General features: G+C 37.3%; 3 protein-coding genes across 20 annotated transcripts; 2 read left to right on the forward strand and 1 right to left on the reverse strand.

The window, feature by feature from the left end:
* Positions 1 to 6,573: 6,573 nt before the first annotated feature.
* Positions 6,574 to 11,325, forward strand: Ranbp6 (RAN binding protein 6). 2 transcript variants are annotated; one of them, XM_021252800.2, is made up of 2 exons: positions 6,574 to 6,884; positions 8,000 to 11,325. In XM_021252800.2, exons 1-2 carry the CDS (start codon positions 6,749 to 6,751, stop codon positions 8,068 to 8,070), a joined length of 207 nt encoding a protein of 68 aa, XP_021108459.1. In that variant the 5' UTR covers positions 6,574 to 6,748; the 3' UTR covers positions 8,071 to 11,325. The 2 variants fall into 2 exon arrangements, with proteins under 2 accessions (XP_021108459.1, XP_004838311.1); XM_004838254.4 differs by having other exon boundaries at positions 6,698 to 11,325.
* Positions 11,326 to 13,000: 1,675 nt separating this feature from the next.
* On the forward strand, positions 13,001 to 96,187 carry Brd10 (bromodomain containing 10). Of its 9 annotated transcripts, none has more exons than XM_021252797.2 (9): positions 13,003 to 14,785; positions 34,454 to 34,657; positions 38,037 to 38,078; positions 46,093 to 47,510; positions 58,080 to 58,159; positions 65,119 to 65,208; positions 86,872 to 86,987; positions 90,049 to 90,236; positions 91,905 to 96,187. In XM_021252797.2, exons 1-9 carry the CDS (start codon positions 14,199 to 14,201, stop codon positions 95,534 to 95,536), a joined length of 6,357 nt encoding a protein of 2,118 aa, XP_021108456.2. In that variant the 5' UTR covers positions 13,003 to 14,198; the 3' UTR covers positions 95,537 to 96,187. The 9 variants fall into 9 exon arrangements, with proteins under 9 accessions (XP_087040096.1, XP_087040098.1, XP_021108456.2 ...); XM_087183974.1 differs by lacking the exon at positions 13,003 to 14,785 and adding an exon at positions 14,950 to 15,116; XM_087183975.1 differs by lacking the exon at positions 13,003 to 14,785 and adding an exon at positions 45,539 to 45,572 and having other exon boundaries at positions 34,468 to 34,657.
* Positions 96,188 to 103,010: 6,823 nt separating this feature from the next.
* Positions 103,011 to 228,702, reverse strand: Mlana (melan-A). 9 transcript variants are annotated; one of them, XM_087183980.1, is made up of 8 exons: positions 228,214 to 228,334; positions 165,088 to 165,130; positions 164,044 to 164,151; positions 118,433 to 118,534; positions 116,760 to 116,880; positions 113,018 to 113,114; positions 104,600 to 104,713; positions 103,011 to 103,305 (listed from the first exon to the last, which is right to left on the reverse strand). In XM_087183980.1, exons 4-8 carry the CDS (start codon positions 118,479 to 118,481, stop codon positions 103,237 to 103,239), a joined length of 450 nt encoding a protein of 149 aa, XP_087040106.1. In that variant the 5' UTR covers positions 118,482 to 118,534; positions 164,044 to 164,151; positions 165,088 to 165,130; positions 228,214 to 228,334; the 3' UTR covers positions 103,011 to 103,236. The 9 variants fall into 9 exon arrangements, with proteins under 9 accessions (XP_087040106.1, XP_087040108.1, XP_087040110.1 ...); XM_087183982.1 differs by lacking the exons at positions 165,088 to 165,130; positions 228,214 to 228,334 and adding an exon at positions 228,682 to 228,702; XM_087183984.1 differs by lacking the exon at positions 116,760 to 116,880 and having other exon boundaries at positions 228,214 to 228,331.
* Between the last annotated feature and the right edge of the window lie 260 nt (positions 228,703 to 228,962).

The following is a 228,962-nucleotide window of genomic DNA, read 5'->3' on the forward strand; positions in this document are numbered from 1 at the left end:
TTAAATTTCAATATCCAATTCTTCATTTATAGCAAGTATACATAGACCTGAATTTTTATATATACCTTGTGTTTTCTAATCCTGCTAAATTCAAATACAAGTTCTCAGGGCTCCTAGAGATTTCTTAGCATTTTCTCTGTAGATGATCATTTCATCTACATATAAAGATTTTGCTTCTACCTTGCCAATCCTATCCTAATTGTGTCATTTTATTGCCAGACTATTTTAGTTTGGGCCTAGGTTTCAAAGTTTAATGGACAGGTGAAGAGTAAGCATATCTGCCCTTGTTCCCCACTTTAAGGAGAAAGCATTGTATCTTCTCCATTCATATAAGGCGTTCTTGCTGGAAGTGTAGAGTACATGTCTTTAATCTGTTGAGAAGGTTCTGTTCTACTTCTAGTCTCCTGATGGCTTTTACCATGAACAGCTGTGGAACTTAGTCCAACACTTTTTCTCCTACTAGTGACAGGATCATATGGCTTTTTTCTTTCCTCTTTTAAAATGACTTTTAGGGGTGGATCTTCCAATGCTGAACCAACACTGCCATCCCTATAATAAAACCACTTTCTACATACTGCCAGATCTGACTTCTAATAGTTTGTTTTTGTTACACAAATTTCTATCTATGCTCATACTTTGCTCTTCTATTATCTTTATCCAGTTTTAGGAGTAGCACAGTGTTGATGTCCTAAAATGAGGGGAGAAGTGCCTTTTTCTTCTGCTTTAAATGTTTGATATAATTTATCAGTTAAAATGTATATGAGCCTGTTGTTGTCATATAGGTGGGTTTTCAAGCTAGGAATATACTTTCTTTAATAGGTGCTATTCCAATTTTATATTCCCTCCAGAGTTAGTTTCATTAATTTGTCTTCCAAGGTACTTCTTAGAAGTTGTCAAATTTATTTCAAAACAGATTTTTGAAATATGCTTTCTATGTTCTTTTATATTCTGTAAAATCTGTGGTAATGTCTCCTAGGTCTTGATATTTTAATTTAAAAAATGTATAACTGATATTGTGTAATAGGAAGTAAAGGTCTAAAGGAGCAGGGGAAGTGGGATGGGTAGGGTAAAGGAAAGAATGGAAAAGAAAAAATAAGAGAAAAGGAAAAAAATGGAAAAAAATCTTTGCAAATAGGGAAGGGTGGAGGGGTTGAAGGGAGGGCAGGGGAAGGGGAAAAAAAAATAAGAACCAAGATGCTCATGTAATGGTACAAGATCCCAATGATGTATGTAAATGTATTTTATACCTAAAATGTACCAATAAACTTAATGGGAAAAAAAAGAAACAGAACAAATTATAAAAGTATGAATGTAGAGCCAAAATACAACATGTAAATGACACGTCTGGTTTAACCCCACTTTTAATAATGTGAAGATTAATCAGTAATTTCACGTGGTTTTAGCTTAAGCCCTGTATTATTAAATTCTCAATGTTTCATCTAATGGTTTTAACATCCATTGGTTGCTATTAAATAGATTCATTATTTCATTCAAGGTTATGGCACCATAGTTTTTTCAATTTTAGCATTCTTTATGCATTTATTAGCTGGAATTCTATAAAGAAAAACATTTGATTATTTTGAAATATAGTTTGTACAGGAAAATCTTATTTCTCTAAACAATCATCAGAATTGGTGATGTAGCAATCTCCAAAGATGATCAATGAGTTAATGGCTTTTTAATATTAGAAACTCATCACTTTTGTTTATGTATTTGATTTTTAAAATCTATTACAGATATTATTCTTTTTGATATTCAGATAGTTCCATTTTAGGCCAGTTGGAGACTTCATGGCACTTTTTTTTTTTTTTTTTTGGTACCGGGGATCGAACTCAGGTCCTTGCACTTGCGCAGCAGGTGGCGAAACCACTGAGCTAAATCCCCAGCCCATTTTTTTACTTCTTGTTCTGAATTATTTGTGTAAAAATCTTAGGTATGTACAATTTAATTCCATCCCTCTCATTTGACTGTAAATCTCTTAGCCCTTAGAAGAAATTTGCAACTTATCTTGAATTTTATCTACTTGGTAAACACCTTAATTATCTGTTATTTAGCCACCTTATGAAAATATTCCTGAGATGGCCTCTCCACCAGTGCAAATAAAGCCAGTTTTAATTAGAAAATTCAATAAAGTTGTTCAACTCAAACCAAATCTGCAAGTCCAGTCTTGAAATCTTGAGTATTATATACACTCCTTAGAGGGGGAAGGGGAGCAGAACAACAATGCATGAAAAAGTAAATAAGAATTACTCAACATAAAAAGGAAACTTCAGATTTTAAATCAGTTTATATTTTTGGATAGTAAAAGATAGAAAATAATTTTTCTAAAGTGGATACAGTTTAATTCCTACTATTAAAGTGACAACTCCCACTACAGGATATGGAAAAACCCAGGAAAAAAAACCATGGACCCTGGGACTCACCTTTCTGAGGCTACTTTTTCTTCCAGAAGAGCCAGCAGTCTTTTGATCTGTATTAACACTGTTTTTGTTTGTTTGTTGATTGGTTGGTTTGTTTAGAGGTCAATAAATAGGCAAATAGCAGCCCCTCCAATCAGATGCCCAAACTAGGATTCAGGGAAATTTCTTAGGCTTCTCCTTGCCCCCTGGTCACTACCGTTCCTACTTAAAACCTCTGTAATCATTGTTATGTTTTCTTTTCCTCTGTGTTACTAATAATTTAGACTTTTGGTTTAACTTAACTAGGTTTTACTGGCCTCCTAAATACCACCAGTCTTTGCACTTTAGTTTTCATATGCCTGTCATGATCTTTCTAAAAATTGACTATCTTATGGTTCCTAGATTAAAATACTTAAGTAGCTAGTTCCTTGTTACCATTAGAAAAAAAATCCCCAATTTTAATATGGAATATAATAACCTTTATGATCTGGCCTGTATTTAACTTCCTGTCTTCTTGTTTGCTGCTTCCTATGTCATCTCTATGGGACTAGGCCCCCATCAGCTCCCAAACTGAATGTTCTGCAATACTGAAACACTGGCAGAACTCTTATCACAGTATTATCTAAGGCCTCTGTATTTTTTTGTCCATTTTTTATAATAAATTTTATTTTATCCCATCCCCCCCTCAAGCCCCCTCCCCTCCTTATGTACAAAAGCTTTGTTTCCATTTTTTCCTTCTATTTTCACTTTAAGACCTCTGTATTTCAATAAGTTACCCCCTCTACTTAGAACAACTTTCTCTTTCTTCAAATGGTTAATGAAGATTCATTCTTCAGAAGTCAGCTCTGAGCCAGCATGGTGGCTCATGCCTGTCTGTACTCCCATCATTCTGTGGCAGGAGGACTGAAAGTAGGAGCTCTGACTGGGCAACTAAAGATTTGATAAGAGCTTATCTCACAATTAAAAAATAAATTTAAAAAGGGATCGTTGTGAAGGTCAGTGTAAAGGCCCTGGGTTCAATCCACTGAATGGGGGATGGGGAGTCAACTCTGATCTCACTTCCTCCGAGAAGCTTTCCCTGAGCACTCCCAGACCCAGAATACATTAGCTGCTTCTACAACACCACAGGTTCCATGGCAGACTTATTACTACAGTGATCCCTGTACCAAGTGACATTTGCTATTTCTCATGAGTATCCTCATGTATTTATCTTTACCCTCAGCACTTACCATCATGCTTGAGTATATATAACCTCAGTGAAGATTTCTAAATGAGTGGTTGAATAATCTTAAATTAGCACTTTTCAAAAAATTTTTTCAAAGTGATTGTAAAAATTTATCTGTATTCCCAACAAAAATATAACTGAATTCCCTGCTCCAAATCTGCACCAACCCTTGCCATTGTCTAACATTTACATTTAAAACATTGTGGTAGGTCTTTGGCAATGATACAGGGAATAATACTGGAGATGAAATATGAAATATTTTATCTCCCAACCTGTTAGCTGTCTGACACACTGAGTTCATGTTCTCTAAAAACCAAAGAATGAATTCTAGGAACAATGGAGGTTAAGAGTAGGAAGGTATTTATTGATAGGATAGCTCCTGAGGGACAGGAAGGGTCCTGAATGGGTAGCCAGGGACCCCATTCTATAGAGGAGTTTTATAGAGTAAAACCTACATGGGTACAACGTGGGCCACAGCAATAATCATTCGATAAGGTTACAAGTAGAGTCACTTAGGTAATAGTGGTCCAATTGGGAAATAAGTCACATAAGTGTGGATGGAAAGAACAAAGATTTCTCCTAGGAAATCCAAAGGCGTCTGGTCATTCACTGGAGTGGCTGATATCTATCTAGACTTCATTAGGCCCAGCATTTGTTCTTTGAGGAAGTATGCACATCTGGTCATCTCATCTTTATCTTAAGGCCCAGTCTCCCAACAGATAAGACTCCCTTGGCAGTTGTGATGTGTTTCACCTGTGTCCTGACTCTTTGGAGGACCTAGCCCTATCTGACTGCCTATAATATTTCTACCTAACTAATCTGTCTCTAATATTATTATTTCTTTCCAGTTTTTAATATGTCTTTAATATGCTAATGATGTAGTGTTAAGCAAAGCCTTTTTCTCACTTTTGTTAATATTTCTTAAAACAACAAATGCAAAGGTCCTGCAGTTAAACTTTTTCAAGGAACAGTATGTAAACCAATGAGTCTGCAACAAGATGAAGAATTGTGATCAAAGTCACAACCAGAATTAATCTCATCAGTTATTGTCAAATTTGAGTATTTATAGATAATCTAATGTGCTTGTTCAAATTATACACTCTTGGGTTGTAGTTCGAGAAATTCTGGTTAAGTAGTTTGGAAGTTGGGCCCTAACATCTATATTTTAAAATAAGTATCACAAATGACTTTGATGTGGTCCACTATCGAGGATTCCATACTACAAAGTAATTTATGAGACTATTTGCTGTATTATTTGGTTAATGTGAAAATTATGATTTTTCTATTTTTGTGTGAATATGCAGGAGCACTTACAAAACTAAAATTAAGCCTGCTTGGAGAATTTAAGACAGACTTTGCAAAATCAAGAGTAATTACAGGGAAGCACTCTGGTGAAAACAGCACTGGTTTCATTTTCAGAAGTGGAACTGAGACTCAGGTGTGTTATTTGAGGTAAATCCCATAACCTCTCTCAGTTTTCATTTCTAAAACTAGAATTAAACCTACCCTACTAGGGCTGGGGATTTAGCTCAGTGGTTCCGCCGCTTACCTTGCAAACAGAAGGTCCTGAGTTCGATTCCCAGTACCAAAAAAAAACCCCTACCCTACTGGCTTGGTGGGTTTTTTTCTTTTTATTTTGGTACTGGGGATTGAACTCGGGATCTTGCACTTGTGAGGCAGGCACTGGAACCACTGAGCTAAATCCCTGGCCCTCCTACCCTACTAATCTTACAAATGTATAAGTTTCAAAGTGAGTGTGGCAATGTGCTAAGTCAGAGTAAGACCTAATCACTGCATCTTTTTTTGTTTTGTTTGTTTTCTGAGGCAGAATTTCTCTATATAGTTCAGGCTGGCCTTGAACTCACTGTGTAGCTGAGGCTGGCCTTGAATTTGCCATGATCCTCCTGCTTTAGTCTTCCGAGTGCTAGGATTACAGACATGTACCACCACTCTTGGCTCATGGTGTTAGTCTTGATCACTATTTTTTTTGGTACCGGGGATCGAACTCTGGACCTTGCGCTTGCGAGGCAGGCAGCAGAACCACTGAGCTAAATCCCTGGCCCTAAATTTTTTTTTTGATCACTGTGTTTTTGATTAACATATTTGCCTGAATAGAAGAAACAATATTTAGCCCCAGGGACATTTGTTTCTTGGAATAACCTCTGCAGTTTCCTACTAATGGATAGTTAGACTTCTAGTTACTGAACTTCTTCATATTACAACTTAGACTACAGGTAAGGAAAATCTACGAGTGACACAAATCAAGAATACAAAATTACAATAATTGACAGAGAAAACTCGGATTTAAGGCTTTTGATTATTAATCCAAGTCATTTTCCACCATACTTTATTCAGTTGTCTTTGTCATTCTTCCTTATGATCCACAGGTTATGTGATTTTGGTATACTCTTAAGTTTGAGCATCATGGTTCTACTGCATTAGATGTAGTATTGGGGTAGAAATTTATGCGAGATGCATCAAATATGATGCAGCTATTGTTGAAGGCACAGACTGTTGTCACTTATTTTATATACGGCTTTATCATGGCATTATTCATATACCTTACAATTCATTAATTTAAATTGTACAAATCAATGGCTTCTAGTATAACATGACAGCAGTCATGCTCCATTCTTCCCTCCCTTCTGCCTCTGGCAACCACTAATTTTGTTTTGCTTAGTGTATACCTTTCATAGTGTATGAATGGACTCATACACTATGTAGTCTCCGGTGACTGCTTTCTTCTACTTCGCACGTTTTCTAAATCCACTTATGTGTTTTAAAATTATCAGGGTAACACCAGTAGTGTTTAGAAACACAGAAAAAAATTATCCCACTTTAATATAAACAATAATTATAATTTTTTTCTCTCTTGCTCTTTTCTCCCCCTCAGCAAATGCACTTTTGCTTGACTGGAAAACAAAGGGAAGTTGCCCTTTACCTGTACCCACCTCACACTTCGCTGACAATCAGGCGCTCCACCTCCCAGAGCACAGCAACAGCGCCAGGCAGCAGGGAGAAGCAGCCCCGCCCATCCTCGCTGGCGCCTCGCTTACGTCACCGCTTCCAGCGGACCTCCTTCGCAGTCCCTCCTTCCCTGTCGCGCTAATTTTGACCGAGAGCGATGGCGGCGACCGGGTCTTCAGGGGTCCCGGCGACCGTGTCCGAAAAGCAAGAGTTTTACCAGCTTCTGAAGAACCTGATAAACCCAAGCTGTATGGTGCGGAGGCAAGCAGAGGAAATCTATGAAAACATACCAGGTCTGTGTAAGACTACATTCCTCTTAGATGCCGTCAGAAACAGAAGAGTAGGTTATGAGGTGAGACAAATGGCTGCCGCACTGCTACGACGGCTTTTGTCCTCTGGATTTGAGGAGGTCTATCCAAATCTGCCTTCTGAAGTTCAGAGGGATGTCAAGATTGAACTTATACTGGCTGTTAAGTTAGAAACACATACTAGCATGAGGAAAAAGCTTTGTGATATTTTTGCTGTGCTAGCTAGGAACTTGATAGATGAGAATGGCACTAATCATTGGCCAGATGGTCTGAAGTTCCTTATTGATTCTATCTACTCTAAAAATGTAGTTCTATGGGAAGTTGCACTTCATGTTTTCTGGCATTTTCCTGGGATTTTTGGGAACCAAGATCGGCAAGATTTGGATATCATCAAAAGGTTGTTGGACCAATGTATTCAAGATCAAGAACATCCAGCAATCAGGACATTGTCTGCTAGAGCTGCAGCTGCATTTGTACTTGCTAATGAGAATAATATTTCGCTTTTCAAAGACTTTGCAGACTTGCTTCCTGGAATCTTGCAAGCTGTGAATGATTCATGCTACCAGGATGATGATTCAGTACTAGAATCTCTTGTTGAGATTGCGGATACTGTGCCTAAGTACTTGGGTCCTTATTTAGAAGATACTCTACAGTTGAGCCTGAAGTTATGTGGAGACTCTAGGCTTAGTAATCTGCAACGCCAGCTGGCCCTTGAAGTAATAGTGACCTTGTCTGAAACTGCAACTCCGATGTTGAAAAAACATACAAATATCATTGCACAGGCAGTTCCTCATATATTAGCAATGATGGTTGAACTGCAAGATGATGAGGACTGGGTTAATGCTGATGAAATGGAAGAAGATGATTTTGACAGCAATGCAGTTGCTGCTGAGAGTGCCCTAGACAGACTGGCTTGTGGGCTTGGTGGAAAAGTTGTTTTACCAATGACCAAAGAACATATCATGCAAATGCTTCAGAGCCCTGACTGGAAATCTCGACATGCTGGATTAATGGCCTTATCTGCCATTGGAGAAGGTTGCCATCAGCAAATGGAACCAATTCTAGATGAAACAGTTAACTCTGTTTTGCTTTTTCTTCAGGATCCCCACCCAAGGGTGAGGGCTGCAGCCTGTACTACTCTTGGACAGATGGCTACAGATTTTGCACCTAGTTTCCAAAAGAAATTCCATGAAACAGTGATTGCAGCTTTGTTGCGTACTATGGAAAATCAAGGTAATCAGCGTGTGCAATCTCATGCAGCTTCTGCCCTTATTATTTTTATTGAAGACTGTCCTAAATCATTGCTAGTTCTATATTCGGATAATATGGTAAAAAATATACATTCCATCTTAGTGATTAAACTTCAAGAGTTGATTCGGAATGGAACTAAGTTGGCCTTGGAGCAACTTGTGACAACCATTGCCTCAGTTGCAGATACAATGGAAGAAAAATTTGTTCCATATTATGATATATTTATGCCCTCACTAAAACACATTGTTGAGCTTGCTGTTCAGAAGGAGCTCAAGCTTCTGAGAGGAAAGACTATTGAATGCATTAGCCATGTTGGTCTTGCTGTTGGGAAGGACAAATTTATGCAAGATGCATCAAATGTGATGCAGCTATTGTTGAAGGCACAATCAGACTTAAACAGTATGGAAGATGATGACCCTCAGACATCTTACATGGTTTCAGCATGGGCTAGAATGTGCAAAATTCTTGGAAAAGATTTTCAACAGTACCTCTCACTAGTTATTGAGCCTCTTATTAAGACTGCTTCAGCTAAACCTGATGTGGCTCTCTTAGACACACAAGATGTGGAGAATATGAGTGATGATGATGGCTGGCAATTTGTAAATCTTGGAGACCAGCAAAGTTTTGGAATTAAAACTTCAGGACTTGAAGCAAAAGCAACTGCTTGCCAGATGTTGGTTTACTACGCTAAGGAATTAAGAGAAGGATTTGTAGAATATACAGAACAAGTTGTTAAACTGATGGTTCCTTTATTGAAATTTTATTTCCATGACATTGTTCGAGTAGCAGCAGCAGAGTCCATGCCTTCTCTCCTGGAATGTGCAAGAAGTCATGGCCCAGAGTATCTTTCACAGATGTGGAAGTTCATATGTGATCCCTTAATCAAGGCTATTGGGACTGAACCTGATACAGATGTACTCTCAGAAATAATGAATTCTTTTGCAAAGTCCATTGAGGTAATGGGAGATGGTTGTCTTAATGATGAACACTTGGAAGAACTGGGAGGAATATTGAAGGCAAAACTTGAAGGACACTTTAAAAACCAAGAATTACGGCAGGTTAAAAGACAAGAAGAAAACTATGACCAGCAGGTTGAGATGTCTCTGCAAGATGAAGATGAATGTGATGTTTACATTTTGACCAAAGTATCAGATATTTTGCACTCATTATTTAGTACTTATAAGGAAAAAATTTTACCATGGTTTGAACAGCTACTTCCATTAATTGTAAATCTAATTTGTTCAAGTAGACCATGGCCAGACAGACAATGGGGATTATGTATATTTGATGATATCATAGAGCACTGCAGTCCAACTTCATTTAAATATGTAGAATATTTTCGGTGGCCAATGCTGCTAAATATGCGAGACAACAACCCTGAAGTCAGGCAAGCTGCTGCTTATGGCTTGGGTGTTATGGCACAATTTGGTGGCGATGATTATCGTTCTTTATGTTCGGAAGCTGTTCCATTGCTGGTAAAAGTTATTAAATGTGCAAATTCCAAAACCAAAAAAAATATAATTGCTACAGAGAATTGCATCTCAGCAATAGGGAAGATTTTGAAGTTTAAACCTAACTGTGTAAATGTAGACGAAGTTCTTCCACACTGGTTATCATGGCTTCCACTGCATGAAGATAAAGAGGAAGCTATTCAGACTTTGAGTTTTCTCTGTGACTTAATTGAAAGTAACCACCCAGTTGTAATAGGTCCAAATAATTCAAATCTTCCCAGGATAATCAGTATAATTGCAAAAGGGAAAATTAATGAGACTATTAATTATGAAGATCCTTGTGCTAAACGCCTAGCTAATGTTGTTCGTCAGGTACAGACTTCTGAAGAATTGTGGTTGGAATGCATATCCCACCTTGATGATGAACAGCAGGAAGCTCTGCGGGAGTTGCTAAATTTTGCTTGAAGCACTTTAATATCACTTGACTATCATCTACTATAAAATAACTACAAATAAATGTTGTAAATAGCTTCCATTATAAATAAGAAAACTTCCTGTCAAGCAGTTTGTATGTTTTCCCCATGTTTCTCCAGAATTAGTGTTACAGTCTTCTGTTTATCTTGCATGTTTTATCTCTGAAAATTAGACTTTGATGATAATCTGTGCTTCCAGTTGTCTTAGAATGTTTTTCACTTTTCCTCTATTTGGTGTGAAGTATATAAATTATTGCTATTTGTCTGAACTATACATGCTGGGCAAGCAATATTGTGCTTGGTGCCAAGATGTCATGCTGACAGTCACAAGAAGCTAAAAGCTCACAAAGATAAGATAGAAGAACTTTCAGGACAAAGATCTTTGCAATGAAGGATAAGGGATATAGTGGTAGGTTTATTCCTCCTTAAACTTCTGGTTTTTATGGTAATGGGAGGATGCACTAACTGGGAGAGTTTTAAGATACTATAGTGAATGTAGTTTTCCCTATAATATTATATATGAACTTTTTCATACTGTACTCCAGAGAAGTGGGTGAAACATATCTATTCTAGTTTCTAAAGTATCCTTATGAGAGTTATGACTACTTTTAAATATCCTTAGCCAAACTGGTCTCCATTTGTTTACATTACCCAGAATTTTAAGAATCATGCTTAATGAAAAGAAAATCCTGGTTCATCTAACATTGGTAGCATTTAAGGTACTGTAACAGTGTTTGACAGTTTGACAAATAGTAATATTTATGGGAGCCAGTGTTATGTGTTTCAACAGAGTATTGCTTTGGGTATATATGCCATATTCCCCCTGCAAATCAGCTCAAGAAGAAGAAACGCCCTGAGATTTCAGAATGCAGATGAAACAGACTTCTATTTTGAAGAACCTAACATTCTATAGTAGCACTGAAGGGTATTCTGTTGTGAAAACTGAAACAACTTAATTTTATATTAAAATATTAAAACAGCTTTGAGACTAGTCATTTGTCAGTATATGTTTATTATAAGAAAACAGTTCTATAAATCTAGGGTTAATTATATTAATTGGAATATCAGTCTTTAGTGTTAAGCTTCTTGTAGGGTAGAAAAAGGTTTCTACTCAACAAATCATCAATCCAAACTTCAAATACTGTACATCTATCATGACTTCCTGGAGCTATTGTGAGTACTGTGTAAAGTATTTAACAATTATTTAAGACCTAGTAAGAGCTAAATAAATAATCAGTGTTACTGCTGTCATTTGTACCTGAAGTGTATTCCTTTCTATAGTTTAGAATTCCTTATACATTGGGATTTTCCAATAGCACTCCCTAGCAGTTCAGATGACAGGCCATTTAGGTCATTGTGGACCGGGATATAAAGTTTGAGATCTTAAATATGCAATTTCTACCTGTTACATACAATTATTTATTATTAATGGTAGAGGAGAGAAAGTTAAGGAGATTATGTATAGTATGGTCACGAGAAATACCACCTCAAAGTTTTAATAGAGGTTTTCTCTAAGTGGTGGGATTAAATGGCAGCTTTTCTTCTCACTTACCTATATTTTCTAATTTACCTATAACCAGCATATTTCTTATATGATAAAATGTTTTTAAATTCAAGTGGTATGATCCTTTCAAAATAGCTGAGATTACTATCATCATGACTTTTCATGAACTAGAATTGAAGTTCTACTCACCTTACTCTTTTACATTAAGAAGCCTTCATTGACATTTCTAGCAACACTATACACTCTTGTGTTTGAAGAATTATAAATTCTGCCAGATGACTTGGAAGAAGGCACCTGGAAATTTTGAAGTATGACAGACCTAGTTGTGAATTTTGGCAAAACTACTTTCTTAACCTAAGTGTTACCTTTCCCATCTGCAAAATGAAGATAATAGTTTATAGGTTTGTTATGAGGATTAAAGGAGATGATGAATATAAAGCGCTTAGGGGCACAGGGTTCAGTAAATGGAAGCTATTATATGAGAGTCATGAAATAGGGCTGGTAGCTAAAAAGAAGGGGATACTATATTTGCTCGGGTAGCTTGGGTTTTAATTTCCTGGGCTTTGTCAAGGATGTCCAGTTAGACACATAATTGTCAGGCGCTGAAGTAGAGCTGGTTCCCTGCCCTTTTTTCCCGTGGACAGAGGTATGTCTGTAGCATCTGAGGGAAAAAAAAACACCCCTGGAAATGTCTTAGAAGTTACAAATTTTTAAGGGCCCGGGGATTTAGCTCAATGGTTCTGCCACCTGCCTCTCAAGCACAAGGTCCCGAGTTCGATACTCGGTACCAAAAAAAAAAAAAAGGAAGTTACAAATTTGTATATAGTGAGAGGACCTTGAAAACCAGATAAGGTGTGTGTGTGTGTGTGTGTGTGTGTGTGTGAGTGTAAGTACTCTAAACATAATTGTTTCCATTTCACTATTTTAACAATTGATATCTACTTACTGGACTCCCCCAACAAAAAAAAAACTTTGAGGTTTTGAATTTTATCAGTTATTTAAATGCTACAGTAATGGTAAGTAAAGGTCATATCCAGACTATGTAATTTTATTTTTAAAATACATGATTTCTATAGTTTTTGGTTTCTTGTTTCAAGTTAAAAAACTAAGAAAACTTAAGATGTGCATCTTTCAAATAGAACATGAAAAGTAATATTTGCTTTCTTGGATAAGATCATACATATTTTAAGCAACGTAAATTAATATGAATGAGGCCACCGTATTTAGTCATTTAAACAGTAATTTAAAAATATGTAGTGAGACTGTAAAGCCACACCAATGACTATATAATGTACAGCTGAGACTTGCTTTTTAGCCTGAAGGTTTTTTTTTTAAACACAGTTCCATTCCCTTTCTTTATTTGTAGCACAACTCAAGGATATAGGTGGAGAAAATGTTTAATTCAAAGGAAAACAATTCGTTTCCAAAATATGAATTTTATTAAGAACTGGGAACAGGAATTAGAGGTCTACAAATCACCTTTTCTTTCACATGTGACTATACAGTTGAGTTCCTGAACTTCCATGTCTAAATTTGCAAAATTCCGGCAGTCACTAGGAAAGGGGTGCAAACGGGGTGTAAATTTTACAAGAGACACTTACATTTTGTGCTTTTTATTCATTAACAAAGATTTAGCTTCCTTTATAGTAAACTTTACTTTTTAGGACTGGCAAAGGTCTCGCAAAAGGAGCATCCTTTTGCGGTACTATTAAAAGTGACTCGCCACCTTGCCTGGAGACTACTACTGCGCAGGCGCTCTGCTCCCTTTCCCTCTGCCTCTAACAGTTGTCCGCGAGCTGATGACATCATTAGTATGCGCAGCAAACTTCGTCTCTTGGCCTGAAGTGGAGTCTAAATCCTTGCTTTCGCGTAGCGGAGCGGGACGGAAGGCCGTGGGGGAGGGCTTTGTTCTATTACGCATGCGCGCCGGTGATAGCGACGGCGCCTCTTTCTTTGCCTCTTTCAGCAGCTCTCCCCGGCTGGGGGGGGGGGGCTGAGTGCCCTCCCTCTTCTCTCCCTGCCCCTCCTCTTCCCCCTCCCCCCCGCCCAGCGGGCTTCTAACTGACAGTTGTCGCCGGGCCCCCGGGCGTGCGCCGCCTCCTCCTGCCCGGGTTCCCCGCAGGTAGAGAGGGGCGGGAGGAGGTGTGAGGGAAAGGAGGAGCCGGAGCCGCAGCGGCCCACTCCAGGGGGGCAAAAGGAAAGTCCCCCCGCCGTATTCCTTGCCCCCTCCCAGCCCCCGCCGGCCCGGGAGGGGGTGGGGCGCCGAGGCAGGGCTGCTGGGCCAGGCCGGGCCTGACCGGTGAAGAGCCGGCGGGCGGGCGGGGCGCGGAGGGTGCAGCCGGCTAGGGGCGCGCGCGCGTCGCCGCCGGGGGGAGGGGAGAGGAGGGCACCTAGCCGCTCCTCTTCTCTCCCCCCCTCCCCCGCGCCATGTAACCCCGCCCCGCCGCCGGCGAGCTCGAGACCCCCGCGCGTACCGACCCGGCCGGCGTCTGTGGAGAGCAAGGCCCGATGCTGCAAGGACTGCGAGGCGCGACCGAGCCGTGAGGAAGCGGCCCGTTCGCGCGTCCCCCCGCGCCTGGAGCCGCGGCTCCGCGCCGCCCAGCCTGGGCCTGCCGGGGGCATGAGCGTGCCCGAGACGCCGGGGGAGATGGAGCCGGCCGGGGAGGAGGAGAGGCCGCCGCCGGCGGAGGAAGAGGACGAGGAAGAGGCGGCAGCGGCGGCCCTGGCCTCAGGGCCAGCCCGCGGGATGAGCGCCTCCCCGTCTGAGGACGCGGACGACCAGGAGGAGGCGGCCGAGGCGATGGTGGTCGCGGGCGGTGGCTGCAAGGAGCATGAGTTGACCTACGAGCTGCAGCAGGGCTACCGCATCCTGGGCGAGTTCCTGCAGGAGAAGCACCGGGGCCTCACCGCCCCCTTCTTGCAGCCCTTGGGGGTCGTTGCCACCGGGGAGGAGGAGGTGGCCGAGGGGCCGCGCTGCGGGCCCCAGGGCAGTCGCGCCCTCCCGCAGCAGCCGGGGCTGGGCTTGTGTCTGTTGAAGATGGAGGAGAAGTTCGCCAGCGGCCAGTACGTGGGCATCACCGAGTTTGTGGCGGACTTCAGGTTGATGCTGGAAACGTGTTACCGCCTGCACGGAGTAGACCACTGGGTCTCCAAGCAGGGCCAGAAGCTGGAGATGTTGCTGGAGCAGAAGTTGGCGCTCCTGTCCCGGTAAGCGAGCCTGTCCCCGGTGGGACTGACAGACTGACACAAACACACCCTCACACGTGTCCGAGGAGGGGTTGGGCCAGAGGCCGGGGGGCGGCGCTGATAGGTGCTGAGTCGGGGCTGGAGAACCCGGGGAGGAGGAGCGGCGCGGGGCGGAGGCCCTGAGGGGTGTGGCGGGCGTGGGCTGTGCTCTGGCTCCGGGAAGAACCAGAGCCTAGCGAGCCCGAGTCGCGAGAGCAGGTGGAGGGTAGACGACGAGTGGATGTTCCCGTAGGTGCAGCATCGTGTGTAGGCAGCGGATCGCTCCTGTCGGATGGAAGTCGAACTGCAACCTGTAGGTTTTAGCAAGACATTTTAAAAAGGTTTTTAGAAAAATAATTTTGGCTCAGGAAGGTGGTTTCAAACCATTAAAAATACTTTTGTATTACGCATTTCAGCCACCGGCGATTTAGAGGATGTTAGTAAGTACTTAATGATTACTGTGGCATACTCTTGATCTTTTCTCTCTTTCGCGTGAAGAAACAATTTTTGTATTAATTGGAAATGTACCAGTACACATTTTTAATAAGTGTAGAATTTGTGTTGTGGGGTTTTTGCTTTGCTTTTTGTTTGTAGCGGTGCTGGGGAATGGAACCTCAGGTCTTCGAGCCTGCTAGGAATGTACTCTAGCACAGAGCTACATACCCAGCCTTTAGACATTTGTTTTTATTCTATCAGAAATGAAAGCAATTCAGATAGTACTGTACTCTTGATGTCAGATTTTTTTTTTTTTCCGATACCAGAGATCGAACTCAGGACCTCGCGCTTTTGAGGCAGGTGCAGTGACACTGAGCTAAATTCTCGGCCTTCTATCCTCTTGATACATGCTATCCGCATGTCAAATTACTTTTCTAAAGAAAAATAACACAAGAGGATACTAAAAAATTATTTTATAATCATTGTTTAGTTGAAATAAGCCAAATTAATTTCTTAAGTGTAAGTTCTTCAGGAATAGAAAATCATTCCAATGAAGTGAAATAGAAGTTTGTTTACAAGCTGAATGAACTTGACCAAGCTACTTAACCTTTTTTTGTCCTCGTTGTTTTCACTTGGAAAATGGGGATAATAATAGCACATATCCCATTGAGATCCTGTGAGGATTAAATGAGTTAAAAAATGTAAAATCGAAAGTGTTGGTCACATAGCCCAGTGTGTTAGACTTTATAATAATAGTAGTGGTAGTTGAATGAGTATGTACCCCATATGTGAAACTGGGCACTGTATGTATGCTTTTATGAAATAGCTCCGTTAAAATTGTGTTAAGTTTTTGGTCATTATAATTTTCTTTTCTTTCTTTTTTTTGGGGGGGGGCAGTTCTAGGAATTGAATCCAGGGAGTACTGAGGTATATCCACAGCCCCTTTTATTTTTTAATTTTTGTTGTTGTTGTTGTTACTGGGGATCAAACTCAGGACCTCACACTTGTGACGCAGGTGCGGTGCCACTGAGCTAAATCCCCGGCCCCTATTTTTTAATTTTGAGATAGGGTCTCACTAAATTGTCCAGGCCGGTCCAGAACTTGCTATCATGAGTAGCTGGAATAACAGGCCTGTGCCACCATGACTGTCTTTGATTTATAATTTTATTTTTAATCTAATCTCTGTCAGATATGGCTTCCCATATGCTATTTGCAAGACTATCGGTGACTTGTTTCACTAAAAAGTTAGCATAGTACATAACTCACTAGGGAACTCTCTTTAAGGAGCTTCTTGTTGAATCCTTTCATGAAGTAGCATTACGGGTATTTGTTAATAGAATAATCACAAATTATGTTTGTAAATTACCTTTACTGTTTTGTTTAGTGATTGATACTTCTGTAGTATATTTGTTGACCTTATCTCAGTGCTTTATGGCTATGATTCATTAAAAAAATCCATCCATATATTATGTTTAAGTAGTAAAATATACTCCAAATTGTTGTCACAGGATTTTAGACCTGTGAGTAACCTTAAGAGTTCTTGTAGTCCATCTGGTTTTACAGATGTGAAAACAGAGATTTAGAATGAGCTGCATGAAAGTGCTAAGTACCATGTAGGTTTAACTGAACTATAGATGTTTTCAAAAACTATGTATAATAAATTTCAATCCTAAAAAAGGGCAGGAAAACTTTCTTTTACATAAAAGTAAATTTCTAAATGTTTAGAATCATCATTCCTAGTGGTTAATGTTCAGAAACATTTTCTTGTGTCTTAGTCACTTTGCTGGTCATTGAGACACAAAACTGGCACTCACAGTTTAAAGGAGAGGTTTATTTTAGTTAGTTTCAAGAGATTTTAGATCATAGTCAGGTGGCTCCAAGGCAGGCTCAATATGTCATGGCTGCCAGGAAGCAGAGAGCTCAAGGGACGAGCCAGGAAGAGAGATATACCCTTCCAGGTCACACCCACAGTTACCACAACTTCTCACCAGATCCTGCCTCTTAATACCAAGTCAGCTATAAGCCCCCATAATCTAATCACATCAGCTTCCAAAGTCCCATCAGTGTATGAACACCTGAGGCTTTTGGAGGACGTATAGATCTAAACCGTAACAAGCACCATGTAATCTAGTGGTGTTTATACTTAGAAGTTACAACTTATAACGTTGCATAGTTTATACATATAATAGTGTTTTTCTGAGATTTTTTAGCCTAAGAGGTAAAATTTTGCATTTTAGCAGTAAAAAAGTAATATGATTGTCTTGGATAGTTCTAAATCTTTCACTTTTTACCTGTCTTTGATGTATGGAAATATTTTGTAAATAATAGTTTTGCTAGACTACACTTGTGCATATTAGGAAATCATTTCTTTTTCTATAAAATTAGCCTAAAATCTGAGTTATAACTAACGTGCTTTGAGTGGGCTCAATTTTGAGAAAAGCATAGGTTACAACTTTTGGAGTATAATTTAGATATGTAGATGTTCCAGGACAATATTCTATAATGAATATAATTTTTAGTAAATAGATGACTCAGAGCCAGGTATAATGGCACCATCCCTCTGGGAGGCTGAGACAGAAGGATCACAAGTTTGAGCCCAGCCCAGGCAATTCAGCAACTTAGTGAAACCTTGTCTCAAAATTTTAAAAACCAAAAACCAAAAAAACAAACTGGGGGAAAGGTGCTGGGAATCTAGTCAATGTGAAAGTTTTGGGTTCAATTCCCAGTTGCATAAATAAAGAAGACTCAAATACCTTAGTTGTAAAAATCTTAGAGTAGTTTGTGGTCTTTTAGTAATAAAACCAGTGATTCACTTAGATGTTACCATTTATGTTTTCTTTTGTCTTCTGGTGTGTATTTGTAAGACATGGAATTCTTGCTTTCAAATTGTAAAGGTAACTTTCTTGCTGCTCCATGTAATACTTAGTCTTCTAATGAGCAGTAAATGAGGTACTAAAGAGGATGCCACATATTAAAGAGTAGTCCAGTGGCATTTAGTACCTTGGATACATTGTGTAACTTGGGTCTTAATTTCTTCATCTGTACAGTAATAGTGTTAGGCTAGATTGGGTGATTGTACAAGTATTTAACTCTAAGCTAAACATTCATGTCCCTGAGATCGAAAGGTAAGATCCCTACCTTTATGTAGTTCATAATTTAATAGGGAAACACTGAAAAAGATAATGTTTCTACAAGGGACATAGGGAAAAAGTTTAGAGGAAGAAGTCTTAAAACTGAAGGGGAAGGGGTGAACATGGGGATGGCAAGTGAGAAAAGAAAAGAAGGAGGAAGAGAGTAGTTTAAAGCTATACTAGAGTTTATACTTGAACTGATTGTTTTTATTTTAATGATTAACGCTTATTTGTACAAATTATTGAATGAGTTTGACTTGGATGTTTCTGTACATGCATATGTTATGCTTTGATCTTATCTACTCTGTCCTCCCCCCAACCCCTCTTCTTCCCTAGTAGTCTCTCTTCTACTTTCAGGTCTTTTTTTTTTTTTTTTACCAATTTCTGTATATGAAAGAAAACATATAATACTTGTCTTTCTTTGTTTGGCTTATTTCACTTAATATGATGACCTCCAGTTCCATTCATTTTCCTGCAAATGACGTGATTTCATTCTTCTTTGTGGATGAATAATACAATCATACATTTACATATGTATTATTTTCTTTAATCGTTCATCTTGATGGATAGCTAGGCTGATTCTGTAACTTAGCTTTCCTATGAATAGTGCCACAATAAATGTGAGTAGGGCCAGGGGTTTAGCTCAGTGGTGCTGCCGCCTGCCTCACCAAGGGCAAGGTCCTGAGTTTGATCCCTGGTTCTGAAAAAAAAAAAAAAAAAGTGAATGTACAGGTATCTCTTGTTATGCTGGCTTTATTTTCTTCTGGAGTGATATATATATATATATTTATATATATATATAAATATATTATAGCTGCATCATATAGTGGTTCATTTTTTAATTTGGGGGTTTTTCTTTGGTTCATTTGTTTTGAGGAGCCTTCATACTATTTTCTATAGAGGGTATGCTAATTTATATTCTGACTATTACATTATAACCAACTGAGAATTCCTTTTTCCCCACATCCTTATCAGCTTTTGTTATATTTTATTTTGTTGATGATAGCCATTCTGACTGGGGTGAGATGGAATCTCAGTGAAGTTTTAATTTGCATTTTCCTGATGTCAAAAGATGTTAAACATTTTTTTCATATATTTATTGGTCTTTTGTACTTCTTTTGAGAAGTGTCTGTTCAGATCATTGGCCCATTTATTGATTGGATTGTTGAGCTGATTCTTACAGTAGTTAAATATTGCTACTGAATTTTTAGGAGGGTTTGACAGGAATATTCCAGAATGCTGAATTACAATAAATACAAGGCTTGAAACAGCATGTTTCTGGAAACTGTAAATCTGTATGTTTTAGTATATTCTCTAGAGTCATGTCTGCACCCTCAGGGTGTGCAGAATGATCCATTGGGATGAGGGAAGAAAATAGTAGAACTTTACAATATTCTGTTATTTTATCCTTTTAACATTTCTTTTTTGGGGAGTAATGTTTATACTATCACTACATGTATATCATCTATAAATTTATAAATGTGATATAAGTGTGTGGAAAAAAATATATATATACCGTAGAACTAAGACTCAAGCCTGCTTTTTCAGTTTCCAAAACCTGGTTAAATGCTTGAATGAGTTTCAGATTGACCTACAGTTGTGTATATTGTCCTTTTCTAAAGTGACACCATATTTTGATGGGCCCAGCACATGTTTGAAAATTTTTAATATTAAAAATAGTTTTTGAGGGCCGGGGATTTAGCTCAGTGGTGCCAGGCCTGCCCGGCAAATGTAAGGTCCTGAGTTCGATTCCTGGCACTGGAAAACAAAAGTTTTGGACCTCCCATTCCTGTATACACTGTTTTCCTTATTAGATAACATATCTGTTTTCCAGAAAGTTGTTTTGTTTTCTTTCATAGTACTGGGGATTGAACCCAGGGCATTCACACAGAGTTACATCCCCAGCCTTTTTTATTTTGAGACAGGGTCTTGTTAAGTCCCAAAGTTGGCCAGGCTGGGCTTGAACTTGGAATCCTCCTGACTCAGTCTCCCAGAGTGTTATGATTACAAGCATGTGCTACCATGCCTGGCTAAGAAAGTTGTATTTCATAAAGGATTTCATTCATGTATTCATCTATTTGCAACTGAGAAATAGCAGTTAACATAGAAATAGAGAGAAATAGGGCCAGGGATTTAGCTCAGTGGTCCCGAGCCTCCCTCACAAGCACAAGGTCTTGAGTTTGACCCCCAGTACTAGGGGAAAAAAATAGGGACAAAGTCATGAGTGGAAGGAATAGAAAATACTTAATAATAAGGAAGTTAGGCACAGAGATTTAGAAGATGTCAAATATTAATTGAAATTTTTGCCTCTTCCAAAACTGACTTTCAAATGAAGATATTCTTGAAAGCTTTAAGAATATGGTTATGCAGTCAAAAGATGACTTTTCCTAGCTTCACAAGTTGGTGCAAAAGATATATAATCACTGACCCTAATAGAGGTGGATTTTTAATTTTGGCCATTTGAGATAATATTTTGGTGAAAATCTTGAGTATCTTTGTCAAAATTATTTTTCATTTTTTAATTAAGTTGCTGTTAAAAATGGTTATATGTATGTCTAAAATTATCTTAAAATATAGCTGAAGGTTAGTTTCATAATTGCTTTTTAGTTGACAATTAAGGTGATAAGAAACAGAATACTTTTGTTGGGAATGAGAGTATAAAGGCATCCTTAAGAAGCTTCAAGAATTTAAAAATAGGAGTGCCTAAGTACAAGTACTGAATCTACTCCTATGTATGTTAAATTTAAATATTTTTGTTGGTTTGCCTATACTCAATTAAAATCAAAATCCAAAAGTTAATTGGGAATATTAACAAGAGACTTACTTCTCTTCTTCTTCTTCTTCTTTTTTTTTTTTTTTTGGTACCGGGGATCAAGCTTGGGACCTTGTGCTTTTGAGACAGGCGGTGGACCCACTGAGCTAAATCCCTGGCCCGACGAGAGACTTATTTCTCACAAGTAGTCTAACCCCTTCTTACCCCCCTAATGTGTCCTGTAATTCTATCTCTTTCACATAAATCTTTTAAAAAATTTGAGACTTTGGCTAATAGAATCTGGACATGCCTCTTATTCAGAACTATAGAGCATTAGAGCTTCATATTCTAGTAGTTCTAGTTGTAATAACTATTCTTTTTGTAAAAATTGTGTTATTTAGAGAAGGACCAAGGAATGTTTAAATGCATTGATGAAAGTAGAGAAGTTTCAGGCTGGGCATGTGGTGCCTCGCCTACCTGGCAAACACAAGGTCCTGAGTTCAATCCCCAGTACCACAGTAAAAAGGAAAAAAAGGAAGTAGAGGAGTTCCATTAATAAGACAATTATTGAGTACTTGGTTTGTTCTAGGACTTGAGAGACAATCCATGCCCCCAAAAGGTTTATGAGCTGGTAGAAAAAAACACATACACAGATGTGGTAAAAGACAAAATACATTAAAGCTGTGATTCTCAAATTTGTTCTGTTGTCAAAACACTTAGATATCATTGTACTACTTGCACAATACCCTGAAAAGTTGATACATTTAGTTATATCCCAGAATATTTTGCTAAAAATTTCAAAAATTTTAAAACAAATTATGGGAGGAAGCCCTTAGTTGAAGGTTGTTTTTTTTTTCCCCTACCCCTTGGGAAAACATAATCACTTTTGAGTTTTTGATAGTAAATCTTAGTTCCCTTGTGTTCCAAGGGAGCCTACTTTGAGGACTAATGAGATGAGTGTGCCAAGAAGGACTTTCAGTGCTAGGGGTGGGAGCTGAGATTAAAAGTATTTTATTAGATTTATTCAGGGGATGTAGCTCAGTAATACAGCTCTTGCCTAGATTTAATTCTAGTTTTTGAGCTAGATTTCAAAATTTGAGTAGAGTATTGATAGGTGACATTGAGGAGCTCATTGAACAATTATTTGATTTATGCTGTTCTTGGTAGAATCTAAAGCCCTATGTATGAATAACTGGTAAACATGATCTTGTCCCCTATTGTAAGGTGATAGGAAACAGAAACACAATTAAAAAGATATGGATGCACATGAATACAGAGTGTTCTAGGGGAATAGTTTATAACAAATGGTTAGGGTATAGGATGAAGAAGACCTGTAGTGGCAGAGACATCTAAAAAGATAGGTTGGGACCAATTCTGGAAAGTTTGAATGCTAACTGTGGAGTTTAGTTTTGACTTGAGAGTGATGTGATGACGTTCCAAGTATTTTGAGGTTTGAAGGTAGAAATGAAAGGAGAATAAAAGAAGGAATTCAATTTAAAGGTTAGTGAATTAATTCCATCAAGATATAGTAAACAAAAAACAAAGGCAAATGAGGATACAAAAGAGAATTTAATTCAGCAGATACAAGTGGTAAGAGACAAAGTACTAGATGTAGAATGTGAAAGACATGATATCTGAATGAATTGGGTCATTTGTGCCCAAATGATGGCGATTCTGAGGGAACATGATGAGAGGCATTCATTGAACATACCCAGCTGAGAGTTATTAGAAAGGTTCATATGGAGCTCAACATTGTGAGGAGGGCTAGAGATGTTCAGTGAAGGGTTAAACTGTAGAAGAACGGTGGCTGAAGAAATGAGAGTACACAGAACAGAGTCTAGTAAAAATACAAGGCAACCAAAGACAGGGAACCAAAGAACTTATATGAGGATTGATTGTCTTCAAACTGGAAAGAAAAAAGATTAGAAGGATCAGGATGAAAATGTATATAATGTACATTAAAGGCTGAACAGCTTACTTGAGAAAAGATGACTGAAAAGAATTTGTTCTGGCATAAGTAAAAAGACATTTGAAATACTGTAAACTTATAGACTATTGTTTTAAAGGGATTTTGTTCTACTTAAAAATATTGATTTAAGAACAATTTAGAATTTATGCAGTAAAAATAACTTGATATGTTTTGCCTTATAGTTTGTTTCTCCTTGTATTGGTGTCCTTATATTTGTTTTTATTTCCCAGCAGAAAACTAGAGTAGGTGTTAGTAAATCAGAATTACCCAGAACAAATAATAGCCATTTTCATTTCCAAAGAACTTGCATAATATTATGAATTTTAAAAATTAATATTAAATTACCTTAGGTTTATTTTTTTTTAATTGGGAAAGACTGTAAACCCCAGTGGTAACATTATCTATCACCAAACTTTTTGTTATTTTTCCTCTTGGGGCCTGTGAATGTTTCAGAATTAATCGTGCTTTAAAAAACAGGGTATTAAGAGTATATGCTTTGAAAAAAGACCAAGGAAAACCAACAAAATATTAATAGTGGTTGTTGCTAAGTAGAAAAGATACTGGGTATTTTTCATTTTCTTTTAATTTTTCTGTATTTATATCCTACACTTTCTATAGTAAGCGTATTACTTTCATAGTAAAAGTTAGATTTTATTGGAAGAAACTTAATATATATAATTTTGAATAAACTGTTGTCTTTGTCACTTTTCTTGTTGCTAGACTACAATAACTGACACCTGCAACTTAAAGAAGAAAAGGTTTATTTTGGCTTACAGTGTGTAGAGATTGTAGTTCATAGTCTGCAGGCTCTGAGGCAGGACAGCATGGCAGAGGGGCATGGCAGAGGAAAAGGTGCTCACTGCATAGTGACTTGGAATCAGAGTTCAAGGGAAGAGCCAAGAGGGGAGATAAACTTTCAGGCCATACTGCCAGTGAACCCCATCTCTTGCAACCAGACCCTGTGTCGTAAGTCAGCTATAAGCCCTATGATCCAGTTATCTTCCAAGAGCCCCACTTATGATTGAATGAGGCTCTTGAGGAATATCTAAATATAAGCTATAACAACTAAACAGGTAAAAAATTTGGTACAAATTTTTTATTTTGTATTTTATGAATGACCTGGGGATTGAGACAGTACACACATGTACAGTGTTGTAACTAGGTAGTGAAACTGAGGCTTTTAATTTTTCCTTCCACTTTTTAAATTTTTGGGGTTTTTTCTGCAGTGACTTTATTACTGGTTTTTTTTTTTTTTAGGTACCGGGGATCAAACTTGGGACCTTGCACTTGCGAGGCAGGTGGCGGAACATCCCCGGCCCACTGTTGTTATTTTTTGTAATTTCATTCAAAATACAAAATCCACTGATTTTTCAGGTGTGGGCCTAAGAACTTGGACTAGCTAGTCCTAAGAACTCACCTCAAATTTTAGTATTTAAAACTTTTAAGTATATCGTCTGAAAGTACTTTCAGAAAAAAATATTTCTTCTGATAAAATCTTTTATATGTTTTTAAATGTTAGTCTTAGAGTTTGTCTTTGTTCATTTCTGTATAGAAATCCCACTAAAGATAAAAAGGTGAGAATATAGACAATAAGTCAATTTGAGATAAAACTGCTTAATCGTAAATCTATTGCTATACTAAGTACTAATGTCGCTCTTCTGTAAGAGTTTGTTTTATGTTGAAATCAGTGAAAAAAATATTGCCAAAATATAATGCAAAGTAAATTGTTATTTAGCACATGAAGTATTTTGGGGATCTTCTCTTTCAAAGGATAGCTCCCTCCCTCAGAAATATCTTGCTAAACATAAATTGTCTTTCAGATAATATTCTGATTTGTAGTAACTGTAGCTTTGGTTTATAAAAGGCTTAAAGGTTAGCAGTTTTTAAAAAATTATAATCAACTAGCATACTACATTAGCTTTTTATGGAAATTACATTCTCATCCTTTTGAGCTCAATATCAGAAAGAAAATCTCTTCCACAAGATGTACACTCATAAAATATTAATTTTATTTCCAGTGACAGCTCATATTTAAAAACAAAAACTGCTTTTCAATGTCAGTGGTAGATTGCCTAACAAATATAGTAAAGGATACCAAAATTTTGCAAAAGAAATAACTCCTAGTGAATTCACAGCTTTTTCTCATGTTTGTTAAAAAAAATAACGGAAGGCAGGAAAGGCAGCATATCATCTGAAAAATTTACTATCTAGAAAGTTGCTCCATAGAGTTACAAATATAGTTTTCATGTTGGCCCACAAAATTTTTGACATATATGAATCTTTAAAATTGGAAGATAAAAATATTAGAGAATTATAAATGAAATTGAAGACATGCTTTATATTTATCTTGAATACTTGAGGGCAAGTACGTTTAAATTTGACTCTTATCACAGTTACATTCGTTTCCTGGGTCACTCACTTTCTTTTCTTTCTTTTTTTTTTTTTTGGCACCAGTGATTGAACTCAGAACCTTGTGCTTGTGAGGCAGGTGGAAGAACCACTGAGCTAAATCCCTGACCCTCTTTCTTTTTTTTTAATTAAAAAATTTATTTATTTTTAATTAACTTTATTGATACATTTTTAGGTATACATTATGATCACATTCATCATTGGAAATTTGTACCTCACTTTCTTCTTTATGATGCTACCTTATCATAAGGATTTCCTAACCATTCTTTCTAAAGTAATATCGCTCTCCTTGGCCATTTATTTATTCCTCTAATCTGCTTTATTTTTCTTCAGAGCTTTTATTGCAACCTAATATATACTGTCACTTAATATTATATATAATTTATATCTTTTCTCAATAGATATAAAATCTATAAGGGCAGGAACTTTTTGGTTTTCTCCTGTTTAACTTCCGTAAATGTTGCCTGGAAATTAAACAATAGGTGGTTATAAGTTCTAAAGGTCATCTTCAAAAGCTTTTTGAGGCATGTCTCTCAGAAGGTATTTTCTAGGTGGTAAAGAGGAAATTGCTGGGCTAAAGTGTAGCTCAGTGGAAGAGAGCAATTGTTTGGCATGTACAAGGCACTGGGTTTGATCACCACCATAGGGGTGGGTTGCGGGGGAGAGAAGGAGGAGGAGAAGGAAATAAAGGAAGGAGACCTGTAATTTCAGTACTCCCTAAGAGACTGAGGCAGGAGGATTACAAATTTTACTCCAGTCTGGGAAATTTAGCCAGACCCTGTCTCAAAAAATAAACTACCTGAATAATTTTTATGTCTAATGAAATTTAAGGACTGATGCTTCAGGTTGTATTACCTCAGTTTCATATTTGATTTAACTTCACAATTTAGCTTTTTTTCCCACTGAAGTTTATGTTTAGCACTCTCTACTTTCATATTCGTCAACCTTTGTTAGCATTGTATTTTGAATTATAGCTGGAATGGAAGGAAGACAGAGAAATGAGAAGCATGTTCATGTACTCACGTAGAACAGAGCTTAACGTAACTGGTGAATGGTGAGAGATTGTGTTTTAGGGGATGGAGGTGGGAATATATGATAAAAGGTGTTGCAAGTATGATACAAGTATTACTCTGAAAAAGCATGGAGCCCTTGAAAGTGCTGGGTTTGGCATAGCCTATTACACAAATCATCTGTCTTCTAGAGTGGTTTTACTCTTTAAAAAATTTTGTTAGAGAATTTTGAACATACAGAAAAGCAAAACAGAGAATTTGAATCTTCAGTGTGCTCATTAATCAGACCCCAGAAATATTTATGGTCAGTTCTGCCCCATCCACACTTTTCTGTATGTCTTGCCTGTTTTGTATTATTTTGAAGCAAATCACTAATAGATTATTATGTAAATAGTTTGGTTTGTAACTTTCACATTAGCCTTTTTTTTTGGTACCAGGGATTGAACTCAGGACCTTGCGCTTGCTAGGCAGTGGCTGTGCTGCTGAACTACATCCCCGGCCCTGAATTCAGGGCTTTTTCTCCTGTTTGTTAAAAAAATAAGAACAGAGCCCACATCATTTTGTAGGGAAGGAAGCAGATCATCTGAAAAACTTATTACACAGAAACTTGCTCCATAGAATTACAAATACACATTGTTTTCATGTTGGCCCACAACATGGAAACTCTCAGAGATGAGCACTTTATTTTAAATCTGCAATATCATATTACACCAAAAATATTTTTCTTAATAGAAAAGGTCTATTCATTGTTTCTGAATTATAGTTTTAAAATTGTTTATATAGTTTTAATAATAAACCAAGTAATCCCACATTATGATTAGTTTATGTGTCTTTTAGTCTCCCTATCTTCCTTTTTTGCAATAAAATCATGATGAAACGAGGTTGTTTGGAGTTTCCTACAATCTTGAAATTTGCTGGTAGCATTCTGTTTCTTTGTCCTCTGTATTTCTTGTACATTGATTTGGTTCTAGAAGGTCCACTAAATTCAGAGTCACTTTTTGGAGAGGGGGGCAAACAAGTTTAATTCCTCCATCAGGTTCTGCTTTTACATTTTAAATCAATTATTGGATTTAACATGATGACATAATGTAATTTTGCTAAATTTGTTATAAAAGATACTGGATTAGGTGGCTTTGTAATAGGATTTTTATTTTCTATACAGTAAAAGTGTATCTTTTAAACTTTATATGGCAAGTATTTTTTTCATAGTTTTGTCTTCCAGTGGAATTTAGAACATGAAAGTAATTCCGATGGCAGGCTACTTTATTTATAATCTCAGAAAAATGATTTTAAGTAAGAATCCTATAAAAGCATTAATCCTAAGAGTAAATCCTGATACATATAGTTAATTCATTAAACAGCACCAACTTTTAAAAAAGAAGCGTTAGCTTGAAGACAGAGGGCCTAGGCCCTATTCCTAACTGGTTGTATTGATTTAAACTTCTTTGTATGATCTTTTATTATATATTAACTGTGAGTAGTTCTATACAGAATCCACCAAAAAAATACATACACACTTCAGCTGTTCACTGTACTAATAAATGTCTGGAAGCTAATGGCCATCACTTTGAGCACCTCTTGTAATTGTAGAGGCCAAAGATAACTTGTATTAATCTCATGCTCTCTTAATAAATTGAGTATTAAAATATTTATACAAGCTTTTCTTTTCCTGATGTATACTTTTTTTGGTGGACTCTGTATATACACTACTGTATGTGTTTCTCATTTGATTTTTGGGAGTAATGAAATATCCCAGGTTACCCCTCATAACAGTGCACTTTATCAGGCAAAGTATTGTATTAATTCACCTCATAGTCATTTGGTTGATTTTTTTAAATTTTGTCTTTTTTTGTAGTTCAGTATGAGCTTCAAGCCTTTATAAGGTTTAAATTTGTTAATCAGAGTTCTGTACCCACTCCTCTCAAATTCAAGGTGCAGCACTGTATGTGTGTACACTTGCACATATGTGTACATGTTTTAGGTTTTTTTTTAGCAAAGAGGTACAAAACCTTACTCTGATGTCAGAAAGCCACAGTCAGAAAAGAACCAGAGATAAAGACTATAGGATTAATAAATGCCCAATAACATATGGTGATGTTTTACTCCTAAACAACCAATGAATCACAGAAGAAATCAAAGAACAAATTTTAAAATTTCTGAAAGTTAATAACAATGTCTATACAACTCACCGAAATCTCTGGGACACTATGAAAGCGTTTCTAAGAGGAAAATTGATCATAATCAATGTTCACATTAGGACAGTAGAGCAAACCAAATAAATAACCTTGTGAGAAATTGTAAGACACTTGAGAAACAGCAACAAACCTGCTCCAAACCGAAATTAAAGTGGGAAATTACAAAGATGAGAGCAGAAATCAGTGAAATTGAGACAAAAAAAAAATCAGTGAATTGAAGAGCTGGTTCTTTGACAATAAATAAAATAATAAGCCCTTAACCAGACTTACCAAAAGAGAGAAAACACTCACATCAGTATAACTGGAAATGAAAAAGGTGAAAATATAACAAATACTATGGAAATCCAGAAGATAGTAACTACTTTGAAAAATTATATTCCAACAAATTAGCAAATTTGAAAGAAATGGACAGACTCCTAGATGCATACAAATTATCAAAACTAACCCAAAAAGACATTAATATACTTAACAACTCAATAACAAGCAATGAAATTGACATAGTAATAAAGAATCTGCCAATTGGAAAAAGCGCAGGACCTATGGATTCACTGCTGAATTCTGCAAAACTTTTAAGGATGTTATATCACCAATACTGCTCAGGCTCTTCAAAGACATTTAAAGGAATGGAGTGCTCCCAAATTCATTTGTGAAAGCCATTATGACTCTGATCCCCAAACTGGCCAAAGTCCCAACTAAAAAGGAGAACTACAAGATGACTGGTACAAATTCCTGTGATGAATGTTATCATTATGTGTATTTTAAAATGTACCAATAAATGTTTCTCTAAAAAAAATGAAAAAAAAGGTGAGAGAACTATAGTTCAATCTCATTAATGAACATAGATGCAAAAATTCTGAATAAGATATTAGCAAATGGAATGTAGGACATCACCAAAAAGATCATACATCATGATCAAGGAGGTTTCATCCCAGAGATGCAAAAATGGTTCAACATATGTAAGTCAATAAATTAATATTACATATACAGAAGCAAGGTAAACATGATCATGTCAATAGATACAGAAAAGGCTTTTGACAGAATTCAACACCCTTCATGATAAAAACCCTGAAGAAAACAGGTGTAGAAGGACCATACCTAAATATGATAAAAGCTATATATGACAAACCAATAGCTAGCATAATAATAAATGGGGAAAAACTAAAAGCGTTCCCCCTAAAATCAGGAACAAGACAAGGATGTCTACTATTAGCACTTATATTCAACATAGTACTTGAAACATTAGCCAGGGCAATCAGGCAAGACAAAGAAATAAAAGGGAAACATATAGGAAAGGAAGAACTCAAATTCTCTTTGTTTGCAGATAACATGATGCTCTGCATGGAAGACCCAACTTCACCAAAAAACTCTTAGAATTAATAACCAACTTCAGCAATGTAGCAGGATACAAGATCAACACACAAAAGTCATTAGAATTAGTGTATACCAATAATGAACTCAGTGAGAGGGAAATTATGAAAACGGTACTATTCACAGTAGCTTCAAGAAAAATGAAAGACCTAGGAATTACCAAGGGAGTGAAAGAACTCTAGAAAGAAAACTATAGTACTCTGAAAAAGGAGATTAAAGAGGACATCAGAATGTGGAAAGATGTCCCCTGCTCCTGGATAGGCAGGACCAGTGTTACCAAAATGGCCATAACGCGCAAAACTGTTATACAGATTCAGTGCAGTCTCAATCAAAATACCAACAGCATACTTTACAGAACTAAGGAAAACAACCCTAAAGTTCAAATGGAACCGAAAGAGACTCAGAATATCAAAGGTGATTTGGAGCAACAAGAACAAAGCAGAAGGCCTTGCAATACCCTACTTCAAGCTATACTATGAAGCAGTAGTGATAAAAATGGCATGGTACTGGAACAAAAATAGACATGTGAATCAGTGGAATAGAATTGAGATCATAGAAACCTCACCAGACGTGTTCAACTCTCTGATATTTGACAAAAGAGCCAAAAGCAATTGTTGGAGAAAAGGCGGCCTATTCAACAAGTGGTGCTGGGAAAATGGTTTTGTGTTTATTTCTGAGTTTTAAAATATGACATTGTAGTTGTCATTTTATATGTGTCTTTGCCTCACTAAATTTTAAGATTTCCTTGTATATTTTTATATCTCTGGAACTAGCCCTTAAAGTACAAAGGAGTCCAGTAGATATTGTTCAGTTGAATAGAGACAGTATACCCTCCCTAAAGGGAATGAATACAGAGTTCAAAAGCATAATGGAAGATAATGTGTTGTTAATGTGTAAGACAGGCAGAGTTCATTATATTCAATGTGTATTTACAATACTTATTATTTGATAGATACAATTCAAAGATGAATATAGAAAGACAGTGAATAAATTAGTGTGGAGGTTGTCACAGGCAGTAAGAATAGCATAGTGAGGGCTGGAAATTAGCTCAGTGGCACAGCACCCTGCCTGGCAAGCCCGAGCCCCTGAGTTCAATTCCTGGTACCAAAAAAAATAGCATAGTAAAAAGTGCAAAGGGAACAAAACCACTGTATATACTAGGAAATATCCAGTAGTTTAGTTTGGCTAACATATAGTTGTATATAGAAGAGTAGTGACAGGTTTTCACTTTGACTTCTAAGTTAAAAGGATGGCATTTGACTTTCTTCCTTAGACTTGATGAAAGATTATGCATTGAAATATGTTGGTATTAGTTTTATGTTGCAGAAATCCTTATGTTAGAAAAAAGAGAAAGACTACTTTCTTTTGATATAGTAGATTTATATCACTAACTTAGGTTGGACTCTTTTCTTTATTTAATTGAATAATTTCAGGCTTCTCCTAGTTCTCAGGGAAAAATTTATGTTAAATGTATAATTTTACCAATTTGTTACTGCCTCTAAATTCTTCTGTACTACCAAGTTATTTTTCAATGGCTTTATCTGCCAGTAAAAAAAAAAAATGACAAATATAATTACTAAATTACATATATTGACCGTATTGGCTGATTATGTCTAATTTGACAGTTTTGTTGATATAATCTATATTTGTAAGAGAAAATTGGATGCGTGTAAGAATATAGTCTTAACATATAAATGGAAGATATTTGGAGATAATTAAATGTGGCAGCACTTCAAAGTATCCTTCATAATACTAAACAAGTCAGAGGGCTATTTATATTCCCCACTTTATGTAAATTTGTGATTATGGTACTATTGCAAGTACATTAGTGATTTTATCTGCTTATTCCAAGATAGAGAATTTGATTGATAGTGAGATTTATGTCAAATGTTTTGTTTCCAGTTTTTTAATAACCTGCTATATTGGGTGTATTTTATTGCTTATACTTATAGAGGTATATCTGTAGGGTAAATTCCTTGAGACATGATAAGTCAAAGGATATGTTCATATTAAACCTTAATCACAATTGCCAAATTGACTTTCAAAAAGACCTCCAATTTACATACCCTCTAATGTATCAGAACTTTTCTTCCCTTAACACCCTTCCCAACACTGAGTAATGGAATTCTTTTAAAACTTTGTATATTGATAAACAGCATAGTTAGTTTAGTTTTAAAAGTTATGAATGATAAATACCAAGTTTATACATTTTTATTTTTATTTTTTATTTTTTTGGTACCGGGGATCGCACTCGGATCCTTGAGCTTGCGAGGCAGGTGGCAGAACCACTGAGCTAAATCCCCGGCCTTAAATTTTTGTTTTTGGATAATAAAAGATGTTTCTTATTAGTCTTTGCTCTGAGGAGGTCCTATTTTGAAAAGTAACTTACGACTTCGTTTTGTCTGCTTTTAGGACTGAAACTGAAGGATAAAAAGTCATTGCTGATTTATTACATAACGATTTAGCCACGTGACTTGTTTACTTCAACTTTCCTCATTCTTGTACTCTATTCTGGGTTATTATCCTTAGTTCTGTATGTATACAGTGACCTCTGAGATGTTGTAGTTTTTTTATGTATTGTTGTTCAGTAAAGCTTTTCTATTAATATTGATGAAGTAATTAAAATTACAGAGAAAATTAGGTCATCTGGTAAGAACAAGATACTAAAATGAACTTGAGTACATCCATTCAGTATCTCAGCTGGTTTCTGTGAGCCCACAATTCCTACTCCCAGCCCATTTAACCATCATGTAATTAACTATATGTGATTATGCACAAAAGGATCACATCCTGAAATAGTGTGCTAGATTAGCCTACTTCCTCAGTACTACTAGAAAACCAGTTTAAAGTTCTTAACCTACTCATAGCTGAATTAGTTATAGTGTTATAACCTCATAACAGGTTATAGCCTCATAACAGAAAAAGCATAATATTGCTGTATTTTAGTAGAAAGCTATTCATGGGACCTAGAAGGCAGTGAGGATAAGACTTTTATACAGTTATTCTAATTTAGAGTTATAAATTAATATGGATGTAGTCAAAGAAGGGAAATTGTATTTTATGCAATCAAAGGGTTCATATTTCAGTGAATCTTTAGCCAATAAGAAAGCAGGGAAATATAATTAACATAAATTTAATTAATGTAAATTCTTACACAGTATGTTAATTGTTTTCTTCGTGTCTTGACTCAGTTTTGTCATTGTAGAAACAACATGTATAAAACCTTCGGAGATCAGCATATTTTGTAAAGGAAGAAGAACAGATGTTTTCCCTGACATTTGTTTGTTTGTTTGTTTTGTGTTTTTCTTTGGTACTGGGGATCAAACTCAGGACCTCATGCTTGCAAGGCAGACACGGTGCCACTGAGCTAAATCCCCGGCCCCTCCCTGACATTTTTTGTAATTAATTCTCATATAATAGATACAAATTCATAAGTCAGTACTTGACTAGCCTTTAAAACTTTGCAAGATAAATGTAGTATTTCTTTTTCCAGTGGTTTTAATCAGTTATTTCAGATTTATCAGGGCACTCATGGATAATTAAACCAATTGTTAAGGAACTGATTTTCATAATTTTTTGAAGAATTAGATTAGCATCTCAGTGTATTAATAAGAACATTATAGAGTAAGGAGACATTTGTGTATGATTGAAAAGAAAGTCTAGATTTTAGATTCTTTTTATAGTTTAGTCAGGTTTCCAAATTTCAACCTACAATTATATATTATAGTGTTCTATTTGTTTATAATTTCCTCAAAGTGTTTATATATCATAAATTTTTTCCCAAAATGTTTTTGTATTATTATACATTTTCTTTTACCAATAATAGGTAGTATGAAATGTATCACAAACAATAACTTCCATTGAAGAAATACTGCTTTCTTTTTTTGTTGTTATTTTGTTCTTTTGGGTTTTTTTTTTTGGTACTGGGGGATTGAACTCAGAACCTTCCGCTTGCAAGGCAGGCAGCGGAATGTCTTTTGGTTTTTTGAGAAAGAGTCTCACCGTGTAGTTCAGGCTAGCCTTGAGCTCTATGTAGCCGAGGCTGGCCTCAAACTTGAAGTGATCTTGCCTTAGCCTCCCAAGTCCTGGGATCACAATTGTGTGCCACCACGCCCAGCTTGGAGAGAAATGATGCTTTCAACCTTAATTTTAATGTTTCATTTATTCTTTCAAATGTAAAGAAGGTAGTCACTCAGACTGATTTCATGACAAGAATAGAACAAGTTAGAAATTATGTGAGGAAGACAAAAATCTGGAGCAAGGTTTAACTGATCATTTTTTATACACTTAGCAAGAGGTGTTCATCTTAAGATGCTAGTGAAAGGGGTTTATTTCTTATCCAGAATATTTGACCTTGTGAATTGACTTATTCTTCTCTAAGGCACTTGAGAGAAAAGACAACGATAGCAGTTACATCTAGAGGCTATTATGGATTGGAGGATGAGAAGGGAACTACTGCATGTACTTCAACAAGGCGTCGGTCAACACCTCGAAGTTTGGCAGGCTTGACAAGTGGAGTTTTTGAGTCTGTAATGGTTCAAGTTTTGAGACAGGAAGAACAGCTGAGAGCAAAAGAAGAAAAAAGGTAATTGTTTAAAAACAAAACTAAGTTTCATGATGCTCAATTTCCAGGAATCACTTTTCAAAGAGTATTTGTATAACTTCTATGTGCCCATATCAAGTTTCAGGGACCATTTTAGTATTCCAAAATGCATTGTTACTCTAGTATGAATTCATAATGAAATATGACAGTGAAATTTGTTAAAAATATAGTTTTAAACTTTCAATCTAATTGTCTTCAAACTATACTAAAGTAATTCTTATAAAAGATTTCAGTATGCTATCCTATTTAGAAATATTCTCAAGGGAATTTTAAATTAGAGGAATATTATATAGATTTATAGTTTTAAAATAGAATCACAGGCTTTTGAAAATAGAAATTCTAGAGATTATGTAGTTAAAGATGGACATATAAATTCATCTCTGCCATTTACTCCATTGTGTTAATTTCTGCATAATAGTACTTATTTTGAGCTCAACAGGAAAAAGTGTTAAGTACCTTTCAGAGTCTGGAAGCTTAGAGCAATGAAACTAACATAACATTTTATCTACCATAAAAGGAAATTAGAGTTCAGAGAAGTAAGTGAAACTCAAGTTTCTATACTTGACTGGTGAATTTTTATACCAAATGAAATCTCAGACTGTGTTAGGAGTGAATGCTCATGTAATCAGGACTTATTAATGCTAAAGGAATTTATAATATCTGTTACTCTTATAGTGAAAATATAACTTGCTTTGATATTTGTCGGATTAAAACTCAGACTTGAGACTTTCTACTGTCTTACTTTTTATAGCAGTGATTAATTTAGGAATCCACTTTAAAATACTTTTCTTTCCTTGAACAGAGCCCTGCTATAGGAAAGGAATGCTTATATAAAGCAATAAAAATTAACTTGACAATAGTATAATAGATGGAATGGGGAGAATTGAAAATAAGGGAAATTCACAGGAAGAAGCTATAATAGTCTAAAACTGCAATACCGGTTACCAGAAAATAGGGAGAAGTGGGATTGTTTTGCAAACAATTAACAAGACTTTTATACAAGGAGAACAATATTCTTTGATACAAGGAGAATAAAGGAAGAAACAAAACTGAGTTAGAAAGTAATAACAGTAATAGTAACAAGAAGAAGATAAAGAATGGTTAACATTTTTTGAGCATGACTGTTTTCCAGGTTTAGCTCTAAACACCTTACCATGTATTCAATATTTATCCTGAGGCACAGAGAGATTAAGCAGTTTACCCAAGGTCAGGTAGTTTCTGAGTGGCGAAGTTGGAAATTCTGGCTATACAGCTTGTACTTCTAAGTAGGACTTGTGATGTGTAAACAGTGAGTACAGCAAAGAAAGTAAATTTCTAAGATGTGAGTCCAGATGGGCGAAAGAACAATTTGAATAAGTGGTTTGTGGTAGTGATGGAAAAATTTAAGCGTCCAAGTAGGAATGGCTACTAAGAAGCTAGAAATATGACTAAATCTTTTTTCTCCAGACCTTAACATATATTTTTGTGCACTCTGGCATCAAACATAATGGAATAAACCATCGGAGAAAAATCCTCTATTAAATGTATCTTAGCAACTGTAATAATTTAATGGAGTAATATGAATCAAGGTATCTTTGGGGTGTAGTGTTAACTGTTGGGGGGGGTGGTATTGGATATTGAACCCAGGATGTTTGCACTGAGCTATACTCCTAACCCCACCTCCCCTTTTCTTTTCTTCTCTTCTCTTCTCTTCTTTTGTTTGCTTTTTTTCTTTTTTGTACTGGGGATCCAATTAGGGTCCTTGCACTTGCAAGGCAGGCAGTGTGTTTTTTAATTATACAATATTTTAAACATGAAGCAAAAAATAAGACTCTACGGTGAGGGGAGCTGGGAGTAAATAGAGGGAAAGTAAAAAGGATCAAGATGTGATATGTAAATGTACCATTTCTCTTTGATGAATGTGTTTATTATGTATCTCAAACATTACTAATAAAAAAGAGAAGGGGAGAAAAAATAAATAAGACTATAATAAGCCCTATATACCCACAACCCAGGAATTTTTAAAGAAATTAAAGTTCCTTATACTTTGTCTTCTGTCTCAGAAGAAATCATTATCCTGACTTTTTCATTCCTGTGCATTTTATTATTCAGTTATAAAAAGTATTTATATATTCAGGATATAAGTCATTTGTCAGTTATAAAATCATTACAAGTACTTTCTACCAGTCCATAGCCTGTCTTTTTTTTATTTTCAGTTCCAAACCTAGAAGTTTTTTTTTTTTTTAATTTATTTGTTTAGTACTGAGGATTGATTTCAGGGCTCTGAACATGCTAGGCAAGTAGTCTACCACTGAGTTGTATTCCTTCATCAAGTTTTTAACCTTTGAAGTTCAGCTTATCAATATTTAAAATACTTTGTGTTTTTTGTAACCTGTGTAAGCTTACCTAAGGTTATGCAAATCTTTTTCTTTTTCCAAAGGCTTCTAAGCTTTATGGTTGTATATCTGTTATCTATTTGCAGTTAGATTTTGTGTGTGTTATGGAGTAAGGATAAAAAATTTGTCATATGAACAGAGGATTGTGCCAGTATGTATCATTTATTGGGGGAAAAACACTATTCTTTCACCACCGAGTTACCTTTGCAACTTTGTTGAAAAATAATTGAACATATATTTGTGAGTCTTTCTGGACTCTATTCTATTCCATTTATTCAGGTCTATCTTATTTTGATATTATTACTATGTATAGTGTTATGAGTCTTCCAACTGTGTTTTATTTTTTTCAAATTTGCTTTGCTATATTAGGATTTCACATTTCCATGTAATATTACAATCATATTATTAAATTTCTTCAGGAAAAAAGCCCAAGAGAATTTTGATTAAGATTGGATGATGTTATCAATTAATTTCTGGATAATTGTATTTAATTTCCCTCAACAATGTTTAGTATTTTTCAGTGTTAACATTTTTTAATATTTGATTAACTTTTACCTATATATTTCATGTTTTTGATGCAATTGTAAACCACTTCAGATTTTAATTTGTAATTATTTATTGCTTATATATACAAATACAATTTTTAGTGTAATGACCTTTTAATCTATTTCTTCTCTGAGTTTTGTCAGATTTTGCTTCATATAATTTGAAATTCTACTCTTAGGTGGAGGCATACTTAAGATTCATATTTTTTTTCTTTACGGATTGATTTTTTCCCTATGATAAATATCCCTTTTTTTTTGGTACTGGGGATCGAACTCGGGACCTGGCGCTTGCAAGGCAGGTGGCGGAACCACTGAGCTAAATCCCCGGCCCTAAATATCCCTTTTTTAATCCCTAGTTGTATTTCTTACATTTTAAAATATTGTCACTTGTAGTGGCCCACACTAACTTTGTACTTTGTTTTTCCTTCTCACACTTTTTAGTACCCATGGTCTGGGGCTGGATTCCATCATCTTCCCTGAAAGGTACAGTTTATGAGGAACAGCAGTGAGAGCAGCAGCCCTTAAGTAATAACTTCAGGTGGTGCATGTAGATGGCAGCATCGCACTTCAACTGTGTCATGGCCTTTCCAGGCACCTGAGCTAAGAGAATATGTATAGGGGATAGCATTACCTAATTTTCTTCCACGTCCAAGACTGAGCTAGTTGGTGCTAACTTTGGCCTTACTGGGCAAGTTCTGTGTATTTCTAGTTTTTACTCTTGACCTCTGAAAGCCTGAGGAAGTTATTTTCTTACCCTTGTTATATGTTCTTAGTGTCTCCATCTGATGAATAGTTTCCATGTTACTGGTATATAATAACCAAAGGTTGCTTATCAGCGGTCTAGGCAAAAGAAAGTGCATGAAAATTTTTTTCATATACTCCAACTTACCCTTTCATTTTGTTTTAGTGCTTGGTACTCCTTAATGTAAGTTGAGCATCCTGATTCAAAATACTCCAAATTCTGAAACATTTTGAGCTCTGACGTGACACACAAATGGAAAATTTGTACTCAAAATTTGCAAACCTAATGGTTTGCACTCAAAACACAGGGATACTGAAAATAATGTATAAAAATACGTTCATTGTATATAAATTATGTATGAAACATGAATTTCATGTTTAGACTGAGGTCCCATCCCCAGTAATGTATCATTATATATGCAAATATTCCAAAATCCAACACACTTCCTTTTTTTTACCTTTTTAATAATGTTTATTTTACTTTTTTGCTTTGTGAAATTTTTAAAATTTTATTTTGTTTTATCCCATTCCTCCCCTCAAGGACTCTCCCCTCCCTATGTACCAAAGCTTTGTTTTTGTTTTTGCCTTCTGTTTTCATTTTCTTTTGTCCCTTCCTTCCTTTCTTTCTCCCTCCTCCCTTTTTTCCCTTCCCACTTGAATACTTTCTTCCAATTTCTCAACATCCATTATACATTTCAGTCCTTATTTCAGTCTCACACCAGAGAAACAATGCAGAATTTAAACATGTGTGTCCGATTTATTTCACTTAAAGAGTATGGTCTCGAGGTCCATCCATTTAGCTATAAATGTCTGAAGCTCATCTTTCTTTATGGCAGAGTAGTACTCCATTGTATAAAAAGACCACATCTTCTTTATCCACTCATCAGTTGATGGGCATTTGGGCTTTTCCCAAGATTTAGCTATTACAAACTGTGCTGCCATAAACATGGGTGTGCATATATCACAGAGGTATGATGCTTTTAATTCTTTCTGGAAGATATGAAGAAGGGGTATAGCTGTGCCAAATGGAAAATTTTAGTTTTTTGAGAAATCACACTGATTTCCACAGTAGTGGAAATCTACTCGCCCACCAACAGTGGAGAAGGGTTCTTTTTTCCCCACATCCCCTCCAGCATTTGTTATTCGTTGATTTCTTGATAGCAGCCATTCTTTCTGGAGTGAGATGGAATCTCAGCATTGTTTTAATTTGCATTTCACAAATGACCAATGATGTTGAACATTTTTTCACATATTTATTTGCTGTTTCTAATTCTTCATTGGAGAAGTGTCTTTATTTCAGATGCCCGTTTTTACATTGGGTCTTTAAATTTAGGGGGTCTGATTTTTTTTGAGCTCTTTATGTATTCTAGATAATAGTCCTTTATCTGAATAGCTGGTAAAAAGTTTTTCCCACTGTATGGGTTGTCTCTTCACTCTGTTGGTGGTTTTTCTTGCTGTGCAAAAGCTTTTTAATAAGATGAGGTCCCAGTTATTGATTTTTAGCAGTATTTCTTGTGTGGTCTCGGTTTTGTTCATGAAATTTTTGCATACTCTTGTGTCCTCAAGCGTTCTATGTAATTCTCTCTTCCAGCAGATATAGTGTTTCTGTTTTAATATTTAGATCTTTGATACATTTTCATTTTAGGTTAGTGCATGGTGAAAGATACTGGTTGAGTTTTAGTTTTCGACATGTGGAAAGCCAGTTTTCACAGCAACATATATTAAAGAGGCTATCTTTCTTCCAGGGAAATTGTTTAGCTCCTTTGTCAAAGATAAGGTGCTTGAGTATGTCTGGAGTTGTTTCTGCATCCTCTAGTCTGTTCCGTTGATCCTCAGGTCTGTTCTTTTGCCAGTACCATACTGTTTTTATCACATTAGCTTTGTAGTATAATTTAAAGTCAGGGATTGTGATACCCCCTGGTTTGCCTTTGTTGCCCAGAATTGCCTTGGTTATTCTAGGTCTCTTCTGGTTCCAAATGAATTTTAGGATTTTTTTTCTTAATTCTGTGAGATATACTGTTGGGATTTTGATTTGGATTGCATTGAATCTGTATAACAATTTTGGAAGCACGACCATTTTCACTATAAGGGATTATTTCTCTAATTTCTCTCTCTGTGAGTCTGTTATTTGTGTACAGGAAGCATATTGACTTTTGAGCCAATACACTTCTTGTCCCAGACATTTCAGATAAGAATATTCAACATATATTATAATCTCATTCCCTTTGGGAAGAAAAAGATGTTATACATTCTGGTTTTAAAAATAGAAATCTTCCATAAACACTATATATTTTAACTTATATGTGCAATCAGCAAGAGAGAATTTCCAGACTTGGAGTATGAAATATTTTTCTAATCAGTAAATGATTTTACAGTGAGTTTTTAGTCAGGATTGATTATGACAAGCTTGACCAAAATCAGTTTTCTATGGTAAATAATCCTACTTTTTTGATGGTTGATAGTTTAACGTATACAGAATTCTGCAACAGACTTTTAAGCAAACCTTGAATTAAATTACCATTTTATGGGAAATAATTCAACAACCTTGTATATAGTTTAACAACAAAATTTCAAGGAAGAAATTCGTACCTTCTCAATATATAAAGTGTAGAGAAACTCAGTTTCATACACAGTATGTAATTCTTACAAACAAGATTTTTAGATTATCTTGCTAATATTCTTTATGTTATGAAAAATTGATTTAAGAATTGTTTTATTTTACGAGCTATCTGACAGTACTGTTAAGATTTTTAATAAGACAGCAGTCTCATTCCAATTTAACTTTAAGCCTGTGAGTCAGAATCTTCTACTTTAACTTGGAATTATTTCTTCTGGTAATTATTTACCCATTTCTAAATGAATACTTGTGTCTTGATTGTTTTTTTTCATTCCAGCATTATCTGTTAAACTCCATCTGTGGGAAATGAAGATTTAGTCACAATTATTTCCACTAATGAAAAATGTGTATGCTTTATTTCTCTTCTAAGTTTTGATCTCTTCTGCTTCATCCATTTTAAGTATTATTGTTGACTAAGAATTCGTCTGTCTCATTCTCATTTTTTTTACTCACTAGGAATATTACTATATTTTGTTAATTTTTTTTATATTTACCCATATGATTATTCCCAGTCCTTCTTGCATCTTAGAATTTCTTCCAGTGATCATTTTTTCTTCTTTAAGTATATACTACAGGAGTTATTTTCTCTATTTCAATTTGTCTAGTTTCTTTCACTGTATTTGAGTTCACTCATCTTTTTTCTCTTGCCATGTCTAATCAGTCATTAACCCTATTCATTGTTTTTATGTCAAATATTGTTGTTTTATCTCTAAATATTTAATTTGGGTCTTTTTTTTTTATATTCCAAGTTAAGTGAACTTTTTGACTAATAAAATACTTCAGTGCCTTTGTTTGCTAATTCTTTTTTTTTCTCTCCCGTTGGTACGGGGGATGGAACTCAGGCCCTTGAGCTAATTCTAACATGTCATTTCTGTGTCCATTTTGATTGATTTTTTTTATCATCATGAATTATGTATTTCTTTTTCATTGTATGCCTGGTGGTCTTGGTTTAGATAGCAAACATTATAAATTTCACCTTGATGAATGCTGAGCATTTCTGTATTTCTATAAATCCTGAACTTTTTCCTGAAAATACAGTTGTTACTTAGAAATGGTGTGATAATTTTGGATCTTTTATGATTTGTTACTTGGGTCCAGAGCAATTCTTAGCCTAGGTCTAATTATTCTGTACTATCAAGGCAAGGTCTTCCTGAGTATTTTATTCATTATCCTTTGAATTATGAGTCTAGTTTTTCAGCGTGGTTGGTGGGAACAGGCCCTGTTTTCTCTAATCTTTCATGTGTTTTCCCCCATCTAGCTTTGGGTTATCTCTAAATGTGTGCACTAATCAGTACCCTGAATACTGAATCAGTACTCTGAATACAGGGGAATATCCTGTAAATCTTGGGTGTTCTCTTTTTATGCAGCTTTCTCCTTGACTGTGACCTGCAGACTCTAGTTGCTTTGGAGTCTCTGGACTCCTCAATTCAAAGTCTCTGGGGTTTACCTGGGTGCCCTCTCTTTCTGCATTCTGGTCTGGAAACTCTCAAGGCAGTAATAAATTGGGACAATTATTGAACTCATCTTGTCTATTTCTTATCTCTCAGGGATTGCTGTCCTTTGCTTGATATTTAGGTTCTTGAAAAATCATTGTTTCATATATTTTGCCAGGGTTTTGGGGCTGGTTAAAGGGAGAGTATAAGTTTGATTCCATGTTTCTCAACTGTGGATAGAAGCAGAAGACATTTTAAAAGTTGTTAACTTTAGTCTAATTGAAAATGGCTTTAATTTACCTTCATCTATAAATGATAGTTTAGCTGGTTGTATGATTCTAGTTTGACAATGACATTAACTCAACACTTTAATGATACTGTTGTTAATGTTTTGTTTTGATGCTATTGATAATTCTTGTCTCAGTTTGTCATTCTTGTATATGTAATCTGTCTATTCCCCCTCAAAAGGCTTGTAAGATTTTTTGGTTTGATTGTTCTTTTGTCAGATTTTCTATTGGTTTATCATCATATACTCTGTTGGAACTTTCATTTCCATTTTCTTGGGCTTCCTGAATTGAGGAACTGTCCATCAGTTCTGGAAAGTTCTCAGCCATTGTGTCTTTGAAAATTTTCATTATTACTACTCCCCTATCTGTCTTCTCTGTTCTTATTTTCTGGACCACCACTTGGTTGTATGCTAGATTTTAATCAGTCCTCCTTTAGTTTTGTGTTATCTTTATCTTTTTTGCACTGAATTCTTTGAAATTTAGCTATTCATTTTTTAATGTACAATCAGCTATTTAACCCATCCATAGAATTTTTACTTTTGTGATTATTTCTACAAATTCTTTTTCAAATCTGCCTAGATAATTCTGGTAATTTCTTACTCAGTCACTTCTCTTTTTGCTTCTTTAAATATCTGTTTTATATTTTGTTTCTAATGATTTCATTAATTGAAATTGTTTAAGTGGATTCTTCCAATGAAGTCTTTAGGACTCAGTTTTTCTATGTGGGGAAAATTTTTTTTTCAGTACTGAGGATCCAACTCAGGACTTCATGGTGCCACTGAGCTAAATTCCCAGCCCTGGGAAAATTGTAATTATGTACTTTCTTTAGCACATACAAAGTTATTCACATTTTCATGCTCTTTGTGTCAGTTTTGTTAATTTATGTTTTTCCAAAAAAGTTCATTTCATTTAAATTATTGGCATAAAATTGTTCACAATATCTTTATATTATTTTTATATGTGCATATATATATGATCTATAAGATGTGCCCGTCTTCATTTCTGGTATTGGTAGTGTGTGTGCACACATGCATGCATGTGTGTTTCCTTGATCTGTCTTGGTGAGGATTTACCATTTCTATTAATGTTCAACTACTGAGTTGGGTGATATTTCTATTGTGCCTTTATTTTTTTTTTCACTGATTACGTGTCTTTTCTAGTTTCTTTTAATGAACACATGTATTAGATTTTTCAGCTTTTTTTTTCTAAATATACTTTTTTACCAGTAATTTTTGTCTGCCTTTTTTAATAGCCATTCTAGTGGATATAAAGTAATAACTCATTGAGGTTTTGATTTCATTTCTCTGATGGATATTGAACATTTTTTTGTGTGTGGTTGTTGTTTTCATTTGTCTGTGGATATTTCTTTGGAGAAATGTGTGGCATGTATTGTGCCCAGTTTTTAATTGACACCTTCTCTTTGTACATATAAGTCAGTTAATAGATTTATGATTCAAAATTTTTTTCTCTGTTCTGTGGGTTTTTATTTTGTTAGTGATACTGTTTAAAAGCACAAATTTCTAGTTTGATGATATCCAATTTATCTGTTTTTTCTTTTGTTGCTTGAGTTTGAATGTCACCTTTTTTTTGTTGTTTTTTGGTACTGGGGATCGAACTTGGGACCTTGCGCTTGTGAGGCAGGCACTGGAACCACTGAGCTAAATCCCTGGCCCTTTTAAATGTCATCTTTAAAAAACTATTGCCTAATCTAGGGTCACAAAAATTTATACCTTTTTATATGACTTTTTAATTAAGGAGGTTTTATAGATGTGCTAGTAAAGAAATTTTTAAGAAAATGCTCACAGTCTCATTACCTTGTGAGGTATTGTATTGTCATTTCTTTGACCTAATACACTTTCTCTCTCTCTCTCTCTCTCTCTCATTTTTCTCTTTTCTTTTTTCAATAGTTAATGTTATTTTTTGTTGGAATATATTCGTACATCTTTGTGGAACACATTGTGAAAATATGATACATGTATACAGTATGTAATGATCAAATCAGTGCAATAAGCATTTTTATCTCTTAAATATTAATCACTTTTTAGCAGTGGTGTAGCTGGGGAGGCACATTTTGGGGGCGGTATTTAAATAGGTTTAGAAATGTTATGGGGTCGCAAATCCAAGGACTGCGCTTAGTGGCATGATCTCGTTACTCCACTGATTTTTAGCCAGGCAAGGTGGGGCATACCTATGATCCCAGCTTCCTGGGAGGCCTAAGGAGGATGATCACATGTTTGAGCCCAGCCAAGCGCAGCCTGAGAAACTCAGGGATTAACAAGATCCCTCTCAAATTAGAAAATTTAAAAAGGGCTAGAGACATAGTTCAGCCCAAAGGTCCTGTGTTCAATCCTCAATACAAAAAAAAAAAAAGTTACTCATTTTATATATTGGGAACTTCATACTATTCTATTTATTTTGAAATATTTCATAGAGTGTTGTAACCAAAAATTACCCTAATGTCCTATAGAAAACCAGAACTAATTCCTCCTTTCCGTATTTGGTTCCCCTTATCTAACTTCTATTTTTCACCCTACCCTAACTGCTCTTCTTAGTCTCTAGTGATCATTATTCCACTCCATTCTTCTATAAGATTAACTTTTTTAGTTTCCACAAATGGGTGAAAACATGTGGCATATGTCTTTCTGTGCTGGCTTGTTTGACTTTACATAATGACCTCCAGTTCTATCCATGATGTTAAAATTGACATGGTTTCATTCTGTTTATGGCAGAATAATATTCCATTGTGCATATGCAATACATTTTCCTTATTCCTTCATCTGTTAATGGGCATTTTGGTTGATTTATTACCTTACCTAGTAATGACATTTCTTTCTTTCTTTCTTTTGTTTTTTTTTTTGGTACCAGGGATCAAACTCGGGACCTTGCACTTGAGAGGCAGGTGATGGAACCACTGAGCTAAATCCCCGGCCCAGTAATGACATTTCTTTAGAGTTTTATTTTTCTTATATGATGAAGCTCTAGTTAATACTGAGAAATATATAACTTCTTGTGTGTAGTGAATTTTTTTTTTAGTATAATTTTCTAGGGGTGGAATGATGGGGCCAAAAGATATGAACATCTTTGTAGCTCTTATATGAAGTAATGATTACTTTTAGAAATTACTGTAATCAAGCTCCACTGTGATTTTATTTAGTAAATGAAGTTGATATACATTATGAGTTGAAGAATTTTACCTTGAAGATATTGTCAGTGTCAGTCCTCCATCAGTAAAATTTAGGGTGAAATGATACATTATTTCCTCATCTGAAAAAAAATAGTATTTTTTAAGGGGCACTTTGTATTGAAGTGAAAAACTAGAATAGTCAGTTTATTGACGGAAGATAAATATAACATTAAAATTTCGTGTTTTATAGTATTCTCTATTTTAATAATAGTATAATCTGTTAAATTTTCTTTAGGCTTCGGGAACAGGAAAGAAAAGAAGCAGAAGAAGCTTGCCAAAAGGAAATAGAAGAATGGGAAAGAAAACTTCTCGCTCAAGCAGCTCCAACTTACATGGAGAACATGTGGGAAATTCCAGCCATTGGACATTTCCTTTGTTTAGCCCAGCAAATTCTAAATTTGCCAGAAATAGTCTTTTATGAACTGGAACGTTGTCTTCTGATGCCTCAGTGTAATGCTTTTCTGTCTAAAATAATGACTTCTCTATTAAGTCCTCCCCATCGCAGACCTACCTTACATCGAAGACCTACTTTGCCTTATAGGACCTGGGAATCAGCATTGAGGCAGAAAGTGCAGCAGTGGTACACTGCTGTAGGGCAGACTGAAAATCCCAATAACTGTGCTGAAAAACTTGGATTGTGTCCTCAGTTTTTTAAAGTTCTTGGAGAAGTTAACCCATTGGAAGAAAAACCTTTTCATGAACTACCTTTCTACCAAAAAGTATGGTTACTTAAAGGTCTCTGTGATTTCGTGTATGAAACACAAAAAGAAGTTCAAGATGCTGTACTTGGCCAACCAATTCATGAGTGCAGGGAAGTTATCCTTGGTTATGATTATTTGGAGAATGCGTATGTACATTTTCCACAGTTCTGTGGTGCAGATGTACGGATTTATAAACAGAGACCCTTTCGGGCCCCAGAATTTCCAATTCCACCCATTAAAATACAAAGAATACCTCGGATTAAACTGGAGAAATTAAAGAGTGACTGTGTTAATTCAAGTAATGCAGAACATAGGTGTGGTCGAGAAAGCCTGCCCTCTGCCTTCAAGAAAGAGCAGGAAATTACTTTTGATCTAGCTTGCTCCCGTGCTAACATCAACTTTGATAATCATGATATTTCTGTTGAAATGGAAGTAAAATCCAACTGTGAAATTAGAATTCTCAGGCCCTGCGAAATTAAAAAAATTGATTATTATAAAGAAAATTTGGAGAAACCAGGGAGTCCAGGGGAAGTTACTGGCTTTGGAGAGCCACTCAGTCCAGGTGAAATAAGGTTTATGGGAAATCAGGAAAAATATGGTGAAGCTTCCAGAATAAAGACTGAACCTGGTCAATTAAAAGAAAATGCTCTAAAATCTTGCCAGATTCATTTCAATGGAAGTCACATTGATCATCCAGAGGTTAATTGCCACAAAGTTGTAAAGGATATTCTATTAGAGCAGTCAATGCAGAGCCCCAGGAAAATAAAACTAACTAAAATGAGGGCAAAAAAGAAAAAAAAGAAAAAAAAGAAATTGAAGGATGTTTTGAATGAAAACTTACAGAGAAAGCGGGAAGGTCTTCATTCTCTTGCATTTAAGTCTTACAAACCTGAGATCCAGAATAAGTTATTAATCATCAAAAAGAAAGCAAAACACAAGAAGCACAAATCTGGTAAGCAAACATAAATGGGTAAGAATTACATTTAGGTGTAATTCAAATTGTTTTTTCAATTGTGCATCATGGAAGCTCTGATTGACAGTAAGTGTGTGTGTGTGTGTGTGTGTGTGTATTTATTTATTTCTCATGTTTAAAAAACCCAGAGCAGAAGAGATTTTGTATACTAAACAAAAAAGATAGTGGTGTAGTACATTTGAATTTAACTCTCAGTTGAACATGTTTGAATATTACATTTTTACATTTCTCTTCACTTCTGTAAGTGATGCTTCCCATCACTTATGGTAAGTGTATTTTCCCCAGGCAAAGCACAGTAAAAATGTTATGGAATAAGCACTGATAGCAGAAAATAGCATTCTCAAGCAACTAACTTCTTAAACCAGGGTAGTCAGTTATCTTTTGGGATCTCAGTTTTTTCCCACATCACATATTTTTCAACACTGTTTTTAGTATCCAGAAAAAATATGAACTATTAGAAGGATATTACATCAGTTAATAAGACTTAAAGCATATGTCTGTAAAAAGATTTGTAAGTTTGTTCAGCAAAAATCCTATTGTCTTCAGTTGTTAGTTGTTTTGTTTTTTAAATTACTCTAGTTCTTTTGCTTTTCCTGTTGTCTTTTAATTGTCTTGTTTATCACTAGAACAGAAGAGAGAAAAGCATATGACCAACTTTATTGACCCTTATAAAAAGTTTATTGATTAGGGGAGAAACTGGAATTGAATATCGAAACAAGTTGTGGTTTACGATTATTTATGAATTTCAGGGATTATTTGCAGCAAAGTTAGTTAAGATTTGACAAAAATTTGATGCTGAGTTGGCAAATGAATGAGTGAGGTTTTGACAAATATAATTGGTATTACACCTTAATCATTCAAATTATTCAATAAAATTCAGTATGCCTTAAAACATATATGTAATTAATCATTGATAAATACAAAAACAGGCTTAACTTTTTGGACTGAAAATGTCAAAGTGGTCCTTGTTGAGCCAGGTGATAAAAACAAACAATTTTTTAAAAAAGTATCTTCCAGAAGTAAGCCTTTTAAATTTTATAAGAAATGGAATAGGTTTTTATAAATTTAGTTTGGTGTATTTGGCAAGTTCACGTTGAAATGTTAGTCTCTTAACACATAAAATATGTTAAAATTCTAAAGTATATGATGTTGGTTTATTAATACCATTGTCAACTAAAACTTTATTAACTACTGATACTGCTTTATGTTTTCAAAGTCAGGTATAGTTTATGGTAGTTAATAAAATAGACATTGATAATATCTTCTATTCAGATTGTAGCAAGAATAAAATAAAAATATTGTTAAATGGATTAAAAGGAATTTATACTGTTAGGTAACAGTATTACTACTTTTTTTTTTTTAAATCAAAGTTTAGGATGTTTGGAAATCAGAGAGAAAATTTATGGCTATTTCACATCCAGTACTAGATGAGTGAATGAAAACACTCAGAAGACAAATTTAGGAAGTACTTGTGTACTTGTTAGTTGGACAGAAAAGGCTTAACATAGATAAAATTGAAGAAAATAATTACTTATGTACATGTCTGTATACATTGTATACAATGTATAATGCCTGTATATTTTATCCTCAGCAAATTCTAGAAAGCCAGGTCTTCATTGTCTAAATTTTTTAGATATGGCAAATAGAGTTTCTCTCCTTAGTATTTGGTGATTGTACGCCAGTTGCCCTTTTTCATTAGATATTTAACTCCTTACTGATGATATAACAGTATTACATAAAATGTTACACTGATAACAATAAAACATTTGGGTTTTTTTGGGGGGGGGAGTTGTTTGCTTGCTGTGCCGGGGGTGGAATTCACACATGCAAGGGTTTTACAATTAAACCACATCCCCAACCAGAACACTTGTTTTACGTCATTTCAGGCTGCTTGTTTTTCTGAGGGCTTGCCCTATAATCCTTGATTAGGTTTGGGGACATTGTGGCTTTGTATAGTCAATTTAGGTCATATTCTAATCCAGTTCCCTTTCTCACACATTTTTAAAATGAGTTCCAGGGCCTTCAGTTTGAAAAATGTCCCTCTTAATGGATTTATATTTGGTACTAGTAGAGGTTCACAATGCATTTTGAAAATTCACCAGATTTATTTTGAAATTCAGAAATCTTAATATCTTAGAAGCGTATTGTAATACATATAAGACTTATGAAATAATACCCTAGCAAGGCTTGGGGTAGCCCTGAAACCAAACAGTTTCTACAGACAAAATATATGGGTAGTCAGACTAAATGAAATGAAGATTGCCTTGCATGATGGTACCTACTTGTAACCCCAGCATTTGAGAGGCTGAGGGAGGAGGATCACTGTAAGTTCAAGGCCGGCCTGGGCTACATAGTGAGACCCTCTCTTAAAAAAACAAATGAATAGATAAATGAAGATTATTTAAAAATCTCATAAGAGTTTAGGTTAGGCATTATTAACCATAAAATTATTCTTATGATTATAAAGTTTTCAGAGCCTTCTGGACTTCATAAATGTGGATAAATCATTTGAGGCCTACAAAGGATTCTAGAAAGTCTTGGAAAAAAAAGAAAACTGTTCAGTTTTGTCTAACCTAGTATGTTCTCGTTTATTTTAATTGAGTTTTTAAAAATTTTCTTACGTTATTGTCATTATTAAACTTCAGTTACTCCTATAAAACTTCTATAACATTAAGTACTTCTGCTTTGAATTTCACTTACTTTTTTTTTCCCCATTAAGTTTATTGGTACATTTTAGGTATAAAATACAATTATCATTGAGATCTTGTACCTTTACATGATGTATCTTGGTTCTTATTTTTTTGCCTTCCCCTGCCCTCCCTTCACCCCCTCCATCCTTCCCTATTTGCAAAGACTTTGTTTCCTCTTTTTTTTTCTTTTCTCTTTTTTTTTCTTTTCTCTTCTTTCCTTTCCCCTACCCCTCCCACTTCCCCTGCTCCTTTAGACCTTTTCTTCCTATTACACAATATCAATTATACATTGTTTTAATTACAATATCAAAATTTAGAGGACATGACCACAGATTTTTCAGAATTTAAAAGGATATAGAAAGCATATTACAAAAATTTTTTTGAAATAAATTTGACAACTTCTAAGAAGTACCTTGGAAGACAAATTAATGAAACTAACTTTGGAGGAAATATAAAATTTGAATAGCACCTATTAAAGAAAGTACATTCCTAGCTTGAAAACCTACCTATATGACAAAAACAGGCTCGTATACATTTTAACTGATGAATTATATCAAACATTTAAAGCAGAAAAAAGAAGGAACACTTCTCCTCTCATTTTAGGAAATCAACATTGTGCTAATCCTAAAACTGGATAAAGGTAATAGAAGAAAAAAGTATGAACATAGATAAAAATTTGTTTAACAAAGCAAACTATTGGAAGTCAGATCTTGTAGTATGTAGAAAGTGGCTTTATTATAGGGATGGCAGTGTTGGTTCACCATTGGAAAATCTACCCCATAAGTCATCATTTTAAAAGAGGAAAGGAAAAAGCCATATGATCCTGTCTTTAGTTGCAGAAAAAGTATTAGAACTAAATTCTACAGCTGTTCAGGGTAAAAGCTAACAGGAGACTAGAAGTAGAACAGAACCTTCTCAACAGATAAGACATGTACTCCATACTTCCAGCAGAAATCCCTTACATGAATGGAAAAGATACAATGCTTTGTCCCTAAAGTGGGGAACAAGGGCAGATATGCCTACTCTTCATCTGTCCTTTAAACTTTGAAACATAGGCCCAAACCAAAATAGTCTGGCAATAAAATGACACAATTAGGATAGGATTGGCAAGGTAGAAGTAAAATCTTTATATGTAGATGAAATGATGATCTACAGAGAAAATTCTAAGAAATCTCTAGGAGCCCCTAGAACTTTTATCTGAATTTAGCAGGATTAGAAAACACAAGGTATATATAAAAATTCAGGTCTATGTATACTTGCTATAAATGATGAATTGGATATTGAAATTTAAAAGTTATGTAGGAGTACAAAGGGCCTAGAAAAGTAAAAAGAAAAAAAACAGCGTTGGAACACATTTAGTACCTAATTTTAAGACTTCTTCTAAAGCTACAGTAATCAAGGCAGTGTTGGTGTAAGGAAAGACATATAGATCATTGGAATAAAACAGAGAGTCTAGAAATAGAACCACACATATATGGTCCACTGAGTTTTGAAAAATTATTTAACATTAACATTTTATAGAACATAAACTCAACTCAAGAGCAGAGGAAAAGATAGTGTTTTCAGCAAATGGCACTAGAACACCTGGTATCCATATGTAAAAAATTAACCTCAACCCTTTATTTCCATACATAAAAATAACTAATACAGAGTTTTTTTCAAGGAGTAGTTACCAATAGCCCATATACTCTATAGAATACACTTTGGGATATGCTGTGCCATCCATGACTGATTTGCTCTCAGAGTGGATTAAATTCTGTATGTGGTCAAGGTCCATTTTATATTGGTTACTGGAGGCTTTAATTTTTGGTGGTATCTCTGAATTTACTGATCCTTCTTATTGAGATAGATGATTTTTAGTAGAAGGCACAAAGACAGATTGGTTGAAAATGACTTGATCATTTTAGTGTACTAGGGGACAGTTTTGCAGTTTTTAAGCAGTTTTATGAAACAATAAATAGAAACCATTGAAATAACGTAATGTCCATCACGTCATGCTCTGTCTTATGAGACTTATTCAATGCATAGAATAAAAAAATTCTAGTATTTAAAAATTTTTCCCTCATGACCTATTTCCAAAATTTAAAAATTCCTAAAAGTAATTTTAAAATTCCTGAAGCCTTTTTTACTGAAGCAGATCAGGCAAGATTTAATAAGAATGGATCAGAAATAACTTTTTATTTTTTTAACCTAGGGTCTTGCTGTGTAGATCAGGCTGGCCTTGAACTCATTATGTGGCCCAGTTTGGCCCCAAATTTGTGGCATTCCTCCTGCCTCAGCTCTTCAATTGCTGGGATTTCAGGCATGTGCCACCAAGCCTGATATCAAAAATATTTTTTAACAGGAGAAAACAAAGTAAAAAAGAGTTCAGATCATTTGGTTTTATTATTTTTTTTCTTACTAGGATATAGAAATAAGCAAAAAAAAAAAAAGCCTTTTTCTTGTCAGCTACTAAGTTCTTATTTATCACTTCTTTAAACCTCCAGTCATCTTTCTAATTAAATTTCCCTGTTGTGCATATTTATAGCAACAAACACTGCAATACTTATTATAGATGCATTTATTTCTAGGGTGTTTTGATGATTCTCTCCCTTCTATAATATTCTTGAGAACAGAAGGATTATTTCTGGTTTGGCATCCTTAGTACAGTGACTAACACATTAGTGTAGGAATCTGTTGAATAAATGAACGAACACTTGAAGAGATTCATCCAGTTATTGCTTCTCAGCCTTTTGGCTAATATCAAGTGAAGATTCATCCAGCTATAACTAAGATTAATCTCTTTATGTATTTTTATATCCTTTTCAAGGCCACTTGTATTTTTTTAATAGGATGACACCATACATTCCATTTTTTAGTGTGCTTTATTCCCACATCACAGTGTATCATAAACAACTTTAGGTCTTTATAGCATCATTTTAAATGGCTGCATAGGATTCTATTGTTTGTATTTTGTACTTCTTTGAACCAGCCTCTTTAATGAATAATTTGGTTATTTTCAGTAATATATTTATATGGAAAAGGTAAAGTTGGCTAAAGTGAATTGGAAAAATTTTAAATTAGGGGACTTTTTATAAAACCTGAATAGACAAAGATGGTTAAAGATACACACAAAATGATAGAAAGCTATGATGTTTTAAGTTACTCATTTCAGCCAGTTTAGTTTGGAGTCTTTTCCTCGTTTCAAATAGACATTATTTTCAACCAAATAATTTAAATACAGAAGATCTTATTCTTGTATAGTTTAAGAAACTAAAGTTCAAAATGGCAAATAGCCTTTTCAATTTAATAATTGTTAAGTATAGGTAGAAACAGCACAATAAGAGGTCAGGCAGAGGAAAACCTAGTGTGTGCTGTGGTATCTGGCAAGGTTTTACAGAGAATGAAGGATTCTGAAGAATAATGGGCATTACCTGGGCATGGTGGTATGTACCTATAAATCCCATTTTCTGGGAGGGTGGGGATGTGCTTAGGCAGAGGATTCTGAGTTCAAAGCCACCTTGGGGAACTTATAAAAAGTAAAAAGGGCTAGGGATTAATTAGCTCAGTGGTTAAGCATCCCTGGGGTCAGTCCCCAGTACTGCACCCCCACCTCAAAAAAGGAAAAACTATGAAAAGAGCTGACAGGGTTTAACATAAATGAGAGGTAGAAGATAACTAGGAAGAAGTAGAATTTGCCATCTGGTTCAGTATTGTAAAGAGGAATGGAAAAAAGGTATTTCAGGAGTTATTGTATTGTGATAAGGCTAAATAATTGCCAGTATGGTGAAAAATTTGCTCATAGGCAAGGAGAATGAAGGAAAATCAACTTTTATTAAGATTTAAGTTCTTAGATAAGACATTCCAGAAACTTCTATAGGATATCAATGTTAGCTCAAGACATATATTTAATAAACATGAGTCAGCTTTTGGCTTCATTTCTGTGACTTCACATCTCAGGCTCATGTTCACCATTTAATAAATACAAATGTCCTTGGATTTTTACTTTTAACAATAACTAATGCCTTTTATCTATTCAGTTATTAATAGTCCTAAAATACATACACTGAGGGAATAGTGAATGTGTTGGGAGAATTTTAAAATATCACTACATCCATGAAGGCATTAAAATGGAGGTCTTTGAGCAGCCCAATGAGGCTAAGGGGTGAAAACAGACAAGGGAAACCAGGTGAAGGATTGGGGTAGAGAGGAATAGTAAACTGAGAAAAGAGGAGTTAAAATTGGAAATGACCTTCATCTCTGTAAAAAACAGTATTTTTTTCAGATTCTAGAAGACTTTTGTGTCTCAGTTTACAGTGTAAATATATTTTTAGTTAGAATTTTTCCTTTCAGACTGGCAATCATTTTCTTGTTTTTGTTTTGTTTTGTTGGGGTTTTTTTGTACCAGGATCGAACTCAGGACCTTGCACTTGTGAGGCAGGCGTGGTGCCACTGAGCTAAATTCCCAGTCCTGTTTTGTTTTTTGAGACAAGATCTCACTGTGTGGTTCAGATTGGCCTTGAACTCACTATGTAGCCCAAACTGGCCTCAAACTTGCAGGGCTCCTCCTGCCTCAGCCTCTCAAGTGTTGGGATTATAGGCGTGTGCCACCATAGAAATCATTTTCTTAAGTTGTTCTAAGCATAGAATACTAGAGAGCTTTATTAGGTATACTTCTGCAACATTAATTAATGTTTTGTTATTAAAGTTCATTAGGCATTTCCTAAGCACAAGTGGACATTTTTCCATGTCTTTTTTTAAACTCAAGAATAACATATGGTTAAAACACCATTCTTGAAATTATGTGTGGGTTCTAAACTGACTTCTGATTTCAGCACAGTCCTAGGTCTGAGAATTATAGTTTTATAGGAGCAGATACATATTAGCTATAAGTCTTCCATTAATTTCTTTACCTTTTTTATAATGTTTCTTTATCAGTGAAAAATGAGGTAACAGTATTTTTTATGTTATAAAGATTGATTAGAATAGCAAATGCACAGAACCTAGCATTTATAAACACTGGTAAATAAAGCTTTGTAAGACTCAACTGATTAAGTGGTCACTATGATTTTTGTGAATTAGAATTACATAATGAAAGGAGCTTGAACTTTGGAGTTAGAACCCCTGGCAATGGTGCTTACTTACTGTGTGATACGTAACTAAATTAATCTTTTGGTCTTTACTTATCCAACATTAAAATAGGATATTACCTTAGAGGGTTGTTTTGAGAATTATATGAGGTAATTTATGTAAATCACAGTACTATCTGGCACATAGTAGGCTCTCAATAAATGTTAGTCTTCCTACAGCCACTGCTAGTTTATATTATGAAACTCTTTGGAAAATAGTGTGAATTATTTAAAATCATTGTCAATGTTGTCCTCACTATACTGTTAACTAGATGTACAGAATTGTAAATACTTGCTTCTCCCCCCCACCCCCCAGACTGGCAAAATTTCTGGTTAAAAGTGGATTCTTGTTTTGCTTCAGAATTTGTTGTATGCCAAATACAAAGTAAATAACGTGATTTCTGTCATCAGTAATTCAGATATAGTAAAGGACACAATCATTTAAATAATTATATTATTCTATAAGTATTACGTTCATCAATTTGTGTACAATGTAGAATGGTAGCACAGAGAACACATGAGCTAGAACTCTGATTAAAAAAAACAGAATTTAAAGAAAATTAAAAATTTTCTGTTTAAATTCCTGTAACCATGGCTTATGTAAAGCAGGAACATTGACTGATATTTATTGATAAACTTACCATGTGTCTCATGATAGTCTTAAGTTCTTGTATGTTGTAATTCATTTAATTCTCACAAAATAGGTAATATCCCTGTTCTATAGATGCAGACACTACTTGGAGAAATGAAACAATTTGCTCAAGGTCCTGCTGCTAGTAGTAGTTACAGCAAATATTCAAACCTATGTAATTAAAACCAATACAGAGTAACACAATATTACCTCCAGTAACTCATAGCATTTAAATAACATTAGAACATTAATAGCATTAAGCATTTAAATAACACAGTGCACTGAAATAACCAGTAACCATATCATCTTCTTAATCCATTTAAGTAGAATGATTGCTAGGTTAACTAAGAATTTAGTACCTGAGTTTAATGCCGAATGACAATATGAAATTCATGGGACCATTCGTGGTGACTAGTGGTTATAAATGAATATAGAATCAAATAATTTTTTATAGTTGATCAAAACAGTACTAGAGGAAGGATTTCCTTTCCCTCAAATTGATGTTTTTATTAAAAATACTTTATAAAGAGCTGGGGATTTAGCTCTGGTGCCGCTGCCTGCCTCGCAAGTGCAAGGTCCCAAGTTCATTCCCTGGTACCAAAAAAAAAAAATGTAAAGCTTTCTCAGATTTAAGTCAGCAAGATCATTAAATCTTTACCCATGAACTTTTAAAAATGCTAAAAGTTGTGTGTAGAGAAAGGGCATCCTGGCATTCAGATTCATGAGTCCCTTTGAGCTAGCAATATCATAGAGATACCAAGAATTTAATCACTTTTCCCTGAGTATTGCTTGTTTAAGAAGTCCACCCAGTGTCTATTTTCATAGACATTTAGTTCTGTTATAGATACAATGTAAGCACAGAAGGACAGTGGTGAGAAAAAAATATTTTATTTTTTAAAAATGTCAAGGAAGAGAATGTAAAAAGAATTAAGATATGTACATGTGCCAACTCTCCACGATAAATGTAATCATGTATTACAAACATGTATGAATAAAAATGAAGTAAAAACATGTCAAATGATTGCAGATTGATACATTAAAACCTATGTGAGTCTCAGCAGCTCAAAATTTGCAGTAGTTCAGTCATAGTATACATACATTTTATTGAGTTTTAAAAAATAGAAATTATCCAAATTATAGTTATGTGATCAGATTAAAAAGTAATGTAGAAAATAATAATTATAGACTATAATTATGTCACTTCATTTGAATAAAATGTTTCATTCAAATTTTCTCTCAGATCACATCTCTTATTCAGCATATCTAGGAAAATGTTTAGAAAGGAGCATTAGAATTAATTACATACAGCAATACCTAAAATGTACCAATAAAAGAATTTAAGCAAAAAATATTATGTACAGCAAATTTGCTTTATATATTTATTTTCCCTTTTGAAAAAAGTTTTGTACTTCAATATGTTCCTTACTAAAAATAGAAGTTTATGCACCATGTTTCTTCTTTGTCAAGTAGAATATAAAGAAGTGTATAGACTTTATATGTATGCTATGGATTAGATTTAAGAATACGATATTTATTTTCCCAGTGATTTCTGATTGCACAAATTATTTGGGTGCACTTTAACGGAAGATGTTTACCTTCTTTTAAAACTTTAGATGTTGAATACTGCCGAGGGCAGCTCACTACATGAGTGCAGAGCTAAAGAATAGAGAAACCTTGTTTCTTAAACTACTGAGGGATTTTCACATTAGGTTGGCTAGAGACCATAATCTTCAGATAACAGTGCTTATGCAAGTTTCAACTGCAGAAGTCATCGTTCAAGTTAAGGGGTTTTTCTGTGTTGTAGTCTCATTTTAAGTTGTAAATGTAGATATTAACTGCCTAATCTTATTACAGTAAATTCCGATACTTATACAAAACAGTAGAGATAGTTTGGTTCTTATATAAGTAAGGCAGCATTTGTTAATGTGTCTGTTACAGGTAGTTACAGTTTAATGTTTGCTTCTACTGGGGCTTGTTTTGATTCATCATTTTTATTTGACTCACAAGCAACCATCTGTTAGTTATAATTTAACTTTCAAGGCTCTTTTATGTAATTTGTTTTTTGTTAATGAAGTGCTGTAAACAGCATTATGAAGCTTTTCTCTTTTAATCTTGAAAGGAAAAAAATCCATATCTAAAAAAGCAATTACTAAGAAGAGGAAAACTGTCACAAAGTCACCTGCTATTCCAGAATTTCAGGTAAATATTTCAACTTTGTCTCAAATTTTTTAGTTTAATTTTTCCTTTCAGTGTTTATATCATTCCTTGGGAGATTGAATTTCAAGAAACTGTAATACATATATTCTTAATGAAATGTTTCTGAAAATGTCTTTTTTCATTGCAAGTACAGATATAGCCAAGATTCAATCTATTAGTATTTTGTAATATTTTATTTCTGGTTTTTTCTCCTGGTAGTCAAAAGACTGTGGTTTTTTTCTTAATAATCTAAAGTATACTCAGTTTTATAGAAGTATGTGTAAGTATATACATGTATCCTTTTATGTATATATATGTGCTTGTGCATGATCTATATAAGCAAGTATATAAAATGAAGTCTTCCAAGAACAAATCATAATTTATATATCATAATATTGCCAAGGTAATCCAATCTCATTTGTTTGGGCAGTATGGAAATGGTAGATTAATTAACTTGAAAACAAATATTTTTCACTCTTATTTATGAATTTCAGAGAGAATATTAAGTTTTGAACATTTCTGCAAAAAAAAAGTAATTGTGCTGCCATATGAATATGTAGAGTTTTATAGCTGATACTAAGAATAAGCAGAGAATCTCACCTTAATCAATACTTTTATTTTCTAGTTTACACAGTGTGTTCTTTAACAAAGGACACTCTTAAGAATTTCTTTGTAATAGTGTGTCTAATCCATTTCCAAAGGTGTTTTAAGCTCATACTTAATAGTTAAAAGATAAAAGTAATGTTAAAATGAATTTGTGGGTCTCAAGTAGAAATGAAAATGAAGAGACAATCACTGCAAAAATATCAGTAATATGTAATGTGAGTTTTTGAGTTATGTGTATCTAAAAAATGTATACATAACCCTGTTGGTAAAACTGAATATTTTGGGGGTATTTTTTAATGACATTGTTAGAATGAATTGCAAATATTCTATAAAATCTTACTGTATATAACTTTGGTTCCAGCATATTCAGTATTTTCTTAGAGTCTTTCTACCATTCATTGTTTGTAACATATCATTTAATGCTATTTAATGTAACATTATTTTAATGATAATGTTACATCATCATCCTTCCAATGATGTAACACTAGCTTTTGCTATTCCTACAAATTTTGTCCTCAGTTTCTCAAAGCATTGGTCCTGGGAATATAGATCTTAAGACAAATCTGGCCCATTTTTAGTATTTTCTCTATTAGTGGGTGAACTTTTTTACATGTAGTAAATGGCATCAACTGCATAGGCAGTGGTTTTTTAAATTATAACTGCTATTTATTAGTGATGAATTAGTTCATTGAGTTACATGACTAACATTTCTTTTTTAAACTAATAAAATTAAAATAAAAATTATCAGTGTTATCACATAATGTGTTACATATAGTAATGTGAATATGAAGTCATTTTTTTGTGAAACTTTTGTATTGTGTGTATTAAACAATGACTTGCATTATAAAATATATTTTTGACTATGGATCATGGGCAAAAAAGTTCGAAAACACTATATTACATTTTAAGTGATACTTTTAGTCAGTTATTGACCATTTGCTCACCACTCTCAGAAACTTAAGGTCAAAAGTACATGTTTTGCTAGACGGAGCTATTCAAAATAAATAGATAAAGTCCCCTTCTTAAGGTGTGTGTGTGTCTGTTTGTGTCTGTCTGTCTCTGTCTGTCTGTCTGATGAAGGTGGGCACTAGACTCAAGAGAATGGGGGTTCTTATGCCTAATTTACAATATGAATACCATGGTACTACTCATAAACAAAATTGACAACTGTCTCCCAAAGGATAAGGTTATTTGGTTAAAATAAACACATTAATAGACTGGGAGATAGTGTTATTAGTAAACTGTAAACTATAGAACTTACATATAAGCATACTTATCTAATAAACAAGTGAATGTATTTTCCCAAAAGTTCTAGTAATATGATATGTAGCACCTCAGATTCTACAAGTTACTTTTATCCAAGTTATTTTAAATAATCACATTTCTACACTGGATGTGGTGGCACATAGCACTCTGGGATTCAGAGGCAGGTGGATTTTAAGATTGTCTCGCTGGGCAGTTTATCAATTTGAGACCCTGTCTCAAAAGAAAAAATTTTTTAAAAGGCTAGGAATATAGCTCACTGCAAAGGCCCAGTGTTTAATCCCCAGTACCATCAATAAATAAATAAATGAAGCACTTCTGGTATTAAACACAAAAATATGTCATAGAAATATTTAAGTATAATATTTTCTCTGTTATCTATTCTAAAATATTGCTGAAAATAATGAAATCATTGGTAATATTAAATCTCTTGTAAAAACTGACCTATTTGCCAAAGGTGTGGTCTTTGAATTGTCAGAAAACATGCTTTAAAGAGAAATAAGTTAAGGAATTGAATTGTCAGATTTATTTTTTTTAAAGTCTTAATGAATTAAAAAGTAAGACCTGATTTGACCTCATTGACTTTCTATTTTGACAGTATTTTTGTTGAATTTTTAAAAGCTAGAAGTCAAACTTGCCTCTTTGTTTCAAGAAGAACCCATATTTACATTTATGTACATACCTAATACTTAAACCTTTATTTAAGCAAATAATAGTCCCACTCCTATTTAAGAGTATTTACTGTGGACATTCAAATGGTAGATTGGATTATAAAGGGACTAACATTATCTTTGCTACTTTTTCCTAAGCGATATGTTAATGGTTCTTAAACTTTATATAGTATTGAAGTAATCTGATCCCTTTATTAGGAAGATTCCTGGGTTTCCCCCTCCAAAGACCTTGATTCAGTGGGTCTGGGTGGGTAATCTGCATGGTGGTTAAACGTGATTCTGGAACTGGGTTACTTGAGTTTGAATGCCAGCTCTGCCACCCACTAACTCTATAACCTTGGGTAAGTTACTTAACCTCTCTGTGATTCAAGTTCCTCATCTGTGCAGAGAGATAGTAATAGTACCTACTTACATAGGGTTGTGAGAATTAAATTAGATAGCTCACTATTTTAAGCTTTCTTTTTTTTAAAATACACATGATAATCTCCTCTGATGAAGAAATGCTGCATTGTAAGTAGGAAAATCAATTAAAAACTGGCTTAAGAGCATCTCTTATTGACTTTTTCCAGCTTCTTAAGACCTTGAAATAAATCTTGGATTTGGTCTTATGAAAGTGACACATAATTAAGTCTGTGAGAATCTGAAAAGTGAAAAATTGAAAAGTAATATATTTGACTGCATTGAAAACTTAATGCTTATCCTTACTCTATTGTTCTGATGAGTTGTGCAGTTGGCATGTAGAGGAAAGTTTTGTTTTTAGTCAATAGGAACTGCAAAAATTTAAGAAATATTTTTATTTTCAATGTTTCAAATATTAGAGATAAGCTTTTATATCAAATTTAAGTTATTATGATTTTGTTAGACTGTAGTTTAACAGCATTAGTTATTGTGGCTCTTATTTTCATTGGTAACCAAAAAATCTTTCATGCAATGTATGTATACTTGCTCTTGTTCCATATGTGTAACTTATTTGCTAATTTGCAAAGGAAATCCAGAATCCAACTGTTATGACTTACATAGTACATTGTTTTCAAACATAAACTTACAAATCCTTAACATGTCCCTGAAAAAAGTATATTTTCATATCTAACAAATGGAGGAACTCTGGAATAAGAAGTAAAATGCTACCCTCAGTATAACAAATTGAGACAAAAATTGAAATTAGAGTTTTTAACTACTTCAGTGTATTAAGGATCTCTGGATCTCTGGATTAAATTATCATTTCGAATTGCTCTCTCTCTTTTTTTTGGTACCAGGGATCTAACTCAGGACCTTGCACTTCATTTTGAATTGCTTTTAAAATGAAAGCAGGGAGTTTTATTCACTTTTTAAAATCTTTTCAGGTTTTAAAATATAGTATCTTGAAATAAACATCTATCCTTAATATCCTAAAAATATTTAGTTAGCTTTCATGTCACAAATAATATCCTTATTTTCAGGTTTTGAAGTCATTATTGTTGGTATGGTGATCATAAGAAATAAGAAATTTTCTTATTGAAAATGTCTGATAGTTTTAATGGATCTTAATAGTTTGCAATATAAAGTTTGAATTTATATCATGCATTTAATGTTTTGCGTATAATAAATTATAGAATCTTTTTATTAAAATAAGACCGAATATGTTCTATTTTGTTTGGATCTATTAATTTGTGGTTTTCCCTTTGATTTGCTTTTAAATATAATTACCATATTTATATTCTTGTACACTATTATATATTATTTTTTGGAACAAACAAGTATCTTTCAAATCTATTGAGTTTCTACCCAAAGGGCATAATTTAAGTTAAGCATTAAAGTAAGGAATTATTTCTTATATAGTTTTTCTGAAATTTGGTCATGGAGTTCTGTTGATCTCTTCAGGGCACCCTCTTACCATATGTGGACATCTTCTTGGGTTGAAGAGAGGGCCTTTTAATATTATCATTTAATGAAACATATTAGATATAAATTACATCCTAAAACTATAATACCTGTTCAATTCTTAGTTTTTGTTTTGTTTTAGAAGAACCTCTGAAAGAATATTATACAGTAGGAAGAGGAGTTTTATGGTTTCCTTTACCACTGTCTCATCTTAGGTTATGTTAGCTTTTAATTAGCTTATACTTTAATTAGACATAAATCTTTTTAGCCTACACCAAAAAGTGTAATCTGCATTCTATACCTGGGAACTTGTTAGAAATGCAAAAGATAAGGTCTCACTTGAGACCTACTAAACCAAAAACTATGTTTTAGGAAGATCCCCATGCAATTCTTTTGTACATTGAAGTTTGAGAAGCACTGATTTAATACAACTTACTACCTAGGTAAGCCAGTTAAAGTGTCATTTTATATAGCTCTTTCGTAATTTGGATTCAGAGCTTTGTTATCTATTTCTTTAGAAGGAATGTAAATATTTGTTGTTTTCATTACTAACTGATAATTAAAAGATCTTAAATTTTTTAGGATGCCTTTGTAAGGTATATGTCTTCATTCTTATAAATTTCTACAAAATATACCCCTATTCTTTGTATAGTGAGACAGCTAATATGTAAGTAAAAATTTTCTGAGCTTTGCCATGTGGCAAATGAGAAATCTGTGCTGTGATATGAATATAGCCATTTGCAGGTTATGGAACAAATTTGACATACTGTCACAATAGCAGATGATGCTGCAAGAAGGTTAGTCTTCACTGAGATCTTACTAAAAACCTGCTGTAGGGCCAGCAATGTTCTGTGGCTTTATAGTTATAATAGAAGCCAAAAACGTCTTGTTCTAGAGGCCCCCACCTAATTGGCTAGTCCAGTGTTTGACCACCAGTATTTCTTTCATAACCAGATTTGTGAAATTGAAATGTACATTATCTAATACATATCAGGTATATTCTTACACTACATCACTGTGTGCTATTTTCTGCTCTGAAGTTCTTTAATGGTGGTGGTAGGGGGGTGTTGTTTGTTTTATTTGTGGTCCTAGGGATCAAACCCAGAGCCTTGCATGTGCGAGACAAGCACTACACCACTGAGCTACATCCTCAGACCTGAAATTATTTGATTTGGAGTACTTGCATAAATATTTTTCCTAATTTTTCAAGTTTGTGAGCTTGCAATTATACAGATATTTCCTCTAATAAGTAATTGTTAATATTGATTCTAGCATAATACCTGTGGTAATTTTTACTTAATCTATTGGGTAGAACCACATTGCCATTTTTGTGTAGATCAAAAGTGCATCAACTAGTTTTAAGTGACTTAACCTATTAATAAAGGAAACTTAAGAAGCTCCCTGTGTCCTGCTTTTGTCAATTCAATAGCTACTAGGAATTATCTTGTAACATGCTTTGGCTTTTGTTGTTTTTGTTTGTATGTTTGTTTTTTCTAATAAAAGAAAATATGCCCTTTAGGAAATCAGTACCCTTACGTAGAAATTAATAAATGTAACAGTTGACAAAATTAATGGTTATTTAATAATTTATAAAAGTATAATATTTTTTAAATTATCATATAATGTAAACATTGCAACAAGACTTTCTTTAATCTGAAACTTTTCTTCTCTGTGTGTTTGTAGTTTTGTTTCAGAGATCTTCCATTTATTTTTCACAATAGATGTTTTTAAATAGCTTAAATTATTTTAGGAAAAAGTTAAATATATTGAACTAATTGAACAAATTCAAAAACTAAAATGTAATTACTAATGTCTTTGCTATTATTGTTGAAACCTCACTGTATAAAATGTTGGTAGCTAAACCAAGCTAGTTCAATGGTTAATAACCAATCAATTACTTTGGCCATTTGCCAGTGTTTCCAAGGTAAAATAAAATGAACCACATAATTATGAAAGGAAATAGATGCTATCTCTGAAGATGGTTTTATTAAAAACCTCTAACTCATGTTAAAAATGTGTACTTAATTTTGTTTACATCTTTGAATATATTACATTTGTCACAGTCCTTTTTTACTAGCACTCCCAACAGCAATAGCTAAGGTTTGTGTTAACCTTTATAGTTATTAGCAAACCATAGTAAAGGTTTAACGACAGTTCTCCAAGGGTATATTTGTTCATCTACTTGGAGAACTGATGAAGTTCTTCTTAAAGGAAACTTAGTAACTGTGCAATCTAGGATGAGTTTCCAGATCTTTGTCATTCTGGCCTGAAAGTTAATAATGTTAAGAAAGTACCTGAATTATAAAGTAAATGAAAAGATAAGGATGTCGGATGAGGCTACCAATGTCGAAATTTCAGCTTATTTTTATATAAAGCCTAAAGTTCATACAGCATAACAAGTAAATATCTCTTGAAATATAAACTGTGGAGCTATTGCTTTTACTAGTTTGCAGAGAAAATAATTTATTGTGAATTCAGTGTGTGTTAAAACAATTTCTGTTACCACATTTTGGGTGTTTTATATTATGTGTTATCAAGCTGTGTTTTTGTGTTTTATTTTAGCTTATTTGCACTAATCTTGATGAACTCAGGGAATTAATCACAAAAATCGAGAATGAACTCAAAGATCTGGAAAACAGTAGAAAAAAATCGGTAGGTGTTAATCCAAAAGTTCTATCTGTTATTGTCAGCATTAAAATTTATTCCTGCTTTTTTTCTAAAGCCTTTTAAAAATTTTGTTCTGGATTACATGAAAATTGTCAATGAAAGATAGAAACATTATTTCTCTTATTTCTTCTGTGTGATCTAGTTTTCATTTTTAATAGTCAAAAATGGTGCAAGGGCAAATAAATTAATTTTGTTTGCCTGGTTTATATAAGGTTGTAGTTTTAGATATTTCCCAATATGATTGGTTGTTTTTGACTGGTAGTTTTTTTAGAAGTTGTTTATCTTGCAAATATTCTTAATTACTAATTATAGTAAAGGAAGTTTATTGTATAGTAATAAAATTTTAATTAAGTATAATATTAAAACAGATGTAAATTGTTTATTGAGCCCCAGATACTTTTGATTCTTAGCAGTGTGACTTTTTGAAGAACTTTATTCTAAATTCATAATTAATCTTTACTTTTACTTTCTATTTTTTCATTGTTCTTGAGAGAGTACAATATGAGGGCACTATATTTATGCTCCCAAGTTGGTAGAACAGTCAATTTTGTTATTTATTAAATAAGTACAGTAATATCTATTTAATTGGCATTTGTAGTTGAGCTATGTAACAGATTTGAAACACAATTACACACCTGTAAATAAATGGAGAAGGCTTTAAACATTGAAGACAATCCTCATTTTAAAGAAACTTTTTGTGTTATGCCTTAGAAATGTTATGAAGCCACTTCTAGGCCTTTGCTCAGAACCTGTTAGCATAAATATGTATGAAATATGGTTAGTGATTCAGCAAGTTTGAGATCACAAATTTGTAATGATCATTTTTACTTGATTTGGAAAAGGTGTATTTGTAGCACTCTGAAGGTCAGAAAGGAAGAGACTGACATACCATAAAAGTACAACTTTCTAGGTTATTTAATAATAGGGTGAAAGAACCTTATTTCAGAAGTCTTTCAGTGAATTCTTGAGAGATTGTTATAACTTAAGTGATAGAATAATGTTCATAATGATAGTCAATTAGCAAGAAAACGTGTTTAGAGAATGCAGAAAACTGTAAAATCCATTTTAGAAATATTTCCATTAATAGTGGTTTAGATCCTCACTAGGCTCATGTTTTTATATATACTTTAGGTATCTGGGAAATCTCTTGATATGGATGGAAGATTGTTTAACTAAAATTTACTGCGGTAATAAATTCCTCAAAAATTTATATGATAGTATTTTCTGTGCAATCAGTAGTTTTATTAAACATATTGGGTGTTTTATGTACAAAAGGGACTGGTTCTTTTCAGTGGGAAAGAACAGTCTAAAAATTAAGGTGTCATTGTTTTTACAGAAACTTTTTTGTTATTCATATTTCATGACTATCAGGACTGTTAAATTTGCTAAATCTTTTTCATGCTGCAGTTAAACACTTTAATTTGTTTCTATATTGTGAATTAGAATTTTTGATTTGTTTCTAATGCATCTTTTTGAGTATAGTTGGTGTTTATAGCATGTATTGTGAGATTTAAAAAAGAATATTTATAAGCATTCTAAGGCTTTTATGTAAAGCCTTTCACCTCACTTCCATTGGTGAATTGATTCCATAGAATCAAGTAGAAAATAAAGTAAAAGAAAGAAAACTACAAATATCTAATATGTTATTTCAGGAGGATATGCGTATCAGAAAATTTCAGATTATGTATAGGATTTAATTGATTAGATTTTTGTATCATCAAGCTTAACTTGTGGCCACCCGGCATAAAGCAAATAGACAATAAAAGTTTGGATCTCAGTATTATTCCCTATTTTTTAAAAAAAATCTGATAGTATGATAGGCACTATAGGAATTAGCTTTACTGAATGTTTATGTTAATATTTAATATGAGTTTGTTTGGCATCATTTGGGAATAGAGTATTCAATTTAACTAAATTTTCTAGATAACTGAAGTTCAAACCTGTAATACTGAAATCCTTATTTTAATCATTTAATGGAGAACTTCTCTGATTCCTTCTACTATATCGAATGCAATTTAACCATTTTTTGATGACTTACAGGTTGTCATTATGAATATCAGTAATTATATTGGTATCCTAATACCATATCAGTAGCTCTACATAAATAAAAACTGAAAGGCTTTTACCCCAGATATTTTGAAGGATTTTGTTTGTGTTTTTGTTTTCGTTCTGTTTCTTTCTTCATTGCCAGGCTGTGTCAGTAAGTTGGAATCTCTTGTGTGTGTCCATGTTTGCCCTAGCTGACATACAAGCAGGTAACCATACTTACTAGAATTCAACTCACAGTGAAATGTGAGGGAGTTCGTTAATGAAATGTATGAGCTAGATGATAATTGTAGTTATTTTGACTGATTCCTTTTCTGTGGACTTCCTTCTCTATTACCAAACAAATCCAGTATTTATATTGCTCTTCAGAAGAGGATATCACTATCAAAAATAAAATAGTATCAAACAATTCTGTTATCAGCTTTTATATCAAATGACTTCAATAAAAAGACTAGATATTCCATATTAATATTTGATTACCATAAATGTTATTACTAAAGATAGAAATTATACATGTGATAAAGAATTTAATGTGGAATCATATAAATAATCTAGCTGCTTCAGGGAGCTTCTTTTTTGGTACCAGGAATCAAACTCAGGACCTTACACTTGTGAGGCAGGCGGCACTACCACTGAGCTAAATCCCCGGCCCTTCAGGGAGCTTCTTTTCTGCAGCAACTTTCCAGATAGATTTTCATACCAAAGCAACAAAGAAGAATGATTACATTTTCTCACCCAGTTAAACATTACATTTAAAAAGTTCTTTTTGTTATTTTAAATATAGACTTCATATTTTATTTGTCATATCATTATTATTATTATTATTATTACTACTACTACTTTTTTTGGCACCAGGACACTAACTCAGAACCTTGTGCTTTCCAGGTAGGCATAGCATCACTGAGCTACATCCCTGGCCTAAGACTTCATATTTTAGAGCAGATTTATGTTTGCATTAAAATAATTATCTACCTGAGATTTGTTCAAAGAAACACTTTCTGTTCAGATTAGTAGGACTATATAGTTTGAGAAAGCCCTCTAATTTTATTTTCTCATTATTGTTTAGATCATAGGAATCATTATGATCTTGAGTAATCTTTTTATATTGTTTCTATTTTTGTGGTTTGGTTGACATAAAATTTGCATTTTGATGAATTATTGGAAAATATCCTTTGTAGTCTAGGAAATTTATTAGTTTTCCAGAATGTTAGAGTACTAAGATATTGATAACTTACTCAATTCTGTTATACTTGAAATTTGATAGACATTATTGCTTTCTAAATAGTAACAATGGGATATTTTGTGAAGCTTTGATTTTTTTTTTCTGACCTTGTACAAGGTTCTTTATTCAGTTAATAGAATATCTTTTTTTGGTTTTGTTTTGTTTTGTTTGTTGAGACAGGGTCTCTATGTAGTTCAGGCTAGCCTCGAGCTCACTATGTAGACCAGGCTGGCCTTGAACCTCGCAGTGATCCTCCTACCTCAACCTCCTGAGTGCTGGGATTACAGGCATGTACCACCACACCTGGCTTAATAGCATATCTTGTTTTTTGATTTTTTTCAATTTTTATTTTCTTACTAGTACATGTTATATGACTACATTCCTTCTATGGAGTTCATACGTGTATAAACACATCTTAATTCTTTTTTCATTTCCTTCTCTTCCCTCCCTTTTCCTCCTTCTCTTTGTCTCCTTCTCTTTTGAAAAAGATCTCTCCCTTTTCTTTTGGTCTTTATTTATATTTGGAGTTTCTCATATAAGAGAAATCTTGCAAATAAGAGAAATCTTAACTTAGATGTCTGATTTATCTCATTAAACATTATGGTCTCAAGGTACATCCATTTTCTTACAAATAATTCAACTTTATCTTTTTTTTTTTTTTTTTTTCGTACTGAGGATCGAACTCAGGTCATTATGCTTGTGAAGCAGGCAGCAGAACCATTGAGCTAAATCCCGGCCCAATTTCTTCTGTTTTAACATTTACATCTTTAATCCATTTTGACTTTAATTTAGAACATGGTGAGAGATTTGGGCCTAGACTCAATCTTCTGCATTTGGCAAGCCAGTTTTCCTAGCACCATTTATTAAACCGGCTGTCTTTCCTCTAGCTACAGTTTTTGGCCCCTTTGTCAGAGATTGTATAGCTAAATGTTCATGGGGTTATTTCTGCATTCTCTGTTCTATTCCAGTGACCCACATACCTGTATTTGTACCAGTACCATGCTGTTTTTATCCACTGTAGCTTCGTAATACAACTTGAAATCCAGGATTGTGATGTCTCCTGCTTTGCTTTTGTTTTCCAGGATTTGATATTCTGCTTCTCTTCTGATTCTCTATGAACTTTAGTATTGTTTTCTGTAGTTCTATAAGGGATACTAATAGTATTTTGATTGGTACCATATTAAATGTGTACCTGTATCAGTTTTGTAAGTATAGCCATTTTGACAGTATTGGTTCTGCCTGTCCAGGGGGACATATCTTTCCATTTTCTGATATCTTCTTTGATTTCCTTTTTTGGAGTACTGTAGTTTTCCTTGTGTCTTTTACATCCTTGGTTAGGTTAATTCCTTAGTATTTAATTTTTCTGAATCAATTGTGAATGATACTGTTTTTCTAATTTCTTTCCCAGTGAGTTCATTATTTACAAGAATGCTATTGATTTTTGTGTGTTAATTTGGTATTCTGCTACACTACTGATTTGGTTATTAATTTTAGGACTCTTTTGATGGAATTTTTTGGATGTTCTATATAGAGGGTCATGTTTTCTGCAAATAATGGTAATTTGACTTCTTCCTTTCCTATACAAATCCCTTTTGTCTCTTGCCTGATTGCTCTGGCTAATATTTTGAGTACTATATGGATTAGGAGTTGTGATAGTGAACATTTTTATGTTATTTTTTTCCCCACTTAATATGAGGTTGGCAATAGTTTGTCATAAATGACTTTTATCAGGTTGAGATAAGGTCCTTCTATATCTATTTTCTTTGTCATGGATTCTATCATCAATGAATGCTGCATTTTTTTCAAAGGTTTTTTTCAGCATCTATTGAAATGATAGTGTGGGCCTGGGATGTAGCTCAGTGGCACCACACCTGCCTGGCAAGCACAAGGTCCTGAGTTCAATTCCCAGAATGGGGAGGGGTGGGGATGATTGTGTGATTTTTGTCCTTCTGTTTATGTAATCCATTATTGATTGATTGATTTGTATATGTTGAATCATCCTTCCATTCGGGCCAAAGTCTACTTCATCATAATATATGAGCCTTTTGGTGACTTGTTGCATTTTGTTTTCCAGTGGCTTGTTAGGCATTTTTCTGTCTTTGTTCATTAAAGAGATTGGCTTGTGGTTCTTTTATAGTTGGATCTTTTCAGGATAGTGGTACCTTTCTTTCAATTTCATTGAAGAGTTTGGAGACTATTACAACCTCCATGAAGTTCTTGTAAAATTCTCAGTGAATCACTGGGTCCTGGACTTTTCTTTTCTTTCTTTTTTTTTTTTTTTTCCAGTACCAGGGATTGAACTCAGGACTTTGTATTTGCCAGGCAGGTGCGGCGTTGCTGAGCTACATGCCCAACCCTAGGTTTTTGTTTTTGTTTTGTTTTTTTCTTGTTTGCCAGGCTTTTCTTAATTGGTAAGTTTCTTATTACTGCTTCAATTTAATTGCCTTTTATTGGATTATTCAGGGTTTTTATATCTTATTGGTTCAGTTTTGGTAATTCATACTTATTTAGGAATCTATCTTTTGAATTCAACAACCTAGTGGAATAGAGGTTTGAAAGTAGTTACTAATAATCTTCTGGATTTGAATAGTGTCCATCATGATTTTGCCTTTTTCATTTCTAATTCCATTGATTTGGGCCTTTTCTTTTTGCTTTTGGTAAGATTAGCTCAGGGTTTGTCTATTAGTTTATTCTTTAATGAACCATCTTTGAACCATCTTTTTAATTCATTGAGTCTTTGTTTTTCTTTTTAATCTCAATTTCATTAATTTATGCTCTGATCTTTATAAATATATAGACTTCCTTGTACTGGTTTTGGATTTAAATTGTTCTTCTTTTTCTAGGATACTGAAGTGTGTCATTAGGTTATTTATTTGGGCTCTCTGTTTTTTTCTGATATAGGCAGTAATAGCTGTAACCTTCCTTCTTAGAACTGCTTTCATTTTGTCCTGTAGGTTCTGATATTATCATTTCAGTCTAGGAACTAATTTCTTGATTTTTTTTCTGTGATCCATCGATTATTCAAGAGTCTATTTTTCAATTTCCATGTGTTTACATAGTTTCTGTGGTTTCTTTTGCTGTTGCTCTGTAGTTTTATTGCACTGTGATCTGATGATAGGCATGAGATAATTTCTGTTCTTTTGCATTTATTTAAACATGTGCTGAATATATATCATGTTACTGGGTGGAACACAATAGCTATCTTAAATCTGTGCGAAGGTGTGGTTCAACTCTGATTTTGGGGGTCAGGTTGCTTTTTTTTGTCTGGTTGATCTATTTGTGACAATGAAGTTGAGGTCTTCCACTATAATTATGTTGATGTTTATCTGATCTTTTATGTCAAGTAAAGTTTGTGTTAAAAAGTTGAGTGCACCAGTGTTTGGTGCATATATACTTATAATTGCTATCACTTCCCATTGAATTCTTCCTTTATCCAATATGTAGTGACTTTCATTGCCTCTTCTGATCAGTTTTGGCATGACATCCACTTTGTCTGAAAATAAGATAGCTACTCTTGCTTGTATTTGGATTCTTATTGCATAGAATATTGTTTTTCATCCTCTAATTTTTAGTCTGTGAATTTTTGAATTAAATATGTTTCTTATATACAGCATACCATTGGATTTTATTTCTTTATTCATTCTTTGTCTTTTGATTACAGAATTGAGACTATTCACATTGAGAGTTATTACTGAAATTTACTGACTTATTTCTGTGATTATTTCCCTATTGCCAATTCCCTTTCTCTCTCTCCGTCCCTCGCTCTCTCTCTCCCTCCCTCTCTCCCTCTCCCCCTCTCTCCCCCTCTCTCCCCCTCTCTCTCCCCCTCTCTCCCCCTCTCTCTCCCTCTCTCTCCCTCTCTCTCCCTCTCTCTCCCTCTCTCTCCCTCTCTCTCCCTCTCTCTCCCTCCTCTCCCTCTCTCTCCCTCTCTCTCCCTCTCAACTGCTCACCCTGCCTGGTGTATTCATTCTATTTCTGGCGTTGTCTCTTTCTAGGATATCCTTGAGAATTTTTTAGAGTGTTGATTTTTCAAAGACAGTTTTGTAGGATATATCAGGCTAGGATGGAAGTTGTTTGCTTTTAGTGCTTGAAACACTTTAGTCCAAGATCTGACTTTTAAGGTTTGTGTGTTGAGTATTATGCTGTAATCTTAATGAGTTTGCCAAATTGTAAGTGATTTGTTGCTTTTTTCTAACAGCTTTCCAGATTTTTTCCTTGTGTTGGACTTCGAAGATTTTGACTATGCTGTATCATGGATAAGTTCTTTTTTGATTATAGCTATTTGGAATTCTGTATGCCTCACTTATCTATATGTTAAACTGTTTCCCCATATTTGGAAAGTTTTCTGCTATGATCTCTGTAACCAGGATTTTTCTGCCATTTTTTTTCTGTCTTCTGATATTTCACTAATTCTAGTTAATCTTAAATTAGAATTTTTGGGGGGTCACCTACTAGCTGTTGGATCCATTTTTCATATTCTCTTGTGTCTTTAAGGCATTTCTGACTAGAGAGTCACCTGCATTAGCGCCCCGTCTTCTAGTTCTGATAATCTGCTCTCACAGTGGTCACTTCTGTTGCCTGTGCATTCAGTAGAACTTTTATTCTCCTGGGTTGTTGCTTTATACCTTTTCATGGTCTCTTAATTCTTTGCTAAATGTGTTTCTTATGTTTTGCATTGTTTGGTTTAGCTCAGCTAGCTTTTTATTAGTGACTCCTGTAAACTTGTTGGTTGTTTTTGTTTGTTTTTATCTTTGTTTTTTTTGTATTGGGGACTGAACTCAGGACCATGCACTTGCGAGGCAGGCGTGGTGCCACTGAGCTAAATCCCTGGCCCTGGTTGTTTTGTTTATTAAATCCATTATCTGTTCAGCTATATCTTCTTTGAGTTAGCTGAGTGCTTTATTGATCTGTGTTTTTTGTCTCTGCTTTTATCATTTTGAATAATTGATTTGGCTTTTGATTTTCTCTTTCTCTGTGCCCCACAGTTCAGCTTTGAGGGATCTGGGAGTTTGGGGGAAGGTATTTTGTTGCCTTGTCTTTACATGTTTCTGTTGTCATTGTTGTTTTATTGTTATTGTTGTTGTTTTGGTTTTTTGCTGAGGGTTGGCAGTCAATTATAGTGGAAAGGCTTTGTTGCTAGTATGGAGACCTCCTTAGTTAGTATGTGCTTTTCAGTGATCCACTCTTGGTATGGGTAGCTACAGGGCTTTACTTCTGTCCCAAGATTCAACTACTTCCGTTAATTTGGGAGGGAAAGATGCAGCACCCAGTTCTGAGAGAATGGACCACAGTATCATTACTGACACAAAAGCCATCCAGATATTGGCATACAGAAAAAAACAATCGCAACAATTATTCTACCCTGGTAATAGCAACAAAATCAACAACAATAATCAAAGACAGATTGGATATTGACGTACCATAAGAACCAATAATGTGCTATCCTTAACCATAAAAAAGATCTATAATTATAGTATAAGTACTAAGACAAACCAAATATTGACAAATACTATATTTTCCTGAAAATAAGACCAAATTGGAAAATAAGCTGTAGCATTACTTTTCAAGATGCTCGTAATATAAGTCCTACCTAAAAATTAAGCCCCAGTTAAGATTGTCAGCCAGATGGATGCATTTATTATATCCATTGCAACATATGACAGACGTATTGAATTATAAAATATGAATATATAATTAAATATAATATTATTGACATTGATATTAATACTTAAATGATAATTCAAATCATAATTAAATATTTGTAAATACCCGAGTGGTCATCTTTGTACAAGAAATAAATGCTTATGTAAACAAATTAACTTGAGACTTATTTCTGGTTGACCAGAGTACAGACACAATACATGAATAACGTGCACACTTAATAACAAATGGATGTGGTTGTGTCTAATACGAATCTTCATAATACACTTGATCTTAGCCAAAAGGCCGAGAAGCAGTTGAATCTTCATAATGTATCGTGTGTTGTAACAGTGTACTGTAAGCAGGCTACATGGACAAGAAATCCTCATTTAAGGAGAGCTCTACTGCTGGACATGAGATAGGGGTAAATTGTTGTACCGGAAATGGAGTTGCAAGAAATTCAGGCTGGAATTTGGGGTTTGGAGAGTTATGACAATATTCCAGAAGATGACATGATTGTATTTGAATAAGTGTATATTTCTATACATGAATAAATATAGGTTTTTATAAATAAATAAATAAATGTAGATTGTTGTATATAAGCCCTAGAATGAAGCTGTTTTGTGGTTGTTCTGGGACTTAGTCTGGAACAATTAACCCCTTCCAAAATGGGTCCTGATTAAACCTCTTCAGTATGGTAGGTGTCCTGCAGAAGGAGTCCCTTTCAGAATTAAACCCCACCTTGTTTTTGCAGTTTACAATGGCTGTGGGCTTTTCTTGGGTTAGAACTCCTGGTTGGTTCTTTGTCCCTGAAGCTCCTGGACCTCGGGGCTTATCTTCTCTCCCTGCTATTTGGCCTCATCCTCTCCAGGCGACTTGATCAGTCGGTTGGTCAGTCAGTCAGTTACAACCTCTGTTGCTCCATGCCCAGGGGAAAACAAAATGCAGAAGAGGTTCATAGCTGGCTAGTGGCTGCAGCCAGGGCGTGGAATGCACGGGAATGGAGTTGATGAGGAGCAAAAACTTTAAAATCCATGTTTATAAACTAAGTAACACATTAGTTTAAAAAAAAAGGAAATTAAGAATAGTAAAAAGTAAATGTTAATTTGTGGTTTATGGTTAAAGCAACACATCAAAAAATTATACCTTTAAATCCACTGATCAAGAAATAAAGTTATCTGCCATTGCCCAGGCTCCAAAACTTTGATTTCTAAGTTTTTAATGTGAGCCTGTTTTTAAAATCATAGCTCTTTAATGTATGGTTTATTTATTTTTTTAAATTAAAAAAATCTTGTTTTACTTTTTAAAGTTATGCTTTATATCATAATTTATAGATTGTCAAAGGGGTTTCTATCTTTTCTTCAGTAAGGAAAAAATCCATGTAGAGACTGGATATAAGGAAAAGTGAAAGTTGGACAACAAAAAGATATTATAAGAAAAGAAACATGCCTGAACTATCTTTTCCATATAGACAAATTAAAATTTTAAATGTAAGGTCTTATCTTCTCTAATGTCTTTTAACAGTAGGCACCTCAGCACTGAAAAGTATTGTAGGTTTCAGTTCTCAATTTTACTATTAATATGTAAGGAAAGCTGTTAAACTCCACCTCCTTTGATACTATGATGCCATTTGAGATTTAACTTGTATTCTTCCCAAAAGTAACTTTACCGTGGTGTGTTTCACAGATTACTTCTAATAGTGGAAATTTGGGAATCATGTCCAACAATGTAGAGATGACTAACCAAACCATAATATACAGTGATTTATCATACAGCTAGTAAAATAGAGTATTGGCAGATTGTTGTTACTATGTGAAAATATTTGTGAAATGTTAAATTTTAAGAATGTACAAAGAAACAGATGCATACTGATTACAGTATATAGAGGCATATTATAAAGAATTGTATTGAAATTATGTTCTTAAAATAATTTAAATTCATAATACAGTAAACATTAGAGAAATCAGAATGTTAGACCAGAGATGGCAACTCCCAGTTTTGAGTCCCAGAGTTCTGTGGATAACCCAGTGATTATTAGGAATAATCTTCACTTGTTTCTCCTTGAGACTTTTGGCAGTATTGGAAGATATTTTTGCTTGTCCCAGTTGAAAAGATGGTACTTGGTTTAACTGATAGGGGCCAGTGTTGAATATCCTACATTGTAATGACCCTATTATATGTCATTCCCCACAACAAAGAATCATCTTGCCCCAAATGTCAGTTTTTCTGTGATTGCAAAATCCTAGTATAACCTCGTATTTTCTAGGAGCCCTATTCTTTCTTTCTATCTGATGTTCCCAGGTGATATGAGTTGAAAGTTAGTTGGAAATCAGTGAAATAATACCACATCATGTAATGAGAGTATTCTGTTAAATTGCGTATTTCCAATTCAGACTTGTATTTGATGGAACTTGTATGTGTCAGTGCTAACTTTTAACCTTCATAATCCTATCAGATAGTTAAGAAAGACTCTTGATCTTACCTTCAGCTCAGTCGTAGTTGTCTTCAGTCCATTATGATTATGACTTCTTTTAAGTTAGTTCATTATTTACATTTTACCTTCCTTACCATAGGATTCTTAGTTAAAACATAGGCATTTTCTTTAATCATTTTTAGAAATATGTGATATATTCTCTTTTTTTACTTATTTAAAATTTAATTCTTAAAAGTGAAGATATAGTGAGGAATGATAGGTAAATGGAACAGTATCATTAAATCATGTATGAAAATTCTTATTACATGAATTTTTATGGATTCAAAACATAATTGAAAATAGTAAAACCCTGATATAAGGCAAATAATTTATTATATATAATCTTTCTGACACAAAAGATTTTACTCTATTATAATGAAGGTTTATGAAAATTTCCCCTCTTCATTTTATATCCCACTTTCTTATAGTAGTGAATCAAATTAACATTATTTTATAACCAGCTATTTTTAGAGTACAAAATATTTTACTACCTTTTAAGTATATTCAGTGACCTCAGTAACCCCTAATTAGCTTTATTTAATGGCTTTGGTTGTAGATATTGTTGCAATAATCTCTTATTCTTAAAACTGGTATATTTAAGGTTTTGATAATTACTTCATTGTATATAATGTTTTCTTATTCTGGCTCTTTCTAGTAAACCAGTTAATGGGTAACAAAACTAAAAACTATTTCAGCTATGGGGGGGGTCACTTTGTCATTAGTCATTTAAAGCTTTTGAAAATTAAGATGACCTTTTGGAGACACCACACAACAGAGTAAAGAAGTTCTCTTACCCGTCTTACTTATAGATAGATACTAGTCTTATTTATTAGGCACATATTTCCCCTATGTTTTCTGTGTGCTATGTATAGTAGCAGGGAGTGGGTAGAAGTCCAAAGGTTAAAACCAAGTTTTGATCAGTAGACCATTGAAGAAATAGGGAGAAAGTTTTGAAATTTATAGAATCAAATGAAAATGTAGCAAAGGCATTTCTAAAGAGGGAATTTTATACCTTTGAGTGCCTGCATGAAAAAAAATCAGAGAGGGCTGGGGATTTAGCTCAGTGGTTCTGCTGCCTTCCTGCCTTGCAAGTGCAAGGTTGATCCCCAGTACCAAAAAATAAAAAAATCAGAGAGATCTCAAATAACCTACTGTGCCTTTCAAGGTCTTAGAAAAATAAGAATAAACCAAAACCCAACCCAACAGAAGGAAAAGAATAGTGAAGATCAGAGCTTAAATTAATGAGATGGAACTAAAAGACACTGGTCTTTTAGGATCAATGAAACAGAGTTGATTCTTTGAAAAAATAAACAAGATTGATAAGTTTTTACCCAAACTAACCGAGAGAGAGAGAGAAGACCCACATCAATACAATTAGAAGTAAAAAAGGAATATTACAACAGACACCAGTGAAATCCAGAGGATTAATATGACTCCTTTGAAAACCTATATTCTAATAAATTAGAGAATCTAGGAGGAATGGGTAAATTTGTAGACATATAATGCCAAAATTGAATCAGGAGACATAAAAAGAAACCTAAACAGATCAATAATAAGCAATGAGATTGAAGCACTAATAAAAAACTCACATCAACAAAGAAAAGCCTAAGACTGTGTGAGTTCTTGCTGAATTTTACCAGACCTTTAAGAGAAGAACTAACACCAGTGCTACTCAAACTATTGCATAAAATAGAAAGGGAAGGAACACTTCCAAACTCACTCTATGAAGCCAGTATCACCCTTATACCAAAACCAGACAACACAAGAAAGAGAAGTAAGACTGTATACCAAGATCTTTGATGAATATAGATACAAATATCCTTAATAAAATACCTGTAAAATGAATTCAACAACACATTAAAAAGATCATATACCATGATCAAGTCGGTTTCATTCTAGGGATGCGAGGATGGTGTAGCATACCCAAATCAATAAATGTAATATGCCACATGAATAGAATCCAGGATAAAAAAATCACATGATCATCTCAATGCAGAAAAAGCCCTCAACAAAATTGAACATCCCTTAGTGATAAAAGCCCTAAAAAAATTAGGTTTTGAGGGATCATTGCTCAGTATAATAAAGGTCATATCTAATAAACCCACAGCCAGCATCATTCTCAGTGAAGAAAAACTGAAGGGATTTCAGTCAAAATCAGCAACAAGACAAGGATGGCCACTCCCACTTCTGATAAATATATTTCTTGAAAGTTTAACTAGAGCAATTAGGCAAGAGAAAAAATATACAAATAAGAAGTCAAATAATCCTTGTTTACAGACAAGATTCTATGCTTTGAAGACCCTAAAGACTCCATCAAAAGACTTTTAGAGCTGATAAATTCACCAAAGTAGCAGGGTACAAAATCAACATAAAAAAAATCAGTAGCTTTTCTGTATACCGATAGTAGACTAGCTGAGAAAGACATCATTCATAAGTTTCAAATAAAGTAAAATCCCTAGGGATCAACCTAACCAATAGGTGGAAGACTCCTGCAATGAAAATTTTGGGACACTGAAAAAAGAAATTGAAGAAGATACCAGAAGATGAGAAGACCTCCTGTGTTCATGGATTGATCATACGCACATTGTTAAAATGGCCATATTACCAATAGTGAACTACAGATTCAGTGCAATCTCCATCAAGATACCAATGATACTCTTCACAGAACTAGATAAAACAGTCCTAAAGTTCATATGGAAACATGAAAGAATCCAAAAAACCAAAGCAGCCCTAAGCACAAAGAGCAAGACTGAAGGCATCAAAATACCTCATTTAAAATTATTCTGCAAAGCCATAGTAACAAAAACAACATGGTACTGGCACAAAAATAGACACATAGACCAATGGAACAGAGTAGAGGACACAGAAACAAATCTATACAACTACAAAGGAGCTAAAAATACACATTGAAGAGAAAGCAACCTCTTTAACAAATGGTGCTAGGGAAAGTGAGTATCACTCTCTCACATTTATGAAAATTAATAAAGACTTAAGTATAAGACCTGAAACTTTGGAACTTTTACCAGAACAGGAGAAACACTTGAAGCCATATGCATAGGCTTTCTGAATAGATTTCCTGAATAGGACTCAACACAGGAAATGATAGCAAGATTCAACAAGTGGAACTACATCATGTTAAAAAGTTTTTTCACGTAAGCGCAAGGACCTGAGTTCAATCCCCTGTACCAAAAAAAAAAAGTTTTTTGTAAAACAAGGGAAACAAAAGAGGAAAGAGTCCACAGAATAAGTCTTTATACTCTGCTGACAGAGGATTAATATCTAAGTGTATAAAGAACTCATGTTCTTAATGCCATAAAGTCAAATGCTCCAGTCAATAAGTGGGCAGATGAACTGAATAGACACTTCTCAAAAGAAGTTCAGATGTCCAGTAAGCATACGAAGAAATGTTCAACATCTTTAGCCATTTGGGAAACGTAAATCAAAACTACATTGAGATTCCATCTCACCCCAGTTGGAATGGCTACCAAGAATACAAATTATAAATGTAGGTGAGGAAGTTAGAGGTGGGATCCTTCTACACTGCTGGTGGGAATGTAAATTAGTGTGGCCATTATAGAAATCAGTATGGAGGAGTCTCCAAAAAATAAAAATCAGAGCTACCATTTGATCTACCTTCACCTCTCCTGGTATATATACCCAAAGGAATTAAAGTCAACGTACTATAGAGATAACTGTATTACTCATGTTTGTTGCAGGACAATTTACAGTAGCCAAGTTATGGGACAAGCCTAAGTGCCTATCAGTGGATAAATGGGTAAAGAAAATGTGGTAGATGAATATATGTTTAGATGTATATAGTGAATACAGCCATAGAGAAGAATAGAATTTTGTAATTTATAGGAAAATGGATAGATACGGAGATTATCATGTTGAGCAAAATAAGCCAGACTCAGAAAGACAACCATCACATGTTCTTTCTAATATATAGAATCCAAAAAATATGACAAGAAAGTAGACAGAAGCTATTACTAGACAAGAGATAGGGAATAAGAGAGAGGGAAAAGAGAGTATAAAGGGGGTAATCAGGGGATGTATATGATCAAAATACATGCATTGAATTCCCCAAAAATGTGAAACAAGAGGGAGGGCAAGGCAAGGAGGGCTTATTGGGGGGTGAAAATGATCAAAGTATGTAATGCTCATTTATGAATCTGCCAAAATGAAACTCATTAATCTGTATAACCAATATGCACTAATAAAAAGATGTGAAACACCTACTAAGTATATTATAGATTTCTTCCCCAGTGAACTACCTCCTAAGAATGTGATCTGTCCCTCAACTTTTTCTCTGTTCAAAGTCAGAAGACAGAAAATTGCAGTGTTAGCATCATAGTGTTAATTGTATGCCTGGGTACTATTTCAGTGCTCATTTAGAAATATAATGGAAATATTGCGTATACTGTTCAATATATTTGATATGGGATACCTTTAAAATAAAATGCATGGCATAGAGGCAATGCCTGTAATTCCAGTACTCATGAGGCTGATGTAGGAGGGTCACCATTAGCTCAAGGCCAGCCTGAATTACATAGCAAGACCCTGTCTCAATGAACCAAAAATAGAAAGTCTTAAGCAAAAATTTCTCTCAAGAGAAAATAATAGCATATGGTAGTTCATTCTTTTGGTTTGTTTCGTTTGGTTTGGTTTTGAGTCAGGGTCTCAATATGTAGTTCAGGCTGGCCTTAAACTCACTGTGTAGCCTAGACTGGCCTCAAACTTGTGGTGATCCTCCTGCCTCAGCCTCTTGAGTGCTAGGATTACAGGCGTGCACCACCATGCCTGGAACCTCTGGGAGGGTTAAAGTGCTTTTTAACTTTTTCCATGTTCATATGCAAACATTTCATTATACTATCAAAACTAGCACTTTTTCAAGACATTGTATACCAACAAGATTAATGTGGTGTTTTGTTCCTTAAATTAGGAATATGCAGAAATATATGAATATGGTGATAGTAAGCAGTTAAGAAACAGATACTAAGTATATTATTACCTTTTCATTTATTACTTAGGAATATCATGTTTTAATAAAATACTTAATTCTTTATACATATGAGTTTAGACATTTGCACACTACCTTTGAATATTACTAGTGATTTTAAATGAGATGTCATTGTACAGGGATCCACTTGGTTTTTCTAAGTTATTTGCATTTTATTTAAAAAACATAATATATTGATATCTAGTCCCTTTTCTACCACAGGATTTATGTCTGACAAGAACCAAGCCTGTAATAAAAATTGTGTTTTGTGGTCCATGTTTCTGTGCTCTGACATTTATAAGCAAAAACTATAGGAAAAGTAGCATTCATACTTGCATATTGATGTCATATTTTTATACTGTTGTTTTTCAAATTTTTAATTGACAAAAAAGTATTTAACATATACAACATTTTTTAAGTAAAATGTAATTTCCACCATAATGACTTTTCACATTTAAAAAAGCATTCTTTATATATTTATATATGGCTTTACCTTTTTTATTGTGTGACTGACTGTTGATACCTGTTTTGTTTATCTGTAACATTGTAAGAAAATCTATACAAGTACTTAGATGGTTTGTGTAACCAAGTGACTTTCACCTAAGTTTAACATCTGAGTTTATTAATGTGGTGATGAGGCACTTAATAAATCTAGAATTTATTCATTTTCCCTTGTTCTTCCTTTTAGGTGTCCAATGTCCCCAACATCAGTAGATTGCCAGTTCCCTCTCCTTGCAACACCCTAGCCAGCATTATGCTGGTGCTGTCATATTCATTCCAGATTACTGCCACAGAATGGAGTTGTTCTTTAGTTATAAGGTAAGTTCCCCCACACTCCTTTCATGCTCATCAAGATACAGCTTTTTATTTTACAATATTGTGTAGTTTTGTAAGTTTTTTTAAAAGTCTCTTGTGATTCTTTTATTAGTGTATCAGAAACTTATAAAACTGCATAATATAATAAAGGACTTATCTTGTGACCATAGCTCAGCTCCTTTTTGTAGTAATCGTATTGGAGTCATAAAACCTCTATGGTTTGATAATGGGGGCATCTAAAGGAAAGGGAGCTGGCAATCTGCAGCTGTTGTGGACATTGGATGAGAAATCAATGAAAGGTAAGCTTCAAATTTAGACTATCTTGGATATTTTGAATTCCATGGTGTATACTTGAAATTTATATTTTCTTAAACTTTGTACTAGATTGGTAAAGGAAAAATGATACTTTATTTTTAAAGTGACCGGTAAATGTTTGAATTATTATCTTAGAAAATGTTTTTATCCCTGAAAATAGTGAGAGTTCTAACATTGAAAACAGTTCCAGGCCGGCTGGGGATTTAGCTCAGTGGTTCCACTACCTGCCTTGCAAGCACAAGATCCCGAGTTCGATCCCTGGTACCAAAAAGAAAAGAAAACAGTTTATCTCTCCCCATATTCACATACATGTTTGTAAAGTCAAGATTAAAATTATATCCATATATCATATTAAATAGATTTTTGTTAGAAAAAGTTACAGCACTACTCCTCAAATGACCTTTTACTTCATCCATCTACCATCTTTGTCTTTAGATCTGTATTAGATGAAAATGACAGTATATCATCTGTAAAATTGTAAGAACCTCTGTTTCTTATTACATCAATATTCTTTGTTCGAAGAGAAGGGGAGCTTGCTTTTTTCCTTTTATTTTAATTTACTTTTAAATTGTAGATCACTAATTTTAATACTGTTATAATTTTTTAATTAATAAAATAAATTCTAGAGCTTTTTAATTTTTGGATTACAAAGATATCTGCATGTTTAGAACTGTAGACAATTATGTTACGTGAAATAAGTAAGACTTAGAAAGTCAGGAGAGAGAATTCTAAAGTCTGTATCTGTCTTCAAATACTTTCCTGTGTGACTTTAGACAGTTTTTCTATAAAATTATGTCCTCTGATTTCTTCTTTAATATTTAATAAATTCATCCAAGGGGAAACATAAAATTATGCTTGATCAGTCAGAAAAATTATTCCTGGTTTATAACTAATAGCTTAATTTAAAGCTGGATCAATATTTCTTTGATTTTTAAATCAATTTTTATGTTAGAACCAAGATAAGGGAGAATGTTACCAACTGTAATTTCTTTTAAAAATTGATAACTCTCTTTTTTACATTAGTTCATTGTATATTATGCAATTTTGAAATCACTACTAAATAGAAAGGGACAGTGTCATTATTTTAATTCGATTTGGGTTGTAAGCGTCATGGTTTTTTGTTTTGTTGCAGTACTAGGGATTGAAACTAGGGGCTTCACCCTGTACTACATCCCATCTCTTTATTTTTGAGACAAAGTCTCACTGAGTCTGAGTTGACAGGGTTAGACTTGAACTTGTGATCCTCCTGCCTCAGCCTCCCAGACTGCTGGGATTACACCACACCCAGTTATAAGCTTAATGTTTTGACCAAGGAAGATTGATTCATGAAACAAGCAGTGTGAATTTCTTTTCCTAGCAGCAATTAAAGCCATTGATACCATTCCCAGAGCAGTGATTCTCAGCCCCCTTTTTAATCAACATAAAAACTTTTGGATTCTCATACCCCATGGCAGGGTATAGGAATGCCCTTTGTTGAGGTAATTTTATTCTCTCTATGTCCTGGGAAAGGTACTTTATTGATCTTTACTTTCTAGAATTATGTCATAAAAATAATAAACTTTTTGATTCATTTTCCACTATTAAATGATTAAATATGCATTTTCAAATGATAAGTGAAATACCATACCAATCTACCTCAAGTAGATGATACATAAAATAAAGGGAATAAGCCTACAAGACATACACACAAAGTTAGAAGGCCATAGATGTTTCAAAACAGATCAGTGGGTAAGACAGAGTTACGTGAAAGTTAGAAATCTATTCTCTAACATTTGAGTTCCTTTCATGCAGTCTGTTAATTCACTAGTGTACTCTCTAGATGTGTATTAACTAAAAATAATCAAAAAGCATAAAATCTTTCTAATCCTTTTAAAAACTCTTCTGCAAAAATTAAGTTTTTAATTTAGCACAGATGCACTACAGCTGAGAAATGTCTTGAAATAACGATAATCAGCTGTATGGAGTGTGTGTATCCTGTTCCTTGTCTACTTAGACCTAAGATGTTCTGCAGCCTCCACCTCATCACTGCCAGGCTGTTCCAGAGAGCAACCATGCAGCCTGTGATAACTCTGCAGCTGTCATTTTTCTTGTAACCTCCAGTGAGGAATTCAGCTGCCTGGTGTTCCCTATCTAGGCTTTTAATATTTTTCCAACCAATTATATCACAAAGAGGATATTCTTCCTACATTTCTCATTCCTTTTGTTCTTCTTGCTTGATCTTTGGAACAATTTACTTCCACTTAACCATTTCACCTTTGAGCCAAATAGTAGTTGAGTAGAAAAATGTTATTTACAGGTCTTATTAAAAGGAAAATTCTACCTTTTTTTTTCTTTTGGTACCGAATATCGAACTCAGGACTTTGCACTTGCCACACAGGCACAGCGACACTGAGCTACATCCCTGGCCCATGAAAGTTATTCTTCAGTTTTATTGTTTATCAGCTTAATAGTTGTGTTTTTGTAGGCTAGCAGTAAGCATGTTATACTATCATAAAATTTCTTTGAGAAAAATAAATTTTCAAGGTGTAACCCATTGTTAACTTGAGTCTTGTACTTTTAGAACACATTTAACAGAGTCCTATTTAGGTTAATATGTGAAATAAAAATTGCTATTCTTGATAATAACTGATTTGTCATGCCATTAAGAAGACACAAAAGAATTAGCAAATATATGTTTCATATTCATTTTGTGCATGTGCCATATAATCCCCAGTTTTTCTACTCTTCTAATTAATTTTCCTTCTAAAATATAAAAACCTCAGCGATAGAAATATAGGTGTTTATGTACATAAACACTTTGTTTTATAGCACAAATTTTTTTTATAAAACTAGTATTAATCACTTAGGCTTATATGTAACTAAAATTTCAAAATAGTGAGCTTTTGTATATGTAAAATAGGAAAATTCATGCACACACTTTATACTTTTTGCTCTAGATAGTGGTAACTTCTGGCTTACTTTTCTACATGTGTATAAATTGACAGCAGTTTATAGAATGAAGTCTTTATACATGTTAAATGTGATCTATAACATAATTTTGTGTTTTGTTGGAAATAAAACATGTGGATTGTATGGTATGTAAATTAAATCTGAAATCTGTTTTAAAAAGTAGAACATGATGATGATGGTGATGATAGTTATGCACCTATTGAAGAGAACCAAGGGTTGGCTTAATTACTCTTAAGTTTTGTGTTCCTGTGGTAGTCAAATGACTCTGTATACTGTATACTAGCAGTTTTTATAACCTATGTTAGGTTGAATTTATGTGATGCTTTTTTTAAGAGGTCATAATGTAGTTCTAAGAGCTTGGACTCCAGAATTATACAGATACAAGTCCAACTAATAGAACTTAAATCATTTAACCCCTCTAAGCTTTATTTTCATCATTTGTGAAATGAATGTAACAATGCATGCATCTCAGAAAGGTTTTTATAAATGCTAGAGTTCATTCTATCTACATGTATGTAGATAGATTTAGATATATAAAATACATAGGATAATACTGAGCGAATGAAGGAGGCGTCAGAAATTATCATCTCTTGGTATTATCATCTCTTAGTATTGAAAACAGTTGACTGTTTTGACTACTTTTCTGTGCTGCAAACTATTAACTATAAAATTTCCTAAGGAATTTTGTTAAGAAGACTGCTTTTGGGTATGATAACAAACCTAGCTTTTCTTACCACCTCCACCCCATCCCCCACTCTGGAGAAAATTACAAAAACCTCACTAAATTAGCCATATTGTTTATTTAATGAATTTGTGTAAATGTTTGAATCTTTTCTTTCTTTCTTTTGTTTCTTTTGCAGCACTGGAGAGCAAACCCAGAGGGCTCTATATATGTATTTAGTAAATGATTTATTAAAACACTTAACAATTGACACAATTCAAAAATTTTTTTAAATATTTTTGTCTCCTCCTGGTTAGATGAGATGGGTTTTAGATTTCTCTTGTAGTATTGAAAATTTTTAAATAAGATTCATTACAGGATATTTCCTCCTTCAGGCTTCTGAGGAAGAAATATTTTTTTTTATGAGCTATTAGCAACTTTATTGTATTTGTCACTCGGGAGATAGAGCTTGACATTAACTTTTATGTTAAATTTAAGGGATTTACTTTTAAAAATTGTGTTTTTAGGGCAAATGGTATCATCGGAGGCAAGCTGTAAAAGAATTGCATAGCACATTGATACGTCTTTTAAATGAATTGCTGCCATGGGAACCAAAGTTAATGAAGGCTTTCCAAAGAAACAGGTAATTAAAGCTTTATAGGGAAAAAAAATAAGAACTAAGATACATCATGTACAGGTCCAAGCACCCAATGATAAATGTAAACGTATTGTATACCTAAAATGTACCAGTAAAAGAATTTAAAAAACAAAAATGGTTTATGATCTGTTTTACTTTCTAGGGCTTTTGATTTATGAGGGAAGATCCTGAAATCACTTAGTAGTTTTCCATTCATTTGTAATTCAGCAGGTATTTTTGAATGGCCACTGTGTACAAGGTACTTCCTAAGCCCTGGGAAACCATGTTGATTTAAAAAGCCCCTACTCTGTGGTATACATTCTAATGGAAAAAACATGCCAAATGACCAGATTGTGACAAATGCTATGGAGAAAAATAAAGCAAGATAAAAGGGATAGGAAATTCCTGTTTGGGACAGGATGAAGATTATTCCGAAAGGAAACAAAGGAGAGAGCCATGTGGCTAAGGGAGAAACAGAGAGAATAGAAAGTGCAAAATCTCTAAGATTGGAAACATATTTATTTAAAGGAATTGCAGATAGGCAAGGATAAACAGAGCAGAGTGAATGAGGGGCATCATGGTAAGAAATGAGGGGGGCTATCATACCTCTTCATAGTACCGCGCCCTACTCTGTAGAGTGTATTTTTACTTTTTCTTCCCTTTTTACTCAGCCCCAAACTCACTCTGCAGAGCCCATTTTTCCTCTACCCTTCTGGGGGATTTTTCTACCTTTAATAAATGTGAAACTGCCACCATTAAAAAAAGAAGGCGGCCGGGGATTTAGCTCAGTGTTCCACAGCCTGCCTCTCAAGCAAGCGCAGGGTCTGGAGTTTGAGCTGCAGTTCCAAAAAAAAAATGAGAAGGGTAAACAGAAAGGTTGTCAGGTCATGTAGTACTTTTAAGAGCTTTGGTTTTTATGCTAAATGAGATGAGAAGCCATTTGAAAGGTTTATGCAGAGAAGGGACAGGATCTTTGTTTGATTGTTTGTTGTGCTAGAGATCAATTCCAGGGGACATTTTAGAGAAGACTTTACCACCAAGCTACATCTCAGTCTACCTAAATTTTAAAGCACTCACTCTAGCTGGTATGTTGAAATGAGTGTGAAAAATGAAAGCAGAGAAAACAGTTATAGTGGTAATACAGGGAAAAAAAAAATAGTAGTGGCTTGGCCAAGAATAGTAATGCAGATGGGAATGAGTGGTTGGATTCGGGATATATCTTGAAAGTAGTCCTGGGAAAATTGATTTCAAGATATGAGCTGTAAGAGAAAGTGAGGAATAAAAATGATATTCCTTTAAACAACTAACACTATAGATTTTCCATTAACTAAGGAGAGATTGAAGGAGTAGCAGATCTGAGGAATAATAGGGATTGAATAGTCCAGATTTTTTTTTTTTTTTGGTATCGGGAATCAAACTTGGGTCCTTGTGCTTGCAAGGCAGGCGGCGGATCCTGGGGAGGTGGATCCTAAATCCTTGGCCCCTTAATAATCTAGATTTTACCATGTTAAGTTTGGTATACCTTCTAGACATGTAATTGGTGTTAACTAGGTAGTTCAGTATATGAATTATAATTCAAGAGACTCAGACAGACTGAAGGTACAAATATGAGAGTTGTCAACATATCAGTTATATTTAAACCCATGAGACTTTAGAAATCACCTGGACACTGGACATTCCAACATTTAAAGACGAGGTAGATGAGTTAGTGCTCTTTCAGGAGAGACTTTGAAGAAGTACTTAGATAGTAAGATAACCAAGGAAGAAGAGCATCTTGGAAACCAGGTGAAGAGTATTTCAGAAAGGAAGACTGCTCATGATGGATTGAGGGAAATGAAGAATAATAATTCATTATTGAAAAGTGGGTAAAAACCTTTTACAAGTCTACTCAAGTGAATTAAAGGAAAGAAATTGAAAGGTCCTCTTTTGTGGTGTTTTTGCAGTAAGTCTTAGTAAAGAAGTATGGCAATGCTTAGAAGGGTAAGTTGGAGTTAAGAGGATATTTGATTTTTGCTTTTCTTAATGGATTAAAGGGAGAAGTAACATGTTTTGTTACTGATGGAATGATCTAATAGAGAAACTCAAAAATGGACTCAGGTGAAAGAAGGGACATTTGATAATGATATCCTTGAGAAGATAAGAGGGGATGCATGTAATTGGAGGTGTTGGATTAGATAGGGAGATGAATATAAGTATGAATTAAGGTAAATTGCAGATGAGTGAACATTGAAATTTTCTTCTGATTACTCCCATAATCCATGAAATAAGACAAAGGCTGAGAGTGAGAAGGGAAGAAAACTTTATACTGTCCCCCCATAGGTAAAATCCATAGGTAAAGTCCAATCTTAATAGACTGAAAAGGAAAATTCATTTTACAGTTATCCTTGGGTCACTCATTCTACTGTCTCACAGCCCCATAAAATCCATAAGCAATAATTTAAGACTTAAATAAATTGAGAGTAATTATTAACTGATCCTTGGTTTAAATGATGGATTTGTTTGTTATACTCTATAATAGTATACATGTCACTGTCACAGAATTTCTTCTGTCACTGAGGATTTCTTCTTTAACTTCTTTAAATGAGCTTTTAAACTACTGTGATTTGTAATTTTAAGACAGTCTCAAATCTTTTGTCAGTGTAGCTAGAAAAAAATTACCTTTATTTCACTTACTAGGTCTCACAGCAGCCTTTAGAAAGACAAACAAGTGATATTTCAAACTTTATTCAGTGATGTGTAGATATAATCTTTGAAATTCCTTATGCCTAAACCCTAGATTTTGTCTTCTTTAGCATTTACTCATTGGCAAGACCAGACTAAACATCTTAGACATATTTAAGATAAAAACATAATTTTTGCTGGGTGCAGTGGTACATACCTATAATCCCAGGAGACTGAGGCAAGAGGATCACAAGTTCAAGGCCAGCCTGGGCAATTTAGCTTATTTCCAAAAAGTTTAGTGACAACTGAAGACATTTCAATATACAGTTTAAAATGTTAAAGTTAGTTTAGGTTCCAAGAGTTTAATATATATGTATTGTTTGTTATGTTGGGTGTTTTATTTCAGGAGCCGCTTAAAGAAAGACTATGATGATTTCAGAAGACAACCTGATCATGATAAATTTACTAGAGAACTGTGGACTACTGAAGAATGTGAAGGAGATCCTGGAAAAGAATCTCCTAAAGTAGAAATCAGTAAATCTGTAGACTCAACAGAACCTCTAGAAATCCTGGAGAAAGATCACTTTGATTCAGGTAGACATTAAAAGTGTTTTATAGTCATTATTAGACAAAGAGAAGTTTTTGTTTATTGTGAAAGCAAAAGATTATCTGGTTAGTGTGTTTTGCTCTGTTTTTGTTTCGTTTTTGATTTGGTTTTCTTTTGTTTTGTGACACTGGAGACTTAACCCCCCAGGGCTTTCACATTGAGTTACATCCCCAGCCCTTTATTTTTTTTTAATTTGAGACAGTGTTTTGCTGTGTTAATAAATTGCCCACGTTGAGCTTGAATTTGTGATCTTCCTGCCTAAGCCTTCCAGAGTGCCTAGATTGCAGGTGTGTTTCACCAGGCCCAGTTTGGTCAGAGTATATTGACTGAGGAAATCAGGTATGTTTTGAAGAAGTACTGTGTATGTCCTTGTAAGAAATTTCCTAGGAGTCATTCTTTTTTGTTTGTTTTTGGTACCAGGGATAAAACTTGGGGTCCTTGTGCTTTCGAGGCAGGCAACAGAACCACTGAGCTAAATCCCCGGCCCTCCTAGGAGTCATTCTTATAATTTCTAGGAGTTTCTGGAGCCAGTGCCTCTAAGCTGTAGACATCTCATTGTTCATTACAGATCATATTTCCTTAGTCTGTAATCCCTTTAAAATTGTTTCATTCTCTTATTTTTGTTACTATTTTTGAAGCTCTGTTTCTGAAGTTTGCTTTAAATAAAATTTGACAATTCCCAGGCTGGGGATTTAGCTCAGTGGTTCCACCGCCTGCCTTGCAAGTGCAAGGACCCAAGTTTGATCTCCGGTACCAAAAAAAAAAAATTGACAATTCCCTAATATTATGAAGGTTTTTTTAAAATGAGGAATGACACAGGTTGATGGCCTAATGAGACCAGAGTAAACACAAGATTCTAAAAGGATAGGTGGCTGGATCAGATTACATGTAATTCATTTCAACTCATCAGATTGTATTGTTGGGCAAATCTAGTTTAATGAATTTCTTTAATTATATAAGAGGTTAGTGTGAAAGTTTGTGGTTAGAATTGTATTAGCATATTTTATTAACATAAATATTAATGTATTTGGAGCATTATAAGAGTGACTTTTTATCAACTCAATTTGACCAGTTATAATCTTAAATTTTTTGCATAAGGATAAACAACAGGAAAAGCTAGACATTTTTCATTTTTTAGAATGTCTAAAAACAGAATAGTAGTTGGGCGTGCTGGCGGATATCTAAAATCCCAGCACTGGGGAAGCTGAGGCAGGAGGATTGCCATGAGTTCAGGGCAAGCCTGGACTAGGTAATGATTTCAAGGCCAGCCTGAATTACAGAGCGAGGCCCTGACTCAAAAAACCAAAAAATAATAAATAAAAATAAAAACTGAATAGAATAGAGAACCATCACTCTTTGATATCAAGTTTTACCTGTCTAGAGGAAGAGAACTAGGACATTAGATTTGCATTACATTGGCAGCAGAATTATGCCATAGCTTTCTCAATTACATGTTGCTCTTGGCATGGTTATGATATCAAGATTATTGTGTCAAAGGTCACATTTTTATCTTCATCCATGGTGCTAAAGCTTTTGAATCACCCTACAGTAGATTCTTAATAAATTGTCAGCTCAAAGATTGACTTTTAATTGGTGTTATTGCTATTCAGTAGCTATTTTTCTGTGAACAAAATTCTCATTTTTACAATTTTCAGATGATATGAAATTGTCAGAAATAGATTTTCCTATGGCCAGAAGCAAGCTATTGAAAAAGGATTTTCCTTCTAAAGATGTACTGAAGACACTGCCTAAAACACTTAAGCGACAGTCCAAACAAACTATTTATCTGGATGATAGCACAAAAGAGCTTTCTCCAAGGAAAAAAGTAAAGTTAAGCACAAATGAGATGACAATTGAGAATTTAGAAAGTGATATGCAGATTGACTGTTTGAATGAATCAAAGCATACAGAACTACCATTTCCAGATTCATCTGCCTTGGTGGATTCAGTACCAGTGTCTGCTCTGCAGAAAGGGACCAAACCTATTCAGGCCTTGCTTGCAAAGAATATTGGGAACAAAGTGACCTTAACAAATCAACTGCCCCCTTCCACAAGTAGAAGTGCTCCTTCTGTGGAAAAACCAGTTGTATCTCCTCTAGAAGCAAGCCCCATAAAACCAGCATTGACCTGCCTCACAGGTACAAAAGGTCCTTTACAGATGGTATACAAAATGCCCTGTGGCCAGTGGTTGCCAGTAGATCTTCACAATAGCTCTGTAAAGATTCAGATGCAGCCTGTGGTAGATTCTAAAACAGGAGAAAAAATTATGCAACAAGTTCTTATTCTGCCTAAGAATTTTGTGATTCAGCACAAAGAAGGAAAAGCAGTTACAAGAGAAATACCACCACTTCAACAAAAAGGTACAGAACAACATTGTTCATCGTTCCTACAGACACCAAGTGTAAACTCTTTAGCATCAGTTCTTGTCAACTCAACAGGAACTGTTCCTACCCAGCAACCTAATACAGTTTTTAACAAGACTGTTATACCTTCATCAAATGTGAGTAGTGCTAGATCACAGCCATTGTCACCTGTAACTTCTGAAAGTAAGTTATTAACACCACCAGGAAAGACTAGCCACAGTGAGGTAGGAAAAGTCAAGAATGCAGTGTCAGCAGCTACATTCCCTCAGCCCATTGCTTCACCCACCATTTCCTCTACAGTTCAGCCTCTGATATCGACAACAACACTAAGTGGATCTACAAATTCTGGTAATTCCCCCAACTGTTTTGCACAACAAACTGCTGATTCTTCTGAAACAAAGCAAGAACTGAAAACTGTGTGTATAAGAGATTCACAATCGATTCTTGTTAGGACAAGAGGTGGAAACACTGGAGTTGTAAAAGTGCAGTCTAATCCAGATCAGCATTCACCCAGCAGCTTCTCCTCAAATTCAGTTTTCACTTTTGCTCCTCAACTTCAGGCATTTCTGGTGCCAAAATCAACAACTTCATCATCGTCTACTTTTTCACAAGTAGCTGGAATGACTACATCATCTAGTCTCCCTCCTTTTGGCCAAACACCAACTTCTGTTTCCGTTCCCTGTGGGTTTAATCCCTCCATGGGGAAAAATCTCAAACTTACAATAGGCCAACCCTCCAGCAATGGTAATTTGGGCCACATGATAAATAAAACCTCACATGTCACCTCTTCTCCCTTGAAGTCTTCTGTTTCTTCCAGCACTCTACTACCATCAACAACAAATAGTTCAGTAAGTGTAATTAGTGTATCAGGAAATTTTGGACAAACTAATGCAAATGTTATTCATACTCCAACTAAACAGCAACAAATAGATTATATTACAAAAAGTTATCCTATTATTACAAGATCAGAAACAACAACAGCAACAAATGGAGATATGATCAGTGGGACTCCCATTCAGAAACTTATGCTAGTATCAGCTCCATCTGTTCTTCCCTCTAGCAGTACAACTGCAGTTAATGGAACACCTGCACTGACATCTACAGGTGTATCTACTCAAAAATTAGTTTTTATTAATGCTCCAATTCCCAGTGGCACTTCTACCCCAACTGTTGTTGCAGAATCATTAAAGCAAACTCTTCCTCACCCCTTGAATAAAACATACGTTAAGACTCCAGAGCAACCCCAAATACTGTTAATTCCATCTACAGTGGGAGCACCAATAAAAATAAATTCTTCACAAACTGTGTCTCAGATAAAAGATGTGAAAATTGGACTAAATATAGGTCAAGCAATTATAAATCCTTCAGGCAGTGTGCCAGCCATACCGTCAATTAATATATTGCAAAATGTAACCCCAAAAGGAGAAGACAAGTGTAGCAAGCCCTGTGTGTTGCCATTGTCAACAAGTGGTAATTCAATTCCAATAAGCTCAAATTTTGAGAATCAGAATATTACTCCTGGTAATGAATCAGTGGTTTCTACAGCAAGAACAATAAATAAGTTTTCAGTAACAAGAGCAAATGTTTCTTTGGGTTCCCTTTCAGTGACCTCATCCTCTAGTTCAGTTGGCACAAGACCTCCTATTTCAGTCAGTGGAAATGATACCTCTTCAAGAATTATGCCTCTTTTGTCAAATAGACTTTGCACTTCCAGTCTGGGAAACACTGTGGCTATATCAACTGTGAAAACAGGACATCTTGCATCATCTGTTCTGATTTCAACCGCACAACCAACAGTGTCTCCTAAATGTTTGACATCAGCTTTGCAAATCCCTGTTACTGTTGCCTTGCCTACACCTGTAACAGCTTCCCCCAAAATCAACACAGTTCCACATTCAGCAACAATACCAGGATCCACACTTTCTGTATCTCTTTCTAAAAGACAATCTCGGACTTCTTTCCAGATTCAATCACCAGGGATTTCAACTACAGTGCCAACAAATATAAACACAAATAAACCTCAAGCTGAATTGTCACCCCTTTCACCAAGTCCAGGTAAAATAATTAATATTTCCAGTTTTACTTCTCTGCCAAATCAGCAAATGTCCCCTGCTTTAGTTAGATCAACCCCCAGTTATAATTCTGTTCCAGGTGGTTCTGCCATTCACACTGCTACAGCACCATCAAGTGTAACTAGTCTAGTATCAAGCCCATTCAGTGAACCCTGTATTCAGCAAAAAATAGTCATCAACACCAGTACACCTTTGGCACCTGGAACTCAGATCTTGATTAATGGAGCCCGATTTATTGTTCCACCACAAGGTCTTGGAGCCGGCAGCCATGTTCTCCTTATATCTAATCCAAAATATGGACCTCCCTTAGTTCTCAACAGTGGCCAAGGCATTCAGACTACAGCAATAGATAACCCTGCTCAGACGATCACATTAGCATCAAATAATTCTTTAAGTGGGCAACTTATGAAACAACCCCTAAGAAGCTCTACAAAAATTGTAAACTCTCTTGGGAATACAAGTTCTCTACCCACAGTACATACAACACCACAGGTTGTAAACACGACTGCTGAAATTTCTGTTCCACCTCCTGCACCAACAGTATCATTGACTTCAGTAATTAAGTCTCCTCCAGCCTCCCTTTTAGGCAAGACATCTTTGGTTTCTGCCATTTCCTCTAATAATCCTCCACTGCCAGGTAGCACTTCCGTATTTCATTTGGACACGTCTGTCAAAAAATTGTTGGTTAGCCCAGAAGGAGCCATTCTGAATACCATAAATACTCCAGCATCTAAAGTTTCTTCACTCTCTTCATCTCTCTCTCAAATTGTATCTGCCAGTCGAAATCCCACCTCTGTCTTCCCTGCTTTTCAATCATCTGGTTTAGAGAAGCCTGATACAGCTGCATCTTGAATTTAGACTAAATGAGCCAGTTTTTAAATAATGGGGCATTCTTTTAACTCCCATAAAAATTTTAACTTTATAATACTGTTGAAAACATACTATACATATTTGTGTATGTGTGTCCATGCACGTGTGGATGCACGTGCATATTTTAATGTATCTTTTCATTAGTTTGCACCAAGACTTTTTTCCTTGGGGAGGGAAAAGTGTTCCATTTCACTCATTGGCATAAAGATATTTTCAAAGCTTTTTTTAAAGTACATGTTCAAGACCTGTCTGTATAACATAAGTTAAAGTCAAGTTTGACTAGTTTAGAGTAAGCTAGCCTTTTGCACACCTACATTGACATGTTTCTTGGATTTGGACTATTGCAGCATATCTATGATATTGTATTCTGTGTCCTTAGTGAAATCTTATTTTTGTTTCTGTAAAAAGAAATATATATATTTATGCATTGTGAAAATGCAGTCCATGGTGTAAAATTGTACATATTCCTAAACCCTAACAACCTGTACTAAATATATGTACAAAGAACTATGCTGTCTTATTTATGTTTTGTTTACATAATGTATAGTTTTTTAAGTATTTTAGTAATTTTGGACCAGTGAACTGTTAGCAACAATGCAGAAGAATCTGCATGTAATAAACTGAGTTGCTGTATTTCTTTGTTTGACTACCATTTTAAAAGTGTGTTTTTGTTTTCATTGAAAGAATACATGATATAAACAAAGACTTTTGAAAAAAAGGAATTAAGGATGGGAAATTTTTATTAATAGCATTTGTACAAGACTTCATAGTTTACAAGATTTACTTTTATATATATTTTATTTGATTCTCACAATACTTTTGATGGGTTAATCCAACATTACTTCCAGCTAATGAATAGTAGAGCCAGTACATGAACCTGATGCTCTTAATTTTTTTTCATAGTTCTACACTATTTCTGTTTTTAAGATATCATTCTAGATTTCATGGTTTCAGACTTTAAAATCCACTACCAAATTCTACATCGACCAAAACACATTTTTTTCGTACCAGTATATTTAGTCTCTACATACCATAAATTTTTTTTAATATATTTTTTGTGTGTGTGTGTGGTGCTGGGGGTCAAGTCCAGGGCTTTGCATGTGCTAAACAAGCACTCTACCACTGAGCAACATCCATACCCCAAAACATTGAGTAATTTTAAGGTGAGTATGATGAGACATAACTAAAATCCCAGTAAGTCTGGAAGGTTGAGGCAGGAGGATCACAAGTTAAAGCCCAGCCAAAGGCAGTTTAGCAAGACCCTGTCTGAAAATAAAAAAGGACTAAGGGTGTAGCTCATTGCAGAGGCCATTCAATTCCCAATATTGAGAAAAAACTTAGATTTCCAGGAAGTTACAAAAATAATATAGAGGAGTTTTTCACCTTGCTTTCCCTAGATATATTCATCTTTAAATTGAGGTATAGGTTCACAGTAGCTGATTTTCCAAAATAATACTTACAAATATGATTTTTTAAAATTCCCATTACAGAGCAATTACTTAAAATTTTTGTGCCTCAGCTGATTCCCAGGGTTTGAATTTGTCGTATTTGTGAATATACCTCATTTTAAATAAAATGTAGCTTCTATATTTATTGGATGTCCCTTATCTTATTTGAGATACTTTGTATTATACACATTTTTATTTGTGGTCATAGTTAAGCCCCAACACACTGAGCTAGTCTGAACTTGAAAGTGTTAGAGGCCTGAAGATCTCTGACACTACATCGAAGTGAAACTTCCTAAGTGGAGAGGGCATGAGCCTATTCTTGAAAAGTTGCTAAAAGCTCTCCAAAAAAAATGTAAATTTATACCCACCATGGTATGCAAGCCTGAGTTCCCAGTACTTAGGAGGCTGAGGCAGGAGGGTCATTCAGGCTGTGCTAAATAACAAGACCTTGTCTCAAAAAACCAACAACAGCAAAAAAAGTATGTTCTAAGTACCTTTGCCAATCATGTCTATGGTCTACTCAATCGCTTTTCACCTTTCTGTGTGAGTTGATTTAAAAAAAACTGGATTTCTGGGGTGCATGGGTGATATTATGGTACAGTGCATTGTACATGAGAGGTAGTCAATGAGTATATTTACACACTCAGCTTTTAAACAAATTACCTGAAACTCAAAAGAATTCTGTAAGAGACTTCAGAAACTAGTTTACTGAATTACATGTGGCCTAACTTTAATCCCAGCAAAGGCCCTAAACCAATTAAACACTACGTTTCTTAGAACTACTAAATCCAAAATCCTAAGAAACCTTCAGAGTTCTCTATGAATTTCTGAGCCTATAGAGTGAAGCTCCTATTTATGACTTTAAAAGCTCTTCAGGCTGTTCCTGCCTGCCTCTCCTTCATTTTAATCTGCTTTCCTCCTTTTTCATTGCACTCTAGTTTTCTTTTAGTCCCTAGAAAGTTTGAGACACACCAAGGACTTCCCAGATATCTCTTTGACTTAAATTTTTCATTACAGGTTCTCATTACATTTCATATCGCTTCCTCTCTTTGCCATATTCCAGTCAGCATCATGATATTGTAGTCACTCAGATTGAGGAGGATATAGCACTCCTCTTTACAATTGTAGTGTAATTATTTATTTACAGTTATTTAGTGTTGGTCATCCTTTTTAAAAACAAGGACCTTGTCAATCATCATCACCCTGGTAAGTAGTACACAGTATTCAATATATATTCGTTGACTAAGTGATTGAGAAATCTAGGAAGCTTCTTACGTTATTAAGCTCTAGTTTTTTATTTGTTTGTTTGTTTGTTTTTCTTGGTACTGGGGATCGAACTCGGGCCTTGCACTTGCTAGTTTACTTTTTAAAACTAATACTTTTGAGTTTTTTATGAGATTTAAATTAATGGATTTGTATATTCCAAATTCCAAATTTTTTCCTTTGTCTCCACTTTTGTAGGTGTAGACTTCTATGGTCTTAAAGAATATAAAGTTAAATTCCTGAGTTCTTGTGCCCAGTGTTACCATAAAGTATTCTTTTAAAATCATCTGTAAAGCCATACATATAAAGGATGGAAAGTTACCACGGTGCTACCTGAAAAGATTCATGGTACTAAAGAGGTTATGTTCCTAGATGTAGGTGGGCCATGTGGATGTCTATATTCGGTATCATTTTAAATATTTAGTTAAAAGATGGCAAAGTAACATACCACCTTCTTATGTAGCTCTTCCCTTTCATTTCCTGGTTTTTGTTTTGTTTTTTGCCTTTGTGGTTAGCTATGTATACATTTAGATCTCCACTTCCATTTTAAGCCTCCAATTTTATTGGTGCTTTTAGTAATTGACGTAGTTTTGTGATTAATGATAGCTATAATATATATACTAAGGTCAGTGAAAATGTTGGCTTGATCCAATGGAACACTTAAAAAAGATAGTGAATTTAGGGATTTTTAATATTAAAAACTTGAGGACCGGCGATTGAGCTCAGTGGTTCTGCCACCTGCCTCGCAAGCGCAAGAACCCGAGTTTGATCCCCGGTACCAAACAAAAACCACAAAAACTTGAGAAGATGGTGAGTTAGGAAAGTAAGAAATTTGATGATTTTAGTTATTCAAAATGACTATGACCTAAAGATGATCCTTTAAGTCATTCCAAGAGTTTTACTATCACCTGAGCCAGAAGCTTTATTGTGGCTATCATGCTGTAATCTGTTCCCATTATTTTTACTCAAATGCTTAATAAACATTTACTATGCACACCATGGTGCTTTGATGCTTAGAAAAGCTGAAGGGCGTAGGTGGCATAGGTATGAAGTGTAGAATGTTCCTTTTGTTTAATTTGGCAAGATAATCTGAATGTGGGAAATCTATAGTTACAAAGTAATACATGAAGTTGTAGGGAATCAACTGTGTTTATATGTGTAAAGCATTTAAAAAGTAATTATTGACCTAAGTTCAGAGCACCTACCAAGGTTGTAAATTCACTGTACACATTTATTGAGTACTATATAATGCACAAGATATTGTCGGAAAATACAGATGAGTAATATCCCATCTCTGTCCTCAATAGGAAATAATAAAATAGTGAAGTTAAAAGTAAATATAAGGGGATAGTAAAGAACTGCAAGAATTTAGAAGGGGCAAGAAAAAATTTAGTATAAGAAGTGGTATTTGCGCTGGGACTGAAAATTTGTGTAGAACCTGGTCTGCAATGGCTCAGTCTGACAAGCAGAGAGAACACTGAGTTTTATGGAATATGGAAGGCTGAGAGAGCCAATGGGAAATGATTAGAAAAATAGATTGGTCTGGGTAATAGAGTACTGAAAAATATTCTAAAAGTAGTTGGGGAAGCTTTTGAAGCAAAGGTAGTAACATTCACATGTAACATGGAAATAATTCAGTTATATTTCAGTACTGCTTGAGGATTAAATGAAATTATTTATGTAAAATATTTTGGTAGCTGCTGTCATTCAGCTCACTAGAGTTAGGGAAACCAAGTAGGATATTATTAGGTGGTATGAAGACCTGATATCTTGTTTTAACAGTAGCAGAAGAAGAATGGAAAAAAAGAAAACCCAGAAGCTGTTCAGAATGAGGATAGAGAAAAGGATTTTTAAAGGAAAACTTTCAAGTGTGTAACATTTAGAAAAAATTTTTAAAAATATGAACAAAGTGTTACCTCCTCTTAATTAATTTATGAATTTAGTACTGAACTTATAAAAATACTAGATCTAGATGGGGTATTGTTGTTTGTTTAGTTTTAGTAGGATTTTTTGTTTCTTTTTTGAGACAGGGTCTTACTATGTAGTTCAAGCTGGTCTTGAACTATGTAGCCCAGGCTGGCTTTGAACTTGCAGCAATCCTCCTGCCTTAGCCTCCCAATTGTTAGGAGATAGGGTTTTTGTATTTTTGTAAACCAAAATTTACTGAGTCAAATGCTAAAGTGTTTTTTATAATTTCTTTAACAGTTCTTATCACGTACAAGTGTTCTTTGTTGATTTTATGCCTCTTCAATCAGAAATTTTCAATTATGGTTTAATTAATAGTGGGCCACTTACAATATTTAGATGAACCTGATTCTGAGGATCTATGGAAATGGCCTAAAAGCTCTAAGAGTTTTAAATAAAACAGATTCAAAAAAACAGTCTTAGGAATTACAATTCTGACACACTTTAATTTGAGCAAATGTAGTGTCAATTAAGAAAACACAGTTTAATCAAAAAGAATTACATTTTTAAGGAAAAAAAAAAAAGCATGTCGTTACTAACCTGAATTAAACCGGCCGTGACCCAGATGCCTGAGCTCTCACAACAACCTTTCCCCTTCCTTGGGGATTTGATGATCAGGAGATCCACAGTTGCTCTTGGGTCTGCCCAAAGCTGGATACGGAACAGCAAGGGCCACTTGGGAAAACCAGCCAGTTTGTTAGCATTTTGTTCTCAACTCAGAGAACTTTCTCTTAGCCAAGCTACCAACCAACCTTCTGGAGCTTTTTTCTCGTGGAATGTGATCCAGCTCTTTCCTTTGTTTCCACAGATAATATTGGTACGTATTTATGAGGTGCAGTGTAATGTTTTGAATCATGAATACCCTGAGTAATGTTGAACTAAGGGTCATTAGCATAGTCACACAGCTTTATCATTTTTATGATGAATACATTCAAACTCCCTTTTTGCTATTTTGATATATAAAGTGCATTATGAGTTGTCATCAGAAGTGGGGCTGCCTTTGTGAGGGGAGCAGGTCATTTTTCCCCCGGTAGAGATTGAACCCAGGACTTTCACACTGAATTACATCTCAAGTCCTTTTTTATTTTTTATTTTCAAATGAGGTCTTACTAAATTGCTTGGTGTAGGCTCCAACTTGCTATCTTCATGCCACAGCTTCCCAAGTGCTAAGATTACAGGTGTGCACTACCACACGCAGCTTCTGAATCTCACATCTCTTATTCCTACTCACTCTCCTAGTCTCTCCCTGCCAGGCTCAGCCCAAGCCACTATCACTGTGAGGTGAGCCCTTGCACGCGGAGAGAACCAGCAGCAAATGAGTCTGGGAGTCTTGGAGAAGTGTAGAGCTCACCCCGAAGGTCTCTGTAGATGTGGAGGACTGAATCCCAGGTGTCTTGTGATGGGGGGAAGGGGTGTCAAATGCCTGATGAAATTTTCTTCATTTAGAATTCACTTTTTGAAAAGAGATGAGAGGGAGGGGTGTAGTTTAAGTGGTAACAAATGACAGAATTAGGAAAGTTGGAAAGATGTTTTAGTATTTTGTTGAATGTCACTTTTTTATTCAGTGTTTTCCCCCTTTAGTCTAATCTTGCCTTTGGTGAAAAATATTGTTATGCTTGTGTTTCCTGTGACACAAGATGCTGTTAGGTGTTTTAGTGACTCAGCATTAAATAACAATTACATAGTGAAAAAGACATTTCTTTAGAACTTGCAAACCTTCTGACTGTCAAGGACAGCTTTTAAGTTTTCTTTGATTCTTGTTAATTTCCCTCTTTAACAAAGAAAGCAAGTCTTGGGTTCATAGCTATCTACAGCCATTATTATCTTCCTACGTTCTAATGAAACTAATCTGCTTTCATTAGCTTCACTTTTAAGTTACCTGTACTTATGGAAAATAATGCTGATTTTCCATTTAGGGTGGTGTTGCAAATTTTGGAGTCAGGCATAGTGGTGTGCATTGTAATTCCAGCACTCTGGGAAGCTGAGGAAGGAGGATTGCAGGTTTGAGCCCAGCCTGGGCAACTTAGTGATTTAGTGAGACTGTCTCAAAATAAAAAATTAAAAGGGCTATGGATCTAGCTCAGTGTGAAGGTTCTGAGTACCACACACAAAATTTAAAGGCCAAAAAAAGTTTATTGAATGAACTGAAAAAAAATTAAATTGTGTAAGTGATAAATGGAGATATGGCAAAAAAAATTTAATGAAAATGATACCACTGCAGAATTTCTGATCTTTTATGTTTTTTTTTTCTGTGTGTGTTCTTGTGAGGATTTGGAAACCAGAAAGAACTAAACTGCCAGGGAGATACTGAAGACAATACACAGAACACAGGCCAAGCTACATTCTCATTTACTTATTTAATTCCTAATACCACTTTCTGGTAACACAAAATTCTTATTCTTAATTATGGTAACATTGAATCTTGAAGTAGAACATAATTAGAACTGCATTATATGTATTATTTGAGATGTAGGATCTTTGCAGCACATTACAGTGTCATAGAATTTTAAAACTCAAAGCAGCATGACTGACAGATGAGATAAATGGGTGCATCAGCTCTGTCTTAAACATTAGCAGTATCCTTTGTGAGAACTCTGTAGGACCTGCCACAACTATGTGTGCAGTTCATGTTTGTCAAGACATCACTTCTCTTAAAAATCTGAATAGTTTGTAAATAAGCAAACTTTCAATTAAAAAAGAAATCAGATGGTCCCAGAACACCCATTTGAGTTCTACTCACCCCTTAGAGAATAAGATATTTAATAGCATTACTACCGGCATAGAGAGTAGGTATTACAAAGTTTATTGATGAATATTTTTCATTTTAATATTTCTAATCATTTCCTTAGTACTGCCTAGTTGCTCTATTTAAAATTTAACACCGACTTGTTAGAGATACACATTGTTGTTACAGCATCCTGAAGCAGAACATTAAATGTCTATACAAAATTAAGACTAAAGTGTAAGAGAAATCATTTCAGCATTTTTCAGGCAGCTTGCTGGCTCTCAAGGTGAATAAGGTGGTGGTGACTGTTCTCTGGAGAGTTTCTCATAAGCAGGTGGAGCATTAGGAACCTGTGATAATACAAAAGGAGAACATGGGTTTGGAAATGGTGTATATGTTTCTGGGAAGGGAGTAAGTCAAAACAATTAATAGCATGCTTATACTTTTGCTGTGGACTGAAACTTTTAAGTGTTCACATCTAATTTCTGACCTAAATGTGTATGTTGAAACATTGTTGGAGGAAAGAGCAGAGAAAAAATAGGGCTAAGGGCTTTCCCACAATCTAACAGTATTAAGTATACCTGGATTATTAGTGTCAGTAGAAGTCCCAATCCTAATGAATTATTGAACCCTATTCACAGTTAATATATATTGTCTTTACCACACAGATCCTTGTACTCTGTCTAAAGGCACATACTACCAATTCAGCACAAATGTGTCAGTCCTTCACTTAATGTTCATAATAATCCCAGAAAATGTCACAGAGTGGGAAATTGAAGCACTGAGAAGTTGTCATTTGGCCAAGATCACACAACTAGTAAGGCATTAAGCTGAGAATCAGTGCTCTCAACCATTATGCAAGATTGCATCTGTACCAGTGCTGTCCAGTCAAAACACACTTCAAGCCATATATGTAATTGTAATTTCCAATACAACATTTCTTAAAAGCAGGTAAAATTAATAAGATATTTTAGTTAACCTTTTTATTTAGTCATTTCAATTACAGATCATTAAATACAAATCATTAATGATTATATTTTCATATACTCTGATGTATGACAATATATCTTAAGTCAAACTACTGTACTATGTTTCAAGTGTTTGATAACAACATGTGGCTTGTAGCTACCCCATTGGATAGCACAGCTCTATTTAATTAATAATTGATACTTTTGCGCTGGGGATTTAGCTCTGGTTCTGGCACCTGCCTTGCAAGTGCAAAGTCCCAAGTTTGATCCCCGGTACCAAAAAAAAAAAAAAAAAGAAATAATTGATACTTTTCCCCTTGTATATATTTACATTGATTAAAAAGGCAAATGTAATTAAAAATATACAATGAAAGGATATTACATCAAAAACTAAGTTCTTTCTTTGGATCTTAGTTTTCATTATTAACTCTGGAAAAATCAGTATGAGAAGAATACAATTTAAGAAAATCTCTATGTTTCCTTTGCCTTTTGTTTTTATTATTATTTTGTAATAAAATATGCATTATAAAATTTACCATTTGGACAATTTTAGGTGTATAATTTAATGACATTAAGTACATTCACAGTATCCTTGCTTTTCAAGGGAAATCATGTTATTTACTTGAACTAAAAGCAGCCATATATGAAAATACTCAGATGCATCATCTCAACCTACCAGAGGTTCACAGTTTTTCTCTTGAAAAAACAGTTTGGTGTCCTGATGACCAAGCTCTTCATGTGAGCATCTTCTGCATAATGTACCTTGAACACCAGCATGAAGGTTTTTGTCCTGAAATATAAGTTTATTAAAGTGAATGGGTAAGAACAAATAGCTTACTCCATTAAAGAAAAGAGATGGCCAAAGTTTTAAGAATAGGTTTTAATCTAGGTTAGGCCACTTATTTTCTATGTCCTCAAACTAGTTTACCTCTCCTAATTCCACTTTTTGCATCTGTAATAGGAAGATACCTGCCTCGCAAAGTTGTGGGAATTAAGGTAAGGCACTAGTACAGTGCCTGACACCCCATTTTTAATAAATTTTTTTGTTTAGTTTTGTTTTTGGTACTGGGGATCAAACTCGGGACCTTGCTCTTGAGCGGCAGGCACTGGAACCACTGAGCTAAATCCCTGGCCCCTTAATAAATATTTTTGAAGGGAAGGAGAAGAGTGGATATACAAAATGAACAATTTTGTGAAATTATCCTTAAAAATGAAGGAGGAGGGCTGGGGATGTAGCTCAGTGGCAAAGTGTCAGCCAAGCATGCAGAAGGCCCTGGGTTTGATTCCCCAGCACAAAAAAGGAAAAGAGAAAGACTTTCTGAGACAAGCAAACATTGAGAAAATGTGTTGCCATAGACTTACCTTGCAAAAAATTTTAAGAGTTCTTTAGAGAGAAGAAAAATATAGATAAGAAACTCAGATGTATATAAAGAAAGGAAGACAAATGAAGAATGAATATGAAGGTAAAATAAACATTTTTATTTTTTAAATTTTAATTGATATATATAGTTTGTTCAAATAATAATAGTAACAATGTATTTGATTATGTATGTTTATACACAAATGAATGACAGCAGTGATCCAAGGGATAGAAAGGATAATTAGGATTATTTTGTTATCACAAATACTCATGCTACCTATGAAGTGGGCTTAGATTAATTGTAAATGCATATTTCAAATTCTAGGAAAACAACTTTAAAAAGCTTAAAAGAAATACAAAAAAGGAGAGAAATTAAATCATATAAAATGCTCCATTAAAAGCACAATGAGGTAGGATTGGGGATTTAGCTTAATGGCACTGCGACTGCCTCGCAAGAGCAAGGTCCTGAGTTTGATCCCCACTACCAGAAAAAAAAAAGCACATAAGGTAGAAAAAGAGTGGAAGTAAAAAATAGGAACAAAGAACAAGGGCAAAAAATATAAAACTAACAATTATGATAGATAAGAATCCAACTATGTCAATAATCATTTTCAAAGTCAATGCTTTAAATACACCAATTAACAGACTGATTATCATAATGGATCATAAACAAGTTCCAACTATGTGTTATATATAAGAACCCACTGTGATAGTTCCTATGTTAATTTCAGAAAGAGCAGGCTAAAGAGTAATATTGGAGATAAAGACAGCATTAAATAATGATAAAGGGTTCATTCTCCAAGAAAACATCATAGTACTTGACATACACATGTACCTAAAAACGGCAAAAAAAAAAAAAAGAGAGACAATAACTGTTAAATCTTCAAGGACATACCATTGACATCCACTGTGTAGTCAGAGTTATAGTTGGAGATTTCAATATACTTCTACCAGAATGAGACAGATCCAGCAGACAAAAATTCAATAAGGATATAACTGAACCCACCAAAATCATGAACTACATATAATAAACATCTGTATACTCTTTTTTTTTTTTGGTACCAGGGATCGAACTCAGGGCCTTGTGCTTGCAAGGCAGGCAGTGCTTGCAAGGCAGGCGGTGGAACCACTGAGCTAAATATTCTGCCCCATCTGTATATTCTTGTTAACCAACAGTAGCAGAATATATATTCCTGCCTCAGTTCCACTTATAATAGATGATTAATGAGCAGTAAAGAGTAGTGGTTAGGCAGATGGATTTTGGAGATTGCTTCTCTACAAAATTTTGCTCTGTCACTTATAGGCACTTAGACTTTGAATAAGTTATTTAACCTTTGTTTCTCTCAGCTTTCTCATGTACAAAATAAGCATAAAAATATTTACTTGATGGACTTATTGTGACAGTAAAACCAGGGAATTTAAACACATTTCTATTTCATAAAATTTCAAGAAACACTCTGAATCACTGATTTACATCTAGAGGAATGGAAGCATAGTAGAATGAACTTAAACTTTACCAGTCCACAGTGTGTAAACAGAATTAAGGCTCTCTGCTACTCTTCAAATTGAATGAATTTAAGATGAGAACATTGAAGCAGAAAGAAGAAAAATCAAGCATCAAGCTAATAATTGTGGATGATTGGGAAATGAACGCCAACATAGTGAGTTTTTATAACATGTTCTCCTTGAAAGGCTACATCATTGTATTTTTATATGTAAATATATGATGAAATAAAAATATCAAAGAAAATATATTAAATAAAAACTGGGGGCTTCTGGGAAGATGGCAGAGTGGTGAGCAGCAGAGAAAGAGCTTCTTTGAAATTTGGTAATCTGACACTGGAATATAGTGGTGTGAGGAGGAGAAGAAGGAAGGAAGGGGGTCCCCTGGATCCAGGAAGGATCTAAAGTGAGAATTGAAGTCCATGGGGAGACCAAAGAGAGAGATTTAAATGAAAAGGAGAGAGATGGCAGGTAGTGCTTTCTCCCAGAGCCCATACCCACAGCATAGGAAGGGCAGGTCAAACCTGCAAATGCAGGTGACTACTGGCAACCCCCAAGGCCTCCAGGGAAAAATGCACCAGTGGAATGGATCAGTGGATGCAGTGAACTCCAGTGGCTGTTTGTCATTTTTTAGGCTGTGTTTGATGTGATTGTTACTGCTGATTGTACTACTTTAGCCAAGATGACATAACTGTGTTACATACTTGTTCTTCCTGGCATACCAAGACTGAGAATGCCTAAGGGTCTTAAAAAAATACTTTAGGCCAGTGCCAAAGAACCAGGGGCTTGGCAAAGTAGGCAGAAACTTCTCATTCCCAATAAATTGAAGGGGTAGGATCTTGCAACAAACTCAAAACCCAAAAGCCAGCTACATCTGGAAGACATCTCTGAGAAGTAGCTATTTCCTAAGGATTCTAAATACTGCCAATAAAGCTACTCACCCTAAGCAATTTACAAGCATCAACTCAAGAATTAAACTAAAAAAGTAGAAAATGAGAAGACATTTAAATAAGATGAAATTCCCCAAGAATTTCAGCTCACCAAATGCAAACCTAGGGGACATTGAAGTGTAACAATCTGAAAGCTACCCACATGGACTCTCTGAAATGAAAACAGCAGAAGTACCAAAGCAGATGGATGAAGCACCAGAAAAAAATCAAAGCAGAAATAATTTCACAGATAACTACAGAGATAATGACCATAATGAAAAACATGCTTAGTGACTCTAGCGCAGAGACAGATAAAAAATTAAAAAAGAGAAGCTCAGAAAAATAATGAAAAACATGAATGCCCAGTATAAGAAAGAAATGAAATCCATGAAACAGATTCAAACAGATATTCAGGAGACTGAAAGTTCTACTGAAAGTATATGTAGCAGAATCAAACAATATGATGATAGAATATCTGAGCTAGAAGACATGGTTGCAGTTAGCCATCATCAAATGGAAGACTTCTTAAAAATAGCAAGGGATCATGAAAATTCAATCCCACACCTACTAGATGATGCAAAGAAGAATAACATAAGATTAATTGGAATCAATGAAAAATCAGAAGGTAGCAAATGAACATTAAAAATTTGTTCACAGAATAATAGCAGAAAAGTTCCCAAGCATGGAAAAAGAATTTGATACAGATAAGTGAGGCATACAGAATTCCAATTAGCCATGATGAGAAAAAAACTACACCAAGGCATATAACAGTCAAGACTCCAGAAATTCAACACAAGAGCAGAATATTAAAAGCTGTTGGAGAAAAGAAACAAATCACCTGTGAAGGAAAGCCCATCAGAATCACAGACTTCTCAACACAAACCCTTAAGTGAAGGAGAGCTTGGAGTGAAATATTTCAAGCCCTAAAAGAAAACTACCTCCAATCCAGATTGATGTACCCCACAAAACTGTCTGTCAAAATTGATGGAAAAACAGGATACTTTCATGACAAAGAACACCTGAGGAAATTCATGAACACCAAACCAGCACTCCAAAGTGTTCTGAAGGATATTCTACAGAGAGATAACAAGGATTATAATTTCATAAACCCCAACAGAGTGAATCCACCAGGTAAGGCAAGAAACTAAATAGAGGAGGAAAGAAGGGAGCCAACAACAGGAAAATAACATGACAGGGATAAGTCAATACATTTTAGTTATAACTATAAATGTTAATGGTCTCAACTCACAATCAAAAGAAACAGACTGGGAGAACAGATCAAGAAGCAACATCCAACAATATGATGTTGCACTCTGGTTTCTCTTCAGATCACATAAATCTTTCACCCTTTATCAATAATATGCTGCATACAAGAAACACATTTCATTCAAAAAGAAATTCATAGACTGAAAATCAAAGGATGAAAAACAATACTCCATTTGACAGGAACCTGGAAAAAAGCAGGGATAGCTATTTGCAGACAAAGTAGATTTCAAGCCAAGACTGATTAAGAGAGACAAAGAAAGTCACTACATCCTTGTAAAGCTAACAATCCAAGAGGAAGAGATAACAATCATAAATATATATGCACCAAATAGCAGTGTACACACCTATATAAAACAAATATTAATGGACATGAAAAATCAAATAAGCACTAACACAATTGTAGTGGGGGACCTCAATACCTACTGACACAAATAGATCGACTAGACAAATAAGTCAACAAAGAAATATCAGAACTGAACCAAGCTTTTGAACAAATGGACATTAGTAGATGTCTACAGAGTTTTCCACCCCACAACATCAGAATACATGTTCTTCTTAGCTACACATTGGATGTTCTCCAAAATAGAGCACATACTAGCTCATAGAACATGCTTAAGTAAATCCAAAGGAATTGAAATTATCCCATGCATATTATCAGACCCTAGTGCAATGAAATTGGAAATCAATGGCAAAAGAAACCACAAGAACTTCATAAAGACATGGAAATTAAATAACACCCCTGTGAACAACCAATGAGTCACAGATGAAATTAAAGAAGAAATTAGACAGTTTCTACAATTAAATGATAATGGCAATACAACATACCAGAACTTATGGGATGCAATGAAAGCAGTCCTAAAAGGGAAATTTATAGCAGTGAATACCCATATCAGGAAAACAGACCGGGCTCAAATAACCTAATGTACCTCAAACTTCTAGAAAAAGAAGAGCAATTCAAGCCCAAAGCTCATATGAAGGAGGAAATTATAAAGACCAGAGCAGAAATTAATGCAATGGAGACTAAGAAAACAAAGAATCAATGAATCAAAGAGTTGATTATTTGAAAGATTAAATAAAATTGACAAACTCCTGGCCAACCTTATCAAAATAAAGGAAAAAAAGGACTCAAATCCATGCAATTAGGAATGAAAAGGGTGAAATCACAACAGATCCTGTAGAAATCACAAGATCAATACCTACTTCTAGAACCTGTATTACCTCACGCCACTGGGTCATTAAAAGCTTTTGCACAGCAAGAGAAACCACCAACAGAGTAAAGAGACAACCCACAGTGTGGAAAAAAATTTTGCCAACCGTTCCTCAGACAAAAGACTACTTACTATCTAGAATATATAAAGAACCAAAAAAAATCAGTCCCCTCAAATTCAAAGACCCAGACCAAAAATGGGACTCTGAAATGAATAGACACTTCTCAGGTAAAGAAATAGAAATAGCAAATAAATATATGAAAAAATGTTAAACATCACTGATCATTCAAGAGATACAAATTAAAACAATACTAAGATTCTATTTCACTCCAGAAAGGATGGCTATTATCAAGAAATCAACCAATAACAAATGCTTGCGGGCTGTGGGGATAAAGGAATCCTTCTCCACTGTTGGTGGGAGAGTAGATTTGGTGTAGAGATTCCTCAAAAAACTAAAGCTAGAAGTTCCATTTGGCCCAGCTATTCCCCTTCTTGATTATCTTCCCGAAAGAATTAAAAGCTTACCACAGTGATATGTACACACTCATGTTTATAGCAGCACAATTTGTAATAGCTAATTCTTGGAAATAGCCCAAATACCCATCAACCAACAAATAGATAAAGAATATGTGGGGTTTTTTATACAGTGGAGTACTGCTGTGCCATAAAGAAGGGTGATCTTGAAACATTTATAGATAAATGGATGGACTTTGAGACCACACTCTTAGGTGAAATAAATTGTACACACATGTTTAAATATCACATTGTTTCTTTGGTGTGAGAAATCAAAAGTGGAAATAAGGACTAAAATTTATAATAGATATTGTAAAATGGGAAGAAAATGTTCAAATAAGAAGGATAACAAGGGGGGCTGGAGGAAAAAAGCCACAAGAAAAAGAAGAGAAAATAGAAGGAAAAAATAGAAACAAAATTTTTGTATATAAGGAGGGGAAGAGGGGCCAAAGGTGGCGGGGGGGAGAAAAAGCAAGATATATCATGTATAGGTACAAATCCCCTATGATGAATGTTATCATTTTGTATATCTAAAATGTACCAATAAATGTTTTGCTTAAAAATAACTGATTGTGTTATATCACATTTCTACCATGTTTGTGTGTAGAATGGAGCCAATGAGGTTTGGAGAAGTTAAAAATCTAAGGCTTCCAAGTAAGTCAGTGGTACCCAATCAGATCAAATCCTAAAGCCATACAATTGAGTAACTGCTATATGTCAGGCACTGTGCTAAGCACTGGAGGTACAGTATCCTGGTTCATAAATCGGGGGTGGGGGGAAAGGGGTGAAAGAGGGAGAAAAGTAAATAGCCATCTACAAGATAATGTCATTACCCCATGCTAGAGGTACCAGTGGAGTTCTGTGATGGAAGCAAAGCCCTTCACCTACTAACCTGTTGTGGACCACCACAGATGTGTCATATGAACTGGGGTTCTGTCCCTAACCTTGTAATCAAGGGCTTTCCTCTAGTGTTGGTTTAGAGTTTTCTTGTTCAGACTCAGTACCTTCTGCTCTTTCTCATGAAATACAAACATACTAGAGGGCTCTTCTTGGTGGTGTGTCAGCCTCTGATTTGCCTAGCCCTTCATGGTTTGTTTTTTGCATACTTTGGTAAGGTATTAGGGAAAGGGGGACACAAGACTGCTTAGTTTCTTGGCAAGGTGGGAAAAATTGCAAGGTGCCTCTCTTATGGTCCCCTTCTCTTCTTCAGATTGCCATGCTCCAGCCCCCCACCCACACTAGCACTCCTCTCCTTCACAGAACCTCTTCTGAGAGAAGTGTTTGCCGAATGAAGAATGAGACTTTCCAACATCTTTTGTGAAGATAGCTTTCTATCATGCATCAACCTGAAAACCTTTCATATCTGTGATAAGAAGAGAGAAAAATTGCAACTCTCCTCCATCCAAAGGAGAATGCCTTTGGATGCTTCAGTGTTAAAGTACTACCTGGCTTTGAAGTGAATTTGCTCCAACGTGTAGTTTTTTAACGGTCTATAGGCTTAATTGATCTGTCCCACTCATTGGATAACCTGGTGCCAGAAGAGTAGACTATGTCATTGTGTTAGCTTCCTGGTTATGTGGGTAAAGAACAAAAAGATACTGTTAAACATTAGCCACCCCAGGAAGATGGAGGCTGGTGAAAATAAATAAATATGCTTTGTGCTGCGGAAGGGAAGGATGGTTCTGTCACTGTACTGATGTTCACAGGGGTCTTGGGTATCCTGGACTACTTAGTATGACAGAATTACAAGAACTTGAAATTCCCAGGCAACCTATGATAAAAGATGTCAACAGGCAAGGAAGGAGAAGTATGCCGCTAAATGGGATAACAGAATTAACAATAATCTCTAGAATTAGTAAGACCCAAGGATTCTATTACACTGGTGTTAAGGGGACCACAAACCCTTTCCCCTGTGCCCTACAAGCCATCAGTGCTCTGCTGCACATGGCAGCCAGGTACTTAAATTTGCTTTGCATAGAACCAAAGAGAAGAGGCAAGTTCCTAGTTGGGGCTCATACTTGGGGAGAGGCAAAAAGAATAGTTGCTAGAAGGGCAATGTATGGAAAGATTCATCAGGGCCAAGGATTTAGCTCAGTGGTTCCACTGCCTGCCTCAAAAGTGGAAGGACCCGAGTTCGATCTCTGGTACCAAAAAAAAAAAAAAAAAGAAAAAGAGAAAAAAACGAAGATTCATCAGAAGTGGGAATTAGAGCTACAGGGGATCATGAGAATGTTATCTCACTCCTCAGAAATTCAGAGAAAGTGGAAAGGGGGTCCTGGATCCAGAAAGATCCCAGCAGTGGGAACTTAACCCACCATCAAGGTTCTGTATCCACTTTGTCTTCTACAATACCAGCAGCCAATGAGCAGTAAAATTCCCAGGATCACTGTCAGGATGCCAATCCCTGCAGCCCTGGCGGAGATACACAAATCCAATTAGGCACAGAAATACTGTTCCACAGTGTGGTGAAACATAAATCAACCTTCTTCCTTCTTCATACAGCCCCCCCAGTAGTTTGCCATCCCCCAGGCACAGGAGCCCAACAGACCTACAGCTCCAGTATCTTGGCACAGATCCTGGTCTCCGAGACCTGTGAGCACTGCTAACCGCAAGGCCAAGTACCCAAGCTCCAGGCAGAAGAGATGTCCTAATAACTGATCCTCACAGGGACCATATATTTATTGGGGCTTTATTGGAAGTATTTTTTTCTTCTCACTGGGGCTGGTTTACAGCATTTTCTCCAACTCAGCCCAGAAAAAGGAAACAGAAATTAACACTGACTGAACACCTACTATAAGCCAGGTGCTATGCTAAACATTCCATAAGCATTGGCTTTTTAAATTCTTATAGTAACTCCATTAGGTTCACATTGGCTTTTTTTTTTTTTTGGTACCAGGGATTGAACTCAGGACACTTGTGAGGTAGGCGCTGTGCCACTGAGCTAAATCCCCAGCCTGCATATTGGCTTTTTAAATTCTCATAATAGCCCTGTTAGGTTCACACTATGCATCATCCCAGTTTCACAGATTAGGAAATAAAGACAGAGATTAAGTGACTTGCTGCTGGTCATCCAGAGCTGTCACAAGACAGAAAGCGCAGACCATCTCTGCCCCAAGCTCCTCTCACCCCATGCAGCCCAGTGGCGAAGAGTCTGAGTGACACCTAGGGGAAAGATACAGAGTTGCTACAGAAAGATCTGGTCCTAAACCACAGAATGCCAAGGTGGGCATCTAAGTCATACTCTTGGGCCTTGTCTCTAGTTGCCCTTGTAAGCATTACAGTTACCACAAAGGCCTGGAAAGAGGCCAGAACTATGTACTGCCTGTGTAAAACTGTCAATGAGCTAGCGTCTGGCTGATTTTCCACACCACAGCATGGTCAAAGTTCACAGCATTACATGTTATCTGTGTCTGTGCACTTGTTAAAAAGGTTCTGCAGAACTAGGTTTATAAGAAAGGAGCAAGTTTGAACAAAGACTTCTGGAGAAAATTTTGCCCAGTGCCACCTACCAATCTTGAGGCTACTAGGCATCAAACCTGTTATGTCCAAGAGAACCATGAGATGCCCATGCCACAGGAAGTTCTGACCCAATTATGTAGGCCAGTCTACCCATCTTATAGATCAAGAAGCTGAGACCGACTGAAATTCATCAGTGTTACCACCACCTCAGTGACAGAGCACCAACTTGTGCCAGACACTGCTAAGCACCACACACACATGTGGCTTCACTTTTTCCTCATTACAATCCTCTGAGATATATATGATGTTCATTTTAGAGCCACATTAGGTTGGTAAAATGGCAAAGGTTGCACAACCAGTAAGTGGCAGGACCAGGATTCATAATAACTGGCACTGGACGCCCGCCAAGAGAGCTCTAGAATTTGGGACAGACCCAGGTGTCCTATTTCCAAGGGTGGTGCTTGTCCCGCAGAAATTACTGTTTCTTAAAAGGAAGCTGTCACAGGAACATTCTGGGGTTCTCATGACTGAAGGCATCTGATCCAGTTCCCAGCATGCCTGTGCTCTGATTTGATTCTGTGGTCTCCCCTTGAACTTCCTGATACAGACAGAGCTCTGTTCCAGCTCTTTATCAAGATCATGTCCTCACAACATACCCAAAGATGGAGAGCATGAAACCCCAAGGATGCACCAGAACTGCCCAGCTTGGCAGGGATCCTCAGAGTGTCACCCACTCTGCAATGCTCACTAAAGTGCAGATCCATGGGCTCTACCCCTGACCTGCCAGCTCAGCCTCTTGAGTGGCAGTACTTGGAATCCACACTTAAGCAAGTGCTTTAGATGATGTATGTCCACTGAACTGTAAGAAGCTCTGTCTCCCGAGCCTTCTGAGAGGTAGGTCACACTCACAGCAGATGGGTTGCTCTTTTGGGTGAGTATGGGAATTTACTTCATATTGTTCTTACTCATTCTGTCTGGTGGCGAGATTGTAAGAAGGATAAATATCTTCAGAGAATCTCCGAGATGTGTTGCTCCAATATGGCTGTCCCTATTCCCCTACCTGAGCTGGGATCTTCTTTTTTAAATCAAAGTTTCCTCTTTTTTTGAGAGATAATAACAATAGTTAATAGTTAATATATTGTATATCCTTTTCTTCAAAATAGAGTACAAGACATAGGCAAAAAATGATTCTCTCTTACAAAGAAGAAACAGATATTAGCACAAAACTTCCTTTTAAAGGAATTAAGAAAAACTAGTAGTATCATTAAAATACTTTTGAAACAAAAAAATAGGTAATTTGGAGAATTACTGGAATTTCTCCCTACTTCCTATTTATCTACGAGCAGAGATCTTTCATGAGAGAATATTGGTGGCCTGTGCACAGTTATGTTCTGGACTGACCTCTTTAACTAGCTTGCACAAAATCATGATGTTCCATGAATTCAGTGGTTCTTTCCTTCACAGACTGAGGACAAGAAACCACCATGTGGGAGCTTTAAATGTTGAAATGACATTCTGCCTATGGAGGGACAGCTCCCACCATACAAGTTAAATGGATACTTTTCTTTTGCTCTAGAAGCTAGAGGCTCCCCTGTGTTCTCAGGGAAGATGCCAGAGGATTCACCTAACCATACATGAGCACTTTGTTAAGCAAGCAGGACTCAGAATGCTCATGCCTTCAGCCAAGAGGTTCCATTACGTGGTGTTGGTATTAAACCCCATGCATCCCTAATTCAGCTGCTGTCACCTAGTTCCCAGCCCACCTTTCTGTGCTGTGCTGGGGGTGAACTCTGCAGACCTCCCTTCTCTGCCCACTGGCTTCCATTAGAGCGCCTTAGAGGGAGTTCCAGAGACTGGAGGAGGGAGTTTCCAACATGGGAAAGAGCTGCTCTTCGTGTTCTGGTTAGTGCTACCTCAGCAACAGTTCTTCATAATGTCTTCCCAACCACCAGCTCTGCTTCTCACTCCCAGAACAGCCCTGTTATGCTCCTTACACACTGGCCAGTGTCCCCACCTCTAAGCTCCCAAGGCTCCAGAACCATCCAAATAGAGATGCTTCCTCAGAGATGTGAGTCCCATTGGTGTGTGGTGCTGCCTCTCCGCTCTGGCTTCTGATGACCTCCACTCTTTATTCTTCTAGACTCAAGGGTAGAAGCAGCATCATATAGTGACTGCCTCAGGGTTACCTTTGTGTCTTCTGTGCCTCCTCAGGCTGAATGTATGCTTAATTAGTTACTTACAGTAGAGTTGAAGTGTCTGCTTGGTTTCTGTCTTCCCAGATAGACCCTGAGAGTAACTCTGCTTCGGCTGTGAACGCCACCTGGCCACTTGCTTCCCTAGCTAGGAAGGATGGCACTACATGGCCTCCTGAGCTAACGACCTCCTGTTCCCAGCCTTCAGCTTCATGGTAGATACTGATCTCTTCCCTTGTCTGTTGTTGGATGGAATCATGTAAATATTTGTTCTGCTGGTCTACAGCATAGTGCTTCACAGGCAAATAAACTCATACTGAAACTACAGTATCACTGTGTCCAGTTGTATATTTCCTAGTTTCTCTAATTCATTCCTCCTCTACAACACAGAAAGGATGATACCCACCAGGGTGGGTCATCATGTTGGAGGTGAGCAGAAGTGATGCATGCCACTTCTCTTTGTCTCCCTCTTTCTGTTGGTGGCAGTGATGATGTATCATCTTCAACTGGATAGACAAAGCCAGTATCTAAGGGGAGTGACCAGGGAGAAAGAAACTAATGGGTATTGAACTTTGTACTCTTGGACTATTACCTGACAGGTAAATAAAATTATGTTTTAAAGAAGACTCTGTTAAGTCATCCTACAGAAACTGAAACAATATCCAAACTAATACCATGTGCATTAGATCCTCCCTAAGAGTTTCTTTTCACTCTTGGAAAATTTTGTTAGGAGATATAACTACCCCTGTTCTTTCCTCAGATTGACCAATTGACTGACTACACAGGGGTATGGGAGAATCCCAGCATGGTCTTCAGAGGAAACGCTCCCAGCCTGGATTCTTAGTGCCTTGGATGGGTTCTACAACTTGTTTGTCCCTGCTGATTGACTCCTTTTAAGGTTTTTCGATGACTTTTTCCAAAAGGAGAGCAGGTCTGCAGGGCATTCTGAACTGATCATGAAAAACATAATCCAGATAAAAACCCCATTCCTCGATGTCCTGTTGAAACCCCTGCTCAGAGAATGGAACTTCCTGTCCTACCACCGCACTCCCTCCCATCACCACACCCCTCTCCGCTCCCAGAATCTGCAGGGTGTGTCCCACAGTCGCAGTGCGCGTCCCCTAACACAGTGCTTACTTTTTTCTTTCTTTCTTTCTTTCTTTCTTTCTTTCTTTCTTTCTTTCTTTCTTTCTTTCTTTCTTTCTTTCTTTCTTTCTTTCTTTCTTCTCAGAGTACTGGAGGTACTGGGGATTAAACCCGGGCCCTTCTCACTGAGCTACATCCCTAGTCCTTTTTTATTTTTATAGAAACTATTAAGTTACTAAGTTGCCAACCTGGGCTCAAACCTTTGATCCTCCTACCTCAGCTTCCAGAGTTCTGGGATTACAGGTTTGGGCCACCATGCCCAGCTAATAGCATTTGTATGGGCTGAAGTTATTCTCTTGCCCAACTCTTCCACTGGATTATTAGATTTTTAAATAATAAAAGCAGTGTGTATCTTCAACTATTATATAATACATAGCACCGTAGAAATGCTAACATATAAATTCTTATTTTAAATTAATTCTTAATAACACGGTATCCTTTCAGTAAAGTTATAATACAACAGTTATAGCACCATCTTCATCCTAGAGTTAGTCTGCAGGTTGAGTTCCACACACCTGCCCTCATCCTCACTGGTTCTTTGGCAACTCAGCTTTATTTCATCTACAAGTCACCTTCAGCAGCCTGAGAGGAGTTGACAGAACAAGGCTTGCAGAAAAAAGCATCTTAATGCTGGACAGAAGTTTTTCAATTTGGGGACCTACGGCTAATAAGGTTCAATAGCTAAGAGTGTGGACAAAAATAGAAAGATCCAACTTTTTAATCATTCCTTTCCTCCTGCCTGTTTGGCCCCAGAGAAACTTGAGTGAGCCCTCTGTAGAACCAGAAGTCTCCTCCCTTTGTTGCTATAGTTTTCACTGTCTGGGGAAACAAATGCAAGGGAGATTTATAAATGGCCTTGTGCCAGTGGAAGTCAGCAGGCTATGCCAGCAAACAGCAAGCTGGAAACTCTGCTAGGTCTGGTTTTGAACTTACTCTTCGGTTGTGATGTAAGCATGGCCGTGCCCCTTCCTGGGATAACCATGGCTGAAGTGACCCTCTTCTTGTGGCATCTTATGGGGTCAGATCACAGCACACCTGAGAGGACACATGAGCATCATTTAGGGAATTCAGCGCATCCTTCCCACCATTTCATAAAGACCCACGAAGACACTGCTGCCAGTTAACCAATATTGAAAGGACCCCCTGGTTTCTCTCTGCAAGAATTTGTACTGACTTCCTCACTGATATCAAGGGCTTCAGAAATACTCATAGCTTAGGCCTCAACTCCTTCTACTAATGGAAAAGTAAGTTTGAAGAAAATACAAATGAAAACACAACAAAACTTTCGAACTGGGTTATTATTTGGCAGAAAAATGTTCTTCATTTGCCTTTAATTTGAGCCTATCCTACAAACTTTCAGAGAAAAAGAGGATTTTTATTCATTCTCAACTTTGCCTGGCCCAGGGCAATGGTTAATAGGAGAAGTCATTTCTCTCCAAGGTTACTATTTGGTACTAATACCTGGACAAACGGAAGGCTATGATGAGATAAATGTGTTTCCGAGAGCCTGATAAGGGGACATGAGGCAGAGAGCACAGCATCCTCTAGGGAAAGGAAAATAAAAGTATGAAGATGCAATATGTACATGTACCCACTGCCCACAATGGATGCATTCGATATATATTGCAAACATATGCTTTAAAAAATAACCAAGTCCACTTTCCGACAAAGGAAACCGCCCTGTGCGTGTGCCTTGGTTTCCCATGTGCACATCACCCAGAATTAGCTGAGGAAGCTCAGGACCTGATATTGTCTAACAGTTTGTTTTCCTTCCCACCTAAATCAACTTCTGCTTCTCTCTAGTTCAAGTCTTATGGCTAGGAGTTTTTTTAAAAAGTAACTATAATACATGCAAGTGAACAATAACAATAACAACAACAAAATCATGAACTGCAGTGGTTGTGATTAAAGTGAGATCATTAAAAGTCAATAATGGAAGCCTCGCTCCTTGCTATTTTGTGTTTTTCTTCCCTCTTAACTATTCTTGTGAATATTAAAGGTCTGATCCCCATAGAGTTATATTAATGAGGTCCAATTTGAACAACGGAATATGGGAGAACAAAGGGGAATTTCACCACATGACTCCTTTGCAGTGGGACCATTTTATCTGTAATTGTCCTTCCCAATTGTAAAAAAAAAAAAACACAGTTGAACTCACTGATCATCTCAAGTGGATAATAGGGAGGAATAAGCCCTCTGTTCAAATTATAGACAGGTAACTCAATTCTGCATTAAATTGTTTTTGTTTTTGTCAAGCTCAGAGCCTTAGGAAACAGTGTGGGGAATTCACATGTCCTCTCAGCCCCCTCAAACCAAGAGAAGCACTCCTTCTAGTGACAGAACACTTCCAGCACAGGGAGGCTGCTTGTCACCAGCAGACAGTCTCCGGAATAATCGCTGCTCTTGTTGGTAGTCACAGAGGACTGCAAGGGGTGAGGGGAGCCTTGTGGACCCTCAGAAATTGGGGGCTTATAATGCCAAGGAGAAATCCTGCTAGAGTCTGGAGAGTAGGAATGTTCTTACCTTCCTTGATGAGGTCGCCCTTGCCCTGCTGACTGGTCGTGTGTGTATGTGTGTGTGTGTGAGACAGAGAAGATTGCTTCTCTGGCTCTTAATCTTAAAAAAAATTTTTTTTTCTTGATCTTGAGTCCCATGATAGTCACGAGTTTGGATTCCTGACGAGGTCGTCAGTGATTGCTTATTTGGCATGAAAGAAACCAACATCATTCCACCCTTCAAAAAAAAATCACAGCTCACTGTGGCCTTTGTCTTCCCCAATCCAAAGGCTTCGTCCTAAGGGAAGCCGTTTGTTAAGTGCTGCTCCTCCTCTATAGGGTGGCCAGATGAAATATATACAATTCCTGGTGAAATTGTAATTTCAGACAGATAATGAGTAGTTTTTTAGTGTACCTACATCCCATGAAATGTTTTTTAGTATAAATGTCTCCCATACTGCATCAAGACATAGTTTTTTAAAAGTTATGTTTTTCTTTTTCTGATATTCAGATTTAACCAGGAGTCCTATAGCCTCTCTCATCTCTACCTCAGAGAGTTTGAGAGCCCGTAGGCTCAGATCTGGAGATATCTACTCCCACACTCATCTTCAAGAAGAGAAATTAGAGGATCCCTGAAGCCTTCTAGGCTGGGCTCCCTGAGTTCTTTGTGACCATCCTGGAGTTGGCTATCTACTGGGAATAGTGAGTTTCCAGGCGTTTGCAAGGGCCATATGAAATTTTGTTTCCCAAGGTGGAATATGACCTAGTTAAAAATCTAACAAACCAGGGCTGCGTCTATACATCATAATCTACCTAGGAGTCAAATGTATATAGCCCCAAGCATTTCAATATGACACAACAGTCACCTGTTGCTGTGTATCCATTACCATCATGGCAAAAAAAAAAAAGCAGCAACCTGCAGTAAAATGAAGGAATATGAGAATTAGCTGAGGACTTGGATTAAAGGACCACATAATATCTGAGGGCCCCATTCCTTTCTGATCCCGTGACTTTCCACTTCCCACACTGGGCTATGGACAAGCGCTGTCCTGTGAGAGCAGTGTCAACCTACTGAAAACTGGACACCGGGACAGTCATCACTGGAACTGGAAAGTGACAAAGGAAATAAGAGTTGATCTTTTTTTAGGAGAGACAAGGAAAATCCTTCTGAAAAGGAGAGAGATTTTGAACTGAGATTGAAATGAGAAAGAGCAGGCATAAAAAGGTGGAGGAAGAAGAGCTAGGGGTTTAGCCCAGTAGAGTGGTTGCCTAACATACACCAGGTCCTGGGTTCAACCCCCAGTGCTAAATAGGTGGAAGAAGAGCATTTCAGACAAAACAACTAGTTCAAAGCCCTGATGTGGAACAATAAACCATAATGTGATCTGGGCTTCCAGACTGAGGCTAGCTCAGGAGACTTTTGTATAGAAATTGGAAGAAAACAGCCTTTAGTGTCAATGGACTTGGGGAGAGTAATTTTAACCTGAAACAAAAGGTTATGCCTGGTGACTCCCAGAAAGCCCTAGTGGTGACTGTGTCTGGAAAGGTCACAATTCTGAACTGAGAAGCCCAGGGCTTGCACTAGGCTGGACTCTCCAACTAACTTGGGCCCCTGTATGACTGGTGTCAAGAGAGGAAGACATTGATCTGGCTGTCAGGGCAAGGTCTCACTCAAGTCCTCTGGTGATGTGAGTTGATTCAGGGAACTTGAGTGTGCCCTGCCTTCTTTCATGGCAGAGACAGCAAGGGAGCTGCCATCACCCTGTTCCCCAGAAGGGGCTCCATGTCCAGAGTCAGCATGCTGGCGACACTACAACCTGTCAGGGCACCAGCTCTCCAGCTAGTTTGCCTCTTGAAACTCAAGCAGGGAACCCTGGTCAGATTTTTCACATGCACCTCCTTGGATTTTTGGGTTGCAGCATTTGAGGTGCCCAGTCCTTCAGGGTTACACGACCAAGATAAACTGTACGGATCTTTTTCAAGTAAGGGTTCATAGAAACTTCAGCCTGAAAATCCTACAACCCTCTGTCTCCTCAGGCCCCAGAAGTGCCCCCTGCCTAGGCTCCTAGTATCTGTCCTTGGACTGACCTCAGCCTTGGGCCCCATTCCCAGCCAACCTAAGTCAGGTCCTACCTGCTCCCAACCTCAGCACCTCCATGTGAATGCTGATTTTTAACAGCAGAGGCTCGAGTCCAAACTGCCTGAATTTCACCTCATCAGTCCTTGTGCCCTTGAGCAAAACAAACCTCTGAAAGCCTCATGTGGGCATCTACTAAGAGGGCTAGTATTGTCTGTTCCAGGTTCATTGTGAGAACTGGATGCTTCCTTCTTGGTACAGTATCTGGCACAGAATATGCTTAGCAATAATAAAGTAAACTGTTGCTATGCGAGTGTTCACCTCTTACTCCTTGGCCCCAGGTCAAACAGCTTTGCTACTTCTACCCTGGGTTAGAACTTGCACTCTTAGGACCTTGCTTGTCGCTGGCTGGTTCTCTGCTGCCACCTAGTGGGCCTTGATCCCCTGGCACCCAAAGAGACCTGAGATGGTTCTTTAATTTTTTCAAAACCCTCCTGCTTTCAATGCTCAAGGCCAGAATCCTCCACACTCATCCTCTTTGGGGTTTAGAACCTTCCTTAATGCTCCCCACAAGAGTGTGAGCTTTTCCTCTCTCTCACACACATCCCAAAGCTATTACTACCAATGGGACTTGATGCAGCTGCCCTTTGTAGAGTGGTACTCAAAAGGCAAGGAAAGTACAGTGGACTCTCAAATTATGACTGGCCTGACATACGAACAACTTGGGTTATGACTGGAATTTAACTTATGACCAAAGTCTTGAGTTATGACCTGAATGCTGGCTGCTTGTTTTTCCAGATGGTCTCTGATACAGATTTAATCCTTAAAGAGTTCTGGAAGAAACATGACAACATCCTTTCCTGTGTGGAGTTAAATGAGAAATCCTGAACCAGTGTCTCTCTAAGGACACTGAGATCTGCCTGTATACAGGAGAGAGACTTGGAAGGCTGTGTAGAGGAGCCTGAGCCTTCATTGAGAAACTTGGGTTACAACCAGCTGTCAGGAATGAATTGAGTTCGTAAGTCAAGGGTCCACTGTACATTAGCTCTATAGTGACTGAGGCAGACTGAAAACAGCACTTCCTTCCTGTGCCACATGGGAGCCTTTAATCCCAGCTCTCATTTTTTCTTGTGTGACCTTGGCAAGTTACTCCACCCCTTCAAGCTTCAGTATCTTCATCTGCAAAATGGGAATAAAGAATAATTACAAGGTGGCCATGGTAGTAGCTGCCTACGATCCCAGCACTTGGGAGGCTGAGGCAGGAGGGCTGTGAGTTTGAGACCAGTCTGGACTACATGGTGAGATCCTATCTCAAAAAAAAATACAAAATGCCATGAGAATTAAATAGGATCATTGCTGTGGCTTGAATCTAGATGCCCCCAAAGCCTCATGGAGTCTTTGGTAGGGCTTTTCAGAGGTGGCTGGATCTAGAGTGTGTGGTGCTGAGATTAAAGTTGTGTGATTACAAAATTAGTCCACTGATTGGTTTGGCATGGTTCTGGGTGTGGATAATGGGAAGGCCCACCTGTGTGTGAGTGCTACCTACCTTTACTAAGGAGTGAGTGCTACCTGCCCTCACTAAAGACAGCTGTTGACGCTTGCTGCTTTGGCCACCTGCCATGAACTGTTTATCTTCTGTGATGCCCCTCTGTCTTGGACAAGCTCATTATGGACTGAAACCTTTGCAAACTGCAAGCTGAAACAAACCTTTCCTCCTTTAACTTTGGGTGTCAGTATTTTCGTCTCAGCAACAACCAAAAAAAAGTAACTAAGACAGTCATGTATGTAAAATCATCTGGTGCAATGCAGTGCCTGGAAAGTGACTAAAGCTTGAGAAAGGCTAGTGCTTCTGTGAATTTCCTGTAAACACGCATACAGGTGGAGAGAGCTAGCAGGTAAGCAAGGAGCACAGGCCCACTGCTGAGAGTTAATCAGCTAAAAAGTTACTGCCTGTGGAGGAAAAAGAAGTGGGCCAGAGAGGTTCTGATGGTTGAGGGGCAGTGATGAGGTGGAGAAGGAACAGAATAAAGGCTGTCTAGGTGGAGCCCAATGGGGAAGCCCTGCCAGCCTGGCGGCAGCTGAAACTAACAAAGCCTCCCACCCTAGATGCTCTCATGCAAGAGCCGGCTCCTGTGGGATGCCATGTGGCCCCCTCTCAGAAGGAGGTGGCCGGGGCCTCACCAGTTCCTGACTCAGTAGGCAAGTAACAGCTTCAACCTGTTGTGTGTGCAGAAGCTGGCTCACGTATGAGCACGTGGCCAATTCCCAAGGCTACTCAGGTGAGCAGAGAAGATTGTGGTAAGGTGGAAATGTGTTAAATCTCATGACCACTTATAAGCAGTCACTATCAAGACAAACTATTTTTAATTAACTTTTGGGTGGAAAGATATTGAGGAGTCAGTCCCAGTGTTCACTGAGATATCAGATATCACTACAGCTACCCTAGATTCTCATCAGGGCGTAATGTAGGGATAGCTTCTATGTAATGGGCATGGAAAAGTTTGAAAGGAAGTCTGGAAAAAGGGGTTCAGCAGACATGAGATGGGGAGTAAGTGGGTATTCTACAGTCACAGCTTGGAGTGAGAGCAGGAAGGTGGAGGGCGGGTGCAGAGGGATGGAATGGCTAGTGGGTCTGGGATACTGCAAGGAATTCTCCATGGCTGGAGCTCCAAGTGCAAGAAAGACAGTGGAAAACTGAGGCTAAGAACACCATGCTGAGGCTTTTGCAGGCTGACTTTACAGGCTGTTTTGAGTCACAGAAAGACTTGTGGTTGGTTTTTTGTTTGTTTTGTTTTGGTTTAGTTTCTTTGAGAGAGGGTCTCACTGTGTAGTTCAGGCCACCTTTGAACTTGTTATGTAGCCCAAGCTGGCCTTCAGCTTGTGATCCTTCTGCCTCAGTCTCCAGAGTGCTAGGATTACACAGCAAGGTTTCAAGCAGGGGAAAAAATGGGTTGACCAGACTCAGGCTCAGGTTACTTCCCAATGTCATGAAGGTACCTGCCTCCCAAGTGGCCACAGTGATCACCTGCATTGTTGTGTGTAAAAATATTTTGTAAACTAAATTATTTTGATGCTAGACCTAAAAGCAGCAACTTGATTGGTGAGATGAAGGATGGCTAGGAGAGAGCTAGAGTTTTGGGGTTTGATTCTTATCCTAATCCAAATTTTTGCTTCACTGTAGACTGGCTGTGTGTCTTTGGGCATGCACGACCATCAGCATCAGTCTCATCTTCAAACAGCAACATGGTCTCTCTTGGGGAGGCTGATAATGAGGTCTTTTGTGCCTTCCATGGAGTAAGCTCTTGTATCCATCCACATTCTTTGGTTACAAGCAACAAAAACTCAAATCTGGTTACTTAATAATGAAAGTAAAGGCATGTTGTGAAGGTGTTCCACAGAAGTAAAGGCAAGCCCCACCAAATCAGACCTTAATAAGGAATAGAATAAAGTGCTCCTGTGGATGCAGGTAATAAGGATTAATGAATGACCCTTCAGGTGGCTGCCATTGGCATGAAATCAGCTTCAACCATGTTCATCTGTACATACAAGACTTAGGTTCCTTGGAGGATCTTGTTTGGCTAGCTTGGGTCTCAGGGCAAATTCTTGCCCAGGCAGGAAGTGGCTGGGGGTGGGAGAGGGGGTTAATACCCCGTCGAGGCAACAGGAAAGGAGAAATTCTTCAGAAGGAATCTAAGTTGCTGTTACCAAAATAAGAAAGAAGGGATATAAGAGATTAAGACAGAGCTGCCCCCTACAGCATCTGGCAAGTAGTGGCCATCACAGTTATGCTGGGTTCACAGAGCTAGAATTTGTCCCTGAAAAGTCTTCTTAAGCCTTTGCTGTTTCTTAAAAAGCAATGTGAGAGGAGCTGAATTGTGTATCTGGAATTCTGCAGGAGACTTAGGCAGGCTGTCAGGAGTTCTCATGCTCTCACCCTGCTACTCACTGCATGACTTTGGCATTATCTGTCCATGTCTGGCCCTGACTCCTCAGTTCTGGGGGAAGGTAGGGATTATATAGGTGATCTTCCAGAGCCTGGGCCAGAGCCTGCCACAGTGTGGATGCCTCAGTGGACTAAACTTGCTCAGCTCCATCTCCAGTGACTTTTAAGAAGTAGCACCATCAGAGAAAACAAGACAGTATTTCAACACTAAGGAAAGCAATTGTCTGCTTCCGTGTATTTTTCCATCTTTGATTTTGAAAACCAATCCCCCTTTCCCTACCCAATCATTACCATCCATAATATGATACCATTCTTGACAGGTATTGCCCTGTGCACTTGGTGGAAGTTTAATATTGGGAAAATGTTACTCATGGTCATAGTCCTTGAAGAACTCCTACTGAGCCCAGTATTCAGAGGAGGAAGGCTCCTGAGTGCCACTTGGGTCCTGGTATAGCCACAGCCTCCAAGCCTCCCTCTTAAAGTTTGGGTAATAAACATTTTAAGTATTAGGCTATTGACCTCTGTGTCTGTAGAGGCACTTCCTCCAGCCTTTCTTGCCTAGTGACCAACTCTACAATCATGCAAGGCCTGTTTTTTTTGTTTTGTTTTTGTTTTTGGTACCGTGGATCAAACTCGGGATCTTGCGCTTTCGAGGCAGGCGGCAGAACCACTGAGTTAAATCCCCGGCCCAAGGCCTGGTTTTTAAGGATATTTTGACATTTCTGTATTTTTTGTATTTAGGGACAATGGTCTTTGGCTCTGTTTCAGTAAAATAGGGGCATTTGAGTCTCCATAAACCCTGCCAGTTCTACCTTCCTGCTGATACCCTAAAATACCTGGAAATGTCCCCTACACGTTAAAAAAATGAAAACGTTAGTCATCTCTAGATTCTTTTCCATGTGAAAAGAACAAATCAACCTTTGACAGAACTCCTTGTCCCTCCTCCATCTAAGGGGAGACCTTGTGATTTCAAGGATAATTTCGAGGAAAGGGGAAGAGGTAGACACTGAAATTGCCCAAGGTCAGAGTTATAACTTATAATCTCTTCCTATGTCTATAGAGGAAATGTGTGTTTGGCTGTAGGACTTTTTAAGAGTTAAAAACTCAATCCTAGTGTTTCATTTTTATTTTGATATAGCATTTTAATTTTGTTTTTAAAAATCTGCTTGACCTGGTTATCATCTGCCAGAGATCCCAGTTATGGGCTTTTTCAACTTAGAGTCATGAGTTGGATAAATCCATCACTCCTGATATTCTGTTAGCAAACAAGCTGAAACTAGAGAAGCTGACCATGTGAGTCAGATTATCTGGTTGCTTTATCTCTGTGCTTCCTTCCTGTGAATTATTCCTCAGCTTAATTGGTCTCACCATTGTCTGTGGATCAGTTAATTAAGGGAAGCTTCATGGGCCCACAGCTGATGTCCAATCTCAAACAGGCAGTAATGACCCCCAGGACCAGTGTGGTTGGCCCCAACAGAAAGGTGCATTTGGGGAACCAATGTCAGCACTGCTGTCTTTCAGGATCAGGGTTGGGTTTGATTGAGAAAATTAGCGGATTTTCTTTTGCCAGTTACTGTGCTTACAGATTTGTGTCAGCCCTTTGGGGGTCAAAAAGAGGCAGCTTAGAGGCCAGGGATTTAGCTCAGTGGTTCCACTGCCTGCCCCTGAAGCACAAGGGCCCGAGTTCAATCCCTAGTACCAAAAAACCCCCAAAAAACAGGCAGCTCAGTCTGAGTCAAAAGGGAACTATGTCTCAAAGCACCCAGCTGTGGTGGGAACAGGGACCCACATGAGGCTGATGTGTTTCTTTTTTTTTTTTGTATTAAATTCTTTTATTGGTACATTGTAGGTATACAACACAATTACATTTCTCATTGGGAATTGTACCTTTACATAATGCATCTTGGTTCTTATTTTTTCCCCATTCCTAGCCCTCCCTTCATGCCCTCTACCCTTCCCTATTTACAAAGACTTTATTTCCATTTTTTCCATTTCTCATCATTTTTCCTTTCCCTTCTTTCCTTTCCCCTGCCCCTCCCACTACGCCTACCCCTTTGGACATTTTTTTCCTATTTTACATTATCAATTATTCATTCTAATCATTGGTACATTTTAGGTATACAATATAATGACATTCATCATTGGAAATTTGTACCTTTACGTAGTCTCTCTTGGTTCTTATTTTTCACCCTTGCCCAGCCCTCCCTTCAACCCCTCCAGTCCTCCCTATTTACAAAGATTTTGTTCCTATTTTTCCATTTTCTCATATTAATCCCATTCCCTTCTATCCTTTCCCCTAGCCCTCCCACTTCCTTCCCCTTTGCCCCTCTTCTTCCTATTTCACATTACCTATTATACATTTAGTCCTTATTTACACTTTCAGTTTCTCACACCAGAGAAACTATTTGGTATTTACACATGTGTGTCCTATTTATTTCACTTAAGAGTATCGCCTCAATGTGCATCCACTTAGCTATAAATGTCTCTAATTTCTCGTTTTTGATGGCTGAGTAGTACTCCATTTTATTTAAAAAAACCACATTTTCTTTATCCAGTCTCCAGTTGATGGGCATTGGGGCTGTTTCCAAGTTTTAGCTGTTACAAACTGTGCTGCTATGAACATGGGTGCACATATATCACTGTGGTATGATTCTTTTAATTCTTTGGGGAAGATCTCCAGCAGGGGAATAGCAGGGTCAAATGGGACTTCCAGTCCTAGTTCTTTGAGGTATCTCCATACTGATTTCCACAGTGCTTGCACCAGTCTACACTCCCACCAGCAGTGGACCAGGGTTCCTCTTTCCCCACAGCCCCACCAGCATTTGTTATTGGTTGATTTCATGATAGCAGCCATTCTTTCTGGAGTGAAGTGGAATCTCAGAGTTGTTTCCCTTTGCATCTGTCGAATGACCAGTGATGTTGAACATTTTTTCCTGTATTTATTTGCTATTTCTACTTCTTTGTCTGAGAAATGTCTGTTCATTTCAGATGCCCATTTTTCAATTGGGTCTTTAAATTTGGGAGATCTGATCTTTTTAAGTTCTTTATAGATTCGAGATAGTAGACCTTTGTCTGAGGAAAAGAAGGTGAAGATTTTTTCCCACATTGTGGGTTGTCTTTTCAAACTGCTGGTGGTTTCTCTTGCTGTGCAGAAGCCTTTTAATAAGAAGAGATCCCACTTGTTGATTGTTTGTGCTAGTTCATGGGCTACTGAGGTTTTGTTCATAAAACTTTTTCCTACACCGATGTCTTCAAGGGTTCTACCTAACCTCTGTTCCAACTGGTTCAGAGTTTCTATTTGAATATTTAGATCTTTAATCCATTTCAATTTTAGTTTAGTGCATGTTGAGAGATACAGGTCTAGTTTTAATCTTTGGCAAGTTGAAGCCCAATTTTTCCAGCACCATTTATTAAAGAGGCTATCTTTCTTCCAGTGAGGGTGTTTGGCTACTTTGTCAAAGATGAGATGGCTGAGTGTGTCTAGCGTTGTTTCTGCATCTTCTAATCTGTTCCACTGGTCCTCAGGGCTGTTTCTTTGCCAGTACCATGCTGTTTTTATCACAGGAGCTTTGTAGTATAGTTGCAGGTTGGGGATTGTGATACCCCCTGCCAAGTCTCTGTTACCTAGAATTGCTTTTGCTATTCTGGGTCTCTTCTTGTTCCAAATGAATTTTTGGCTTGTTTTCTCGAGGTCTATGAAGTATGCTGCTGGGATCTCAATTGGAATTGCATTAAATCTATATAGCAGTTTTGGAAGTATGGCCATTTTCACTCTATTAATCCTTCCTACCCAGGAGCAGGAGATGTCTCTCCATTTTCTGATATCATCTTCAATGTCTTTTTTCAGAGTGCTATAGTTTTCAGAGAAGAGGTCTTTGATTTCTTTCATTAGGATGATTCCTAGGTATTTCAGTTTTTTGGATGCTATTGTGAAAGGAATTATTTGCCCTATTTCTCTCTCAGTGAGTCTGTCATTGGTGTAGAGGAAAGCTATTGATTTTTGTGTGTTGACCTTGTAACCAGCTACTTGACTAAATTTGGTTATTAAGTCTAGAAGACTTTTGGTGAAGTTCTTGGGGTGTTCTATATAGAGTATCATGTCATCTGCAAATAATGACAATTTGACTTCTTCATTACCTATCTTTATTCCTTTTATTTCTTTCTCTTGTCTAATTGCTGTGGTTAATGTTTCCAGAACTATATTGAACAAGAGTGGTGATAGTGGACATCTTTGTCTTGTTCCTGATTTGAGTGTGAAGGATTTCAGTTTTTGACCATTTAGTATGATATTGGCTGTTGGTTTTTCATAGATGGTTTCTATCAGTTTGAGGTAGAGATCATCTATTCCAATTTTTTGTAGGGTTTTTATCCTAAATGCATGTTGGATTTTGTCAAATGGTTTTTCTGCATCTATGAAGATAATCCTATGGTTTTTGTCCTTGGCTCTATTGATATAGTGTATTACATTGATTGATTTGTGTATGTTAAACCATCCCTGCATCCCTGGGATGAATCCCGCTTGGTCAGGGTGTATGATCTTCTTGATGATCTTCTGCATTCTATTTGCCAGTATCTTTGTAAGGATTTTTGCATCTATGTTCATTAGTGCAATTGGTCTGTAGTTCTCTTTTTCAGTTGGGTCTTTCTCTGCTTTGGGGATCAAGGTGATGCTTGCTTCCAGGAATGAATTCGGGAGTATTGCTTCTCTTTCAATTTCATTGAAGAGTTTAAAGAGTAGTGGCAGCAGTTCCTCTCTAAATGTCTTGTAGAATTCAGCAGTGAAGCCATCAGGGCCCAGGCTTTTCTTAGCTGATAAGTTTTTAATTACATTTTCAATTTCATTGGTTGATATTGGGTTGTTCAGAATTTTTAGGTCTTCTTCCTTCAACTTTGGTAATTCATATGTATCTAGGAATCTGTCCATTTCTTCTGTGTTGTCCATCTTATTGGCGTATAGGTTCTGAAAGTAGGTATTGATGATCCTCTGGATTTCTGCTGGGTCTGTTGTCATTTTACCCTTTTCATTCCTAATTGCATGGATTTGGGCCTTTTCTTTCCTTTTTCTGACAAGGTTGGCTAAAGGTTTGTCAATTTTGTTGATTCTTTTGAAGAACCAACTCTTGGCTTCATTGATTTTTTGTATCATTCTCTTAGTCTCCATTGCATTGATTTCTCCTCTGATCTTTATAATTTCCTCCCTTGTGTGAGCTTTGGGGTTGTCCTGCTCTTCTTTTTCTAGAAGCTTGAGGTTCAGCATCAGGTTGTTTAATTGGGCTAGTTCTGTTTTCCTAATATGCATATTCACTGCTATGAATTTCCCTCATAAGACTGCTTTCATTGTGTCCCATAGATTCTGGTATGTTGTATTGTCATTGTCATTTAATTGAAGGAACTGTCTGATTTCTTCTTTAATTTCCTCTGTGACCCATTGGTTATTCAGGAGTGTGTTGTTCAGTTTCCATGTGTTTATGAAATTTTTTGAGTTTCTTCTGCTATGGATCTCCAATTTCATCACACTATGGTCTGATAATACACAGGGAATAACTTTAATTCCTTTGCACTTCCTTAAACATGTTCTATGTGTGAGTATGTGGTCAATTTTGGAGAATGACCCATGTGCAGCTGAAAAGAATGTGTATTCTGATTTTGTAGGGTGGAAGACTCTGTAACCATCTGTTAAGTTCATTTGTTCAAGAGTTCGATTGAGTTCTAGTATTTCATTACTTATTTTTAGTCTAGTTGATCTATCTATTTGTGACAGTGGGGTGTTGAGGTCCCCCACTACAATTGTACTAGTGCATACATGACTTTTCATGTCCGTTAGTATTTGTTTTATATAGTTGGGCGCACTAGTGTTTGGTGCATAGATATTTATGATTGTCATCTCTTCCTCTTGGATTCTTCCCTTTACAAGGATATAGTGTCCTTCTTCATCTCTCTTAATCAGTGTTGGTTTGAAATCTACTTGATCTGCAAAGAGGATAGCTACTCCTGCTTTTTTTTGGTTTCCTGTCACATGGAGTATTGTTTTCCACCCTTTAACTTTCAGTCTATGAGTTTCCTTTTGAATGAAGTGTGTTTCTTGTATGCAGCATATTGTTGGATTTTGCTTCTTGACCCATTCTGCCAGTCTATTTCTTTTGATTGGTGAATTGAGACCATTAATGTTGATGGTTATAACTGAAATGTATTGACTTGTCATTGCCATGACTTTTTCTTTCTGTTGGGTTCTCCCCCTTTCCATTTAATTTCTTGTCATGCCAGACGGGTTCATTCTGCTTTGCTTCCTGGGATCCTCAATATCTGTTCCTAGGATATTGTGTAAAATTCTTTGGAATGCTGGTTTGGTATTCACGAAGTTCCTAAGGTGCTCTTTGTCATGAAAGTATCTTATTTGTCCATCAGTTTTGAAAGATACTTTTGCAGGGTACATCAATCTGGGTTGGAGGCTGTTTTCTTTTAGGGCTTGGAATATGTCTCTCCAAGCTCTTCTTGCCTTGATGGTTTGTGTTGAGAAGTCTTCTGTCATTCTGATGGGCTTTCCTTTGTATATGATTTGTTTCTTTTCTCTGCTTGTAGAACTTTGTTCTTCTGTTGAGTTTCTGGAATCTTAACAATTATATGCCTATGTGTAGATTTTTTTTGATCAAGGCTATTTGGAGTCCTATATGCCTCACTTATCTGTATGTCAAGCTCTTTTCCCCTGCTTGGGAAGTTTTCTGCCATTATTTCTGTGAAGAGATTTTTTATGTCATCTGCACTCTCTCCTGTTTCTTCATTGAGCCCAATCAGTCTTACGTTACTCTTCTTTGCATCATCTAGCAGCTGCTGGATTGATTTCTCATGTTCCCTTATAATTTTGAAGCAATTTTTCTTTTCCTGGTCACTAATTGCAATCTTATCTTCTATATCTGAAATTCTGTCCTCACATTGGCTCATTCTGCTGTGTAGACTTTCAATGGAGTTTTTCATGTCCTGGAAATCTATTTGCATCTGTTTTATGGATTCCATTTGTTTCTTATGTTAGGATTCCATCATGTTCCTGAGCTCCTCTCTAGATTTATTAATCATATCTTGCAGTAGGGGCACAGTTTCTCCTGTTATCTGAGAAATTATTTCTGATTTCATTTTTTCCAGATCCCCTTTTGTTGCCAGTTCAGTGGGTCCAGGGGGTTGAGTATCAGAGTGTTCCATCTCATTTCCCTTTGTGATTGCTGTAGGTGATCTGAAAGTCTGGTTTTGAGACTTACTTATGTGTTTTCTCATTTCGACTGGGGTGGGGGGCTGTTAGCACCTGCACGGATTACCTCCTCTGAGCTGGGTGAGGTGGGAGACGGGCCGGGAGCAGCGGTAGGGATGGTGACCCAAAAGCCCTTTCCTGTGGGCTGGGAGCAGCGAGAGGGATGGTGGCCAGGAAGTCCCTTCCTCTGGACCAGGAGCAGTGGGATGGTGCCTCAGAAGCCCCTCCCTTTGGGCTGGGAGCAGTGGGAGGGATGGTGGCCTGGAAGCCCCTTCCTCTGGGCCAGGAGCAGCGGGACAGAAGGTGGCCCAAAAGCCCTTTCCTGTGGGCTGGGAGCAGCGGGAGGGATGGTGACCAGGAAGTCCCTTCCTCTGGACCAGGAGCAGTGGGACAGCGGCTCAGAAGCCCCTACCTCTGGGCCAGGAACAGCGGGACTCGGTACCTTGGTCTGGTGGTCTGGTGTCCTCTGCATCTTTGTAGTGTGGAACCAGGTGGCTGCCTGTCTGCAGCGGGGTGATTTAGTGTCTTCCACGTGACTCAGGACCTCAGTAGGGCATGCACAGACCTTCCTGTGTTCAGCGGGCTGATTCGGCGTATTCCGTGAGACTGGGGACCTTGGTAGGGTGTGGGCAGACCTGCCTGTCTGCAGCGGGCTGATTCGGCGTGTTCTGTGCAACTCAGGACCTCGGTAGGGGATCGGCTGATGTGTTTCTTGATGTGTCTTTGCATTGTTCTAGGCTGCTTGTTCAGTACAGTCTTTGCAATATTTCCACAAGTATCATCTTTACTGTGAGAAACCAGAGTCTTAACGAGGCGGCAGAAAAGCCCTAGGAGTCCCTGAATGGCAATGGCAGAGAGTAAAGTGAGGAAACAACAGACGAAGGAAAAACCCAGGGGAGAGGCAGGAACTCTGGAATCAACCACCTCTCTCGGCTCAGAGTTTCCTTCTGAGTCTAACCTTTTTGGAGTTTAGAAATTTTCCAGAGTATATTATTGGTTTAAAGAGATTGGAAGACATTAAACTAACAAAGTTAACCAGATTTCATTATTGCAACTATTCTAACATCCTAAATATACCAATGTTCATTGGAATCTTCAAGAGAAGGCAATTTCCAGTAGAGTTTCTCAGCCAATTTTACAGTGAAGGAAAATATTTCTGGGCTTGGTGCTCTGAAGTGTACCCATTGGTCTGTATGAAGAGTCAGAATAGGTTCTATTTCTTATAGGGTTGGCCTATTCAAGTATTTAACAAAAAGCTTAAAAGGAAGTCCCTTTCCATAAGGAATTCAGTCCATAAATATATAGTATACTAAATGTATGTATTCTTACTGAGTGCCAGGAACTAAGCAAAGTGATGGTTAACATGGAGTTTTTCATTTTCTCCTTGAATCCCCACTGCAGCTCTGGCAAGCAGATGTTATTATTACCCTCACTTTTCAGAAGAGGAGCCTGAGGTTCATGAAAGTTAGACAACTTACTTTAGGTCACATAAATAGTAACTGACAAAAAGTCAAATTCCATTCCTTAAATATAGTGCCTTTCCTAGGAAGACACTTCTCAGGAACTAAGCACATACAGCAGGGTAAGCCTAGTTTCTCGTCTGCAGGTCAGTTATGTATTTAGCAAAATTGTGTTGCAGGGACCTTCCACATCCATTATTCCTTGACCTTCTCAAGGGCAAGGGCTGTGTGTCATTCGCCTTTGCATTACCAGTTGCTGGCACATGCTAAAGGCTCAACAGATATTTATTGAATGAATGGGCAAAATAATACATGGAAAAGAGATGGATTTACAACTGGTCCTGATAATAATTCCTAACAGAGACATTGCCCAAATTCTTTCACCTAGTCCATAAACATTTGTTCAGAACCCTCCATAACTGAAGGACTGAATTCAGCAGTCATTAAAACATTTTGAATTGCTTTTGCTCTTTGTGCATCTCTAATGCTCTGTGTCATGTGACATATTTTGTCCCCAGATTATACATGGACAACCTTAGTCAGAACTCCCATTCTTATATGGATTTCTCTGTAGTAAATATCATACTGGTTGCTTAGGAAAGAGGAAAGTGGGTGGGTAGATAAGGGTTGGAAGAACAACCTGTCAAATTAAAGAACTGCATGAATCTGGACTGGCTGTGTAGCTTAGTGATAGAACACTTGCCTAGCATGTGCATGACCCTGGATTCTATCCCCAGCACCACAGGAAGGAAGGAAAAAAGGAAGGAAAGAAGGAAGGAAGGAGGGAGGGAGGGAAGTGCATGGGATAAATGCAAGCAGACATGTTAGAATGAAACCAGTGCTGGGACTCAGAGACAGAGAGGGAGCATTCACCTGCTCGGTGGCTTATAAGGGTCACTACCTGCCAGACACCCAGCCCAGTCCCTTCAAGTGACCATTTTTTACTCTTTAGTGAGCATGTACTGAAATGTGGGTTGTTAACAGTGGAACTCACCTCACCCAAAGGGTCTCTGCTTTGGCTTTCGTCCAAAAGAAAGACTATGAATACAGTGGCAAAATAGAAGCCATGAGTTCAAGACCACTTTCTGTAATTTATTATCCATGTGAATCTGGTTAAATTACCTAAGTTTTCTTAGCTTCAGTTGACTTATAAAGTTATAAAGCAGAGATAGTAATGTTTTACTTAGGATTATTCTTGCTTACTTAGGTTCTTCCAGGTTGCAAAGGAGAGAAGCACACAAGTAATCTCAGATGAGTAGAGAGGTCTATTGTCAGGAGGAACAGGACATTTCTAAAGCTGCTTGAGTGGAAACCTCGGACAAGTTTCCATCTTCATTAAGGAGATAGCTTTAGCTGTGATGAAAGAATATTCTGCTCCTTCTGATGCTTCCTGCTACCTTCATGTAACTCTTACACATGTAAATGATCTGATTGGGCTGGTTTGTCACTATCTAGAATGAAATATTCCCAAAGCAAAATTCTATTGTTGTTTACAGTGTAGGGGTTGAACCCAAGACTTTCGTGCTGAGCTACATTCCCGGCCCTTTTTATTTTTTATTTTGAGACAGTGTCTCACTAACTTCTCCAGGAAGTACTAGAGCTTATGATCCTCCTGCCTCAGTTTTCCAGAGTAGCTGGGACTACAGGTTTGTGTACTTTCTAGAGCAACATTTTTGCACCAGGCCATCCTTTGTCCATATTTGACTCAGGGAGGGTTCTCTGGTCCTGCTAGTTGGTGTCATGGTTCTTGAAGAAGAGCAATGTCATCTACAGAGAATCATCCAGGATGGTTTGGCTTTGAGGTATATTGGTTTGCTAGGGCTGCTGTAAAAATATCACAAACTGAGGGTCTTAAAACAACAAAAATTTAACCAGATGTGGCAGCACACACCTCTAATTCCAGCACTTGGGATCAGGGCCAACCTGGGCTATATATTGAGCTCAAAACTAGCTCAATACTACACAGAGGCCTTGTCTCAAAAATCAAACAAACCCACAACAAAAATATATTGTTTCAAAGTTTTGGAGGCCAAAAGTCCAAGACCAAGGTATGCCAGGGCTTGCTCCCCCTGAAACCTGGAGGGGAAAATCCTCGGCTTGGTGAGCACCTGGCAACTGCTGGAAATCCTTGGCATTCCTTGGTTTGCAGGTGTGTCACTCACCATCATCACCTGAATATGCTCTGCTCTGTCTCTGTCTTCTCATCCTCTCTGTGTTTAAAAGGACACCAATCATGTCAGATCAAAGGCCCTCCCACTAATAACACCTCATGTAACAGGGGCTGCGTGACCCCCTGACCATATGATTGAAGGTATGGCAAAGGATAAAAGACAAAGACAGACAAAGAGAAAGGATTGTTTTAACAGGGGTCCTAAGCTCTTATCCAGCTAAGACCATGTGCTCTGGACTTGTTAGTATTTATTGATTACACAACATAGCCAGGAGTGTAAAGGCAAACGTAGGGAATAGCCTGGGCCTAAGGTGCTGAAGAGAGCCAGGCTTGTACAAAGGCAGGAACAATGCAGTCCTGTGAAAGATGCAGATCGTGATTAACAAGTGACCTGTGTTTTCTTCAGCTAATGTTTGTTCTGGGAGAATGACTGCAAGAGTCAGAAATCCTCAGCTGCAGTGTCGTCTTGCTATCAGAGACGCCACAATATCACTGACTATTGAAATCTCCATTGTGACTGTTGGCTTAGGGTGTTCTGTTTCCACATGCCAGCTGAAGGCTCTTCTAGCAAGTCATATAGACCTAGGACAGACTCATAATTGAATCCGCAGCTAATTCATAAGCCAATTCAATCATATTTTATAGCCTGCCCAGTACTGTTTCAAGCTGGTCTCCTGCACTCATCTTAATTATATCTACAACTACCCTATTTCAAATAAGGTCATATTCTCAAGTACTGGGGGTTAAAATGTCAACCTATTGGGAGGCATAATTCATCCCATAACAGAGTTTCACATTCTGTCCAGCACTGGGGTGAATGCTACATGAGATGATGCACATACAGCGGTGTTCCATGGTGTTCTCCACACATGGGATGGGTTAGGAAAACACCTTCTCGGGCCTCATACCAGACCCACTGGATCAGAAGCCCTGGGGTGGAGTGAGGCCATCTGTGGTTGAGCAACCCCTGCTGGTGTTCAAACACCAGCCAAAAGTCAGAACTACTGACTCTATCAGTCTCTGGCCTGGACAACTTGCAAGCTGACAGAGTTGAGCCCCACAGCTGGGAGCCCATCCACAGCTTCCCAGCAAGGTCATCAGGAAGATCTCACGCCCAGGCCTCTGTTCTCCTGTCCCCACTGGCTCACATTCTCTGTGTAGGTGGGTGCCTCCTATGGCCCAATCCTCCTGTGTGGGGCCTCTCTTGTTTTATCTTTCCTCTCCTCGAGACTGAGATGGCTCACTGTGGTCTGTACTTGGCTTCTGACTCCATGAGAAGATATTTCATGGCTTTTCCTCATTGCAGACCTCTGCAAGCAGGTTTGGCCAGGACCCCCACCCCAGGCAGCTCCCCTTCATCCAGACTCAGCCAAGTCACTGTGCCCTGCTCTGGCCCAAGGATGCACCTTCTTTCTCTTTTTCTTTGGGGAGCAATGTCTTGCCCCCCCAAAAGACTTACTTTTTCTTTCCCTCTTTCAGCTGCATACATTCAGTATCAGAGCAAATGACTTGTGTGTGTGTGTGTGTGTGTGTGTATGTATGCTTTGCTGTAGGAATATTAAATCTTTCCTTATCCCTTCTCTATCTACTTCTCTAATTAGTCTTCCTTTCTTTGTGTAGACCTGCCTACCTTATATCTTTTTCCTTCTTTCTGAAAAACTTTTTAAAATATTTCTTTAAAGGCAGTTCTAGTGGTAACAAATTCCCTCAATTGTTACCAAAAGTTTTTATTTCTCCTTCACTTTTGAAGAATAATTTCACAAGTTACAGAATTCTAGAATTCTTCTATGTGGTAAGCTGGTTCTCTCCTCCTCCCCAACCCGTTCTTTCATGATTTTTTTCTTTATCTTTGATTTTCCACACTATCTTTTAAAAAATTTTTATTAGCACATGTTTGCAGTACATAATGATTACATTTATTGTGGGGAATTGGTACATGGACATAACACATCTCAATTCATTTTCCCCCTTCCCCTCCACTCCTTTTTTTTGCCAGCATCAGATTCAGTAATAATGTAAGTCTTTTAAAAAGTTAATTAGAGGCGCAGGAGCTGAGAGGTCGCTGGCTGTCTGGAGCCCCGCTCTGTCCGGCTTGCCATGCCCATCTGCCACCAGTGAGACGAGGCACGGGGGTGCATAAAGGCCATTGTCCTGAGCTGCAGAAGTGAACAACAGAGAGAGGGCCTCTCTCAGGCTCCCTGATGAAAACTGAAGCCCACTGGAAAAAGGAAGAGACTCTCTGCAATAAAGGCACACCAGACCACCATACTTGGAAGTTGTAGGGATCATCACCGCTCATCAGAACCTGCACTATCTTCAGGGGAAGGGCAGCTGGAACCTGCAGTAGAACCTTGCAGAGTTCAACCCTGGAGGAGGACAGGGAGTTCAGCTTGAGACTTGCAGCCAGAAATCTGCCTGAATTTCACAGGTCTGCGACTGGCTTGCTGAGATTCATTGACCTATATCTGCACACTGCTGCCCACATTGTCTATTGTGACAGCAGAGACATACCCTAAAGGACGCCCTTCATTTTTATCTTGTATGTGTTATTTTAAAAATTATTATTAGTATTTTTTGCTCTTATTTTTAATTTTTATTTTCTACTCTTTTCAAATTTTTATTTTTCTCTTTTTTTTCTTTCTTTTCTCTTTTCTTTCTCTCTCTCTCTCCCTCTCACTTGCTCCCTTGCTGTCCCACATTGTTCTTCATCTCCCTTTGTGTTCCTGTTCTGGCCCTAATTCATATTTCTTATTTATTTTTTCTTCTCTTGCCTGTGTCCTCTGGTCTCACTGCTAACCTTCCCCTGTTCTACTACCTACCTATCCCTCCCTCCCCAATTCCTCTTAAATCCCCATCCCAAAGGGTAAAGTTGCTATGTTGAAGAGATTATTCACTATAAATGTGTTGGATTGGTCCTCGATTTTGATTTAATTCACACAGTTAAAGGTGATAGATTAATAAATACCATAAATTGTCATTTTCTAAGATATACTTGATGCTATGGTGTTGCTGATTGTATCACTTGGGCTAAGGTGTTGTGATTGATCTAATCAGTTGTCCTTCCTGGTATAATGAAAATGAGATAGCCTTGGAGCCATTAGAGACTCAAAATCTAAAGACCAGCTATATCTGGAAGACACCTCTGGGAAGCAATCATTCCATGAGGGTTCTAACTACAAGCAACACAGATACTTACAATAAGCAACTTTGAAGTATCAACCCAGGAATTAAACTGAGGACAATACCAAAAACAAAAATGAGAAGACATTTAAGCAAGGCACAAACTCAGACTTCCACCCTACAAAAGGCAAATTCTGGGGGAAATGAGGAGGAAAACTGATTATCAACCACCTGGACACCCTGAACTGATAGCACAGGAAGTAACAAAACAGATGCATGAGGCTCTAGAAAAATTCAAAGCAGAAATAATCTCCCAGATAACTACAGAGATGGTGAGCAGAGTGAAAGACATGATTAGAGGCTCTAGAACACAAACAGATTAAAAAAAAAAAAAAAGATGAGCTCAGAAACATGCTGGAAGCCACTAATACCCAGCATAAGAAAGAAATGAAAACCATGATCGCCCAACATAAGAAAGAAATGGAATCCATGAAACAGATTCAAACAGATATCCAGGAGATTAAAAACTCCATTGAAAGTATGCACAGCAGATTAAGGGAATGTGAAGATAGAATATCAGATATAGAAGACAGGGTTGTGGATAATAACCATGAAAAAAGAGACTTCTTAAAAATAGTAAGGGACCACAAGAAATCAATCCAGCAGCTGCTAGATGATGCAAAGAAAAACATAAGACTGACAGGAGTCCATGAAAAAACAGGAGAAAGTACAATTGACATTAAAAAAAATGTTCACAAATAATAGCAGAAAACTTCCCAGACAGAGGTAGAGAATTGGACATACAGCTAAGTGAGGCATATAGAACTCCAACTAGAAATGATCAAAAAGAAATCTACACCGAGACATATAATAGTCAAGATCCCAGAAACCCAACAGAAGAACAAAATCCTACAAGCAGTTAGAGAAAACAAAGAAATAATCTACCAAAAAAAGCCCATCAGAATCACAGCAGACTTCTCAACACAAACCCTCAAGTCAAGGAGAGCCTGGAGTGAAGTATTTCTACCCCTAAAAGAAAATAACTTCCAACCTAGACTGTGGTATCCTGCAAAATTATCTTTCAAAATCGATGGGGAAATTAGATACTTCCATGACAAAGAACACCTGAGAAATTTCATGAACACCAAACCACCACTCCAAACAATTCTAAACAATATCATAGAAAAAGAGAGTGAAGGTCACAATTACATGAGGCCCAACAGAGGGAAGCCACCCAGCAAGGTAAGACACTAAAGAGAAAGGGAGAAAAATAAGAAATAAAAGAGCCCACAACAGTAAAACAAGGATGAGTCAATATCTATCAATTATAAACATCAATGTTAATGGCCTTAATTTACCAATCAAAAGAAATAGACTGACAGAATGCATTAAGAAGCAAAATCCAGCAATATGCTGTATACAAGAAACACACCTAACTCAAGAAGAAATTCAAAGACTGAAAGTAAAAGGGTGGAAAATGGCTCTCCATGCAACAGGAACCCAGAAAAAATCAGGGGTAGCAATCTTATTTGCAGACAAAGTAGATTTCAAACCAAAACTAATTAAGAGAGACAAAGATGGTCACTACATCCTTGGGAAGGGAACAATCAAAGAGGAAGAGATGACAATCCTAAAGATAGATGCACCAAATACGAATGCCCCCAACTATGCAAAACAAATATTAATGGACATGAAAAACCAAATAAGCACTAATACAATTGTAGTGGGGGACCTCAATACCCTACTATCACAAATAGACAGATCATCTAGACAAAAAATTAATGAAATTCTAGAACTGAAGCAAGCTATTGAACAAATGGACTTAATAGATGTTTACAGAGTGTTCCATGCCCACAAAATCAGAATACACATTCTTTTCAGCTGCACATGGGTCATTCTCCAAAACAGACCACATGCTAGCTCACAGAACATGTCTAAGTCAATGTAAAAGAACTGAAGTTATCCCCTGTATATTATCAGACCATAGTGCAATAAAATTGGAGATCAATAACATAAACCGCAAAACCCCAACAAACACAGGGAAATTGAATAAAACCCTCCTGAACAACCAATGGGTGACAGAGGAAATTAAAGAAGAAATTAGACAGTTTCTACAAGTAAATGATAATGCCAGTACAACATACAGGAATCTATGGGACACAACGAAAGCAGTTCTAAATGGGAAATTCTTAGCAGTGAATGCCCATATTAGGAAAAGAGAGAGAACTCAAATAACCTAATGCAGAACCTCAACCTCCTAGAAAAAGAAGAGCATAACAACCCAAAGCTCATACAAGAGAAGAAATTATAAAGATCAGAGCAGAAAGCAATGCAATGGAGACTAAGAGAAAGATACAAAAAATCAATGAATCAAAGAGTTGTTTTTTTAAAGAATTAATAAAATCGATAAACTTTTAGCCAAACTTGTCAAAAAAAGGAAAGAAAAGGCTCTCAAATCCATGCAATTAAGTATGAAACAGGTGAAGTCACAACAGACCCAGCAGAAGTCCAGAGCATCTTCAATACCTAATTTGATAAACTGTACGCTAATAAAATGGGAAACAGAATAAATGGACAGATTCCTAGATACATATGAATTGCCAAAGTTAAATGAAGATTCAGAAATTCTAAACACCCCAATTACAATGAGTGAAATTGAAAATGTAATAAAAAATTTACCAACAAAGAAAAGCCCAGGTCCTGATGGGTTCACTGCTGAATTCTACAAGACATTTAAAGAAGAACTATCGCCATTGCTCTTTAAACTCATCAAGGAAATTGAAAGGGAAGTAATACTTCCAAATTCATTCCTGGAAGCAGGTGTTACTTTGAATCCAAAACCAGGGAAAGCCCCAACTCAAAAAGAGAACTACAGGTCAATCTCCCTAATGAACATAGATGCAAAAATCCTCAACGAGATACTTGCAAACAGAATACAGAGGGTCATCAAGAAGATCATACACCCTGACCAAGTCAGATTTATACAAGGCATGCAAGGATGGTTCAACATTCATAAATCAATAAGTGTAATACACCATATTAACAGTCAAGGACAAAAACCATATGATCATCTCAATAGATGCATAAAAAGCATTCCACAAAATCCAACACCCATTCATGATAAAAACCCTACAGAAAATTGGAATAGAAGGTCTTTATCTCAACCTGATTAAGGCTATCTATGAAAAACCAACAGCCAACATCATACTAAATGGTCAAAAACTGAAAACTTTCATGCTAAAATCAGGACCAAAACAAGGATGTCCACTATCACCACTCCTGTTCAATATAGTTCTGGAAACATTAGCCACGGCAATTAGACAAGAGAAAGAAATAAAAGAAATAAAGATAGGAAAGGAAGAAGTGAAACTGTCATTATTTGCTGACCATATGATATTTTACATAGAAGACCCAAAAAACTCCTCCAAAAGACTTCTAGACTTAAATGACAGATTCAGTAGAGTAGCTGGATCCAAGGTCAACACTCAAAAAACAATAGCCTTCTTATACACAAATATCGGGAAACAATTCCTTTTACCATAGCATCCAAGAAAATGAAATATCTAGGAATCAATCCAACAAAGGAAGCAAAAGACCTCTACACTGAAAACTACAGCACAGTGAAAAAAAGAGATCAAAGAGGATGTAAGAAAATGGAAAGACGTCCCTTGCTCCTGGGTAGGAAGAACCAATATAGTGAAAACGGCCATACTTCCAAAACTACTATATAGATTTAATGCAATGCTGATTGAAATTCCAATAATATGCTTCACAGAACTAGAGAAAATAATCCAAAAATTCATTTGAAACCAGAAGAGACCTAGAATAACAAAAGCAACTCTAAGCAACAGAGACATTGCAGGGGGTATCACAATACCCAACTTGAAACTATACTACAAAGCTACTGTGATAAAATCAGCATGTATTGGCAAAGGAACACACCTGAGGATCAGTGGAATAGATTAGAAGATGCAGAAACAATTCCAGACATACTCAGCCACCCTCATTGGAGGAAAGATAGCCTATTTAATAAATGGTTTTGGAAAAACTGGATTTCAACCTGTGAAAGATTAAAACTAGACCTGTATCTATCACCATCCACTAAACTAAGATCAAAGTGGATTAAAGATCTAAATATTAAAACAGAAACACTAAACTTGCTGGAAGATAACTTAGGTAGAACTCTTGAAGACATTGGCATAGGAAAACACTTTATGAACAAAACCTCAGTAGCACAGGAACTAGCCCAAAGAATCAACAACTGGGATCTCATCTTATTAAAAAATTTCTGCACCACAAGAGAAACCACTACCAGAGCTAAGAGACAACCTACAATTTGGGAAAAAATTTTTAGCAGCTGTACCTCAGACAAAGGACTACTCTCTAGAATATATAAAGAACTGAGAAAAATCAGCCCCCCTCAATTCAAAGGCCCAATTAAAAAATGAAATGAACAGACATTTCTCAGGCAAAGTAAAAGCAGCAAATAAACATATGAAAAAATGTTCAACATCACTGGTCATTCAAGAGATGTGGATGAAAACAGCTCTGAAATTCCACCTCACCACAGAAAGAATGTTTGCTATCATGAAATCAACCAATAACAAATGCTGGTGGGGGTACGGGGAGAAAGGAACCCTTCTTCATTGTTGGTGGAAGTGCAGACTGGTGCAATCAGTGTGGAGATACCTCAAAGAACTAGGACTACAGGTCCCATTTGACCCAGCTATCTCCCTGCTGGGTATCTTCCCAAAAGAATTAAAAGAATCATACCACAGCAATATATGTGCACCCATGTTTATAGTGGCACAGTTTGTAATAGCAAAAGCTTGGAAACAGCCCAAGTGCCCATCAACTGGAAACTGGATAAAGAAGACGTGTTTTCTTTTCTTTTTTGGGGGGGGGGGGTTTACCAGGGATCGAACTTGGGTCCTTGCGCTTGTGCAGCAAGCAGAGAAACCACTGAGCTAAATCCCCAGCCCCCAAAACAGATGTGCCTTTTTTTTATAAAATGGAGTACTATTCAGCCATAAAGAATGAGAAGCTAGACATTTAGAGCTAAATGGATGCATATTGAGGCCATACTCTTAAGTGAAATAAATAGGACACACATGTAAATAGCAAATAGTTTCTCTAGTGTGAGAAGGTTAAAGTGTAAATAAGGATGAAAATTATTAAAATGAATAATTGATAATTTGAAATAGGAAGTAAAGATCCAAAGGGGTAGGGGAAGTAGGAAAGGGAAAGGGAAAGGAAAGAAGGGAAGGGAAAAGTTATGAGAGAAGGAAAAAACGGAAACAAAGTCTATGTAAATAGGGAAGGGTGGAGGGTGCATTGGTAATGGGGAAAAAATAAGAATAAATAACCAGGCACAAACACCCAATGATAAATGTACATGTATTGTATACCTAAAATGTACCAATAAAAGTATTTAAGCAAAAAAATTATCATACATACAGATTAACAACCAGAGTAGGCCAAAACACATACAAAACATGTATGACAATGATACTAAATCAAGATCTAGAAGATTTCAAAGGTTTATGATGTTTGTATCTTTTTAGGAAATGAATATACCATTCATCCAATTTAGTAAGGGTGAAAGTTTAAGATGCTTGTGGAAAGTTGGATAAAAGGAACTGAACAATTTAACATGATTTAAAAAGCCCCCAAGCCATGCACATTGGCTTGCACCTGTAATTCAGCTATTCAGGAGGCTGGGGGAGGAGAATCACTTGAACCCAGGAGTTCAAGGCCAGTCTGTGCAGCATAATGAGATCTGTCTCAAAAACAAAACAAAAGCTGCCAACAAAAAAAAAACCCACAAACAAAACTCTTCTATTTTGGGGCTGATTATCTTTTGATGGAAAAACTGCACCAGCATGGAAAGGATGAATCCTGTGTGATACAAATTATTTTCTAGAGTAGTCTGAGATAAACTTCAAACTCAGGAGCTGGCATCAAACCAGTTGTCTTTTAGTCAATGTGAATTGCACACCTTGTTAACTATGGGATGAAAAATGCTGCTGATTGTGCCTGAAGCCTCCCAAAGACCTCAGTGGGAATGTTGTGGTGGCCTGAATAAGGAATTGAGGTGAAAGTACGAACCTTAGATTTAACAGTAATGTTTTCATAAGCCCTGTTTTCTGTACTATAAATTGTGTTTTCCCATATACTGTACTAAAGTGGCCCAAGTATCATTTTTTTTTTGGTACTGGGGATCGAACTCAGGACCTTGCACTTGAGAGGCAGGTGCAGTGTCATTGAGCTAAATCCTTGGCCCCCCACCCAGTATCATATTTTATCGCAGTTCTATGTGCAGTGAAATAAGTGACAAGCACACATTTTTCTTGTTTTACTGATGTTCTGTATTCTACAGGTTTTTTGTTTTGTTTTGTCTTAAAGAAATTAAATGGTAGTCTTTAAAAATATAATGTTGGGTCAAGGAGTTAGCTCAGTGGTACCATGCCTGCCTTGCAAGCACAAGGTCCTGAGTTCAATCCCCCGTACCAAAAAAAAAAAACAACTTTCAGGCCAACACAGTGAATAAGTAGAAATGTAATCAAGGATTTTTTTTTTTTGTACCGGAGATCAAACTCGGGACCTTGAGCTTGCGAGGGAGGTGGCGGAACCACTGAGCTAAATCCTCGGCCCCTCAAGGATATTTTTTTAAAAACCTTATATAAAGTTTTCAAAGTTCATTGTTTCAAAATCGGTGTTTATTTAAAATAGCTGGTAATGTTCTTGAATGGACTTTTTATGACAATGATTCAGTGATGGCAATTTTACTTTTAAAGGAAGTGATAAGTTTAGTTTTATTAGCATAACTCAGCATGTAGCTGTGAGGTGTTTCTCACCCAATTGTAGTAGTTTTGCTGTATTTTTGCACATGTGCTAAGCAGACGGTTGAAGACGTAGGTAGTGAATGTATTTCCTCATTGTGGAGACAATTATCTTTCTATGTGTTCGTTATGCTTGACTGTTCCCATGTTTCTCCAGTGATGATTTACATTACCTATCAGTTTACTCATGGGAAATTAAACTGTAATGTTTTCTCATCTGTAAAACAAAACAAAGCACTGTTGGTCTGATATTGCAACATTCTTGCTATATCTGAACTTGGTTTGGATGCTTGTTCTGTCTGTTCTACACTTTCTGCCTGTTTGGTCTGCCTTTCTGTAGAAAGGCTGGCATGACTGATGAGGGAAAGGAACTGCAGTAACTTCTGTGGGCCTTCACTGGTGAGTAGATGAGGCACAGGCACAGGGGAAGCATTTGCCAGCAGCTGTGGTCCTATGATTATGCCTTGGTGTTTCTGTGAGCCAAGTACCTCTGTGTGTGACTTAACAAGGGCTTCCATTTCCCACCCACTTATGTGGCGAAGGATGATAAGAGGGGCTGGAGAATTTCCTGCCACAGGTCAGTTAGGCTCTGATAAAACCTCAGTAGGTCAGACTCTGGTAAAATAGTTTCTATTTAGGGTAGGCCTAAAGAATAGAAGAGGTAGGCCATGAAGAAAAGAATGCTCCAGCATATTTCAAAACGGTTTTCCCTTCCTCCTCCAGAAGCATATGTGATCCTCCCACCCACTGCCAAGTCTCCACTGTGAGAACTTGGTCCAAGTTCTGGAGGTAACACTCACAAAAGTGTGTGACCTTTCCTATGACTGGAGCCCCCTGATGTTTTTTACTCTCAGGCTATCAATGCAGAGCATCCAGGAGTTCATCAATTACAGTTCAGGTTTTCCCCATCCCAGCACTGGTTCCTGCTCATGGATGTCTGTTCCTGTGAGTTGTGATTATCTGTGTCTGCCTTTCTGGTTTTCCAGTTTTTGGGACAGCAGTTTGCCCTGTTGTTGCCAGGCAGTTGAGGGTTCTTTTGCTCAATTCACATAGAAATCATGAATTGGCAAAGTGGAGCTCTGCTAACAGCCCTGAAGCCACCAGATGATGACAGATACTGCTGGATGCCATGGGTTAATACAGCTGTTGTTGGCCACCACTGCTCGACTCTGGCTTGTGCTAGATGGCATCAGGAAACTAGCAAGGTACTGGCTGCTGTCACTTGGTGCCAGCTTGTGCCAGACAGTGCAGGTCAACCCTGCCAGGTGCTGGTCTCTATTGCTGATCGTTGGCCGCTGTTCTCTGGATCTCTTCTGGGCTAACATAACAGCCCCTAGTGTTTATTGCTCTTTCTTTTGAAATGGCCACTCTGGGCACACTACTCAGGGTAAAAATCCCGAGTAGATTTACAGGACCTTTTGAGCCCTGAGAAATAAATCAGGAAAGGATTTACAGGACCACTAGAGTGAGTTTTAATTTAACAGAACCTGTGTAGCAGTACAGGGCGGGTGGGGGGGGCAGTCAGCACACCTTAAGGAACCCTCAGAGACTAATGTGGGTCAGGGTAGTCTACTTATATAGTAGATACAGACCTATGATTGGCCTATATGTCGGCCTGTGATTGGTTCAAATTCTAGCCTGACGAGTAATCCCAGGACTCAGGAGGCTGAGGCAGGAGGATCACCATGAGTTCAAGGCCAGCCTGGGCTACATGTGAGTTCAAGGCCAGCCTGAACTATATAGTGAGACCCTGTCTCAAAAAAAAAAAAAATCTACCCTGATGATTGGCCCAAATGGAGGCCTGTGATTGGTTCAAGTAGATGCAGGGCTCCAGGACAGTTACAGCATTCATGGCAATGATCCAGTGGGGGGTGGGCATCTCCTGTTTGATTGACAGCTGTGGCATCTCTAGCAAAAATGGTGGGTCTGATACCAGACTTTGGGAGGGCTAGCTGTGTTCATTGCAGCCTACTGGGGACTGGGGAGGCTGGGAGTGTTAATAACAGGGCCAGATTATCTCCTTTCCTGATCTTACCCTTGTTAGGGTTCCTCCCCTTCTTCAATGAAGCACAGCCGTGTCTGAAGTGGTGGGAGCAGGGGAGGGGCACTGCAGCTGACAGCCAAGCTGCACTTCTGCTGGAGCATCCTGGAGGAGAGCGGCCCTAAATAACCAGGGAGGGCACTAAGGCACACTGTCCCAGTCAATGGCGGGGGGCGGGGGGGCAGGGTTAGGGATAGGGAGAGCAGAGAGGAGTGAGTGGGAAGGGCGCCACAGCCATTTACCAAATCACACCCACTCTGGCCACACGGGAAAGGAGTCAGGTGCTTCTTGTCTGTCTCACTGTGACCTCACTTCTCTGAGGAATCTAGGAAAAACTGTTGAATTTTGCTTGTTATCGGGATAGAGTGAAAACTTCCAAACTTCTTACATGCCTGGCTAAAAGCTGGATGTCTGTCCTTCAGTTTTGAAGGATAATTTCACTAAGTACAAGATTCTAGGTTTATGGTTCTTGTTTTTAACTATTTCACCTGTTCTTGACACTGTTTCTGCGTGTGAACAACCTGTTTCCTCTCTCCCTTCTCAGTTCCTCTATCTGTGAGAATGGAGAGGGTTAGAACAGATGGTCTCTTAGGGTCTTTGTGGCTCTAACACTACTTGATTTGATCATGCAACTGCACAGAAAAAGGGCTGGATGTATCAGCTATTTCTGTCTGTGGTGACTAATATAAGCTCTTCAAGTGTTCTTGGGGGTCTTCTTCCATTCACACTGTATTTTTGCTTAGAGAAGTCATAGTAGGCAGCATTTGCAATAGATGTTTATCCACATTTGGATGGGCTTCAAATACTGCATGCCAAGCCCTGAAAAACAAAACCAGAAAGCCTACAATCCAAATGCTCATGTCTGTGTTCAAGAAGGAAAGTAGAAGTCGGAACAAAAGGCAGAGCAAAACAAAGTTTCCCAAGGAATTTCTTATGAATCCTATACCATTCCCTAGGAATTTCTTATATGTATGTATCAGTATACCAAAATGAATCTCCTCATTATGAATTACTAATATGAACCAAGTAAAAAAAAAAACAGACCATGAAGCCAGCATCCCATTCAAGGCCTCCACCTCTTGCCACCCTTTGTACTTCACCTTTCCAGCCAAGATTGCTCATACCCTTCCTTGGAGCTTTCAGACTTGATGCTTACTCTGTCTGGAGCACAAACTACTTTTCCTCTTTACTTGCTGCCTCCTGTCTCTCTTCAGTCTGAGCTTCTTAGAAAGAGAAACAGTGGTCCTGGTAAATGTTGATTTCCTACATAAAAAGGTAATCTGCACAAGGACAGAAAACATATACAAGATATAGAAACATATGCTATAGTTTGGGGTCCAGCTGTGGGGTTGTTTATATGTTTTGTTGTATTAAGAATATATATGTACATGCTTATACATGCATACACTATGACTGCAAGGATCTACAAGAACTGAAACAGTAGCTGTACTGGGAAGTGCTCACTTTTTAACATATACCCTTTTATACTGTTTGAGTCATATGTCATGTAAAATCAGTACTTAAGAGAAATATACATTTTTTAAAATTGAGCTTAAAAACTGATACTTAAAGAGGAAGGTATTAGCTTTAGAACAAAAAAAATCAATAAAGAACTGAACAAAGAGATTAGGAAAGAGAAAGTATAAAAGATATAAGAACTTTGCAGAAAAGGAAACAATACTTTGTCAAGTAGCATGATATGATTGTGACTGTCACATCTGAATGACTGATTCCAAGGAGAATTCTCACTTATGCAGAACATTGGCATGTTGTTTGTAGTTGATTGAGATGGTACCATGTTCAGAATTGGCAAGAGCTCCTGAGTTGGACTCTCTTGTTTGCTACCACAGTGAGAATTAGTCCAATTTTAGAGAGAAATGTGTCTTAAAGGCATTAGAAGTGGGGCTGAGAGTGTAGCTGAATGTAGAATTCTTGCCTACTGGGTTCAATCCCCAGTATCACCAAAACTAATTAACAAACAAAACAACAATTTGGGAGCCTGAGACAGGAGGATCACAAGTTTGAGCCTGGCCTGGGCAACTTGGCAACTTAAGCAAGTTAGCAAGACCCTGCCTCAAAATAAAAGACTTAAAGCTGGGTGTGGTGGTGCATGCCTATAATCCCAGCACTTGGGAGGCTGAGGCAGGAGGATTGCTTCGAGTTCGAGGCCAGCCTGGTCTACATAATGAGCTCAGGGCCAGCCTGAACTACAAAGGGAGACCCTGCCTCAAAAAAAAAAAATACTTAAAAGGGATGGGTGCTCACTGTGAAGGCCATGGGTTCAATTCCCAGTACTGAAAAAAGAAAGAAAGAAAAAAGAAAAGAAAACAAAAAGCCTGTAAAAATGTACTTCCTTTTTGTCAGTGATAAAGTGGTGGTCAGGGTTGCTAGTCTCCAAATCCCAGCTTTCCAGTGCAAGAGGGAGACATACTGGGGACTCACTAGGCAAATGCACAGCATTTGCTACTGACCAGTTTTTGGTACCATATTCCTGTGTGAATTGAGCTGGGGTGCACCTCATGGGAGTTTAGAGTGCTAATGTTATACCTTTGAATGAACTTAGCAGCCTCTCCTGGCTACCTTTACCCTTGTACCCACAGCCCACACCTTAATCTTTGTCCCAGAGGAGGACTCACTACCCTATAAGCAGAAAAAACCAGGAAAGACAACCCAAAAGAAAAAGAATGTTATTCCCTAAGGCCTCAAGCAAAACTGAAACTAAGCCCCTGACTCCTAGACATTTCCAGAGCATGGACAGGAAGTACCCTAGGTGGGAGGCAGCCCTGCCCCATCTTGCCACCAAGCTTTTTAGAAGAAAGACCAAGAGGCCATTACTTCTCCATTTTTCCAGGGAACAGCACCTCCTTTTCTGAGAAGTCCCAAGCCCTAAAGGTCAAGGTGGGAGTCTTCAAATTCATGCAGAACTTGCCTTCCTGGGTGGGTTAGTGGTTGGTTGGTCCAGAGGTGGGTACCTGGTGGAGGAAGTTCTGACATCACTTGCCTCCCTGGTCCTTATTTCCCTTCAGGGCCAGCTGTATCTCTGCCCTTCCCATGAGAATTTAAAACATCATACTACAGTGATACATGCATATCAATATTTATAGTAGTGCAACTTGTAATAGCCAAATCCTAGAAGCAGCCTGTGTACCCATCAACAGATGATTAGATAAAGAAAATGTGGTATCTATATTTAATGGACTACTACTCTGCTATAAAGAATGACAGATTTAAGATGTTTGTAGGAAAATGGATGCTCCTTGAGGCAATAGTGGACAACTTTGTCTTGCTTCTGATTTGGCAGACAATCCTTTTAGTTTTTCTCCTATGATGCTGACTATTGGTTTGTCATATATAGCTTTCATCATATTCAGGTATAGTCCTTCTATACCTGTTTTCCTCAGGGTTTTTATCATGAAGGTGTTGGATTTTGTGGAAAGCCTTTTCTGCATCTATTGATATGATCATAAAGATTTTTACTTTGCTTCTGTTTATGTGACATATTAATTTATTGACTTGAGTATGTTGAACCATTCTTGAATCTCTGGGATGAAACCTACTTGATTATGATGTGTGATTTTTTGATAATGTGCTGCATTCTACTTGCTAATATCTTGTTGAGGAGTATTGTACCTATGTTCATTAAGGAGATTGGCTTATAGTTTTCTTTTTTAGTTGGCTCTTAAAGCGATTTGGTCAGGGTGATAGTGGCTTCCATAAATGAGGTTGGGAGCACTTCATTCCTTTAAATTTCTTTGAAGAGCTTGAGGAGCATTGGTGATATAACATCCTTAAAGGTTTTGTAAATTCAGCAGTGACTCCATCAGGTCCTGGGCTTTTCTTAGTTGGTAGATTCTTTATTATTGTGTCAATTTCATTGCTTATTATTGGGTTGTTAAGCATATTTATGGCTTCTTTGGTTTTAGTTTTGGCAGGAATCTGTCCATTCCTTCAAAATTTACTAATTTGTTGGAATATACAGTGTCTATTGTGATTTCACTTTTTCATTTCTAACTGCATTGATGTGAGTCTTTTCTCACCTTCTCTTGGTAAATCTGGCTAGGTGCTTATCTATTTTATTTATTATTTCTTTTTTTAAAATTTATTCTTTATTGGTACATTTTAGGTATACAATACATTTACATTTATCATTGGGTGCTTGTACCTGAACATGCTGTATCTGAGTTCTTATTTTTTCCCCAATTACCTGTGCACCCTTCTTCAACCCCTCCACCCTTCCCTATTTACATAGACTTTGTTTCCATTTATTTTTCTTTCTCGTAATTTTTCCATTCCCTTCTTCCCTTTCCCCTTTCCCTCCTACCACCCCTACAGCTTTGGACCTTTTCCTATTTCAAATTATCAATTATTCATTTTAATCATTTTCATCCTTATTTACACTCTCAGTGTCTCACACTAGAGAAACTATTCAGTATTATACATGTGTGTCCTATTTATTTCACTTAAGAGTATGGCCTCGATATGCATCCATTTAGCTATAAATGTCTCTAGTTTCTTGTTCTTTATGGCTGAGTAGTACACCACTTTATTAAAAAACTACATTTTCTTTATCCAGTTTCCAGTTGATGGGCACTTGGACTGTCTCCAAGCATTAGCTATTACAAACTGTGCCACTATAAACATAGGTGTACATATATCACTGTGGAATGATTCTTTTAATTCTTTGGGGAAGATACCCAGCAGGGAAATAGCTGGGTCAAATGGGACCTGTAGTCCTAGTTCTTTGAGGTATCTCCATTCTGATTTCCACAGTGGTTGCACCAGTCTGCACTCCCACCAACAATGGAGAAGGGTTCCTTTCTCTCCACACCCCCGCCAGCATTTGTTATTGGTTGATTTCTTGATAGCAGCCATTCTTTGTGGAGTGAGGTAGAATCTCAGTGATGTTTTAATCTGCATCTCTCAAATGACCAGTGATGTTGAACATTTTTTCATATATTTATTTGCTGCTTTTACTTCTTTGTCTGAGAAATGTCTGTTCATTTCAGATGCCCATTTTTGAATTGGGTCTTTGAATTTGGGGGGGTTCTCATTTTTCTCGATAGTAAACCTTTGTCTAAGGTTCAGCTGCTAAAAATTTCTTCCCACATTGTAGGTTTTCTCTTAGCTCTATTGGTAGTTTCTCTTGCAGTGCAGAAGCTTTTTAATAGGATGAGATCCCAGTTGTTGATTCTTTGTACTAGCTCCCGTGCTACTGAAGATATGTTCATAAAGTCTTTTCCTATGCCAATGTCTTCAAGAGTTCTACCTAAGTTATCTTCCAGCAAGTTTAGTGTTTCTGTTTTAATATTTAGATCTTTAATCCACTTTGATCTTAGTTTAGTGGATGGTGATAGATACAGGTCTAGTTTTAATCTTTCACAGGTTGAAATCCAGTTTTTCCAAAACCATTTATTAAATAGGCTATCTTTCCTCCAATGAGGGTGGTTGATTTCAAAGTTGAGGTGGCTGAGTATGTCTGGAATTGTTTCTGCATCTTCTAATCTATTCCACTGATCCTCAGGTGTGTTCCTTTGCCAATACCATGCTGATTTTATCACAGTAGCTTTGTAGTATAGTTTCAAGTTGGGTATTGTGATATCCCCAGCCATGTCTCTGTTGCTTAGAATTACTTTAGCTATTCTAGGTCTCTTCTGGTTCCAAATGAATTTTTGGATTGTTTTCTCTAGTTCTGTGAAGTACATTGTTGGAATTTCAATTGGCATTGCATTGAATCTATATAGTAGTTTTGGAAGTATGGCCATTTTCACTATATTGGTTCTTCCTACCCAGGAGCAAGAGACGTCTTTCCATTTTCTTGTATCCTCTTTGATCTCTTTTTTCAGAGTGCTGTAGTTTTCAGTGCAGAGGTCCTTTGCTTCCTTTGTTAGATTGATTCCTAGATATTTCATTTTCTTGGACGCTATTGTAAAAGGAATTGTTTCCCTCATTTCTCTCTCAGTGAGTCTGTTATTTGTGTATAAGAAGGCTATTGTTTTTTTGAGTGTTGACTTTGTATCCAGCTACTTTACTGAATCTGTCAATTAGATCTAGAAGACTTTTGACAGAGTTTTTTGGGTCTTCTATGTAAATTATCATATCATCAGCAAATAATGACAGTTTAACTTCTTCTTTTCCTATCTTTATTCCTTTTATTTCTTTCTCTTTTCTAATTGCTGTGGCTAATGTTTCCAGAACAATATTGAACAGGAGTGGTGATAGTGGGCCTCCTTGTCTTGTTCCTGATTTTAGCATGAAAGTTTTCAGTTTTTGACCATTTAGTATGATGTTGGCTGTTGGTTTTTCTTTTTTTTTTCTTTTGAGTGATTTTTAGTTTTTACTTCCATATGTTGTTGAATTTTCAGAATGATGAACATGTATAGTTTTTATAATCAGAAGAATATTAAACAGTTAGCACTGTTAGTCATTTACCATTTGTAAACACTTTATATTTAATCCTGTACAGGACTTTTATTAGATACATGCTATTACTATCCTCATTTTACTAATGACAAACTGAGGCAGAGAGACAGGTAATTTTCTGAGGCTATACAGCAGGGAAATGGTAGAGTCAGGATAGAATCTGGGCAGTCTATTTTACCTACTATGTATATTGCATAAGAATAGTTTATATGAGACAAAGGGAAGTAAATCAGTAAGAACCCAAAGATGAAAATAAATGATGTATATTAATATATTAATATTAAATTTGGTAGGAGTTACTAAAAGTTGTATATTCTGTGTGGGCCAAACAATGTATCTTGAGCCGGGGATTTAGCTCAGTGGTTTCACCACCTGCTGTGCAAGTGCAAGGACCCAAGTTCGATCCCCGGTACCAAAAAAACCCAAAAAACAATGTATCTTGGGATCTTGTCACCTTCTCACTTATAAAAATTTACAAAGTATGCAAGTGGCTGTTGGTTTTTCATAGATAGCCTTAATCAGGTTGAGATAACGACCTTCTATTCCAATTTTTCTGTAGCATTTTTATCATGAATGGGTGATGGATTTTGTCAAATGCCTTTCCTGCATCTCTTGAGATGATCATATGGTTTTTGTCCTTGACTCTGTTAATATAGTGTATTATATTTATTGATTTACATATGTTGAACCATCCTTGCATCCCTGGGATAAATCCAACTTGGTCAGGGTGTATGATCTTCTTGATGACACTCTATTCTGTTTGCAAGTATCTTGTTGAGGATTTTTGCATCTACGTTCATTAGGGGGGTTGGTCTGTAGTTCTCTTTTTGCATTGGGACTTTCCCTGGTTTTGGAAGCAAAATAACACTTGCTTCCAGGAATGAATTTGGAAGCCTTGCTTCCCTTTCAATTTCCTTGATGAGTTTAAAGAGCAATGGCAATAGTTCTTCTTTAAATGTCTTGTAGAATTCAGCAGTGAATCCATCAGGACCTGGGCTTTTCTTTGTTGGTAAATTTTTTATTACATTTTCAATTTCACTCATTGTTATTGGGGTGTTTAGAATTTCTATATCTTCTTCATTTAACTTTGGGAATTCATATGTTTCTAGGAATCTGTCCATTTCTTCTGTGTTTTCCATTTTATTAGAGTACAGATTCTCAAAGTAGGTATTGATGATTCTCCGGATTTCTGTTGGATCTGTTGTGGCTTCACTGTTTTCATTCTTAATTGCATGGATTAGAGCCTTTTCTTTCCTTTTTTTGATAGGTTGGCTAAAGGTTTATCGATTTCATTTATCCTTTCAAAAAACCAACTCGTTGATTCATTGATTTTTTTGTATCATTCTCTTAGTCTCCATTCCATTGATTTCTGCTTGGATCTTTATAATTTCCTTTCTTGTACGAGCTTTGGGTTTGTTATGCTCTTTTCTAGGAGCTTGAGGTTCTGCATTAGGTTATTTCATTGAGTTCTCTCTGTTTTCCTAATATGGGCATTCACTGCTAAGAATTTCCCATGTAGAACTGCATTCATTGTGTCCCACAGATTCCTATATGTTGTAGTGGCATTATCACTTACTTGTAGAAACTGTCTAATTTCTTCTTTAATTTCCTCTGTCACCCATTGGTTGTTCAGGAGGTTTTTATTCAATTTCCCTGTGTTTGTGGGGGTTCTGCAGTTTCTTATGTTATTGATCTCCAATTTTATTGGCCTATGATCTGAGAATATTCCGGAGGTAACTTCAATTCTTTTACATTTACTTAGACATGTCCTATGAGCTAGCATGTGATCTATTTTGGAGAATGACCCATGTGCAGTCGAAAAGAATGTGTATTCTAATTTTGTGGGGTGGAACACTCTGTAAACATCTATTAAGTCCATTTGTTCAATAGCTTGGTTCAGTTGTAGAATTTCATTGTTAACTTTTTGTCTAGATGATCTGTCTATTTGTGATAGTGGGGTATTGAGGTCCCCCACTACAATTGTGTTACTGTTTATTTGGCTTTTCATGTCTATTAATATTTGTTTTGTATAGTTGGGGACATTTGTATTTGGTGCATATATATTTAGGATTGTCATCTCTTCCTCTTGGATTGTTCCCTTCACAAGGATGTAGTGACCATCTTTGTCTCTCTTAATTAGTTTTGGTTTGAAATCTACTTTGTCTGCAAATAAGATTGCTACCCCTGCTTTTTTCTGGGTTCCTGTCATGTGGAGAACTGTTTTCCATCCTTTTACTTTCAGTCTGTGAATTTCTTTTTGAGTTAGGTGTGTTTCTTGTATACAGCATATTGCTGGGTTTTGCTTCTTAATCCATTCTGTCAGTCTATTTCTTTTGATTGATGAGTTGAGGCCATTGATATTGATAGTTGTAATTGAGAGATATTGACTCATCCTTGTCATGATGTTTTATTGTTGTTGGCTCTTTTATTCCTTATTTTACCCCTTTTCTCTTTAGTGTCTTACCTCGCGTGGTGTCTTCTCTCTGTTGGGCCTCATGTAATTGTGACCTTCATTGTTTTTTCTAGGATATTGCCTAAAATTGTTTGGAGTGCTGGTTTGGTGTTCTTTGTCATGAAAGTATCTAATTTCCCCATCGATTTTGAAAGATAATTTTGCAGGATACAACAGTCTAGGTTGGAAGTTATTTTCTTTTAGGGCTTGAAATACTTTACTCCAGGCTCTCCTTGATTTGAGGGTTTGTGTTGAGAAGTCTGCCATGATTCTTATGGGCTTTCCTTTGAAGATTATTTGTTTCTTTTCTCTCACTGCCTGTAGAATTTTCTTCTTCTATTGGGTTTCTGGTATCTTGACTATTATATGTCTAGATGTAGATTTTTTTTGATCATGGCTAGTTGGAGTTCTATATGCCTCACTTAGCTGTATGTCCAATTCTCTACCTCTGTCTGGGAAGTTTTCTGCTATTACTTCTGTGAACAGTTTTTTTTTTATGTCAATTGTACTTTCTCCTGTTTTTTCATGGACTCCTCTCAGTCTTAATGTTATTCTTCTTTGTGTCATCTAGCAGCTGTTGGATTCATTTCTCATGGTCCCTCACTATCTTTAAGAAATCTCTGTTTTCATGGTCCTTAACCACAATCCTGTCTTCTATATCAGATATTCTGTCTTCAGATTCTCTTATTTTGCTCTGTATGCTTTCAATGATGTTTTTAATCTCCTGAATATCTGTGTGAATCTGTTTCATGGATTCCGTTTCTTTCTTATGTTGGGCAATCATGGTTTCCATTTCTTTCTTATGCTGGGTATTCATGGCTTCCAGCATGTTTCTGAGCTCATCTGTTTTTTTAATCTGTTTCTGTTCTAGATCCTCGAATCATGTCTTTCACTCTCCTCACCATCTCTGCGGATATCTGGGAGATTATTTCTGCTTTGAATTTTTCTAGAGCCTCATTCATCTGTTTTGTTACTTCCTGTGCTATCAGTTCAGGGTATCCAGGTGGTTGGTTATGGGACTTTTCCATCTCATTTCCCCTAGGATTTACCCTTGGTGGGGTGGAAGTCTGAGTTTGTGCCTTGCTTAAATGTCATCTCATTTTTGTTTTTGGTACTGTCCTTGGTTTAAGTCCTGGGTTGATAGTTTGAAATTGCTTATTGTAGGTATCTTTGTTGCTTGTAATTAGAACCCTTATGGAATGATTGCTTCTCAGAGGTGTCTTCCACATATAGCTGGTCTTTAAGTTTTGAGTCTCTAATGACTCTAAGGCTATCTTATTTTCCTTATACTAGGAAGGTTCATTGACTAGATCAACAACAACACCTGAGCCCAAGTGATACAATCAGCAACACCATTGCATCAAGTACATCTTTGAAAATGACATTTTGTGGTAGTTATTAATCTATCACCTTTAGCTGTGTGAATTAAATCAAGATCAAGGACCAACCCAACATATAGTGAATAAACTCTTCAATATAACAACTTTTCCTTTGGGATGGGGAGTTAGAAGGGGTTGGGGAGGGAGTGAAAGATGAGAAGAAGGATAGGGGAATGTTAGCAGTGTGGTCAGAGGACACAGGTGAGAAGGAAAAAGAATAATAGGAAAATAAAGAAGAACTCCAACTGAGGACCAAAACAGGGACAAAAAGGGAAGAGGAACAATGTGGGAGAGCAAGAGAGTGTAAGAGAGAGAGAGAGAAAGGAAAGAGAAAAGAAAGAAGAAAAGAAAAAGAAAAAAAGGAGAGAAAAACAAATATTTGCAAAGAGTAGGAAAAAATTAAAGATAAGAGGAGCAAAAGAAAAGAAAAGAGAAAAAAACCTATTAATACTAATTTTGGGAATAAAAAATAACAATGAAGATGAAGGGCCTCTTTCAGGGTATGTCTCTGCTGTCACAATAGACAACGTGGGTAGCAGTGTGCAGATATAAGTCAATGCGTCTCAGTAAGCTAGTCGCAGACCCATGAGATTCAGGTAGATTTCTGGCTGCAAGTCCCAAGTTGAGCTCCCTGTCCTCCTGTAGGGTTGAACTCTGCAGAGTTGTATTGCAGGTTCCAGCTGCCCTTCCCCTGAAGATAGTCCCGGTCCTGATGGGAGGTGAAGATGACTCCAACTTACCCAGTACAGTGGTCTGGTCGTCCGGTGTCCTCTGCATTTTTGTAGTGTGGAACCAGGTGCCTGTACAGAGAAGAGGCCAGAGGAGCGGGCGGGGGCTGTCCAGGGCGCAGGCTGATTTGGCATGTTCCACGCAACTCGCCACCTTCATAAGGCATCCACAGACCTTCCTGTCTGCAGCGGGCTCTGAATATCTTTTTAGATTAGGTGAATTTCTTGACTGCAACAGATTGTTAGATTCTGTTTTTTGATCCAGTATTCCAGTCTATATCTTTAATTGGAGCATTCAGGCCATTAACATTGAGAGATGTTACTGGGGTGTGTTGGTTATTTACTACCATTGTCTTTGCCTGTTGGTGTATCCTTTAGTTTTCTTTTCCTGAATTTTTTGTTCCTGTTTATCCATTGACCTCATTTGTTTCCTATGTGGTTTTTTAAAATTTGTTTGTTTCCTGTGTGGTTTTAGCTATTGTTTCTGTCCAGAATATTTTAAAGTATTTTCTCTAGAGCTGGCTTAGCACTCATATAAATAGCTTCTGAGCTGGTCTTCTTCATGGAAATACTTTATTTCTCCAACTATTTTGAAAGATAGCTTTGCTGGGTAAATTAATCTGGTTTAGAAGTTACTTGCTCTTAGAGTTTGAAATACTTAAGTCCAAGCTCTTCTGGCCTTCAGGGTTTGTGCTGAGAAGTCTGCTGTGATTCTAATTGGTTTATTTTTATGTATGATTTTTTGTTTTTCTCTGGCTGCCTTTAAAATTCTGTTTTATTGCAGGGTAAGTGGGAATTTATTGGGGATATGCCTTGGTGGACTTCTCCTTTATCATAATTGTTTGGTGTTCTATAAACATTGCTTACTTATATTTTAAGCTCTTCATATATTTGAGAAATTTCTTACATAATTTCTGTGAGCATGTTAGTGAATCCATCTGTGCTATATTCTAGTTTTTCTATAATTCCTTTTAGCTTTATATTGGTTTTGTTGTCTGCTGGATAGTCTTCTCTTATTCTCTTGTTTTCTTTTTGGCATCTTTTAGCTTTTTGTTGTAATTCACTATTTTTTCCTCAATATCAGATACTCTGTCTTCATATTGGTCATTTCTACAATATATGCATTCTATGCAGTTTTTTAATTTTAGGTATTTCTATCTGACACCTTTTTGAGGATTCCTTATCTGTCATTCAAACTTTGAACTGTTTTGGTCAACTCATCTAGTTTTATACCTATTTCCCTGAAACTCACCATGGGCACATTGAGTGAAATTGCTGTGAACTTTTGGTTCATTTCCTCTTTAAACTCATCTATTTTCTTCATCTCTTCTATGAACTTTTCATAGATTTCTGCTACCTGTGTTTCTTCTCCCTTTGTTATCCAGTAGGATGCTTTATTATATTGAATACAATATTCTGAAGAATAATTGAGGACATGATACAATATGAGAAAATCAGGATATGTAATTTAAAACTTTAATTTTGTCAAGTTATACAATATATGTACATAATCAGATGATGACCAAAAACAATCACACAAAAATGATAATTTTATTTTCTTCATTATGTTTTCTGAATTTTCTAAATTGCTTATAAACATTGTCCCCCAGTGCTGGAGATACAACCTATGGCCTTATGCATGTTAGAAAAAGGATCTACCACTGAGCTACATCCCCAGCTTCTAAAAAAGCATTTTATTTTTAATTTTGATATTTTGATTGGACATACTATTTTATATTTGTAATATGAAAGATCTAGCTTCTATAAGAGCATTTTTTTTTGCTATAGGAAATTCAGGTTTCTTTCTCAGCTGTCTGCTCTCAGCATTTATCAGACAGGTGCATGGCCAGCAGGAATCTAAAGGCCTCGTTCTCTACCAGTTTTCTCTCTCTCAAGCACATGCTCTCGTCTCTGGATGCTGGGCCAGATGGGCCAAGGTTGGAGGGGTGCTATTGCAAACCCCAGAGCAGGTTGTTTCTCCAGTTGACTGCTGGCTTTGGCACACAGTTAGTAAGTCTTTCACAAGAGCTTATCTGCAATCCCGAAACTACTTGAGATAACTCTGCTAATCCTGTAACTTGATTTCAGCTTCTGTTCTAGCCATCCTGGAAGCCTATGAATTCATGGAGTCCCACAGACGTAATGCAGTGATTAGGGAGCTGATGGCTGAGATCTAGGACCTTTCCCTGAATTCACAAGTGTAGCCACCGAAGGAGCACAAAGTACCCAGGGTGGAGCAGCCAGGTTCTCGGCTCCCTGCTGAGCCTGACAAGCCTCTCTTCCACCTGCTCTCTGCCACCTGTGCAGTTTAAACTGTGCTGTGAGAAATGTGCAATCCAGACACTTTCTCTGACCAAAACTTCCTGTTGGTTCATTCCATAGATTATAACTAATAGTAAAAGCAACCTCTTGCCACTTGCAAAACAATTCTAAATGCATCCTATATGTTAGTTCATTTAACCTTAAGAACAACCCTGAGAGGTAGTTATTATTGCCATCATCATCACTTTCTGGCAGATGAGGAAACTGAGGCAGCGGGAGGCTAATATGTCCAAGTACACACAGTGGGATGCAGGGCAACAGAGATTCAAACCCAGTTGAAGTGACTGTCAAATTGAAGGCACTGACCACTCTGCTCCCCTGCTTCTCAGTGAGGTGGGTTTCAACTTACTCTGTCTTTATCCCAAACTTAGCCAGAGGTGGTTAGTTGACCATAGTGACTTACTGGCAAAATGCCCTGTCCTTCTCCGGGCCCCTGCTGTGTAACGCTCCTTCCATCCCACCCACATGAGTGACAGACATGGGCCCCTCTGCCAGTCAGACTCTGGGGGATAAGTCAGTGTGGAATGTGGGGTCCTTACCCTGTCAGTTCCATACTCTCAAGTGACAAAACAGGTTTTGTGGACTTTGAGAATGTGAGAACTATAACAGCCATCAGTTAAAGAACTCACTGTGCATATATACACATATAAAAGTCATCTCATTTGATGTACAAACAACCCATCCTCTCATTTTTCTTACCAGCCCCATTTTACAAATGAGGCCAATGAAGCCTGGGGGCTCATGGTAACTTGCCTGAGACCCACAGCAGAAATTAGGAAGCAAGGCAGGAACAAGCCCACCTTGTCTTCTCCAGTCTCCACTCTTTCTTCTCACATGCGAGCATCTCATTCCTAGAGCCCTTCAGTGCCAGGCACATTTGTGGGAAAAACTTTAATGTCATTCATTCAAATCAAGTGTTGTATTTTAATACCTTCTTTTCAAATTTGACTATACACTTTCTTTATTTCCCATACTCCCATCCTGTGAAATCTCAAGTCCACCACCCCTGACCTAAATCAAGTTGAGAAAGAGTGGTGAAATAATTTTTATATAAAAGATTTTAAAAGCAACAAGTAATCTATGATTTGTAGGCTGATATTTTGTTGTCACCTCTATTGACAGTGCTCTTGTGTAGCCTCCTAGCTATGTGTAGGAATCCTAGGGCAGAACTATATCATCCAAACCTAACATGTTCTACTTAGTCCAAAACTAAAAGATACTAACAAACAACACAAGCAAAATAGTCCCAAAACTGATACCAATTGATGTTAAAGAAAAAGAAAGGCTCACCCAAAATCAATCTCCAAAAACTGAAGGGCTTTAATTTCCACGAACTCCCTCAGCATTTTTTCCATGTCATGAAAATGTGTACGTGTAATAGCATGGCTACATTTTCAAATCCTAAGTTTCTTCTTTTATATTTCACTATACAACAATCACATTATGGTTAAAAACATTTACAATTGTTTGAATAAAAATTATCCTTAAAAATTTATGCATATCACCAAAAACTTGGAAAATGAAAAAAAATGAATAAGAAAATTTAAATCATGGTTAATATCAGGACCCAGAGATAACCTCCATTATATCTTTCTGCTGACTGTTGCTGAATTTCTTTCTAAGATAATTTGCATATATAATTTAAAGTAAATGGGAGATAACTCTGATAAGGTAACACTGTTGATCCTGTACCTTGATTTCAGCTTTTGTTCTAGCCATTGTATGGAGCCTATGAATTTCTGAAGTCCCATAGATGTAAATTTTACATAACATTTTATATGTACATATATACAAACTATTTTACATACACATATAGCATTTTACATATACATATATACATAATATTTTCACTTACTTTTATATAAAAACATGTTCCTAGCCAAGTGTGGTGATGCACATCTGTAATTCTAGCACTCAGGAGGCTGAAGCACAAGTATCCAAGAGTTCAGCCCATAGCAAGACTCTGTCTCAAAAGAAAAACAGAACAAAATATAAAATACTTTCCTACATTGTAATGATCTTTTTTTTTTTTTTTTGGTACCGGGGATCAAATCAGGACCTTGTGCTTGGGAGGCAGGCCGTGGAACCACTGAGCTAAATCCACGGCCCCTGTAATGATCATTTTTATTGATTGCATACTTTCTAATCTTGCAAATGTACTAAAATTGACTATCCCATTCGAAATGGTTGCCCAGTTGCATTGCCACAAATATTTGGAGGGTTTTCACATAGTAATTTTCTCCTTGAAACAACTCTCAGGAAAAATAGTATTGGGTCAGAGATTAGAACCTCATATTCAGTTTGGCCTGATATCTTGCTGAAAGGGGACCAGCTTATTCATTTTGGTAAATTTGCCTGAAATCATAACACACACACACACACATTAGTATCAATAGTTGCAAGGAACTCTACAGGAAACCTCCAACTGAACCAAAGATTAGGGTTCAGGGGTCAGTACTGAAACACAACCTTCCACCGAGTGATGACCTTCTACAGGCCTCCAAGAAAGGAGAATACATACAATTCTCAAAGGTTGGCCACCCCAATCAGCTCTAACTTTCCTTGGTGATGGCCTATCATTCTGACACCTTTGTTTCTTTACCTCAAGGCTTTTAGACATGACAAAGACACCCCCTGGCAAGGGTTGCTCAGCAAAACTGCTGTCAGTCATGTGTACCCTAGTATGAATGAGTTTCAATTCTTTCTTGTCGGTGAGTTCTAGTGGGTGAGTGAGGAGACACTAGACTCCGGGGTGGGAAGACAGCATTCAAAGTGAGGAGCTTCGTCTCCTCTGCAGTGTTTCCCCAGGCTGGCCCAATCTCCTGTACTGAGTGAACAGTGGTATCCCCTGACAATGAGTAAATGTTAGCAGAGTCTGCAAGAACACAGCAATGCTCACCTGGATGGTGTTTCCTTTTCAAAGTGGCCTCAGGAAACAAATCCTAGAGGAAAATATCCAACTTCATTGGTTAATGAAATATAAATTAAAACCACAATTGGTTACCAATTTCCAATAATCAGATTGGCATAACACTTGCTACAAGTGAAAATGTATAATTCTTCAGTGCAGCTTGACAATATCTCTCAAAACAATTTGTTTGAAAAATGAATGTAGACTTAAGAGATGTATTTGACAAGGATGTCCACTACGGTGTTGTTTATAGAATCAAAAATGTGAGGGACTGGGGTGTAGCTCAGTGGTAGAGCACTTGCCTAATACACATGAGGCCCTGGGTTTGATACCTGACATTAATGGGAACTGGGCACTTGAAAGAGAAATTGAATGGAGAAGCTGGAAGTTGGTATTTGTAGCTTCTTGAGACTGTGCCTGACACTCTTCTTTTCATGGACAGCCTTGGAAGCTGAAGAATGTGTGATAGCCAAATGAAGAACAAATTCAGTGTTGTGCAGCCTGCCTGGAGCAGTTTGGAGGTATTCCCTTTGGACTGCTCATGTCAAGCAAAACGCACACTTTAGAATCTATCTTAGCCAAGCTGGATCTTGACTCCCCTTGCCTAATCTGTGGCCTGACTTATGGCTCCACACTTTCCCTCTCCTAGGGCAGAGGTAGTATTCCACATGGAGCCACAAGGAGTCTGAACATGAAGAACCCTTTGACTTTTTGACCTTGCTTGTGGCTATTTGCTCAGTATTTGTGACTGTGTTTACATATCCCCACATACAGAAAGCAGTCGCCACTGATATCTTAGAACTCAACAAGTGTCTATATTCAGAACTTTATAAAGAGAAATTGTGATGCAAAACTTGTCCTTGCAACCTTCATGGCCACTAGGAGGAGGACATATTGTATGTCACTGGTTAAATAATCAGCAAATTGCTCTCCACTTCATTCACTCACTGATGGACTCATTTTATGTTAATGCACAGCTGGCCAGATGTTGGAGACAACAATGAATGGAACAGGGCTCCTGTCCACTGGCAATAAACATCATCCTAACATACTGACAGTACAATTTATCCTATATATGTTTGCTTTATTCATAAACTTATTTGAGCTTATTTGGCATCTAAAGAATCTTTTTAGGATTTAAAAAATTCTAATATTGAGACCTATGTACAAAAGAGATGTGTTTTTCCAAAAGTATATCTCAGGCCATGTTTAAGTTTAGGTGTCTCTGAATGTTCACTTATGATAAACTCAAATGGTTATAAATGCAGCTGTGTAGTTGAATGCAGTGCCTGATAAATAGTATTGACTCAACAAAGTATAGGCCTGCTCTGTCTGTGCTGAGCATCAACTATGTGCCAGGCCTTGCTTATCAAAGACTTAACAGAATTCTTCATTAAGATAAGAGACAACATAAATAGGTCTGGCAAGTTGGCATAGCAAATACCATGCCCATGCACTTCTTTCTTTGCCCATGCCATGCATTGCTAACTCATTACAGATCTTTCGCATCAAGCCCGAACTTAGCCTCAGAATTCTCTCAGTAAAAAATGTAGCCCTCAGTAAAAAATGCAGCAAAAAGATTTGCCATTTCTAGGCCGGGAGAAAGACTAGGAGTCTAGACATTCTTTCTTATTTTGTCTCAAGGTAAGGCTGCATGACTTTCAGTTGTCATTAAATTCCTTTGAGCCTGTGTTTACTCATCTGTAAAATAGAGACTGTAATTTTGCCCAACAGTTCTATACAGCTCTTGTGAGGTTTAAATGTAAAGAAGGGTGGTGGGGTGCTTTGAGAGATTAAGAGGAAGGCACTCTCGGGAAAGGAGCAAGAGCTCCCAGAGTTCACAAAAGGCATTTTTAAGACAGAGAAGATCCTGTTTCAAAAGGACTTGGTTCTTACTAACAAGGAAAATGAAAAGTAAAGGCGAAGCCAAATAGGAATGGAACAACAAAAGAGGGAGAATATGGCCAGGAGTCGGAGGTAGTCGGTTCAAGTTTCAGTTCTGCCCTTGCCAGCCACAGAGTTTGAAATGTGTCACTAGGCTTCTCTGGGCATCACATTCCTTACTCACCAAATGGGGCAATTAATACCTACTTTTCAGGGTTACTGGAAGTATGAAAGGAGTTCAGGTCTACAACAGGGCCTCTTGCAGAGCTATGTCCCTAGTAGTGATTTGGTAAACTCCACAGCTTGGAGCCAGCCCAGCCTCACACAGTGGAATTGGGTTTCTTGTCTGTCATCCATTCATAATTCTACTGAGCATCTGTTTGGTGCTGAGTGGGGAGAATATGAGTATTGACAGTGAATGTTGCTCTGACCACAAAAGCACGATCCGAGCAGCTCCCCAGCATCTATCTTGCCCCATAATTTCACCAATTTAAACTTTTTAGTCTCTTTAGGTAAAGTCTGCTTACAACTCTGACTCTTGTGCTACAGAAGAGATAGCCTCCATCAGTAGAGGCAACTGTATGCTAAAAGAATTAATGCCACTGAATGGAGGGGTACCAGGCCCTTTGTGGCAGGCCTAGAGTCTGAGGAGGGAAAAATAGAGCCCCTTTTCCCAGTCATGGTGGTGCACACCTATAATCCCAGCAATTGGGAGGCTGAGGCAGGGGATTGCTGCAAGTTTAAGGCCAGCCTGGGCTATATAGTGAGGTTAAGGTCAGCCTGAACTACATAGTGAGATCCTATCTCAAAAAACAAAACAAAACAAAAACCCTAAAACAAAGAGCCCCTTTTAGGATGTTGGTCCAGGAGCCAGGAGCCTTGGACTATCTTGTTTCATTCCTCTCTGCATGGCCAAGTCCTGCTTGTCCATGTAGGGTCAGTTCAGCATGATCTCGCCCTCTTGTGAGGTCCTTTGCTGCTCTGCCTATTCATTGATTTGCCACTTGTCAGCATTGGAACTTGTTATATAATCATATTTCTGTGAGGGTGTGCCTTCATCTCTCACTGATCTAACTTCTCCCAATCTGGGCTCCAGGCAGACTCAACAGCCTTCAGACACTTGAGGCCTTCCTGCCTCCAGAACACTCTCACTGGCCACCCCATGGTTGTCCTCCCTGCCCTAATTTCTCTGCTTGTGAGTGAAGGTAACTGTGAAAGCAGGTGCCATTCCATGGAGAAATCTTTCACTTGCTTCACTGCTCTGGTCTGTAAATTCTGCCAGGGCAACAATTTGCCTTGAATCCTGCTATATCCCAAGCATCTAAAACAGTCTGAAATGTAGGAGATGCTGAGATATCTGTCAGTTGACTATCAGCTCTTTTTTCTGGACCATAAGTTCCTAGAGAATGAGGACATGGATGATGTTTCCGAGCCTTCTTAAGCTTCTACTACTGCGCAGACCAGCTGCAGTCGATGCAAGGTAGGAAGGGGAGAGGTCTCGGGCCGGTGAGTGAGAAAAGAACCTTCGCAAGCAATGTGCAGGTTCCCTCTGAGAAGTCTCAGGGTCTGATTTATTTTTATATCTTTAAGCAATAGCTAAGAGGCATTGGGCAGAATATGTTTACAATTTAGGTTGCCTTAGCAACATCTAGTGAGGTAAGGTTATTTTTACTAAACAATATATTTTTCTAAGCTGATTCATATCATTGAACATCATGAATACATTTCTTAAAAATCACAATTGTCCCCTTATTTTCCCATACCTAGGTAGAACAAAATGTAACTTAATCAAAATCTCCAGAAGGTAACTTAATTAGAATCTCTATAGCAGCGGGGGTACAAGCAAGATTTAATTAATTAAATGTCAAACTTGTGGTCACCAGCTAGCCCTTGAGAAACTGCACAATGGTTAATATAGTTTGCTATTAGCTCTCTACTTTCCTATACCTCTATTTATCTTACCTAAGTGTCATTCGGGTTCATAGTTCATGAGCAGGAGATATTTTCAGCACTGTGAGAAATATTGAATAACTTGCCTCCTTAATGCATTTACCTGTCCCAACTTTCTCTCTATTTCTTATTTCCCACTATTTCTTACATCTAAAGTCTGTCCTATCAACCTCTTCATAAGACCCCTTTAGTAATAAGAAGGTCAGCAATAAGAGGGGGGAGTTATAGTAGTGGGGAAACAGAGGGAGTTTCAGGAGAGGTTTCTTTAGAAGTGGATGTGGCAATAGAACTAAGAGAAACTGGAATTCTGGGACTTTTGAGCCAGATCAGATTTCAATACATCATTGCCAATTTGCCTTATGGAGAGTTTGTTGTTAGTCACAAACACAATGATTCCTGTGACCAGAGTAACAATTTTAAACATTATGGCATGAAAAAAATAAAACATGAGGGTACGATGTGTTCCACCCTTCTTTTCCCCAAGCTGGAACTTTGTCAAGCAGCCTTGGAGGTCGGTTGGGCTTCGCCATACTACACAACATCACAGTGCATGGCCTTGTGCTAAGTGCTTAGTAGATGTGGGTGAGTGGGTGAATGAGCATCTCATAAAATGAGCAGATCCCTTAGGGATCTGAGTCAAATAACTAGGGATGGTGTGCTAAATATTTCCTACATCCCCTTCAGATCTCTCCACCTTTGCCCATGCTGCTCAGTACTCAGGAAGCTCAGGAAATTGACCTTTGTGAGTCTGTATCCATGGGTTCCTTTGTTCTCTACTTGATTTCAATCCACAGGAGACACCAGTAGATTATAGGAAGGGAGAAGAGTGAATCTAGGTACAGCCGATCCTCACTATCTGTAGATTCTGTGTTTGTGAATTTGCCCTCTTGCTAAAATCTATTTGTAATTCTCAAATCAGTGCTGCTCTGGGGGCTTTTGTGATGTTTGTAAACATGCATGGCATGCTGAAATATCTGTCACCCGATGTGCAGGTCATTCCCACAGACATATTCCCAGCTGATGCCAAAAAGGCAATAATACTTTGCCTTCTTGTTTCAGCTCCCCCCAAAATTGCCAAAAATTTATTATTTTCAGGGTATATTTAATGTCACATTTTCACCTGCTGTGCTTTTTTACTGGTGATTATTTTTTTCTGGCAACAGGCCTCCAGGTAGAAGTATTGACAGAGTTACAATTAAAATACTGCATCCCCACCCCACCCCCCCCCCATGAGCACAGAGGAGGTGAGCCGCTCCTAGCGCACAAGAGGAGGCTTCTGGGCCATCATACCATCCCAATGAGCACGGAGGAGATGAGCCACGTGGGCGCCAGCAGCAGCCCCAGGCTCCCCCCCATTGAAATGAGAAGACATGTAAACAGATTTCAAAACCAGACTGTCAGATCACCTAAAACAACCCCAAAGGGAAATGAGATGGAACACTGTGATACTCAACCACCTGGACTCCCTGAACAGGCAAAAAAAGAGGATCTGGAAAAAATGAAATCAGAAATAATTTCTCAGATAACAAGAGAGATTGTGCCCATAGTGTAAGATATGATTAATAAATCTAGAGAGGATGCATATAAAAAAATAGAGGAGCTGAGGAACATGATGGAATCCCAACATAGGAAACAAATGGATCACTTCTCAGCCTTTTGGCTAAGATCAAGTGTAGGAAACAAATTGAATCCATAAAACAGATGCAAACAGATTTCCAGGAGATTAAAAACTTCATTGAAAGTCTATGTAGCAGAATGAACCAATGTGAGAACAGAATTTCAGATATAGAAGATAAGATTGTAATTAGTGACCAGGAAAAGAAAAATTGCTTTTAAATTGCAAGGGACCAAGAGAAATCAATCCAGCAGCTGCTAGATGAAGCAAAGAAGAATAACATAAGACTGATTGGAGTCAATGAAGAAACAGGAGAGAGTACAGATGACATAAAAAAACTGTTCACAGAAGTGATGACAGAAAACTTCCCGAGCAGGGGAAAAGAACTTGACATACCGATAAGTGAGGCATATAGGACTCCAACTAGCCTTGATCAAAAAAAATCTACACATAGGCATATAATTGTTAACATTCCAGAAACCCAACAGAAGAACAACGTTCTACAAGCAGTTAGAGAAAAGAAACAAATCACATACAAAGGAAAGCCCATCAGAATCACAGCAGACTTCTCAATGCAAACCCTCAAGGCAAGAGGAGCTTGGAGTGAGGTATTGCAAGCCCTAAAAGAAAATAGCCTCCAACCCAGATTGATGTATCCTGCAAAATTATCTTTGAAAATTGATGGTGAAATAAGATACTTTCATGGCAAGGAGCACCTTAGGAACTTCATGAATACCAAACCAGCACTCCAAAACATTTTAGACAATATCCTAGGAAAAGATAATGAGGATCACAACCCCAGGAAGGCCAGCAGAATGAATCCATTGGGCATGACAAGAAATTAAAAGCAAAGGGGGAGAATCCAACAAACAGAAAAAGTCATGACAGTGATAAATCAATATGTATGAGTTATAATCATCAATGTTAATGGTCTCAATTCATCAATCAAGAGAAATAGACTGGCAGAATGGGTCAAGAAGCAAGGTCTAACAATAGGCTGCATACAAGAAACACATTTAATTCAAAAAGAAACTCAGTCTGAAAGTTAAAGGGTGGAAAACAATACTCCATGTGACAGAACCCCCACCCCCCAAAAAAGCAGGAGTACCTACCCTCTTTGCAGATCAAGTGGATTTCAAATGAAAATCTGAAACACTCTGGTCCCAAGAATTTCAGACAAGGGATAGTCAACTTGTTTGTACAAATCTATTGTGAACATGTGTTTTCATTCCTCTCAAGTAAAAACCTAAGAACAGGACTGTTGGTTCTTAACAGTAATACAAGAAATTTCTATATTGTTTTCCAAAATGGTTTTGTCATTTTACATTCACATTAGCAGTATTAGAAAATTCTAACTGGTTCACACCTAAGCTGACATCTGTTCTTTTAAAACTTTTAACTTCATCTCCCTAATGAGTGTATAATTCAATCTTGTTATTGTACTGATTAGTATTTTTCTGATTTTAGTGTTGCACACTTTTCCTGTTGCTGCATTGACTATCATCTTCTTGTGTCTACTTTTTAATTGGGTTGTGTATTAATGAGCTGTAAGAGTTCCTTATATATTCTGGTCATAGGTTATATGCATTATAAATATGGTCTGCTTAAGGACTACTTTTCATTTTAGTAACAAGGTCATTTAAAGTTCCAAATTTTGATGGAATCTCATTTTTCATTTTTTTTCTTTTATACATCATGTTTTTTATATCCTAGGAAATTCTTGCCTACCCTAAATTCATGAACATTTTCCATTATAATTTTTTCTTACAGTTTTATAGTTTTAGTCTTTCATATTTAGGTTCATAGATCCTTTCAAGTTATTTTTATATATGGAAATAAAGGGTTGAGGTTAATTTTTTACATATGGATACCAGGTGTTCTAGTGCCATTTGCTGAAAACACTGTCTTTTGCTCTGCTCTTGAGTTGAATTTATGTTCTATAAAATGTTACTGTTAAATAATCTTTCAAAACTCAGTGGACCATATATGTGTGGTTCTATTTCTAGATTCTCTGTTTTATTCCAATGATCTATATGTCTTTCCTTACACCAACACTGCCTTGATTACTGTAGCTTTAGAGGAAGTCTTAAAATTAGGTAATAAATGTCTTCTAACACTGTTTTTTCTTTTTTACTTTTCTAGGTCCTTTGTACTCCTACATAACTTTTAAATTTCAATATCCAATTCTTCATTTATAGCAAGTATACATAGACCTCAATTTTTATATATACCTTGTGTTTTCTAATCCTGCTAAATTCAAATACAAGTTCTAGGGGCTCCTAGAGATTTCTTAGTATTTTCTCTGTAGATGATCATTTCATCTATATATAAAGATTTTACTTCTACCTTGCCAATCCTATCCTAATTGTGTCATTTTATTGCCAGACTATTTTGGTTTGGGCCTGTGTTTCAAAGTTTAATGGACAGATGAAGAATAGGCATGTCTGCCCTTGTTCCCCACCTTAGGGAGAAAGGATTGTATCTTCTCCATTCATAAAAGGCGTACATGTCTTTGATCTGTTGAGAAGGTTCTGTTCTACTTCTAGAATCCTGATAGCTTTTACCATGAACAGCTGTAGAATTTAGTCCAATACTTTTTCTCCAAGTACTGACAGGATCACATGACTTTTTTCTTTCCTCTGTTAAAATGATGACTTACGGGGTGGATCTTCTAATGCTGAACCAACACTGCCACCCCTATAATAAACCACTTTCTACATACTGCCAGATCTGACTTCTAATAGTTTGTTTTGTTAAACACATTTCTATCTATGTTCATACTTTTTATTCTATTATCTTTATCCAGTTTTAGTATTAGCATAATGTTGATTTCCTAAAATGAGGGGAGAAGTGTTCCTTCTTTTTTCTACTTTAAATGTTTGATATAATTTATCAGTTAAAATGTACACAAGCCTGCTGTTGTCATGTAGGTAGGTTTTCAAGCTAGGAGTATACTTTCTTTAATAGGTGCTATTCAAATTTTATATTTCCTCCAGAGTAAGTTTCATTAATTTGTCTTCCAAGGTACTTCTTAGAAGTTGTCAAATTTATTTCAAAAAAGATTTTTGTAATATGCTTTCTATATCCTTTTAAATTCTGTAAAATCTGTGGTAATGTCTTCCAGATCTTGATATTGTAATTTAAAAATGTATAATTGATATTTTGTAAAGAAAGAAAAGGTCTAAAGGAGTAGGGGAAGTGGGAGGATAGGGAAAAGGAAAGAAGGGGAAAGAAAAATATGAGAAAAGGAAAAAAATGGAAACAAAGTCTTTGCAAATAGGGAAGGGTGGGCAGGAGAAGGGGAAAAACTAAGAACCAAGATACATCTTGTAAAGGTACAAGATCCTAATGATGAATGTAACTGTATTTTATCTCTAAAATGTACCAATAAACTTAATGGAAAAAAAAAGAAAAAAAATACTACATTTCCTTAATGCTCAATGTGAAAGAAGACATAAAGCAACAGGGTACACCAAGCATATGTCTAAGAGTTATCAAATCTCTACTATTAAGATATTAGGGAGAAGGCATGTTCCCACTGACTTTTTAGCGTATTCCAATAGTATAGCTGGAAGGTGCACATACATTGATGCCTCTCGCCAAATGTAATACTGAGCACACTGCACACACCTCTCCTTGTATGCTCATTTCTGCCTCTCTCCTGCCAGCCTAATATCAAATCCTGATACACACTGTCTAGAGATGCCGTAACAATTCCAAGTCCAAGGTATATCTTTTCTGTGAATTATAACAAAAAATATATTTACATGTTAGCTAACTTATTACCTCTAGTTTTTATCATATATTCTCACCTCAGGACATCTATTTTTTTTGTATATCATTTTATTGATACATTTTAGGTGTACAACATAATGACATTCATCATTGGAGATATGCACCTTTACATACTCTCTTGGTTCTTATTTTCCCCCCTTCCCCTGCCCTCCCTTCAACCCCTCCATCCCTCCTTATTTACAAAGACTTTGTTTCCATTTTTTTATTTTCTCATTAATTCCATTCCCCTCTTTCCTTTCCCCTACCCCTCCCACTTCCCCCTCCCCTTTGCCCCTTTTCTTCCTATTTCACATTATCTATTATACTTTTTAGTCCTTATTTACACTTTCAGTTTCTCACACTAGAGAAACTATTCGGTATTTACACATGTGTGTCCTGCTTATTTCACTTAAGAGTATCACCTCAATGTGGATCCATTTAGCAATAAATGTCTCTAATTTCTCATTTTTGATGGCTGCATAGTGCTCCATTTTCTTTAAAAAACTACATTTTCTTGATCTAGTCTCCAGTTGATGAGCATTTGGGCTGTTTCCAAGTTTTAGCTATTATAATCTGTGCTGCTATGAACATAGGTGCACATATATCACTGTGGCATGATTCTTTTAATTCTTTGGGGAAGATACCCAGCAGGGGAATAGCTGAGTCAAATGGGACTTCCTAGTTCTTTGAGGTATCTCCATACTGATTTCCAAAGTGGTTGCACCAATCTACACTTCCACCAGGAGTGGAGCAGTGTTCCTCTTTCCCCACAGCCCCACCAGCATTAGTTGTTGGTTGATTTTATGATAGCAGCCATTCTTTTTGGAATGAGGTGGAATCTCAGCATTGTTTTCATTTGCATCTCTCGAATGACCAGTGATGTTCAACATTTTTTCATGTGTTTATTTGCCATGTCTACTTCTTTGTGTGAGAAATGTCTGTTCAATTCAGATGTTCGTTTTTGGATTGGGTCTTTAAATTTGGGAGGTCTGATTTTTTTAAGTTCTTTATAGATTTGAGATAGTAGACCTTTGTCTGAGGGACCACTTGTGCAAATTTTTCCCCACATTGTGGGTTGTCTCTTCACACTGCTGGTGGTTTCTCTTGCTGTACAGAAGTTTTTTAGTAAAAAGAGATCCCACTTGTTGATTATTTGTGCTAGTTCATGGGCAACTGAGGTTTTGTTCATAAAATCTTTTCCTATACTGATGTCTTCAAGAGTTCTACCTAACCTCTGTTCCAGTTGGTTCAGTGTTTCTGTTTTTATATTTACATCTTTAATCCATTTCAATTTTAGATTAGTGCATGGTGAGAGATATAGGTCTAGTTTTAGTCTTTGGCAAGTTGAAACCTAATTTCTCCAGAACCATTTATTAAAGAGGCTATCTTTCCTCCAGAGAGGGTGTTTGGCTCCTTTGTCAAAGATGAGGTGGCTGAGTGTGTCTGGAGTTGTTTCGGCATCTTCTAATCTGTTCCACTGGTCTTCAGGTCTGTTTCTTTGCCAGTACCATGCTGTTTTTATCACAGTAGCTTTCTAGCATGCTTTCAAGTTGGGTGTTGTGATACCCCCTGCCATGTCTCTGTTACCTAGAATTGCTTTTGCTATTCTGGGTCTCTTCTTGTTCCAAATGAATTTTTGGATTGTTTTCTCAAGGACTATGAAGTATGCTGCTGGGATTTCAATTGGGATTGCATTGAATCTATATAGAAATTTTGGAAGTATAGCCATTTTCACTATGTTGATCCTTCCTACCCAGGAGCAAGGGATGTCTTTCCATTTTCTGATATTCCCTCTATATCTTTTTCAAAGTGCTATAATTTTCAGAGAAGAGTTCTTTGATTTCTTTTGTTAGGTTGATTCCTAGGTATTTCAGTTTTTTGGATGCTATTGTGAAAGGAATTGTTTGCCCTATTTCTCAGTGACTCTGTTGTTCGTGTAGAGGAAAGCTATTGATTTTTGTGTGTTGACCTTGTATCCAGCTACTTTACTGAATTTGGTTATTAAGTCTAGAAGACTTTTGGTGGAGTTCTTGTGGTCTTCTATGCAAAGTATCATGTCATCTGCAAATAATGACAATTTGACTACTGCATTTCCTATCTTTATTCCTTTTATTTCTTTCTCTTGTCTAATTGCTGTGGCTAATGTTTCTGAAACTGTATTGAACAGGAGTGGTGATAGTGGACATCCTTGTCTTGTTCCTGATTTTAGTGTGAAGGATTTCAGTTTTTGACAATTTAGTATGATATTGGCTCTTGGATTTTCATAGATGGCTTTTATCAGATTGAGATAGAGACCATCTATTCTGATTTTTTGTAGGGCTTTTATCATAAATGTGTGTTGGATTTTGTCGAACGCTTTTTCTTCATCTATTGAGATGATCATGTGGTTTTTGTCCATGGCTCTATTGATACAGTGTATTACATTGATTGATTTGCATATGTTGAACCATCCTTGCATGCCTGGAATGAACCCCACTTGGTCAGGGTGAATGATCTTCTTGATGATCTTCTGCATTCTATTTGCCAGTATCTTATTAAGAATTTTTGCATCTATGTTCATTAGTGAGATTGGCCTATAGTTCTCTTTTTCATTGGGTCTTCCTCTGCTTTGGGGATGAAGGTGCTGCTTGCTTCCAGGAATGAGTTCAGGAGAATTGCTTCTCTTTCAATTTCATCGAAGAGTTTAAAGAGTAGTGGCAGTAGTTCCTCTCTAAATGTCCTATAAAATTCAGCAGTGAAGCCATCAGGACCAGGGCTTTTCTTGGTTGGTAAGTTCTTAATTACATTATCAATTTCATTGATTGATATTGGGTTGTTTAGAATTTTTAGGTCTTCTTCATTCAACTTTGATAATTCATATATGTCTAGGAATCTGTCCATTTCTTCTTTGTTTTCCATCTTATTGGCATATAGGTTCTGGAAGTAGGTATTGATGATTCTCTGGATTTCTGCTGGGTCTGTTGTCATTTCACCCTTTTCATTCCTAATTGCATGGATTGGGGCCTTTTCTTTCCTGTTTCTGATAAGGTTGGCTCAGGGTTTGTCAATTTTGTTGATTCTTTTGAAGAACCAACTCTTGGCTTCATCTATTTTTTGTATTTTCTTAGTCTCCATTGCATTGATTTCTGCCCTGATCTTTATAATTTCCTCCTTTGTATGAGCTTTGGCGTTGTCCTGCTCTACTTTTTCTAGAAGCTTGAGGTTCAGCATCAGGTTGTTTAATTGGGCTCGTTCTGTTTTCCTAATATGCGTATTCACTGCTATGAATTTCCCTCGTAAGACCGCTTTCATTGTGTCCCATAGATTCCAATATGTTGTATTGTCATTGTCATTTATTTGAAGGAACTGTCTGATTTCTTCTTTAATTTCCTCTGTGACCCATTGCTTATTCAGAAGTGTGTTGTTCAATTTCCATGTGTTTATGAAGTTTTTGCAGTTTCTTTTGCTGTTGATCTCCAATTTCATTGCACTATGGTCTGATAATATACAGGGGATAACTTCAATTCCTTTGCACTTACCTAAATATGTTTCTTGAGCAAGTATGTGGTCTATTTTGGAGAATGACCCGTGTGTAGCTGAAAAGAATGTGTATTCTGGTTTTGTGGGGTGGAACACTCTGTAAACATTTGTTAGGTTCATATCTTCAATAGTTTGATGGAGTTCTAGTATTTCATTGCTTGTTTTTTGTCTAGTTTATCTATTTGTGACAATGGGGTATTGAGGTCCCCCACTACTATTGTATTAGTGCTTATATGGTTTTTCATGTCCATTAGTATTTGTTATATATAGTTGGGTACACTAGTGTTTGGTGCATAGATATTTATGATTGTCATCTCTTCCTCTTGGATTGTTCCCTTTACAAGGATATAGTGTCCTTCTTCATCTCTCTTAATCAGTGTGGGTTTGAAATCCACTTGGTCTGCAAAGAGGATAGCTATTCTTGCTTTTTTGGGGGTTCCCGATGCATGGAGTATTGTTTTCCACCCTTTAACTTTCAGTCTATGAGTTTCTTTTTTAATTAAGTGTGTTTCTTGTATGGAGGATATTGTTGGATCTTGCTTCTTGACCCATTCTGCCAGTCTGTTTCTTTTGATTGGTGAATTGAGACCATTAACATTGATGGTTATAACTGATATGTATTGAGTTATCATTGTCATGACTTTTTCTTTTTGTTTGATCCTCCCCCTTTGCCTTTAATTTCTTGTTGTGCCTGGCAGATTCATTCTGCTGGGCTTCCTGTGTTGTGTTCCTCATTGTCTTTTCCTAGGATTTTGTCTAAAATTTTTTGAAGTGCTGGTTTGGTATTCACAAAGTTCCTAAGGTGCTCTTTGTCATGAAAGTATCTTATTTCTCCATCAATTTTGAAAGATAGTTTTGCAGGGTACATCAATCTGGGTTGAAGGTTGTTTTCCTTTAGGGCTTGAAACACATCACTCCAAGCTTTTCTTGGCTTGAGGGTTTGCACTGAGAAGTCTGCTGTGATTCTGATGGGCTTTCCTTTGTATATGATTTGTTTCTTTTCTCTACTTGTAGAATTTTGTTCTTCTGTTGGGTTTCTGGAATCTTAACTATTATATGCCTATGTGTAGATCTTTTTTGATCAAGGCTAGTTGGAGTCCTATATGCCTCGCTTATCTGTATGTCAAATTCTTTTCCCTTGTTTTGAAAGTTTTCTGCCATTACTTCTGTGAACAGTTTTTTTATGTCATCTGTACTCTATCCTGTTTCTTCATTGACTCCAATCAGTCTTATGTTATTTTTCTTTGCATCATCTAGCAGCTGCTGGATTGACTTCTCATGGTCCCTTAAAATTTTAAAGAATTTTTTCTTTTCCTGGTCCCTAATTGCAATCTTATCTTCTATATCTGAAATTCTGTCTTCACATTGGCTCATTCTGCTGCATAGACATTCAATGGAGTTTTTAATCTACTGGAAATCTATTTGCATCTGTTTTATGGATTCCATTTGTTTCCTATGTTGGGATTCCATCATGTTCCTTAGCTCCTCTATTTTTTTTTAATCTGTGTCCTCTCTAGATTTATTATTCATATCTTGCACTATGGGCATGATCTTTGCTGTTATGTGAGAAATTATTTCTGATTTCATTTTTTCCAGATCTTCTTTCTTTGCTAGTTCAGGGAGTCCAGGTGATTGAATATCAGATTGTTCCATCTCGTTTCCCTTTGGGGTTGCTGTAGGTGATCTGGAAGTCTGGTTCTGTGGCTTGTTTACCTGTCTTCTTATTTTGATTCACAGGGAGGGGGGAGGTGTAAGGTGGGTCTGTGTTCTTGCTGCCCACGTGGCTTACCTCTTCTGGGCTCGGAGCCATGGCATGCCTACCTGGAAGCTTCCTCTATGCTGTGAGATGAAGCATACCTACCTGGAAGCCTTCTGCTGCCTGGGAGCCATGGTGCACCAATCTGACCTCAGGACATCTATAAAACTTAGATGCTGTATAATAGAGTATGAACTTTTTGCACAATAAGCTCAAATAGTTTACCAAAAATGCAGATACAAGCCTGTGGTTATAATCTAAAATCATCTTCGAGATATGGAGATTCTAGCAAAGAGTCCTTTCCCTTACCCTTCCTTTTCCACTTGGTTCAAGGACCACATCTAGCCCCAAGAGGAGACTTTAACCAAGGTCCCTTCCAGAAGACAGTTCTTCCTAAAAGCTAACATATATTTACAGGGATTATTTTGCTACTTCTAATGTAATTTGGGTATTAGAACTTATCCTTTAATACCCAGCAATATTAACTAAAATGTACATATAGAACAATGGCAAAACAATCTGAACTCACTTAACTTGTCTTCCTGAATACTTCCCTCTTGCACCTCATGAATAGTCAGCATACTCTCTACGTCTAACTCTAAGTCATACTCTCAAGTCTAACAATTCTATTCCCAAAATGCCACCATTCCTGTGAAGTAACAAAAAAAATACTTAAAGTGCATTACATTAGCCCTTGATTTCTACATATGTGAACTTTAAACATCTAGAAAGACTAAGTATTTCCAATAAGAACTTAAATATCCTATAGGTATAATGGCATTGAGTTAATTGCCTACTATATTTAATAAAGGCTATAATTTTAAAGTGCCATATAACTAGGAACACTCTGCTCTAGGACTCTTCCTCCTTTCCATTTTTTTAACCCAGGGGACAGATATATGCATATGTAATAACTTAGAGGGGACTTTAACACTTTCCCCTCCTAAGTGGTTTTAAGAATAGTCTTTCTAATAAATTTTAACACCAAGTGTATTCAACATGTTAGTTTACTAACTCTACTTCTGATATAAACTGGCAATTCTTAAACATCTAAAAAGCTAGATATAAATGAGGACTCCTTTGTCCTTTATACACAACTATACACACAGAAAAGTAAAAAAAAATGCACAGACATAAGGAACAGTGGTCAATCTGGCTTCACAAAAACCACATTGATTTAGAGCATTTTTTACTCCTTTCCTCCTCCCTCTCTGAACTAGCACAAATATGTCTACTGCTCAGATCAGCTGTCTGATCATTTCATTTCCTAAAGACAGTATTTTGTTATTAATTTTAACAAAAGAATATGTACAAAATGTGTTGTTTACTACCTCTGCTTTTAACATACTTTGTACACTTCTAAACATCTAGAAAGACTAGATGTTTCAAATATGGACTCAAATTTGTCCACTATATACACAGTAGTGTTGAATAAATTACATACATGTAACAAAGGTTTTATCTGCAAGTGTCTTCTAAGTAGGAGCATTCGGCCTATAACCTTTCATTTCTTCCAATTTCTTCTCTCCTTGTCACATGCAATATAGGCACATGTGACACTCAAATGTGATTTTATAATTGCACTTCCAAAAGTCCTTTTCAGAAGACAACTTTTTATGAATTTTAACACAAAATTATACAAAATGTATTAGTTTACTAACTCTACTTTTGTCATACACTGGCAGCCTCTTAATATCTACAGACTTGATATTATAAAATTAGGCCTCATGTATATTGTGTATACATTGTATAAACAGTATAGCAAAGTTAAATACAATGGATGTAACATGAAAGCATTGCTTAATGGATAAACTGAAATTTTCTACCATACACTTAACAAGACACCTTTTGCAATTTCTTTCCTCAAGCCAATAAACAAGTACAGATGGTATACTGTTCAGAGGTGATTTAACCATTCTATTTCCAAACATAGTATTTCCCAACAGTTTTTAAAAGCTATTTACAAAAAGTTTTATTCTACTACTTCCACTTTTAAATATATCAAGCACTTCTACATATGTAGAACTAGATTTTTCATATAAGAACTTGTCTGCTATCATATAGCACTGGTAAATAAAATCGCACATATAGCAATGGTTGTAATTTGATGTATCTTCTAAAATATCCATTTTGTCCTTGAACCATTCCCTCCTGACTTCCTTCTCTCCACCTTTAACCCAGTAGTCAAGTATAGGCATATGTATCATTAGAGATGGTTGAGTCCAAAATTGATTTACATATGACAAGCTTTTCTATGTATTTCAACACAAAGTGTACAAAATGTGCTAATTTTACTACTTTGTCATACACTGGTAACCTCTTCAATATCTAGGGACTAAACGTTGTAAAGTGTGGACTTATCTGCCTGTTATGCCCACTATGTGTGCAGCACACAAAACATACAGAAAAATGATGTCTGAAAATGTGCAAGTACAAATGCGCCAACATAATACCTTTTGCAATTGCTTTTCTCCCACCTCCTCCAAGCCACTGAATAAGTACAGACTACCATTTTGTTCACAAAGGTGGTTTAACCATTGCATTCTCAAAAGATAATGTTTTACATGAATTGTAGTAAAAAGATATTTACAACACAATATTTTACTAGCTCTACATTTAAAAATATGTTGAGGACTTCTAAACATCTAGATAAGACTAGATGTTTTAAGTAAGCGCACAATTTGTCCATTATATACACTCAGCCATCTTGATTAAACTGCATGTATGTAAACAATAGTTATAAATGGAAAGTATCTTGAAAATATGAGCATTCTAGACTAGAACCCTTCCTTTCTCCACTAATCTAGTGGGCTAAAATGCTCAAATTTTCAGAAGACAATCTTTCCTAAGAATATTAACACAAAATGTACAAGATTTGTTAGTTTACTAACTCTACTTTTGTCAAAACTCCAACCTCTTTAACATCCCAGAAGACTAGATGTGGTAAAAGGACTCATTTGTCCTTTACATATCCTACATACAGAGCAATGTAAAACAAAAGGCAGAGACATAAGGGACAATGGTAACTTGCCTCATAGCACTGCATTTCCTCCTCTTCCAAGAACTAGTGCATAAACACAATGTGTGCTACTCAAGAAGGAGCTTCCATATTCCCCCACAAAATAACACTTTGCTTGAGTTTTAACAAAAAGAAATTTACAAAATGTGTTATTTTACTACTTCTACTTTTAACATGTATCAGGCACTTGAGACTATTTTTAAAAAAAAGATAGTTCAATAAAGTTCTTAGATTGTCAAATTATATATAAATGAGGACTAAAATGCACACACAAAACAATGGTTACAATACAAACAATGTCTCCTACATGTAACCAGTCGGGTATTAGACCTTCTTTTCTTCTTCTGGCTCCTGCTCCATGTCCTGTAACCCACAGAACAAACATGGACAAGTATCACTCCTAGTGTCACTTCTCCAGATGGTCAAATGGACTTAATTTCAAAAAGTAACTTCCAGAAGATGTTTCTTTTTCAGATTTTTAGAAAAACAAATGGGTGTTTACAAGATATAATGTCCAGATGCAGCAAATTTTCTTTTAAAAGTTTGTGGGAAATGTTGAGAGCAGCTTTTTCATGTATACACAAGCCTTCTAAAAACGGTCAGTAAATCTTCCCAAAGGGCGGTGGGCATTTTCAATTAGACCACTGGAATATAACCGCCCATGGCCCACTAACCCTCCCACCAGCTCTTGGCCTGGTCTCTTCATTTGTCCTCCTCAGAAGGAAGTGCATCTCCTCCAACTGGACACAGCAGTCACCCCAGGACAGAGATCTGTGCAGTTCCTTCGGCTGAAGTGCCCAAGCTTTCAGACCCACTTCTTGGCCTGGGGGTAATGGCCCTCTGCAGGCCAAGGCTGCTGTTCTTCTCACTCTTGGAGTTGGTGCCTCTACAAGGGGGCTGGCAGGGGCTTCACATAGGCCCTGTGTCAGACCAGAAGGCCCAGGGGTCCTGGCTGGAAGGCTGCCACCGCCCATCAGGTCACAGAGGTGGGGCAGAGTGGCAATTCACTTGTGCTTCAAAGCCTGGGCCCACCCAGTGGATAAACACAGTGCGGGATCTGGCCCATCCTGGGCCTCCAGGTCACCAGCCAGCATCTGTGAGGGTCTGGAGGACCAGGCCCTACTCCTCTTCTCACTGCACTCTCCACCAAAACTCTTGTTTTATATCTTGCCTTATTGTTATGTATCAGAAAATTCCTGAAGATGATAAAAAAGCATCCATATAATCTTAGGTTAGATACCTGATCTGCCAATGGGAAGTACTATACTGCTATTCACTGAGTTCACACCAGCCCATGATACAAATTCACAACTCAACAAAAGAGGATAGATTGACTGACTCTTTTCTAACATTTGAAATGAACATGGCACAAATACTTTATTTTGGTATCAGGAATCGAACTCAGGACCTTGTGCTTGCAAGGCAGGCGGCAGAACCACTGAGCTAAATCCCCAGTCCTACAAATACTTTTTTAATTTGCAACTTTTTTTTTACTTTACTATAGAAAGAGGGCAAGTTTCTAACTGCATGGTTGATTATAACATGATAGACGTTTCACTTGTATAACTAATAATCCAAGGACTTATATTTTGAAAATGAAATGATGGGAAATATTTTTAAGACTTTAACTGAGAAAGGTGCAGTGGCTTTTCTAATTAGTTATATCACAGAAGCACAACATAGGCTATGCTACAAAACTAGTTATGCTTCAAGCCAACATCCTATTGATATAGGGCATATGATATAGAACCTCCAAATAATCTAAATAATGTACGGGATATATTATAACTTCCAACCTGCTAGATATCCAAAACACTGAGTTTGGGTTCTCTAAAATTGAAGAATGAATTCTAGGAAAAACTGAGGTTAAGAGTAGGAAAAATTTATTGAGAGAAAGATAGCTTCTGTCTGAGACAGAAGGGGGACTGAAAAAATGGGTTGCCCATCCACTCCACTTCTCAAAAGTGTTTTATTGAGCAGAGCCATGAGCTGAGACAGGTTCAAGTGGGTCAAAACTATAGTCAGTTAATAAGATCCAATTGGGAAATCACAAGGTGGGTATGAGGTGGGACAAAACTATGACAAACCAATAAGATATTACATAGGTAATATTGATTAAATGGGGATCAAATGGGGGAAGCAAGTCACATAGCAAGAATGCATGGAATGAATCAGGACTTTTCAGAAAAGAAATGGGCTAGGGGGTTTTTGTCCCCAATTAAGGTGGTTGATCTCATTTAGAATATCAACAGTTTGTAATAGCTAAAACTTGGAAACAGCCCAATTGCCCATCAACTGGAGACTGTATATAGATTATCAACCACTGCTATTCATCCGTAGGGGAAGCATATGGATGTAGTAGTTCTTCCTTTTTGAACCCTGACCTTTTAGTAAATGTGCCTCAATTGTTTTCTGTGCTGAGGGCCTGGCCTTGCCTACCTGCCTTATAATATTTTCTAACTAGCTTAGCTGTCTACAATACTATATCTTTGGAAATCACAGCACAGGGCTTATACTTAAACCTATAGAGCTTAACCTAAAGAGCTGCTTTCAATTAAAAAATAATTAAGTCCTAGTTAGTAATATATACATCCTGACATAATCTCATCCTTTATTAAACAAATAAACTCTGATGTGCTCAAAACAGACTGTTGGGGCGACCCACTTGGGACTTTTGCTGTCTCTCAGGAACTATTCCTATTCTCCAAATGACCTTTCCTACTCTTAACCCCCTTTGTCCTTTGGAATTCATTCTTTAATTTCAGCGGATGTGAACTCAGCACATGTGACATCCAGCAGGTTGGGAGATGCCAGGGATGATCAGCTCCTTGGATACCTGTAGGGAGGGATGATGGGAAATAAAAGAAGACAGAGACAAAATTCAAGGTATAAGGGAACCAGGAGAAATCTGCCTCTAGTGGACAGGCTTGACAATCTCCATGGTTGACTCACTTTTATTAGCCAGCAAGAAGCATGGGGGAGGGGTAGTGTACTTTTCTTGGAACAGTGACTGCAGTAAGAATGGGGCAATAAAAAATGAGAAAGAAGCCTCACAAAGGGAACAAGTTAATTGGGCATAAGTTCTTCCCCATATCTGGATTCCTGCATTTTTTGCATTGTCATTAGCAAATGTTTTCTTGCCTTAGGAGTGCTGTGATTATGAGCTTTCCCCACACACCAGGAAGCATGCAGCCTTCCACATACTTCCTTATTCCTAAAGCAGGTTCCAACAGCCTTGAGACTGTGGGAACTAAGTCACATAGCCTGGTCCCTAATATTTTCCTCATATAGCTTGGTCCCAAATAGGTAGTTATGTTTCTTATATCCTTTTGGAGGCCCCAGCAAGATAATTGGAAGGAGATAAGGGTTTGCTTTTGTTTCTTGGCATCTCTAAATATTTGAATAGATTCTGAATTGCCCAATCATACTTTTTTTTTTTTTGGTACTGGCTCGAACTTGGGACCTTGCACTTGTGAGGCAGGTGGCGGAACCACTGAGCTAAATCCCCGGCCCCCTATCATACTTTTATCTGGATATCGGGTATATTTGAAACATACAGTATGACCAGAGAATTGTTACTTCTTTACCAATCATGGTTGTCTTAGAAGTCAAATTCCTATAGAATGTTAATAGATAACAATTACAAAGTTTTACAGGGAAAATTTGAGGTCAAGGACAACATAGCATTTTAGCATGACAATCATGATAACATTATTATATGAGAATAATTAGCTTTTATATTTCCATTTTAAAATAAAATAACTTTTTAGTCAGTTACCTTTATCTGATATTAAATAACATAAGGAAGTTTTTACCTGAATTTGTTCTTTTAATAGAGTGACATTTAAGTAGAATATACTTGTTTATAGATGTACTTATAGGTTATTGATACCTAATCATTAAACATTACAGTGACATTGGCGGTACTGCACAGTGTTTAGGTACCTATAACTGTTACAAAACAATTATGTAACGATCACACAAGCTTAAGCTTGTAAATATATCCATGGCATCTGGCTGGCTTCTCATATTGGAAAGGCATGCACATTTCATCACAATGAGAAGGAACACAACTAAGGAAAAGTTTAGATCCTTAAGCCTGAAAAAGTTTACATCATAAACAACTTTAGCCTGTAAGTCACCAGTATGATAAGATTTTTTTCAATTTTATATCTTTAAAGGCCTGTACACTTGGTAAACACAAATATATTTAACATGGGCCAGGGAATCTAGCTCAGTGGTGCCAACACCTGCCTCACAAATGAGGGTCCTGAGTTTGATCCCCAGGACAATATATATATATATATATATATATATATATACACATACATATTATACATTATGTCATGAGGTTAACAAAAGTTAGTGTTACAGTTTATATAGAAATCTTTGTAAGGCGCCAGGGATTTAGCTCAGTGGCACTGTACCTGCCTCCAAAGCACAAAGTCCTGAGTTCAATCCCCAGTACCGAGAAAAAAAATCTTTGTACACATTTACTTAGTTATTTTTTAAGGCAAAATTTAGACTCCTTTAACAGGTTTTATAAGATGTAACTATAGTGACAAAATTAAGGACATCTTTTTTTTTTAATTTTTAGAATTATGAGTACATATTTGCTGTACTTAATGATCATGTTAATCATAGGGAATTTGTACCTGTACATAACATATCTTAATTATTCATTTTTCCCATTGCCCTCCCCTCTCTTCAACCAACCCTTCTTTCCCTCCCTGTTTACAGAAGCTTTGTTTCATTTTTCCTTTTATTCTTTGTTTTTAATCACTTTTCCCTTCATTCCCTCCTCCTTGTTCCCCATCCCATTTGAAAATGTTCTTTCAACTTCCCATGTCTATCCAATGTTTTGCTACTTGTTTACCCTTAGAGTTTCTTGCACAAGAGAAACAATGTGATATTTAAACATATGTTAAATGGTCTCAATGTGCATCCATTTTCCTACAAATGACTCAAGTTTATCCTTCTTTATGGCAGAGTAGTATTCCATTGTTTATATATACACCACATCTTCTTTATCCATTCATCTGTTGATGGGCATATGGGCTGTTTCCAAGATTTAGCTATTAAAAATTGTGCTGCTATAAATATGGGTATGCAAATGTCACTGTGGTATGATGATTTTAACTCTCTTGGGAAGATGCCTAGAAGGAGAATAGCTAGATCAAATAGAACTTCTAGTTTTGGTTCTTTAGGGAATCTCCATACTGATTTCCATAGTGGTTGCACCAATTTACATTCCTGTGAAAAATGGAGAAGGGTTCTTTTTTCCACACAACCTTGCCAGCATTTGTTATTGGTTAATTTCTTGATGATAGCCATTCTTTCTGGGGTGAGATGGAATCTCAATGTTGTTTTAACTGGCATTTCTCAAATGACCAGAGATGTTGAACATTCTTTCATATATTTATTTGCTATTTGTACTTCTTTATATAGAAATGTCTATTCATTTCAGGTATGCATTTTTAATTGGGTCTTTGAATTTAGGGGATCTAATTTTTTTTTTTAGTTCTTTATATATTTTAGATATTAGTCCTTTGTCTGAGGAGTAGCTGGCAGAAATTTTTTCCCATTCTGTGGGTTGTCTCTTCACTCTACTGGTGTTTTCTTTTGCTGTGCAAAAGCATTTTAATTTGATGTGATCCCAGTTGATTTTTTTTGGTATTATTTCCTGTACAATCAAGGTTTTGTTCATAAAGACTCCTACATCTATGTTTTCAAGAGTTTTACCTATGTTGTCTTCTAGCAGATTAAGTATTTCTGATTTTATATTTAGATATTTGATCCATTTTGATTTTAGTTTAGTGCATGGTGAGAGATATGGGTCTAGGTTCAATCTTTGGTATGTGAAAAGCCAGTTTTTCCAAAACCATTTATTAAAGAGGCTATCTTTCTTGCAGTGAAGGTGTTTGGCCCCTTTGTGAAAGATAAGGTAGCTGAGGGTTCTTGGAGTGTTTCTGCAGCTCCTATTCTGTTCCACTGATCCTTGGGTCAGTTTTATTTTTGCTAGTACCATGCTGTTTTTATCATGGAAACTTTGTAGTATAACTTCAAGTCAGGGATTGTAATAGAGTGTACTCTTACCAACTGACTTAAATTAACCTACTCTTAAAGCTATGTGAACCACAAGTATTTGAGCTAATATCTTAAGTGTCTATTGTATCTATAAGCCAACTTAAGTACAACTTTTGAAGGATAATACGTAACTGAAAGTTAACACAGAAACATACATATTGATCTAATCATGTATAACCTTTTTGTTATCAAACTTAAAGGCTTTTATATGTAAATCTTATGTAAGTCTCAAGCCTAATAGACCTCATCTGGTAATGTTTTGAGTTTGGCTATCCTGAAAACCAATACAAGCAGTTTTCCATGGAAATTTTTTTTAAAAAGCCAACAGTTTATAAGGGCAAAAATAAAAAAATAAAATTGATATGAGCTAAAAAAACTCTTTAATGAAGCAGTTGTAGGTATTTTAACTGGTTATTAACACATATTAAACAAGCAGGCAAACATATAGGACACACAAAACAATTACTTTTAAATCAGAGTACACACTTGGATGTATTGTCCAAGTTGAACTATAATAATCCTTTCACAGTTTTAGTTAGTAACTATGAATATAATAGTCAGAAGTTTTCCCACAGGTCATCAATTTGCAGAGATATCTTGTAATAAGACTTAGAAGAGAAAAAAACACACTTGTGAAAGCAGGCTGTTTTTAAGAAGGGACCTAGGCCGATGGTTTATCTTAATCCTATAACATGTGTACAGTCTTCTCATACAGGCTTATTGGGGCTCTCTGTTCTTTGATAGCCACAGTCTTTTGATAGCCACAGCTGATAGCCAAAACTGCTGTTGTGATAGCCATATGTAACTGTCCCCTGTAAAGGGACAGACTGTTAAAAGGATAGTGTTGTCAACTACAGTAAGTTTCCAACTTATGAACGAGTTCAATTCTGAGAGCCGTTCATAAGTTGGATCATTCATAATCCAACAAAGTGAGTCTTATACAGTACACCTGTGAATCTTATACAGTACTCCTGTGAAAGTTCACAACTTGAATGTTTATAAGTCAGAGACTTATTGTATTTTATTTTTCAGCAGGGCTCAGGGCAGGGATCCTACCAAGCACGTATTCCAAAGGGTAGGGGAAGTCAAAGGTCTGCCAAGGGCCCTATCTGCCCTGCTGCATACGTCTGCTTATGACAGTTTCTTCCCTGTCTTGAAAAGGAACCAGGGGAGGAAATGTGACTCTGTCTATCCCTGTTTGTTTTGTTTTGTAACCATTCACCTAATTTGTCCCTTGCATTTGATTCCCATCCAGCACCAGCAGCAGTGAGCTGCAGGTGCTCAAGGAAGTAGCCAGAACTGAACTGTCCACTCCCACTGGTGCATACACCCCCTTCCTCATAATCCTGTGACCCTGTGGCTCATAATTAGCTATAGGTTTTTCATTTTTGAGGCCTTAGCATATTTCTGAGTATAGAACTTGGTTTCAGACCTGGTGACATGTTCTGGAGAGAAACCATAGCAAGAGAGAAGAACTCCTCTGGGGACTAGGGACTGTGACTATCAGCTCCTTTAATACCTGTTTTGTTTAAGACTGTTATCAAACTCATAAGGGTCCTTAGGAATGTTTTCTCTTCTATCAATGAAATCATCAATGCTGTAATGACCTCATCTTAAGCAGGGAATCACTGTGAAGTGGAAAATTAAATCAATGATCAAGTGACCTGAATAACTGTTTTCTAACTTTTCTAGAGAAAGCAAGAGAGAGTAAGAAGATCAAAGGGTAGATTGGAGCTGCTCCTTTAAACTGTAATATTTAGACCTTGTAAAATATGTGTGCTTTGGAGATAGCTTTCCTTGCTGTCACTCAGAGATCAATTCTCTCTACAGTGTCCCAGGATGAAGGCTTTTCCTGCCAGTTGCATGAAAGACCCTTACTGTAGACAGAAGAGCATAATTTCTGAGTCCTTTCTAACTGAGGGATGGGGGTATGTGGTCTAAAAGGAATGCCTATTTTTAATTCCCTCATAGATTTTCTAAGAGTCCAGGGGTCTTCCATTGGAAAGGAAAAAAGATTCCTAGGATTGCAAAGACAAACATAAAACACCTGATACTGATCACAACTATCCCTACAGAGGTAAAATACCAAGACCTATCCTATAGCCACCAGCTGAATCTTCACACACATCTGACAGTGAGAGTACATGCTGCAAGCCAAAAAAACAAAAACAAAAACAAAAAACCCCAAAGAGATGTCTGTAATGACAGCAAGCCATCTTGTAACTTCCAAACATATCAGAAACTCAAATAAAAGGCATAATAATCTTTCCATGCTCCCAACTTAAGCTTACTATTATATTTATTTAAAAAAATAAGCAACCAACAAACAAAGGATGACAATCCTTGTTTACCTAAACAAATCACAATCTCACAATCTAGAATTAAGTCAAAATATTTTAGGGGTGCCATCAGAAAAAAAGAAAACTCTTACCTCCTTCCAATTATCTCTGTGGGACCTCCATTATGATATGGAAAAATATAACTCCTGATCTGTTAGATGTCAAATGTGTCAAGTTCGTGGTCTCACAACATTGAGCAATGAGGTTGTGAAGCAAAAGCAGTTAGGAGAGTTTAATTTGGAATAAGGAAAAGAAGAGCTCCTGTATTTCCAGGAGGGGTCCTGAGTTGGTGGCCACTGAGGTCCTTTGTCAGGGATAATTTTTACAGCAAAATCACAACATGGGTACAATATGGGTCAAACTACAATCAATCTATAGGATTACATGTATAGTTGCTTAGCTAATATTGATCCAATAGGGAAATATGTCACATAGCAAGGGTATGTGAAAAGATTAAAAGAATTATTGGAAAGGGTGGGGAGTATGGGTCCAGATGTTCTGGTCCAGAAGTGTCTGATGCCTATCTGGGCTCACTGGACTATTCAACGCTAATTACAGTATATACTCAATTTGCTGTTTATCTCACAGGTCTGGCTATTTCATCTCCATTCTGAGCCCTGGCTCTCTTCAGATTTGCCTCTAGCCACAATTCTGATGTCTGTGTCTGTGTCTGTGTGTGTGTGTGTGTGTGTGTATGTGTGTGTGTGCATGCGCACGCGCCTGCTGAGTTCCTGGACAGTTCAATGCCTCTCTGACTGCTTATTATTTTTTATCTAACTCAGCTATCTGTAAGATTATCACCAGAGCCTAAAGCTGTCCTTGAGATAAGACTACATAAACAGACCTACAAAATTTAAAAAAAAGAATGAGACACTTTCTAAATTGCTAAGTTGTCTGGGCTGCATTTGAACTTGCAGTCCTCCTGCCCCAGTCTCCCACAATGCTGAGATCACAGGCATACATCACCACACCCAATTTTCCTTTATTGATGACTCAGGAACAATATCCAGTATTACAATTGCCAGCTCTTAGTGTTGCAGAATCTAAGAGATTGGAGAGAATAATGGGTGAAATGGGAAGATTTGTTTTGTGGGGGTGCACCTGATTCAGAGAAGGATCATGGGCAGGACCTGATTCCACTTCAAGTGGACTTCTTGGCAATATTTTTTTTAACAATTATTTGAGTATCTGGTTTATGCATTTTACTTTCCCTGAGTCTGTTGTCAGTAGGCTGTGTGTAGTTTCCATTTTATTTTTAACATCTGTGTGAGTCCCTGGACTATCTCAGCTATGGATGCTGGTTCATTGTCTGAACCTAAGGTCAGGGGCAGTCTGAATCTTGGTATGATGTGCCTTAACAGTATCTTTGTCACTTCTTATGCCTTTTCTGTTCAGGTGGGGAAAGTCTCAACCCATCCTGAAAAGACACAGACAAGCACAAACATATACTGATAGCCTCCCACTCTAGTCAGTTTAGCAAAGTCCATAAGCAAGTTCTCACAAGGGGTAGCACTCATTTCTTGAATACCTAGGGGCAAGGTGGGGCCTTGCCTTGGATTGTTTTGAGCACAGGTTAAACATTGGTCACAAACAGCTCAGATGATGACAGTAAGCTATGACACATAGAAATGATGGCTCAGTAATGTCTCTAAGGTCATTTTTCCCATGTGAGACCCTTGGTGGAATTGTTTTATAAACCTGGGGGCCATCATTTCAGGAATGGCCAGTCTCCCATTGGAGAATTTCCACTATCCTCCCTTGATATAATTTCCAGTTTCTCAGGCAAACCAGGCTTTTTCATTTGAAGAATAATTTGGGGTCTCTGGGAGAGAAGGCTCCAGGTTGAAGGTTGTGGCCAAGGCCACTCTTTCAGGTTGTAAGGCTAGTATAGCAGCCCATTTTGCTTTCCTGTCTGCCTTTCAGTTTCCTCTGTTCCAGTCTGTTGGTGTCCTCTGCAGTATATAACAGTCACTTTTTTTGAGGCTCATACAGAGTCTAGGAGCTGTAAAATTTCTTTTTTGTACTTTATTCCTTTCTGTCTAGTAGTTAGGAGCATTTTCTCCTCATATATAGCTCCATGAACATGTAACATAGCAAAGGCATATTTGGAATCAGTACAGATGTTAGCCTTTTTGTCTTTTGCTAGCAAAAGGTCCCTTGTCAAGGCTTATCATCTCTGCCTCAGCTCTGGGTTGAGGTTCCAATAGGCAAAAGCTGAGCCTGTATCACAGTCCAGTGTCTGTCACCACTGCATATCTTGTCTGTTGGTCTCCTTTTAATATAAAATTGCTTTCATCTCTGAAGTATTCAACATCTGGGTTCCCAAGTGGGCAATCTGTGAGATCTCCTTCATTCAAGAATACTTTGTGGATAGTTTCCGCACAGTCATGAAGGGACATTCCTGGTTTTACTTGGTGCAAAGTAGCCAGGTTGAGTGTTCACTGTCTCTAGAGTTATGCAAGGAGTTTCACATAGGAGCCCCTGATACTGAGTCATCCTCAGATTTGATAACCAGTGGTACCCCCTCTGCTCCTTTAAGGTTATAACTGAGTGTGGTAGTAAAATAGTTGTTCCAAAGTCAGTTGGTCAGCCTCCTATGTCATCAGGGAAGTGGTGGCAAGTGCCCTAAAGCATGGACGCTATCCTAGGGCCACAGAGTCTAACTGTTTCAACAAGTATGCCACTGGGTAATACCAGGAACCTATGACCTGATTTAAGACTTCTATGGCCATCCCCTTCTGTTCATGGTCATATAGGAAGAAAGGCTTGATTATATCCTGCAGTCCTAAGGATGGGGCCTCTTTAATTTGTTTAAATGCTCTTTCCTAGTCAGCTTCCCAGAAGAGGGGCTCCTTTTCTCCCACTTTGTTGGCTTCATATAAGGGCTTAACCATAAGTGAGAAATTTGAGATCCAGATATGACAGAATCCCACTGCCCCCACAAAACTCTTATCTGGCATTGGGTGGTTGGGATTTGGAGAGCACAGACAACCTGTTTCTATTCAGTGCCCAGTTGGCACTTCCCTTGTGTCACTATGAAGCCTAAATACTTGACCTTTTGTCAGCAGATTTGTGCCTTTTTCTTGGACACCTTATATCCAGCCTTCCAAATGGACAGAAGAGGTCTTTAGTTCCATGGTAACAGTCCTCACAAGTTGGGACTGCCAGAAGGAGATCATGTACATACTGTAGCAAGGTGCAATTGTCCTCTGGTGTGATGAAGGCTTTGAGGTTGGTAACCAGCATCTCTCTAAAGATCATAGGAGAGTTCTTGACTCCTTGGGGAAGCCTAGTCCAGGTAAATTGTCCCTTTATACCCATGACAGGATCCTCTTATTGAAATGTTGAGATAGGCTGACTGACTGCTACAAATTGGAGACAGAAAAAGGCATCTTTCAAGTTCAAACAAGTAAACCAGGCGGCACTTGGTGAAATGAGTCCCATCAAGGTGTACAGATTTGGTACTGTTGGGTGAATGGTTTCAATGGCCTGATTCACAGCATGCAAATCCTGTACTAGTTTATATTCATTAGTTCCTGGTTTGTGTACCAGCAAAAGTGGGATGTTCCAAGATGACTGCCATAAAGCCAAGATTCCATGTTATAGGAGCTGTTTTAAATGTCCTTGAATGCCTTGGATGGCTTCTTGGGGTAGGGGGTATTGGCAGACTTAAGCTGAAATTACCTCTGGTTTTAGTCCCACTATCACTGGTGTTTGATTTACAGCTAGCCTAGGTAGGTTATCTTCAGCCCACACCCCAGGAGCCTTCTGTGTCAGCCCATGTGGCTCATGTACTCTCAGCTTTGCTGACCTTTCCCACTATAGTCTCCACTCTTCAGCTTGCAGAACAGCAAAGATTAACAACATGAACCCTGGATGAGTCAGACTTAAAGTCATATTTCCTAGTGGTCCAAAGGCAATTTGGGCCTGTAATTTTTGGAGCAGGACTCTTCCTAGCAGGGGAACTGGGCAGTTTGGAAGATACAGAAATTTATGTTGGCCCTCTCATCCCCCTATGACACACCTTTTAAGTCACCAAAATGGCCTCTTTTCTGGGACCCCAGTTGCTCCCACAATATTCACATCTTTTTTGGATAATGGCCCAATGGGTTGTGTCACTACTGAGTGTTCAGTCCCACTATTTACCATAAAGTCTATCAATTTGCCTTCTACTTTTATTGTGACCATGGGCTCTTGGGGCCCTAAGTAGATGGAGCTCAGTCTTGCCAAATCTTCATAACTTTCAGTTCCTGTGAATCCAATGAGGTCGATGTCTGGCTCCTTCTAGGGATAGTAGCCTTTAGCAGGCAGTTTCTTGATTTTATAATTCTTGTCCTCTCCTCTATCATTTTCTGGCCATTTATTTTTCCAGTGTCCCCTCTTTTGTATCACACACATTGGTCCCTATCTAGCCTTGGCCAATTCTCGGGTCCTTGCCCAGTTTGGCCCCTTCCTTTGTCCATCCCCCTGACCTTTTGTGGCTTCCATTCTCCTCTCTGTGAGTGCCACCATCAACAGATTCACTTCTTTTTAAGGCTTTGACTGGCTTCTCATTTGGCCTCCTGGTCATGGTTAATGTACACTTTTGTGGCCACATCTAAAAGCTGGGTCACATTCATGTCAACAAAACCCTTCACCTTCTGTAGTTTTCACCTGATGTTTCCCTAATCCTGTCCCACATAAACTGCATTTAGCATGTGTTGATTCTCATCAGCCTTGGGAATAAATGGAGTATAGAGCTGAAATGCCTCACAGATCCTCTCATAAAACTGGTTGGAACTTTCATCAGTTCCCTAGAGTATTTCTGAGATCTTTCACATATTGATCATTCTCTTTAAACCTTGCTCACCTTCCTTTAAACTCTCTTTGCAAGAGAGCCTCTCAGTACCTCTGCAAGCATTTGGGTTTCAATGGGGGTCTGCCTCAGGGAATTGGTCCTGAGCAAACATTTGAACATTCATCACACTACTGGGGCATTGTTTTCTAACTAGTGGAGGGTTGTCTAGGTCACTCTCCTGGGGCTCTTCAGTGTTAAATATCATCAGTAGAAGCTGTTTGCAATCTGGCCAGGTTGGATTATATGTCTGAAAAATGGATTGCATTAAATCTATCAGGATCTGGGGCCTCTCCATATAGGAGGGAGTATGATGTTTCCAGTTAAGAAGGTCAGTGGTTGATAAGGGCTGGTAGATAAAGCTCCATTGTCCTCTTTGGATTTGGGCATCTGTATCATAATAAATGGGCCTACTAGTTTCCTGAAGGGGGATCTGTAGAGCCCTTGTTCAGTCTGATTGGAGATAACTTGTTTGATTATTTGGACCTTCCTCATTTCCTTCCTGGGGCAATGGTTCCAACTTTTCCCTCTGGGTTGATGTCTGGGGCTCATTATCATCCCACACTGCTTCCCCAGGGTCTGCCATTGGTAAGAGAGGATAGACTGGGATGTAAGGGTTGAATCTCTGCCTCCTCTGGTGGTTCTTGTAGAACAAGTTGTTCCTGTTCTTTTTGCTTGCCTTTCCTTTATTCCAAAGGCTCCCAGCAGATCTGATACCTTCCTCCCTTTCACTTTAGACTCAGCTTGGGCCACGACTATTTTGCAATATGCCAACAGACAGAGCTGTAGCCATGCAGGTCACGTCTAGACTATATTCAGCCAGGAGTCAATGTAAGGAAATTGGACTGCATGCCCTGGCTGTCCTGTCCCCAGTCATCACCCAATATACATGTCTAATTTTTCCCCTATCTATTGTTCCTTTGGCTGGACATCCAACATCAAGGGAAGGGCAATCAATATCACAAAGAGTTCTCAACTTCTGGGGCATCAGCTTTACTCCATGGTTCCCCACATAGTCTTTCATAAAGATTTTTAGCTTACATTCTAATGGGATGGGCTTTGATATCTTTCCATAAAATGGAAACAGCAGAATAACCTATTTTTAATAACATATGTGGCTCTGAAATAAACTTGTTATAACAGTGTGAGGTTTACTAATCAAGAATAACAGGACAATTTATTAAAGCATTGATATATTTGGTGTTATGAAAAATTATCTATCAATACCACTTTCTGAAGAGCAACCAAAACTTCTTTATGGAAAATGTCCAATTAATATACATAAATCCACACCAAATGCTGAAACAAGGGAGGTGGGCAGAGTGAGGACTGGGCCAGGGCCTTGGCTGGGCCCTCATGCTAGCCCAGGAGTCAATGTGTGCCTTGGCTAAGTCCATTCTCTTCTGCAGGGCCAGTCTCATCATTTGTAAAACAAGGGATGAATATTTCTGAGGCCCTTCTCACTCCCTGTGTGTGTCTGTTTGTAAAACTGGTTTTTTTCAAAGACAAAAAAAAAGGGAAAAATAAATTAGAGGTTGCCTAGGATTGGGAGACAGAGGTATTTGGGTGATGAAAATATTCTAAAATTAATTGTAATGGTAGTTGCACAACTCAATAAATGTATTTAAAAAGAGAATTCTGCCTATAAATGACAACCTTCAATCACCAAGAGACATTTTAAGGGGGTGGAAATGGAGAGAAGTCATTCAGCTCAGTGGTTAAGAGTTCAGGCTCTGAAGATGAAAATAATGATAATAATGATAATCACAGTTCCCTAATTCCACATGGGAAATGTCTAACAGCAATTTATAAATGACTCACTGACAAAACCACTGCCCCTTTTTCTTTCCACTGCTTCTTATATCAGATGTATTAGTTTCCTGTGGCTGCCCTAAGAAATGACCACAAATTCAGTGGCTTTGAACAATATAAATGTATAATCTTATGATTTTTGAGGTCAAAAGTCTAAAATGGCGGGGCTATAGCTCAGTGACAGGGTACTTGCCTACCATATGTAAGGCCCTGGGTTTGATCATCCCCAGCACTAAAAAACAACAACTCCACACGCACATACACCCTCTAGAAGTCTAAAATGCCTTGGCAGAGCCAAATTCTTTCTGGTGGTTCTAGGAGAGAATCCTTTTGATTCATTTTTCCAGTTCCAAGAGGATGTCTCCAAGTGGCCACAGCTTCTGTCATCTACCACTCTCCTACCTCCTGTTTTTCCTTATAAGGACACTTGTGTTCATATTAAGCCCATCCAAATAATCCAGGGTAATTTCTCCATTGCAAAGTCCTTAACATAATCACATTTGAATGTCACTTTTGCCAAATAATGTACCATGTTTATAGATTCCAAGGATTGGGATGTGCACCATCTGATTATTCTGCCAATCACATAGATCTACCTTCAAATCTCACCTCAGCCATTTATTCTCAGTGTGACCTTTGTTATACGATATTCTTTCTCTGAGCCTCAGTTTATTCATTAATTAAACTAGGATAATACAATCTACAGGCTATTGTTCTGTTTGATGTAAGGATTAAATAAGGCAATGCTTGTTACCACTTTCCAGCTAGTACACACTCAATATTTCCTATTCCTAAAAGTAGGAAAAAATTTAGGGTGTTAGTTAAAAGAAAAATCAACCTGGAACCTGTCTCAGTTATCCACATTTTAGTGTCACTGTGTAATCAGTGATAATATGAAGAATGGTAACTCAGATGTTGCAAAATCCTAATGTTCAAAAACGTTAAGTGGGCTGGGGTTGTAGCTCAGTCGTAGAGTGCTTGGTTTGCATGTGTGAAGCCCTGGGTTCAAACCCTAGCACTGCAAAAAACAAAGCAAAAACATATTTTCCAGATGTGATAGTGACTTAAACAGCAAATTCCATCTCCTGGAGTTCCTTCTCTCCATCTCCTGGGCTTTTTGGTAGTTGAGGGCAGCTGACGGGATGTCTGTGCATTGTGATAAGAAGATGCAGAAGAGAATGTGTGTACTGAGTCTGATATAAGAGCCATCACATCCTCTGTGGGAGACAAAGTGAAATGGACCCTGTTTTTAAGAGAATATATCTGTAGTGATCTCTGTAAGTGGTCCATTTGGAGCTTCCTAAATAAAGGGCCTCCCATTACATGACAAAAAGGAAAACCAACTATTATCTCTGAAAGAATATGTAAAATGTGAGATAGACCAAAATAGAAAAGAGGAGTTTCCATCAACAAAAACTAATCTTTTATCATTTTAGAGAAGAATAATTATGCCATAAAGCAAATAAAGTGATTGATATTCAACTAGAGAGATGCCAAAGCCTCAGGTACATGGACTAGTAGTGAAAGCTTTCAAAGGTAATTAAATAAATACCAGTTCTTCTTCCCCATACACTGGGGAGTAAATGCTAACCCAGGTGCCTTGGAAATGTAGTTACAAGTGGCTATTACTCATATGTGGGTGAAATTTTGCAGTATTAGCCAGAAGAATATATCTGACATAACCATAGGTTACATTACTCATATGTGGGTGAAATTTTGCAGTATTAGCCAGAAGAATATATCTGACATAACCATAGGTTACATTTGCAAAATTCTTTGGCAGCTTTAAAAAGCATCCCCATAAATATTTCATTTAATTCTCAGGAAATGGCCAAGGTAGGTTTTATTATCTGTTTTTACAGATGAAGAAACAGACTCAGAGGGATAAAATGCCATATTTCCCTGAAAACAAGACCTAACTAGAGATCTTTTTGAAATGCCAGCCACAATCAGCCTATCCTTGCCTTAGCTGCCATTACAGAGTGGCCACTGAGCAACAAAATAGTGAGGTATAATCTTTTGCATGACACTAGTCATCACCACAGTAACAACAATCTATTAAATATAGCTGAAGTTTATTTTCTGGTTAGGTCTTATTTTGGGGGAAATACAGGGACTTGTTTAAGATCACAAAAAAAATCAGCAACAAAGCCAAGATTTGAGTTCAGATCTGTCTGCCACAGAGGGAGTCACAAGGAGTGGGGTGTGTGGTCCTGTCTGCTGGATTGCCTCCCTGAAAGACTGTCCATCTATTATTTGAATGGCATTGTGGTCATAGGCTGCTGTTATCTACCCTCTCCTGCCCTCCTCCTCTTCGTCACCTTTAGCTGTTCTTAAAATACCCCCACCAAATACCTTATAATTTTGCTTTACAAAGTGTAACTCACCATGGCAAAGTTACAGCACAAATTCTATCTAGGAGTCTATTAGAAATGCAGCATTTCCCCCCATTTCCCAACCTGAGAACTCAAGCAGTTCCCATCCAAACCAGTTCAGGAAGCACTGTTTAACCACATTTTCCCAGCCAGGCCTGCCTGATATTCCTGTTTCCTTCCCTCCCCTTCTCTCTGCACATACAATGTGAGGGCCTGATCAACAGAGCTCAGCTCATTTCCTCTCTCCTTCTGGAACTTCCCCAACTTTTCAGTGGTTCTAGTGCAGTTAGAACAATAGAGCTGAGGAAATCAATTCCTTCCACCCATTTAATTTAAACATGTTGGGTGTGGTGGTATTATAGAGAGCCAAGTTAGATAGAAATATTATGAGCAAGGGGCCGGGGATTTAGCTCAGTGGTTTTGCCACCTGCTGCACAAGTGCAAGGACCCAAGTTCAATCCCTGGTACCCCCCCCAAAAAAAATAAAGAAAGAAAGAAATATTATGAGCAGTCAGATAGGGCTAGCCCTTCGAGAAAATCAGGACAAAGGTAAAACATCACAACTGTGGCCAGAGACCAGGCCTCAAGATAAAGACAAGATGACCAGGCCTGCATACTTCTTCAAAAGATAAAACACTGGTCCTAATGAGGCCTAGATAGAAATCAGTTACCCCAGTGAGTGATCAAGACCACTGGAACCATCATTGCCTAGAAAGTCTTTGTTCTTTCCACACACCCATGACTTGTTTCCCCATTGGATCACTATTACCTAAGTGACTTTATTTGTAACCTTATTGGTTAATCATAGCTGTAAGCCATGTTGTACCTATGTGGGTTTTGCTCTATAAAACTCCCCTGTGAAATGGGGTCCCTGGCTACCTATTTGGGTCCCCTCCTGCCTCTCAATGAATATCTTCCTGCTCTTAATCTCCATTGTTCCTAGAATTCATTCTTCAATTTTTAGAGAACACCAGCTTGGCATATCAGACATCTAAGAGGTTGGAAAGTTTACTCAAAATTTGTAACAGCCCATGCAATGCTCCAATCTTGGGAGTTCCAAAACCCAATAGGGAATGGAAATAGGTACAGGACCTTAGAAGGATAAATGAGGCAGTAGTGCCAACCCTGCTGGTGTATCTAACCTATACACTCTCCTTTCTCAGATCCCAGAAAATGCCAGTTAGTTTTCAGTGATAGATTTAAAAGACACCTTCTTTTGTACACACAGATTCCCAGTTTCTTTTTGCTTTTGAAAATCCTCATGACCAAGCTTCTCAATTTGCTTGAACTGTGCTTCTTCAAGGGTTCAGAGACAGTTCTCACCTTTTTGGACAAGTGTTTTCCCACAACCTGTGTTGGGAGCAATGCTACATAATTTTAGGGAAAAATCATTTGGTTAGCTTAGTTCTCCTGCCTACAGCCCAGCTATGGAATTCTGAGACATAATTCCATTTTGGCCTCCAGTCACAACTGAGACCTCAGTGATCCGGTGATGCTGTGATTCTCCAGGACAAGAAACATCCTGGGAGCTGAAAATGTCCTGGGAGGAACAAACATCTACTCAGTTCCTCACTGTTCTTGGATTGTTACATCTTGTTTACGCAGGATGTACTGAACTCTCTGCAAGTCATTTGTTACATTTGTTTCTCCCGATGTACTGAATAAAAAGTGTGGTAAGTTGAGGGCTTTCGTCTTTGCTGCCCAGAGCAGCACTGATCAGACCCAAAGCTCAGCTTCTTCTCAGTCTCATATTTATACCTTTCCTGTAATTTCCCTTGTGCTGCTGTGGCTCACAGGAGACTAGGACTTACTGCAGAGGTTCTAGTAATGTCCTCTTTTCCCTGTTCCGTACAAACCTGGAATGTTTAAAATTTTCCCAGGTCACAGTCTTACAATATGTAGATGATATACTGTTAGGTGTCCCCTTGGAAGAGCTACCTAGCTGAGGCACCTGTAGCTCTGCTAAATTTTCTAGCAGACAGTATTATAAGGATTCCAGATCTAAGCTTTGAGGTAAAAAATGTGGGCCTTATCATATTTAAGGGAAGCCAAAGGCTAGGAAAAGAGAGAATTAAACCAAAACTTTCCTTCCTGCAACCCAAGACCCTAAAACAGCTAAGGAAATTATTGGCTTTTGTTGCCTTTGGATAACAGGATATGGTGAGATTGCATGACCCTTCTATCAACTTATAAAGGAAGCCCAAAAGGCAGATACTCATATTTTAACCTGGGAACCTGATTCCCAAACTGCATTCCAGAAGCTTAAACAAATGCTTCTAAATGCCCCAGCACTGAGCCTACTGGCAGGACAGTGTTTCAATGTGCATGTTGATAAAAGGTAGGCATGGCTTTGGGAGTGCTTACATAGAGTTGGGGACCTGCTCAACAACCTGTAGGGTATCTGAGTCATAAATTAGACTTTGTAACAAAGGAATGGCCTGCATGACTTAGAGCTGTGGCTGCAGTAGCTCTCTTAGCACAGGAAGAATCTAAGCAGACTTTAGAACAAGATCTCACTGTATATACAACTCACAATATGATAAGATTTCTTTTTTTGGGGGGGGGGGTACTGGGGATTGAACTCAGGACCTTGTGCTTGTGAGGCAGGTGCCAGAACCACTGAGCTAAATCCCTGGCCCCATGACAAGTTTTCTTTCTTCCAAAGGGAGCCTATGGCTATCAGACAAAACCATCAGACTAGGGCCTATCTTAAAAAACTGTTTCATAAGAGTAAAAGGGTTTTTTTCCTTCTGATTGTTATTACAAGATACCTCTATTAACTGATCTATAAAAAGTTCAGACTAGTCTTATTTATAGTTACAAACTTAAAAACTAAGGGTTCTTATAATTCAATTTAGTCAAATACATCTGAGTGCACTCTGATTTATAAACAAATGATCTTATGTGTGTTTCTCCATCTATCTGTTCAATTTGTTAAAATATTTACAGCTGTTTAGTTTGAGCTTTTTCCTTTTAGATTTTTAAAATACTTGTCTGTAACTTACACTGGCTTGGGGTGGGGATTTAGCTCAGTGGTTCTGACACCTGCCTCACAAGCCCAAGGTTCCGAGTTCAATCCCCGGTACCAAAAAAAAAAACACCTTACACCGGCTTATAGATAAATGTCATTAGAGTTAAGGACATGCTTCCACCCAGGTTACCAGCTGATCAAAATGACACTGAAACTGGTTTTACAAATATGATACATATTGTCATCTGTGTACAATAACTTGAGAGTCTCTCATTGGTCAAAAATAATACGTTAATTGGATATAAGAAAATGGAAAGACATTCCTTGTTCCTGGATAGGAAGAACCAATATAGTGAAAATGGCCATGCTTCCAAAACTATTATATAGGTTTAATGCAATCCCGATTGAAATTCCAACAATACATTTCATGGAACTAGAGAAAACAATCCAAAAATTCATTTGGAACCAGAAGAGACCTAGAATAGCTAAAGCAATTCTAAGCAACAGAGACATGGCTAGGGGTATCACAATCCCCAACTTGAAACTACACTACAAAGCTACTGTGATAAAAACAGCATGGTATTGGCAAAGAAACAGACCTGAGGATGAGTGGAATAGATTAGAAGATGCAGAAACAGCTACAGATATGCTCAGCCACCTCATCTTTGACAAAAGAGCCAAACACCCTCATTGGAGGAAAGATAGCCTATTTAATAAATGGTGTTGGAAAAACTGGATTTCAACCTGCCAAAGATTAAAACTTGACTCATGCCTATCACCGGGCACTAAATTAAGATAGAAGTGGATTAAAGATTTAAATATTAAAACAGAAACACTAAACTTGCTGGAAGATAAGTTAGGTAGAACTCTTGAAGACACTGGTATAGGAAAAGACTTTATGAACAAAACCTCAGGGGCATGGAAACTTGCACAAAGAATCAACAACTGGGATCTCTTCTTATTAAAAAGCTTCTGCACTGCAAGAGAAACTACCAACAGAGCCAAGAGACAACCTACAAGGTGGGAAAAAATTTTCAGCAACTGTAGCTTAGACAAAGGACTACTATCTAGAATATATAAAGAACTGAGAAAAATCAGACCCCCCACATTCAAAGACCCAATTAAAAAATGGACATCTGAAATGAACAGACATTTTTCAGACAAAGAATTAAAAGCAGGAAATAAATATATGAAAAAAATGTTCAACATCACTGGTTATTCGAGACATGCACATGAAAACAACAATGAGATTCCACCTCACCCCACGAAGAATGTCTGCTATTAAGAAATCATCCAATAACAAATGCTGGCAGAGAAAGGAACCCCTCTCCATTTTTGGTGGGAGCGCAGACTGGTGCAACCACTGTGGAAATCAGTATGGAGATATCTCAAAGAACTGGGCTTAGAGGTCTCATTCAACCCAGCTATCCCCCTGCTGGGTATCTTCACAAAAGAATTAAAAGAATCTTACCACAGCAATATATATGCACTCATGTTTATAGCTGCACAGTTCATAATAGCAAAAGCTTGGAAACACCCCAAGTGCCCATCAACTGGAAACCGGATAAAGAAGATGTGTTGTTTTTTTTTATAAAACGGAGTACTACTCAGCCATAAAAAATGAGAAACTAGAGACATTTATAGCTAAATGGATGCATATTGAGGCCATCCTCTTAAGTGAAATAAATAGGACACATATGTGTAAATACCAAATAGTTTCTCTAGTGTGAGAAACTGAAAGTGTAATTAAGGATACACATGGATGAAATTCCCTAATAACATATTTCTCGGATTGTGTTTCTATCACGTGTCATATGACTGTATCGAAATTTGAATTAGGGAGAAATTTGGCTTATGTGGAGTCTGCTAATTAACTGGAGTTTTTTTCAGATCATTATTTGTTCAATGTTGGTTTTAGGGACCTTTCTGAAACTAATTACATCCTCTGGTGTCTTGTTGGTGCTTGAGATGCTTTTTCAAGTTATATGGAAAAATGTTTAAGTGCTTTTCAGTTTTGTTTTGGTTGAGTTCTACTGTATTTGAATATTAGTATAGTTTTTTTCCCCTTGCATTGTTCTTCTTTGAATGGTTTTAATTTTTTGTAGGTGTGTTTGATAATAAATTTATTTTTAAAAAATTTTAAAAATAATATGTTCATTGTTATGATCTGGTTCCCATAGGTCATTTATAATTTGTTAAGACAATTAAATAGAGCCCTCTTAGGCTTAGGAAAACTTCTGGACAGGACTCCTCTTGGCAAATAAAGGAGCAGCTGCCCAGAAACATCTTAATCCAGCCTTTGTTCACTTATGGGACCCCAGTAGTTTTCATGGCCCTTTGGGAGACACTTCCCAATAAACGTTGCTAAACATATTATTGTAAGATGTTTATATTGCTTATCACCAAAAGGTTAGGTTTTCTGTAGATAAAACAATAAGGTTTTCTTACTAAAAGGTATTCTTAGTATGAAACTAAATTAAGAGATAAAGGTTTCCATATAGCTGTGGCATTCATTATGGCTAATTTTATGATTCCTGAATATATTCATGCCTTCAAGATCTACAGGTCTTCCCTCGACATTCCTGAAGATAAACGTGTAATATTTTACCTTGTTCATTTCAATTGTTCAGAAGATCAAAGCGGTAAAGACAATGTAAAATTTCACATTTTAATACTGATATTGTACACTATTTTACTTAACACTTTGGGGGAGTAACTGCCTCTGACATCAACTCAAGACACTTTTGTTGCTAATGTAATCAATTTTTGTAATGGCAGTCAGCAAATAAAGGGATGCTTATTATTCAAACTTGAAAAAAAAATCTACAGGTCTTCTAATAAAACTAGGCTTGTTTATGATAACCTTTTTCTTAGACTCAGATATCTGCCTTTCTCTTGTGCTCCAGCTACTTGTGATAATAGGTATATGTCAAACTAGCATGAGACCACCAGTCAAATGATAGGTTTTTTTAAAAAAAAGCTTATGTGATATGTGTCATATGTATGCTACTACACTTGGAGATATTCAGACACTGAGCAGTCCAGACAATGTCACAGACTTCAATGACATCCTATTAAATGATACCAAATTAGGGAAGAGCTTCTTTGTGTATTAGATAGAAATGACTGACAAAAAGCTATTCTGTACTAAGACAGAAATTTAAATGTATTGCAAAGATACTATCATAATTATGCTAAAATGCTATATTTTCTCAATAAACTTTGTATTGTTATCTATTAATATTCTACAGAGATTCAACTTCTAGAACAACCATAATTGGTAAAAATAACAGTCTTCTGGCTATACTGTATATTTCAAAGTGCTTGATATTGAGATGAAATTATAATTCATCTCACTGCTCCCACTTCAATACTGATGTAAATGATCTTCTCTTCTGAGTGTTCAAAAAATAAAGTTTAGAGACCAGAGCTAAAAAGTTCACTGGGGATTTAGCTCAGTGGTTCTGCTGCCTGCCCTGCAAGTGCAAGGTCCTGAGTTTGATCCCTGGTGCCAAAAAAAAAAAAGTCACTGGGCGAAGAGAACAGCTAGTATTTTGGCCCTGGCCCTGCAAGGTCAGCAAGGACCCAGGACACAAGAGAACCTATACTACAGGGTTCTACAACTTTGGTCAGTCACCCAACCAGGGAGATTGTTGGACCCCAGAGGACAAGAATGCAGTGTGACAAAGCAGGGTCACCAGAGAGAGAAAATTCCCATTCTTTCACAGAAAGCAACATAGTCAAGCAAGACTGTGACGTATTTGATAGCTGACACTGACAGAGAGCTGAGAGGCTCTGTACATGGTTCCAAAAATAGTGCCTGAGGAGACTTAACTCACCTTGATAGACAGCAAGAGGTTAATTTTGATTAACACAGGTCTCATTTTAACTTGGCCTTAAACACCAAGCAGAAAAGTATAACCAAAATATATATAAAAACAATATCATACTACATAAGATTAGATATAAAAAGTGGCTCCAATCACTAGCACTTTCTGACAGTTTTCCATTTCACCAGTAACTGACTACTGTTCAATAAGGCTAAAGACTACATTTTTTAAAAACTATAAAAGCTCAATAACAGTCTTTAAGTTCTTTAACTAAAATTGTCTTTCAGAACCACCAACCTCTCTACCTTCTTATAGTCAAAACTAGAGATACTTATGTGGTTACAAGGCAGGAGTATAAAAAATATTGACAAACCTGCAAACTTAACACATCTACAAAATTGATGGTTTAAAAGTGTGTTTCACTGGTACGATCATTAAGCTTCTATTTTTGTCCCTTCCCTAGGATTAAAAGATGTCATACAATATATTGAGGCCTTAACCAAGTATACTCAACAGGCCTTAAAATAACACCTTGACTCGTCTCTCTCTCCTAAATAAAGAAGAAAAAGCCATCCTTCAAAATCAAGTGGCATTAGATATTCTGACAGAAGCACAAGGGGGTACTTGTACAATTGTAAAAGCTAAATGTTGTATATAAATCCCTGATAATTTTTTGAAGCAAAACATTTATTGGTATTATATATATATATATATATATATATATATATATATATATATATATCTTATTCATCTTAGGGAATTTGTACCTGTACATGCTATATCTTGCTTCTTCTTTTTTCACCATTCTCCCCTCCTCCAACCCCTCTTCCCCTCCTTATTTACAGCAGCTTTGTTTCCATTTTTTCCTTCTATTTTTTCTTGTCTCCTCCTTTCCTTTCCTCCTCCCCCTCCCTTCTTCCCCTTCTCATTTGAACATTTTATTCCCATTTCCCAATATCTATTATACATTTTACTCATTATTTGCACTTTCAGCTTCTCACATCAGAGAAATGATGTGGTATTTAAACATGTGTGCCTAATTTATTTCACTTAAAAGTATGATCTCATGGTGCATCCATTTAGCTAGAATTCCTTGAGCTTATCCTTTGTTATGGAAGAGTAGTACTCCATTGTATTAAAAAAATACATCTTCTTTATCCATTCATCTGTTGATGGACATTTAGGCTGTTTACAAGATTTAGCTATTACAAACTGTGCTGCTATAAGCATGGGTGTGGATATATTGCTGTGGTATGATGTTTTTAATTCTTTCAGGAAGATACCAAGAAGGAGAATATCTGGGTCAAATGAAACTGCTAGTTTTAATTTTTGAGGAATTTCCACACTGATTGTCACAGTGGTTGCACCAGTCTATACTCCCACCAGCAGTGGAGAAGGGTTCTTTTTTCCCCACAGCCATGCCAGCATTTGTTATTGGTTGATTTCTTTTTTTTTTTTATTGGTTGATTTCTTGATAGCAGCCATTCTTCCTGGAGTGAGATGAAATCTCAGGGTTTTTTTAATTTGCATCTTTCAAATGACCAGTGATGTAGAACATTTTTTCAAATACTTATTTTGTTTCTATTTCTTCAGTAGACAAGTGTCTATTCATTTTAGATGCTCATTTTTGGATTGGTTCTTTAAATTTGGGGAGGGGTCTGAGTTTTTAAAATTCTTTATATATACTAGATAGTAGTCCTTTGTCTGAGGAACAGCTGGCAAAATTTTTTTCCCACTGTGGATTGACAACTGGTATTCCCAACTGTGAGTTGTCTCTCCACTCTGTTGGTGGTTTCTCTTGTGCAAAAGCTTTTTAATAAGATGAGATCCCAGTGGTTGATTCTTTATGATAGTTCCTGTGTGATTAGAGTTTTGTTCATAAAAGTCTTTGCCTACACCAATGTCTTCAAGAGTTCTACCTATTCTATCTTCCAGTAGATTCAATGTTTCTGTTTTAATATTTAGAACTTTGATCCATTTTAATTTTAGTTTAGTGCATGATGAAAGATATGGGTCTAGTTTTAATCTTTGGCAAGTGGAAATCCAGCTTTTCCAGCACCATATAGTAAAGAGGGTGTCTTTCTTCCAGTGAAGGTATTTGGGTCTTTTGTCAAAGATAAGGTTGGTGAGTATGTCTGGAGTTGTTTCTGTGTCTTCTAATCTGTTACATTGGTTCTCAATTCTGTTTTGTTTTGGGTTTTTTGGCCAGTACCATGCTGTTTTTAATCACGGTAGCTTTGTAGAATAATTACAAGTCATGCATTGTGATGCCCCCTGCCTTGCCTTTGTTGCCCAGAATTACCCTTGCTATTGTAGATGTCTTCTCTTCCAAATGAATTTTAGGATTGTTTTATCTAATTCTGTGATATATGCTGTTGGAATTTTTGTACGGACTGCATTAAATCTGTATAACAACTTTGGAAGTATTACTTTTTTCACTATATTGATTCTTCCTACCCCCAAACAAGGAATTATCTCAATACATGCAGAAAAAGCATTGGACAAAGTCCAACATTCATTCATGATTAGAAAAAAAACCTACAGAAAATTGGAATAGATGGTCTTTATCTCAATCTAAAAAAAGCCATCAATTACAAATCAACAGCCAACGTCATACTAAATGGACAAAACTGAAAGCTTTCACTCTAAAATCAGGAACAAGACAAGGACGTCCACTATCACCACTCTTATTCAATATAGTTCTGGAAACACCAGTCAGAGCAATTAGACAAGAGAAAGAAATAAAAAAGAATAAGCATAGTCTATGCTGGAGAAAGAAATCTGGCTTTCACCCAGCTCAGGTGCTGCTTTAGCTCACCTGAATAATTGAAAATCTTCATGTTAAAAGCAGATAAAAGATAATATGGTTCATCTAGCAGCAATACTTTGCTGAAAGATTCATTCCCCATATTCTTTTTTTTTTTTTGAACTGGGGATCAAACTCGGGTCCTTGCACTTGCACAGCACGTGGTGAAACCACTGAGCTAAATCCCCGGCCCTATTCCCCATATTCTTTATACTGAGAATGTCCCTTGTAATGTTGAAGTGATCTATAGAACCCAATTTACTCAAAATTTTTCTTGCGCTCAGATTTTGAGTAAAGTACTATTGATTGTTTTGAAATCCTTCATTGGCATGGTTGGAACACAGATCTTAGAAGAAAGAAAGAAAATCTTGTATCTATAATTTACATAGATGATGTTTTGGCCCTAGAGAGATTGCAAGTACATGGAAAGTTCAGGCTTGGGAAGGGATGCAGTCTTGTGGACCCAGATGTGCTTACCATGTTTCACTTCTGTGCACACTGATGTATTCTTGGTGTTATCTCCTGAGTCTACAGGTAACTTAAAGGCTTCACGCAGAATGCCAAATTGCAGACAAACTGATAGAACTGAGAGCTTTGTTGTTTTGCCTTGATACACAAAACCCTACTGATCTTCTATATTAACTGCAACAATTAGAAAATAGATTTTTTTTTAATTCCATTTTTTATGGCAAGAAATCACAAAATTTTTCTAATAAATGTAACAAAGGGTGTATAAAATCTGTACACTAAAACCTCAAAACCAAAGAAATGAAAGACTTAGTAAAAGCAACTACTTTATTCTTTCTTTTAAAGAGAAAAGAATAAGCACACAAAGGGAAGAAGTTATCATTATTTGCAGATGACATGATACTCTACATAGAAGACCCCAAAAACTCCACCAAAAGACTTTTGCATTTAATAACCAAACTCAGTAGCATAGCTAGATACAAAGTCAACACTAAAAAATCAATAGTATCCCTGTACATGAATAACAAACTCACTGAAAAAGAAATTAGGGAAACAACACCTTTTACAATAGCATCTAAAAAAATGAAATACCTAGGAATCAATCTAATGAATGAAGTGAAAGACCTTTATGTTAAAAGCAACAATACTCTGAAAAAGAAGATCAAAGAGGATATCAGAAAATGGAAAAAACATTCCTGATACTTCTGTTAATATCTCTATGGCTATTCTAAATATTCAACAACAGATTAAGGCCATATCAGATTCTGAAATTCCCTGGACCTTCTTATCCTCTTTGTGGATGGCTTTTACTGGCTCTTCTTGGTAGAAGCATTTGTTGGTTATATTCATAATAGTTTTGTTGATTTTGTTTGGCCCATGTATACTTAACTGTTTCTTTGGCCTTGTCTACTCCAGACTTAGTTATATGCCTACACAAATCAGGAATGCCTGACATCAATTGAGGGCCTTTAGATAGACCCTCTGGAGAGTATCTCTGCCTGCTGATCACAACTATGATCCCCTTCAGCCTGAGGTAGCCAGAACGATCATCGCCCCTCACCTCCTCATGGCAGTTCAGGACATCTCTTTAGAGTGGGGAATATTATAGACAGCCAAGTTAGATAGAAATCTTACAGGCAGTCAGATATGGCTAGGCCCTTGAGAGAGTCAGGACAAGGGTAAAACACATTGCAACTGTAGCCAGAAGCACATCTGTTGGAGACCAGGCCTCAAGATAAAGACAAGATGATCAGGCCTGCATACTTCCTCAAAAGACAAACACCAGAGCTGGGCATGGTGGCACGTGCCTGTAGTCCCAGCACTTGGGAGGCTGAGGCAGGAGGATCACCATGAGATCAAGGCCAGCCTGGGCTACATAGTGAGTTCAGGCCAGTTTGAACTGCATAGTGAGACCCTCTTTCAAAAAAAAGAGAGAGAGACAAACACCAGGCCTAATGAAGCCTAGATAGACATCAGCTACCCCAATAGATGGCCAAGACCTCCAAACCTGTCACTGCCTAGAAAATGTCTTTGTTCTTTCCATACAGCCTTGTTACGTGACTTGTTTCCCCATCAGATCACTATTACCTAAGTGACTATATTTGTAACCTTATTGGTTAATCATAGCTGTAACCCACGTTGTACCCACATGGTTTTGCTCTATAAAACTTCCCTGTAAAGTAGGATCCCTGGCTACCCATTTGGGTCCCCTCCTGCCTCTCAGAAGCTATCCTCTCTATAAATATCTTCCTACTCTTAACCTCCATTGTTCCTAGAATTCTTTCTTCAGTCTTTAAAGAGCACTAGCTCAGCATATCAGACATGTAACAGGTTGGGAGATATAATATTTTCTTATTTCATCTCCTGTATCAGTGGCACATGGCCTGTAATCCCAGCCCTTGGCAGGCTGAGGCTGAAGGATGGCCATGAGTTTGAAACCAGCCTGAACTACACACGGAGACTCTGTCTCAAAAAAAAAAAAAAATTTAAACAGCACCCTAGGGCCATTTCTTCTTCCACTGTCCTAAGAGAGGTAGACAATAACATAACAATAACCCAGGAGATCTTTGCTGCCCTAGGTGACAGCACATGCATATTGGATCTCCTGGCCTGATCCTCAGCCACCTTTACACTACTTAAACCTTATTAAGGGTTCATGAATATGCACTACGTCTCATAAATGTAATTAAGATCAGGGTGAATTCTGGGACAGACATGTATTGAGAGCCCCTAAAATGGCTCCGCACCTTGTCAATCATTCTGTCAATTGTACCCAGAGACTCAGTGGGTGACACTTGGGCTAAGGTGCATAATCCTTAAATTCCAAAAGCCTGATTTATCTGTGTTCTGTGTACAGTGTGGTGCTTTTTGTTTTTCCTGTCATCCCAGCACCACTTTTCTGTTTGTGCCATATTTTTGTCAGCATTGACTTGCCCCAAGCACATTTTCCCATGACCTTCAATAAATGTAGCTGCTTTTCAACTTGTCATCAGGTGTACACTTTCAATCCATTGCTCATTGTGCACAAGAGCCTGGGATTTATCTGCTGAATTCATCATGTGGTAACATTTGGTAAGCCAGCTGAAGACTTCTGATAAGACCAGACATCAACCAGCAGCCAAGCAGCCCAGTCAGGAAGGAAGGTAAATCTCTTTTTTGGGAGGGTAACCTCTTTCTCTTGTCACCTTTTTACAAGTGACCGATGGTGCTTCTTGGTTACATGGGACAGGTTCCCAGAATGAGCAGCTGATCTGATTCCTATTTGGAAATGATCAGATTATGGAGCAAAAGGCTTCCAACCTTGTAGAGAGTAGAAAGGCCCCTGTAGGTTGGGTATGTTTATATTTTCTGATGTTCTTCTTAGCACACAGATCTGCTTTCAGTGGCTATGACTCCCCATGCCTCTGGGGGAATAGACCTGACCTAAGCTGAAAGCCAGCAAGTGAATGTTATAGCTTTGACGTAGCTACCAACAATGGGTGGTCAGGCCAGCCCACACTAGGATTAGGATGCCTTGTCCTGGACAGAGTCCACTTATGGGCCCAGCCCAACTACTTTTGTTGCTTTTCTTTTTGGGGAGAAGTTGGCAGCATGCCCTGTACCATGTAGACTTGAGCAGCCACTTGCTTAGTGCCAAGGGTGTTTGAAAGGAGGCCATGAGCCAAAGGCTCACACTGAGTGAGTGCTCTTTATAGATTACTTTCGTTCCCTCTGTCTTTTGAGGAAATTCTGGTTCCCTTGTAGCCCCCACTCAGGTTTTGTCCATCAGAGAATTCAAATCATTAGGCTTTTTTGGTCCTGAGCAACTGAGGGAGACATAGAGTTAAAAAGTACAATAATTTCCTGTGGACAAGAAAAGAGACAGTAAAATCTGTGCATTTTAAAGTTTGTGCCAGCAGAGGTGACAAAAGCAGGAGCCACAGTGCCTATGCCAATGAGAATCAACAGAGCCAGCTGATGTGGCTGGTTTATTCCCAGGTACTAATGCCCATCAATAGCTGTCTCCTCCTGGGTTCATTTCTCTAATGCTAGGTCTTTCTCTCTGTTCTGTCAGTTTTGCTTTCATTGTGATAACTGTGGCCTCAAGTTTATGCCCCTGCTTTAAAAAAAATGTGCAATTTGCTGACTGAATTTACCTAGTGCCTGACTTTTATTTTTAGGTTTTGTCATCAGATGCTTATGTTTTGTGACTGACCTAGTGAGATTAGGTTTTATTCTGGAGGGATATTTTATTCCCTATTCTTAGACTGCCAGATAGTGGGATATAATTTGTTAAACTGCTTGTTTCTTGGCCAAAGACTGAGAGTCATATCTGCAGGAAACTGTCAGGGTTTGGGGATTGTGCTTGCTACCTCTCCCTAGACATTAGGTGGTTTTAAAAATAGCTAAAAGGTGGGCTGGGATGTAGCTCAGCAGCCACAATGCCTGCCTAAAAAGTGTGAGCTCCTGAATTCAGTCCCCAGTACCTGCCCCCCCCCAATAAATTAAAACAGCTAAAAGCCATCTGGGCAGTAAGACATCCTAGTTCTGGACTCTTTGTCTGGAAGATGAGTCATAGACACAGGAAAATCAAGATCCTAATGTTCAAAAAGGAAAGTTGCACATGTCAACACAAACCTGGAGATGTCCAGCCTCCAGGGAATTCAGCTTTATCAGAGGATGCCTTGATAAAAGCTGAAATTGGTTATAGACAATCTAGAGAATGACCTGTCAGGTTCTCATGTGGGAATTAATTCAGAGAAGGGCTCTATAAGGCTTCTATGACCTTATCCCAAGGAATTCAGCCTTAGCAGGTCACAGCCTTGGGGCTGAAAGGCTCAGGAACTATCAGGAGATGCCCTGTCAGATCCCTACTAATGGTTCAGATGGACTCAGGAACAGGACTATTAGAATCCCACAACCTAAATTTTGCTCCTCGTATCTACAGGCCCATCATGGGAACACACTCAGCCATTGCATCTATTTTCCCCATTAAATGTCCTCTCACTCTGGGAACAGTTCCATCTCAAGGTCCTGCAGAGAGATCATCTTGTATTCCTGTGTAATAAAATATGCCCTATGTATCCACTTAGGGAAAATGAGATGGTAGCCTGAAATGTAATGTCATATTTTAATTATATCTTTATTGTAAGCAACAGGAAAAATGGTTGGAGGTACCTTAAAGCTTCACCCTCTGATAATCAGCCAACTGCTGTTATTTGGACTCCAAGAGGGCCTGAGTGGGATTATAACACAGAAGGTGATAAGCCAAACAAAAGTTATACACTAAGGCAATTTTAGCAGGTATGCAACAAGGGATACCCAAACCTGTGAACTACTATAGTCTCAGATCAATTAGTCAAGGGTCTAATGAAAATCTAATTGTTTTTCATTTCTAGCTTAAAGAGGCACTGTATATGTACATTACTTTAGACTCCAAGTCTAGAGAAGGTCAGATTATCCTAAGGCAGTATTTAATAGTCAACTCCAGATATTAGGAAAAAGCTCCAGAAACTCCAACTGGGCCCACAAACCAAACTAAGCCAATTGGTCAATATAGCTTATTCTATCTTTAATAACTGTAATGATGTAGAGGACAAATGAGAGTTGAATAAGGAAAAGAGGGAAACTAAATCTATGCTTGCTCTAATTAATAAAGCTCAGGACAAAGCCCACAGTGTTAAGGGAAATTGAGGTAACCCAAAGAGTTATGAGAGCAAGTCAGTGTGTTTCAAGTGCAAGTGATAGGGGCGCTGGGTCTAGGAATGCCCTCAAAAGCCACCTAACCCTTATCAGGCCTGTCAGAACAAAAAAGACCCTTGGTATTGGAAGAGGGACTGACCTCATTTCCAGAGAGGGAGGAAGGCCCAAGGCAGTGAATGTTGGTGCCCAAGGTGGCCTGTGTGCACCTAAGAGTATTCCCATCATCTCACAGGACCCTTGGGTGACTCTAGAACAGAGATGATGAACCTTTTAGAGCTTTCAATGATAACAAACAGCCATCTGCATCACATGTACCATAGGTTCACCACCATTACTTAGAAGAGGCAAGCAAATAAATTATATCTCTCTGTGATTTTGGGTGACTTTTCCAATTCTAGTTTCTTACTGGGATGAACTTTCATCGTGTGCTAAAGTTGTTGTGGGCCTTGAAGGAGTTAAGCAGACAGCTTTCTTTACCCTTTATTTTGAACTGCCATTGGAAGATTTTCTTTTACCAAGAAACCTTTATGGTGATATCAGAGTGACCCATACCAGTACTTGGAAGAGATACACTCTTTCTACTCAGGACTTCTTTGACATTCAAACCTCTGGCAACCTGTGTCCTAGTTTCTAGGAACTCAGGGAGTCTGACCCCATGGGAACCCAATGTCTGCCAGGAGTTGATCTCTAAGCATGGTATGACAGCACCCTGGGGAAGGCTGTCAAAGCCACTCCAGTAGTCATTCAGGACCCTAATTTATATCTTCACAGAAGATAGGATTAGCTTAAGAAAGAAGCTAGACTAGGGCTAAAATTCATTAATGATGTTTTTTTCTACAGGGTTACTGGTGCCATGCCAGTCTCAGTGAAATACACCCATTTTACCAGTAGTCAAGCCATTGGGAGAATGTCCCTTAGTACCAGATCTCATAACCATCAGTGAGGCAGCAGTACCTATTCACCCATTAGTAGCAGACCTATATACCCTTTTATCACAGATCCCAGGAGACACTAAATGGCTCTATGTCCTTGATCTCAAAGATGCTTTTTTTTCAATCCCTGTGGATCCTAACTACCAATATTTGTTTGTCTTTGAATGGGAAGATCCCCAAACAGGACTTCACCAACAGACATTTCAACTGTCTTGCCCCAGGGTTTTAGAGACACCCCCCACTTGTTTGCACAGGCCTTATCTCAAGAGAGATTCAAAAAGGGAGGCCTATTACAGTACCACAGATAACCTCATCATTTGTAGCCCTGCTAAAGAGTTATCTGATAAAAACATTGTTAAGACTCTCAATTTTCCAGCAAAAAAAGGAGTTACAAAGTGTCTCCATATAAGATCCAGATATTTTAACAAAAGTTCTCATATCTGGGACACATTTTAACCTTAGGGCAAAGACAACTGTCCCCAAGGAAAACAGAGACAATTTTCCATCTAGGCCCTCCAGAGTCTAAACAGCAGCTTAGGACTTTCTTTGGAATGGCAAGCCTCTGTTACATTTGGACAACCCATTTTGGAGTAATAGCCAAACCCCTGTACTATATGAGGCAACTTGAGGATCAGAAACTGAACCCTTGAAATGGACAGCAGCCACTCAAGAAGATTTTAAAGCCTAAAACAGGCCCTGATGCAGGCCCCGGTATTAGGAATCCAGACCTAACTAAGCCTTTTTCTCTCTTTGTGGCTGAGAAACAGGGAGTAACCACAAGAGTGCTAACTCAGTGTCTGGGCCAGGAAAACTGACCAGTTGCCTACTTTTCCAAGTGACTAGATAGAGTGGCACAGGGCTAGCCTGTGAGCAGTAGCTACTAGAGCACTCTTTATCCAAGAAGCTTCTAAGATAAACAGGGGACAAAAGCTCTTAGTTCTAATCCCACACCAGGTTAAGGCTCTGTTAGAACTAAAGGAGATTTGTGGATGACTAGAGCTCACTATTTTTATATAAAACCCAGAGGACACTGTTCAGTCTTGTAGCATTTAAAATCTAGCCACCTTCCTCCCAATTAACCAACAGATAAAATATGAGTATGAACAAACCATCACTCAAAATTATGCCAGCTGCCTGATCTGAGGGACAAGCCATTGAGGGGATGACTAGCACATGGGTCCAGTTTCATAAAAGATGGCATTAGGAGGGCAGGGTATGCCATAGTCAGCCCTACCCAGGTAATTGAAGCAAGAGGACTCCCTGCCTGGGACTTCTGCCCAAATAGCAGAATTTATTGCCCTCACTTGGGCTCTTAACTTGCCCAAGGCACGAGGGTCAATATATATTCTGACTCCAAATATGTTTTTCTGGTCTTACATGCACATCCAGCCACCTGGAAAGAAAGATTTGACTAGCTGTCAGTCTCCAATAAAACATGGACCAGAGATCCTTAACATTCCCAATGTAAATCTAGGGCCTGGGATTTAGCTCAGTGGTTCTGCCACCTGCTGTGCAAGCGAAAGGACCGGAGTTCAATCCCTGGTACCAGAAAAACAAACAAACAAACAAACAAAAAACCAAGTCAGTAAATCTCCAAAGTGAGGTAGCAGTTGTCCTTTGCTAGGAATATCAAGTCTCCTTGAACTCTGTCTCCCAGGGTAATTCTAAGGCAGATTGCACTGTCAAATAGACTGCTCTCCAAAATAATTCTAGCCCATCAATAACTCAACCAATTCATTGGTTTTACACAAGAGCCTGGAGTTTACCTGCTGAATTTATCACCCAGTAACAGTTCTACAGTTTCAGAAGAATTCCTCAGGCCTACCCCTCCCATTTTTCCCTTGAGAGCTGCCACTTTGGGGTCTGCTGTCTCTAGCAGAGAGGCCACCTTAGGATGTTGCCTCACAAAATTGCCCAAAGGGCCTCAGAAAGGTGTTCTTTCCTAAAAGGTCATTTAAACCCCTCTTTGAAATAAACAGAACTAATTTGAGTTTTTCCTTCTTTTTATGAAGAGAATCTGTGGCAGAAATAACAAAAGAAACTGGCACCAAAAGGAGGGAAGAGAGATGAGAAAGAGTGTGATTAACTTACAGTGGAAAGAATCTGGATAATCAACCAACCAATCAATTATCAATCCAATGGGATTTAGTTTTATGAGAGAAAAGAGAAACAGTACTGGAAAAGATACTGTCTCACTTTCTTGCTTTCTCCCATCCTTATCCTTCAAACTTGAAGAGACTTCCTTTTAATACCACAGATAATTATCAGGTCCTCTCAAGGTCACAGGTATTAAAAGTATAAAAAAGTGACTAAAAAAATATTTTAAAGCACCACCACCACCATAAAACATTGTAATTATCTGATGAAAACAAAATCAAGGAAAACACTGTGATAGAGGTTTCAGGCACAGCAAGTCCAAGTTTAAATTTCAAAGGCTTTCCACTCTTACAAAGGAGAGGCTGGCAAAGGGGAGGACTTTCCTCCAGTTCCTGTTGCAGGAAACCCACCTTAACCACCAACGGGGCCAGGATGCATCTTGTAGTCTGGCAAAACCCAAAAGACCAATGTGCTTGAATCAGCCATAACTTACGGAAGGCCAGTTGGGAAGAATGTGGTATTTGTTGATTGCTATCTCTGTTAGTCTGGATAGTATTTCTGGAAAAGTCAGAGTTGATGCAGCCAGAAAATACGAGTGTCAATGGGAAATACATTTATCATTTACTACCAGGCTGATAAATTTGAAAAATCAGCCATATATAGATAAAAGAGGAGGAGGGAGTACAGTTTCTAGGCCCAGGTTTCCTTTAGGAAAGTCGTTCCTGACTGATCCAAGTGACTCTGTGACAAGCCTGGACAGGAGTTCTCTGTTTAGCTCTCACAGTGATTGAATTTAACCTCTTTCCTGGGAAACCTGAAGCTGCCTGGGAACTTAAAGTATGAGCTGGGTGGAAAGAGCTGAAAGACTGTATGAAGGAAGCCTCAGGGTTTAGAGTGTCAAGTGTTTTCCAGGACAACATTTAATTTTGTGAGACCGACGTGCTGCCTGATGTGCTAAGAAGGCACCAGAGCATCTAATTTTAAAAAGAAAAGTATTTGTTTAATGTCAGAACTGCTATGGAGATTTGACTGAATCTCACCTATTGGCAATGCATTGAAGTTTACTGATTACCCCTCAAATTAAGGGTCTGTGCTACCAGGATTTGCCCTGGCATGAAGGAACACCCTTTGTTTTGGGTAGCAGTAGAGGCCTTTACATGCTCCTCTCTTCCCTTCTTTTCTTTCCAAGGACATGCAAGAAGAGTAAAAACAGCTGCTTATCCAAAGTATAGACCAAAGCATAGCTAGTGTGTGGGAAGGGGGTATGTCTGCCCTTCAAGTTCAAGGACCCAGTGTTCCCAGCCCTGTACAAATTAAGGGATGAGACTGAGAGGGAAGAATCCATTTCAGAATATTTTCACAGCTACAGATCTTCAGCTCTGCATCTGCACAAATGTCAGAAAGGGTCCTCCTACTCATTAATTGTTTGTGCAAAATAAAAACAGCAGTGCTAAGGATGACGGAGGGGGAGGGAGGCATTTGATCAAGGCTGACCTTACACTTACCTTAGAGGAAGGGGAGAAAGAGACCTGCCTAACTAGGTCTGATTAACTCTAGCACTGTCGACTTTCCTTCAAACCTAGAGGTAATCCAACCTAACTTGATTTTTATGCTGGGGAATATTTTATCTTTAGAAAGTGTGTCCTTGAGGGCTTAACAGTGAGGGCTCGGTGGTTTCAAACTGGTAGCAGGTGGATGAAAATCCAGTTTGCAGGCCTGTTTTGTTCACCACAGCCATGGTCTTCTCTTATTAAATTAGTTTCCAACATTAAGAGATCAGGTTTCACAGGCATATCTGAATAAGCCCCAAAGTCCACAGAGATATGGTGAGGTTCAAGGTTGCAGTTCACCTTTCCTTACCACTCCTTACAACCCTGAGATTTTCTCCACCTTCTCTGCACACATCAGAAAATGGTTTGTAAATGCTGTATTCTGTTTCCTAAATAAGTCACACCTACTTTGTTGACATAATAGCACTTTTGAATAGCCAGAAAAAAATAGACAAAAGTCTGATTGTTACTGGGTGTTTGTTTCTAAACCTCTTAATTTGGGTTCCCAGTCTTTCAGGTGTCCCTCAAAGATTAACCTTATCTCTAGTTAGGATATTAGAGTCGTTGAAAAGTCTGGGCAGAAAATGGTTTTAAAAACTTTGGGCTATAAAGAAGTAAGCCATTTTCTTTGCCTTTTCTAAAGCATCAGCATCTCTGCCACAGATATTTTATTCATTTTCTTTTTAAAAGAACAGAGGGCAGAATTCCTAATTTAGTACTTTGAATTGCTTAACAGTAACAGGCTATGGAAATCTAAGCCATTTATTGTTATCATAGTATTGTTCGGTAGTTTCTTTAGAATGGCTTGCCAATTAAATGTATTCCTGCGCGGCTCACCTCCTCTGGGCTGGGAGTGGTGGAACAGTGGCCCGGAAGACCCTTCCTCTGGGCTGGGAGCAGTGGAATGGCGGCCCAGAATATATATTATTTTCCAAAATGGTTTTACCATTTTACATTCACATTAGCAGTATTAGAAAATTCTAACTGGTTCACACCTAAGCTGACATTTGTTCTTTTAAAACTTTTAACTTCATCTCCCTAATGAGTGTATTATTCAATCTTGTTACTGTGCTGATTAGTATTTTTCTGATTCTAGTGTTGCACACTTTTCCTTGTGCTGTACTCACTATCAGCTTCTTGTGTCTACTTTTTAATTGGGTTGTCTATTAATGAGCTGTAAGAGCTCTTTATATATTCTGGTCATAGGTTATATGCATTATAAATATGGTCTGTTTAAGGACTACTTTTCATTCTCTTGACAATGTCATTTAAAGTTCCAAATTTTGATGGAATCTCATTTATCAAATTTTTTCTTTTATATATCATGTTTTTTATATCCTAGGAAATTCTTGCCTACCTTAAATTCATAAACATTTTCCCTTATAATTTCTTCTTAAAGTTTTATAGGTTTAGTCTTTCATGTTTAGGTTCATAGGTCCTTTCAAGTTATTTTTATGTATGGAAATAAAGGGTTGAGGTTAATGTTTTATATACGGATACCAGGTGTTCTAGTGCCATTTGCTGAAAGCACTATCTTTTCCTCTGCTCTTGAATTGAGTTTATTTTCTATAAAATGTTACTGTTAAATAATCTTTCAAAACTCAGAGGACCATATATATGTGGTTCTATTTCTAGATTCTCTGTTTTATCCCAACAATCTATATGTCTTTCCTTACACCAACACTGCCTCGATTACTATAGTTTTAGAGAAGTCTTAAAATTAGGTACTAAATGTCTTCCAACACTGTTTTCTCTTTATTTTTACTTTACCATGTCCTTTGTACTCCTATGTAACTTTTAAATTTTAATATCCAAGTTTTCATTTATAGCAAGTATACATAGACCTCAATTTTTATATATACCTTGTGTTTTCTAATCCTCCTAAATTCAGATACAAGTTCTAGGGGCTCCTCAAGATTTCTTATTATTTTCTCTGTAGATGATCATTTCATCTACATATAAAGATTTTACTTCTACCTTGCCAATCCTATCCTAATGTGTCATTTTATTGCCAGACTATTTTGGTTTGGACCTATGTTTCAAAGTTTAATGGACAGACGAAGAGTAGGCACATCTGCCCTTGTTCCCCACCTTAGGGAGAAAGCATTGTATCTTCTCCATTCATATATGGCATTTTCCCTGGAAGTATGGAGTACATGTCTTTTATCTGTTGAGAAGTTTCTGTTCTACTTCTAGTCTCCTGATAGCTTTGACCATGAACAGCTGTAGAATTTAGTCCAATAATTTTTTTCCAACTACTGACAGGATCATATGGCTTTTTATTTCTGCTTTAAACATTTGATATAATTTATCAGTTAAAATGTATATGATCCTGTTGTTGTCATATAGGTAGGTTTTTCAAGCTAGGAATATACTTTCTTTAATAGGTGCTATTCAAATTTTATATTTCCTCCAGAGTCAGTTTCATTAATTTGTCTTCCAAAGTACTTCTTAGAAGTTGTCCAATTTAATTCAAAAAAGACTTTTGTAATATGCTTTCTATATCCTTTTAAATTCTGTAAGATCTGTGGTAATGTCTTCTAGATCTTGATATTGTAATTAAAAAAATGTATAGTTGATATTGTGTAATAGGAAGAAAAGGTCTAAAGGAGTAGGGGAAGTGGGAGGGGTAGGGGAAAGGAAAGAAGGGAAAAGAAAAATTATGAGAAAAGGAACAAATGGAAACAAAGTCTTTATAAATAGGGAAGGGTGGAGGGGTTGAAGGGAGGGCAGGGGAAGGGAAAAAAAATAAGAACCAAGATACTCATGTAAAGGTACAAGCTCCCAATTATGAATATAACTATATTTTATACCTAAAATGTACCAATAAACTTAATGGAAAAAAATTCGTGTTAAAAATTGCTAAAAAGTGAACAATGTAGTAGCATTTAGCACATGACAATACTGTACAAACCATTACCTCTGTCTAGTTTCAATTTATTTTCATCACCCCAAAAGGAAACCTCATATCTATGAAAGAGTTGATTCTATTCTTCCTTCCTCCCTGTCCCTGGTAACCACAAACCTGTGTTCTGTCTGTATAGATTTATTTAATTTAGATATTTCATATGAGCAGTCAGCAAATAGATGAACTTTTGCTGGCTTTTTATATGTATTTAGCATGTTTTTAGGCTCATCCCCCTTATGCAGTGTCAATACTTCATTCCTTTTAAAGGCTGAATCCTATTGTGAATACTTCTTCATTTTAAAAAAACCAAGAAAACCCAAATCTATTTTTTGGTACTTCTGGCTCTTTGCTCATTGATTGCTAAAGGAAACTATGACACGAGATGAGAAAAACAGGTTTTTTATTTACAAGGCCTCTCACCAAGAGGGTAGTAATAAACAGATATGTTCTTATAAGGATTTGAATGTATTTCCAGGAGAAGAGAAAATGAAGTAGCAAGAAAGATTTGACAATTAAATAATTACTGCAATGATATAAGTTGTTTCCCTCAGGCTTTTGTTGTAAGTTGCCTTTCAATAATTTTAAATTAAGTTGCTACTGAAGAACTTAGCCCCCCACCCCACCCCACCCCCACCAAAGGAACTTAGGCAAGCGTTATCTATCTCTTTTTAACTACCTAGCCAAATTCAGAGGGCTGGAGAATTTGGAAGATGTTATCTTCCCAGTTTCCTAATACATGCAGATGAAGATGATACAGGAGATGAAATATGAAAATATAATATCTCCCACCCTGTTAGATGTCTGATACACTGAGTTTATGTTCTCTAAAAATAGAAGAATGAGTTCTACAAACAACAGAAGTTAAGAGTAGGAAGATATTTATTGAGAAGATAGCTCTTGAGAGACAGAAGGGAACCCCACTTTATAGGGAAGTTTTATAGAGCAAAACCCACATGGGTACGACATGGGTTACAGCTATGATTAACTAATAAAGTTACAACTGGAGTCCCTTAGGTAATAGCAATCCAATGGGGAAACAAGTCATGTAACAAGGGTGCATGGAAAGAACAAAGACCGTTTTTTAGGAAACGATGGGTCAGAGGTCTTGGTCACCCCCTGGGGTGACTGATGTCTATCTAGGCTTCATTAGGCCCAGAGTTTGTCTTTTGAGGAAGTATGGAGGCCTGGTCACTTCATCTTTATCTTGAGGTCTGGTCTCTGGCCATAGCTGAGATGTGTTTCTTTCACCTTTGTCCTGACTCTTTCAAGGACATAGCCCTATCTGACTACCTACAATATTTCTATCTAACTTAGCTATCTGTAATAAAGGTATCAACCTCAAAAGAGATACATCTTGAGAGTTCACCAGGTCTTTTGGTCTGGGGTCTTACAACAACCACACTGGCCCTACTTCTTAGATGGTGAGACTGAGGCATACCAGAAGTCATACAACAGGTTAGTGATAGAGCAAAACAGACCAAAGCAGTTTGTGTATAGAGCCTACACTAGCTACTATTGCTTTAAATAGTTCTCCGAGGGGTGGGGGAAGATGGGCAGGAAGGAAGAAGATGGTAATACAGAGCTGCCATTCATAAAGCTGAAGGAGGGCACATTTGGCCCAGGAACCATAACAGTTGGTCTCTGTGTCTTCTTGGACATGTGTGATATACGATGTATGATACATGGACCTCTAAATAATATAAAGGAAATATTATCTCTCCCAACCTGCTAGATGTCCAACACACTGCGTTTGCATTTTTTAAAATCAAAGAATGAATGCTAGGAACAGTGGAGGTTAAGAGTAGGAAGAATTTATTGAAAGATGGCCTTTGTCTAAAAGAGACAGAAGCGGGCCTGGAAAGTGGGTTGCCTGTCAACCTGGATTCTGAAGGGAGTCTTATAGAGCGAAACCACAAGGTAAGACAGGTATAAGATAGGAAAAAACCGTAGTCAACTAATAAGATTACAAGTATGGTTGCTTAGGTAATATTGATCCAATGGAAAAATCACAAGGGGGTATAAAGTGGGACAAAACTATGGTTAACCAATAAGATTATAATAGTATAGTTGTTTAGATAATATTGATTAAATGGAGATCAAATGCAGAAGCAAGTCATGTAGCAAGCATACGTGGAAGGAACAAGGATTTTCTGGAAAGGAATGGGCTAAGGATGTTTTGGTTTCTCACCCACAGTGACTGATGTCTATCTAGAATATTAATCGTGGCTGTTCATCCCTAGGGAAAGCATGTAGGTGTAGTCAATTCTCCTTGAAGCCTGGCCTTCAATGAGCGCACCTCCAGATGAGATGTGTTCTTATCATCTGTACTGACTTCTTCCAAGGGCCCAGCCCCACCTGACTGCCTATAATATTTTTAACTAACTGTCTACAGGCCTTTTATGACACCATGGCTTACTATTTTAGCCTACGTAGAATTCACAGGTTATAGGGCACTACCTGCAGAAAGTCTGATGCAATAAGAGGTTGGGACATAGGAAGGTGATTTTTAGCACGTTGCCAGGTGATTCTCTTGTTATGTGGTCCTCAGATCATATTTTGAGACTTATCAATTTCATATAAGATCCACTGTTGTCTCTTTTCTCCTTTAAGTATCTTGCAAAAGCAGCAGCTGCAGAGGCTATTTTGGGCTAGCAAGGACCTTAAGAAGGTCACAGCTCACATGCCTGTCCATGACAGGGCTGACCAGTGGGGTTCATGGTGCTCATTACAGTGGGGTGGGGAAGATATGAGTCTCTCATCAGGGCACTGAGTTCTCTCTGCCCATGAACAGGTTCAGGAATGTTTTAGTAGACAGCATGGGGCAAACTCACTGGAGTCAGCTTCCCCAGCCCCCACACTGCTGAGTCACACCCTTTGTCCTAAGTCACCTGCCCCAGCAGCCCAGTGGAGAAATGTAAACAAAGCTCTGGGTGTGTGACCCTGAAGTAAAGTCCTAGAAACTTCCAGGTTTCCAGAAGGGAAAGAAAAATTCAGAATTCAGAATGCAAAGCCATTTAAAAGTATATGCACCAATTCTTCCCTCATGTTGCAGGCTAAATTTATAGAATAATAAAGTGAAAAATTTCCCAGTTCTTTTTAAAATCGGTTTAACAATTGATAAATTATTTAATCTTCACTTTTAGTCTAGGCATGTGCTCAGGGCTGAGGTTGTAGCTCAGTGATAGAATGCTTGCCTAGCATGTGTGAAGCCCTGGGTTTGATCCCCAACACCACACACACAAAAAAGTGCTTGAGAAATATAGCTCTGGGATAAGCTTTTTGACATTGTATTCCTCTGTTGGATCATATCCACGTTGGATTTAATTTATAAACTGTCTTCCTAAGGACTAAAATGACAGTGCTCCACAGGCAAGAGCATTGTAGGCTCCTGGAGCCTGACCACAAGCCCATGGGTTGTAAGAGAATGCTAAACTCATGGTAAAAAAACAAAAACAAAAACGTGGAAAATAGAGAAATGAATAGAAAGGGGAAAAAATCACCCAGAGATAATCACCGTTACTGTTCTGTGTATTTCCTTTCACTGATTTATGATTCATAAAGTAGACTCTCATGGATTTAATTTGATACATTTATTCTTTCCCTTAGTATTTGTAATGTGAACACTTCCCCTACAGTATTAGATAGACTTTGGTAAAGTTGTATTTAATACTATATGTTCCAAATTCTGAATGTACTATAATTCACTTTCATTTTTCCTTCTATGTCAAAATTGTTTGCACTTTTTTTTTGTACTGGTTATTGAACCCAAAGACTTCACACTGAGCTATATCCCTAGCTTTTTTAAAAAATTAAAATTTAATATTAATTTATTTATTTGCAGTACTGGGGATTTGCGCTAAGCTACATCCATCTGTTATTTTAAATTCTGAGATAGGGTCTCACTAAGTTGCTAATTGTCCAGGCTAAGCTTGAACTTCTGATTCCCCTGCCTCAGCCTCCCAGAGTGCTAGGATTATAGGCTTGTACTACCACACTGGCTTTATTTTTTAATTTTTGAGACAGAGTCTCTCTACGTTGCCCAGACTGGGCTCAAAATTGCAGACTGATGTCCCCATTGACAGTGTATTCAGTGATCTGAATAAACTCTTGTCTTTCCTGGATCCCTTGTCTATCAGTAAACTCTTTCACCACCTGTGTCACCTGCTTTCTATATGCTGTATGGCACAGCCTTTTACAGATGAGCATCCTTTTGCATTTTTCTTTTTAAATCACATCTTTGATAAATTCTTATATATGAAATTACATCAAAAATTGTGAATTCTTTTAAGGCTCTTGGTACATCTTACATAATTGCTTTCCAGGAAAGTCATTCCAGCATCATACAAAAGTGCCTATTAATTAAACTCTTCCTAACCATTGTTTATTATAATTAAAAAATAACTTTTTCAGTGTGACAAGTTAAAATGGTTCATATTCTCATATATATTCTTTTGATACTAAGAATGAATGGTTCTTACCTTTTTATATTAAGGCATTTGTAGATTTCTTCCTGATTTTTACACATACAAACACACCCATACACACATACACACACACACACACAGAAAATACATTATCCTCTTGTTTTTTAATTTTAAAATTATAACCCTAGTGTTTCACTTGATTTTGTGTCTGTGTGTGACTGTTTAGAAGTATAGATAGGAATTTTCCCTTTTTGACAGCTTTTACTTCTTTTTTGATTAGAGTCCTTGCCATTTAAAAAAATTTAAATATTTTTGCTGGACTGGTGATTAAATTCCACAGCTTGTGCTTGCTAGGCAAGGGTCTTACCACTGAGCTACATCTCCATTTCATTTTGAGTCTTAATTGTTATAATTATTTAATTATCATTACTTTATTTTTGTATCAGTTAAAAAGTTGATTATATTCGATTCTCAATTCTACTTGAATGTTTTTGTTTGTTGAAGGTCTGTAGTACTGGGGATTGAACCTAAGGCCTTCGCATAGAGATACATCCTCAGACCATTTTTAATTTTGAGACAGGGTCTTGCTAAGTTGCTAAATTGCCTAGGATGGACTTGAACTTGCAATCCTCCTGCCTTAGTCTCCTGGAATCCTGGATGGGGCCTCTCTGTGCCTGTTGGTTAGTGTAGCTCTCACTTTGTCTTGAGGGAACATGCAAAAAACAGCGGTCTGACAAGTCAGATGATGAACCTGAGTGATCAATAGCTCACCAGATGGGGCAGTCAAAGCCCTCACAGCCATTTCATCTCCTCAGAAATTTGGAAAGTGGGAGCTAGAGTCCGCAATTCAAATCTCTGCAGTCTTTCTTTCTTATCTACTTATTTAAAGACAGGTTTGGCTATGTAGCTGTCTTACTTTTCTTTCATTGCTGAGACAAAATAGCCAACACCCAAAGTTAAAGGAGGAAAGTTATTTAGCTCACAGTTTGTAGAAGTTTCAGTCCATAATTGGCTGGTTCCAAGGCAGCGTGGCACAAGGCAGAGGAGAAACAGTCCATGGCAGCAGAAGACAGCAAAAGCAACAAGGGACTGTAACAGCATCCCCCTGCTCCTTTTATCTTATCCAGACTACTTAGGGCGGGCAGCACTCACACTCTTAATCCTAGTGCCCTTGAGCCTAGCACCATGAATCAATTCCAGAGTCACACACTCTAGATCCAGCCACCTTCATTCACATGAGGCTTTTGGTGGGGGCGGGGGGGGGGGCATCTAAACACAAGCCATATCAGTAGCCCAGGCTCACAATCCTCCTCTCTCAGCCTCTGGAGTGCTGAGATTACAGGCGTGCACTACCATGCCTGGCTTGTGGGCTTCTTCCCAAATAAAACTACAGATCAAAGTGGCTTCACCATATTTCATAAGGCAAATATTAGCAAAGTTTATGAGCTTACATGATTCAAGTATGGTCTCTGAGCTGCTCTGGCTGGGATTGAGACTCTGAGTGATCTTACGAAACATTATTTAGAACATGACCTTTCACTGCTCAAAACCACTCTGAAGTTCTTGGTATGACTGGAAGGCCCTCCCTGTGCTGCCCCTGCCTCCTACTATCATTGACCTCTCCCACTGCCCCCTGGCTCAGTCTATTTTAGCCACAGGCCTTACTCAATGCTGCTTCTGGAGATCTCTGTTTCCCTATTTCTGGGACACCCTCTTATGTTCCTCACTTCAT

This window comes from Heterocephalus glaber, unplaced genomic scaffold (assembly GCF_053883595.1).
Source record: "Heterocephalus glaber isolate CG9 unplaced genomic scaffold, H.glaber_assembly_v1.0 deba00001481, whole genome shotgun sequence".
Taxonomy (NCBI): domain Eukaryota; kingdom Metazoa; phylum Chordata; class Mammalia; order Rodentia; family Bathyergidae; genus Heterocephalus; species Heterocephalus glaber.

Coding starts and splice junctions, on each gene's coding strand:
- Ranbp6 (XM_004838254.4), top strand. CDS start 6,749: ATGGCGGCGACCGGGTCTTCAGGGGTCCCGGCGACCGTGTCCGAAAAG.
- Brd10 (XM_021252797.2), top strand. CDS start 14,199: ATGAGCGTGCCCGAGACGCCGGGGGAGATGGAGCCGGCCGGGGAGGAG. Junction 14,786..34,453: donor AAGTTGGCGCTCCTGTCCCG/GTAAGCGAGCCT, acceptor TTCTTCTCTAAG/GCACTTGAGAGAAAAGACAA. Junction 38,079..46,092: donor TCCATCATCTTCCCTGAAAG/GTACAGTTTATG, acceptor AATTTTCTTTAG/GCTTCGGGAACAGGAAAGAA.
- Mlana (XM_087183982.1), bottom strand. CDS start 118,481: ATGGTTATCCCAGGAAGGGGCACGGCCATGCTTACATCACAACCGAAG. Junction 116,881..118,432: donor GCTTACATCACAACCGAAGA/GTAAGTTCAAAA, acceptor CACTCCCCTTAG/ATACTGGCTTTGTCTATCCA. Junction 113,115..116,759: donor CAACATGATGACCCACCCTG/GTGGGTATCATC, acceptor TATCTCCGCCAG/GGCTGCAGGGATTGGCATCC.